General features: G+C 48.9%; 1 non-coding gene across 1 annotated transcript; it reads left to right on the forward strand.

The window, feature by feature from the left end:
- The first annotated feature begins 141,835 nt into the window (after window positions 1–141,835).
- Trnaa-agc (transfer RNA alanine (anticodon AGC)) lies at window positions 141,836–141,908 on the forward strand. The gene has a single exon. It is a non-coding gene; the product is annotated as a tRNA-Ala (tRNA).
- The last annotated feature ends 146,450 nt before the right edge of the window (window positions 141,909–288,358 follow it).

The following is a 288,358-nucleotide window of genomic DNA, read 5'->3' on the forward strand; positions in this document are numbered from 1 at the left end:
GCTGCTTGGGAGTCTGAGCTGGGGTGGGGTTGACGGCAGGCACACGCACTCACGGTCAGCTAAGCAGCCTTGCCTCGAATTTAAACTCGGAACCCCCTGATAAAACGACTCCTAAAATGGCAAATGACCTAAAACGGCAAACTTCATGCCGATAATCCCTAAATCCAAAGGCAACACCGTCGAGTGTTTGGAGTAAACTTTGGGATCTCTGCTTAAAAACCATCTGCTCTAACCACCTATGGTTAATCCTTCAGATATCACTTGGTATACATGGGGAGTCCAGGTATGGATCAGGATGATGGGATGTTTCACTCACCGACTTGATCCCCTACAATGGGATGTTCCACAGAATTCTTGAGCAGGATGATTAAGGAGACAGACTTGAATAAAGCTGATGGTCTATTTTTGCAATATGAACCGTAGTCGGAGGTTATGGCTTTAGGAGATGTCGTCATCTCTACACACACCTCAGGTTCTAAGCTGACCTGGAAACGTGTCACTAGCATGCCCTGGGGTGGGGGGTCTTAGTGTAACTTCTGGGGGTGCACATAGGGCAACCCTGACAAGGCTAGTGGATGAGGGACTGCCCTGGAGACACTTCCATCTGAACTTGGCTTCCAGATGAGATGCTTGCTCCTAGCTAATCCTTTTTCTAAGGGGCATAAGACATCCTGGGACACAACTTGATACATTTTTGCAAGTGAGGGAAAGCAAAGTCACTACCCAGAAGCTTACCACCTACTGCTACAGAATGCCCTTGACTTAAAGAAACAACAGGCTGAGTCAACACACAACAGGTGGCTCCAGTGTTGATCTAGCTTCCTGACATGACTGTCAGGTCACCCTCTTCCTCAGGAATAGTTTGGATGCTAGGGCCCAAAATTCTGGTTACCATCTTTCAGTGTTGCCAACACGTCCTCTAGCCTGAGTTGCCACTCTGCTGTCCCTGAGAAAGCAAACAAAGGATGCAGGGAGGTCATTAGACCATGGAAACATGGAGATTTAAATACATATATTAAATTATGTAGAGACATTAATGAACAGGGGCAAGTCTTGCAGCTGCAGTACAACAAGCATTAGATGCCAGGCCAAAAACATGCTACAATTGTGAACAAACAGAATATTTTAAAAGGAATTGTCCCATAGGACGAAGGTTTAACAAAGCTAGGTATCAAAGGAGTAGAATACTGGGTATTTGCCCACAAACAATGCCGTAGAGGGAGATATTGGGCTAATGAATGCCTTTCTCAAACCACCATATTGGGTACTCCGGTATCAAAAAACGGACAAGGACCAGGTGTTTACCCACAATATAATGGAGAAAGGCATTGGGCTCCATTGCCAAAAAACGGACAGGGGGGCCCAATGCTCTGGGGCCCAAAACCACAAATATACGGGGCATTGGAGGAACCCAGCAACCCCATCAGGGTAGTGCCAGGACACATTAGCCATTAGATCCCTCACTAGACAAACCAGAGAAAGTGCATGATTGGACATCTGCGCCTCTGCCAGAGCAGTACTAATTCCAGAGATGGGAGTTCAAATCATTCCCACAGGAGTAAAAGGGCCTCTTTCCCAAGGAACAGTAGGCTTATTGTTAGGACGCAGTTCTTCTACTCTAAAAGGACTTATGATAAGTCCTGGGGTAATTGATCCCGATTATGAAGGTGAAATAAAGATTATAGCTAGTTCTCCAAGAGGTATATCAGTAATTTCACCAGGAGATAGAATAGCACAGTTATTAATAATACCCAGCCTGCATGATAAATTTTCAGTCTCACTATAGAAAGAGGTTCCAGGGGATTAGGCTCCACAGGTGTAGATTGGGCTATGCTGTCTTTAAATTTAGATTCTTGCCCAATGCTAAAACTAAATATTCAAGGATATGAATTTAATGGGCTACTGGGCAAGGTACAGACCTTAGCATCATCTCTCGTCAAGAATGGCTGAAACATTGGCCATTACAACAAGACAGTCAAATGCTTCGAGGCCTAGGAGTGGCGACTAATCCTCATAGAGGTGCAATGGTATTAGATTGGAAGGATCCTGAAGGATTTGAAGGAACTATACAGCCGAATGTATTAGATCATCTTTCCATAAATTCATAGGGATGAGATGTCCTAGATCAATTAGGTTTGACATTAACAAATAACATCAATTCAAATATGTCCACTATTATGGCTAGACAAGGTTTTAGGAAAAGAAAAGGATTAGGAGAAACGGGACAAAGTACAGTGGCACCAATACAAATAGATCAAGTAATAGATAGACATGGATTGGGTTTCAGGAGGGGTCACTGAGACGATAAAAATTACTTGGAAATCAGAAAGACCTGTATGGGTTCCTCAGTGGCCCCTGACTCAAGAAAAGATACAAGCAGCCCATGACCTGGTCAAACAACAATTAGCAGAAAGACATATACAACCTTCTGTATCTCCCCATAATACTCTCATTTTTGTCATTAAAAAGAAATCTGGTAAATGGAGATTGTTGCAAGATTTAAGAGCCATTAATAATGAGATGGTTATTATGGGACCTGCTCAATCGGGGATTCCCCAATTGTCTGCTTTGCCATAAACCTGGTATGTTTTAGCTATAGATATTAAAGATCGTTTTTTTTTTTTTCAATTCCAATTCATCCTGAGGATAGTCCATGTTTTGCATTACTGTCCCTGCCTTGAATCATGAAGTTCTGATCAGAGATATGAATGGAAAGTACTCCCTCAAGGGATGGCTAACAGCCCAACTATGTGTCAAATTTATGTTAACAAAGCAATCCAGCATCATCTTAATGGCTCACCTCCCGACCACTAATTCTGCAAAATGCCAGGGGCCATTCCCACTCGGCTGTGGTTCTCGACACCAGACCCAAATAGGTGAGATTTATAATCGAAGTCCCGAGTAGAGAAGGGGCGAAGCATGAATTGCTTCTACTGAAGTAGATCAGTCCTGACCCAGGGCAGAAAAGTCTAAAGCTATGCTGATCATAGGGAGCAGATTTAGTCCTCTCTGTGTGAGTGATTCATTCATACAAAAGCAACAGTTTTTCCCAAAAAACTTCTGGGGGCGCCTGAGCTAGTTAAACTAACTAGTTTCAACTGTCCTAGCAACTCATCGCTGTCCTGGGAACAGTTCCTGGAAACTCCCTACCAGTCTCTCAAATCTGAAAGTCCTTGAGCCACCTGGCCTGATTCCTCTTTTTGTATGAAAAAGGGAAACTGAGGCCCACCTGGGAAGACAGGCTCTCAGTGTCTGGGCTGGGACTGCCGCCCAGATCCTGGCTCATGGGTGTTAGCCTCGAATATATAGCTCTTCCCTTTCCTCTTCTTGCCTGAGGAAGCATCTCTGTTGATTGATCAGTGCCTTAAGTAACTCTAATTCCATTGGCAAAAAATAATGCACTCTCTTCATTCTGAGGAGCATTGATTGGGGAGGAAGGGAGGGAGGATGAACAGCTGTCTGGCCAACTTAGAAGGCACTGGCTTAAGTACATGAAGGCACAGGCACCCAGGCCTTGGCAGAGGCAGCCTGTGGGATCTGTTGAGACTGATCCAGCCTTAGACTCGGCCCTCTATGCCAGCCTTGTTTTTTAGCATTGCTACAGGCTCTCACAAGGTGTAGCCCCTGCTCATGTCTTCTAGAACTCAGCATTTACCATGCATCAGTTGCTGAGAAATCCCAGCCTTAGTACCCAGACATCCCTTTGACCAACAGGTAGCCTGAGGATACATGGTTCATTGTCTACCAGGACTTGGGAACCCATAGGAGACCTAGGAAGGTTTTCACGACCTCCTCCCTCTTAGCCAAAGACTTGCTGAACTAAATCCCAAGAAGTGACAGACCTGAATGCTCTCTAGATAGAGGGCCTGGGGGCAGATGGAGCAAAGCCTGGAGCAGGGAAGCAGGCAGATGCTCTGGTCCTGCAGGGATGTTCAGCACCTCCATGGAATGGGAAAACTGCACTTCTTGAATCATGATGGGCTTCAAGATCACGTGTTGACTTGTCTCCAGGTGAATGAACACAGGTGGGCTGGCTGGGATTTCTCAGCACTAAGCTCGGCAGGAACAGTGATGTCAGCAAAGTGATCAAGCCGGAGATCCTTGTTTCCCCTAGAGTAGAAGGGAGAAGCTCGAGGTGCCAAGCCTCCAGGAGAGGCAAGAAGCCTCTGCTACAGAATGGAAGGAGTCTCTTGGGGTAGACCACAGCTGCAAGTGCCTCTGCTGTGTTAGGTTTGGAGTTAAAATCTTACACTCACCCACGTGCAGTCCTGGGGGTCAGTTAGAGTTGGCATACAGACGGTAAGAGAACCCTAGCATTCTGGGGAAACAGTGACCTAGAGGCCTTAGCTAGGTCTCCAGGCAGCTCTTGCCCCATGGAAGAGATGCCAGGTGGTGTCTGGTGTGGTCCATACCCTATGGAACCCTCCCTCCCTTCCTCTGAGTCTCCCATATCGAGATGCCCTTTGAACTAGCTCACACCTTCTGGCTCCATGGGCACACAAATGTGGACCTTCACACTTCGTTTCCATCTATTGTACCGGCCCTTCTAAGGGGACAAGTTCACGTCCGTTCAGCCACTGAATGGCAGGAACTGACAAGAGGGTGAGCTTCTCTCAAACTGAAGAGATGCCAGCCCTAAACACTGGTACCAAGAAGGTTTGTGCAGTCCAAGTCGCACAGACCTGGGTGAATGAAGATGGAGTTGTCGTCGAGTATCGGTCGACTGGGGTATTGAATACCTAATCCCTTTCCCTGGGGGCCTGGATGAGTGGACCCGACTCACCCCTGAGCCAAAAAACTGGGTGTGCTCTAAGCCTCTGTTTCCGTTCCAGCAGAATGGAAGCCCAGCTTCCGTGATCTACATTATCCCTAAGGTATTACCACAAAGGGATTCAAATCTCCACGGCCAAGCTTGGGGTCACTTGTGTCAAGTGCTGGGGAGAAAGGGGCAGCATACATGACCCATGGCCCTGCCCTCCTCTTCTGCACCACACACTAGCAACTGAAGACCGAGTTCCACTCTGTGGGCTGTTTTGTTGGATTCATGCTGGGTCTGGAGCCTTGTTCTCAATGGCTCTCATCCTCTGTCACTTACTGTCTTGGAACCTCAAGAGGAATGAGCCTCTTTCCTCTATAAGTGACTCTGGGCTGGTTGTGCAACCTAGGTGCCCAACGGCTGAGACCTCGTCTCCTAAAGATGAAATCATGGTGTTAGTGGCTGCCTCAAAGATCTAGGGGTGATGCCACTCCTAAGCAATCTGGTCCTTGCAATGAATGACTGGAATACAACCCTGGCTGTCGCTTGGGGCTCATCAGCCCCTAAAGGCCTGTGAACCTTCTGCCTGGCCTTGCCACAACCTTCAAGCCACCAATGGCATAGAGGCCTCCTTGGGCCTTGGATCTGCCTTCCTGTAACATGTAGATGAAGAGGGATCTTGAGATAAGGACAGGCCAACCCTGGGCAATCTTTGCCTCAACTGTGTATTGATCCCAGGCATAGGTGCTGGCCCAAGCATCTTAGGGCATGCGCGCACAGTAGGGAGCCTCATCCTGCCTACTACAGAGGCAGCTGGGATCCCCTGCCTGAGGATGGGTCTTCTCTCCAATTGTACCCATGGTCCTGTAATACCAGGTGCATAGGAGAAGGTGGAGCTCTGGGGACTTGAGTCTTGACCCCTTCGACTAATCAGGAAGGGCTGAATCCTGCTTCTCTATTGCTGCAGCCTGTGGGGGGCTTCAATATGCCATGAGATGGGTGAGTGTTCCCACTGCCTAGGGGACTGTCTGTCTTCGCTCCAGGTCTCAGCATTTTCCTTCACAGGTGCAGAAGCCACGCTTCAGGCTCTAATTTCAGTATGCCGCAGCTCGCACTGCAGGCACCAGCGGGTTCCATGCTCAGAGCTTGTCCCCCTGTGGATGAGGCTTTGGGAGTAAGTCAACAATGGTGTTTGAGTGAGGAGTCCCTTCAGTCCCTTGTAGGGAAAGCCCTACATCCGGTGGGTGCTGCCCCCTATGGGTCAGATGGGTGACTTTGGCTAGACTGTATCCCTCCCTCCCTCCCTCCCTCCAGTGAGGCCAAGCACTGAGGTGAAAGTTGGTTGAAGAAACATTTTTAGCCTAATGATTCCATGATGGATGGGAAAATGACACTTTGTACCATAAAGCATGCAATGGTAACTCATCAGCCGATGACTTTTCTTCCCTTCCTGGGAAGCTCCCAGGTGGATCAGTTTCTGATACTTGGGCCGTGCCCACTCTCTGACCTTCAAGGTGGAGGGGCTGGGGGAAGTCCTAGAATCTGTGGCAGACATTACTGATCCATCACAGTGCTCCATGAGCTCCTGCAGATGCTCGATATCTCAACACAGTCCTACATAAGTAGCAACTTCGGGTCCTCTGAGGATGGTTTGTAGTAAGCTTCAGTCCTCAATTACCCATTGGCACTTGCTAGAACAATAGCTCTGCTTGGCAAACTCGGGTGCAAGCTCCCTCCCTGAGAACTGCACACAGTGCCGGGGGTAAAAAGGGTCTCAGCTGAAGTGCCTGCCCTGAAGTTCGGGGTGGATAAGAGGTTAGAGGGGAAAGTTGCCCTAGGTGTTCGCATCAATGTTTTGGGAAGTTATAAGCAGTACCACTTGACCTGAGGTCAATATTTCCTGGGTCCTTATTAGCAACTAGGTTCTCCTAAGACCTGGTCTGAATGCTGGATTCATGCTCAGGTCTGGGCCTTGTTCCCAATGGCTCTTATTAGTTTCCAAGATGTTAAGTGACAGGAAGAGGAATGAGCCTTTGCCAGTGGTTGGCTGCCAGGTGAGCATCTGAGCTGGGTCAACCTCTTCACCTTGAGGGTGAATGGCTTTAGTTCTGTGGAGTCTTCCTCCTCACCCTCAACCTTCTCTTAGGTCATTCAGCCCTTAGGGGGTACTGTTCTCTGGCTGCCATATCACAATGAGTAGTGACTTTGGATGTAGACATCTCTGAGACATCGAAGGGTATTGACCTGGAAGGAGATGTCAGGGATAGTGACTGGTCCTTTAGATACTGCTGCTCGGGCACCTACATCAACTACAACATTTCAGATGTGCTTGGGCCCTGGTTTGCAACTCAATCTGGGACTACAAAGCCTGGGGTGAAAAACAGTCAAATGGTGGCTGGGATCTAACCACCTCCCCCCAACTTCCTAAGACTTCACATTGTGAAGGCTTGAAGTTCTGGAAAACACAAATGCATCTCAAACTTCTTGATGCCTGGAAACACCTGAGTAAATGCCTGTGCACCAGATTCCTAGGAGCTGAAGATGTGGCAGAGAATGCCCTTGCTTGCAGAAAGTTTTCAAGACCCAACTGAAACATTGGATGGTGGCATGACCTATGAAGGAAACTGAAGCTGGCATATGGAGTGGGCAGAACTCGGGAGTCGTGGGCTCAGGTTCTGACCTGCAGTCTTGGCTAGACATGGAAGCCCTTGATCTGCAAGACATCCCACTGTCAAACCTTAAGGTGTGCTTCCCCCCAGATGTTCACAAGATGCTCCTAAAGAATAAACCTTGATTCTTAAAGATGAGTCTTAAAAACACTAGCTAGAAACTCAAAGTAGTTAAATAGAGGTCTGGGGAAGATGGATCTGGCTGTAGCATCTCCCCAAAAACTGCCAATCAGACACAAAAAAGGCTCCTAGTTGGTACTTCAGATGAGATAGCTTTGGGGTTGAAGAGCCATCCTGCTGGCTTCCTTCTGAAATGTACGTGGTGGGCCTTAGTTTCCCTGAGGTCCCTTCTAGGGGAGGTGTGCAGACCCGGGTCAGATTTCACTTGGCTCCAGCAACCATCATTGGGTTGATGCCGGATTTGGATTCTGGCACCACTTGGTGTTTGGAGGGAAAAGCTTGTTTGCTTATTAGGGGGAGCAAGAGGGAATACTGCAGTATGTACGTGTCCTGGGTCATAATTCGGGCAAACAGAACATGAAAGTACGTGGGCTACAAAAACCATGGAGTGGAATATACCACGTATGTGGAAGAGATTAAAAACCATAAACCCTCACAAGTTAATGGGGATAGATGGCCAGCACAAGACATGGGCCAATAAATGGGGGCCTTCCCTTACCCGTCAACCCATCTTGGACTCTGAGCTAGTCGGAGTCTCTTCTCCTAAAATCAGCTGCAGAGGAAATGGAACAGTTTCCTAACTGAAAAGCTCACCTCCATCCCAGCCCCAGGAGGGAGGGGGAGATAGCCCTGGAGCAATTGAACTAAGGAACTTGGAAAATCATAAGGTTATTGCCATCTTATTTTTGCTAATAAAACACAAAGGCTCTGCTTAGTGGACTGACATAGTGGCTCCTAAATGCATACCTTGAGGGCCATGTTTGGCTTGGTTGACCCTCCACCATCCTAAAGAATGGAGGTGGACATGGTCCACCCAAGTGAATACTGGGTGACTTGGGCTTGGAATTTATGTCTAGGGGGAACGGATCTCTCCCCGTCAACTGAACAGCTAGGCTAGTGTCAGTTACCAGTCTAACAATTGTGTACATGTGACTGTCTTTGGCTACCCTTCCCCCAGGGACTAGAGACTCTGGATGCCCTGACACCCATTGTTGACAGTTGCTTCCTTTGAGGTAAGAAGGGGAAATGACAACATGAGCCCCAACATAGGCTTCCCTTGAACCCCTGGCACACCCACATTTTCCACCTCGCTAAGGTATACTGTGCATGACCTACGTCCTTGTCCTGGTTCTCCAAGGTGGCAATACAGAACCTCCTTTGGTGGCGTCTCTGGCCATCCCAGGAACAAGGATAGCCTCTTCCTTCTGACCAGGGCCTTGGTGCTCCTGGAGAGGCATTTCTCAACCTCCCCATCTGGGATACAGGCCAGCAAGTGGGCGTCTGCAAATGTTCCTGAGCCTTCTCTTTCCTTAGAGGTTGGAATCTAGGGACTCTGAGCTGGAGTGAGTGGCACTGTCCACAGGGCTGTGAGTCTTGTGGGCGGGGGGAGAACTACACTAGCACGAGGTTGACTTCTAGGTTAGTGGTATAAACTTAAAGAAGTGGACAATCGGGCCTCAACAATGCTTAAACGTCACCATTGTCACCTGAGTGACAACTTGTGGTAGAAGGCATTGGGTACATCTCAGGTTACCACAAACCTCTCCTGTAGCCCTGCCTTCCAATAGTCAAAGGTACTAATGCAAGTGCTGCTCACACTCTAAGGCTTGTTGAAGCAAAGGACGGGTTAAGGGGGGGGACAATGGGTAGATGCAAGTGAGAATTTGAGGCTCCTATCTGAGTGACTCTGGGCTACCATCTAACTTGAAGATTAAGGTTATTCTGTTGCCTAACGATCTTGTACATGTGACTGCCTGTAATTAGACAGGGTTCTGCAGGGACTAGGGACTTGAACCACTCGATCTGCTGAAAACTGCGTTGGCCATTGACACCTACTGAGTAGATGCTAGCTAGATTTGAAGACTTGAGAATCGTTTCCATGTCTGAGTATTAAGTTGGCCTGAGATTTTACTTTGGAAGCCTGAGGATCCTTCCATGAAATACCATCAGTTTGGGCTTGTAAAGGAAACAAACTGACACCTCCAACTCATCCTGGGGTCTGGACTCCATTTGCAAGTGCTGAAGGTTGTTCTCAAAGAGCACTGTGACTTGGGCTATAACTTCTCACTATAGCTTTATACCCAATAAAAAGTTACCTAAAGGGAAATAAAGATGTTCGCTAAGGAGAGCCACTTGCTGAGGGCTTACAAAAGTTGAATGAGGCTCTGAAGGGAGACCTCTAAACATGGAGACTTCATAGCCTACCATGATGGCAGGCAGAGCACTTCTACATGCCCCAAGTCTTAAACCTGGAGAAAAAACGTCTAGTCACCTGCTTGTCCTTGAAACGTCAAATCTGGAATGACTGCTGTCCTACTCCCAGCCTGTCCTTCTGGCCTCCAGCTGATCGGACAAATCTAGGGGAGGGAGGGTGGCACTAAGTTGCATCTGACACCAAGCTCTGTTGCTGGGACCTTAAACCCAAGCCCTTCATGGCCCAGGTAGGTAAGGGCTGAGAGCAGACCAGGAGGGGGCTGGACAGTAGACACACAACTACTTGAAGCATGGCTCAAACACCTGAGACAATGGGAGGGCCAACTGTGCTGCCAGTACTGTCCAACAGGTACTAGGAAACTCGAGTTTCTATAAACCTCACGTGCAGGGCCCAGACTGCTGCTCCAGGCCAGGTGTGAACATGGGCAGAAGTCAGCGGAAACTCCTTGGCTTCTAGTGCTGGCCATGTAGGCAGAGTCCTGTACCTGGTACCTGCCCATATACCCAATGGTCAGCTCTTGCAACGTAGAGAACGTCAAAATCAAAAAGCACTAAACCCAATGCTGGCTTGAATGTGCTCCCTAGTCCCCCATCCCCAACTTCCCTTATGGGTGAGCTTGCAGCCACTAGCACTGCCCAGGAAAGACTCACTTATGCAAGTGAGAATTGTCCTGGTGTGCCTCTGGGACTTGATCTCAACTGCTCCTTAGAAGCTGAGGGCCTTCAGAGGCCACCCACTATGGCTGCCTAGAACTTTGGTTTTTATGAACAACGGGACATTCCATCTAGTCAGATGTGCTCTGTGACCTACAGGTCCTTGTGTTATACACAGTCCACTGCAAGGTTCCCATTAGCTTGGGAGACCAAACATGGAAGAGAAGATGAGATACACCTATGCACTGAATATAACTCGCAACGTGTCAGTGACAAGTCTCAAAGCTTACCCAATCTCTTGGGTACAACTTGGCTAAACACTTGAATTCACTGGAACACCACTATACCTTAAGTTACATTCTTAGTGTCGGCATGACAAAACACACCAGTATGTGTCTAGGTCCAAGCTAACATTGCCGTAAGACGCCATGATGTAAAGGTAAACCATTTAAAGTGTCTGAACACATAGTTTGGCTTACCACTCCCGACCTAGAAGTCTACATTCTGAATGCTAAACCAAACTATCTTATAATCACATTCTTTCCAAGAAACTGTAAGAAATGGCCTTAGTAGGGAGACTGAGGATCAATTCCTTTTTGCTCAAAAGATGCATAAAGATCTTGACTTGTGCCCTTACTTCTTGTTGAAGCAGCCAGTATTCAAAGCACCTCATAGCAAAGCCAGTCTTGTGGGCAGAGCTGAAATTGACCTGGAGTCGGACACCAGGCTTTGTTACATTCCCTGAGATGCTGATGGAGGTAGGAAAGTGCATCTCGGCTTCTTGGCTACCTAATGTGCCCTCAGCAGGGACTTCTTGCTGCCACACTTCCACATTGACTGAATTCTTAAAGCCTCTTTCCACCATGAGTTCTGTGGTGGAAGTGGTTTCCCAAGGCGCAGGATCTGAGTGTCTGGGCTTTGAACTTGGATGTGAGAACACTGTCGGTGCCTCTGCCCTCCCTCAGGAGTAAACTCTGGAATCATGCTACAGAAAGGCAAAGGCACAAAAGTCCTCTGTTTGGAGGACTCCCGCAGTAGCCCACTGTGGTCACCATTCTGGGTCAGATTGGTCTTCACTGTAACTCCATGACTCTAGACCTAGCCTCACCTGTGCATTGGCAAGCTGGTAGGAAGGCGATTATATGAACATGCCTGGCCCTAGGATGGACTCGTGGGAGGGCTAATGCTAACCCAATGTGTTTTCTTTGGGTCTAGACTGAGATGATCTCAAGTGTCGGAGTTGGCCTGAACCTGCTGTGTGCTTCCCCATCTGCCAACTTGGCCCAGGTCCCGTGACTATCCGCTGCTGACATCAAACAGATCTGCTTTAGATTGAAGTGGACTGACGACCTTCACATTCAAGGGGTGGGTGCATTAGGGCATGTTCACTCTTCCACACAGTCAAGCCAATGCATCTACAGAACATGTTGGAACACCGGCTGCATCCTGTGTGAGGTGCACCATCTAAAGGAACTGAACGTGAAGCGGTGGTCCCATATGAATGCCATCAAGAAGGCATTTGCATCCTTCTCTGGGCCTGGCCATCCTATGGAACAAGATGTGGTATACCTTGGCGATTGTCCCAGGTGAACTTGAATGTGCACTATGCAGAATGAACTGCGAGTCTTCTCCAGATGAAGTTGACTGTTATACTTGACTGTCCTCGTGGGCTCTTTTGTGGGCCTGCCAACAGCTAATAGAAGGGTGTCCATGTTTCAAACTATGTGTCTCTTCCTTCAGCTTCTGCCTGGCCCCTCGATGCTTTCACTAGGGGACACAGAGGTGAAGGGTTAAGGAGGACTGTCCCCATCATTCCATTATTCACTATGGACAAGATTTCCTTTGCAATTGGGCTTGTCTGACCTAAACGTAGCTATCCCTGCTCCTTCTGGATCACTTTCAGAATGTTATGTCAACCTGTGACTTGTCGTCTTGTAGACAACATAGTTGGGTGGCTTTCCCAAAAAGGAAACTAAGCTGACCTGCAGTAGCTCAACTGACTAGGGTGCAATGGCCTTTAACTCACCTACTACCAAACCAAGGTCGATTTGCTTTTGCTCGCAATTTTGGCCCCTAAATCTTGTTGTACACATACCCTCAGGAACTGGCACCTCTACGGCATGGATCTCCAGAAGGGACTTGTGCTGGCTTCAAGAAGGTTCCATATTGGTGTTGCCAAAGAGTTTTCTGAAAAGGAAACACATGCTCTACTGGGTAGTACCATAGTTATTGGAGCCAAAGATGGAACATAACCAGGAAATTGTCCAGGGGATTTGAAACCAAGGCACCAGGAGCCCTTGAACCCAATCATGCCCTATGGGCAAGTGTTAGTAGTCCCAATACAGTCTTTGTCCTGTCAATGTCCTTGAATTAAGTTCTAAATAGGGCATAAATGTCTCTAAGCAGTGTTCTTTGCAAGATATCTGCATAAGTTGGGTTCCTTGCAAGATGTCTGTATAAGGTGGACTTGCCAAGGAGGCAAAGAAGTCAGAATCTTGGTGTGGTGAGCCGTTTCTGCCGTTTATGCAGACTATGGTTGCCATTACAAGATGGCGCTGGCTCCGCTGTGGTTTGTGACAAACAACTCCTTATTTGGGAGAGTTGGCGCATGGCTTTTCAGCACCCTATGAGAAAGTTCCACGTGGCAGCTTCACATTGGGCCTTGAGATGCTTTATTAAGGCTGGGAGGGGCATCCGAGGGTAGTAGAAGAAATATCAAGGGCCTGAATAAACCACTGAAAGAAGATTCCCGAGTTGCGTCTTCCTTGCGGGCAAGGGGTCGCGACATCTTGGTATTGATGTACTTTCACCTTGAAAATGCTTGAACTTGTGGTGACTTCCTGAACTTGAACTTCAGTGGCTGGCCTTACCAAATCCTCCTTTGAGCCTTTAAGGCCCAGGCCTTAGCGTCCTGGGCTCATGCCCAGTGAGCACCTAATCCTCATTCTTCCCAGGCATCCTCTCTGCACCCTAGCCCTTAACAGATGTGCACTTAGAAACAGCAACCTACTAACAGGGAAGCTACTTGGATGGTTACAGCCAGAGTGTTAAAACTGGCTCTGGAATGCAGGGCAGGATTTGAACAAGGGCTTTATCCCTGCTCTTGCTCATAGGAGATTAACTTATCTGCATTACCAGTGCGTCCCTACTGTATGTGCCTATCCGACACCACACCCACAGCCACCTGGGCATATGGCACATGAGATGCTGCAGAGACCTGTTGCCAGGTGCTTTATATAACTCTACTTGGGGACTGGGGGGGGGGTGTCTCTGCCCGCTTTTCAACAGCTCTCTGTAGCACCCTTGCCTGTCACTCAATGATGAGCCAGGACCACCTTCAGGCATTTTCCCAGCCAGCTAATCAAATGGCATCAGTGGGAATGTTTACAGCTTGCTGCCACTTAGGGAGCTTTATCAGAGCCCTTAATATCAACCCACCCATCCAAAGCTGATAACGCAACAGGGGCCGGGGATGGGAAGCCTCCAGAGAGCTGGTGAAGACCAGAAAACAAGATGTCAATCTAATCAGACTTCGCCTAGGACCCCTGCTTGGGCTGGGAACAGCTTCCCGGGGATGACACGTCAATGACCCAGACAGATGCTCAGCACTTGGTAGTGCTGGTCTCTCTAGACCTGGAGCACCGGTCCTGGTACCACATGCTCGTCTCCATAGCGATAAGATGCTGTTCCTAACACTTGTTAGGAACTTAGCCTGGGTATTCGTCTTCCTTCTACATGACCTTGAACCACTTTCCTGGCCATTCTTGACTCTGTCAAATAGGGACATTTTCTGAATCAGTTAAGGGCATACACGACCTCCAGTCTCATATCTCATCAGATCTCTGACCCTGTAGTCCTAAATCATGATTATTGACCTGACACCGGAGGCCTACTGCCCCTTTTGGTAAGAAATCAAAGTGTCTCTACCTTTTGTGTTTCCTGCCTTAAAAAGTCTACAATGACTTGGAAAGCACACCCTGCCACCATGCCACCTGAGTCTGATGACGCTAGACAAATACTTGATCTTGACAACATGTGATCACCTAACCACTAACAAGGCACAATCTCTAGTCTCAGGCCGACTTGATGGTCTTGTATACAGTCTTAATGTGAGAGTGGTGACTCCAATGACCAAGAGTGGCCATGGTACCTTAAACTGAACATGGCTTTCTTCCGTTCTAGAATCACATGCTGCTTAGAAACTGTTCTTGGTCAGGTGCAAATGCATGACTTAAGCCCTGACCTCTGACTGCAGCCTGGACACAGGATGGAAAGGACATTCTGGGGAGCTGCAAGCTGGTGGCCTCTACTGCTGGGCACCCGATTGTAGTCTGATGTGCTGGCTCAATGCACCCCTGGCACCAAGTATGGACAACAGGCTGCTCTGTCTTGACACCGGGAGGTGGGAGGTACTAATGCCTGCTCTACAAAGTTCACAAAGCTGCCTAGGGAGGAAAGAAGGGGAAGGGGACCCCCAACTCGGGTTTCAAAGTTGTGTTGCTCCTGTGGACAACCGGCTTCCAATGTCTGCCAGTGGGAATGAAGAGCTGGCGACTGCACAGACTGAGGAAATGTCTTGATCCAACAGTGGTGGGGTTCTGGTAGTGGGGAGATGAAGGGTCCCCTGGCCTAGCATGCTTATTCTTCCTCTGGCTTATTGTTTTGAGGCCCTCACTGTGTCTAGGCAGTCAGTGTTTGCATCTGCCTTTCTGGCCCAACGGTATCCCATTGCGAGTTGAAATTTTAAGTGTCTTCTGCTGAGATCTTCTTAGACTTGTGTTTTCATCGAACCTTAAATTAATCTTGGTTGTGGGGGAGTCAAAGATTAGCAGACTGGAACGAAACAACTGTCGATGTGTCTCAGAGTAGCTGCACCATTATTGATCAGACCTGTGTCTCTATCCATATCGCTGAACAATATTGAACAGAACGAGTTGGTTCTCGTGCTTGAATAAATGTCTCCCTGGGGATGTGACTCCATTAGTTCATGCTCTGCCACCCACATCATCCAGCTATGCTTGAATGGTTTCATCTGCAGAAATCTTCCTGTGGCTCAGGTGTTTCTGGGAGTTGAGATGGTTGCCTAAAATACTACCTTGGCATTCTAGAACCTTCCTAGGACCACACAAAGCTTATTGCTGACCTCTTCCTTCTAACCCCTTTTGTTTCTAGGCTTGAAGGCAGCTTGGGGGAGTCATATCTGAAGGTGAGCCTGCAGGGTTAGGCTGGGAGCTCATGCTTGCAGACCTAAGCCACTGATAGACTGAACCTTTACTGGTGCCGTTGGCCTCATAGCTCGCCAGGCACTTGAATAACCAAATCCAAAGGGTGAACGGAACATAAAGCAGAAATGAGATAGCTGCAGAGTCTGGGCATCACCCCCTTCAATACTTGGTGCCCAGAGGCAGAAGGGAATCCAGTCTGGAACCCCTTGGTTCAAGTGCTTGTGATAAGGTCACCAGCAATGTCTTGCCCTCAAGTACTTGCTGCGGGGTGCCACCTTGGTGCACCACCTCCACCAGGCCAGGATGCACAACCCTGCCAATGGGAACATGTGGCCCTCCCAAGGCTTGAGTTGAGGAACATGCTGCAAAATGGGCAGAACCCTTTAAATGGGTCAAGAATCACAATAATGAGAAAATGGACATGGCAAAACCTGATGTCCTAGAGCTGAATCTGGAACCGGGAAAAAACGGCATCGCTGAAAAGAGAAGTCGAGCTCTAGTTGTATTGAATCAAACTTCCTAGTTCTTGTGGCTGCCTGACCCTTCTAAGGGCCAAGATTGGTGATAGTTGAGGACCTCTGCCACTGTTCTGACCCTTCTCTCGGTGTTAATTATCCCAAGCCCTTACTGAAAGGGGGAGTGTACTAATGACTAAGAAACTGTCCACGGGCTGCCCTTCCCATAAGGCTGTGTCCAGGTAGAGCAGGATTCTGAGCAGTGCCCAGTGGAGCCAACCTGTCTGTCTTGCTGGAGAGCCAACAAAGGCTCAAGGGAAAAGTATCCTGGTGGCCTGGCCATGTTGGTCAGAGCAGTCTCCCTGGACTTAAGGGAGTAAAAGGGGTGTTCGGAGGTGAACACAACTGACCATCGCCTCCCGTCGCCTCTCCCTGCCCCCAGAGGGTCACTAGCTGTGGGCAGATGCCTGTGAACATAGCCTTGAATGCAGAGGCCTCTGGAGAAGGATTTTGAGGGCAGTGTTGACCATGTGGTGGCTGTGGGCACCCATGGATGCTGTGGTCTGTTTCTGGATTTTTGTCATGGTTGACACAGCTCGAACGCCATTGCTGATTCAAGTCTCCTACTCTGCTTGACCCAATGGGGCCTTTAGGAAAGGCGACCTCGGAGCTTGGCCCAGAACTGGGGAGATCCTGTCGTGAAATGTAAGAGGAATGATCATCTGGATTTCTTGGGGTAATCCCAGGGATACCAACCCAAGGCTCAAAGCCTTAGCCTCTGGGAAGAACCGGAGGTCCCTTGAGATTACAATGCCATCTTCAAGGGGATACTAGCTTTCTGAGCTAAATTGACTTTAATCTCTCTGTCAACGGGGAGTAAAAAAAAAAAATGCGAAACATTGGCATTATTGGAAGTCATGCTGACAAAGAGGGCAGGTGCCTGTTTCTTGAAAGACAGGGCTAAACTCTAAAGAGGAAATCGAGACGGGCTTATTGGGAGACTCGGGATGCCATGAGCCAGAGGGTTCTTCCAGGCTGGGGCCGAGTGAGGGCCAAGTTAGGGGCACATACCAGTGTGATGCCTGGCTGTTGTCACTGGCTAACTAGCTACTAAACACAACTAGGGGTAACTCCAGCTCCGGAGCCAGCATCTGATAGCATTTCTTAGGTGTCACTAAGAACCTAGAAGAGAACATCAGGACTTGGTCTCCTATATCTAAAGACGAAGGAAGTTGATAAGTATCCGTATTGGTTTTGGATATGAGGTGTTGCCCCCAAAAAAACCTCATGGAGGGGATCGATGTTCAGAGGTCAAGTGACGATGAGAGCTGTACCCTAATCGGTAGACTAATCCACTAAACCAATGAATAACTTGAGGATTACTGTCCAGGAGGTAACTGTAGGCAGGCTGTGTGGCTGGAGGAAGTGGGCCTTTGAAGATGTGCCTTTGTACTGTCCCAGTCTGGCCTCTGCTTCTGCAGTGAGGGCCTCTCCTCCTCCACACCTGCCGCCAGGTTCTGCCTCACCTGAGGCTCCAAGCAAGGGACTCATCTAAGCATGGGCTGTGAGGCCTCTGAAGCCAGAAGTCACCCTAAATCCTAAGTTCTTGCCTTGGGTTTTGGTCGCCATGATGAAAAGGCTGACTAAGGCAACCTACAACCTGAGGCTGGAGTGGATGCCCAGTGTGAGGTAGCAGGGTCATGGCTGTGAAGAGGAATGGGGTGGATAGACCTGTGCTGGGACACTGAAGGGACTTCTCTGATACAGAATGTCCTCACTATGGTCGTGAGGGATTTGTGGACTTTAACTGGGAACACTAAGCCCCAGGGCTCAGATGGACCCCTCCTGAGGTCCTTTCAAGGACATGGCTCCCTTTCTCCCTCTAGTCCTCAGACCTCTTCCTCCCACTGCCATGAGCTCAACCTGCTGGAGTCAGACTTGAGCTTGTCAGTTCTCAGGCCTCTGCAGGCATGTCCGTTTCAAGGGTCTTGGGCCTCCCCCATGGTGAATGGAAGGATGTACTTAAAAAGCCGCCCTGGGGAGCAGGTCATGGGCTCAGCTGCTCCTAGTGGGAGTGGCTTAATGGAAGGTCTCAGGAACCTATGGCAGCTCAAACAGGAGGGCCTTAGCATTGGAACTGCTGGAATGATGAATTACAGGCTGGGGATTGAGGTGAGCTCAAGCTCAGCCTGGCGCAAAACTCTTGATCTATATTCTACTTCCTGGCCCACTCCACTAGCCAAGTCTCCAGGGGGATGATATTCCTGGCTCTGATAATTTGAGTAGTCACTGATCTTAGGGGACAAGCCATCCAAGGCTGAATGGCATATCAAAGGCTTGAGTTGACCCATCATGTGCTGCTTAGCCTTATGACACTTGTCTTGGTCACCTACCTTCCTTGGGGCCCTGGGAGGAAATAGATGTCAATCCATAGTCCCTAGTTGATGGGACTGCATGCTGGTCCCAGACTTGGAGTATGGAAGTATCCGAAGCCTTGGTCGTCTTTCCCCCACCTATCCAGAACCACACAGCTGTGTAGAGACCCTTGGCTACTGCTCTGCAGTGACCGTCCTAGGACACTTGAACAGTAACAAATGGTCAGAACCTGAACCTTGGCTCTTATTATCTTGCCACAGAGATCTTCCTGGGGAATTCAGCTAAAACTTGATTCTAAGCTACATAGTAGCATGCTGTGCCCACCCTACCTGATGGGTGATAGTCCCTTGAGAGATGAGTGTACTCGGGATCTGAGTGTGTGGGCTCTGGCCTGAGACACCAGACGACTCCGGGGGTGGATGCTGAACTGGGAGTGAGCAGGCGAGTTTCAGTCTCCTCGTGGAGAAGGGAGCATTCCAGAAGACAACTGGAAGCGGGCCCTTGTGGCCACAGTTGAGACTGGATAGAAAGGCTGTGAGAACAGAGAAATGGGGTGTGGACAGAACATCTTGAAGTTGCCAGCACCGAGTTGGTCAATGAAGTTGCTAGAAACCAACAGCGGCTCACGCAGGAATGGGTTTCCCCCGGGCTGCTGGAGCCATGCTGGATCTGGGGATGGGGTGTCGGCCCCCACTCCCAAGCCCTAACTTGGCCCACTTCAAGCGTTTGATCTCCACTCGGAACCAGCTCTACTAATGTGGGCTCCCCTGGTCAGTGACCAGGTGTGCCAGTGATGGCCAGGGAGGCCTCCAGTAATGGACGCCCTTACTTTCAGCCCACCAGGTTGACAGTCTGAGCACAGCCTGACTCGAATCCGAGTCGTGCTGAGCCTCTCCTGAAACAGTGGAGGTAGGGGAGGCTGAGTTCCTTGGGCCCAGTCCCCGGGAGCCCCATGTAAAACCTGACCATTCCTTAGTCTTATCAAAATGGAAATCTGCATTGTCGGAATCGCTTTCTTATTCTCATGGCCTAGAATATGTGGCAGATGGGGGTCACTGAACCTTGTCCACCAGCTGACCAGGCCCTGAGCTTGCTCCTCCATACCCTGTAGCACCTGTATCAAGTGAGCTCAGTTGCTAACCTTGATGACCTTGACTCTTCACTCTCACCCTCACCCGCAAACAATGACCATTGAGCTAAACGCCCATCTCTGAATTTGGATGGAGGGCTCAGGACTTCCATACAGATGTAGGGATGTTCATGACACACACCAAAATGAGAAGGTGACTCCAGAAGTTCACCTCAGCCAGAAAAGGGGTAGAAATACAGATATGGAATGGAAAAGGAAATGACCTAAACAGAAGCCAGCAACATCTCAGAGCCTACCTCCTGGTCTCCCCATAACATGGAGACCTAACCCTAGAAACACCCAACACACAGACCTGTCAAACTGAGCACTTGGTGACTGGAAGTAGGATACTACAAAGTAGGACCCTTCTGGGTTATTCCTTGACTCTGCTTTCCTAGGCATAAAGTTCCTAGTTCAGTGTCCAAAGCTGTCCCCGCTACTGTTCCTGACTGCCCAAGATTGCATAAAACCAGACAGCATCAAATTAGGGTGTAGTTAGGGGTTCTCAGACTGAACCCTATAAAGTATGCATGTTTGAAGCAGACACCAGTCTTTACTTAAACACCCCTAAATAACCGAATGCTTTCCTCCCCAGCTCAATTTTCTGCTCCCTGTGGTTTGCATTTTTCTAGTCAAAAAGTGTCTGTTGGAGACTCTGGGCCAGGAGCAGAGGAGCGTTACTGCTCATGGCTAGTGCAGAACATTCTCACTTTCTAAAAGGTGTAAGAAATGAGTGCCTCTGTGGTCCTAGCCCAAGAGAAATGTCATCCACCACGGTGTCTTCAAGGGCTTGTGACTCGACTTCTGTAGAGTATCAAGACAGGATCTAGGCTCCGCATTAGCTTGGCTTGGATCTTACCTTGAATCCAGACTGGTGCAGTGGACCACGCCCAGTAAGACTGGACTGAAAGTTGGTCTGTTTTTCTAGAGCCAAAGTGGCCATTGCCTCCCAACCTCTAACCAGGAGGCTCTGTTGGGCCAGGAGCACATGTGCCACCTGTGGAGCAACTACAGCACTGCTTGCTAGCATGCTTTTTTTTGGGGGGGGGCGGGGTCCAGCTACATGATGCTACCATGGATACCCGTGCTCACGCAGCAGCCCCAGTGGCTCATGGAGTTCTAAGTCTGGACTCCCCAGAGGCTGGCTGCTGGCCAACCGTGATGTCATTTTTTAATGGCCCCATGTCAAAGCTAGGAATGAGTTGCCTTTACCATGGTTCATGACATCTTACAAGTGCTTTCTCAAACCTCCCTGGAGAGGATGTGACTCCCCCCCTCTTCCCAGGGCTTACAGCTCACCTTCCTGCTCTCGTCCCGTGTGTTCCCATCAACCCAGGCCTAACTGGGCTGTGTCTGTACCGAGCAGGTCCGGTGGAGGCAGAAGGCACCCTAGTCTTTCCCCCGGTTAGAGGGGAGACTCGGGGTTTCCCTGGATTTGTTCTCCACTAAGGGGCAAATAGATAGCATAAGACATGCCCCTCAGCCCTGTGACGGTACCACATCTGAAACTGTCCTTGTTGGTCACTCAAGAGGACCACACGGCCAACATCTCTGTCTTTCCCCTGCATTGTAACACTTCCATGTGGATCTATCTTAAGGAGGACACCTGACTTCTAGTGTGGTCTTCACCTTGGTCACCTTAGAGTCTACCCAAGGCAAATGGGCAGAAGGACCTTGAAGACTAACCTAGCCCAACCCCTGTGCTTCCCCCCTTCAGTTTCTCCTGTTCAAGTCACGTTGGCAAGAACCCGTTCAGCTGGCAGGTGCATCATGGTATCATCTAGAGGGACATGGGAGGTGTCACTTGGCCAGTCAACACTTGGACTTAGGTGAACATCTATCCACAGAGGCCATGAGCCCAGAGAAATGGGGTGTGGACAGAAGATCTCAGAGTTGCCAGCACTGAGTTGGTCAATGAAGTTGCTGGAAACCAACAGTGTCTCATGCAGGAATGGGTTGCCCACGGGCTGCTGGAGTACAGTAGATAACTCTGGAGTTAGGTAGCCAGACACCAGCTCTTTGTGACCCTCCTATGGGATGAATGTTTGATATGTTAAATGACATGCCCGATCTGTCCCAGTCCTTCTTTAATCCTTCTCTGAATCCAGGCAATAATAACACTCCACTGAAGCAATGCTCTAAAACTCATGGCTCTGTCACTCGTAGCATTCAAAGCTATATCTGAAAGTCCCTTGTCCAACATGAGCTCAGAGCCGTGTGGATACTCCAGTCCCCTCCTTCATTCTGCACTTGTTCTGGGGACCTCGGTGGTATGAAAGTTTTTAACCTCAAGGCTAGCCCAGGCCTTTCCTTGAACTTGACCAGGGGTTTGTGAGGAAGGCTTACCAAACATCTCTGGTATGTAATTTGCCTGGTTTCCCGAACTGTATGGACCATGGGGTTCCTAACGTGGAGCTGCTGCTTGAGGGGAGTCTTGGGATAGTTCCAGGACTTGTCTGAAGTTGGCTCAGGTGTCCTAGGTGGGGGGGAGGTGGTGGTCTGATCCAGCTTCTGTCTATTGAGATGACCTCTTGTGAGCACAAACCTTACGTACACCCAGACCACCCAAATCCAGCATATGGATAAGCAACTGAATCCTCACCTTCCCATTGGACAGGGAGGAATTCCAGGTAGAAAGATAACTCTGGAGTACAGGTAGCCCCAGAACACCTCCAATCACATGCAGTTTCCTGACCTGTTGGGGGGAACCTCTCCCTTCTCCTGAATCTTACCATATCCAGGGTCATAAGCTACCCTAGTGGCTTTCCTAGGTTTGGCCTTGGAGCCCCTGAAAGGCAGATACCTGTGGCACACGTGGACAACGTCATCTGCAGGGTCAAGGCATGTGGCTGAGCTTTATAGACTGAAGAGTGGCTCTGAGATTTGCCAGAGTTGACACTGGGTGAGAGGAACTGCATCAGTTGTCGCCTAGACCTTATGACGAAAACCTGTTCAGGTTGCCACACACTCGTATGGCCTCTGCCCTCTAGATCTTCATCCCAGGGGAAGCCTGACTTCTGACATTAGAGAGCCCTTTGAACTCCTGATCTCACTTTCCTTCCCCAGTTCCCTTATCAAATTTGACTTTTCTAATCCTCAGCCCTTTTGAAGGGCCAGACACCAAAGCTGAAGGTCATGTTTGATTCTTGGTCTGGGGTGAGGAAACTTCTAGAATCCTCAAGGCAAAGTATCCATCTGCCTTGATACTGAGCTGATGGACCACCTAAAAAGTGGATTTCAACTGAGACCCCTCAGCCATGACTCTGGAAATCACCTACCACGTGTCATACATCCTCTGGATTTTCAGTCAAACCCTGTGAGGAGTGGGGTGAAGGGTAGCTGAGGTTGCTTATCTGGTGCTTCTTGATACCAGCTCTTATTGATGATGGTGACTGACCTTCTGAACAATGGTCCTCAGTGCTGGAGGTAGCAGCCAAGTCTCTCATGGCTGTTCTGTCTGGAGCTTTGACAAAGGCCTTGCTGAACTGCTCTTGAAGCATTGCTGCTTGAGCAACTCTAGACTTGGGGTGTTGTTTTCTAAAGGATGTGTCTGCCCAATCGCCACCTCGTCCCCATTGTGGGTTGAAAGTGTTTATGTGGACACTTAGGATGGGTTAGTGAGGGACTTCTTGGCTTCAGGACATCAGACGTGGGGTATAGCTGGCTTGTATGAGCTGACTCTCAGCCCTGGCATGCAAGGATTCTTGGAGGTGATAATAGACTAAAGACTGCTTGTCCTTGTACCTGGGCTCTTGGCCTCACTCTCGTCACTAGAACCAGATCTCTAGAGACCAAGGGGACTCTTCCATGAGGGATGCATCCTAAAGGGAACTAGAATCTGGGCAAGCATGAAAGAGGATGCTGAACCCAACATGGACTCTTCCCCCAGTTCCTGGGAAAGTATGACATGCCCTACTCAATGCCCTTGAGATCTGACAGAAAAGTAAGAACCAGAGCTGGCCCAGGACACGCTGGACTAATCAACTTTCTTATCCATGGGAAAGTTGGAAATGGTGAGATGAGAAGCGGTCACAGGGTCTCAAGCATGCTTTTACTTATGTAAAAGGGCTCTTGGGGGTGTTGTGGTCTGGAGGGCAAAGAATGCAGGCCGCCATGTTGTGGCCCAACCCCATGGGGAGGGCCTCTTGAAATGCAAGCTCTGCCTGGGGAGGCTGGGGCCCAGAGTACAGCCAGGTGACACTTGTCCCTTTCATACTGGTGTCTCGTCAGGCACAATCTGAGGCCCCAGAAGAGGGGCAAGGCCGTCTCTGGTTTCCCTAATCCTCCAGGGATGTGGCTACCGTGCTTTAGGGTAAGTAAGTGACCATGATGTTGAAGTTATCACAACTGAGAAATGCTGGTATCTGTCAGGAGCAGACCACCAAGCAGCTTTGGGTAACTCTTTAGGACCAGGACAGAAGCTTTTGAAAATGGATGAGCTAATTAGGGTGGGGGTGTTGTATCTTGGTGCTGTCCGGGTGGCCCCCTCTGCCAAGGTGGTACGTATGGCCTGATGGAGTCCAGATGAAATGAACAGGCCCAGCCTCTGGGTGCCTCTGCCACTATGGCCTTCCAGGACATCACTTGGTAGTGCAGACACTGCCTGAGATGGCATCAGAGGTGCCAAGACCCTTGGCACTGGGACTCTGGATGCTGGCTTGTGCTTTGGCCCCTTTCACACATCCTTGTTCACCTCAGATGGAAGCCGGGTGCCTCCAATCCTCCCGTTTGGTGTTGTACAGAGTGTCTTAGGATTGATTCTGTAGAAATGAATAGGCAGACAGAAGAGGTGCCAGGAAATGCACTTGGTGGAAAGAACCATAGCTAGGCTGAGTGTCCTGGAGACGGAATGACCCTGGGAGAGGTGGGGCCCTGTGCTTCTCATTGGCTTAGTCGCCAGCAGGGTCCATGGCTGAAAACTGGGCATGACCTTGGAAGGTCCATCTTCCACCAACGTACCCTTGCACACTGAACACTGAGGCCTATTGGATAGCAACTGAAGCCACCAGGATGAAGGGATTAAGGGAAATTTGTGTTCTGTGATGGCATTGGGAAATTAGTGAACATGAGTTCCCTGAAACTCTTGTCCTACTTCCCTTTATCTTAAATTCCTTGCTGTGATTCCCGTAAACTACCTCTTCTGCTCCCCATCTTGTGTCTCAGAGAAAAAACTAGACTTCAGTAAGTTAAGGATGTCACTGGCCGGCTGTGACAGGGTGGAACCCAGGGTCTTGTTCACACACCTAACCACTGGGCTACTCCCTAACACCTAGGTGGTCGGCCTGTGTTAAAAGGGACTTGGGACAGAATTGCCAGGTGGAGCTGTGAGTCTACACTCCCACATTTGGGAAGGGGGGCTGTCAATCAATTCTGGTAGCCAAAAAGGCCGAGAAACCTCTTTGTTAACCATTTCCACATTTTCAGATGGCATCAGCTGTCTGGAACACAAGTACTACAGTGACCTGATGTCCCTTGATTCTGATCACCATTAAAGTGCCCCAGGACTGGGAAGAAGTGGCCTCCCTCCCAGTCCTTTGTGGTTGTTGAGATGCTCTGGCCTGATGTCTGGCCATGTGTTCGTGGGGGTTTTGTGGACTCTCGGACCCACTTGCACTGAAGAGATCTCCTAAAGGTGAAAACCACGTAGGTTGATGGTGGCTCTTTTGATCCTTGTTCTTTAACCCAGTGTCTAGTCAAGAACTAGACCCCCAATATTGCTCCAGTTTAGAGGTGAGGGAGTTTCCCTATGAGCCTCTCTATGCAGTGGAGGCTCCGCATACTTGGAACTGACTTCAGCTCTTGCTGGGGTTCTTGTACGAGAACCCTGCTCCATGTTGTGTCCCCCCTCGTCCCTGCCATGCCTGCTCTCCCTGCAGGAATGCCCCTGGGCTTGACACTGCACTTGAAGGTAACAGCCCATGAAGTGGCTTAAGCCACTGGCCATGGCTGCTGCTATGGCCACCACAGCCCTTCTGTCCAGCTGCCCAAACTGGCTGGTCCTGGAAGAATAATCCGGAGGCTTATCTCTAAGCCACTTCAGACACAGGGAAGGTTGCCATGGTTTCTCAAATGACAAGATTTCCCCAAAAAACGAAGCCAAGACTCTTCCTTATTGAGATATGCAAAGTCGGACATCCTTCTAGGAATTAAAGGAGACCTTATCAGTGGCATTATATCTCACCCACAGGGGCTGTAACCAGCAGGAGCAGATGAGCCACCTCTCGCCCTCCCCGCCCACCGCCCACCAGCCTCCACCCTCCTCCTGACCTCCCTGAGGTTGCCCTGACTCTTCCCTGAGTCAGTTAGACACCTCTAATTCTCCCTTGTGGACCCTCCTTAAGGGAATCCTAAGTGTCTCCCCTCCTGCTTCGAATCAGACTGTGACCCTGCTAAGCCCTTCTGTCTAATAGGATTCTTTCCAGAAATCTCTCTAGCCTGGCTCCAGTTACCCCATGCACCTGGGGTACCTCCTCTCTTTCTGGAATAACTGTCCATGCTGTGGGTTTCTCCTCCTCCATCCCATAACTGGCCTCTGGTTTAAATGCCTTTGGCCCCTTCTCAGTAGGGGTATATTTGGGAACCATGAGCACTGGTTGGATTCACTCCTCCAGGACCTGAGTTAGTTTTAACTAAACTAAGCATATGGAATCGTGGTGACAGTCACTTATGATTGAACCAGAGGTGTTTCTTCAAGACTAGAAACTTGCCCCCAAAGAATTTTCTTACCACTTCAGTCAACTGCTCACCACCTGCTAGGGATGCTCAGTTCTGCTAGACTGGAATCAAATGGCAGATTCTCTGCTGTCAAGGTCCCTCAGTTCCTAGCCCACTGATGGCATCTATTCAAGGTCTTACAGGGACCAAGATGGGAACTGTTCAGTGAGATCAGTTTCTCTCCTGGCTACCTCCAGTGACTTGATCACTGGATTTCCCAACCCTGGTGAACTTAGTCACTGTTTCTTTATTGATCTCTCCAACCTCCAGCTATAGTATCACCTTGGATATAGGTGAGCTGATGAGTCACCTGGTGTGTGCCTATGCATGTGAACCAGGGGAGAGTCTCAAGTCTCAGTTGAATGATCTGGATGTGATGGTCATCAACTTAACCCTGCCCTACAAACTTGAAACTTGTCTTTAGTTGAATCACCTGTGTGGACAGGACCAAGTCCCCAGTGGGACAAAAACATGTCTTGGTGACATCAAAACTCAGGAAGGTACTTGACTACCCTCTTAAGAGCACATGCTGACTCTCCTTGGTGACAATGCAGCACTAGGTGTGGCCTTACTTCTTGGCAACCAGTGGCAACCAGTCTTCTGACTGACTTAAGCTGGGGTCTAGTGGACAGGTTACTACTTGGTCACACTTCCCTCATTCTGCATGCTGATCTTAAAGCCTAGTGACTTCCTATTGGCCCCAGAGGCTAGAACCTTTCCTAGAATGACCAAAGGTTCATGGAAAAGACTTGACATTTGCCTATAGACTAGGAGTGGGGTTTGCCTTGGTCTCCTGGACTTCTGGACCATTAGCTTAACACTGGAAGAAGCCACTCTTGAGAATCTTGGTCCAGAAATGCTGGTACATGCCTGTAATACCAGCAGCTTGGGAGGCTGAGGGAAGATCAGGAGTTCAAAACCAGCCTCAGCAAAAGTGAGGCACTAAGCAACTTGGTGAGACCCTGTCTCTAAATAAACCAGCTGGGGATGTGGCTCCGGTCAAGTGCCCCTGAGTTTAATATCATTAGTTTCAATAGAGCTGAGACCTCTGAGACTTGGCTTCTGTTCTTGCTGGATGATCTGTCCTGTCCTCTTTGGAGATGATGGGAGATGTCAACTTTTCATGAGCTAGAGCCTTAAGTGCCACAGACCATCAAGATAGTGTTCACCAAGATTCTAAAGTCTATGCCTGGGGTAACCTGACGTGGAAGGATTGTTCTTAATGTAGACGGGGAAATGGTCTGGGAAAGTCTCCAAGGCTCAAATGGGTTTCCTGACCTCATTGAAGGAGACCTCTGCCCCTTGTCCTACCTCCAAGATCACCCCACACCTCTGGATCTTGTTTGGAGTAAGCCCATGAAAGGCAGGTAATGCCACTTGAAGCACGTGTGTATTGTCTTTCTTTGCAAGACAAAGGTCACATACCACCCTTGGTTGCTGACTTGTACTTGGGTACAGCTGAGACTCTTGGTTCAGAAAAACATTGACCATAAAAGACTTTCAAGTAGGAAGAGCTACATTAATGATGGTTATCTGACATGGAGAACCTGTCAGAGAGCATACTTCTCTAGTTTCTTTCCAGTTCTCCTGCTCCTCGGTAGGAGCCTGGGAAGGTTGGAGAAGGGCCATCAATGTCTTCCAGAACTGCCAAAGCTGTACCCTAGTTATGAGGACCCTGACTTGAGTCTACTCGAAGTAGGAGCAATGATTATTTTTCCCTCATTACACTCCCTGCCCGTCATTCCTCTCTGCCCATTAACTTTTTATCACCTTAGAGAGAAGTGTCCCCAGTAAAGGCCAGGGAACAACGACACTTGGCCTATGAACAGAGGGACCAGAGGCTCAGGACAGTATCTGCTTGATGTCAATGCTGAAAACTGAACCTCCAAACTCCATGAAGAGAAGAGGGAGCAGGCTTGGGATGGCTCTCCCCACAAGTTTCCTATCCTGAAAAACCCTAAACTTGGATCTTGAGTCAGGAATTATCTAGCAAATAATCCAGACCTCTGAGAGGGTGGGATTCCAACTGAGTCCCTTGGGTGTGTTCCCCTGGGCCCTGTTGTTTCTGGGGCAGTTCTCCCTCACCCTAACATACTTGTGCACAAGCTCGGTGGAGCCTCCTAGCCACTGGGCAGGTCCCTTGCTGGTATCAACACTATCCTGATGTCAAGTCACCTGTCCAACAGGAAGTTAGAAGTCCATGTCATTATCCCTGACATCTTAACAGAGTTGATACTGAATGTTCAGGAAGCCTGTATAAATGCAGGCTCATGAAGATTTCAACTAAGACTTAAATATGCTCATGCTAGCAAAAAAGCATGCAGTTCTATGGAGGGTAACGAGTTCTTGAACACTAACAGAATTCTTGCAACAAGATGATTATCCTTGAATCCAGTGGACATGATGTACAAGTCAGGGCCATGGGACAGGGAGAACTACTGGCAGGGGAGTTGTATAAATGTGTGAGATGCAGCTTATGCTGGTTTTTGGTCTGCAAAGAGTCCTCAGTATTTCTAAAATGGTCATAGAAAGCATTAGAAAGGCACAATGTGGCTTTCCTCTTGGCAATAACCACATCAATGACATGGGTTGGGTCTTGTTTCTTATCCCTCAACCTCTCAAGCATCCCTTAAACCTAGGTCTTAGGTCTGCCTACTGCAGTATATGAAGACCATGATGTCTCTAACACACTCTTAGAAAACCCAATTCCTCTACCAAATGACCCATAAGTAGACACACTCCAAGTTGGCAGCCTTTTCCTCCACTGTTCAAGTCGGGATCCGAACATGGTCCATATGCTGGTAGCTAGCAGACCACAAGCCCTCTAAATGGAATTGTTCCTTTTGTCCCCTGGCTGCTTGTCCTACACTGGAAAACCAATATCCTACAGATGTACCTGGTACCTATCATGGCCTCACGTTCCTGTTCATGGTCTTTGACGCTTGCTCCTCAGCACCTCCTGAAACTGAGTGTGCTGTTAGTTCATCTTTTTTCTTTGAGGCTCTCTTAGCTTGGAGCAGGAATAGTGTCCCAAATCTTCAACCCCTCAAAAGGCTCTTTCTGTCTGTAGCACTGGCACTTGGGGTCAGGAAGGAGGGCATGGTTATGGGGCACTAGCCTTGCCAGGTGAGGCCTGGAGTGACCTGCAGAGTCTTCGGTACTGCTTGGGAACTTGACTCTGCTGTCGCCCGAGGATAGAGGTCCATAGTTCTACCTTCTATCTACTGCCTACCACAGATCCTCAGATGAAAGGCTTGTCCTGTTGGCCTGACACCAGTAGCCTGAGTGCCCCATTCTACCAGGTGGGGGTTCCTGGACACAAATGGAAGGCCAATGGTCAGCCAGGTAACAGGTGAGACCACCTGGGCCTTCACCAGGTCCTGCTGAAGGAGTTCTCGTTCCTTCTCAAAGTCCTGCTTCCTAAGTATGACTCGGAAAGACTTCCATGAAGATGATAACTTGTAGTGTCCTGTCTTGGAGGCACATATTGGGGGTCACATTATGGACACTGAGATTGCTACTTGATGAAACCAAAGATTTTTTCGCCCTTTATGAAGGTTCTTTTCCCTGCTGGGCGGTCATTATGTGGGGACAATTGAGGTCCTTGTTCTAGTTCACGAATTCTACTAACATGTTGAACAAGGTGTATAATCCAACATTTTTAATTCTATGGTTTACATCAGATACTTTCAGCTCCCTGTTCTGTTAAGCATAGAAGTAGAATTTGCCCTCCATTGGGATGTGGTGGATGTTGGAAAATGCTGGACACTCTCTCCTGGCAGCCATGGAAGATGAGAGAACATTGAGGAACACAGTCCTTAATGTCTTCCTAGTTATCCTGCCAGGGCCACAGAAGATAGTTCTATGTTACCTTCAATAGAACTGCATGTACTGTGGTGGTCAGGATTAAATCTTTCCATGGGAGGTTAGACAGTCTTCAATGCAAGGAAGGGTTCTTGATCACTTTTAAAGACAAATACTGAAACAGGTAAGAAAGAGTCTAGAAGAAGGTTCAAGATGGCGGCAGCAGCAGAAGACTTTCTACTGAAGATTTGCCTCTCGTGCTTGCCTTCATACTAAGGTCCCATCCCAGCCTCTAACCAAGAGTTGCATCATAGGCTTGGGCAGGGCCAAACTGCAGCCAGTCGGTCAGATGGATGTGGTTATATCCCCTCTGGTCACCACCCCTGAGAATCGCTGGATGGCCGAACCTTGGTGCACAAATTCCCCCATGAAACTCCCAGATCCAAGACCCTTGTTCTAAGGGTTTGTCTTTGTTGTAATGGTTGGCCTGCATGGAAGAACCTGAATCCAACTTCCAACACTGGTGACCTTTGAGCATTTTTGCCACCCACTTAGATAGGACATCAATGGTCTAACCCTACAAAACCATGTGGCTTTCAAGTTTTCTAGACGGGCTCATCCAGAATGGAGGGTATCCTATAAGACAACCTGGATACTGCATTTGGTTCCTTCTGATTCCACTACACTTGCAATCTTGGCAAGAGTCTGAAGAAAATGGTGGTCACTTCATCTGGGATTACATGTTGAAGACTGTGCCATGGTGTTCCGCCTCTGAGGATGCCGAGAATGCTCCTCAGTTAAGACCAACAGCCCTTCTTCTATAAAGGGTCGACTCCTTGAGTTGTGATTCATGTGGGGTAAAAGTTTGAGATCCCTGAAAGTGACTTTCTATTTCAACTGTAGAATCTGAACCTTGAGTACTGTGCTCCCATCAGATGTTATAAATACATTCCATACTTGCCAAGGGAATTCCTGAGTTTACTTCCATAGTTCTAGAAATTGGACCTTTAGAGGGTTACTGACATAACCCTTTCCAGCTGTCTAGACTACAAGAGCCTCTTTAAACAGGCACTAACCCTGTTGATTATGAGCAGATATTCTTCCTGCATTCTTTGGACAAACTACGGTCAAGGTCACCTTAAATTTCTTGACAGACTTGGACTTCTGTCGAACGTACTGTGTATGTTTATTAAGAATATTTAGAAAAGATGTGGGTGTTGGTTGAGGTCATTACCCCCAAATGATGTGGGGTTCCAGGAATTGGAGCTTGGTCTATGTAAGGGAGCCATATTCTCAAAGAAGGGATTTTTTAGTCGGCTATTCTCAAGTTTCTACAGAATAAGTGTCCGCCATACTGTAGACCACATTTACATAACTGTGCCTAACAGGAGAGATCTGACCACCACACTCTCCCATGATTTCACAAGAATTCCCAAAGAGCAGCCCCTGTTAATGGTGTTCATGTCAATCATGGCAAGGTGAAGGCATCTGAGATGATTGGTCATTCTGACGAGTTCTTTGGATGAGCCAGGGAACTGGCCAGCTTGTCTTTCCAAAGTTGTGTGGCCCTAATTGGGCTCCACTAGCGTCGTTTTATCTTTAGTTTCAAGAAGTGTCACCCTGTCACCTAGAATCTGCAATAGCATCAGAGAATGACAGGCAACTTCAATCCTAAGACTGTGGCTACAGAGAGAGTGACTTCCGGATTCCAGCCAAACACTGGTGGCTGACCTGTCTTCAGTCATAGGACTGAGCTTGTCTCCCTCAACTACACCTGAAGGGACTTTAGGACCTGGCACTTAGGTTTCTGCCACTGCAAAGTCTTCCCCTGTGGGAACACCTCAGAGACCAAAACCACGCAGGCAACGTCCATGGAATTTCTCCCTAAAGGTCCTCGGGTGCTTCCTGTGTACAAGCCCCATGAAAGGAGGGCTGGGTGTCCCTTTCCTGCTTGGGCCCAGAACCAATGGTGCTACACCTGCACCACCTGTCCATGGCTGCCTGCCTCTGTCTGAGAACCTCACATCTGAGTGAGGTCATGGACTCTTTGGGGCCAGGAACCAGATCTCTCCCAAAACTTAGGTGCAGGGGTGACCAAGGCTCTTCATACAACTAAGATGACTGCTCATGGCTCATGGCTTTCTGGACCATGGGTCTTTTTTTCCTGAAAACTGCCTCAGATGGACAAGGGATAGAACTGAGGTCACCCAGGGCTTTGCTTCTGGGCATGACATTGACGTGGCCTTGCTAGGCAGCACGGCCCTTGCTCCACTGTCCTCAGTACTCATTCCTGAAGGTGTCAGCTTCTTGTGGGTTCAGGTCCTGTGTGTACCCACTTGACCAAATGATCAGCGTTCCAGACGAGCAGTTGTCCTTCACCATGGGCTCTTAGATGAATCCTTCCTCACTTTGGCTGTGGAATTCACTTGTGTGCAGACTTGGTGGGGGCCTCCCTCCTGTTGGATGGAGGATACGTCGTCATTGTGCAGGGTTTCTGTGTCGAGAAATATCTCAATCATGGTATACCTGGTCTTTCTGCTGGCCAGAAAGTCTTTGGTTTTGCTTCTTATAAAAACTTCAGAAATACACAGAACCAGCCAGAGAAATGGCTATTCCCATTGTGTTCAGGGACCCAACTCTGTTAGCTGGGACACGGTGTCTGGTTTCCTCACCAGCTTGTGTAGCTACACTTAAGGCAAATTAATATCTCCTTCTGCACTCTCCGTGGTGTATGGTCATGAATATAACATCTTAATGCCTTTAGCATTCAAACTCAGCTTCTCTGGCATCCAGCAACATTAGACAGTCAAGCCAAACTTTTACAAGGATCATCAAAACTGGCTTGTTGAAATGGGGATCCAGATACGGCCTACACATCATGAGCAGGGGTTTCCCCACCTTTTCCCCTGGCAATTTCTGTCTTTCCTGTGTCCTAAAGAAGACGTTTGCTTCAGTCCTCTGATTGGGAGATGCATTCCCCCATAAATCTAGCTTTCCAACCCTGAGAGCACAAGACTCTAGTTCTCAGGTAAAGAAACGAGAAGGGAAATGGCCTCCCTTGATAATGAGCTGGTTGGGACCTGACGGGCCTCACCTGGGCCCCCTTTCCCTGCTGTTATTCCTGGGAAACATTTCTGCCTTTAGATGGTGTATGTCACGTGGTAGCTGTCAGCAGACCCATGACAGGGGGGACAGTAGGACAATTGAGTATACTGTCGAGCTGCAGTTATGTCCCTCTGCCTGAAGGTAACCTGATAATCTCCTGTGGCCTTCAGCAGTGGAGATGCAAGGGGTGTTAATTTTGGACTTCATTACTGAACTGCTGTTCCCATTTAGGATTTACCTAAATGATGCTTCTAGATCATTTTGGTTTTGATATGGCTTTGGGGAGCATGATGATCTGCACAACCTTCACTTTCTTACAAGCCAAAGAGCATCTCCATTTTTAAAAACTCTCTAGCTTCTCAGGATGGAACACTCGGACTTCACAGAAGTAGGGGTCTCAACACTCTGTGTGCTAATGACCTGTCACTCATGACCTGAGATGGAGATTGAACTTGTTCTGTTGAAATTGTAGCAGCCTAACTGCTCTATGGTATCAAATGTGGATTTCTAGAGACAAAGTCTATGGAAGAGACCGGGAAGGAAAAGCTACCCTATCCATTCCCCAATCATGGAGGATGGCAAACATTCCAAAGACCCTCTGCCACTCCTCCCCAGTTCTAGGAAAAGTGCTGTTGGCCACTACTGAAGGCATTTGTGACTTGCCTTGGTAGATAAGTGAGTAAACAACAATAGTCTGAAGTATTGGAAAACATGGACCCCCTCATCTTGACACAAGGCTGGAAATGCTCCAGTGAGATGATGAGACCTTAAGGGGTTTTAATTGTCTAAGGATCATGGAGGAGCCTGATGTGACAGTAGAGTGCTGCTTTCTTATTGTAGCTTTGGCTCAGAAGGTTGTCTGTCTTCAAGGTAGGGTCCCATCTGGGCTTGGAGAAGCCGCTCTCCAGGCTGTGTCCACTTGGCCACCCAGATCTGGCTCCCTCACTTCTCCGTGGGCTGAATCGGAGCCAGTGCATGATGGAGGCTTGGCAGGTGTGTCCCAACTGCTCCATGGGGAGCTCTACAACCAAAAAGTGCCGGGACATTACTTGGCTTTTCTAAACAACATATGTCCATAGTGTCCAGTTCATATGGTGTGGTATGGAGGGTGTTATCAGCGCTTGGTGTTCCTAGATCAGCTTTGGGTTCTCCTGATCGATTGGAGATAGAGATCACCAAGAGGCAACCAACAGAGTGGGGGCAAGGCTCTGCTGGGACTTCTGCTGGAGTCGAGGGAAGAGGATGCATGGTGAGGGTTCCTAAACCAGCTCTCTAAAGACATGATGAAGCTTAAGGGAAATGGGCTCAGGTAGGCACATGAGCCCAGGAGTTCTGCCCCTGGCTCCTCTGCCTCTGGCACCAGTGTTTGCACGGGAGATCTGCTCAGCCTTGGGCCTCTGCTCAATGGGAGAGGGATCCTAGGCACGTGGAGGTCTGCAGCACAGATCACAAAGCTAATAGACACGTTCAGTATCGGCCTCCCAGGAAGGCTGTGTCAGTCAAGGCTGGACATATTGTGCATGTGGGGGTTTTAGAAAAACTCGGGAGGAGTTGGCTCTGAACCTGGTCATGGGTGGAAATCCTTACTGATGGCAGTTCTTGCTGGGCAGAAAGTCTTGGTGGGGAACAAGGGTTCTCCCTGCCCTGTCTCAACAGAGGCGAAGTACATGATGGAAAGCGTGGTCTTCACCTTGGTTACTCCAAGCATTCCTATCCCCTGTCTTACATGGGAACTGAAAAGAATGACACCAGCCCCACCTGCCACTTTCTTAAGTTTTTCATGATGGGCTAATGCAGAATGTGGGACAACCTCTAAGACAACTGGGACCCTTGGTTCCTTTTTATGCCAGCCTCCATTATTCTCTGCCTACATGGTGGGCTCTGTCATTGGGGGCTCTCGCTGCCCTGGGTGACCAGGGGTGCCGACCATGACAGAATGGGACCAAAACCCCAGCCCAAAGGAGTGGTCACTGAGGGACAGTTATACCCTCCAGATTAATTCTCCAGTGGATACTGAGGCTGCAGGCCCCGAAAAGGGACTAGTTTTCCTTTTATCCCACCCTACTGACACCTTTTCCCTGTACCTGAGAGGTCCTTATTAAAATCCTGCCTTTCTGGCTTTTGCCAACTTGATTATCTCCAATGGCCATTTCTCAGTGGCTTCAACTCGTGTCTGACATACCCAAGTTTGCCGTGGCTCTCCTTGAGGACAAAGCCAGATCTATGTAGGCCAAGGGGGCCCCTCACCCCTGCCATGGGCTCAAAATCAAAGGTGACCTAACATTTCCCCCATGACCTGCCTGATTCCCACCTCCTGGTTCTAAAACCTCATTTTAGCTCATTCCAACTTCAGGGTCAGAAATCAGACTATCGTCTGAATCTAGGATTATGTGAGAAGAATGTGACTGCAAAACTGAGCCTTGTTCTGTTTTGGTCTCCAGCTCCTGGTTGACTTTTTAATTTCTGAACTGAATGTCAAGAGCCAGCCACTCCTTGGTGTGCAGGGTTTGGGAGGAATGAGGGAGAGACCTGAGCACCACTCTCGGGCCTGCTGCTGTGGGCTGTGTGCATGTCCTCACTGGTTCCAATGATCACTACTACCATCCTCGGTGCTTATTCTGGAAGGTTGGCTTCTTATGGGTTCAGGCCCTGTGTGCACCCAAATGACCAAAGGCCTTTCATTCCAAGCAGGCGATTGACTAGGGGGTCTCTGGGAACATCAGAATCGTCCTTCCCATGGAACCCCTTAGGAGGGGAGAAGCCCTGGGAACATCTCCTGAGCCAGAGGAGAGGGCTCCTGCCCCACTGAAAGCCCTGCTTCCCTTTTCTCTTCTATATGTCCTCAGATCACTGTAGCCTGTGGCTTTTTACACTGTGGGCAGAGACCTTAAATGTTACATAATGATTCTCGGGGCAATGATAGAATTTTGTCATTGCAAGACAAATCTCGGCTACCTGTGACTGACCATCTGGCCTCTAGTCTCTCTGGAAAGGTCTGGACGAAAAATCTGGGGGCAAAAAGGCCTTTGACGCTGAACTTGTTTCAGTGGAAGGGGCGGTGTCTATCGAGCTTGACTTGGAGATATCTGTCACTGTTGTCTTCTCTCCTGACTTCTCCCACTTTCTCTAGTCTCAGGGCTGCAAGGGGAAGCCTGCGGACACCCGTCACCCATGGATGAGCTTTTCCCTGCTAATCAGAGCTGTAGCTGATTAGTAGGGTATCAAGATGGCTGCAGCTCATGATCAGTTCTATGATGATGCAAATAATCGAGTTCTAACTCTCTGCTTGGCTCCTCATTTTGTGAGAAATGTAGGCCTGTCCTCGGGCTCGTGAGGCACTAAGTATGGAGAGCTGAGGTCGAGAAGGCAGAGCCGGTGTCAACCTGAGTGGCCACTAACAGAAACTGAACCTCAGACTTCAACGCAGAGGGAGGAAAAGCAGGCTCAAGGGTCATGGTCCATCTTCTGCAGAGAAATCCTGAACTGTCTTCAGGTCAGAAGTGACCTGGCAGTGGGGCCATGATGTGGGAGTTGAGGCTGGGGTGTCTTCTGGGCTCTATTGTTCCAGGGTGAGTTCCCCTGACTTTGGATCCACCTATTGGCACCCTGATGGGCACCTCCTGGCCTGTGGAGCAGGCTTCTGCAGTCAGTAGCATCCTGGGTTGTACCCTCTGTTGGGGAGCACCACTGGACCACCAGTGTCGGATGGACCTGCACTGAAAGCCTATGAATGGCTGTCCATGGTTTGCCTCAGCTTCCCCGGTGTGAGGAAACGGACTGCCAGATATGGGGGTCACTCCTATAGTCCCAGTGACTTGTAAGGCTGAGATCTGAGGGTCGAAAGCTCAAGTACAGCCTCAGCAACATGGTCCTAAGTAACATAGCCAGACTGGGTCTCAAAAGGGGTTGGGGAGATGTGGCTAATGGGGCTTAGCACCCCTGAGTTCATTCCCCAGTACTCCCCTAAAAAAACACCCTAAGACCCTGTACTGACACTCCTACCCCCAAAATAATCATCTCAGTGTGGCATGGTCTAGAGCTGTCTTAATCCCTGGTATTTGGAATACACAGAGGGCACTATGTCCCACATAGCTTCATGACCTCTGTACCCCAAATAAACTTTCAAGTGCCTCAATCTGTCACTGACTTCTTGAATAAAGAATTCCCCATCCTGCACACCATAGCTCACATTTTCTCTTACTATGAGGAATATTCTCTGGATTTGGAGGAACATACTCTGTCCTCCTAGCACTTAATTGCCAGACTTTAGCGCTCAGCTTGGATTGATGTCCGGCCCTTCATGGTCAGTAGGGCAGATTCCAAGGACGATGGAAAAAAGGGTGCCTTCTCCCAAGGTTCTAGGTGTCGCTGTGTTGGGCTTCCCCTTTGGACAGGAGGCTTGACCATCTTTCACAGACGATTGGTTAGTTCCTGTCACTGTAGCTCTTTGAAGTAGAGCCCGTGGTTGACCAGATGCCTGTTCTCCCAAGCCTCCACTAATACTGACTCCTGAATATTTGAGGCTCCCTGAACATTCTGCCTTGGGCTTCCCTAGTATCCCACTCCTTGCCTCTTAAGATATCCATTCTCAAAGTGGAGACTTACAAACAGGAAGGTGCTTCCTGCAAAAAAGCTTGGATCTTGAAGTCATTTTTAGTTTTCTGAAGTTGAAGGAAAAAAGTACGTTTCAAGTGGGTCTTACAAGGAAGGACTGCATTCCTTCTGCTCTTTGGGGGTTGACTCTGCCTCCATCTCTGCCTTCTGACTCCCAGGAAATGTGTGTGCCCTCAACCCTCGGGGTCCAGCTGGGCTGACCTGCTCCACAAGTAGCAGGTGGGTCAGGCAGGACTTGGACCCAGAATGTGACCTTCCCTCACTTGGAGAAGGGCCAGAATTTTCCTTTTTAGAAATGTCATTGTGGGGAAAAGCCAGGGCCTTCAGTGACATTTCCAGAATGAAGCCTGCAGTTGGGACAAAGGCTGTGTCCCTACTGCCTGGGGACCCCCACCCCCACCCCATGCCATTCTGGGGGGAACTTGAAATGCACACCCAAGTGGCTGTAGCCAACTGTGTGGCGCCTGGTGGTCCAACTGCCCAGTGAGTCTAGTCCTGTCATTCCTTGGTCACCAACCTCATTACTCAGTGGATGAGATGGGCTAGGTGGACGTACCCATCTGGTTCTTAGAGGCAATGTTTCCAAGACTTTTGCCCAGTTTCCCTCCCCACATTCATGGTCTGGAACCCAGGAGAGATGGGGGTGGGAGATGGTGTCTGACTTCACGTGGGGTCTTCACTTGGCCATTTGCCAAACTTCTTCAGCAAATTCCTGAAAGTGGCACCAATGTCATCTTGGGTTATCAATGCTCCCCATTGTCTTGCAAATTCTCTAGATGGGTTAATGTAAATCTTCTCCAGGCTGACAATTTCCTTGGGAAGCCGTTGCTTTCCCTGACTAGGATGCAGTTGGATACTGAACAGAACCCCATGAGGGTGGTGGCTTGTGTCCTGTTGGGGCTGTCCCTGCATGCACCTCATGATGGGAGGCTACGGACTCGCTCCATGGGGAAGGGTCTACTTTTTGTCTAAGGTGCTGTTGTCCTTCTCCAGTGTGGCCACCTCTTATTGCTCATAGGGACATCAAGTATCTATCCTGAAAGTGTGGTCACCAAGGGTCTGACTGACATTTCCTGACATAGTCTGGAGGTGGGTGACTAAGGGTCTGGATCTAAAGGGACCATAGCCTTCCCCCAGCCCTATCTGTACCTGGTTAACTAAGCCTGACTGGGGGTTTTGCACTCATCCGTGGGTGTGCATCTAACTGACCTTGACTCTGTTCTCCACAACACCCCTAGAATATCACCCTATAATGGGTCGAGGCTCTGAGTCTCCACACAGGGGGATGAGCCTGCAGAGTGCCCCTCACCAGCTCAGGATTACTAGTGTGCTACAGGGGATATGTCATTCTTCCCCAACTCCTGTACTTAAAGCCTGTTCCTGGGTGAACAAATGTTCACGTCAGCACCGTAGAGAATACCATCTCCAGGGAGACAGGCAAGTGCCCATTAGCCAGAGTGTCATGAACAAGGTTCGAGAAATACTTCTCCCTTTCCTGTCACGTCTGAACCTCTGTCGGGGACAACTACCCTGATCAGAGTGAACTTGAGTTCTTGTTATGGTTCAGAAATGTTTGTCATGGAAAAACTTGAACATGTCAATCCTGGCCAGCATCTTCTGCTTACTCTTGGCTGGCTTTGCTCATAGGGCTGATGAGGGCCATTCTTAAAGGCAAAACCTGGGCCTCGGACTAACCTGTCCAGGGAATGGGATGATCCTAGGATGGGAATGGGTAAAAGAGAACTTCGGTGTGGACCCTTCACACACTTCATTTTCCAAATGGGGCCGAGTGGCATCTCTTCAAAGGATAATGTTTCGCGACTTGAAAATCCAGAGCATCAAGTCTATAGTTCTCAAAAGTAAGCCTTAAGGATGAGCTCAGGTTAGGATTATGGTCAACTACTTATTCAGCATTGATATTGACTGTCTGCTTTCACCCTGGGGCCTTGGGCACTGGACTCCCTTAGAGCATCACTGAGCTTCTTTAAGCAATGGGCTGTTGGTTCAGAACCCCCATCCTGTTCCGGCTGCATTGACCAGCTTGCCCAATAACTTCTTTCATCTCCTGAGTCCATAGCCTCTGGAATTTTCTAGATCCTAAACTGGTTCAGGTGTAAGAAGACTGCTCTGATCAGTCTATTTTTCAGTATGACTTGGTTTCTCAAAGTCTTTCTGCAGTCATCTTGGGGGGCCTAGTGAACCCAATACCACCAGTAACTGCCTTGCAAAGCTTGAAGCTGACTTGGCACCCTATTGCCATGACCTTCAGCAAGAATAATGGCACAAATATTAACTGAGCTTTACTGTGGACACACAGTACTAAAAATCTGACCACTAATGGTGGCAGGGTTGGAGAGAGCATAGAAACCATGGAAATAGCCTCTGCCAGTAGCTTCCTGTCCTCTTAGCACTTACTGAGGATAGCTGTGCAAGCCTCCAAGCCATCAGGATGGGTCCAAAATTCTGAATTCTAGCACTCTTTTCAGTGCATACATCACCCACAATGAAACCATGGCAGAAACTGCTGGCACAACATAAAAGTGACCCACGGATCACCTCAAAGGCTCACAGCACTATCAAGTACACAACACTAAAAATTAAGCACAACAGCTGATCACATTATGAACGTGTCACTTTGACATGTCAATCATAGCATCGGTTTTTGTAAATGAGCACAAAGGAAAAGGAACAACCCACATGGAAATTGACAACCTGCGCTCGCCCTAAATACGCTCAATGAAAAACTACGCACACTTAACAATCAAAGCATTGTGCTCACTTTTTTGATTTCTTAATGGTCGACGGACCTTTACATGTGGTGCTGGGAATCCATCCCAGTGCCTCACATGTGCTAGGCAAGGGCTCTACCCCCGAGCCACACCCTAGCCCCGAATTCCATACTAGTGACTTGGAAACATGGGGAATGGATACCACTGGATTACAATACTGGTAGAGCGCCCTGGGGTTTTAACCCATTGTCAAACCACAAAGGTCTCCTGTTAACACTTTGAAGAAGGTTTTATATATTCCAAGTCCTATATTTGAGAAAGGCAAGAGAATAGCCCCTCCTGCTTTCAGATACTTAGTGTGAAAATAGAAGCTTTTCATCTGATTAACTGGGATGAGTGGCGATCCCCAGCATTCCTCCACCTCGAATGGCAGGCTCTGCCAGCAGGGTGTAGGGAGGACCAGGGATCCCTTGCTCCTGTCCTGCTGGAGCTGACTGTAGGTGAATGGTCAGGCTCTCCCTCCACTCCCTCTGTTCCCCCTTGCCTAGGGCTCCTGGCTGTTAGCATCTTTGCACTAAGACTTTGCTTCTGGGAACACGTCAGGGGCACATGCTGCTCTCTAGGAGCAGGGGTGGAAATCTGCAGTCTGGAAGTAAGGAAGTGCCCTTGCTCCTGTATCCCTGGGAACCCAGGCCCATGCAGCTCAAGCTGACCCCAGCCTTCCATATTGGCATAGAGCCTGGCCCCTATGGGTCACAGGCCTCTGAGGACAACTGTTCTCCTCTTCCCCAAGCTGAGCTGGGATCCTGCCCCAGGAGGTCAGTGTAGGGTCCTTCTTTAGGTCTCCAGCAACTGCTCCAGGCAAGGGGCAGGTCACCCCTGCCCAGGTGGAGAAGCCACTGCACAACACAACCCTGTTCTCAGAACTTCCAGGGACGTGGCCTAAGAATGCAATGCCTAACTTCTCGATTTCTTTGACTCGCTCAAACTGTAAGTCGTCAGGTTACGAATTTCTGAACTCTACCACCTCTGAGGGGGAAGGTCTTATTAAATCTTCATTAGTCGGGGAAACCCCTACTCATGAAACCACAGTAGAAGCTACCAGAATAATATAGAAGCAAAGACCCTTTTCTAGACTCCTGGGAGTATTGATTCTAATGATGTGCAGATCTGGCCTCCTGGGGCACGACGGGAATGTTCTTTGGACTTTCTTAGGAAGGTGACTTGCTGGCATCTGGTCACCTGCCATTTGGGCATGCAAAGTGCTGCCAATCAATGCTGACCCCAGCACTTCAGTGAGGCAGGTCAGGGCCATGGGGAGCTGGGTCGTCTTCCGATGTCTCTCCTTAAACTGGCATGTCTGCCCTCCCGCAGTTCTTCTGTATTTGCTCATCACTGGTTCTCGGGAAAAGCAGATGGTCTTGATCGGCTGCCTGGTGTTCTCCAAATTTTCTGGCTATGCTTTAAAGGTAGAATGAGGGGGTCTGTGTGTTCTTCCCTGGGTTCCCTTGTGGAGGCTTGTAGCCTCCATTCTCAAAGTTTGAGGCTGATAGCAAGAAAATTCTTAAGGAGCAATGACCTTGTCATCTTTTCACTTTTCCCCCTAAAAATCCAAGACATGAACACACACTGTTAAGAACGACCCACCCGCTCTTAAGAACAGAAGAAAGGCTCCGTTTGGCCTTCCTCAAGACCTGCCTTCGCTTTTTCACTTCCAAGTGGTGCTCCTCTCAAGGTCCAGGTCTAGCTCTGTTGTGCCGAGAAGCTTGAGCCAGGCCGACCCGGCCTGCTCTTCACCAGCTGCAGGAACCAACTAGTTCTGCTTCACTAACCAGCTCTGATCCTTGGCTAACCACCTCACAGTGCTCAGTCCTAGAACAAGGACAGCTGTAACAAGATGCAGCACTAGCCAGGAAAGCACCTTTTGGGGTTTGTGGTTTGGCTTTGGGGAGCAGAGGCAAGTGTTCTAATGCTGAGCTACATCCCCAGCCCCAGAAGGAACAGCTTCAAGCTGGCCACTACGTCCTCTAAAACTTATGTCACCAGTCTTCAAGCACTTCCTAATACCATATGAGACTTGGTTCATGTAGGACTACAAGATGTTCTGGTTCCATTTAATAGTGGTCATACTTGGAACCAAGTCCAGGTTTTAAGTTTAATACCGTACTACGGTGACTTCTGTCTGTCATGGGCATTGGAATAGCAGAAGGTCACGGGTTTCCAAAGACACTCTTGCACAGAGTGAGAAATTTACATCTTAATCCTGCAATTCCCATTTCCCAACATAGAATCCAGTATTCCTGATGAATGCAGGAGAATCTGGCTGTTTGTATCCTCAGGGGAATTGGGGAAGTGGGACCTGGGGAGGAAGCTAGCTCAGCCATCACACAAGGGTCATCCTGCCTGCACTTTCCTGGGTGCAGTTTGAACAGCACAGAGACAAACGTTGGCAAAGCACTCTCCACAGTGTTGGCTCCTCACTCCTCACCTAAATATCATCTAAAATTAGATGAGACATAAGAACAAGACCAAATACTTCAAGTCTGGAAGCTCTAGATCCACAGTGCAATTCTCTCTGAAAATCCACCTATGTCAGTCTCTACAGCCACCCATGAAACTAGAGATCTGGACTTCTCCAACTCGGGTTCCATGGATTCCTCCTGCCAGTTGTGCAGGGGGATCAGGCCAAACGTCAATAATGGTAATGGCCCTGAACCCTAATGTGTTCCCTTTCCCTTGGGATGAGTCTAAGTGATGCATAGCCTAACTTCTCCAAAATGACAGTAGTTCCAGTGTGGCCAGCCTCCACTGGGAGGGTCAATCCATCTTCCAATTAAACCCTCCTCAGCTTCCCCACCCTCCACTTTCCTGAGTCGACAGGACCACCTGTGGCTTTGCCTAACCTTTTGGCCTAGACACAAGCCCATCCTGTCTCTGGATTAAGGTCAGGCACCTACAATCAACTACTAGTCCAATAGGCATGTTGGGTTTTCTCTACATCTACTTCAGGGTTGGCCGTTGGACGCACTGTCCCACAGGCAGACCTCCCAAGGTGAGCCCTGACCTCATGCCTAGGAGCAGGCCTCTGACATCAGTTTTTACTAAAATCCTAGATCAACTGAAGCCTGGAGGAGGGGCCGGCTTCTCGGACTACATGAGGCAAAGTAATCAGTAAAATCCTAAATGTCTCTTAAATGGGTGCATAGGGCTAGTACAAGTCGAGGGATTTCATTGACTTTCTATACATGCTTATAACTCTGGTTATAGCCACCCACCTGGAAACCCTCTACCACTCCTCCCTAGTCCCCTTTACCTTCCCCCACCCCCCAAAATTCCCTTTTATGTCATCTGAGACTCCACATGAGAGAAAGCATGGAATACTTGTCAGGAGTTCAGCTTATTTTGCTCAATAGAAACATCTCTGCCTGATCTTTCTATGGATGGCATCTCATTCTGTGGTTAAATGATACTTTATACACACACCACACTTCCTTCATTCATTAGATCTGTTGTCTCCCCTTCCTCTCTGCTGTAACTTAACAGCCCTACAGAATAATTCATGAAAAGACTGCAGAATACATGATTCTCATGAACATGCAGAATTTTTTCTAATGATCATACTTGAGGCCATGAATATTTCAAGGCTTGGCAACACAAATCTGAAAATACCTTGCATTTTTATCAAACCATAACAAAATCGTGACAGTCAACAGCAAAAGAAGCTGGGGAAATTATATGTGATCACAAAGAGATCAAGCAATAGGCTTTGAGCAAACAGTGGGTCGTTGAAATGGAAGTCAAGAAATTCCTAGAATAATCTGAAAACCTGAAATGACCAACCAGATCCTTTGGAACACAGTAAAACAAGACTTGCATAGCTGTGAGTGTACACAACAGGACAGACCTCAAATAGCCTAATGACGCATCATAAGATCTTAAACAATAAGCCAAAGCAAAAAAAATTGGTAGACGAGAAATAAAGATCAGAAAGAGGCTAAAAATACAATGCAAAGGACCAAGGAAAGGGTTGATTCTTTGACAAGATACACAAAATTGACAAACATTTAAATTGTCTGAGGAAAAATGCAACAGAAGCTGGCAAGAGGGGAGGTTTTTACAGATAATGCCAAAATCCAGAGAGTGGTGTACAACTTCTCAAAATGTTCCCAAACTGAAAAATCCAGAAGAAATGAAAAAATTTCTAGACTCCAAGAATTTACCAAACTTTAGTTGACATCCTGCCTAGACCAGTAACTAGCAATGACATTGAAGCAGTCATAAGCTGTTCCCAGAGAAATACCCTGGACTTAATGGATTCGGTTGCTGAAATTTCCAGACCTTTGAAGAACTTACTGCCTCCATGAGTCAGGGAATACATATATTGCCCTAAAGAAACCAGATGAACATGAATGAGAAACTCCTCAATGGAATTCACTATTTCAAAGTTCAAGTATTCTATCTCGTGCACCATGATCAAGTTGGTTCTGTTCTAAGGAAGCAAGTTTGATCAATATACTCGAGTCGATATATGCAATGCGTTTCATGCAACAAAGTATAAACACCAGAAAATCGTCTCTAAAGACAAACAATTGGCGGCCTCAAGCTTGGCATCCCTTTGTGATAAACCCTGAATAAACAGGTATAAAATGGTAAGAAGCCCAAATAACACAGGATATCTACAGATCACATAGCTGATATCAGACTGAATGGGAGGAGATAGAAAGCATTTCTCTAAAATCGGGAACAGACGAGGGTGTTCACTCTAACTTTTGACCAAGGTTGGTGTGGAAATACCATTCTGCAAGTCAACTTGTTCTGAGTTGTTATTTTTAGACTCGAGGGACATGATAGCAAAATCTTATCCAGGTGGGGCAGGGATTTGACCAGGCCACAGGGCTCAGATTTGGCCCAAATTCATCTGGGCTCTATACTAGGACATGCTAGCTCCTCCCAAGGGAGGAGATGTTCACTTGGGGCAGGGGATGCCAACTTGGCCTCAACTGTCAACTCTCCAATAATGGAGAGTAAAGTTATTCTTGAAGACACGGTTTCTCCTACTCAATGCTGTCTCTGGGGCCATAACAAAACCCACTCATCTTATTGTAAATCCAGCAGGATTTTTGGAAGAGAACTTTCTTCCATTACTCAAGAAACATTAGGTATTTACCATGGATCTTTCAAATGCCTGCCTTAATTCCTTATGGCTGGTGTGGAAGAGTTCCAAGTTCCATATCGGGAAGCCAAGGGCTCAGCACCTGGAAAGATGTCCAACTGTGGAAGAAACGGAATTCACCCTGAGGTGGGTGCTGCCCAAGGCCTGTTCTCTTTACTGTTGACTGGGATGAGGCCTCAAATAAAGACCATGAGGGGACAAAAGGGAGCTATACAGGAACTCAGTTCTGCCAGGTCCTCTAGACGGTGACTCTCAACTAAGTTTCTATTTGCTTTGGTTTTCATGGCTGCTATTGGTCTTTGATTCTCAGGGGCTGAATATGGTGTAGCCAAAACGTGGAAGCCAATGTGGCTTAGAATAGACCTTCCTGATCACTTCATCCTTCTGGGGGAGACTGCCCTGAGGGTGCTTTCTGAGCAATGGCAAACCCCCTCTTGGTTACTGGTGTAAACTGTGGCACTAGCAGATCAACACGATAGGAAGATCTGTGGTATGAGACCCTAGCCATGCAGCTGGCCGGGGTCAAGTGTTGAAGGGAGCAGACATGTCACTAAGTAACACCATCATAAATACAAAAATCCTCAAAATACTTGCAGTAAAGTTCAATATCACATCAAAGGTCCTGGCACCATGATGGAGCTGGTTCTGACCTGCAGACAAAAGGTTGTTTGACATTCGTGATTCGATGAACGGGATACATCTCACGCAATCTAAGACACACACCAATCATCTCGATAGAGACAGAAAATTGATTCCCTTAAAGTCCGCATCCCCTCATGGTAAACCTCGAGTGAACAGGTATAAAAGAATAATAATTCAACATGATATGGGGTATGTAAACACAGCCAATGATCCATTATCCTCTAGCCTCAAACAATGATTCTGAAAATACAAGTTCAAAACCAGACAGAAGTAGCATGCAAAGATACATGGAAAACCAAGAGCTATGACAGTAGCCAGGGCATGGGTTATGGATCAGAACCCAGGCCCATCTGAGGACCTGCTGTAGCTTTGCAAACCCACAGCTTAGAGTGTCACTCCTAGGCCAGAAGAGCCACAGAGTCTTGTCAAATCACCTACTTTAGTGTCTAAAGATTGCCTGTGCAAGATTTTCTCTTTCTTAGAGGGAGCTGTCTGTACTCGAGCACGGCAACTTGCTTTGACTTTCAGAAACAGATTTGGGTAATAAACTCTGCCTCATACCGACTCTTTGAAATTCCTCTAAAACTGGGAGGAATTGGAATCGGCCTAAGACAGAAAGGGTCTCGGCTTGATGAAAAGATCCCCCTTTCTGAAGGAGGGGGTTCCCTCTTCCTCCCTGAACATGAATAAGATGTGGGTGAGAAGTGGCATCCTGTGTCAAGGACAGGGTCACTGGGGGCGGTTTAGGCAAACCAAAGGTGGTCCTCTTACCAGGTTCCACAGGGAACTTAAAACTGCAGATGCTTTAACCTCTCCAAGGAGGAGAAATGGCCAGCAGTCCAGTCTTCAAATAGATTCCTACCTCCTTCACTCATAGTGGAGGGAGAGGGGTAGGAAATCCAGGAGAGAGACTTCCTGGGGTTTGTGTCAAAGCCACATGGCCTGAGGTGCTCTGGTCTCTTGGGTTTCCTAGAAATTGCCAAGGACTCTTGTGAATCCCATGTCTTCAAGATGATTTTCTTTAGAAGAAAATTGGCATGTGGCAAACAACTCTCCCTGTCAGGAGGAAGGTAAAATTGTGTAGAACTGCTATTGCCTAAAAAATCCCTGAGTTCTTCCAAAAACGATTGCTAGGAGGTGACTACCTAGGAGGTGTAAGTAGAAACAGCTTATTATTTTATGACATTTTCTCTATGTCTAAAACCCAAGCCCACCTGGGCAGAATGTGGCCCAGTGCCCAGTACTCATTGGCTGGCAGGAAGGGGGCCCAGGTTCCTCACTTCCTGGCTTGAGCTTTTGACAGTTTGTGGCAGAAACCTTGGTGACAGCTTTAACGACCTGTCCCCATGCTACCTCCCTGTGTGGAATCCTGAGTTTACAGTCAGCTCTTACAGGTCCTTTGCAAAGCCAAACCTCAGGTACATCAAGAGAGGAGTCTGGAACAATCCTTGACCAGAAGAGCCCACTCCCGGGTCCTCCCGTGCCCTTGGACTCCTTCCTCCTGTGCAGGTCCATTAGGTCAAGAAGTGGGATGGGTGGTCCCTTGGCTGTCTGTTGGCTTGACTTCTGTGAGAGAAGTGGAGAAAGATGTCGGGCCACCATGTGGCTCTCCTGGAACCTGGGCAGGGAGATCTGGTTTCAGTGCCTGCCACTGGGCTCGTGGTGGGGTCATGGGACACACTACGCAGCTCCACTTCTGTCAGACATACCGCTAACTCCCCCTTCACATCCTGTGACACTGTCGGATGGCCCAGGACTGAAGGAATAGGTCCCATCTCTGCATCCCCCATGTTCTGAACTTTGAGGGGGACAGAATGGCCTCTTTGGAAAGATGTCCCTGAGGGTGGTGTGTTTTCCTCAGTTGCATCTCAAAGTGGGCCCAGGAACAGTTCTGCTCTGGGCACCTGCACCTTGATCATCTTGCCGTTTGGCCTCCCGAGGGCCTTGAGGCGGGTCCTCCTGGAGGGACACTGGTGGGGAACAGCCCAGTATTTCCCTGGGATCGCAGCCCCTTGGTGCTCTGGTTTGACTGTAGCCTTCTGCATTCTGTACCTGGGTCCCGAGCAGACTCGGGGCCAGGAGGAGTGGGCCTTCCTTGGTGGCCTCTCGGGACGAAAGGCTCTGTCATCTTTCATCACCTTTTTCCCCTGGGGACCTTGGTAGGCCACAGACAACACCCCTGCTGCTGAGATGCTGCCCTTGGAATTGGGGTTCCCATGGACATTCCTAGGGTGCTTCCCTTCTGCTTCTAGAATTCTCTGTTGTGAAAGTCGAAGTCTGAGGACTCTTAACAGGCTTGTCTCAGACACTTGGCTTCCCTCAGAAGTTGATATAAATGTGCGTTTATTCCCCAAGTGGGTCCCCTGAAGGAAGGGCTGGCTTTCCTCCTGTCATCCTGGGGAGATCTTTATCTTCTGCCTCAGTTTGGGCCCATTTCCATGCCACAAGCCCCGGGTGGGAGAGGCTTGGACCAGAGTGTAACCTTTACTAGCTGCAGGAAGGGCCAGAACTTTGTCTTCTCAGAAATGTCCTCAGGGGAAAGGCCTGGCCTTCGGTGATGGTCTCAGAATGAAGCCTGCAGTTGGGGACAAGAGCTGTGTACCTACTGCCCCCAAGCTGCCCTGTGGAATGTGCACATCCAAGGGGCTGCAGCTGTGTGGTGCCTGGGCAGGTGACTGGCCACTGGATCTAATGTTATCCCTCTCTGTCACCGTCTGAGGGTCAACAGATAAGACAGGCTTCAGATGGATCCCAACTACTGCTTGGAAGGAACATACTTATTTCCTCCTCTGTGGACCATGTGTTTATAACACAAGAATGAGGTGATGCTGTATTCAAGTGTGGTCTCCAAACACAGGGAACAAACCCCTCACTGGGTTGAAATGCCTGGCATGCACAGAGGCACATCCCTCACCCCCACTCCCGTTCCTCAAATGTCCCTCTGGATGAGTGCATGTGAACATCAGAGCCATGAAGGAAGCCTGTCTGTGACCATCTCCAGGGGTATGAAGTACCTGTTGGCCATAGTGTTGTGACACATGCTTCTGGGTCTGCTGGTGTGGGGGCCATTTTTAGTTCCCTGGAACACTGGGATAACTTCTGCACTTCAAGGGACAACGTGGTATAGGTCAGCTTCTAGGGCTAGGTTATGGTGCACCTGGTGGCTCTGGCTTGCAAGGCACTTCCTCTAATGCCCTTGAAGACCATTCTTGTGGGTATCAGCTTCTCGGGAACCCAGGCTATCTGCCACCAAATGACCAAAAGCGCATCCTCCCAGACAAGCGGACAGGAAGTCAACAGGGGCGTCCTCCTCCCACGTGGACTTCCTGACTGGAAGGGGCAGACGGCCTGGAAGCATGTCCAATAGCTGAGGATATTTCCTGTACCCATTGAAGGAAAACTGGCTTCCCTTTTATCTTGGGTCTGCAATCAGACCCCCAGTGTCCCATGAAGCCTGTGACTTTTTCTGTGTTTCAAGCAGGAGCTTCTAAAGGACAAGTAAGGGCACCTGTGGCCCTTAGAGGTACATGTTTACTGAAAGACAAGCCACCCCTATGGGTAATGGTGGGGGCTGAGCTTTTTATGTCCCCAGAGAGGGGACGTGGGGATAGAACCTTTGTGTTGAGAAGGACTTGGCAGTGACATTCCTCTCCAATGGTAAGGGAACCATGGATGTCACATCCTAGGTTACACTGGCACTGTACAGCAGGAGCCAATGAAGAACCTAAGGCGGGTGCACGTCCTACCCATTAGAGTTGAAAAGTAATTCCTTCCCAAAGAACTAGACTGAGAAGGACCAAGTTTCTTTCAAATTCCTCCATCTGCCCCTTCACTCACAAGCCTCCTACGACAAAGCAGCGGCCTCCAGGGGGCGCCAGTGAAGACCTTCACTTGGCCTTTGAGCATCTGGCTGCTGAGGCTACCAAGGGCAGAGCTGGGTTCTACCTGACTTGCCAAGAACAGGAAACCAAGCCTAGGACCCCGAAGAACAGATATGGGCTCCACTAAGGGGAGCATGCCCCAGGGTCCTCGTTAAGGAGGAGCTCAAGGGGTTACACTCGCAGAAAAACTACTCTGCATTGATGTTGGCTGAATGTCTGCTTCTGCTCTGAGACTTGGGGCACTGCTTGCCCCCTTGGGCATATCTCAGCTTAGCAAGCAGAGGGGCTGGCACTTCAGAACCAATGCTGGTCTGTATGGACCAGCTTGCCCAATAACCAGTCTGCTTTCCTGAGTCCATGGCCTCCATAGAACTTTCTAGTCCCCCAACTGGTTAAGTAGGCATAAGAGGACTCTTCTGACCATTTTTCACTCACTATGACTGTCTCAGAGTCCTAGGTTTTCTGAAGGCCGTTTTGAGACCTATGGAATGCAGCACCTCCCGTAACTTCTCAAACTTTGACTACTACTAACGGGATTTGAGGTCAGATCATGAAAGAATCTTCTGTGAACAACTTCTCTTTAACATCATTTGAGGATTATGCCAAACCCATAAGTTATCAGGATTCCAAACTTCTGAATTCTCCCACTCCTTCTAGGGCATGGCTCATTTGACTAAAGATTCTCCAGTTGAAAAATGAAAGGAGAAAAACATCGTTATACAGAATACATGTATGATGTTGTGATGAGAAAAAGAAAAAAAAGTGTGTCACATTAGTTTGGAGGGGAGGGGAGGAGTAGGGGGGATAGGAAGGGCAGCAGAATGGAATAAATATTATGTTTGCTGTATATATTTAAAAAAAGGTTCTCCTGATGAAAATGGCTTTAGGACAATACTGGTAGAGCAGGAGAAATGAAATACAGATTTCCGAGGCTCACAGTACAGCAATTTAAACAAACTGAATTCATCAGGTGATGAGTCAATGTGTGGCTTTCTGATGTCCAGCATATCAAGGTGGTTTTTAAAAAATGAAACTGGAGTGGAGGATGGGGGGAGCAAGGGGCAAGGGGGAGGGATGGAAAAGGGAGAGAAGGGCAGAATGAAATTAACAAGGCACTCCTGTGCATGTACAAATATACCACAATGAACCCCATTGACGATGACCATAACACAGCAAGAATATGAAGGGGAGATCAATTTTTAGCTTAATCCTATAAGAAAACTAACCTGCATGCCATGACAATGGTCCCCTCAACACAGCTCATGAATACCTTTAGCTACATGCTTAAAATGCAATGTTAAGCACTTAACAGTAGGGAAGCCATCCTCAGCATCTTTAACCAGCAACACGGAAAATCTACCACTGGAGATACTGCTGGCAAAGTGCCTTGGCTTATAACCCCCTGTAAAACCATTGAAGTCTTCTGATTAGAAAACCTTGAATGTTCTATGTATCTAGAATCCTGTGCCCTGAAAGGGGGGAGCATGGCCACGTCCACCTGCAGCTACATGTTGTTGAAAGTCGGACCCCAGCAGGCCTTGTGAAGTATATCCCGAGGGAACCCCACCCAGAGGAAAACTGCTGTTGCCCCCACCTCCAGGTGAAAGGTTAATAATCTTGAACTCTTTGCTAATCTTATTCCCAGAATGTGCTGTCCCCAACTGCCAAACTGCAGAATGTACTCCCTTACCTGGTTGCATGCAAACTGCCCACTCGCCCTGAACCATCAATGAACTTCCCTCCCTGCCCTCTCTAAGGAAAGTATATAAGCTCTGCTTAAGCTGTACTTGGGGCTCTTTGCAATATTCAAGTGAGCTCTGAGCCCCAGCATGCTGGACCCCCAATAAACCCCTTGCTGTTGCATGAGACAGTCTCTTCGTGGTCTCTTCCTCCGACGCTCACCCAACATTTACACAGGAGGCTTCGCTGCAAGGAAGCTCCCACTTGAGAGAAGTTGAAGTCCTTTCCTTCTGAAAGAGAAGGTGTCTGGAAGCATGAACAACTTTTCACAGGACTGGCTGGAAGGAAGAGTGCTCTGAAGTGGTCCCTTCTCTGGGACTCACTGTTGCATGCAACATAGCAATGTAACTTGGCCAATATCATGTTAGGGTTTGAATGTAAGGTGTCCCCCAAAAGCTTGAGAGAGAGCATAAGGTCTAATAGGGAAGTGACTGGATTGCAAGAGCCTTCACCCAATCTGAATTAATCCCCTGATGAGGATTAACTGAGTGCTAACTGTAGGTGGGTAGGGTGTGGCTAGAAGAGGTGGGTCCTTGGGGTGCACCTCTGGGGTTTAGTCTTTGTCAAACAGATCACTTCTTCCTGCCCTTGTCCTTAGCCACTTTCCTCTTCCACCCTCTTCCACCATGATGTCCACCCTCAAATAAACTTGCTCCCCTCTAAAATTGTCTTTGTCAGGTCTTTTGGTCATAGTGGTGCAAAAGATGACAAAAGCAATCATTCCCCAGGTATCTGCAACTTCCCTCTCTACTGATTTTTCCTCTCTTAAAACAAGACCTCCCCATACCCTTTACCCCTCCTGCTTCCACATGAGATAACATGACCCTTGACCTTCCAAGTTTGGGTTTTCTGCTTAATATAATGTTCTCAAGTCCCATCTATTTTCCTTAAATGTCTTTATGGCTAAATAAAAGTCCATTGTGTATATACATCACTTTTTTAATCCATTGATGGAAACCAAGGTGGATTCCATAGTTTGGCTCTTGTGAAATGTGCTACTATAAACATGGGTATGCGTGTATGGCTATAGTATGACTTTTAATTTCTGAGGATAAATACCAAAGAGTGGCACAGCTAGATCATACGGTGACTCCACTACTAGTTGGCTATGTTAGAATCCTTTCAGCAGTGTGTTCCTTCCCCTCCATTCTCTCCAGCATTTGTTAATGAGATTCTAACTGAAGTGACAAGAAATCGGGCTTATTTCCCTAACTGCTAAGAATGTTGAACATTTTTTTTTTTACTAATCATTTGTATTTTGAAGTGTCTGTTTACTTCATTGGCCTGTTGTTTGGGTTGTTATTTCTGGTGTGACGTTTTGAGTTCTCTATCGATCGTGGATGTGAATCCTCCATCACAAGAGTAAGAGCTGACGCAGGAGGATCTCAACTCAAAGCCAGCCTCAGAGACTTGGCAAGGCCCTGGGCAACTTAACGAGATCCTGTGTCAAAAACTAAAGGCTAGGGATGTGGCTTGGGGGTTAGGCACCTCAGGGTTCAATTCCTGGTACCCTAAAAGTAACTAGCAAAGACTTCCATTCTGAAGATTCTCTCAACATTGTTGCTGTGCAGAGGTTTTCTAACTTGACAGCATGCTGCTAGCTCAGGAAATAATGTCAAGAGTTTTAGGGATCTTATTGTGGAAACTCGGTGCCTCTGTCCATGTGCTGGAGTACTGACCCTACATCTTCTAGGACTTGGGTAGTTTCTGGTCTAATTCCTAGGTCTCTGATCCATTTTTTTTTCTGAGTTGAATTTTGAACAGGATGAACAGGGTCTCAGGTATCTTTGATATCTTGCTGAATACATTAGCTCTGGCAGACTTCTGGTAGTTTTTTTTTTTTTTTTTGGATCTTCTGAATACAAAATCGTACTTACAAACTGAATCTGCTTTCTTTCCTACTGTTCATTTCCTTCCCTCTCCTCATTGCTCTGGCGAGTATTTCTAGTACTGTATTGAAAAGGAATAGAGTAGACATTCTTGCCTTTCAGATTTTAAAGGAAATGCTTCGTTTTCCCCAGTCACTATGTTGATGGCCTTGAGTTTGTCATAATCTTTATGATGTGGTAGCTCCTACCCCAATTTTCTTCAGCAACTCCATTATGAATGCCGAATTGTCAAAGACTTTCTTTTCATCACTAACCTTTGTCCTTAACTCTACTTAATATGATAAAATATTGACTTGTATGTTAAACCATCTCTGCATCCATGGGATTAAAGCAAGCTGGTCATGCTGTGTGATGTTAATCTGTTGAATACAACTGGCTAATATATTAAGGATTTTTGTATCTGAGTTCATCCGGAATATCAGTCTGCAATTCTTGATGGTTCCTTGTCCAGTTGTAGATGGAGTGATGCTAGATTCCTAGAATGGATCTGTAAATGTTCCACTTTCTATCTTGTGGAATAACTTGAGGCAAATTGGCATTTGTTTTTTAAATGTCTGGAATTCAGCTGAGAATACATCTGATCCTGGACTGTTTATTGGAAGGCATTTGATAACTGCTTCTATCATATCACTAGTTACTAGTCCTGCTTAGGCTATTTCCTCTTGATAAATCTTTGGGCATAAACTTCCCAAGATCTATGTCTTTCAGGTTTTCCAATTTGTTGTTCTGCTTTCAAAATAGTCCATAACTCTCTGGATTTTTGTAACATCTGTGGTGATCTCCTTTTCCACTTTGAACTTCATCTGTGTCCTCTTCCATTGGGTTAAGGGCTTAACAATCTCTGAAAAGACAGGATCAATGAGACACTTAAACTACAATGTCTCATGGAGTTTTTAAATCTTTTTTGTCTGGGGTTCTGAATGATTCCTGTACCTGAATGTCAATCTCATGCTTGAGGCTTAAAAATTGTTTCCCTAAAGAGGCTATTCATTCTATTACCTTGCATCTTTCCACACTCAATTCCAATTACTTAAATCCTATTTATAAATTCTTACTGGTGTTCCAGACTACTTGTATCTTCTGGTCATACTTATATTCTCTAATACTATCTGAATGTTAAAGGCTGGCCACTTTTCTTCCAACTAAGATTCTGGCTTCAGCATAGTCTATTCTAGACTTCCAACTGGATATCTTTTTTTTTTAAGAGAGAAAGAGAGAGAGAATTTATTAATATTTATTTTTTAGTTTTTGGCAGACACACATCTTAGTTTGTATGTGGTGCTGAGGATCAAACCCGGGCTGCACACATGTCAGGCTAGCGTGCTACTGCTTGAACCACATCCCCAGCCCTACAACTGGATATCTTAATCACCATCTTTCATTTGAGATTCCTGTTTGGTTCTTAACATTCATTTCATTATTGACTTTGCACTCAGATCCTGTGCCAACTTCCTTAACTCAATTGTGCTTTGTGTGCTTGGAATTCAGAGACCATTTCTCTTTCAAATACTAAAGTAGATGAAATGGAAATACCTTAAGAGTCGGTTGCTGGTGAATAACAACCTCGAGGAGGCAGCCAATTACCTTGTACATGTCATAGTCCTGTGACGGGTTTTCTGCATCTGTTGGGATGGATTTCTTTTCCACTCTCATGTGTGAGGCTTCATAGGGCACATAGCCTTGTTGCTAAAGTGTCCTAGAGTGATCTAGATGGAGACCCCTTTTGGTGTGGTATCCACAGCCTCTGTTAATCCTTGCTATAGAAGTGGGCATCCAGTGGTGGGACTCAAGACCCTCTCCAGCCATGGCTGCTTGTCAGTTGGAGTTTTTCTCTCATCTGTTCTCTGTATTAGAGTACAGCTGACATCCAGAATGTGGCTAACTGGTGGAGAAGGTCTTCTGTTTTTTGGTGGCTTTAGTTCAGAATCCCTACCCTGTGAACCTAGTTTCTCCTTAGATCCCTCCCTAGCACTCACAGAAAAGGGGAAAGGGCGATGATGAAAGCAAAGTCAAATACAGCATCTAAATACCTGGTGCCTACTACAACACCTAGGACGCTAATTACCACAAAAACAGGAAGGGTGGGCGCAGCAGTTGCCAGCACTAAAACCAAGAAATAACCAGGAACCGCATCTGGCACTAAGGAAAGAAGATTTTTAATGAAACTGTCTCCACTGAGTCTCAAACAGTCCACAAGAACAGACAGTATTGCCTGTGTCTATCTGGTCTATTTTTTTGCGGGGGAGGGGCGGTGCTATGTACCAAGAAAGCAAGGGCTGGGTTGTATTGGCCACTTTCTTGTGTTGCTTGCTGAGCTGGTAGCTGGAGTGGTTAGAAATAAAGCTGATTGAAATAGCTGTTTCCTTCTCACGGGTAAGTTGGAATAACTGTCAAAGGAAATTCTGTCTGGACAAGATCATATGGATGCACCCCCAGGGTAGGGCTCCTACAGTTCTATGAAAGATGTTCCAGTTTCTGGAACTCACTGGGCCTCAAGGGCTTCACTGAAGAGATCGCCCATTCCTGGGGCCAGGAAGATGCCAGTCTGGGCTGGGAGCCTGGGTCTTAGGAGCCTCCCAAGAATCCCCTTCATGGGCTAGGAAATAAGCCTGGGGAGTCTGTATTTATGGGCAGCAGAGTGTGGGGAGGGTTGGATTCCCCGAGTGTACTCACACTTGCCTGATCTGTTTCCTGGTCCTCCTTAGCCTATCCCATGAGCCACCAGACTCAAAGGAAGAGCATGTTGCACTTCCCTGTCTTTTCTGACTTGAATACCTGGGTACAATCTACTGTGTCTATTTCACACGTGATCTAGGTCCACCTTAGACCATGAGTAGTAGGAATGTGCTGGAACAAGATGGTGGCCTAAATGTGGCTTCTGCTTCCACTCTCCACTTGCCAATTGAGAAGAAAAAAGCACTTTTCAATACCAGGGTGTTGGGCAGCCCCTGATTTTGCTAAGTTCAGGCTGCTTTTTTGATCTACAGGCTCCTCCATGCTAGATGTCCTCTTTGCAGCCTACCAGTGCTGCAGCTGCTGCCACCACCATAGCAGGCTTGACCCCAATGTACTTTCTTGTTCTCTGTTCAACGCTCCCAAATTTGAGTCTGTCCAATACTAAAGTTCAGTAAGTTCCCTCTTTCACCTGAGAGCAGTACTCCCTCGGCTTGTATCCCCAGCCATGGAGCAGCTGGAGATGGACTTCTCTAGCTTCTTGAATCTCCCAGTCTCCCAGTTCAACAGGAAGCAGATGGCCCTCCTAGGGCCAGGCACACCACCTGCCCTCACACTTTGATGGGATGCCTGCAGGCAGGCAGGGTGGGGGAGAGCCAGAGTCCAGCTGTCTGTGGCCAAGTGGAGCTTACCATCCACCTAGGTCCCTCTTGCCTCCAGCTCGAAGCTATTAGAAGCTCTACATTAAGACTTTGCTTCTGTGAACACACAAGGGCACATGCTGCACTGGATCCAGGAGCAGGGGTGGCAATTTACAGGCAGGAAGCAAGAAGAGTGCACTTCCTCTTGTATCTTCAGGAACCCAGGATGCTGAGGCCAATGCTGACCCAGCCTTCTGTGTCTGCAGGGAGCCTGGCCAGCTGTGCCCTCAGGCCTCAATTGGCAACTCCCCCACAGCCTGAGCTGGCATCCTGGCCCAGGCGCCCAGTCCACTCCTGTCAGGGTGGAAGGACTGATGCAGGAGGCTCAATTTTATACCCAACCACATCCTGTTCTCAGAACTCTGGGGATATCACACTCTTGTCCACATCTAATTGTGTTTTCCTCTCAATGACATCTTGAGCTTGGCCTCCTGTAGTATGTCAAAGATTCTTGACTCATGAGCTTAGGCAGAGTAATTAAGACACACCTGGTTTCTGGTCTCCGTGTGTGCATAGTGCTGTCAGTCAAAGCCAACCCCAGTGTCCCAGTGAGATGGGTCCAGAGTGCAATTAAGAACCAGCTCTCCCAGGTCCTAGGCTCTGGTTTCTCTCTGCTCTCTGTGAAAGGTGGGAGACCTGCTCTGCAAGGAGGCTTTCCCATCTGCTTTCAAGATAACCTCAGTGGCAGGAACCAGACAGGGTTGGCTGACCATATACCCACTGTTCTATGGGTGGCTGTTGAGCATCCTTGGACCTTGGCATTCACCCATTCACTGGACTTTTCTGCAGAATCCTTTTATTTCCCTTCTCATCTCCATTCTGAGGACAATATGGAGATAAAATGTCCTAGTGCTTCCCCCGACACACACACACACACACACACACACACACACACACACACACACACATAAAAAAAAACAAACCCATGAACTTTTGTCACTTGTCTAAAGTGTCTTAAAAAAATAAAGCTGAACATTAAAATGAACTAATTTATAAGGAAAGGCTGAATCTAATCCCTTCCTGGGGTATCAGGCTGCCTATGCTTCATGGGGGACTAGATACCCCTCTCAACTGGAGGCACTGCTGGACTTATTTCTGTATCAAAAGCAGAGAGCAAGGCAGGGGTCACACCAGAGCCTGGTCCCCACATTCCATAGGAAGGGGGATAGAGCTTTCCTTATGTCATCCTTAAAGGGTTTAGGTCATCAATGTCATTATGGTAATGAAGCCTAGCTTTAGGAACAAGGACTAAATCCCTATTGCCTTGGTACCCCAAGCAGCCTTATGACTAGCTTGCAGACTGCAAACAGCTAAAGGTGTGTAGCGAACTACTGGATTGCATTTTGGGCCAAGAGGCATCCAGCTGCCTTAAAGCCTCCAGGGCTGTGATGCAAATCACCCTGTCCCCTTAGCATGGAGGATTTCTCTTAGGGCAAGATACCTCTGTGCCTGGAACCAGAAGTGGTTTGGGTATACATGCCGGGTGACAGAGGGGCAGTGTGCCTTCCTTCCCCCAGAAGCCTCGTGAAGTGGAAGTACAAATCTATACCCTGCCCTCTGAGGGTTCTATTCACCTCACATGGCCCCTAGACTAGCACAGATACTGCCCCTCATCTGCCACTGCCATAGCAAGTGTCTGCTGAGCATCTTGGCTCAATTGGCCATCTTGGTCTCTGATGGTCCCAGGACGCTGAGGATGTACACCCGAAGAAGCCGTATTCTGACCTTGGTGTGCTAAACTTGCTGCTCCATGGTAGCTCTGTGGACCTAACTCTGAGAATATGCCTTGACCTGTGTTCATTGTGTCTAGTTCAGTGGCACACAGCACGTTCATGTGTTAGCTCTCAAATGTGTTTGAGGGGACACCTACCCAACCTCAAATCTATGTATTCATTCAGCTAAATGTGGTTTTGCTAACCCCAGGGCTGGATTATATATACTCCTGTGAATTTCCCTGAAAATTCATCTTCTATAAAGTTCATTTTCTATAAAATTTTCTACTTGTGAAAATCATGGTCACTTTGTGGATGTTATATGGCTTCTCATCTAACACAAGTGGCTTGAGACTTTTCAAATACCTTGAACCTGTCAAAATGTGGCTTGCTCTTTGCCTTGGATCTACTAACAATACTGCTTAAAATGGAGGAGTGGAAGGTTTGTTGTGGTAGGCAAACCAGATCAAGGTAAACCAAGGCAGAGAATGGAGTCCAAGCAGGAATTGGGCATCATTCAAGAATCTCTGACAAACACTGGCATGTGTCCTCTCGTCTAATACTGACGCCATGCCTGGCAAAATGTTAAATGTTTTATAGACTAAGCTTATTAAATGTTTAATAGCTATCTTACCAAAATCTTCGTAATTGGATGTGCTAGGGTAGGGGGTGGTTTATAAAAGTATCATTCAGGAAAATGTATCTTGGGTCTCTAGCTCATCCTGAATCATCTCACTAGCATGTGGTCCAATACGGTGGCCTTTGTGAACAGGCTAAGGTGTTGGCACTCTGAGTATTTCCATTTTCAGCCCCAGGTATGGTATTACCTAAAAACAATTGGCTTCATAGATGGTCTTACCTACAGATATATGTGAATATATTTGCAAATGGTTGGACTTGGTGATAGCTTAGCTGGGAGTAGAAAATTCTGTGGCTGTGTTCACTGCAGCTCATTTCTGGAAGTAAGACCTTATCAATGAGCATGTGGGTTCCTGATACCTGGGCACACATAAGAGCAGGAATAGGAATTCTTTGGGGGACTCCAGTTTTATACTCTAAAATGCAATTGTCTCAATTGTTCTAAAGCTTTCGTCCTCATTGGGGTTTTATGAAGGACATGTAACTGCCACTAGTGTGTTCATGTCAGCTGTAGATCCCTCAACACAAGATCACCTCCTTACCCATGTTTGGCTGAGATCTAATGCTTAGAAATGCTGCTTGTATCTAATAGTGCACATTTCCTGCTGGAAACACATATCCCCTCTATTATGGGACACCATCACGAAGCAGAGTATTTTAAGTTCTTTATGGACAGAAATCATTAGTTGTGGTAACAAGCTCCGAGTGAGGGATTCGTCATATCATTGGCAATTGAATCACTGGACTTGTCTTGGGTTCAGAGTGTTCATCAAATGCAATTTGAGACTTCCCCAGTCTGGATTCTAAAGGATCAAAATTTGGTCATCTCTAGACTCATTTGCTATTGGCTTTTGCTATTCTGCCTGTGACCTTAATTTGACTGAAATCTTAGGTTGACTTAAGGGACTCTGAAAGCAGAAGTCACCGTTGGCTGTTCATAAGCTTTTTTTTTTTTCTTACATGAAACTTGATACATAGCCCTTTCCCCAAAGGAAATACCTGTTTTCACTGAAGCAAAGGTAGTATTCTCTCAGAACATAGCCAGCAAAGATCTGGATAAAGCTCTAAAGATGAGTCTTCTCAGACATTGCTTATATCAAAATGGCTTAGAATTATTTCTTGGAGGAAAGCCACCAGGAACTCCCCCCAGTCAGTGTTAAGGTCTAATGTGTTATTGCGGCAACTTGGCTTGTTGACTGAGTATTCTATGCCGCGGACCTTTATGTCGCACTTCAAAGTCCACAGGAAAGGAAACGTAATGGATTTTGTTGAAAGACAAAGTAAAGAGGATAGCCCTCTTATGATCTACCCTGCGTAGATCATCTATTTCTTTAGAGCAGGACAAGTGCCAGACAGTTGCCCTTCTAGACCCAGGAAATAGTCTGTGGTCTTGAGCTGGGGTCAAGACCTTGGGGATAATGGGTAGCATTCTCTAGAGTAACCCTGGCTATTGGCCTGTGGGAGGTGGTACTCTGCTCAAGCTGGGAACTAGTCCCAGTTGTTTTAGACCATCCCAATGGGGTTTGGATGACTTCTGATTGTGATTGGGGGAAAGGGTGTTGGGATCCAGAACTGAACTGGGTAAGATAAGTGGGAGTACTTCCTAGGTTGAAGTTTGGCACAAGAGCCTCACGTCTCTGGTCTCATGTCTCATGATGTGAGGACAGTTATGTTGACAACACAACTTGAAGTTTGGGCACTTGAGTGTCAGGGGCTCCTTGACCTCCGACACCATACAACTCCCATAGAAGCTGGACTGGATGTGGTGGTCTATGCTAGATTCTTGGGTCTCACCATCTCGATGGCCTCAATGAAATTTTCAATTATGGCACCACAGGCATGTTCTGATTTGTTCGAACCTTTCCTTCAAGTGTTTAGAGAATGTAACTTGACGGCTATGTTGGACCTAAACTAAGTCATGCCTACTTATGCCTGGATGTTATTGTATGGGGTGGGGGCAATTATGACTAACAGTTTCCTGTCAATACATCAATGTCTCTTTGGCAAAAATGTGAAAGGGAGAGCAGGCATGTCATGAAATGGTACGTGCTTTCCCTTAATCAGGATTAAAAAATAAATCTTGCTTTGGGAATCGATGTGCCAAACTATCTTGCCAAACTCTCATTCCAACAAATCCTTATTATTGCAGCACAATCCCAATGACTTTGGCGAAGTCGGTGAGTCTGACCCTAGACTGGTATTGCCAATCACTTAACCAGACAAGTTGGTTCACACAGGATGGCTGAGGGACACCTGTCCAATGCCGTCAGAAAGATGTCAACAGATCTCAGACCAGATTACAATACTCGGGTGTGATTATAATAGGAGAGTCTTCAGGTGGAGACAGCCTCTGTAGCTCCTAGAAGCAGCTCCTGGAGCAGGCAGCCAGGCATCCAGGGCCACGCCTAGGATTTCTCTCTGCCAGAGAAGCCCTTCAGACCAAGATTTGGGCAAACAATTTTTGCTGCTTAGGGTCTTCCATGAAGAACCATCATTCCTTTTTTTTTTTTTTTTGAGGTACTCTCTGGTCTGTCCTTGGGAAATTGGCTCAAATGAAATAGTGACAGTCCTGAGCATCCTGGTCATCGCCATAGACTGACTTGGAATCCGAGGGCTTGGCTGTGAATGTCGAATGTATATTTCTTATCCTTTGCTGTGGGAATTCATTCCTCCACGTGGGGTCAGCACTGAAGTCTGGGGGAAACCTACTTCTTGCCTCCTGATCAGAGATCTAGCTCCCAGTGACCGCAGGTTCCTGGACTTCAAACCTAGTTCTCTCCACATCTTCATCTTGGTACCACTCCTCTTGTCCCTCTGATACATGCTGTGCTTCCCAGAATTTGGGGGTGGACCAGCACTCCTTCCCCAGCTGCTTCGTACAGAAATAGAGGCCAACCCAGCTCAGGAAGTCCCTGAATGAGAAGCAGAATGGAGAACAGGGCTCCAGTTAAAAGGGATTGGGGAAAATGGTCTTTCACCTTGGAATGGCTGGCAGATGCCAAGAGAACTGAGTTCTCATGGTCCCAGCCTGGTTCTCCTGCTCGGATCCATCTTTCCATGAGGAAGGAGCTCTGACATACACTGAGGAAAAGCCACCCACCCCAGGCAGCAGCATCCAATCCTGAGAACTCGGTTAAATGGGGAAAGAATAATGCACTCTTAGGTAAACCAATGAGTACTCATTGTGTCACTAAAACACTTCAAGTTTTAAATTCCTGTTGATCTACAAAGGAATTAAAAACCAAGCATTTCAAATAGTTCCCCTAATTAACACTTAATGAGTTTTATGCCAACAAAAGTATCTGAAGTACCACAAGATACTAGATGTGCTTTTGAGGGGGACTGGCTCATGAGGTTTTGGACAATGAGCAGGCTTGTTGGATTCAACTAATTCCAGCTCTGTGGCTGTAGACTGCCCCGCGCTCTCGGGCTATTGATGTGGACTTGGCAAACCAAATCTTGAGCTCGCCCTTCCATCAATTTCTCAAAACTATCATATCCCCCTCTTCCACAAATGTTTAAAGGCATACGTGGAGTCACCAGGAGTCCTGTTTCACCTTGTCTGCAATCTGATGGTCAAATACATTAAACTGGCATATCTTAAGTAGTTCATGTCAAGAGTGACCAGTGTGTTCTCTGTACTACGGGATTAGAATCACTAAAATTTTAGGTCTGATGGGATTAGAGAGCCAGTTTCAGAAGTGCCTTAAAACTTGGTTCCTTTAGAATTGTTCTTGGTACCAAAGCCTATTAAGTCAAAGATCTACAGGGAAGATTGGCAGGAGATATATAAATATCTGCAGACCCCTGACTAGCCATGAAGACAGAGAAGGTTGTGTCGATGAGGCTTCAGATGGGAAAACAGATCCTGTAGAGCCCTGGACCCACAGCCATTCATGTTATGTTTTTGTCAAAGAACTCATCTGAGTAAGTATGAGACAGGATTTAAGAGAACTTGTTTGATTACAGAGGCTGAGAAGGCCCTGACAGGCCATCTGAAAGCTAGACATGTTGAGAACCTCAGAGAAGCTTTATCCTAGTGAAAGTCTTCAAACTGCTGAGGTGGGTAGAGGGTGCCTGTGTCAATCCTGGAGTCCTGATCAAGAACAGGATTAAGAGAACATCCCACCCCCAGGCTCAACCCATTCCTGTTCCGTGCAGGACCCCAAACAATGGAAAAGGCTCCTCCATGTGGGGACCAATCTCTCATGCTTGGTCTACTCCATTTCTTCTAGAAACACATACATAGAGGTATCCAAAACTCCAACTTTTCCAGTTCTCCAGCTGTTGACTAATCCAAATTAACACCTAAAATTGAGCTGTTTGTAACAATGGAATAGATGTACATGCTCTACCATGGTCCCCGAAGGTCCTGCACTGAAGGCTTGGTGGCACCCTGTGGCACCCTGTGTGTGGGGGAGTGGTGCCAGTAGAAGGCTGTAATGTCCCTGGGGGCAGATCCTGAAGGGTCTGTTAGGCTCCTGGTCCTTCCCTTGATCTTCCTGAGTGAGGTGACTAGCTTTGCTTCTTCCCTGATGCTCTCCCTCCCTCCCAGGCCCAAAGCAATTGGGGCTAAGTGACCATCAACTCAAACCTTCAGAAAACCAAGTCTAAACCTTTCCTCCTCACAAACTGTCTATCTCGGGTGTTTTGCCAAGACAATGGAAAACTAAACACCAGGAGTGGGGCCACTGCTGTGAAGACACCTGGTATACTTTAGAAGCCTTTGGAATTGGCTTATGGCACAAGTTAAGTCTAGAGGCGTGGGGATGGAGGCAGCCTAGGATGGTCCAAGCCAAGTTAATGGATGAGCCTGACCTCAGAGGACCACAATCCCAATAGGCACACAGACAGAGAAGGTTGTGCTGATGAGGCTTTAGATGGAAAAGCGGATCATGTGGAGCTGAGGACCTGCTGCCACTTGTGCTCCACTTTGTCTCTCCAGAGACTTGAGAGGCAGAGATTGAAGAGTTATCTGGAGAGAACTTCAAGACAAAATAGCATTTAGGTAGCACTGGAGTTGCTGTCTGCTTTTATCTAGATTCCAGTGAGTCCAGAGCAGAACACAGTGGAAAGACTTGAATTTTATGTTCTGCAGAAAACGGGTGTACTTAAAATCTCAGCCAGTGATGGTTTTGTTGCTAATGAGGTGATTGCCATTAATAAGCCAAAAGTGCGTGAGCACTTCCCTGGTCACACAAGACCCTGAGTTTCCTGCTTTGACCAGGAAAGTAGAAAAAGGCCATTAAGGGCATTCTTGGCAACCAGCAAAACTCAAAGCCTCCCAGGCTCAGACTTCCGAGAGACCCAGGATGCACTACTTGCTCAAGACCACCTAGGAATCCTATGTCCCCAGGGTTTGTTTCCCTGTGCTGTGGGGTTCAGGCACTCGGGCTGCCATAGCCAAGGTCTGAGCAGGTTCCCCGTGTGTGGCTCGCTCGAGGGGCAGACCTTGGCCTTGCTCACGTGATGATCCTTTTAAAGCTCTGTTGGATGTCAGAACTGTGGGGCTGGCGTCAAGGCAAACCTGGGAGGCCAGAAACGTGTTGCTGTCAGAAACCCTCCAAGCATCACCAGAGGGTGGGCTGTGACACTGGGTGAAGTTTAAGCTAGAATGGAGACTTCAAAGTTGGGGATGCTAAGGACAAGGGGCATTTGCTGAAGGAAGCTTCAGGAAGAGCCAGCCGATCTGCACCCTCTGATGCTCACATCTACCCCCAGGTGTCCCTGATCCCAGGAGGAAGCCGTAGTATTTAACGTCTGCCCTAGGATTGGGTCTCCTTGAATCTGATCCTTCCTATCATCCTACTGCCTTCCAGAATTAGTGTGTACTCTGAGCCATCGAATCTTGTTTCTTGGCTTTTAACTGAGGACTTGCAGCTAAAGTTCACCGTGAGGTGCCCAGATGAGTTTGGACTTGGACTCCTAAGCAATGCTGGGTCTGCCAAGGTTCTGGGAGACTCCTGAAGACCACTAAATGCAGTCCTCATTATAAGATGCACATGGGCCTTCGTGGGCTGGAGGAGGAATGTTATGGTGTGCCTCTGAAATGCCCCTCAGAAGTCATTCCCTGAAGGTTGTGCTGAGGAGGCTTTGGATTAAAAAGCGGTCCTCATGGAGCATCGGACCCTCAGCCGTCCACTGCTGTCTGTATAAAGGGAAATAGGGTTCATGTGGCAGAATACATGGTACAATCAGTGACCAAAGGTCAGTTGTGTCTGAAATCAAAGAACAGAAGGCAGTCTTGGGACCCGAGAATAGGACTTGCCACCCAAAGACCTGGAGAGAAACAGAATGGGAAATTCAGTGAGGTTTGACCTGCCTTGGTTGGCAGTCATGTGGCTTTGAGAATTTTTCTCTTATGCAGGATGATAACGATAAGCCTGCCATCATGGAGTCCACTGATGATGGACTCGGCACTGACTCTGTTGCCTCTGTCTTCAATGAACCAGGAGTGCCAACTCTAATTCCTCGCTGGCCTATCCTTGGCTTTTGCTAATTAGGTTTGGTTTTGGTGGCTAGGAAACTAATGGTAGTCTCTGGAATCCTATGGCCTGAGAGGTTTGTGTCGGAGGATGGTGGGACTATTCAAAAGTCTAGTCCTATCCAGACTTCCCTTGAAGAAAACTCTTGGCTCCTGGAGTCTAGTGGGAAGAGCTGGAAGGACAAGAGAAATAAGGACGTTAGATGGAAAGACCTGAGTTTTGTGGTCATCCCTGCATGCTTGCTATGATACAAGCTCTCCTGGGACATTCCTGGGACATGGAACCAAATGCCCCAGTACTGTGGCCTTGTTGGAGATGGTCTTGACTCAGAGGTGAGGTTGCCCAGAGTCTATGCCAAGGGACGCGCTGAGGTGGACTCACCCCACTTGGCAACAAATAAACCTTGTAGCTTTGTAGAAATGGAGTAGATAAAACTGAAGTTCAGCTTCCTACAGGAAGCCAGCACTTGGGATACAGCAGGCATTGATGGGATTAGAGCCTAGATGGGTCTAGACTCATAGTTCAGTGCTGTTTGAGAGCATAGTTGGCTCTTGCGGAATGAAACATGGAAGTGAAGAGGGAATAAAGAACCTTCCACTCCAGCTAGAAGCCCGACCATCTGCCGATTCCAAATGGCCCCAGACTGTATCCAGCTCACACGGAGGCCATTCCCCATCGGGGAGCAGGAACCTGTCCAAATAGATGCACCAAGTGAGATTGCTTGTGTGTAGGAAGGAGGCCTAGGGTACCTTCTTCCAAAAAGCAGATCTCGCAAGAGAACACACCAACTTAAAGATTCTCTGCTTAATTACAACTACAGAGACACATTCACTCTGTGAACACTCCCTAAGCACCGTGCTTGGTATCTTCGCACCTTCCCAAATGTAATAAAAACATTGTAAAACCACTAAAGTGTAAATACTGACCTGCAGGTCCTGCCCATGATTCTATCACAATATATTTGCTAAAACTAAAATGACTCAGGGCTCTTGGTAATCAAGGAGCCACAGGAGTGGGAGAGAGGATCAGATCACACATGCCACCTCATGCCACTGATACATGTTTTGGGATCACATTTTCCCTCTTCCCAAGTTGGCTCACTTGAAGATGCAGAAAGGAATCTTTCTGCCCTGCATAGATAACTTGCTGTCTGCATTTATCCAGCAAAACCTCAAAATTCCTACATCTCTTTCCCCACCAGAAAGGCTGTGGGGGCTGCCCTCTCTTCTGATCCACCCACCTCCCGGCTACCCAGATGCCCGGCTGGGTCCTCAGCTGCTGCATTTGTTGGTGAGGCCATAAACCAGAGGCAGAGTCAGGCCTGGTCAGCTTGCTGATGGAATTAGAGTAACGAATGGGGAGTAGGGTGTTTAGGTTAGTCTTGGCTCTGGAGCTGAAGGAGAAAGGATGCCAATTAACTTCTTGATAAACTCGGCACCAACACATCGTGGGTTAGCAATTATGGTTTAAAGATCCCTTGGGAGGGGCCGAGGTGGAACCTTCTTGGACAGCTGTAGCCACCTGAGTAGCCCTGCCATGACTGAGAGGTGGGTGAGATGTGAAAGCAGGAGAGGGCAAACTGTGGATGATGTAAGGTACCTGCCAGTGCGGAGCCCTGCCCCCTCGTGTGCCCTGTGCATGAGCTGAGGTACTCCACAGTGTCAAAGGGGTGAAATGGATGTGGACAGGGGAGACTTGGAAGGGCCAGAAGCTGTGCATTTACTCCAGTCCTCATGTCTCCAGGCGTCTGCATTGGATGAAGACTCAAAATCATGGGAGCAAGTGGTTTACCTGATGTGATTCCAGAAAGCAAAAGATAAAGGGAAGAGGCCACTGGGGGTTGCAAGGCTGCCTTCAGGAGTGTCCTACCCCCAGGGCTTCCAGGAGCATGATGAGCTCTGACTCACCACAGGCAAAGTGACAGAGAAGCTCAAATGCTAGAAATGGGCAGCTGGAGTGACTGTAGGAAGGGATAAGGGACATGGGGTGGGAGGTAAATGAGATAGCAGATAACTTTTAAAAAAATGTTCTCCAGTTTCCCCAGTTCTCCCAAAGGCCCCACCCAAGGTCTCTCATCAACTTTCCTTGAAGTCCCACTTTCCTTGGGCAGGATACTCTTTTATTGCAAACTCCCTGACTGATTTTTCTCAGGACCAAGCCCTTTGATGGTTTTATTGTCCCTAAATTTACAGCAGGCTCCAGTAACTTCAGAGCAGGTAGAGAATGCAGAGAAGGGAGGTTTTGGGAAGGGAGCCGCCTGGGATCAAGGCAGGAGATTGGGACTTCTAAATCTGCCCCACCAGACTTCCTCTGAAAACTCGCACATACGAGAGCAGGTCCCATCATCTCTGGCCCAGAAGGCCCATGTTAAGTGGATCAAGGTGGCCATCACCTCTGAGAGCTCCTGAGCACACCTGCTTCCCCTGGTTGGTCCAAGCAGCTCCCTGATTCCCTGCCTAGTGGCCTAGTTCAGGGACCAGGTGGCTCTCAAGATGGATGCTGATGCGGTTTCATGGTAGGTTCTGAATTTCCCTGTTCTTGCTAGGACCTGCTTGGCCAATGTAGTGGCTCAAGGTCTGCTTTGTGAAGTTCCCAGACTGAGCTTGGGTACACGAAGTCCACTCACTTCCTGTCTCCCCCACCCACTTGCTTCCTGGGATGGACCTCCAGATTACAAGAGGCCATTAGGAACCCTGCTGAGCAGAGGGGCTTTATCCTGTTGGAAAAGGATGGCCTGCATATTTCTTACCAGGACTCGCATGCTGAGGACCTGCCACCCGAGGCTCTGGTGGAAGAAAGGGCTGTTGGGAGGTCTCTAGGCCCATGAGGGTGGGGTGCCCTCAGCCCTCCTGAAGGGACCGCTACACCCATGAAAGACCCCAGAGAGCTGCCTGGCCCCTCCCAGGGGGAACCCAGCAAGAAGGTCTGAACCAGGAAATGGGCCTCACCACACACTGAGTCTGCTGCTACCTTGATCTTGACACTCGGAGATTTGTTTAAGTCACCTCCACCCCAGTCTGTGGCCTTTTGTCAGAGTAGCTCAAACAGACTAAGACAGGGACGACTTGATGGGTGGCCCAGAAGATAGCTCTAAGGACAGTTCTCCAGACAAAGAGGAAGCCACAGAGTATCGAGCCATCTTTCATGGGTCAGGTGGGGTGGGCGTCTCTGGGTGGGGATGTCTAGGGACTTCAGGGTTGTGTGTGCTTCTTGCATGGTACATGATCACAGAAAGACCTCAGGTTGACTTTGAGGCTATTAGCATGATGCTCATAGGGACAAGGACTGTCTGAAGGGACAGGTGGACTTGAGTGGGCTGGGAGGATGGGAGACATGCCTTGGATTCTAGCTACACACATCCTAGCTTTGGCCTGGGTCGGCCGGTACATGCTGAGGCCCTACTTCATATCAGTGCCTCTCCTAAGCCAATTGCAAGAAGGCACTTGGCAAGAAAACCCACTGGGCTCCGAGCTTAGTGTGTAGGACAAGAGGAATGTGGGCAGGTTCAGGGTGTTTGAGAGCTTACTGGACATGCTGATGGACAGGATGTGGAAAGAGGGAGACTTCATAAGGTGGCCATGTCAGATCTGGGTTGGGTCCTTACGGAAATAAATGCAGAGACAGAGACAAGAAAGAGGCTTGTTGGAGACAATTCCCAGGGATCAGTTGGAGACAATTCCCAACTGTGTTGAGTGCTACCTCGTCTTGGAAGATCAGCTGCAATGAGAGTGTTTAGACCACAGAATCTGTCAGATGCTATAACCTGAGCAGGTTGAATGTTGCCAGCACGACACAAGTGTCTGCAAAAGAGATGGGGGCAGGAGGCGGACCTGGGCAGAGAGCCTCCACCCAGGAAGCAGACCTGATGGTCCCAGTTAACTGAGGGTAGCTAAGAGCTGAAAGTGCCTCTCTACAGAAGAGTCCTGCACCGGGCAGAAGTTCTCAACCATGTTCAGCCTGTGACTTGGGGCTGCCCAGGAAGAGCCCAGCTCAGCCTAAAAGCAGAGATCAACCCTAGAATCTAAGCTAATGGCATTTCTACAGCTAAATAGAAAGATGATTTTTTTCTTTAAATAAAAAATGACCCAAAACATGTTTTGAAACATGTGTACACTGAGGGACAGGCTCAAGCTAATGCATTTCTCTGGCTTTCTTGTTTTCTGTGATAAGAAAGCAAAATCGACTCTTGGCAATTTTCCAGAAGGCGATACTTTATTAACAGACTTTTTCATGTGATATAACAGATCTCCTGAACTTGTTCTTATCTGACATTTTGTATTTGACCAACATCCTTCCAACCACAGGGACCCATTAGTGACCATTCTACCCTGCTTCTGAGTTCAACATTTTTAGGATCTACATATGATATCACTTTGGGAGGGGTCTGGGAGATTCACCTGACTGCTCTGCAGCATGTGTGTTAAGAAACGGGTACCTGTACCCCAGTCTTCCTGCTCTCCATGGTAGGGATATGAGGGGGGAGGGGATTCATGTCCTCCAAGGGGAGGAGAGAAGGCACAATCACTAGGATTTAAAAGATGCCAGGGGTCAATCCCCATCTCCATGGCTTCCCCTCCTATCTAGACAAGATCTGTTTTACTTCTGGCCTGTGCCAGATAGCCCGTGTCTCGCTTTCAACGGAGTTCAGCTCACAGAGACAAGGCAGGACCTCAGGGTGGGAGAGAGTGGTGGGACAGCTAGTCTCCAGTAGCAGGAGCTTTGTCCTTTCTCAGTCCTCTAGATGTGGTTCCCCAGAGTGGCATAGCTCCCTTCATCCCCCAGGTCTCTACTCATGTGCCACCTTCTTCATGAGACCTTCTCTATCATAATTAACACTGTAACATTGCCCCCGACCTCCTTTATTTTCTCCACCCCAAAGAGGATTTCTTTGTCTTCCCCACTTAGAACCCAGAGCTCCACAAAGGATAGGATTCTGAATCTGTCTCTGCTAAATCCCCAGCAGCTGATTGACTATCTGATGCAAAACTGTTTTTACCTCGTATCCCTTAAAGTGGGACTACCATGTGGGAGGTGCCCTGGGTTGGTGCAAGGTGGGCACAGAAGGCCCGGTGGTGTCAATCACTGGCCCCAGCTCAAAGGAACACGCCAAGAAGCTTAATAAAGGCCACTTAATATGGAGAAGAGTGGCCAAGCCCTTATAGATGTTGGAGCAAACGGGGTAAGAAGACCCCATATACATCTCCCACAGAGATTATCAACAGCCAGAAGCCACCACCATTGAGGCTGGTGGGGGAAAGAGGTGGCACCACCAGTGCCCACAAGTTTGAACCTCCAGGTTGGAGCTAGAGAAGCTCTGGGTTGTCACAACAGTAGTTGGTGACCATAGAGGGAGGGGGCTGGCAGTGGGCACTAGACCCAAGAGACAACTCAAAGGGGTAGATTACACAGGCTCCCCTGCTCTCCAGGGTAGGAGCATGTGCGAGGGGGAGAAGATGGCATGGCAAGATGGGAAGCCAGAGAAGTATCAGAGGCCAGACTTGACCTTCTAGAACTTTCTAAGAACCATCCATGAGATGGCATCCATCTCTTAAAAGGGCAGTGACGAAACACCTTCCTCCAGGCCACTTCTCCTGAGGGTTCCATCTCCACACACGGGATGCCAGGCTTTTTTGGGAACACTTGGAATTGGACCAACCACACTCAAACCATAGCCATCACTGAGGGAGAAGCATGTGCTGCTAGGGAGCCTGGGAGTGGGGTGCATGTTCCTGTCTGGATTGGACTTGTGCACCCCCACTTGGTGAGGGCTGGGTACAGAGTCCTGGCTGTATGTGTGCTTACATCCTGGGATCAGATTGCTATAGACTGTATAGACTTACCTAGGGTGGCTTGGTGGGGACAAATGGCCCCATGACCCATTGCCCTTCAGCAGGCTAGCTTGGGCTGCTTCATGTGAGAACAGCTGATTTTCTCCCCTCTTGTATCTAAAGCTGAGGGACACCACAGTGTGCTGCCCCAACCCTCTTAGAGAGGAGCCAACATACCCCTAGGTGAGTTTGGAGTGATGACGACTTGTGGATCTGTTCCCCAGGAAATGCCCTCAATGCAGATAACAATGTCACCCACCTAACTCTTCCCAGGGCCACCTACATTCCAGGGTTAGTCTAGGAAAGGTGTGAAGCCCACCTCCCCTCACCTCAAATTAGGGTAGTTCTGGGAGATCATCCTGGGGCCAGAGTTCTCCATGGGTCAGCAGAGGCCTCTGACAGGTACATTACCCTCTAGTTTCTCCAAGGGGTAGCCCACTCCTCTGCCTCCAAGTCCACATGGGTTGTGTTCCTGAGGTCCCACCTCGGAACTTGGCCTTCCACCTGTGCCACTTGCTATGAGAAGGATCTGATACCTCTTCAATATTTACCAGCACACGACTACTTCCATGAAAACCACCAGCTTTCCGGGGAGAAATCCTGATTTCATGTCAGCCAACTTCCATGGTGCCAATTATTCCTACCATGGCAATTCCAAACTACCACCTGGAAGTCTCTGCATGTAAACTTGGTGAGAGATTTGCAAAATCCCTAATCAATAGGAGCTGACTCTGGGAGAGTACTTCTCCTGGGCCAGCCTTCCCATGCACGTGTCAGTGGAACAAAAATATCTTGAAGCAACCTGTGTCTACTTTCTTGCCTTACTAGTGAACGGATTTTCTGTTTTCCCTCCCTCCCTCCAGTGAGGCCAAGCACCAAGATGAAAGCTGATTGAAGAAACATTTTTAGCCTAATGATTCCATGATGGATGGAAAAATGATACTTTGTACCATAAAGCATGCAATGGTAACTCATCAGCCAAGGACTTTGTGTCCCTTCCTGGGAAGCTCCCAGGTGCATCAGTCTGATGCTTGGGTCGTGGCCACTCTCTGACCTTCACAGTGGAGGGGCTGGGGGCAGTCCTTGAATCTATGGGGATGTTTCAACACAGTCTGACATAGTAGCAACTTCGGGTCCTCTGAGGATGGTTTGTAGTAAGCTTCAGTCCTCAATTACCCATGTGGCACTTGCTAGAACAATAGCTCTGCTTGGCAAACTCAGGTCCAAGCTCCCTCCCTGAGAACTGCACACCAGTGCTGGGGGTAAAAAGGGTCTCACCTGAAGTTAATGCCCTGAAGTTCAGGTGGATAAGAGGTTAGAGGGGAAAGGTGGAGGATGGTGAAGTTGCCCTAGGCTTTCACATTAATATTTTGGGAAATTATAAGCTTCAAGACTTTCACAAATGCATCTCAAACTCCTTGATGCCTAAAAACACCTGAGTAAACCATTCAACAGCAAATGCCTGTGCACCAGATTCCTAGGAGCTGAAGATGTGGCAGAGAATCCCCTTGCTTGCAGAAAGTTTTCAAGACCCAACTGAAACATTGGGTGGTGGCATGACCTATGAAGGAAACTGAAGCCGGCATATGCAGCGGGCAGAACTCAGGAGTCATGGGCTCAGGTTCTGACCTGCAGTCTTTGCTAGACATGGAAGCCCTTGATCTGCAAGACATCCCACTGTCAAACCTTAATGTATGCTTCCCCTCAGAAGTTTACTAGATGCTCCTAAAGGAGTAAACCTTGATTCTTAAAGATGAGTCTTAAAAACACTAACTAGAAACTCAAGGTAGTGAAATAGAGGTCTGGGGAAGGTGGGTCTGTCTGTAGCATCTCCCCAAGAACTGCCACTTAGGGAGATTTATCAGAGCCCTTAATATCAACCCACCCATCCAAAGCTGATAACGCAACAAGGCTTCCCATCCCCAGCCCTTGTTGCGTTATCAGCTTTGGATAAGCCTCCAGAGACCTGGTGAAGACCACAAAACAAGATGTCAGTCTAATCAGACTTCACCTAGGGCCCCTGCTTGGGCTGGGAATAGCTTCCCGGGGATGACACATCAATGGCACCAGACAGAGGCTCAGCACTTGGTAGTGCTGGTCTCTCTAGCCCTGGAGCACTGGTCTAGGTACCACATGCTCGTCTCCATAGCAATGAGATGCTGTTCTTAATGCCTGCTAGGAACTGAGCCTGGGGATTCGTCTTGCCTCTACATGACCTTGAACCACTTTCCTGGCCATTCTTGACTCTGTCAAATGGGGGCATTTTTTGAATCAGTTAAGGGCATAGACGACCTCCAGTCTCATACCTCATCAGATCTCTGACCCTGTAGTCCTAAATCATGACTGTTGACCTGAAACTGGAGGCCTACTGCCCCTTTTGGTAAGAAATCAAAGTGTCTCTACCTTCGTGTTTCCTGCCTTCAAGGCTACGATGACATGAAAAACCATGTCACCATGCGACCTGAGTCTTATGATACTAGACAAATACTCAATCTTGGCAATATGTGATCACCTAACCACTAACAAGGCACAATCTCTGGTCTCGGGTAGACTTGGTGGCCTTGTATACAGTCTCAATGTGAGAGTGGTGACCCCAGTGACCAAGAGTGCCCGTGGTACTTAAACTAAACATGGCTTTTTTTCCGTTCTAGGATCACATGCTGCTTGGAAACTGTTCTCTGTCAATACAAATGCATGACTTAAACCCTGACCACTGACTGCAGCCTGGACACAGGGTGGAAAGGACATTCTGGGGAGCTGCAAGCTGGGGCCTCCACTGCTGGGCACCCGATTGTAGTCTGAAGTGCTGGCTCAATGCACCCCTGGCAGCAAGTACGGACAACAGGCTGCTCTGTCTTGACACCAGGAGGCAGGAGGTAGTAATGCCTGCTCTACAAAGTTCACAAAGCTGCCTAGGGAGGAAAGAAGGGAAAGGGGACCCCCAACTTGGGTTTCAAAGTTGTGCTGCTCCTGTGGACAACCGGCTTCCAATGCCTGCCAGTCGGGATGAAGAGCTGGCGACTGCACAGACTGAGGAAACGTCCTGATCCAACAGTGGTGGGGTTCTGGTAGTGGGGAGATGAAGGGTCCCCTGGCCTAGCATGCTTATTCTTCCTCTGGCTTATTGTTTTGAGGCCCTGACTGTGTCTAGGCAGTCAGTGTTTGCATCGGCCTTTCTGGCCAAATGGTATCCTGTTGCTACTTGAAATTTTAAGTGTCTTCTGCTAAGATCTTCTGAGACTTGTGTTTTGATCGAACCTTAAATTAATCTTGGTTGTTGGGGGAGTCAAATATTAGCAGACTGGAGTGAAACAATTGTTAAAGTCTCTTAGTAACTGCACCATTATTGATGAGACCTGTGTCTCTATCCAAATTGCTGACTAAATATTGAACAGAACGAGTTTGTTCTTCTATGCCTGAATAAATGTCTCCCCGGGGACGTGACTCTATTAGTTCATGCTCCGCCACCCACATCATGCAGCTATGCTTGAATGGTTTTATCATTTTTATGTTCCTTTGGCTCAGGTGTTTCTAGGAGTTGAGATGGTTGCCTAAAATGCTGCCCTGGCATTCTAGAACCTTCCTAGGACAACACAAAGCTTATTGCTGACCTCTGCCTTCTAACCTCTTCCGTTTGTAGGCTTGAAGGCAGCTTGGGGGAGTGGTGTCTGAAGGTGAGCCTGCAGGGTTAGGCTGGGAGCTCATGCTTGCAGACCTAAGCCACTGATGGACCTAACCTTTACTGGTGCTGTTGGCCTTGTACCTCGCCAGGCACTTGAATAACCAAATCCAAAGGGTGAACAGAACATAAAGCAGAAACGAGATAGCTGCAGAGTCTGGGCATCACCCCCTTCAATACTTGGTGCCCAGAGGCAGAAGGGAATCCAGTCTGGAACCACTTGGTTCAAGTGCTTGTGATCAGATCACCAGCAATGCCTAGTGCCCTCAAGTACTTGCCATGAGGTGCCACCTTGGTGCACCAACTCCACCAGGCCAGGATGCACAACCCTGCCCATGGGAACACGTGGCCCTCCTGAGGCTTGAGTTGGGGAATATGCTGGAAAATGGGCAGAACCCTTTAAATGGGTCAACAATCAAAGATGAGAAAATGGACCTGGCAAAGCCTGATGTCCTAGAGCTAAATCTGGAAGCGGGAAAAAAGGTATCGCTGAAAAGGGAAGTCGAGCTCTAGTAGTATTGGGTCAAACTTCCTAGTTCTTGTGGCTGCCTGACCCTCTGAGGGCCAGGCTTGGTGACAATTGAGGACCTCTGCCACTGTTCTGACCCTTCTCTTGGTGTTAACTATCCCAAGCCCTTACTGAAAGGGGGAGTGTGCTAACGACTAAGAAACTGTCAAGGGCTGCCCTTCCCATAAGGCTGTGTCCAGGTAGAGCAGGATTCTGAGCAGTGCCCAGTGGAGCCAACCTGTCCGTCTTGCTGGAGAGCCAACAAAGGCTCAAGGGAAAAGTATCCTGGTGGCATGGCCATGTTGGTCAGAGCTGGTCTCCCTGGACTTAAGGGAGTAAAAGTGGTGTACGGAGTTGAATACAACTGACTGTCACTTCCTGTTGCCTCTCCCTGCCCCCAGAGGGTCACTAGCTGTGGGCGGATGCCCGTAAACATAGCCTTGAATGCAGAGGCCTCTGGAGAAGGATTTCAAGGGCAGTGTTGACCATGTGGTGGCTGTGGGCACCCACGGATGCTGTGGTCTGTTTCTGGATTTTTGTCATGGTTGACGCAGCTTGAACGCCATTGCCCATTCAGGTCTCCTACTCTGCTTGACCCAATGGGGCCTTTGGGAAAGGTGACCTTGCAGCTTGGCCCAGAACCGGGGAGATCCTGTCATGAAATGTAAGGGGAATGATCATCTGAGTTTCTCGGTAATCCCAGGGTCCACCCTAAGGCCCAAAGCCTTAGCCTCTGGGAAGAACCAGAGGTCCTTTGAGCTTCCAATGCCATCTTTATGAGGACACTAGCTTTCTGAGATAAATTGACTGTATTCTCTCTGTCAAAGGGGAGTTAAAAAAAAAAAAGGCAGAACATTGGCATTAGTGGAAGTCATGCTGACAAGAGGACAGGTTCCTGTTTTTTGAAAGACAGAGGGCCAAACTCCAAAGAGGAATTGGAAACCATGAAGGCAGACGGCTTATTAGGAGACTCGGGATGCCATGAGCCAGAGGGGGTCTCCCAGGCCAGGGCTGAGTGAGGGCCAATTTAGGGGCACATACCAGTGTGATGCCTGGCTGTTGTCACTGGCTAACTAGCTACTAAACACAACTAAGGGTAACTCCGAGACTTGGGAGCCAGCATCTGATAGCATTTCTTAGGTGTCACTAAGAACCTAGAAAAGAACATCAGGACTTGGTCTCCTATATCTAAAGACAAAGGAAGTTGATAAGGACCTGTTATGGTTTTGGATATAAGGTGTTGGCCCCCAAAAAACTTCATGGGGGGCAATTGATGTTCAGAGGTCAAGTGACCATGAGAGCTGTAACCTAATAAGTAGGCTAATCCACTGAACCAATGAATAACTTGAGGATTACTGTCCGGGAGGTAACTGTAGGCAGGCCGTGTGGCTGGAGGAAGTGGGCCTTTGAAGGTGTGCCTTTGTACTGGCCCTGACTGGCCTCTGCTTCTGCAGTGAGGGCCTCTCCTCTTCCACACCTGGCGCCATGTTCTGCCTCACCTGAGGCTCCAAGCAAGGGACTTGTCTAAGCATGGCCTGAGGCCTTTGAAGCCACTAATCACCCTAAATCCTAAGTTTTTGCCTTGGGTTTCGGTCACGGTGATGAAAAGGCTGACTAAGGCAACCTACAAAGTGAGGCTGGAGTGGACGCCCAGTGTGAGGTACCAGGGTCATGGCTGTGAAGGGGAATGGGGTAGATGGACCTGTGCTGGGACACTGAAGGGACTTCTCTGATACAGAACATCCTCACTGTGGTCATGAGGGATTTGTGGACTTCAACTGGGAACACTAAGCCCCAGGGCTCAGATGGACCCCTCCTGAGGTCCTTCCAAGGACATGGCTCCCTTTCTCCCTCTAGTCCTCAGACCTCTTTCTTCCGCTGCCAAGAGCTCGACCTGCTCGAGTCAGACTTGAGCTTGTCAGTTCTCAGACCTCTGCAGGCATGTCCATTTCAGGGTCTTGGGCCTCCCCCATGGTGAATGGAGAGATGTGGTTAAAAAGCCACCCTGGGAAGCAGGTCATGGGCTCGGCCGCTCCCAGTGGGAGTGGCTTAATGGAAGGTCTCGGGAACCTACAGCAGCTCAAACAGGAGGGTCTTAGCATTGGAACTGCTGGAATGATGATTTGGAGGCTGGGGATTGAGGTATTGACCCACACCATGCTCAAGCTTGGCCTGGTGCAACACTCTTGCTCTATATTCTACTTCCTGGCCTACTATGTTAGCAGAGTCTCTGGGGAGGATGAGATTCCTGGCTCTGAAAAGCTAATTTGAGTAGTCACTGATCTTAAGGGACAAGCCATCCAAGGCTGAATGGCATAGCAAAGGCTTGAGTTGACTCATCATGTGCTGCTTTGCCTTATGACACTTGTCTCGGTCACCTACCTTCCTTGGGACCCTGGGAGGAAATGAATGTCAATCCATAGTCCCTAGTTGATGGGACTGCATGCTGGTCCCAGACTTGGAGTCTGGCAGTATCCAAAGCCTTGGTCGTCTTTCCCCCACCTATCCAGAACCACACAGCTGTGTAGAGACCCTCAGCTACTGCTCTGCAGTGACTGTCCTAGGACATTGGAAGAGTAACAACTGGTTACAACCTGAACCTTGGCTCCTGTCATACGACTTGTCATGGTAGCATCGCTGTGCCCGCCCTACCTGATGGGTGATGGTCCCTTGAGAGATGAGTGTACTCGGGGTCTGGGCGTGTGGGCTCTGACTTGAGAGACCAGACAACTCTGGGGTGGATGCTGAACTGGAAATGAGCAGGTGGGGTTGAGCTTCCTCGTGGAGTGGGGAGCATTCCAAAAGACTACTGGAAGCAGGCTCTTGTGACCACAGTAGAGACTGGACAGAAAGGCTGTGAGCCCAGAGAAATGGGGTGTGGACAGAACATCTCGGAGTTGCCAGCACCGAGTTGGTCAATGAAGTTGCTGGAAACCAACAGCGGCTCACGCAGGAATGGGTTGCACACGGGCTGCTGGAGCCATGCTGGATCTGGGGATGGGGTGTCGGCCCCCACTCCCAAGCCCTAACTTGGCCCACTTCAAGGGTTTGACTTCCACTCGGAACCAGCTCTACTAACATGGGCTCCCCTGGTCAGTGACCAGGCGTGCCATTTATGGCCAGGGAGGCCTCCAGTAATGGACGCCCTTACTTTCAGCCCACCAGGATGATGGTTTGAGCACAGCCCGATTCAAATCCGAGTCCTACTGAGCCTCTCCTGAAACAGTGGAGGTAGGGGAGGCTGGGTTCCTTGGGCCCAGTCCCTGGGAGCCCCCTGTAAAACCCGAGCATTCCTTAGTCTTATCAAAATGGAATCCACATTGTCGGAATCACTTTCTCTTGATGGTCCTACAGCCTCACATCTGTTCTCTATCTTAAATCTTAACATACAACATCTATCCTGTTGGGTAGATCGAGGTTTCCCAACCCTCTTCATTTGCTTTATGTGAGAGACTTGCTGAGGCCTTCCTGCAGGTCTCTAGACTGCTCTACCTCCTCAGAGTAGTCCTTCTGAGGCTGACCTGGGCTGGGGTCATCCTTATAGATGGTGTCACATACTCAGAAGGCAGTCAGTCTCCCGAGATCCTATATAACAAGACTGGCCTTGGATCTCTAGGCTACTGTTTGGATTCTCTATCTTCACACAATTTCTTTGTGCTCAGGCTGAGGTTTAATAGTGGTAGATACTAAATGGGTTCCAGTGACCAACTGTCCCTAGAAAACTGCTGCTGATCTTGGAGTTTCCAAATGTTAAATTTTTCCTGACGAAGGCAAACTAGGGGTGTTTTTCCTGCCTTGCAATAGTGGAGAAGGTCTTGGGAGGATGTTTACCAGGCTGGTGCCGTCGGCCACACCTGCCTGAGTCTAGAAACTGGAAAGATGTTTGGGTACTTCAGGACGCTTCTGCAGAGATGAATTAGAAGTGCTTGTAGGCCTCAGATTCAAACTGGTATCTAGAGTAAAGGTAAAAAGAAGCCAAGCAAGATGGGCTGTCAGGGTGTCTAGTGCACAATGGACCCAGATCTTCAAGAGTTAAAACTTAACTCTAAGCTTCATGAGGAATTAAGAGCATAGTCTCCAGTGACTAACAAGCTTTGTAAACCTGAGATGGCTTGGGCTCAAGACCATTCTGACGGGTCTCACTAGACCCATGCAGCCTAGCCCCATGGTGAAAGTGACCACGACTGATGTTGGGTACCGAGCAGGTCTCGTCTAATCCGAGACCCAGGTCGGTGTCAGCACCTCCATTATATAGTGGAGGAAATGAGCTCGAACTTCCGCCTCCCTGGAAGCCTGCAATGGTGGAATCGCCAGTCCATCTGAGGCCAGCGGTGTTCTGAGTCCAGGGTCTTCATCAATGCTGCCTGTGTTGATTCCTAGGTGACACTGCCCCCCTCCCCCACACAAGCCAAGAACAAGAGTGTCCAGGGAAGACTGTCCTCCTGAGAGCTGAAATGACCCACGTAGCCCCCCGGTGGGCAGAACCCATTACCTAGGGAAAGGGGTGCAGCCTCCTCCACGAGGTCCATGGAGTTCCTTGCACACAGGAGGCCTCTGATAATGGGACGGCATGGAAGGGACAAGGGACAGTATGAAATGACCCTGTTACTGTTCCCCCTTGTAACTCCCTTGATCGTAATAAGCTTGACTTGCTTATTGGGGAATGCTTGATGGTTCCCCAGCTGGAGAAAGTCTAGTACGTGAGAAGGCCAAGTTAGGTCTCACATGAATCAGCCGTTGTGTGGTTACAAAGGAGATGGAGGCTTTGGCCTTCTAGAAGGACATGATCTCTGAATCAGGTGATCATGCACAGGGACGTGGTTCCTGGTGTCGATCACTTTTTGGTAGGATTGACACACAACTCTTCTAGTTTGCCTCGTGGGAATGTTAACCAGTTTTCTGTCTTATCAAAGTACTTGATAGGAACAACTTGGAGGTCAACTCTACGACTGGCCTGTTCAAAGATCTCAGTCCATGGTTGGCCAACCCCATTGTTCTAGGCCCAAGGTGAGGCAAGATATCATGGTGGAGGGAAAGAGGCTTGGGTTATGGCAGATGGGAAAAGACCCAGGGACAGAGTCCTGTTGCTGCACCCCCAGGGCCAATCCACCTCCAGTTACCCACACCCCCTGCACAGTTAGTAACACCCAGTTAGTCTATTCAAATGGATGAATCCACTGAAGTGAGCTCATAACCCAATCTCTTCACCTGAACATTGTGGCATTTCTTAACACGAGAGTCTTGAAGGGGACATGATGAAGTGTGACAATGCCGAGAATTGTTTCTGTATCTTGGCAAGGTTTCCCTGCAGGAAATCATTTTAATGACTCTGGAATGTGATCTAGGCCAGGGCAAGATGGGAAAGGGCAGCCCACTTAGGCAGAAAAGTGATCAACCCCCCCACCCACCCCCTGGTCTCTCGAGCTGTTGGTGCTGATACACGTGGACAGGCTAGACTGATGGGCTACCAACTATACCTGGAATAACTTACAAATGGACCTTAATGGAAAAGCAAAGACTTCTCCCAAACTGCCATCTAAAATAGCGACCACTCATTACAACTTAAAAAGATCCTCCTACACAAGCTGTTGCTCTCAGAGTATTAAACATGATTTGGGGTCATTTTATCCTCCAAAGCTCATCCTCCAAATTATTTGCCTATGTTAGATAATGTACTCTACAAGTTCTCTTCTAGAGAACATACTTAGAAGTGGTCAAACATCACATCTTTGTGGTATGTGTTACATAACTTACAGAACAGTCAAACTTTTTTTAGATTTGAACCCAAGAGTACTTGAACTTGGCAATTAATATTTACTTATGAAGATTCAGATGTTTTCCATAATTATAAACATCCAATCTACATTTGCCTTATTTCTGAATTGTTTTCAAATAGTCCACAGAAATGGAAATGATTCAAACGCATAGTCAATACTCTAGGGTTTTCACTTTGGCACAGAAACGACTTAAATATTGCTGTACTCAAGGTCCAGAAAGCAAAGCGCCCTGCATCTTAAATAATTAAGATGTCTGTGTTGCCTTACTAACATCTGTTAACATTTTGATCACAGGACAGAGCAACACAAACTTACCAGGTTCATAAACCAGACTAAATTCAAATTCTGTTGGACAATCAATTTGGAGTTGCCTACAACTAAGGTTCTTAGTTTTCAAGTCTTATGTGAAGACTTGACCAAGACTATAGACAGTAGGATATTGAATTTTAAGGGAACTTTCTGCCGCTTGATCCTGAACAGTCTAAGGAATGTTGGCCACGTGTGGTCCTCTAACCTGACCTCTGATCAGATGTAGTCCCTCAAGGAGTAGAAAAATTTTTATGCCCTTTCAATCCAAGGGAACATTATACCTTGGTTATTGAAGTTGGCTCTAGGTCTAGACACCAATTCGGGAATATCAAATTCTCCTAAGATTAACATAAAGCCATGTCATCCTTGGTTAAAACTCCCCAGCTTTTTTTGCAAAGGCTAACCCTCTGTGCTGCTGGTGGGATTCACTTCTGGATCAGCTTAGGTTTGCTTATGGAGGCAGCTTCCAGTTCTAGCCCAGGCTGACCTCCTTCTGTGCCCGAGTCTATGCTGCATGTTCAGGGAACATGAGGGTCTGAGGTCCTGGGTGAGCACCTTTTCAGGCATCTACCCAGACGAACCAACAAAGTCCCTCCTGACACAAGGGGTTGCTCCCTGTGAGGCCCTTCTGTATCTAGGGGAGCTCCTCGGACAACTCCACCTCCAACCCAGGGGCCTTATTCTTGGCATCTTCATGCTCAGGTGCTCGGAGCTTCTACTTAAAAGGGGGCGAGGGAAGAGGGATTGGAAGAAAAATTGGAGCAAACTCCCAACCTTCTGGGCACTGGCCTTTAGCTCTCCGAATCTCATCCCTCAGCAGCACTCGAAGGATTCAAAGAAATCCAAATGACTATTTAAGCACCAAGTGGACACAGAAATCCCTGGTGTGTACCATACTCTAGGTGACAGATCCCCTCACCCCTCTGCCAAAACCAGAGACCTTTTCCTTCTAACAAATGTCTCTAGGCTGGTAATGGGGGTGTGGGGAAGAGAAACGCCTGATATGAAGATCTCAGCTGCTGCTGGGATGTCCCTAGAGTCCTGACCATGGCACAGCTTAAAGCAATCGAGTCCCCTCTGCCAGCAATATGCCAGTAGCCTGGGTCTGGCTGCTGCTCCTGGCTGGCTCTACCGACCCTCCTAGGGTAATGGGTCTATGCTGCTTGATGCTGGGTTGGAAAATCTGGGAGACCGAAGCAGGGAGAAAGTTCTATTCAAAACTGGCTTTTGAAGACAAACTTGGTGTAAAGTTTCCTCCCATTTTGGAATCTAGGAGTACAAAGAACTTTGAGGAGTTAAAGGGGGATGGTTGGATATCGGGCATGAATGTATGCTTGGCATGGTGTCCTCATTCAGAGGTGCCCCCTCTCTGGGAAACATCTTGATGGCTTTGACTTTCTGCAATGAGTTAACTAGAACCTAAAAGCGGCTTCCCGTTCACAAAGGATTAGGGCAGAGCAAGAGACCGTTGCCCATGAACCCCTGTTACATTAGGTGCTCCCCAATTATGTGCCAGGAAATGCTTGAAGATTGAACTGCCCAACTGTCCTGGACACCAGAAGAAAAGTCAGTAAATTAAACTCGTGACAAAGTCCACACGAGAACACCAAAAGCCTATACCAGTTCCAGACATGAAAACGGATTAAAACTCGGTTGCCTCTGTGACCCTGAAGAGTGTGAAGCCTGGGCCAGGCATCTTCTGCAGAACTCATGGGTCATGAGACGATAGCACACTGACAAAGGCTACTCGACAGACTCCTGAGCAGCACAGGCCTCATCAGACAAAGTCTCGTCAAACCTGTGCACCTGGAGTGGAGAAGCTGACATGAGAGCCCTCGTTACCACTCTGCATGAACAACCACATCTCCTGGTTCTAGAACTTAAGCTTCCCAGGACCTAGAGGACTAGGTCTAGTCAGGCATAGCACTGAGTTCTTGCCTGGACATCATATCGTGGCTTGAGATTAAGTTAGTACTACTCTGACTACAGCAATGAGAACCACAGGCTCCAGATTCCAAACCTGGCTTCAACTACTCTCTTGCTCTGTGGCCTTGGATAGACGCCTGGTCTCGGAGTCTTGTTCTCCAGGATCATCTTGATCTGGATCCTAGGACAGGATTTGACCTGTTGAGAGACTAACATGTCAGGGGAAATGCTGGAGGAGGCCGCAAGAGCCTCAGGTCTTGATGTGGGCCTGAAGAGAAGGAAACTGAGAGGGAGGTACACCAGACTGCTGGGCAGGCTGAAGCTCTGCTGTGGAGTTGCTGGTTGGGAGCTGAGTGGAGAGACCAGGCCATGATGCAAACACAGGGTGTCTTATAGACTTCATACATGGGATCCCTCCCTGCAGACCCAGGAGATATTTAAAATTGCTACAACACATATCTTGGCTGTAAGGACTTGGTACATGGTGTATAAAATGGGGACATCGTGACAGCTCTGTGCCTATTGGTGTAGATCTGAAGAAATCAGACTCCAGTACCCAGATGACCAATCCCAAATGGGATGGGTTGTAGGTGCAATCCGTAGTTCCATGAGTGGTCAACAGTGTCTCCCCACTGCCTCAAGAGCCCAGATCTGTCCCTAGACAGGAATCTCGTTATCGTCTCCCTCTGCTAGCTCTGCTAAAGTCCACTGTGATCTCTTGCCTGAGACCAGCTACACCTAATCCTGCTCTAACGTCCAGCACAACCAACTCTGGACAGCAAGGGGGTAACAGCCTTAAATGGAGACGAGGACAGGATTCCGTTGAGCCCCAAGCATGTTCTTAAACACGAACGTAGGATGTCTAAGTTTTGCCAGTGGCTTCATGGGATCTTTTACTTGGGATTATGCTTTAGGACCTTGGTGTCTTTCACTATAAAAACTGCCATGGAGACAGGTCTTGGCACTCGCCCTTACAGGGGAGAACTCGGGCAGCATCCTTGACATCACGGTGGAACATCTTGGGACAGTTCTTGGTGTGTTCACAGCAGTGTGTTTCTGTATGGAGCCAAGTTCCCTGTGAACAATGTGAACTTCAAGGTCCTAGGTGGAGAGTGAATTCATTCTGCTTGGGTGTGGTTTTTTGTTTTTTTCTTTTCTGGGTGGGGAACAAGTTGTTACCTTCTGAGCCTTCACCATTTCCCCATCCACTCTTCCCCTCCTTTCCACACCCTTCATAGGGCCTCAGGAGGCTGACCTCTGTATTGACAGAGGGTAGGGACAAGCCAGCTCTGGACTTCAAGGATTGGTGGGGGGTCTCTGCAGTTCCTGGGACCTGCCCCTGCTGTCCCCCAGTCAGTACCCTGGAGAGCCAGATCAATGCATTACATTGTTGTACATGCCATAGGGATCAAGAACAGAGTGTCCTGCAAGCTGAAATGAGCTTCCTGGTCACCAGGATTCAACCTGTTGCGAGCAGAGGAGTAAGAGACCTCAGCGAGCCCTGGAAAGGGAGAGACGTGCTGTCTGAGAACACAAGAAATGGGCTGGGTCACTGCTCCAAGTGACTTCTGTTGCTGCTGAAGCCTTGGGCAGTATTACTGGACAGATGGGAAGGTCAGGACAGACTGACCCTTCCCCTGCACACCCAGCCTGCAACGCCCAGACCATGTGGGAGTAGAACAAGGCCAACCATCAACCCTGGGCAGGTGAAGGCAGCCACAGCATGGGTGTGCCACTGTCCCAGCTCACCGTGGGACAAAAGGACAGCCACAGTCAGATGGTCCCACCCCCTCTCCCTCTGAAACATGCAGGACCCTGGCACTGCCTGCCATTGCACATGAGGGGCTCTGCATCCTCTCTGTATCCGCATTGGACACCCTCACTGGACAGATGGCCACAGGGGCCTCCTGCGTCAGCCCCGAGGCTGCCTCCTCCTGGTCATCGGGTGCTTAGGTGCAGGGGAGTGAGCACACACATGCGACCTTCCCACAGCCACCTGCAGGAAACACCCTCATTTCCCAACTTTTGGCAAGGCACTGACAGCAGAGTCACAGCTGTGGGTGTAGAAAGGCTGAAGGGGAGAAGCAATTTCCCAGCCCCAAGCTTCTACAGAAGGAGAAACTGAACACTAGCTTGTAACTTCATCTCCAGGTGTGCTGGGCACTAATCCAAGTTGGCACTTGGGCCCAAGGGTGAGAAGACTGTGAGTTGGGCCTCCCCAGTGACCACCTTCAACCCCATTCCCCAGGCTAGCCCTGCCACAGCTGCCCTTCTCGGGTACTGAAGTCTTGCTCATTCCCTCTTAAAACTGAGCCTTTCCCCCAGTCCTGGGAATGGGAACCAGGACGGCACGCGTGTTGGGCAAGGGCACCATCACTGAGTTGTGTCCAGCCCCTGGCTCTCTGTGCACTCACATCTCCATAGATGTCCATATCATGTGACAATCACACCTACTCCTGCCTCTCCTTACCTCCTGGTCTCCTTTCCCATCGGCCCCCCTCCTACACTGGGTCAGTTTCTTCCACATAAGCCAAAGACAAGGATTGGGTGTTCTCTCTCACTCAGCATCATGAGCTAGTTCTACTCACTTTTCTGCAAATGACACTTTAACTTTTTATGGCTATCCCATTTTGTATATGCACACATGCATTTTCTTACCCATCAATGAGCACCTAGGCCAATTCTACAATATAGCTTTTGTGAATAGTGATGTGGTAAACATGGGTATACAGCTCTCTCTCCTGTATGCTAATTTTCTTTATTTGAAGAACATACTCAGATGCAGAATAGCTGGATCATGATACAACCACTCTCGACTTGAAGAACTTGCTATCTTCCAGAGGCTGTGCTAGCTAACATTCCCACCAGTGGTATATAAGGGTCCCCTCTTCCCCATCGAGCATTCTCTTGACAACAGCCATTCTGACTGGGATAAGATGGAATCTCAATGTAACTAGATTTGCATTTCCCTTGTCAAACCTGAGCATTCTTTTCTACATTAGACCCTCGAACTACTTCTGAAGTCTGTTCAGATTGCTTGCCTACTTACTGACTGGACTGCTTGTATGCATATTCTAGATATGCATATTCTAGATATACCTCTGTGGGGTGAATAGCTAGCAAAGACTTTTCTATCCTGCATGTTCTCCTCGCTCTCTGGCTGTGCAGAAGCTCCTCAATCCATCTTTGATTCTTTCATCTGTTTGAGAAATCTCTGCCTGTGCCTATCTTGGTGTGTTCCTGTAGTTTGAAAGTCTTAGGTCTTGCATCTAGGTCTCTGATCCACCTTGGGTTTATTTTGGGAAAGAGTCTAGAGTCAATATTCGTATTTGGTTTTAACGTCACTAGAAGAGGCCATTCTGACGTGTGTCTTGGTACCTTTGTGGAGGGTTGATGGCTACAGAAGTGTGGGTTTATTAAGGTGCTCTACATACTCCACTTGTCTACATGACTGGTTCTGTGCCAATACCACACTGTCTTGTTGCTATGGCTCTGTAGTACAATCTGAAATTGGGTATCTATGCCTTTAGTATTCTTCTGCTCAGGGTTGCTTTGGATTATTTGGGGGGAAGCTTCTAGCCTTCCCCATGAATTTGGGTATTTTTTCTTTTCAGTGTAGAATGTTAGATCTCTAGATCCCATTCAGTCTCTAGACCACGGTTGTCAACAGACATTGAAATAAGCTTCTCCCAAATTGTGACAGGAGGTCTTGTCTCCTAGGGGTGTCTTGAGTTTCTTTCTCCAGTGCTTGATAACTTCTATGGTATTGACCTCTCACCACCTTGGTTACTTATCCCTAAGTTTTTTGCTACTCTGCTGAATTTGAAGTCTTGGGTAGAGTCCTCTGAGTCCAAGTGTAGAATCCTACCTACAAGCAGGGATAACTTGACTTTTCCTGTTTGTATCCCTTTATTTCTTTCCAGGTTACTGTCTAAAACTTTGAGTACTGTGCTGAACAAGCAAGGAGATGCTACTCATTCTGTATTCACAGGAAATATTTTGTTTCCCATTTGTGATGGATAGTCTATTATGTTGAGGTATAATCTTTCTATACCTAGCTTCTTTAGGACTTCTATGAAGTGATGTCAAATCTTTTCAAAAGCATCTTCTGCATCTGAGATAATGTGACTCCCCCCCAATTCTATATATGCTATATCACATTAATCTTGGATGTTGAACCATCCTTGCATACCTGGAGTGAAACCAACTAGATGGTCTCTGATCTCAACTTTTTTTTTTCAAGTATTGAGAAATTTTGTATATCCTCATTAAGAGCACAACTATGAACTAATGTCCTTATCAGTTTTCTATATTGGCTGTTATCTCAATGTTGATATGTGCTTGTCTTTCTTTTTCCCATAACATGGAAAATCTTAAATTTTGACTCTCATGACTTCAGATACAGTATTAACTTCTAAGTGCCCATCCCCTATAAGATGGGGGGGTGGTCACTAAGATGGGCCATCTACAAAAGACATGAACCAGGCTCTCATGCTACCTGCTCTGTAACTCTTACCTGGGGTTCACACTGCTCCTTTCTGGTGGGAACATTAGAGATGGAGAAAGGGGGCCCATGGAGCTGTTTGCTCAAACGTCTGATGAACTGCCTGCCTATTGAGGGGAGCAAAATTGGGTGTCAAGGACCAAAGTAAGAGCGGTCCACCGTGACACCTGAGCCGTTCATTCCCTAACCAATTTCACTTGAGCGCCCTCATGGTGGGCCTGCTACTCCCTTGACTTCAAAGCCCTGTGGTCTGCTTAGACTCGGGGTTGACCAGAAATCGCAGTAGCTCAGCTCCTAACTTGACCCTGTTCCTTGGAGAACACTGCTAGTTCCCCCAAATGGAATCTCGCGGCCAAGAAACCCTCAATGCCTCTTTGCTAATACCTTGCCCCCCTTTGCAAATGGGCTTCAGAAATGCCACTCCCATCATTGGTGTGCTGGAAAGCACTGGTGCACGGTCACTTGAAGAATTTCCAACTACAGGACTGTCGATGACCGAGCCTGAAGTTGGTCGAGGGTCAACCTGCAGCATGGTTGGGAGCTCTACCAGCAGACAAGCATCATGAAACAGTTGTAAGGTTCCGGTTCATCCAGACGACTCACCTGCCTACGGAGCTCTTGAACCTAAACAAAGGGCCTCTCTTGCCAAAGTACACATGTACTCAATGGCTGTCCACTTGAGCACTCCTAGCAGTACTTACTGTGTACCTCCCCATCTAGCCTCTAAATGAGGATATAAAAAAATCCAGGAGTCTGCCCTCTGTACTGAGGCATGGCCCAGCCAAGTCATGCTAGAACTCGAGAGTCCAGGCAAGCTCCCTATTTTCATCTAGACAGCTCACCTGCCTACAGAGCTATTGAACCTAAACAAAGGGCCACTCTTGCATAAGTACACGTGTACTCAACGGCTGTTTACACCAGGAATCGATCCATTCCTCAGCCACAATGAGGTACCAGAACAAAGCTAGTCAGGACTGCTCATGTGCATGAGGACAAGTGACCAGGCTCTGACCTTAATGAGCCTGACTGGTTGGTCCAGGGCGCCTGCCCCTATCTCTGCCCCCTGTGGAGGTGATTTTCAGTGTCTCCCCTTTTAAGGAGGGAAGCCAGGGTACTGGGCCCCTCTAATGAGAGGTGACAGTGTCTCCAGCCTCTGGCTTGGGGACTGACGGGAGGGCAGGGGCTGGAGTGCCGGCCATCTTGGGGGTGTCTGCTCCCTGACCCGGGAGGACAGAAGTCTGTTTCCCCTGCTGTTAAGGAGGCACAGATGGGTCCATATCCCTGAAGAAGAAAAGGGAGCCTGGTGTTTGTTTAGCCTTGGCTTAGAGAGGATTAAAGGCAAATGCCAGGGCAATCAGACAGGGGAGACCATGAATGGAGATCTCAGGACTTCCACCCAGATGTAGCAATGTTCATGAGACACACCAAAATGAGAAGGTGACTCTGGAAACTCACCTTAGCCAAAAAAGGGGTAGAAATACAGATGTGGAATGGAAAAGGAAATGGCCTAAACAGAAGCCAGCAACATCTCGAAGCCTAACTCCTGGTCTCCCCATAAGATGGGGACCTAACCCAAGAAACAACCAGCACAGACCTGTCAAACTGAGCACCTGGGGACTTGAAGTAGGAGAATATGAAGTCGGACCCTTCTGGGTTATTCCTTGACTCTGCTTTCCTTGGCAAAGTTCCTAGTTCAGTGTCCAAAGCTGTCCCCCACATTGTTCCTGACTGCCCAAGATTGCATAAAAATAGACAGCAGCAAGTTTGGGTATAGTTGGGGAGTTCTCAGACTGAACCCTATAAAGAATGCATGTTTGAGGCAGACACCAGTCTTAGCATTCAGTTATTTAGGGGTGTTTAAGCATTCCTCCCCAGCTCGATTTCCTGCTCCCTGTGGTTTGGATTTTTCTAGTCAAAAAACGCCCTTTGGAGACTCTGGGCCAGGCAGAGGAGTGTTACTGCTCATGGCTGATGCAGAACACTGTCACCTTTCTGAAAGGTGTAAGAAATGAGTGCCTCTGTGGTCCTAGCGCAAGAGAAATGCCATCCACCACGGTGTATTCAAGGGCTTGTGACTCGATTTTTGTAGAGTATCAAGACGGGATCCAGGCTCCGCATTAGCTTGGCTTGGATCTTTAGCTTGAATCCAGATCAGTGCTGTGGACCATGCCAGTAAGACTGGACTGAAAGTTGGTCTGTCTTTCTAGAGCCGAAGTGGCCATTGCCTCCCAACTCTAAACCATGAGGCTCTGTTGGGCCAGGAGCGTGTGCCACCTGTGAAGATGAGACTTTTCTGGAGCAACTACAGCTCTGCTTGATAGCATGCTTTTTTTGTTGGGGGGCGGGGTCCAGCTACATGGTGCGACCATGGATACCTGTGCTCATGTGGCAGCCCCAGTAGCACATGGAGTTCTGTCTGGACTCCCCAGAGGCAGGCTGCTAGCCAACCGTGATGTCACTTTTAATGGCCCCATGTCAAGGCTAGGAGTTAGTTATCTTGACCAAGGAGCATGACATCCTACACGTGCTTTCTCAAACCTCCCTGGAGAGGAAGTGACTCTTCCCAGGGGAGCAGCCCACCTTCCTGCTCTCATCCCGCGTGTACCCATCAACCCAGGTCTAACTGGGCTGAGTCTGTACTGAGCAGGTCCAGTGGAGGCAGAAGGCACCCTGGTCTAATTCTCAGAGCCCTTTAGAAGGGCCAGCCATCAAAGCTGAAGGTTATGTTTGATTCTTGGTCCAGGATGAGGAAACTTCTAGAATCCTCATGGCAAAGGATCCATCTGCCTTGATACTGAGCTGATGGTCCACCTAAAAACTGGGTTTCAGTTGAGACCCCTTCAGCCATGACTCTTGAAGTCACCTACTACATGTTGTACATCCTCTGGGCTTTCAGTCAAACCCTGTGAGGAGGCGGGTGAAGGGTAGCTGAGGTTGCTTATCTGGTGCTTCTTGATACCAGCTCTTGTTGAGGATGGTGACTGACCTTCTGAACAATGGTCCTCAGTGCTGGAGGTAGCAGCCAAGTCTCTCATGGCTGTGCTGTCTGGAGCTTTGACAACGGCTTTGCTGAACCGCTCTTGAAGCATTGCTGCTCCAACAACTCTAGACTTGGGGTGTTGCTTTGTGGAGGATGTGTCTGCCCAATTGCCACCTCATCCCCATAGTGGGTTGAAAGCTGGGCTAAGTCTCCATGAAAGTGTCCATGTGGGCACTTGGGATGGGTTAGTGAGGGACTTCTTGGCATCAGGACATCAGACGTGGGGTATAGCTGGCTTGTATGAGCTGACTCTCAGCCCTGGCATGCAAGGATTCTTGGAGGTGCTAATAGACTAAAGACTGCTTGTTCTTGTACCTGGGCTCTTGGCCTCACTCTCATCACTAGAACCAGATCTCTAGAGACCAAGCGGACTCATCTATGAGGGACGCATCCTAAAGGGAATTAGAATCTGGGCAAGCATGAAAGAGGATGTTGAACCCAACATGGACTCTTCCCCCAGTTCCTGGGAAAGCATGAAGTGCCTTGAGATCAATGCCCTTGAGATCTGAAGGAAAAGTAAGAACCAGAGCTGGCCCAGGACACGCTGGACTAACCAACTTTCTTATCCATGGGAAAGTTGGAAATGGTGAGATGAGAAGCGGAAACAGGGTCCCAAGCATGCTTTTACTTATGTTAAAGGCTCTTGGGGGTGGGGGTGTCTGGAGGGCAAAGAATGCAGGCCGCCATGTTGTGAACCAACCCCATGGGGAGGGCCTCTTGAAATGCAAGCTCTGCCTGGGGAGGCTGGGGCCCAGAGGACAGCCAGGTGACGCTTGGGCCTTTCATACTAGTGTCTCATCAGGCACAATCTGAGGCCCCAGGGGCAAGGCCGTCTCCGTGGTTTCCCTAATCCTCCAGGGATGTGGCTGCCGTGCTTTAGGAAAAGTCAGTGACCACAACTGAGAAATGCTGGTGTCTGTCAGGAACAGACCACCAAGCAGCTTTGGGTAACTCTTTAGGACCAGGACACAAGCTTCTGGAAATGGATGAGCTTATTAAGGTGGGGGGTGTTGTATCTTGTTGCTGTCCAGGTGGCCCCCTCTGCCAAGGTGGTACGTATGGCCTGATGGAGTCCAGATGAAATGACAGGCCCAGCCTCTGGGTGCCTCTGTCACTGTGGCCTTCCAGGACATCCCTTGGTAGTGCAGACACTGCCTGAGATGGCATCAGAGGTGCCAAGACCCTCAGCACTGGGACTCTGAATGCTGGCTTGTGCTTTGGCCCCTTTCACACATCCTTGTTTACCTCAGATGGAGGCCGCATGCCTCCAAACCTCCTGTTCAGTGTTGTGCAGAGTGTCTTAAGGATTGATTCTGTGGAAATGGATGGACAGACAGAAAAGGTGCCAGAGAACACACTTGGTGGAAAGAACCCTGGCTAGGCTGAGTGTCCTGAAGACGGAATGACCCTCGGAGAGGTGAGGCCCTGTGCTTCTCATTGGCTTCGTCGCCAACAGGGTCCATGGCTGAAAACCGGGCATGATCTTGGGAGGTCCATCTTCCACCAACGTACCCTTACACATTGACCACTGAGGGCTGATGAATAGCAACTGAAACCACCAGAATGAGGGGATTAGGGGAACTTCGTGTCCTGTGATGACATTGGGCAGTTAATGAACACAAGTTCACAAAAACTTGTGTCCTTCTTCCCTTTATCTTGAATTCCTTGTTGTGATTCCCATAAGCTACCTTTTCTGCTCCCCATATTGTGTCTCAGAGAAAAACTAGATTTCAGAAAGTTAAGGATGTCACTGGTCGTCTGTGACGGGGTGGAACCCAGGGTCTGGTGCACACACCTAACTACAGGGCTGCTCCCGAACACCTAGGTGGTCGGACCATGTTAAAGGACTTGGGACATCTAATTGGAAGTCTCCGCCAACCATGGTGGCAAGTGGTGCTGTAGTTGCTATAGGGCAGTTTGCTATTTATAGCAACATGAAATTCACACACCAGAGTCCATGCAGGAATGTCCCTAAAGAATAAACACATTATCCGTTCCCTGGATATTGTTTCCCATTTCTGCTTAACTCAGTTTCTTGGTCAAAAAAGAGGAGCCTTGAGTATCAGACACCCTACCCAGGTGTTTAAATTTGTACTATGGCTATTGATGCTGAATGATGTCTCTTTCTACAATTGGTAAGAAACCGTTTCTGGTCAGAATCTCAGCTGAGATTACAGTGAAGTTTGGCTCAAGTTCTTCCTGAGAATTTGTATTGGACATTGTATCCTGAAGCGTAACCCAGGTGTCAGCTTCGTTTGGGATCTTGGCTTAAATAAAATCAAGTGAATGCAAACGGGTGGCACCAGTTATAAACTCGCTCTCCACTCCCAGCTCCCCTGACTGAGGGTTTCTCGGCCCTCTGGAACCAGAGTGGGACCTTGTCTTACAAGCTTTAAACTCATGAGGCTCTCCTGCTTGGGAACCCCCATGTCAACTAGAACAAGCCTGAATAGCCAAGTGTCCTGTAAGTGAAGTAAGACTTGGCTTCCTAGAGTGCCCGGGGTATCTCCAACTAGACAGTGCAGTTTGCTAGCATAAACTGCCACCCTTAAGAATCCCAACGTTGAGTTTGAACTTTATCTATGGCCATGGTAGAAGGGAAAGTTGACCATCACAGACTTGCTATCAGTTCCAGGAAGGAGCTGATTGTGGTGGCATTGCCCAAAACCAAGATGCACCAGGTATAATTGAGGAAGGGGATGTAGACAGCCAGGAATGGGGGAACTGGGTGGGAAAGACACTGGAACTCTGATTTGTACTTTAAGCAGTAATGGCTATGGCTATGGTCACTCTGCATGGGGGAGGACAATAGTGTTAATGCAGGAGCTGGCTGGGCCATAATGCTTGATACGGCTGTGATCATGGGACTAGAGCACCATGCCTGAGCGTGTCCCCAACCGTGCTCTTGCAGAATTGCCAGGTGGAGCTGTGAGTCTACACTCCCCACATTCAGGAAAGGGGGCTGGCAATCAAGGCTGGTAGCCAAAGAGGCCGAGAAACCTCTTTGTTAATCATTTCCACATCTTCAGATGGCATCAGCTGTCTGGAACACAAGTACCACAGTGACCTGATGTCCCTTGATTCAGATCCCGGTTAAAGTGCCCCAGGACTAGGATGAAGTGGCCTCCCTCTCAGTTCTTTGTGGTTGTTGAGGTCTTCTGGCCTGTTGTCTGGCCATGTGTTCGTGGGGGTTTTGTGGACTCTTGGACCCACTTTCACTGAAGATATTCCTAAAGAAGAAAACTCACTAGGTTGTTGGTGCCTTGTTTTGGTCCTTGTTCTTTAACCCAGTGTCTGGTCAAGATCTAGACCCCCAATATTGCTCCAGTTTAGAGGTGAGGGAGTTCCCCTATGAGCCTCCCCATGCAGTGGAAGCTCCGCATGCTTGGAACTGACTTCAGCTCTTGCTGGGGTTCTTGTATGAGAACTCTGGTCCAAGTTGTGTCCCCCCTCCTCCCCGCCATGCCTGCTCTCCCTGCAGGAATGCCCCTGGGCTTGACGCTGCACTTGAAGGTAACAGCTCATGAAGCAGCTTAAGCCACTGGCCATGGCTGCTGCTGTGGCCACCACAGCCCTTCTGTCCAGCTGCCCAAACTGGCTGGTCCTGGAAGGATACTCTGGAGGCTTATCTCAAGCCACTTCAGACACGGGGAAGGTTGCCCTGCTTTCTCAAATGACAAGATTTACCCAAAAAACGAAGCCAAGTCTCTTCCTCATTGAGAAATGCAAAGTCAGGCATCTGTCTAGGAATTAAAGGAGACCTTACCAATGGCATCGCATCTCACCCACATGGGCTGTAACGAGCAGGAGCAGATGAACAACCTCTTGCCCTCCCCACCAACTGCTCACCAGTCTCCACCACCAGTCTCCACCCTACTCTTGACCTCCCTGAGGTTGCCCTGACTCTTCCCTGAGGCAATTAGACACCTCTAATTCTCCCTTGTGTACCCTCCTTGAGAGAATCCTCAGTGTCTCCCCTCCTGCTTCATATCAGACTCGGACCATGCTAAGCATTTCTCTTTCCGTTTCCAGAAATCTCTCTAGCCTGGCTCCCATCACCCCATGCCCCTGGGTTTTCTGACCTCATTGAAGGAGACCTCTGCCCCCTGTCCTACCTCCAAGGTCACCCCACACCTCTGGATCTTGTTTGGAGTAAGCCCATGAAAGGCAGGTAATGACACTTGAAGCATGTGTGTATTGCCTTTTGTTGTCCATGCTTTGGGTTTCTCCTCCTCCATCCCATAACTGGCCTCTGGTTTAAATGTCTTTGGCCCCTTCTCAGTAGGGGTATATTTGGGAACCATGAGCACTGGTTGGATTCACTCCTCCAGGACCTGAGTTAGTTTTAACTAAACTAAGCATATGGAATGGTGGTGATAGTCACTTCTGATTGAACCAGAGGTGTTTCTTCAAGACTAGGAACTTCCCCCAACGAATTTTCTTACCACTTCGGTCAATTGCTCACCACATGCTAGGGAGGCTCAGTTCTGCTAGACTGGAATAAAATGGCAGATTCTCTGATGTCAAGGTCCCTCAGTTCCTAGCCTACAGACAGCATCCATTCAAGGTCTTATGGGGACAAAGATGGGAACTGTTCAGTGAGATCAGTTTCTCTCCTGGCTACCTCCAGTGACTTGATCACTGGATTTCCCAACCCTGGGGAACTTATTCACTGTTTCTTTATTGATCTCTCCAACCTCGGGCTATAGTATCATCTTGGATATAGGTGAGCTGATGAGTCACCTGGTGTGTACCTATGCATGTGCACCAGGGGAGAGTCTCAAGTCTCAGTTGAATGATCTGGATGTGACGGTCATCAACTTTACCCTCCCCCATCAACTTGAAACTAATCTTTTGTTGAATCACCTGTGTGGGCAGGACCTAGTCCCCAGTGGGACAAAACATGTCTTGGTGACATCGAATTTCAGGAAGATGCTTGACTACCCTCTTAAGAGCACATGCTGACTCTCCTTGGTGACAATGCAGCACTAGGTGTGGCCTTACTTCTCAGCAACCAGTGGCAAACCTGAATCTTTGACTGGCTTAAGCTGGGGTCTAGTGGACATGTTACTACTTGGTCACACTTGCCTCATTCTGTATGCAGATCTTAAAGCCTAGTGACTTCCTATTGACTCCAGAGACTAGAATCGATCCTAGAATAACCAAAGGTTCATGGAAAAGACTTGACATAGGCCTATAGACTAGGAGTGGGGTTTGCCTGGGTGTCCTGGACTTCTGGACCATTAGCTTAACACTTTAAGAAGCCACTCTTGAGAATCTTGGGCCGGGCATGCTGGTGCATGCCTACTCCCAGGATCTTGGGAGGCTGAGGGAGGATCAGAAGTTCAAAACCAGCCTCAGCAACAGTGAGGCACTAAGCAACTCAGTGAGACCCCATCTCTAAATAAAATGGCTGGGGATGTGGCTCTGGTCAAGTGCCCCTGAGTTCAATATCATGTTAGTTTCAATAGAGCCGAGACCTCTGAGACTTGGCTTCTGTTCTTGCTGGATGATCTGCCCTGTCATCTCTGGAGATGATGAGAGATGCTAACTTCTCGTGAGATCAAGTCTTAAGTGCCATAGACCACCAAAATAGTGTTTACAAAGATTCTGAAGTCTATGTGTGGGGTAACCTGACGTGGAAGGATTGTTATTAATGTAGAGGGGAAATGGTCTGGGAAAGTCTCCAAGGCTCAAATGCGTTTCCTGACCTCATTGAAGGAGACCTCTGCCCCCTGTCCTACCTCCAAGGTCACCCCACACCTCTGGATCTTGTGTGGAGTAAACCCGTGAAAGGCAGGTAATGACACTTGAAGCACATGTATATTGCCTTTCGTTGCAAGAAGAAGGTCACCTACCACCCTTGGGTGCTGACTATTACTTGGGTACAGCTGAGACGTTTGGTTCAAAAAAATTTTGACCATAAAAGACTTTCAAGTAGGAAGAGCTACATTAATGATGGTCTTCTGACATGGAGAACCTGTCAGGGAGCGTACTTCTCTAGTTTCTTTCCAGTTCTCCTGCTCCTCTGTAAGAGCCTGGAAAGATTTGAGAAGGCCAGCAATGTCTACTAGAACTGCTAAAGCTCTATCCGAGTTATGAGGACCGTAACTTGAGTCTCCTTGAAGTAGGAGCAATGATGATTTTTCCCTCGTTACACTCCCTTCTCATCACTCCTCTCTGCCCGTTAACTCTTGATCTCCATAGAGAGAGGTGTCCTCAGTAAAGGCCAGGGAACAATGACACTTGGCCTCTGAGCAGAGGGACGTAGAGGCTCAGGACGGTATCTGCTTGATGTCAACACTGAAAACTGAACCTCCAAGTCCGTGAAGAGAAGCTGGAGCAGGCTTAGGGCGGCTCTCCCCAACTTTCCTATCCTAAAAAACCCTAAACTTGGATCTCAAGTCAGGAATTATTTAGAACTCTGTAAATCCAGACTTCTGAGAGGGTGGGGCTCTCACTGGGGCCCTTGGGTGTGTTCTCCTGGGACCTGTTGTTTCTGGGACAGTTCTCCCTCACCCTAACATACTTGTGCACAAGCTTGATGGAGCCTCCTAGCCACTGGGAAGGTCCCTTGCTGGTATCAACACTGTTGTGATGTCAAGTCCCCTATCCAACAGAAAGAGAAGCCCATGTCATTATCACTGACATCTTAACAGACCTGATACTGAATGTTCAGGAAGCCTGTATAAATGCAGGCTGATGAAGATTTTTAACTAAGATTTAAATATGCTCATGTTAGCAAAAAAGCATGCAGTTCTATAGAGGGTGACAAGTTCTTGACCACTAACAGAGAATTCTTGCTACAAATGATTATACATGAATCCAGTGGACATGTTGTATAGGTCAGGGCAATGGGACAAGGAGAACTACTGGCAGGGGAGTGGTATAAATATGTGGGATGCAGCTTATGCTGGTTTTTGTTCTGCAATGAGTCTTCAGTATTTCTAAAATGGTCATAGAAAGCATCAGAAAGGGACAATGTGGCTTTCCTCTTGGCAATAACCCCATCAATGACATGGGTTGGGTCTTGTTTCTCAACCTCTCAAGCGTCCCTTAAACCTAGGTCTTAGGTCTGCCTACTGCAATATACAAAGACCATGACGTCTCTAACACACTCTCAGACAAACCCAATTCCTCTACCTAATGACCCATAAGTAGTCACACTCCAAGTTGGCAGCCTTTTCCTCCACTGTTCAAGTCAGGATCCGAACATGGTCCATATGCTGGTAGCTAGCAGACCGCAAGCCCTCTAAATGGAATCGTTCCTTTTGTCCCCTGGCTGCTTGTCCTACACTGGATAGCCAATAGCCTACAGATGTGTCTGGTACCTTTCATGACTTCACGTTCCTGTTCATGGTCCTCAAAGCCTGCTCCACATCACCTCCTGAAAGTGAGTGTGCTGTTAGTTCATCTTTTTTTTTGAGGCTCTCTTAGCTTGGAGCAGGAAAAGTGTCCCAAATCTATAACACCTATAAAGGGTCTTTCTGTCTATGGTGCTGGCACTTGGGGTTGGGGAAGGAGGGCATGGTCATGGGGCACCAGTCTTGCCAGGTGAGGCCTGGCGTGACCAGCAGAGTCTTCGGTACTGCTTGGAAACTTGGCTCTGATGTCACCCAAGGATAGAGGTTCATAGTTCTACCTTCTATCTACTGCCTACCACAGTTCCTCAGATGAAAGGCTTGTCCTGTTGGCCTGACACCAGAAGCATGACTGCCCCATCCTTCCAGGAGTGTGTTCCTGGACACAAATGAAAGGCCAATAGTCAGTCAGATAACAGGTGAGACCAACTGGGCCTTCACTAGGTCCTGCTGAAGGAGTTCTCGTTCCTTCTCATATGACTTGGAAAACTTTCATGAATTTGATAACTTGTTATGTCCTGTCTTGGAGGCACATGTTGGGGGTCACATTTTGGACACTGAGATTGCTACTTGATGAAATCAAAGATTTTTTTCTCCATTTATTAAGGTTCTTTTCCCTGCTGGGTGGTCATTACGTGGGGACAAATGAGGTCCTTGTACAAGTTCACGAATTCTACTAACTTGTTGAACAAGGTGTATAATCCAGCATTTCTAATTCTATGGTTAACATCAGGCACTTCCAGCTCCCTGTCCTGTTAACCATAGAAGTGGAATTTGCCTTCCATTGGGATGTGATGGATGTTGGAAAATGCTGGACACTCTCTCCTGGCAGCCATGGAAGATGAGAGAACATTGAGGAACATAGTCCTTAATGCCTTCCTAGTTATCCTGCCAGCGCCACACAAGATAGTTCTACGTTACCTTCCATAGAACTGCATACACTGTGTATGGTCAAGATTAACTCTTACCATGGGAGGTTGGACAGTCTTCAATGCAAGGAAGGGTTCTTGATCACTTTTAAAGACAAATACTGAAACAGGTAAGAAAGAGTCTAAAGAAGGTACAAGATGGCGGCAGCAGAAGGCTTTCTACTGAAGCTTCGCCTCTCGTGATTGCCTTCATAGTAAGGGCCCATCCCAGCTTCTAACCCAAGAGTTGCATCATAGGCTTGGGCAGGGCCAAACTGCAGCCAGTCGGTCAGATGGATGTGGTTATTACCCTCTGGTCACCAGCCCTGAGCATCGCTGGACGGCCGAACCTTGGTGCACAACTGCCCCCATGAAATTCCCAGATCCAAGACCATTGTTCTAAGGGTTAGTCTTTGTTCTAATGGTTGGCCTGCGTGGAAAGACCTGACTCCAACTTCCAACACTGGTCACCTTTGAGCATTTTTGCTACCTACTCAGATAGGACATCCATGGTCTAACCCTATAAAACCTTGTGGTTGTCAAGTTTTCTAGACGGGCTCCTCCAGAATGGAGGGTATCTTATAAGACAACCTGGACTCTGCATTTGGTTCCTTCTGATTCCACTCCACTTGGAATCTTGGCAAGAGTCAGGAATGTGGCAGTCACTTCGTCTGGGGTCACATGTTGAAGCATGTGCCATGGGGTTTCGCCTCTGAGGATGCCGAGATTGCTCCTCAGTTAACTCCAACAGTCCTTTTCTGTAAAGGTTGACTCCATGACTTGTGATTCATGTGGGGTAAAGGTTTGAGATCCCTGAAAGTAACTTTCTATTTCAACTGTAGAGTCTGAACCTTGGGTACTGTGCTCCCATCAGATGTTATAAATACATTCCATACTTGCCAAGGGAATTCCTGAGTTTTCCTTCCATAGTTTTAGAAATTGGACCTTTAGAGGGTTTCTGACATAACCCTTTCCAGCTGTCTAAACAACAAGAGCCTCTTAAAACAGGCCCTAACCCTGTTGATTATGAGCAGATATTCTTCCTGCATTCTTTGGACGAACTATGGTCAAGGTCACCTTAACTTTCTTGATAGACTTGGACTCCTATCAAACGTACTGTGTATGTTTACTAGGAATATTTAGTAAAGATGTGGGTATTGGTTGAGTTCATTATCCCCAAATGATGTGGGGTTCTAGGAATTGGAGCTTCGTCTATGTAAGGGAGCCATATTCTAAAAAAAGTGATTTTTTTAATCAGCTATTCTCAAGTTCCGACAGAGTAAGTGTCCGCCATACTGTAGACCACACTTTCATAACTGTGCCTAACAGGAGGGATCTGACCACCACGCTCTCCCATGATTTCACAAGAATTCCCAAAGGGCAGTCCCTGTTAACGGTGTTAATGTCAATCATGGCAAGGTGAAGGCATCTGAGATGATTGGTCATTCTGATGAGTTCTGTGGATGAGCCAGGGAACTGGCCAGCCTGTCTTTCCAAAGTTGTGTGGCCCTTATTGGGCTCCATCAGTATTGTTCCATCTTTAGTTCCAAGAAGTGTCACCCTGTCACCTAGAGTCTGCAATTGCATCAGAGAATGACAGGCAATTTCAATCCTAAGACAGTGGCCCCAAGAGAGTGACTTCCAGCCAAACACTGGAGGCTGACCTGTCTTTAGTCATAGGACTGACCTTGTCTCCCTCAACTACACTTGAAGGGACTTTAGGACCTGGCACTTAGGTTTGTGACACTGCAAACTATTACCCTGTGGGAACACCTCAGGGACCTAAACCACGCAGAGCAATGTCCATGGAATTTCTCCCTAAAGGTCCTCGGGTGCTTCTTGTGTACAAGCCCCATGAAGGGAGGGCTGGGTGTCCCTTTCCTGCTCGGGCCCGGAACCGATGGTGCTACACCTGCACCACCTGTCCATGGCTGCCTGCCTCTGTATGAGAACCTCACATCTGAGTGAGTTCATGGACTCCTTGGGGCCAGGAACCAGATCTCTCCCGAAACTTGGGTCCAGGGGTGACCAAGGCTCTTCATACAACTAAGATGACTGCTCATGGCTCATGGCTTTCTGGACATGGGTCTTTTTTCCTGAAAACTGCCTCAGATGGACAAGGGATAGAACTGAGGTCACCTCGGGCTTTGCTTCTGGGCATGACATTGATGTGGCCTTGCTAGATAGCACGGCCCTTGCTCCACTGTCCTCAGTACTCATTCCTGAAGGTGTCAGCTTCTTGTGGGTTCAGGTCCTGTGTGTACCCACTTGACCAAATGACCAGCATTCCAGACAAGCGGTTGTCCTTTGCCCACAGAATCCTAGGAGGGGAGATGCCTCCAGTACCAGAAGGGATGGTTCCTCCCCCATTGAGAGCCCTGCTTCCCCTTTTTCATGTCGTCAGGTAAAGTTCACAAGTGTTGGGGCTTTCACCACTATCTGGGTTGGAGACCCTAATTGTTGCCTAATGACACTGGGGCAAGTCATTGTAGGGCAGCCAAAGCTCGGCTGCCCCCTCCACCCCCTTGAGCATTCATCTGGCATAGGATCTCAAAGTCTGAGAATATTTGGAGTGAAGATGGCGAGAATATAGAGAAGGAATCACGTCTGTCCTAGGGTCCGCCTTGGGGCATGGGTGGGCTGCCATGGCAGGTGCCTGGGCTTCCTCTTATTTTTCCAGCTCCATGGAGGTGCCTGGGGACCCTCCTGGGAAAGGCAGAGCACTGAGCTTGCACAGGGCGATCCGAACTGGACCCTCTCTGTGGGGTTCGTGCTCTGTGTTTGTCAGTGAGTTGGAGGGAAGGGATTTCAATTCTTAAGCTTCGACTTTGTTCCTCTTCATTCACTTTTTCCCTTGTTAAACCCTGGAACAACTTATTAAGAAAAAATACTGCTGTGTCCCAGAGAAAATCATCTGAGGAAGTGCACCTTGCATGGGAGACTGAGATTTGGAAGGGCAGAGCTTTTTCCACAGATGCCAATATGGGGAACCAAAGCACAGGCCCCCCCTGAGCAGGAAGAGAAACTGGTTCAGACTAAGGTGACCATTCCCTAGGGTTCATCTAGGTCCTCCTGAAAAGTCTCGGGCTTGGTTCTTGGATGGGAAGTGACTTGACACATAGGATGGACTTCTATATTGATGGCCCTGAGAGCTGGGCTCCTGTCTGCACTTCTGTGGGCTTCTCCATGGACTCCTAGATGAATTATCTCTGGCGTTGGCTATGGAATTCCCTTACATGCAGACTTGGTGAGGGCCTCCCTCCTGTTGGATGGAGGATACCTCTTCATTGTCACAGGGTTCCTGTGTTGAAGGTAGACCAGACAATTACTGTACACAAAATGACCCTTCACCACAGGTCTTTATCTTGGAGCACATGTGGCCCTGTCAAGAGTGGGAATCTCCAACTTGCCCTCTAGAAGCTTCCCTTTAAGTACGAAAAGATGGGAAGTTTCTCATGAAACATTGTCATGTTGAATGGCAACATAGGGCTCTTGTTGTTATAACCAGGAGGTGGACTTTCCTTAATGGACAGGACCTCAGAACACTCATGGAACTTGAGAAACATCTCAATCATGGTAACCTGGTCTTTCATGTGGCCAGAAAGTCTTTGGTTTTGCTTTTTATAAAAACTTCAGAAACACACAGAACCAGCCAGAGAAATGGCTGTTCCTATCGTGTTCAGGGACCGACCTCTGACAGCTGGGACACGGTGTCTGGTTTCCTCACCAGCTCGTGTAGTTACCCTTAAGGCAAATGAAAATCTCCATTTGCAGCCTCCATGGTGTATGGACATGTACCTAACATCTTAATGCCTTTAGCATTCAAACTCGGCTTCTCTGGCATCCAGCAACATGTAGACAGTCAAGCCAAACTTTCACAAGGATCATCAAAAACTGGCTTTTTAAAATGGGGATCCAGATATGGCCCACACATCATGAGCAGGGGTTTCCCCACCTTTTTCCCTGGCAATTTCTGTCTTCCCTGTGTCCTAAAGCAGATGTTTGCTTCAGTCCTCTGAATGGGAGACACTTTCTCCAATAAATCCAGCTTTCCAACCCTGAGAGCACAAGACTCTAGTTCTCAGGTAAAGAAATGAGAAGGGAAACAGCCTCCCTTGATAATGAGCTGGTTGGGACCTGACGGGCCTCACCTGGGCCCCCTCTCCCTGTCATGATTCCTGGGAAAGTTTCTGGCTTGAGATGGAGTATGTCATGTGGTAGCTGGGGGGGACAGTAGAACAATCGCGTATACTGTCAGAGCTGCAGTTTTGTCCCTCTGCCTGAAGGTAACCTGATAATCTCCTGTGGCCTTCGGCAGTGGAGGTGCAGGGGGTGGCCATTGGTCTTCATTCCTGAACTGCTGTTCTCATTTAGGATCTACCTAAATGATGCTTCTAGATCATTTTGGATTTGCTATGGCTTTGGGGAGCATGATGATCTGCATAACCTTCACTTTCTTACAAGCCAAGAACATCTCCCTTTTTAAAAACTCTCCAGCTTCTTGGGAAGGAACAGTCAGGGACTTCACAAGAGTAGGGTTCTTAACATTCCTGTGTGCTGACACTCTGTCACTCATGACCTGAGATGGAGATTGAACTTGTTCTGTTGAGATTGTAGCAGCCTAACTGCTCTATGGTACCAAATGTGGATTTGTAGAGCAAAGTCTACGGAAGAGACTAGGAAGGAAAAGCTACCCTACCCATACCCAATCATGGAGGATGATGAACATTCCAAAGACCCTCTGACACTCCTCCCCAGTTCTAGGAAAAGAGTTGTTGGCCACTACTGAAGGCATTTGTGACTTGCCTTGGTAGATGAGTGAGTAAACAACAATAGTCTGACGTATTGGACAACATGGACCCCCTCATCTTGACACAAGGCTGGAAATGCTCCAGAGAGATGACAAGACCTTAAGGGGTTCTAATTGTCTAAGGATCATGGAGGAGCCTGATATGACAGTAGAGTGCTGCTATCTTATTGTAGTTTTGGCTCAGAAGGTTGTCTGTCTTCGAGGTAGAGTCCCATCTGGGCTCAGAGAAGTCACTCTCCAGGCTGTGTCCAATTGGTCACCCAGATCTGGCTCCCTCACTTCTCAGTTGGCTGAATCAGAGCCAGTGCACAATGGAGGCTTGGCAGGTGTGTCCCAGCTGCTCCATGGGAGCTCTACCACCAAAACTGCCGGGATGTTACTTGGCTTTTCTAAACAACATACATCCATAGTGTCCAGTTCATATGGAGGTGGTATGGAGGGTGTTAGCGGCTCTTGGTGTTCCCAGATCAGCGTTGGGTTCTCCTGATCCATTGCAGATAGAGATCACCAAGAGGTGACCAATAGGGTTGGGACATGGCTCTGCTGGGTCTTCTGCTGGAGTCGAGGGGAGATGATGCATGGTGAGGGTTCCTAAACCAGCTCTCCAAAGACATGATGAAGCTTAAGGTAAATGGGCTCAGGTAGGCACATGACCCCTGGAGTTTTACACCTGGCTCCTCTGCCCCTGGCACCAGGGTTTGCACGGGAGATCTGCTCAGCCTTGGGCCTCTGCTCAATGGGAGAGGGATCCTAGGCACGTGGAGGTCGGCAGCACAGATCACAAAGCTGATAGACACGTTCAGTATCGGCAACCCAGAAAGGCTGTGTCAGTCAAGGCTGGACATATTGTGCATGTGGGGTTTTTAGAAAAACTCGGGAGGACTCGGCTGTGAGCCTGGTCATGGGTGCAAATCCTTACTGATGGCAGTTCTTGCTGGGCAGAAAGTCTTGGTGGGGAATAAGGGTTCTCCCTGCCCTGTCTCGACAGAGGCATAGTACATGATGGAAAGCGTGGTCTTCACCTTGGTTACCTCCAAGCATTCCTATCCCCTATCTTACATGGGAACTGAAAAGAATGGCACCAGCCCCACCTGCCACTTTCTGCATTAGCCCGTCATGAAAAATTTAAGAATGTGGGACAACCTCTAAGACACTGGGACCCTTGGTTCCTTTTTATGCCAGCCTCCATTATTCTCTGCCTACATGGTGGGCTCTGTCATTAGGGGCTCGCGCTGCCCTGGGTGATAAGGTGTGCTGACCATGCCAGAATGAGACCAAAACCCCAGCCCAATGGAGTGGTCACTGTGGGACAGTTATAGCCTCCAGCTTAATTCTCCAGTGATTACTGAGGCTGCAGGTCCCCAAAAGTGACTAGTCCATTTATCCTGTTCTGTACCTGAGAGGTCCTTATTAAAATCCTGCCTTTGTGGCTTTCGCCAACTAGAGATTATCTCTAATGGCCACATCAACTCGTGTCTGACATGCCCAAGTTTGCCCTGGCTCTCCTTGAGTACAAAGCCAGATCTATGTAGGCCTAGTGGGCCCCTCACTTCTGCCTCAGGCTCAAAATCAAAGGTGACATAACATTTCGCCAAGACCTGCCTGATTCCTACTTTCTGGTTCTAAAACCTCATTTTTGGTTCACTCCAACTTCAGGGCCAGAAATCAGACTATCTTCTGAATCTAGGATTATGTGAGAAGAATGTGACTGCAAAATTGAGCTTTGTTCTGTTTTGGTCTCCAACTCCTGGTGACTTTTTAATTTTTGAGCTGAATGTCAAGAGCCAGCCACTCTTTGGTGTGTAGAGTTTGGGGGAATGAGTGATAGACCTGAGCACCGCTCTCGGGCCTGCTGCCATGGGCTTAGTGTGCATGTCCTCACTGGTTCCAATGACCTCTACTACCATCCTCGGTGCTTATTCTGGAAGGTTGGCTTCTTACGGGTTAAGGCCCTGTGTGCACCCAAATGACCAAAGGCCTTTCATTCCAAGCAGGCGATTGACTAGGGGGTCCCTGGGAACATCAGAATCGTCCTTCCCATGGAACCCCTTAGGAGGGAAGAAGACCTGAGGATGTCTCCAGAGCCAGAGGAGAGGGCTCCTGCCCCATTGAAAGCCACACTTCCCTTTTGTTTTCCATATGTCCTCAGAGCAAGGGTCACAAGTAGCCTGTGGTTTTTTACACTGTGGGCAGAGACCCTAAATATCACATAACGATGCTCGTGGCAATGTTGGGTTTTGTCATTTCAAGACAAATCTCAGCTAGCTGTGACTGACCATCTGGCCTCTAGTCTCTCTGAGAAGGTCTAAACAAAATATCTGGGGGCAAGAAGGACTTTGACGGTGAACTTGTTTCAGTGAAATGAATGTGACTGCAAAACTGAGCTTTGTTCTGTTTTGTCTCCAGCTCCTGGCTGACATTTTAATTTTTCAGCTGAATGTCAAGAGCCAGCCACTCCTTGGTGTGCAGGATTTGGGGGAAATGAGGGAGGGATAGACCTGAGCACAGGTCTTGGGCCTGCTGCCGTGAGCTTAAAATGTGCATGTCCTCACTGGTTCCAATGACCTCTACTACCATCCTCGGTGATTATTCTGGAAGGTCAGCTTCTTTTGGGTGCACACAGGGCCTGCACCTAAATAACCAAAGGCCTTTCATTCCAAGTAGGGGATTGACTAGGGGGTCTCTGGGAACATCAGAATCATCCTTCCCATGGAACCCCTTAGGAGGGGAGAAGACCTGGGGATGTCTCCAGAGCCAGAGGAGAGGGCTCCTGCCCCATTGAAAGCCCCACTTCCCTTTTCTCTTCCATATGTCCTCAGATCGAGGGTCACAAGTGGCCTGTGGCTTTTTACACTGTGGGCAGAGACTCTAAATATCACATAACGATGCTCGGGGCAACAATTTTTTTGTCATTGCAAGACAAATCTTGGATACTTGTGACTGACCATCTGGCCTCTAGTCTCTCTGAGGAGGTCTGGACAAAATATCTGGGAGCAAGAAGGACTTTGACAGTGAACTTGTTTCAGTGGAAAGAGTGGCGTCTATCGAGCTGTAGGTCTTGATGTGGAGAAATCTGTCACTGTTGTCTACTCTCCTGACTTCTCCCACTTTCTCTAGTCTTGGGGCTGCACAGGGAAGCCTGGGGTCACCCGTCACCCGTGGATGAGCTTTTTCCTGCTAATCAGAGCTATAGCCGATTAGTGGGGTATCAATTGGCTGCACCTCAAGATCAGTTCTGTGGTGATGCCAATAATCGAGTTCTAACTCTCTGCTTGGCTCCTCACCTTGTGAGAAATGCAGGCGTGTCCTCAGGGCTCCTGAGGCACTATGTATGGAGAGCTGAGGCCGAGAAGGCAGAGTCGGTGTCAGCCTGAGTGGCCACTAACAGAAACTGAACCTCAGACTGCAACGCAGAGGGAGGAAAAGCAGGCTCAAGGGTCCTGGTCCGTCTTCTGCAGAGGAATCCTGAACTGTCTTCAGGTCGGAAGTGACCTGGCAGTGGGGCCATGACGTGGGAGTTGAGGCTAGGGTGCCTTGGTGTTTTCTGGGGTGTCTTCTGGGCTCTATTGTTCCAGGGTGAGTTCCCCTAACTCTGGATCCACCTATGAGCAGCCTGATGGGCTCCCTGATGGGCACCTCCTCGCCTGTGGAGCAGGCTTCTGGAGTTGGCACCATCCTGGATTGTACCCTCTGTTGGGGAGCACGACTGGACCACCAGTGTGGGGTGGACCTGCACTGAAAGCCTATGAATGGTTGTACATGGTTTACCTCAGCTTCCCTGGTGTGAGGAAAGGGACTGCCAGATGTGGGGGGTCACACCTAGAGTCCCAGTGGCTTGGGAGGCTGAGATAGGAGGATCGAAAGCTCAAGGCCAGTCTCAGCAACTTGGCCCCAAGTAACATAGCCAGACTGGGTCTCAAAAGGGGTTGGAGAGAAGTGGCTAAGGGGCTTAGCACCCCTGAGTTCATTCCCCAGTACCCAAAAAAACACCCTAAGACCCTGTACTGACACTCCTACCCCAAAATTGCAAAAACAATTTTAACCAAAGTAATCATCTCAGTGTGGCATGGTCTAGAGCTGTCTTAATCTCTGGTATTTGGAATACACAGAGGGCACTATGTCCCACATAGCTTTATGACCTCTGGACCCCAAATACAATTTCAAGTGCCTCAATCTGTCACTGACTTTTTGTGGAAAGAATTCCCCATCCTGCACACCATAGCTCGCATTTTCTATTACTGTGAGGAATATTCTCTGGATTTGGAGGAACATCCTTGATCCTCCTAGCACTTAATTGTTAGACTTTAGCGCTCAGCTTGGATTGATGTCCAGCCCTTCATGGTCAGTGGGGAAGATTCCAAGGACGATAGAGGAAAGGGTGCCTTCTCCTAAGGTCCTACGTGTCACTGTGTTGGGCTTCCCCTTTGGACAGGAGGCTTGACCATCTTTCATAGAAGATTGGTTACTTCCCTTCACTGTGGCTCTTTGAAGTAGAGCCCGTGGTTGACCAGATGCCTGTTCTCCTGTGCCTCCACTAATACTGACTCCTGAATATTCGAGACTCCCTGAATATTCTGTCTTGGGCTTCCCTAGTATCCTACTCCTTGCCTCTTAAGATATCCATTCTCAAAGTGGAGACTGACAAAACAGCTTCCTGCCAAAAAGCTTGGATCTTGAAGTCATTTTTAGTTTTTTGAAGTTGAAGAAAAACATACGTTTCAAGTCAATCCTAGAAGGAAGGACTGCATTCCTTCTGCTCTTTGGGGGTTGATTCTGCAACCTCCATCTCTGCCTTCTGGATCCCAGGATATGTGTGTGGCCTCGAACCTCGGGATCCAGCTGGGCTGACCTGCTCCACAAGTAGCAGGTGGGTCAGGCAGGACTTGGACCCCAGAATGTGACCTTCCCTCACTGCAAGAAGGGCCAGAATTTTCCCTTTTCAGAAATGTCATTGTGGGGAAAAGCCAGGGCCTTCAGTGTCATTTCAAGAATGAAGCCTGCAGTCAAGACAATGGCTGTATACCTACTACCTGGCGATCCCCATCCTCCCCCCGATCCCATGCCACTCTGGGGGGAACTTGAAATGCACACCCTAGCAGCTATAGCAACTGTGTTGCACCTGGTGGTCCAACTTCCCAGTGAGTCTAGTCCTGTCACTCCTTGGTCACCAACCGCATTAGTCAGTGGATGAGACAGGCTCAGTGGACGTGCCCATCTGGTTCTTAGAGGCAATGTTTCCAAGACTTTTGCCCACTTTCCCTCCACACATTCAGGATCTGGAACCCAGGAGAGATGGGGGTGGTAGATGGTGTCTGACTTTACGTGGGGTCTTCACTTTAGGAATTTGCTGAAGAACTTTGGCAAATGGCTGACAGTGACAACCCAAAATTACATTGGTGCCAGTGTTCCCCACTTTCTTGCAAATTCTCCGGATAGATTTATGTAAATCTTTTCCAGGTTGACAATTCCCTTGGGAAGCCATTGCTTTCTCTGACTAGGATGCAGTTGGATACTTAAAAGAACCCTCTGAGAGTGGTGGCTTGTGTCCTGTTGGGGCTATCCTTGCATGCACCCCATGATGGGAGGCTAGGGACTTGCTCAATGAGGAAGGGTCTACTTTCTGTCTAAGGTTTTATTGTCCCAATGAGCAATAAAGTTGTGGCCACAATGGAGAAGGACATCAAGTATCCATCCTGAAAGTGTGGTCACCGAGGGTCTGACTGGCATTTCCTGACATGGTCTGGGGGTGGGTGACTAAGGGTCTGGATCTAAAGGGACCACAGCCTTCCCCCAGCCCTATCTGTACCCAAGTTAACTACTCCTGGCTGGGGGTTTTGCCCTCGTCTGTGGGTGTGCATCTCACTGACCTTGACTCTGTTCTCCACAACACCCATGGAATATTGCCCTGCGATGGGTCGAGGCTCTGAGTCTCCCCACGGGGGGTGAGCCTGCAGAGTGCTCCTCGCCAGCTCAGGATTACTAGTGCGAACAGGGGATATGTCCTTCTTCCCCACCTCCTGTCCTTAAAGCCTGCACCTGGGTGAACACATGTTCACATCAATGCCGTAAAGAACACCATCTCCAGGGAGACAGGCAAGTGCCCATTTGCCAGAGTATCTTGCACAAGGCTCGAGAAATACTTCTGCATTTCTTGTCATGTCTGAACCTCTACTGGGGACAACTACCCTGATCAGAGTGAACTTGAGTTCCTGTTATGGTTCAGAAATGTTTGTCATAGAAAAACTTGAACATGTCAAACCTGCCCAGCCTCTCCCACTTGCTCACAGCTGGCCTTGCTCATAGGGCTGATGATGGCCATTCTTAAAGGCAAAACCTGGGCCTCAGACTAACCTGTCCAGGGCATGGGATGATCCTAGGATGGGAATGGGTACAAAAGAGAAATTCGGTGTGGACCTCCCCACACCCCATTTTCCATATGGGGCCGAGTGGCATCTCTTCAAAGGACAATGATTCCTGACTTGAAAATCCAGGAGCATCAAGTCTATAGTTCTCAAAAGTAAGCCTTAAGGATGATCTCAGGTTAGGATCATGGTCAACTTCTTATTCAGCACTGATATTGACTGTTTGCTTTCACCCTGGGGCCTTGGGCACTGGACCCCCTTAGAGTATAACTGAGCTTTTTCAAGCAAGTGGGCTGTAGGTTCAGAGCCCCCATCCTGGTCCGGCTGCATTGACCAACTTGCCCAATAACTTCTTTCATCTCCCAATCCATAGCCTCTGGAATTTTCTAGAACCTAAATTGGTTAAGGTGTAAGAGGACTGCTTCTGATCAGTCTATTCAGTATGACTCAGTTTCTCAAAGTCTTTTTCCGCAGTCTCCTTGGGGCCTAGTGAACCCAATACCACCAGTAACTGCCTTGCAAAGCTTGAAGCTGACTTGGCACCCTATTGCCATGCCCTTCAGCAGGAAGAATGGCACAAAGATGAGCTGGGCTTCTCTGTGGACCCATGGTACTAAAAATCTGACCACTAATGGTGGCAGGGTTGGAGAGGGCATCGAGGCCATGGAAATAGCCTCTGCCAGGAGCTTCGTGTCCTCTTAGCACTTACTGAGGATGGCTGTGAAAGCCTCCAAGCCATCAGGATGGTTACAAACTTCTGAATTCTAGCACTCTTCTCAGTGCATACATCACCCACAATAAAACCATGGCAGAAACTACTGGCACAACATAAAAGTGACCCACGGATCACTTCTAAGGCTCACAGCACTATCAAGTACACAACACTAAATATCGAGTCCAGGTCTAGCTCTGCTGTGCCAAGAAGCTCGAGCCAGGCCAGACCTGGCCTGCTCTTCACCAGCTATAGCAACCGACTAGTTCTACTGCTTCACTAACCAGCTCTGATCCTTGGCTAACCACCCCCTCAATGCTCAGTCTTAAAACAAGGATGGCTGTAACAAGATGCAGCACTAGCCAGGAAACAACCTTTTGGGGTTTGTGGTTTGGCTTTGGGGAGCAGAGGTATAGGGGATTGAACCCAGAGGCGCTTTACCATGGAGCCACATCCCCAGCCCTTGTAACTTTCTCAAATTTCTTAGTGTCTTGTTAAATCACCAAGGCTGGCCTCAAACCTGCGATCCTCCTGCCTTAGCCTCCTGTATCACTGGGATTGCAGGCATGCACCACCTCATCTAGCTGTCCCTCGGTTTTAGGTATAAGGTTAACAAGGGGAGATACTGGGGCCACTGAAGCATCTGGTTATAAGTGGGGGTCTCTTCTAAGACATGGGACCATATGTGCCTTGAAGGCAGAAGCTGATAAACCGAAATCCTACTACTGAGTGGTTTTCTTCAGCTGAATTTCTTTGTTGAAAGTAGTTGTCTGTAAAAACATTCAATGCTAGTTACCTTTGTCTTTCACTTGATTGTGCTTACAACACCTGTGGGACACTCCAGCTGGAGAGTGTTATCTCAAGGCAAAAGGATGTGTTTTCCTTCTAAAACTATGCAAAATCTGTTCATGGAGGAGCTCTGTGAGCTGGGAATTGAAACCTGGGCCTCATGCATGCTAGGCAAGTACTCTAATGCTGAGATACATCCCCAGCCCCAGAAGGAACAGCTTCAAGCTGGCCACTACGTCCTCTAAAACTTATGTCACTGGTCTTCAAGCACTTCCTAATACCATAGGAGACTTGGTTCATGTAGGACTTCAAGATGTTCTGGTTCCATTTAATAGTGGTCATACTTGGAACCGAGTCCAGGTTGTAAGTTTAATACCATACTACAGTGACTTCTGTCTGTCATGGGCATTGGAATAGCAGAAAGTCATGGGTTCCCAATGACACTCTTACACAGAGTGAGAAATTTACATCTTAATCCTGCAATTCCCATTTCCCAACATAGAATCCAGTATTCCTGATGAATGCAGGAGAATCTGGCTGCTGGCACCCTCCGGGAAATTGGGGAATTGGGACCTGGGAAGGAAGCTATCTCGGCCATCACACAACGGTCATCCTGCCTGTACCTTCCTGGGTGCAATTTGAACAACACAGAGCCAAACGTTGGCAAAGCACTCTCCACAGTGTTGGCTCCTCACTCCTAACCTAAATATCATCTAAAATTAGATGAGACATAAGAACAAGACCAAATACTTCGAGTCTGGAAGCTCTAGATCCACAGAGCAATTCTCTCTGAAAATCCACCTATGTCAGTCTCCACAGCTACCCACTAGAGATCTGGACTTCTCCAACTCGGGTTCCATGGATTCCTCCTGCCAGTTGTGCAGGGGGATTGGGCCAAATGTCAATGATGGTGATGGCCCCGAACCTTAATGTGTCTCTTTCCCTTGGCATGAGTCTAAGCGATGCATAGCCTAACTTCTCCAAATGACAGTAGTTCCAGTGTGGTCAGCCTCCACTGGGAGGGTCAATCCATCTTCCAATTAAACCCTCCTCAGTTTCCCCACTCTCTACTTTCCTGAGTCCACCAGACCACCTGTGGCTTTGCCTAACCTTTTGGCCTAGACAGGAGCCCATCCTGTCTCTGGATTAAGGTCAGCCACTTTCAATCAACTACTAGTCCAATAGGCATGTTGGGTTTTCTCTACATTGGCTTCAAGGTTGGCTGATGGATGCACCGTCCTGCAGGCAGACCTCCCAAGGTGAGCCCTGACCTCATGCTGAGGAGTAGGCCTCTTACATCAGTTTCTGCTAAAACCCTAGATCAACTGAAACCTGGAGGAGGAGCCGAGTTATTGGACCACATGAGGCAACATAATCAGTAAAATCCAAAAAGTCTCTTAAATGGGTGCATAGGGCTAGTACAAGTCGAGGGATTTCATTGACTTTCTATACATGCTTATAACTCTGGTTACAGCCACCCACCTGGCAACCTCTACCACTCCTCCCTACTCCCCTTCACCTTCACCTTCCACTCACCCCCCAAAAAATCCCCTTTTATGTCATCTGAGACTCCACATGAGAGAAAGGATGGAATACTTGTCTGGAGTTTAGCTTATTTTGCTCAACACAAAGATCTCTGCCTCATCAGTCTTCCTGCAGAGGGCATCTCACTCTGTGGTTAAATGGTACTCTATACACAGCAAATGGCCTCATTCATTCGACACAGGTGTCGATGCTGATTCCATTGCAAATAGTGCTGCTTCATTCAACAGGTGTGCAGTTACCTTTCATATGCTGACTTTGATCCACCCAAGCTACTCCCAGACACCTGGGGTGATCCTTTGGTCCTCTACTAGAATGTAACAGTCCTACAGAATGATTCATGAAAAGACTGCAGAATACGAGATTCTCAAGAATGTGTAGAATTTTCTCTAATGATCATATTTGAGGGCCATAAATATTTCAAGTCTTGGCAACACAAATCTGAACATACCTTGCATTTTTCTCAAATCATAACAAAATCGTGGCAGTCAACAGCAAAAGAAGCTGCGGAAATTATGTGATCACAAAGGGATCAAGCAATAGGCTTTGAGCAAACAGTGGGTCATTGAAATGGAAGTAAAGAAATTCCTAGAATTGTATGAAAACTGGAAATTAGCAACCAGATCCTTTAGGACACAGTAAAACAAGTCTTGCATAGCTGTGAGTGTCCACAGCAGGACAGACCTCAAATAGCCTAATGACGCATCTTAAGATCTTAAACAATAAGCCAAAGCAAAAAATTGGTACACGAGAAATAAAGATCAGAAAAAAGCTAAGAATACAATGCAAAGAACCAAGGAAAGAGTTGATTCTTTGACAAGATACACAAAATTGACAAACCTTTAAATTGTCTGAGGAAAAAATGCAACGGAAGCTGGCAAGAGGAGAGGTTTTTACAGATAATGCCAAAATCCAGAGAGTGGCGTACAACTTCTCTAAATGTTTCCAAACTGGAAGATCCAGAAGAAATGAACAAATTTCTAGACTCACAGGATTTACCAAACTTCGGTTGACATCCTGCCTAAACCAGTAAGTAGCATGACATTAAAGCAGTCATAAGCTGTTTCCAGAGAAACACTCTGGACTGAATGGATTCAGTTGCTGAACTTTTCCAGACCTTTGAAGAACTTACTGCCTTCATGAGTCAGGGAATTCATGTATTGCCCTAAAAAAACCAAATACGGACACAACAAACTAGATGAATGTCCTTGATGAACATAAATGAGAAACTCCTCAAAAGAATTAATTATCTCAAAGTCCAAATATTCTATCTCATGTACCATGATCAAGTTGGTTCTGTTCTAAGGATGCAAGTTTGATCAACATACACGAGTCGATAAACGCAACACGTTTCATGCAACCAAGGATAAACACCAGACAATCATCTCTAAAGACAATCAATTGGCTGCCTCGAACTTGGCATCCTTTAAACTTGGCATCCCTTTGTGGTAAACCCTGAATAAACAGATATTAAATGATAAGAAGCCTAAATAACACAGGATATCTACAGATCACATAGCCAATATCAGACTGAATGGGAGGAGATAGAAAGCATTTCTCTAAAATCGGGAACAGACGAGGGTGTTCACTCTAACTTTTGACCAAAGTTGGTGTGGAAGTACCATTCTGCAAGTCGACTTGTTCTGAATTGTTATTTTTAGACTCAAGGGACATGATAGCAATATCTTATCCAGCTGGGGCAGGGATTAGACAAGACCACAGGGCTCAGATTTGGCCCAAATTCATCTGGGCTCTATACTAGGACATGCTAGCTCCTCCCAAGGGAGGAGATGATCACTTGGGGCAGGGGATGCCAACTTGGCCTGAACTGTCAACTCTCCAATTATGGAAAGTAAAGTTGTTCTTGAAGACATGGTTTCCTCTACTCAATGCTGTCTCTGGGGCCATAACAAAACACACACATCTTATTGTAAATCCAGTAGGAGTTTTGGAAGAGAACTTTCTTCCATTACTCAAGAAACATATTAGGTATTTACCGTGGATCTTTCAAATGCCTCCCTTAATTCCTTATGGCTGGCATGGAAGAGTTCCAAGTTCCATATCGGGAAGCTGAGGGCTCAACACATGGAAAGATGTCCAACTGTGGAAGAAATGGAATCCCCCAGGTGGGTGCTGCCCAAGGCCTGTTCTCTTTACTGTTGACTAGGATGAGGTCTTGAATGGAGACCATGAGGGGACGAAAGGGAGCTATACTGGAACTTGGCTCTGCCAGCTTCTCTAGACGGTGGCTAGATTCCAAACTTCTGAATTCTCCCACTCCTTCCAGGGCATGGCTCATTTGACTTAAAGTCATTTTCATCAGGAGAATCTTAGTCTTTTTTTAGACTGGTACAGCATGAGAAATGAAATACAAATTTCTGAGGTTCACGGGACAGCAATTCAGTTTAAACAAACCGAATTCATCAGGTGCTGAGTCATTGTGTGGCTTTCTGTCCAGCTTATCAAGGTGGTTTTAAAAAATTAAACTGGAGTGGAGGAAGGGGGGAGCAAGGGGCAAGGAGGAGGGATGGGAAAGGGACAGAAGGGAAGAATAAAATTAACAAGACACTCATTTGCATGTACAAACATGTCATAATGAACCCCATTGACAATGACCATAACACAGCAAGAATATGAAGGGGAGATCAATTTTTGGCTTAATCTTATAAGAAAAGTAATCTGCATGCCATGACAATGGTCCCCTAAACACAGCTCATGAGTACCTTTAGCTATACGCTTAAAATGCAATGTTAACAAGGAAAAGCTACCACTGGGAATAACGCTGGCAAAGTGCCTTGGCTTTAACCACTGTCAAACCATAGAAGTCTTCTGATTAGAAAACCCTGAATGTTCTATGTATCTAGAATCCTGCGCCCTGAAAGGGGGGAGCATGGCCGCCTCCACCTGCAGCTACATGTTGTTGAAAGTCGGACCCCAGCAGGTCCTGCGATCTGTATCCCAAGGGAACCCACCCAGATGGAAACTCCTGTTGCCCCCACCTCCAGGAGGCTCGGCTGCAAGGAAGCTCCCACTTGAGAGCGGCTAAAGTCCTTTCCTTCTCAAAGAGAAGGCGTCTGGAAGCATGAACAACTTTTCACAGGACTGGCTGGAAGGAAGCATGCTCTGAAGTGGTCCCCTCTCTGGGACTCACTGTTGCATGCAATGTAGCAATGTAACTTGGCCAATATCATGTTAGGCTTTGAATGTAAGGTGTCCCCCAAAAGCTTGAGAGAGCATAAGGTCTAATGGGGAAGTGACTGGATTGCAAGAGCCTTCACCCAATCTGAATCCCCTGATGAGGATTAACTGAGTGCTAACTGTAGGTGGGTAGGGTGTGGCTAGAAGAGGGGGGTCCTTGGGGTGTGCTAGTGGGGTTTGGTTTTTGTCAAACAGATCTCTTCTTCCTGCCCTTGTCCTGAGCCACTTTCCTCCTCCACCATCTTCCACCATGATGTCCACCCTCAAATAAACTTTCTCCCCTCTAAAATTGTCTTTGTCATGTCTTTTGTCATCTTTTGCACCACTATGACCAAAAGCAATCATTACACAGGTATCTGAAACTTCCCTCTCTACTGATTTTTTCCTCTTAAAACAAGACCTCCCCATACCCTTTACCCCTCTTGCTTCCACATGAGATAACATGACGCTTGACTTTCCAAGTTTGGGTTTTTGCTTAACATAATGGTCTCAAGTCCCATCTATTTTCCTGCAAATATCTTTATGGATAAATGAAAGTCCATTGTGTATAGACATCACTTTTTTTTAATCCGTTGATGGAGACCAAGGCTGATTCCATAGTTTGTCGCTTGTGAATTGTGCTACTATAAACATAGGTATGTGTGTATGGCTATAGTATGACTTTTACTTTCTGAGGATAAATACCAAAGAGTGGCACAGCTAGATTATACGGTAACTCCACTACTAGTTGGCTACATTAGAATCCCTTCAGCAGTGTGTTCCTTCCCCTCCGTTCTCTCCAGCATTTGTTAATGAGATTCTAACTGAAGTGACAAGAAATTGGGCTTATTTCCCTAACTGCTAAGAATGTTGAACATTTTCTCTTACTAGTCGCTTTTATTTAGAAGTGTCTGTTTACTTCATTGGCCTGTTGTTTGGGTTTTTATTTTTGGTGTGAAGTTTTGAGTTCTCTATGGATCGTGGATGTGAATCCTCCATCACAAGAGTAAGAGCTGACACAGGAGGATCTCGAGCTCAAAGACAGCCTCAGAGACTTGGCAAGGCCCCGGGCAACTTAACGAGATCCCGTGTCAGAAACTAAGGGCTGGGGATGTGGCTCAGGGGTTAGGTACCTCAGGGTTCAATTCCTGGTACCGTAAAAGTAACTAGCAAAGACTTCCATTCTGAAGATTTTCTCAACATTGTTGCTGTGCAGAAGTTTTCTAACTTGGTGGCATGCTGCTAGCTTGGGAAATAATGGCAAGAGATTTAGGGGTCCTATTGAGGAAACTCAGTGCCTCTGCCCATGTGCTGGAGTACTGACCCTACATTTTCTAGGACTTGGGTAGTTTCTGGTCTAATTCCTACATCTCTGATCCATTTTGTTTAGTTGAATTTTGAACAGAATTAACAGGGTCTCAGGTATCTCTGATATCTTGCTGAATACATTAGCTCTAGCAGTCTTCTGGTAGTTTTTTTTTTTTTTTTTGGCTCTTCTGAATACAGAATCATACCTACAAACTGAATCTGACTGCCTCCTTTCCTACTCTGTGTATTTCCTTCCCTCTCCTCGTTGCTCTGGCGAGTATTTCTAGTACTGTATTGAACAGGAATGGTGTAGACATTCTTGCCTTCCAGATTTTAAAGCAAATGCTCATTTTCCCCAGTCACTATGATGATGGCCTTGAGTTTGTCATAATCTTTTTGATGTGGTGGCTCCTATCCCTATTTTCTTCAGAGATTCCATTATGAATGCCGAATTGTCAAAGACTTTCTTTCCATCACTAACTTTTGTCCTTAAATCTACTTAACGTGATAAACTACTGACATGCATGTTAAACCATCTCTGCATCCATGGGATTAAAGCAAGCTGATCATGCTGTGTGATCTTAATCTGTTGAATACAATTGGCTAATATATTAAGGATTTTTGTATCTCGATTCATCAGATATACCAGTCTGCAGTTCTTGATCATTCCATATCAAGTTGTAGATGGAGTGACGCTGGATTCCTAGAATGTATCTGTAAATGTTCCACTTTCTATTTTGTGGAATAACTTGAGGGACATTGGCAATAGTTTTTTAAATGTCTGGAATTCAGCTGAGAATCCTGGGCTGCTTTATTGGAAGCCTTTGATAACTGCTTCTATCACATCGCTAGTCACTAGCCCTGCTTAGGCTATTTCCTCTTGATAAATCTTTGGGCATAAACCTCCCAAGATCTACATATTCCAGGTTTTCCAACTTGTTAGTTTGCTTTCAAAATAGTCCATAACTCTCTGGATTTTTGTAATATCGGTGGTGATCTCCTTTTTCACTTCTAACTTCATCTGGGTCATCTTCCATTGGGTTAAGGGCTTATCAATCTCTGAAAAGATAGGATCAATGAGACACTTAAACTATAATGTCTCATGGAGTATTTAAATCTTTTTTTGTCTGGGGTTCTGAATGATTCCTGTACCTGATGTCAATCTCATGCTTGAGGCTTAAAAATTGTTTCCCAGAAGGGGCTATTCATTCTATTAGCTTGCATCTTTCCACACTCAATTCCAATTACTTAAATCCTATTTATAAATTCTTACTGGTGTCCAAGACTACTTGTATCTTCTGGTCATACTTATATTCTCTAATACTATCTGAATGTTCAAGGCTGGCCACTTTTTCTTCCAACTGAGATTCTGGCTTCAGCATAGTCTACTCTAGACTTCCAACTGGATATCTTAACCACCGTCTTTCCTTTGAGATTCCTGTTTGGTTCTTAATATCCATCTCCTTAATGACTTTGCACTCAGATCCTGTGCCAACTTCCTTACCTCAATTGCACTTTGTATGCTTGGAATTCAGAGACCATTTCTCTTTCAAATACTAAAGTGGATGAAATGGAAATACCTTAAGAGTCATTTGCTGGTGGATCACAACCTCGAGTAGGCAGCCAGGTACCTCGTGCATGTCATAGTCCTGTGACGGGTTTTCTGTATCTGTTGGGATGGGTTTCTTTTCCACTCTCATGTGTGGGTCTTCGTAGGGCACACAGCATTGTTGCTAAAGCATCCTACAGTGACCTAGATGGAGACCCCTTTAGGTGTGGTATCCACAGTCTCTGTTAATCCTTGCTATAGAAGTGGGCGTCCAGTGGTGGGACCCGAAACCCCCTCCAGCCGTGCCTACTTGAGGCTCTGGTCAGTTGGAGGTTTTCTCTCACCTGTTCTCTGTATTAGAGTACAGCTGACGTCAGAGTGTGGCTAACTGGTGGAGAAAGTCTTCTGTCTTTTGGTGGCTTTAGTTCAGAATCCCTACCCTGTGAACCTAGTTTCTCCTTAGATCCCTTTCTAGCACTCACAGAAAAGGGGAAAGGACAATGATGAAAGCAAAGCCCAATACAGCATCTAAATACCTGGCACCTACTACAACACCTAGGATGCTATTTAGCACAAAAACAGGAAGGGTGGGCATAGCAGTTGCCAGCAGGTAACCAATAAATAACCAGGAACCACATCTGGCACTAAGGAAAGAAGATTCTTAATGAAACTGTCTCCACGGAGTCTAAAACAGTCCACAAGAACAGACAGCATTGCCTGTGTCCAACTGTTCTATTTTTGGGGGGATAAGGGCCAGTGGCATGTACCAAGAAAGCAAGGGCTGGGTGGTATTGGCCACTTTCTTGTGTTGCTTGCTGAGCTGGTAGCTGGAGTGGTCAAAAATAAAGCTGGTTGAAATAGCTGTTTCCCTTCTCGCCAGTAAGATGAAATAACTGTCAAATGAAATTGTGTCTGGACACGATCATATAGATGCACCCCCAGGGTAGAGCTCCCACAGTTTTACAAAGGGCCTTCCAGTTTCTGGAACTCACAGGGCCTCAAGGGCTTCACTGAAGATATCGCCCATTCCTGGGGCCAGGCAGATGCCAGTCTAGGCTGGGAGCCTGGGTCTTAGGAGCCTCCCACGAATCCCCATCATGGGGTAGGGACTAAGCCTGGGGAGTCTGTATTCATGGGCAGCAGAGTGTGGGGAGGGTTGGATTCCCCGAGTGTACTCACACCTGCCTGATTTGTTTCCCAGCCCTCCTTAGCCTATCCCATGAGCCACCAGACTCAAAGGGAGAGCATGTTGCACTACCCTGTCTTTTCTGACTCGAATACCCTGGGTACAGTCTGCTGTGTCCATTTCACACGTGGTCTATGTCCACCTTAGATGATGAGTAGTAGGAATGTGCTGGAACAAGGTGGCGGCCTAAACGTGGCTTCTGCTTCCACTCTCCACTTGCCAATTGAGAAGTAAAAAGCACTTTTCAATACCAGGGTGTTGTGCAGCCTCTGATTTTGCTAAGTTCAGGCTGCTTTTTTGATCTACAGGCTCTTCCATGCTAGATGTCCCCTTTGCAGCCAACCAGTGCTATGGCTGCTGCCACCACTCTAGCAGGCTTGACCCCAAAGTACTTTCTTGTTCTCTGTTCAACACTCCCAAATTTGAGTCTGTCCAATACTAAAGTTCAGTAAGTCCCCTCTTTCACCTGAGAGCAGTACTCCCTCAGCTTGTATCCCAAGCTTTGCAGCGACAGGAAACAGACTTCTCTAGCATCTTGAATCTCCCAGTCTCCCAGTTCAACAGGAAGCAGATGGCCCTCCTAGGGCCGGGGCCACCACCTGCCCTCCCACTTTGACAGGCTGCTTGCAGGCAGGCAGGGTGGGGGAGAGCCAGAGTCCAACTGTCTGTGACCAGGTGGAGCTGACCATCCTCCTAGGACCCCCTTGCCTCCTGCTCTGGGCTATTCGAAGCTCTACATTAAGACTTTGCTCTTGTAAACACACAAGGGCACATGTTGCCCTGGATCCAGGAGCAGGGGTGGCAATTTGCAGGCAGGAAGCAAGAAGAGTGCACTTCCTCTTGGATCTTCAGGAACCCAGCTGCTGTGGTATGAGGCCAACACTGATCCAGCCTTCTGTGTCTGCAGGGAGGCTGGCCAGCTGGGCCCCCAGGCATCAGGTGGCAACTCCACTGTCTTCTCCCCCACAGCCTGAGCTGGAATCCTGGCCCAGGTGTCCAGTCCACCCCTGTCTGGGTGGAAGGACTGATGCAGGAGGCTCAATTTTATACCCAACCATGTCCTGTTCTCAGAACTCCAGGGACATCACCTCTTGTCCACATCTAATTGTGTTTTTCTTTCAATGACATCTTGAGGTTGGCCTCATTTACTATGTCAAATATTCTTGACTCATGAGCTTAGGCAGAGTGATAAAGACACACCTGGTTTCCGGTTTCCATGCGTGCATAGTGCTGTCAGTCAAAGCCAACACCCGTGTCCTGGTGAGATAGGTCCAGAGCGCAATGAAGAACCAGCTCCCCCAGGTCCTGGGCTCTGGTCTCTCTCTGCTCTCTGTGAAAGGTGGGAGAACTGCTCTACAAGGAGGTTTTCCCATCTGCTTTCAAGATAACCTCAGTGGCGGGAACCAGACAGGATTGGCTGACCACATACCCACTGTTCTATGGGTGGCTGTTGAGCATCTTTGCACCTTGGCGTTTGCCCATTCACTGGACTTTTCTGCAGAATCCTTTTATTTCCCTTGTCATCTCCATTCTCAGGAAAGAATGGAGATAAAGTGTCCTAATGCTTCCCCTGACACCAAACAAAACAAAACAAAAAACCCACGAAATTGTCATTTGTCCAAAGTGTTTAAAAAACACTGAACATTAAAATGAACTAGCTGAGAAGGAAAGGTTGAATTTAAACCCTTCCTGAGGTATTTTCTCAGCCTGCCTATACTTGGGGGGGAGTGGGAGGGGATGCTTCTCTCAACTGGAGGCACTGCTGGACTTATTTCTGTATTGAAAACAGAGAGTGTGGCAGGGGTCACACCAGAGCCTGGTCCCCTCCATCCGTAGGAAGGGGGATAGATCTTTCCTTATGTCATCCTTAAAGGGTTTAGGCCTTCAATGGCATTATGGTAATAAAGCCTAGCTTCAGGGACAAGGACTAAATCCCTATTGCCTCGGTACCCCAAGCAGCCTTATGACTAACTTGCAGACTACAAGTGTCTAAAAGTGTGTAACAAACTACTGGATTGCATTTTGGGTCAAGAGGCATCCAGCTGCATTACAGCCTTTGGTGCTATGATCCAAATCAGCTTGTCCCCTTAGCATGGAGGATTTCTATTAGGGCAAGATACCTTAAGGCCTGGAACCAGATAGAGTTGGGTACACAAGCCGGGGGGCAGAGGGGCAGCGTGCCTTCCTTCCCCCGGCAGCCTCATGAAGTGGAAGCACAAATCTATACTCTGCCCTCTGAGGGCTCTATTCACCTCACGTGGCCCCTAGACTAGCACAGATACTGCCCCTCAACTGCCACTTCCATAGCAAGTGTCTGATGAGCATCTTGGCTCAATTGGCCATCTTGGTCTCTGATGGTCCCAGGACCCTGAGGATGTACATCCCAAAGAACCTGTATTCTGACCTTGGTGTGCTAAACTTGCTGCTCCATGGCAGCTCTGTGGACCTAACTCTGAGAAAATGCATTGACCTGTGTTCCTTGTGTCTAGTTTGGTGGCACACAGCACGTTCATGTGTTAGCTCTCAAATGTGTTTGAGGGGACACCTACCCAACCTCAACTCTTTTGTATTCATTCAGCTAAATGAGGTTTTGCTAACCCCAGGGCTGGATTATATATACTCCTGTGAATTTCCCTGAAAATTCATCTTCTATAAAATACCTACTTATGAAAATCATGGTCACTATCGATGGTATTTGTCGATGTTAGATAGCTTCTCATCTAACACATGTGGCTTGAGACTTCTCAAATTACCTTGAACCTGTACATCTGGCTTGCCCTTGGCCCTGGATCTACTAACAGTGCTGCTTAAAGTGGAGGAGTGGAAGGTTGGTTGTGGTAGGCAGAACAGATCAAGGTAAACCAAGGCATAGAATCGAGTCCAAGCGGGAAGTGGGCATCATTGAAGCACTTGTGACAAACACTGGCATGTGTCCTCTCATCTAATACTGACGCTATCCATGGCAAATGTTAATAAGTTTAGTCTATAAAACATTTAAGTGTTTTATAGCAATCTTATCGAAATCTTGGTAATTAGATGTGCTGGGGGAGTGGGTTATAAAAGTATCACTCAGGGAAACGTATCTTGGGACTCCAGCTCATCCTGAACCATCTCACTAGCATGTGGTCCAATACGGTGGCCTTTGTGAACGGCCTGGGGTGTCAGCACTCTGAGCATTTCTGTTTTCAGCCCTGGGTATGGTACTGCCTAAAAACAATTGGCTTGATCAATGGCCTTACCTACAGATAGATGTGAATACATCTGCAAATGGTTGGACTTGGTGATAGCTTAGCTGGGAGTAGAAAATTCTGTGGCTGTGATCTCTGCAGCTCATTTCTGGAAGTGTGACCTTTTCAATGAGCATGTGGGTTCCTGATACCTGGGCACACAGGGGAGCAGGAATAGGAATTATTTGAGGGACTCCAGTTTTATACTCTAAAATGCCATTGTCTCAATTGTTAAAGCTTTCATCCTCAATGGGGTTTTATAAAGGACATGTAACTGCCACTAGTGTGTTTGTGTCAGCTGTGGATCCCTCAACACAACGTCACTTCTTGACCCATGTTTGGCTGAGATCTAACGCTTTAGAAATACTGCCTGTATTTAATAGTGCACATTTCCTACTTGAAAATACATATTTCCTCTATTTTGGGACACCATCATGAAGCAGAGTATTTGAAGTTCTTTATGGACAGAAATCATCAGTTGTAGTAACAAGCTCCGAGCGAGGGAGTCATCATATCATTTGCAGTTGAATCACTGGACTTGTCTTGGGTTCAGACTTGTTCATAAGTGGAATTCGAGACTTCCCCAGTCTGGATTCTGAAGGATCAGAATTCAGTCATCTCTGGACTCATTTGCTATTGGCTTTTGTTCTTCTGCCTGTGACCTTAATTTGACTGAAATTTTAGGTTGACTTAAGGGACTCTGAAAGCAGAAGTCACGGTGGCTGGTCCTAATCTTTTTTTTTTTTTTTTTCTTACATGAAACTTGATGCATCTCCCTTTCCCAAAAGAAATACCTGTTTTCACTGAGGCAAAGGTAGTATTGTCTCAGAATATAGCCAGCAAAGATCTGGGTAAAGCCCTAAAGATGACTCTTCTTGGGCATTGCTTATATCAAAGTGGCTTAGAATTATTTCTTGGAGGAAAGCCACCAGGAACTCCACCCTAGTCAGTGTTAAGGTCTAAAGTGATATTGCGGCAACTCTGCTTGTTGACTGAGTATTCTATGCCCTGGACCTTTATGTCGGACTTCAAAGTCCACAGGAAAGGAAATGTAATGGATTTGTTTGAAAGCCAAAGTAAAGAATATTGCCCTCTTATGATCTACCCTGCGTAGATCATCTTTTTCTTTAGAGCAGGGCAAGTGCCTGACAGTTGCCCTTCTAGACCCAGGAAATAGTCTGTGGTCTTGAGCTGGGGTCAAGACCTTGGGGATAATGGGTAGAATTTTCTAGAGTAACCCTGGCTGTAGGCCTGTGGGAGGTGGTACTCTGCCCAAGCTGGGAACTAGTCCCAATTCCTCTTGGAGCATCCCAGCGGTGTCTGGATGACTTCCGATTGTGATTGGGGGAAAGGGTGTTAGGCATCCAGAACTGAACAGGGTAAGATAAGTGGGGGTACTTCCTAGGTTGAAGTTTAGCACAAGAGCCTCATGTCTCTGGTCTCATGTCTCATGATGGAAGGACCAGTATGTTGACAACACAACTTGAAGTTTGGGCACCTGAGAGTCGGGGCCCCTTGGCCTCCAACACCATACAACTCCCATAGAAGCTGGACTGGATGTGGTGGTCTATGCTAGATTCTTGGATCTCACCATCTCAATGGCCTCAATGCCATTTTCAATTATGGCACCACAGACATGTTCTGATTTGTTCAAACCTTTCCTTCAAGTGTTTAGAGAATGGAACTATGTTGGACCTAAACTAAGTCATACCTACTTATGACTGGATGTTATTGTATGGGGTGGGGGGCAATTATGACTAACAGTTTCCTGTCATGTCAATGTCTCTTTGGCAAAAATGTGAAAGGGAGAGAAGGCATGTCATAAAGTGGTATGTGCTTGCCCTTAATCAGGATTAAAAAATAAATCTTGCTTTTGGAATTGATGTGCCAAACTGTCTTGCCAAACTCTCATTCCAACAAATCCTTAGCTCACAGCAGAATCCCAATGATTTTTGTGGAGTCGGTGAATCTGACCCTAGACTGGTATTGCCAATCACTTAACCAGACAAGTTGGTTCACACAGGATGGCTGAGGGATGCCTGTCCAATGCCGTCAGAAAGATGGCAACAGATCTCAGACGAGACTACAATACTCGGGTGTGATTTATAATAGGAGAGTCTTCAGGTGGAGACAGCCTCTGTAGCTCCTAGAAGCAGCTCCGAGGGCAGGCAGCCGGGCATCCACAGCCACGCCTAGGATTTCTCCCTGCTGCTTCAGACCAAGAGTTGGGCAAACAATTTTTGCTGCTGAGGGTCTTCCATGAAGAACCTTTATGTCGTTTTTTTTTTTCCAGGTACCCTCTGGTCTGTCCTTGGGCAATTGGCTCAAATGAAATAGTGACAGTCCTCAGCATCCTGGTCATCGCTGTAGACTGACTCAGAATCCGAGGGCTCGGCTGTGAACATTGAATGTATATTTCTGCCAATTTCTTATCCTTTGTTGTGGGAATTCATTCCTCCACGTGGGGTCAGCACTAAAGTCTGGGGGAAAACCTACTTCTTGTCTCCTGATCGGAGCTCTAGCTCCCAGTGACCGCAGGTTCCTGGACTTCAAACCTAGTTCCCTCCACATCTTCATCTTGGTACCACTCCCTGAGGCCCTCTGATACATGCTGTGCTCCCCAGAATTTGGGGGGTTGGCCAGGAAACTTTCCCCAGCTACTTCGTACAGAAATAGAGGCCAACCCGGCTCAGGAAGTCCCTGAATGAGAAGCGGCATGGAGAACAGGGCTCCAGTTCACAGGGATTTGGGAAGCTGGTCTTTGACCTTGGAATGGCTGGCAGATGCCAAGAGAACTGAGTTCTCAGGGTCCCAACCTGGTTCTCCTGCTTGGATCCATCTTTCCATGAGGAAGGAGCTCTGACGTACACTGAGGAAAAGCTGCTCACCCCAGGCAGCAGCATCCAATCCTGAGAACTGTGTTAAATGGGGAAAGAATAATACACTCTCAGGTAAACCAATGAATACTCATTGTGTCACTAAAACCCTTCAAGTTTTAAATTTCTGTGATCAATGAAGGAATTTAAAAACCAAGCATTTCAAATAGTTTCCCTAATTAACACTTAATGAGTTTTATGCCAACAAAAGTATCTGAAGTGGCACAAGATACTAGATGTGCTTTTGAGGGGGACTGGCTCATGAGGTTTTGGACAATGAGCAGGCTTGTTGGATTCAACTAATTCCACCTCTGTGGCTGTAGAGCGCCCCTGGCTCTCTGGCTATTGATGTGGACTTGGCAAACCAAATCTTGAGCTCGCCCTTCCATCAATTTCTCAAAACTGTAATATCCCCGTCTTCCACAAATGTTTAAAGCCATATGTGGAGTCACCAGGAGTACTGTTTCACCTTTTGTGAAATCTGATGATCAAATACATTAAACTGGCATATCTTAAGTAGTTCATGTCAAGAACGACCAGTGTGTTCTCTGTACTATGGGATTAGAATCACTATCATTTTAGGTGTGATGGGATTAGAGAACCAGTTTCAGAATTGCCTTAAAACTTGGATCCTTTAGAATTGTGCTTGGTACCAAAGCCTATTTAGTCAAAGATCTACAGGGAAGATTGGCAGGAGATACATAAATATCTGCAGACTCCTGACTAGCCATGAAGACAGAGAAGGTTGTGTCAATGAGGCTTCAGGTGGGAAAGCAGATCCTGTAGAGCCCTGGACCCACAGCTTCTCAGACGATTCAAAGAACTTGTCTGACTATGTATAAGACAGGATTTAAGAGAATTTGTTTGAGTACAGAGGCTGAGAAGGCCCCGACAGGCCATCTGAAAGCCAGACATGTTGGGATGCTCAGAGAAGCTTTGTCCTAGTGAAAGTCTTCAAACTGCAGAGTGGGGAGAGGGGCTTGTGTCAATCCTGGAGTCTTGATCAAGAATAGGATTAAGAGCACATCCCACCCCCAGGCTCAACTTGTTCCTCTTCCATGCAGGACCCCAACCAATGGAAAGAGCTCCTCCATGTGGGGACCAATCTCTCATGCTTGGTCTACTCCATTTCTTCTAGAAACATCTCCTTAGAGGTATCCAAAACTCCAACTTTTCCAGTTCCCACTTTTAAGTGTTAACTTGGATTAGTTTTTTGTAACAATGGAATAGATGTACAGTCTCTACCATGGCCCCCGAAGGTCCTCAACTGAAGGCTTGGTGGCACCCTGTGTGTGTGGGAGTGGCACTAGTAGAAGGCTGTAAGGTCCCGGGAGGCGGATCCTTAAAGGGTCTGTTAGGACCCTGGTCCTTCCCTTGCTATTCCTGAGTGAGGTGACTAGCTTTGCTCCTTCCCTGATGCTCTCCCTCCCTGCAGGCCCAAAGCAATTGAGGCTACGTGACCATCAACTCAAACTTTCAGAAAACCAAGTCAAAACCTTTCCTTCTCACAAACTGTTTATTTCGGGTATTTTGCCAAGGTGAATGTGTTCCTAGTCCCTTCGTGTTCGATGGTCACTAGGCTAACTTGTCGCAGAGGGGTAGAGATGCAGAATCAACACACAGCCTCCAGGAGCTAGTGAGAGAACTGGCTGGAGACCTGCCTCAGGTCATCGTGCAGTAGCTCAGTTTAATTTTGGAATGCACACAACAGTTATAGGGTGTGAGAGGGGTATGCCTGTAAATCACACATAAGCAAGGCAATATCCATAAGCCAATTATCTTCTGCCTAATGTAACCACACTGTGAGGAAACTCTAAATATTGCTGTCCTGGCAGAAAGCAACATAGAAGGGTCTTTAGCCCTTACTGAGTCAGGGGTCTCATGCCCTTATGCCCCTGACTCTCAGTTTCCTGGCCGGGCAGTTTGGCAATGCTAACCACAAGTGCTGAGGATGTGGTTTCACCCATCCTGCAGGCGCTCCTTTCAGGTGTGAAGGAGGGTGGATATTTCAGGCACTTCTGAGCTGCTAGTATCTGCTAGCTGAAACTGAAACTTATTCCAACACCAAGGCAACAGAAAACTAAACAAAACCTGGTACCAGAAAGGAGTGGGGCCACTGCTGTGATGATACCAATATACTTTAGAAGCCTTTGGAATTGGCTTATGGCACAAGTTAAGTCTAGAAGCATGGGGCTGCAGGCAGCCTAGGATGGTCCAAGCCAAGTTAATGGATGAGCCTGACCTCGGAGGACCACAATCCCAATAGGCACGCAGACAGGGAAGGTTGTGCTGACGAGGCTTTAGATGGAAAAGTGGATCTCATGGAGCTGGGGACCTGCTGCCTCTTGTGCTCTACTTTGTCCCTCTAGAGACTTGAGAGGCTGAGTTTGAAGGTGAAGAGTTATCTGGAGAGAACTTCAAGTCAAAATAGCATTTAAGAAGGACTGGAGTTGTTGTCTGCTTTTATCTAGATCCCAGTGAGTCCAGAGCAGAACTCTCGGGGTCAATGTGCCTTTGCAAATGGAAATAAAAAGACTTGAACTTTCCGTTCTGCAGAAAACGAGTGTACTTAAAACCTCAGCCAGTGACGGTCTTGTTGCTAATGAGGTGATTGCCATTAATAAGCCAAAAGTGGGTGAGCACTTCCCTGGTCACACAAGGCCCTGGGTTTCCTGCTTTGACCAGGAAAGTAGAAAAAGGCCATCAAGGGCATTCTTGGCAACCAGCAAAACTCAAAGCCTCCCAGGCTCAGACTTCCAAGAGACCCGGAATGCACTACTTGCTCAAGACCACCTAGGAGTCCTACGTCCCCAGGGTTTGTTTCCCTGTGTTGTGGGGTTCAGGGACTCGGGCTGCCATAGCCAAGGTCTGAGCGGGTTCCCCATGTGTGGCCCGCTTGAGGGGCAGACCTTGCCCTTGCTCACGTGATGATCCTTTAAAGCTCTATTGGATGTCAGAACTGTGGGGCTGGCGTCAAGGCAAACCTGGGAGGCCAGAAACAGGTTGCCATCAGAAACCCTCCAAGCATCACCAGAGGGTGGGCTGTGATGCTGGGTGAAATTGAAGCTAGAATGGAGACCTCAAAGTTGGGGATGCCAAGAACGGGGGGCATTTGCTGAAGGAAGCTTCAGGAAGAGCCAGCCCGTCAGCACCCTGTGATGCTCACATCCACCTGCATGTGTCCCTAATACCAGGAGGAAGCTGGGTTTGGGTCTCTGTTGAGAGCCACAGCCGAAGGGGCCCCAGCAAACTTCCAGCTGCCGGCTGATGATTGGCTCACAGAGGCCCCTGCAACATCTAGCTTATTGGCTCCTCTGCGGGGATGTTCATTGGGTTGTTTCCCTGCCCTTTCAGACCACGGAGCTGCACATTGGGGGACTTTTTTTGGCTCCACCCATGCGACCCAGCCAATCGGCCTCAAGAACAGGAGGATTGTGGGAGGTGGTGAGGCTTGTGGTGGAGGGAGAGGCTTGTGGGAAGCCAGTGGTGGCAGATGGGCTCTGAAGGTTTTTCCTGAGGAGCTGTTTTGTTTGGCCTGTGTGGTTCGAAAAATAAAGTTTGTTTCTTTTGACAATTGGCTCCTGAATTGTGCCCAGCCAGACTGTGACATTTGGTGGCCCATACGGGGAACGAAGCCACAACCTTGGCATTATCAGCACCAAGCTCTGATCCTTCCGATCATCCTACTGCCTTCCAGAATTAGTGTGTATCCTGAGCCATTGAGTCTTGGAAATAAATGAATTGTTTTTTGGCTTTTAACTGAGGACTTGCAGCTAAAGTTCGCCATGAGGTGCCCAGATGAGATTGGACTTGGACTCCTAAGCAATGCTGGGTCTGCCAAGGTTCTGGGAGACTCCTGAAGTTCACTAAATGCAGTCTTCATTATAAGATGCATATGGGCCTTCCTGGGCCAGAGGAGGAATGCTATTGTGTGCCTCTGAAACGCCCCTCAGAAGCCATTCCCTGAAGGTTGTGCTGAGGAGGTTTTGGATTAAAAAGCAGTCCTCATGGAGCATCGGACCCTCAGCCATCCATTACTATCTGTATAAAGGGAGGAGAAGGGAGGGGGGATAGTTGAGGATAGGAATGGTAGCAGAATACAACAGTCACTAATATGGCATTATGTAAAAATATGGATGTGTAACCGATGTGATTCTGCAATCTGTATTTGGGGTAAAAATGGGAGTTCATAACCCACTTGAATCAAATGTATGAAATATGATATGTCAAGAGCTTTGTAATGTTTTGAACAACCAATAAAAAAACTACCTGTATAAAGGGAAATAAGGGTTCACATGGCAGAATACATGGCACAATCAGTGACCAAAGGTCAGTTGTGTTTGAAATAAAAAACGGAAGGCAGTCTTGGGACCTGAGAATAGGACTGACCACCCAAAGACCTGGAGAGAAACAGAATGGGAAACTCTGACGTTTGACCTGCCTTCGTTTGCAGTCACGTGGCTTTGAGAATTTTTCTCTTATGCAGGATGATAACAATAAGCCTGCCGTCATGGGGTCCACAGGTGAGGGACTCATCACTGACTCTGTGGCCTCTGTCTTCAATGAACCAGGAGTGCCAACTCTAATTCCTTGCCGGGCCATCCTTGTCTTTTGTTAAACTGGTTGGGTTTTGGTGGCTAAGAAAATAATGGTAGTCTCTGGAATCCTATGGCATGAGAGGTTTGTGTGTGTGTGTGGGGGGACTTTCCAAAAGTCTAGCACTATCCAAACTTCCCTTGACGAAAACTGTTGGTTCCTGGAGACTAGTGGAAAGAGACGGAAGGACAAAAGAATATAAGGACGTTAGATACAAAGACCTGAGTTTTGTGGTCATCCCTGCATGCTTGCCATGATACAAGCTCTCCTGGGACATGGAACCAAATGCCCCATACTGTGGCTTTGCAGGGAATAGTCTTGACTCAGAGGTGAGGTTGCCCACCTCTGCTGAACCGGAGCAATTGTCCCTTAACCTGTGGAGCTGAGGAATCCAACCAGTGATTCAAAGTGGGTTTTGCTGTCCTTAGCTCTGCCTTCCCAGAGGTGATTACAGGAATCTAGGTCTGGTGAGCACTAAGGACAAGGAATGATTCCACTGATGGGGTCAATGTGCCATTGCAAATGGAAATGAATGTGAAGCCCTCACCTGGGGATGATAATCCCTTCCCTGAACCAACTCCTAAAAAAGAGAAGTCCTCCTTCAGATGCTGCTTATTTAACACACAGAATCTCTCCTCCCCTGGCTCTGACTCTAATGTTTCTGTGAATCAAAGCTTTTATACCCTGGGCAAGTGGAGAGAAGGAACTTTGATTCCCAGTTAATCCCTGATGGCAGACAAAAAACCACTGCATGAAGTCCATGGCCTAAAAGATGACCCATTCGTCTTGGTCTCTCTGTACTCTCGGGACTGTGTCTCCTGCCACTTCTCCTAGAACTGAAAAAGCAGAGAAGTAACCAGTGCTCATGGGCCCAGCTGAGCTTCTAGCCACGGAAGACCCAAATGGTAAGGGAATGTATTCACTGGTTGGGAAGAAAAGAATGAGATACCCGAGACTGCCTTTTCCTCTGCTGAGGATTTTTCTTGATAGCATCCTCTGGTCCCCTGTGGATAGGATCTCTTATACTATAGGATTCAAGAGGCTACCATTATTTTCATAGCCACCAAAACCCAATCTCGTTAGCAAAATCCAAGAAATGGTCAGCGAGGAACTTTAAGTTGGCACTCATGGTTAATTGAGGACAGGGGCCAGAGTCTTTTGTGTGAATACAAACAGGTGACTCCTATGGAGCACAGGACAGGGTATAGGATGATCTTTGGAGTCAAACCAAACAATCACACCCACGTGGAGATGTGCTGTCAGCCTACTTGGGGCTTATCCCTGAGTATGAGGAATGACCATTTATGGCAACTGACATTGTATATGGTCTGTTCTTCCACTGGAGTCCCCCACACTTGGATGGCCTCTCTGTTTGACCTAGTTATAAAGGAGTTCTCATGCTATCCCCACTACTGCTGTCTTTTAGGATCTTGCCATCATTGTCACCTCTGTTGGTTATTCCTGCTTCTAAGGTTGTCACAAATATGCCACCTCTTCTACCACCACTGGTTCTCCACCCCCTCTCCCTGCTTTGTGGAGGCCCCTTGGAAGTAGTAGAAATGAAGTTGGGTGCATGGTCATCTTTGCAGTGGAATCATTCCTGGTCCTTAGTGTTCACCAGACCTAGATTCTTCCGACCCTTGTTGTCTGTCCAGTGAAATCGGCATTGTGGCTCCCATGTAACCCATGGCTGAAAAGGCTGGTGGCAGTTTAGGGACCTGGGCTGTGCTCAGAAGCACCTCTTCACTAGCAGAAATGAATTACCTGGCATCTTGACATGTTCAGCGTCTGGAGTGTGTCCTTGCTGGGCCCTCCTGTACATCTCTATGTGCACTTGTTCCTGAGGTTCTTGTAATCCTAAAGTCAAATATCTAACGTCAAAGGATGAACCTTGGGCCACGTGGGCTGTATGTGTGAACCAGAGGTGACTATCTCTCTGCCTCCTCCAGGCATTGATCCACACCCCTTCCCTCGCATCCCTGAAACCAACTGGAGAGACCAACTGTTCCATCCCCAGAGCTCAGCTGTGGAGTGATGTGGTTGCCTCTGGACTTTGCTTGATGGTATGCATCTGTCCATCCTCTGGCCTCTGGCTTCCTTGAGTGGAATGATCCCTACCAGTAAATCCCAAGGGTGCTGTGTAGTAACTACTGGATCCCAGAGTTGATGCCAGGGGACCCGCTGAGGTGGCCTCCCCCCACTTGGCAAAAATAAACCTTGTAGCTTTATAGAAATGGAGTATATGAAACTTAATTTCAGTTTCCTACAGGAAGCCAGCACTTGGGATAAAGCAGGCATTGATGGGATTAGAGCCTAGATGGGTCTAGGTCCATAGTTCAGTGCTGTTTGAGAGCACAGTTGGCTCTTGTGGGATGAAACATGGAAGTAAAGGGGGAATAAAGAAATTCCACTCCACCTAGAAGCCCGACCATCTGCCGATTCCAAATGGCCCCAGACTGTATCCGGCTCAGACCAGGGTCATTCCCCACAGGGGAGCAAGAACCTGTCCAAATAGATGCACCAAGTGAGATTGCCTGTGTATAGGAAGGAGGCCTAGGGTACCTTTTTTCAAAAAGCAGATCTCTCAAAAGAAACACCAACGTAAAGATGCTCTGCTTAATTACAACTGCAGAGACACATTCACTCTATGAATGCTCCCTAAGCACCTTACTTGGGATCTTCACACCATCCTAAATATGATAAAAACACTGTGAAACCACTAAAGTGTAAATACTGACCTGCGGGTCCTGCCTGTGATCCTATCACAATATATGTGCTAAAATTAAAATGACTCAGGGCTCATGGTAATCACAGAGCCACAGGAGTTGGAGAGGGGATCAGACCACACATGCCACCTCATGCCACTGACGCATCTTTTCGATTACTTTTTCCCTCTTCCCAAGTTGGCTCACTTGAAGATGCAGAAAGGAATCTTTCAGCCCTGCATAGATAACTTGCCCTCTGCATTCATCCAACAAAACCTCAAAATTCCTACATCTCCTTCCCCTCCAGAAGGGCTGTGGGGGCTGCCCTCACTTTTGACCTACCCGCCTCCTGGCTACCCAGATGCCCAGCTGGGTCCTCAGCTGCTGCATCCGTTGGAGAGGTCATAAATCAGAGGCATAGTGAGGCCTGGTCAGCTTGCTGATGAAATTAGAGTAACGAATGGGGAGTGGAGTGTTTAGATTAGTCTTGGCTCTGGAGCTGAAGGAGGAAGGCTGGCACTTAACTTCTTGATAAACTCGGCACCAACATATCCTGGGTCAGCAATTATGGTTTAAATGTTTCTTGGGAGGGGCTGAGGTGGAACATCCCTGAGCAGCTGTGGCCACCTGAGTAGCCCTACTATGACTGAGAGGTGGGTCAGATCTGAAAGACAGAGAGGGCCAGGTGCAGATGACATAAGGTACCTGCCAGTGCAGAGCCCTGCCCCCTCGAGTGCCCTGTGCACGAGCTGAGGTACTCTGCAGAGGTAAAGGGGTGAACTGGATGCAGACAGGGGAGACTTGGATTATAATCCAAGTCTGAGGATATCTGTCCCCTAGGGGGACACTCCAGAGCAAGGCTCATTTGAGCAATGCCACACTAGGCACAAATGAGCCAGGCCCCACATCGTTTCTGTGCTCCACCCTGGGCTGGGGTGATCTGAGAACCTCATGGTGACACTGCCAATGCTATGATAGGTCCCAAAGGTGCCATAGATGGGTGCAGTCCAACCAATGAATAGTGACTTTTTCTTTGAATAAAAGCCGGGACCTATGGGACTGCCACGTAGATATCTTCCTCCCTGCTCCAGAATCCAGGCTCACTGGAGAGTCTGATGCATACATATATGTCCACTTAACCTGCATGTCACTCTTGGGAATCTTCTCGGTCTGTTGCCTTGGCGGCAGGGCCTTTTCTGTGATCCTTGGGGCAGTCGGAGCAGAGGGGACTTGAATGTCCTATTCAATGCATGGGCCCATCCCCCTGTAGACTTCAGCAGAAGGGCTGGAAGCTGTGCATTCCCTCCAGTCCTCATGTCTCCAGGCGTCTGCATTGGATGAAGACCCAAAATCATGGGAGCAAGTGGTTTACCTGATGAGATTCCAGAAAGCAAGAGATAAAGGGAAGAGGCCATGGGGGTTGGAAGGCTGCCTTCAGGAATGTCCTACCCCCAGGGCTTCCAGGAGCATGAGGAGCACTGACTCGCCACAGGCACAGTGACAGAGAAGTTCAAATGCTAGAAATGGGCAGCAGGAGTGACTACAGGGAAGGGATAAGGGACATGGGGTGGGAGGTCAATGGGACAGCAGATAACTTTTAAAAAATGGTCTCCAGTTTCCCCAGTTCTCCCAAAGGCCCCACCCAATGACTCTCATCAACTTGCCTTGAAGTCACACCTTCCTGGGGCAGGATACTCTTTTATTGCAAACTCCCCAACTGATTGTTCTCAGGACCAAGCCCTTTGATGGTTTGATTGTCCCTAAATTTACACCAGGCTCCAGTAACTCCAGTAACAGGTAGAGAATGCAGAGAAAGGAGGAGGGATTGGGAAGGGAGCTGCCCGGGATCAAGGCAGAATGCTGAGAGACATAGCCGAGTCCGAATGACGTATGGCATTTTTGCTAGTATGGAGTGGTTGAGAGGTGACGCCACCAGGCCATTGGGATGATGATGGTTATTTTGAGCTGTGTATGTTAGACCCTGCTGTCCACCTCGGTCTGCTGCTTTGGAGTTCTCCCAGGGATTCCCGGAGAGTTCCCATTGGTTGGGGAAATGCTGGAGGAGGGATTTCCGGTTGGTGTGTGGTTCCTGGGGGAGCCATGTGGCATGCGGGAGAGTTCCCGGGGAGCATATGTGGAGTGTGCTGGTGGAGTTCAGAAATAAAGTTTGTTCCTGATTCAGTGGCTCGTGATTTGTGCCCAGCCAGACTGCGGCAGCAGGAGATTGCAGCTTCTAAATCTGCCCCACCAGACTTCCTCTGAAAACTTGCACATGAGGGAGCAGGTTCCACATCTCTGGCCCAGAAGGCCCATGTTAAGTGGATCAAGGTGGCCATCACCTGGGAAGCTCCAGAGCACATCTGCTCCCCCTGGTTAGTCAAAGAAGCTCCTTGATTCCTTGCCTAGCGGCCTAGTTCAAGAACAGAGTGGCTCTCAAGATGGACGCTGATGCAGTTTCATGGTAGGTTCTGAATTTCCCTGTTCATGCTAGGACCGGCTTAGCCAATGTAATGCTCTATGTCTGCTTTTGGAAGTTCCCAGACTGAGCTTGGGTACACGAAGTCCACTCACATCCTGTCTTCTTTCCCCACCCTCTTGCTTCCTGGGATGGACCTCTGGATTACAAGAGGCCGTTAATAACCGTGCTGAGCAGAGGGGCTTTATCCTGTTGGAAACAGATGGTCTGGATATTTCTTACCAAAACTCACATCCTGAGGACCTGCCACCCGAGGCTCTGGTGGAAGAGGGGGCCATTGGGAGGTGACTAGGCCCATGAGGGTGGGGTGCCCTCAGCCCTCCTGAAGGGACCGCTACACCCATGAAAGACCCCAGAGAGCTTCCTGGCCCCTCCCAGGGGGGACCCAGCAAGAAGGTCTGAACCAGGAAACAGGCCCTCACCAGACGCTGAGTCTGCTGCTACCTTGATCTTGACATTTAGAATAAGATTTGTGTAAGCCACACAGTGTGTGGCCTTTTGTCAGAGTAGCTCAAACAGACTTGGACAGGGACGACTTGATGGGTGGCCCAGAAGAAAGCTCTAGGATGGTTCTCCAGGCAAAGAGGAAGCCACAGGGTATCAAACCATTTTTCATGGGTCAGGTGGGGTGGGTGCCTCTGGGTGGGGATGTCTAGGGACTTCGGGGTTGTGTGTGCTTCTTGCATGCTATGTGATCGGAGAAAGACCTCAGGTTGACTTTGAGGCTATTAGCATGATGCTCATAGGGACAAGAACTGTCTGAAGGGACAGGTGGACTTGAGTGGGCTGGGAGGATGGGAGACATGCCTTGGATTCTAGTTACACACTTTCTAGCTTTGGCCTGGGTCAGTGGATACATGCTGAGGCCCTACTTCATATCAATGCCTCTCCTAAGCCAATTGCAAGAAGGCACTTGGCAAGAAAGCCCACTGGGCTCTGAGCTTAGTGTGTAGGACAGGAGGAATGTGGGCAGGTTCAGGGTGTTTGAGAGCTTACTGGACATGCTGATGGACAGGATGAGGAAAGAGGGAGACTTCATAAGGTGGTCATGTCAGATCTTGGTTTGGTCCCTAGGGAAATAAATGCAGAGACAGAGACAGGAAAGAGGCTTGTTGGAGACAATTCGCAGGGATCAGTTGGAGACAATTCCCAACTGTGTTGAGTGCTACCTCATCTTGGGAGATCAGCTGCAATGAGAGTGTTTAGACCACAGAAACTGTCAGATGCTATAACCTGAGCAGCTTGTTAAATGTTACTGGCATGTCACTGGTGTCTGCAAAAGAGATGGGTTCAGGAGGCAGACCTGGGCAGAGAGCCTCCACCCAGGAAGCAGACCTTAACTCGGGGTAGCTAAGAGCCGAGAGTGCCTATCTACGGAAGAGTCCTGCACCGGGCAGAAGTGCCCAACCATGTTCAGCCTGTGACTTGGGGCTGCCCAGGAAGAGCCCAGCTCAGCCTGAAAGCAGAGATCCACCCTAGAATCTCAGCTAATGGCATTTCTGTAGCTAAATAGAAAGATGATATCTTTTCTCTCTTCTTTTTTTTTTTTTTTGAAAAGAAATGGACCCAAGACATGTCTTGAAACATGTGTACACTGAGGGACAGGCTCAAGCTAATGCATTTCTCTGGCTTTCTTGTTTTCTGTGATAAGAAAACAAAATCGGCTCTTGCCAAATTTCCAGAAGGTGATACTTTGTTAACAGACTTATTCATGTGATATAACAGATCTTCTGAACTTGTTCTTATCTGACACTTTGTATATGACCAACATCCTTCCAACCACAGGGACCCATTAGCGACCATTCTACCCTGCTTCTGAGTTCAACATTTTTAGGATCTACATGTGAGATCCCTTTGGGAGGGGTCTGGGAGGTTCACCTGACTGCTCCCCAGCATGTGTGCTAAGAAAGGGATAACTGTACCCCAGTCTTCCTGCTCTCCATGGTGGGGGTATGAGGGGGAGGGGAATTCATGTCCTCCAAGGGGAGGAGAGAAGGCACAATCACTAGGATTTATAAGATGCCAGGTGTCAATCCCCATCTCCATGGCTTCCCCTCCTATCTAGACCAGGTCTGTTTTACTTCTGGCCTGTGCCAGATAGCCCGTGTCTCCCTTTCAACGGAGTTCAGCCCACAGGCAGGACCTCATCACTGCAAAGCCAGAGCAGGGTGGGCACCTGCCTTCTGAATTCCACCCCAAGCCCCTCGATCTCTGCCTTTAAACACAGTAAAGACCCTGCCCTATTTCCTTAGGGGAAGGAGGCACTCCTGACCGCAAGTCTAACAACCTCTTTCTCCTGACTTGCAAGTTTTCTCTGCTGGCCCTTCTGAAGGGTCAACCGGGGTAGTGTGAACAGTCAGCCCTCTGGACCTGCAGGTTTCGCATCTGTTGACTCAACCAGCCCCAGATCCAAACCATATAGGGGGAAAAGTACATAGGAACATACAGACTTCTTCTTGCAAGTGGCAATCAAATTAATAACTTACTTTATGCCTAACAAATTCTACATAATAAAGGAAGGGGAAATGTGGGATCTATGGAAACACTATCCCATTCCATGTAGGACTTGGGCCTCCATGAGGTCCAGGAAGTGCACATCCCTCCTCCCCAGAGATTAAGCCACAGCTGTAGAAGCACTATTGCCGTGTGCAAAGATAAATATGCTCAAAGATGGTCATGCACAGAAGGACTGTGGCAAAGTGTCCAGCAAGATGCGAGTGGCCAAATAGAATTCCTGAGACTGGGCAGGTGAGCATGCTCACCAAGGCTGAAGACACACAACCCCGTTCTGAGACATCTATGTAATAACTAATATTCTAATATGTAGAAAATGATCGTTTTTTTCCAAAACATCCAGATGTAAATGTTTGAAACAAACATACTGGATAATAGAGGAATAAACCCAGAGTGGTCATCTCCGGGGAGGGCCAAAGACTTTTCTTTATTCATATTTTAATTGTACAAACAGTGGAGGGAGGCTAGACGATGAACATCATCTTGCTGAATTCACAAATTCTCTCACCTGGTCCAGCACCGAGCGTGTCTGACTCATCCTCCTAGCTTGGCTATGGCCCCAAGTGAGTCAGATCAGGGCCTTTGCTAGGCATGGCCATGAGCCTGACCTGACACTAAATCTTCATGTCAGTCCCAAGAGAAGTAGCTGTCCCCAGCTGCAGAGGAGGAAATGAAGCTCAGCTGTTGAAGGTCACACGGACAGAGGCTTGTGGTTATCGGACCTACTATTTCAGCTCAAGCACCACAGGACTAAGCATGGAAAGCAGTACCTCACTCTCACTGCCTTATGGTGCAGGTACTGATTGTTTAGTGCACAGATGAGGAAACCAAGGTGTCTAGAGAAGATCTACAAGATACCCAGCCGGTGTACAGTGACGGTGGGGACTATTATTTCAGGTTACATTTCTGGATGACAAGACCCCAAGCTTTCAGATCCATGCTGAAAATCTCCTGCAGGAAGCCAGCAGGCTTCTCTGTATGCAGCATGCAGGGGGTTCCAGGGCCCTTGGCTGCTCTTGGGTGACTGCTAATGAAGACACGTCCATCCAGGAGGGCACTGCCTGGCCATCCTCCATGGTACCTCGGGTGTGTTCTGGAAGAACTTGGCCTGAGACCAGGGTGTGGATGCATGGGCTGTGTTGACAGACCATTCCCAGGACAAACAGGTAATGGAGGGAGAAGCCCAGCAGAGGGGTAACTTCAGAAAGTCCCAGGCTCAACTGGATTCTGGGGGGAGCTCTGGGATAGGAATCAGGCCCCTGGATTATCTGGTCTCCAGGCAAGGACTTGGACTGCTGTGGTCCCCATCAATTGGTCACTGCCTGGGGGTCAGCCCAGGACAACTTGAGGTTCCATATACGTCTATCATAAAGGAGTCCTGAGCAAACTTCAATATCCCACAGGCAATCTCCCAGAGGGTGCCCCTTCTCCTGGACACCATTGTCCTACCCTGGGACCCAGTAATCTCCTTATGAATCCAGCCTTCTGCTGTGTGAAATGAGGTGAGTGTGGAATACCATGATTTAAAAAATCAGAAGCTTTCCTTCCAGGAGCCTATGACAAGGAGTTCTTAAGTAAAAATAGAACTGGCAGCTTGCAGCTGCTGGATCCATTGATCCTTAATGTCCCTTTGGCCCATCTCCAGAACTCCACCCTAGGAAGACAGGTGTTATCACAGCACGTACTCGATGTGGACAAGGGTGTTGATTGTAGCGCATTTCATAACATCAGGAAAGCACTTCCTGCTTGTCCCTCCATGAGCAAATCGTTGGGGAACAATGGCCCGTTCGAGGTGTGGAATAGCATGCAACTGTTAAAAAGAACGAGGTCACCTGAAAGCATTCAAGACCTGGTAACAAAAAACACTGCAGCATTGATGCCGTACAAACCAGTTTTTGAAAAGGATAGATACTGTGTGTGCATGTTGGTACAGTCTGGGGGAGAATGGGGGGGCTAACAGGAGGTCATAACCTTCTGTATTTTCTTTAAAGACAGACCTTCACGGGATGGGGTTGTGGCTCAGTGGTAGAGCTCTTGCCTAGCATGCATGAGGCACTGGGTTCGATCCCCAGCACCACATAAAAGTAAAGGTATTGTGTCCTGTTGAGGGCCACAGATGAGTCGGGATGACGCATGACACTTTTGCCAGAAGTAGTGGTTGAGAGGTGATGACAGCGAACCATTAAGATGATGACTTTGAGTTCTCCCGGAGTTCCCTTTGAGTTCTGGTTGAGCTCTCACGGGGACTCCTGAAGAGTTCTGTTTGTTGGTGAAGTTCATGTGGTGTGCCTGGAAGGGCGTGTGGGTGGCATTCCCATGAGTTTGGAAATAAAGTTTGTTCCTGCTTGAGTGGCTCGTGATTTGTGCCCAGCCAGATGGCGGCACTGTCCATCTCCAAATAAATATATTAAAGACCTTCACAGCTATTCCAGGTTATAAAACTAAGATCTTGAAAAGCGGCTGAGCAGAGCACAAGGTGGGGAGGGGGCACCTCCTCCCTGACTCTTCTACCCCATTCTCCCAGGGGGGAGTGGCCGGCTTCAGGGCATCACCCCCTCCACCTCTCTCTGCTCCAGGCCCCGCCCCAGGCTGTCCCAGCAGGTCCTCCTGGGACATCTCATGTTGACATGGCCCATGCTACCCAGCCCACCAGCGCTCAGCAGGCCTGCTGCCCCGGCCCTGACACCAGCTCTCCCAGAGGTTGAAAGGCCACAGTGAGATAACCCAGCTCCAGCCACCCACCCCCAGAGGATGGGAGAGGCAGAGGAGCCCTGGGCTGACTGTTCAGGGGCTCTGACGACAGTCCCCAGGTACTGAGCACTGGGTACGTGCCAGGCACCATGCTCGGCCCTTTACCACGAACCTCGCAACGAAGAACAGGGACACTGGCACCAGCCCCTGGTGTCTCTGGGCTTGGCCTGATGTCTGTGAGGTGGGCAAAATGGCACCTGCATCGCAGGCTTGGAGAAGGGATTAAGTTTACATGTGTGTGCTGTACCTTCCACCTCCTACCTGCAGGTTACCTACTACACACGCTCTTTTCTGTGTGTCTACACCTGCATGTGGGGACCCAGCCAGTCCTTATTAAGCGCTTTTGTTAATTTTCCTTTAGCATAGTAGGTAAGAGCTCTGCGGATGAGCTCCCACAATAATAAGGAAGTCCGGCCACCATGGTTGACAGGCGGGGCAAGTTGTCACCCACTGAAACTCTTGCAGACCTGGGGTCTGACAGCTGCAAAACTCAGTGCAACTTGATGAATTTCTCCAACGGGACGAGAGCAGGGGCTAGGCCTGCTGCAGGGCTGGTACTTGGTCCTCCGAAAGGGAGTGCAAGGACCTGGGTCCATTTGCTGCCCAGGTGCGAGGGCACCCTTTCTATGCTATGGCACCTTACATGGTCTCTGTGAATAGCTGCTGTGGGACATGTGACCACAGCAGCCCCGCTCACGACCTACACTGCTGGGGACATTGGGAAATGAGCTGAGGTTGGCCAAGGGTGTGTAGGAGATCAACTTCTGGGCCTAAAGAGCTTCATTTATCTCCTGTGGAGTGGAGGCCTTCATAGAGTGTCACCTTGCCATAATGAAAATATGACTTAAAATGCCACCGACTGAGGGTGCTGACTGGGCACTTTATAGGTGCCATCTCATCTGACCCCCTATGACCTCGTGAGCAGGTCTCAGGGCTGCTTCCTATTGAAGGGGGCAAGAGCTGCTTCTGGATTGTGAATACTATCAGATGGCAGGACCGTCCATGGTTAAGGACCAACGTGTTGCTAAACCACCGGCCAGGCCTTTCTCTAAGCCTGTCCTTGGGGACAGGAGGGACGTGGTCTGTGCAGAAGAGGGTCAAGTGGAATCTGGAGAAGTTGGAATTGGAGAACACATTCTCCCACCAGGAGAAATACCTATGCGGTTCAGAACGTCCCCACCTGGGATGGTGGCATGTCCCGTGGCCTGATGCATTGCAGGGGCTCTGCAGGTGTTCGGGGACTCCAGCCCTTCCTCACTCCCTCCCATCCGGGGCCAGCTGGCAAGTCTCCCCACCACTTGGGCATCTTCCTAATCATTTTCCAGATCACTGGGTTGGCTCTTGACTGCTCTGGCCTGCTACCTCTCAGCAGGATCCTCTTAAAATCCATCCATGAATTTTTCATGGGACTCGTGTGAGCTGGGTGTGAAGCTCGCATGTTGGGGTAGAAGCCGCGTTCTCGCCCCAGCTCACGGAATCATAGACACTTCTTGGGGCCCCTCATTGTAGTGGGGAAGAAACGGGGGCTCTGAGGGGGACAGTGCTGCACCCAAGGTCTCACACTGCCAAGTGGCACAGGGGAGGCTGACCCCAGGCCCAACTGGACCCCATGGCTGCTCCACCTCGATTCATCTTCCGTGCTCTGCCCTGAACACAGGACCCAGAGGAGCAGGCACCCAGACAGCAGGGAGAGGGTACCTGGTGTGCTTTGAAAGGTTCTGGTGGAGGTGTCCTGGTACTTCCCCCTCCCCAGGTGTTCTGCCCCTCCCCAGGCACTCCCCCCTCAGTTCTCCCCTGTAGCTGGTCCCAGGTTTAAGATGCTTTTAGCCCTGGACATCACAGGGTAGGCCCGGGTGCTATGTCCCATGCACACCCTGTCCCCAAATCCAAAGCGACACACTCCAGACTCCCCAGAAGATGCTGCTGCAAGGTCCTGAAAACGGGCACCCTTCTGCTAACGAGAGGCAAGGTGCAGTGGGGTTAGTAGCTCACCCTAGGCTGCGCAGTCATCCTGAAGCTGGATAAACTCACCCACTGCCATGTCCATCCTTCTGGTTTGGTGCACTGTCCTCTGAGAACACCTGGCCCCTGGTGCTCCTCCTCCCTGGTGTGCCAGACTCGGCCGTCCCCCATGAAAGAGGGATGGATGGAGCTCTTCAGCCCATAGTCAGCCAGAGGGCAGCAGGCTCCTTCCAAACGCCGTGTCTCTCCCTCCCTCTCCACACTCACACACACACACACACACACACACCCCTCTGACACTTTTCTCCATTTTACAATCCCAAGCTAAGAGTGGCCTGCCCACCCCCCAGATGTCCCATGAGGACGAGGTGAAGTCTCACTTGTGAAGCACTTAGGCATCGTCACAGTAAGAGACACACTTCTTGGACCAGCGTCACACTTCTTGGACCAGCTGTCTCCCCGAGGGCCACACTTACGGCCACGCTGCCCTTGGTGTCCTGTGGAGAGAGAAGAGGAGGCCGGGCCCCTCAGGCAAGGCCTAGCCAGCTGAGCAGGCCCAGTGGGGAGGGGATTCAGGGTGCTGTCACCCACCTGCACTGAGGTGGGGACCATGGTCTGGCACTACACCAGCTCTCTGCCCTCCTCAGCCACGCATCCCCACCCACCCTTGGGCTCTTCCCTTCCCGCAGTGGGCAGGTCTCTGTGAGGCTCCTCTTGCAGCCCTGGGGCTTCTGCATGCGCTGACCTTGACCCCATTACAGCCAGTCCTTGCTTCTGTCACCTCCCCACCCGCCCACTTTCCTGCCACAGCCCCCCAAGCCCTCCTCTCTTCCCCTGCCTCCTCTAGGTGGCACTACAAGGCAGGACCTCTGTCCATGTGCTGCTGAGCCCCAGTGCTCAGAGGGCACTGGCGGGGCCTGAGCGGCTGTGGCTGTCCCTCTAACTCAAGCCAGGCTGCCCTCCCCGGCCTAGCAGCCACAAGCCACCATAGGACCAGGCACCTGAAGTGTGGCATGTTCAGATCCAGGTCGTGCTACCCACAAAATACAGTGGATTGATGGAAAGAAGGGAGGAAACACAGTGTGGCTTTTTACGTTGCTCACGTCAAAGTGACGAGGCTCTAGACATCAAGTTGAAGATGGTGTCTCGTTAAGACTAGTTTTGCCTGTTTCTTTGTACACTCGTGGCCACTGGGGCGCTCACAATTACACTCGGGGCCGGCCTTCTACCTCCAACAGTCAGCGCTGACCCGAGTGCCATGAGGGAGGGTAAAGGACAATGGAGAAAGCAGCTAATGGGCAGAACCAAGGGACGTCCTTTGCCAAGTGGCTGAAAAACACTCCGAGGTTTGCTTGAATCGACCCCAGCAGAGGGCGACCGTGGACAGCATTTGGAAGGAAGTCTGTGGACTCAACGCGCGCAAGACACTCGGGCTCACTCACGTGGTCGAACACTAGCTCTTGGTGGCACTGTACTTCTATGCAATGGCATCAGCCACGGCACTGGGCCCCATGAACAGCGTGTTGCAGTTGTGGGTGCTGAGGGCAGGGGCAGGCAGAACGGGTCAGGCTGGGACCAACTGAGGCCTCTCACAGACACCAAAACTGCCATGAGCCTCGCCGGCCTTCCCCGCCCCTGCCAGCTCTCCTGTCCTGGGCGAGCACCCGGCCTGCAGTGAGGCCGCAAACCCAAGCCCTGACAAGTGTCGGCATCTGCCCTGTGTCAGGGACCCAGCCCTTGGTGACACCTCAGAACCTATGCTGACACAGTCCTTCTCTCCTGATGTGCAGTGGGGACACTGAGGCCCTGAAGGCCCCACCCTACAGAGGGAAAGGGCCCAGGCGGCTGGGGAAAGGCTGGGGGTGGCAGCAGAGCTTGGACAGGCACAGGGGCCTCACAGGGCGGACGAGGACCTGGAGCTGCGGGCTTTGTCCTCAGACGCCTTCTTCTTGTAGGATGAGCTGGGGACATCTGTGTCCTCCCTGGCTTCCTTCCTAATGGTGGACGGCAGCACGTGCAGCATCCTGCCCTGAGGGGACAGAGCAGGAGGTGAGTGGAGCCCCGCCCTCCAGCTTGTCCCCTTGTCATAAGCCAGCTGGACTCAGCACTGAGTCCTGATGGGAGACTGGGACGGCAGACAGAAAGCCATGTTGTCACTCTCCGTCCAGCTGAGGCTGGGGGCACCCTACACAGCCACGCCAAGGGGACTGTACCCCTCTGTGAGCACCCCACAGCCCCCGACTCCCCCAGCGGACCCTGCACAAGGACACTGGGAGCTGCACACGGCAGGGGCCAGTCTTCCCAGTGCCCGCGAGACCAATATGCCACGAGCAGATGGATGGAGGAGCACTGGAGGTGGCCTGGCCTGGGCCTGGGCCTGGGCACACTGCACCGGGACACTGGGAGAGCAGCAGCTCCCTGATTACTCAGGGCTACCCACACATCCCAGCAAGCTCCACTCTCACAGCGTCATCTCTTCAAGTAGTTTACTGGAGGCGACCACATGGCAGGCCACCGTGGGTACTGGGACCCGGAACGTGGACGCGCGGCTGCTCATACAGCCACCCGGCGTGGCCTTCTCCATCGCCAGGCTCAGTGACCTGGTGCCCACATGCCACCTCATCTGGAACACCTGTCCGTCCATGGCCGCGTAGGCCTTCACCTCGTGCTCAGGGAACATGAAGGTGACAAAGGCAAAGACCACAGGCCTGCTAGTTCCCAGTCCAAGAAGTAACGACCGAGGCAAGAACAAAGGGCCCTGGCTGTGGCCTCCTCTCTGAAGCTCATTTGGATGGAAGACGAGGAAGGACAGCCTTCCCAGGCAGAGGAGCACTGCGGGCACTGGGGGCTGTGCGGCCGCTGGATCCCAACACCGAGCAGCCAAGGAAGCCCAGGAAAACGCCTCCACCTCTCCAGCTCGATGTTTGGAGAGAGAGTGAGAATCCCAGCTCTGCAGGCATCGTGTCTGTGCCTGTAATCCCAGCGGCTTGGGAGGCTGAGGCAGGAGGATCAAGCATCGTTGATCTACCAAGACCCCGACTCAAAAAATGAAAAGGACTGGGATGTAGTTCAGTGGTCCAATCCCCCTTGGTCCAATCCCCAGAACCATTAAGAAAAAAAGAAAAAAGAGAAAATCCAAGTTCAAGTTCAGAGAGCAAAAGATGTCCTACATCTGCAGCAGGGAGGGACAGCAAGCCCTGTTCTAAGATGAGGAGACCCCAGCTGGGGCCACTGTCCAAGGCCAAGAGCTAGAGGGAGGTGGAGGGGGCTGCCCAGGGCCGGGGGCTACCCAGGAGCAGGTCCTACCGTAGGTGGAGAAGAGCTTCTCCAGGTCCTCCTTGGTGCTTGTGTAGGGCAGGTTATGCACAAAGAGTCTTCCAGAGCCGGCCAGGTCCTCCTCCTCCGCATTCTCCCAGAGTATCCGGCCTTGCCAGGACTGTGCGCTCTTCTGCAGGGGCCCCTTGGCCATAGGGACTTGCTTCTCCCTGAACACCTTGATGTAGCGTCCACCTGCACGAGCAGAGGGGTCAGGGCTCCGGGGAGGCCCAGACCTTGCCAGAGGCCTGGCTGGTGACCCAGGCCTCTCACTGCTGCCCACCAGATGCTCTGGCCGAGGAGGGCCACGGCCAGCACCATGCTCCTGGGCCCTATGTGGCCTGCCATGTGGCCTGAGCCCTCGGGAGCCACAGGGACATATCCTCTGGGCTCTGGCCCACTCTCAGGCACTGCTGGCGGCTCTGTCTTGGGAAAGGCTGCTGTGACAGCCACCCTGGACAATCACCTGCTCGCGCGCCTCCCAAGGGCTCAGGGATCGCCTGCCTCCACCTACACCACAGCACAGTCAATACCTTCCACCTGACTCACTGGCAGGACTCCTGGGGACCCCTGTCTTCCCCACACACTTGCCCCGGGAGGCATCCATGCCACAGATGGGTTGAGGACCACGTCCCAGCTCAGGAACAGTGCACCTGCCGCACCTCCACCAACCCTGTGCCCTAGGCAGGCCTGCTGCTCACCCCAAGCTTCACGTGCCCCTGAGGCCTGGCGGCCACCCTCGGGAAGACCTTCCTCCTCCTCCCGGCCCTTGCCTCATACCCTGCCTGCCCGACGGTGTCCCAGGGCCATGTGCCCATGACCTCCTTCAGCACTGCCTGCCTCTCTGCAGCCTGTTTGCTGCTGGACCCTCAGTGCTCAGAGCGTGTAGCAGGAGGGGACGCTCAGCACATGCACCTAAGCCAGGGCCCACGCGGGAGCCAGGGAGCCTGGGATGCAGCGCTGCGCCTCCTTACCCATGTATTCCTGGTTGCACTTCAGGGCTCTCTTCACCTCCTCTTCGCTGCTGAAATCCACGAAGACGTACCCTGAGAGGGGACCACGACAAGGTAACTGCCAGCCCTGCCAACGCTTGGAGTCAGAGGACGTAGGCACCTGGCTAGGTGCAGAAAGTGGGAGCCACCACAGCACAGGCTGACACCCAACCCAGCCACCCTTTGGGGGAGCACTCAGCACCTACCTGGCATTGCGGGTGAAGGCGCAAAAACCAGGACCCTTGTGCCTCCCTCCCAGCCTCACCCCTTCCCTGACCATGTTCTGCAAAGAAGAAATGCTCACGATGGCCGCTGTAACCCAGCCCAGCACTGGAGGGTCACCTCCACATCACCCTTCAGGTAGCTGTGGGTGACTACACAGCAACAAGCAGGTGCAGAGGCCTCCACAGCCTCAACCTCACTGGGCCTTGACCTGTGAAGCCGCCGAGAAGCATCCCGTCTACACCACCACAGTCTCCCCCAGCATCCTCCCCAGCCCACACAAGCAAAAGCCTCTACTACCTCCGGCTGCCAGCGGCCCTCCCTGCACTGGCCAGCGGGCCTTTCTAAACCCGAGGCTGTCCTAAGCCCCAAGCCTCCAGTGGGCCCAGGTTTCCCTACTTACTACAGCCCGAGGGCCCAGCCCAGCTTCCACCCCCACACTTCCACCTGGGTCATTTGCTGCCTTCAACAGCGTCATGCTCATGTGCTGGCTCTCTCCATCTCCAGGGCCTCCAAGATGCTGTCCCTGAGCCCCAGCAAGGCAGGTACCTTCCTCCTGGCTCCCTGCCTGGTCTCTGAGGCGCCATGAACCGGTGGCCCCACCACCAGCACCAACACCAACAGCTGCACTCTGAGCATTCCCAGTGCTCACAGTCCGGGGCTGACCCTGACTCCTCCCAACTGCACGACAGGTCTGACCCCTTATGCAGAGGAGGAAAGGAGGCTGAGTTCCTGTCCCAGGTCACAGGGCTCCTAAGTGGCTGGCTAGGATGTGAACCTGGGCAGGGGCTCTGTCCCCCGCCCCTCACACTGCCCTCTGCTGGGCTCCAGGAGTAAAGGCTGCCTGAACCATCAGCCTGGTGAGCTGGGCGGGAGAGCTGGGGAGGGACGAGACCCAACATACCAAGGGCACTGGACCACCCCACAGGTGCACCTTTCTCTTTGGGTGCCAGCTCGGCCAGACCTGACCACTCTGCCCAGGTGGCCTCTTCCTGCCAAGGCACTCCCAACCCCAGGGTCCAGACACCCAGTGGCCACAGAGCCTTAGTATGGTTCTCTGAGATGTGGCTATTCTGCCACTGGTCTCCTATGGCTTTCTGGCCTAGCTGGCCACTAGGCTGGGCAGGTGCCCACCTCTCCCAGATCCACCTTCCTTCCAGCCATGCTCACTGCCTCGAGACAGTCAGGTGGGGAGGCTCACAGCCCGGAGCGGACACCTGGGGAGATGTGGTCTCGGGCAACACCACGCATGTGCAGAGAGGTAGAGCACTGCCCCCTGGCAGAGCCGCCCATGGACTTAGCCCAGCAAACCCAGACCTGCAGGCATCTACATGAACAGAACAGGGGAACCTACTAGAACAGTGGAGGAGAAAATTCTGACACTATACGCCAGGCTGCCAGAGGCAAGGATGACACAGATCCGCATCCTGAACAGTTAGCCACATCCACAGAACTGAGGACCCCAAGGAGGAGAAGGGACAAGGCTGCTTTGGGACCTCCACAACTATGTGGCTAGCCCTCCCCCGCACATCCGCCCAGCTCCCAGGCCTTACCTGTCTTGTTCCCCTGCACATTTCTCACTTTTCGAATGGCCACTGGTTTCAGGGGCGCCAGGAATTCCAGGACATTTTTCTGCAAGGACAAATTTTGCCCCTTATTAGTCCCCCAAGAAACCATGCAACCCGATAAAGAGATAAGGACAAAAGTGTTGGATCAGAAAAGACAACAAAGTGATCACAGTTTTTCTCCTTCCTTTAAGTCACACTCATCTCTCCTCCACCATAAAGAAAAACTGGGAAATAAAAATTGAAAAAGAAACGAATAATGTAATAAAAAATAGTAACATCAGCAGCAGAGTGTTAAGGCATTACATCTGGTCTTTTGTTCCTAAGGAGTTGTTTTTTTGTTTTTTGTTTTTTTTAAATACTTGGGGTTAAAGCTGGCTTTTCTTCTCTTTAAAGCACGGATATTTGTCTACATTAATCACAGTGACAAACCTCAAACTGTAGGGAGGCCCCTGACCTTCTTAACTACTCCCTTCTCTGGACATGTGTGAGATTTAAACACATTTTTAAAAATATGTGAACATTCAGGGTGTGAAACTCTAACAAATACTAAAAAGTAAAAATCAGGAAACCAAACTGGTTCCTAATTCCAAGGCCAGTTCACTCTTCCTGGCTCTTCTGCAAATCAAAAGCCACAGATCCATTTCCCATCTGGGCACTGGGGGAAGCCCTTGAGGCCCCACCCTGACGTAGCTGGTCCTACAAGGTGACAGAAGGACAGAAGGACACATCTGGGTGCTCCAGGTCAGTGGAAGAAGCCCAGCCAAGTTCTGAGCTTTCACATTACTGCATCCAAGTTTGCAATTACCAGATTCTTTCCAAACCGTCCCCTGCCCAGAGGAAAGCCAGCATGGTGGGTCACACACAGCTAGGTTCCTCTGGGGATGAAGCCATGTCCTGCTCCACACCTGGCTTTTTCTACTGGCCATGGCACCTTGGGGGTCTTCCCTGTCATCATGTTCTTTTCTGTGATACGTCATCTTACACCATTTTCATGTGTCCCTGTGAATTAACCCAGGTTTAAACTGGCACTGGTGACATTTTGGGCTAGTGACTCTTTGTTGTGGGGCTGTCCTGTGTCTGGCAGGGCTTACACAGCACACCTGGACTCTGTTCACTAGAGGCCAGCAGCCCTCCACAGATGTCACCATCAAGAGCACCTCTGACCATGGCCAGATGTTGTGCAGGGGTAGACCACTCCCCTCCAAGAACCACGGACACACCACTTCCCCAGAAATGGAGCTTCAGGGTTGATGTGGGGTTTTGTTCTTATCAATGACTGCAAATCAACACGTTGAGTTATAAATAATAACAGGAAGGCTGCAAGAACGTTCCCGCATTCAGGCTCTGATGTGCCGGGATTCACCTGGGGGCAAAGCCCTGGCCAGGCACCAGCTCCACAAAGGCGAGGATGTCCGTAATGTTGCCGGGAGCTCCACGCGGCCCTCTAAAAGGCAAGAAAATGATTATTGCCAAACATGAACGATGCTGACCATTTTGGCAAGTGAAAAATATGAACTCCAGTTTTGATTTTGCTTTTTGATAATCATGACAGAATCCAAACATGTGCACTGGCCACCCAAATTCTTGTTCTTGAAAACCTTCTGTTATTTGTGTTATTTTTCTGTTGGGTCGTAAATCCTTCATAAAAATCTCTGTAAACTAGAGACACTAGACTCCTGCCTCTGTTAGGCATGAACCACTGTGACTTCATGACAGCTGCTGGCTTCCAGAGCTCTAGGCTGGTAGGTAGGTAATCAACCCATTTTTTTTTCTTTTTTCCCATGAAACTTTACAAATTGCTTAGAAAGATATTTTTTCAGCTCAAATCCTTGATGTATCAGAACCTGATTTTATCAGGAGGAGTAGAGCAGGGGTTCATCTTTTCTTCAAAAACAGTTAACTAGCTGGGCACAGTGGGCAGGCCAGTAATCCCAGTGGCTCTGGAGGATGAGGTAGGAGGATCACAAGTTCAAAGCCAGCCTCAGCAACTTAGTGAGACCCTGTCTCAAAACATAAAAAGGGATGAGGATGTGGATCAGTAGTTACATGCCTTGGGGTTCAATACTGGTACTCCCCCCCAAAAAAAACTGACCCCTAATTACAAGGAATTTCTTCAGTATTTCTAGCAGCATAAATTGTAAGTAGCTCCCACATCCACTTTAGGAGATCAGGAAAGTGTATCAAGGCGTCTCCTGAGGAAGGAAGACTACAGAACAAGGCAGTGGTGGGCAGCAAGCACAGTCCTGCTGCAGGGACGCTGCTAACCAAAATGGGAATGAGAAACCAGACCAGTGTCAGTGTACAGGAAAAAGCATCTAAGAAGGCATGTCCCCAAAGTACCAGTGGTTGCCACTGGGTGGGACACAGGAATGCTGACCAGGGTTGCCCACTGTGCCAAGGACAGTTGGCACCTCCAGCTCTAGTCCTTAGACCTGCAGCAACCTTACCTGCACCCTGGCACCCCACCTGGCTACACCCCAGCTCGCAGCTCAGTGTGGACGATAACCCACGTGGTCATCCCAGTTGTAGGTGACTTTCAGGTTCTAGTCATGTAGCTGTGTCCTTTAGAATCTCCTGTAGTGAGCTTCCCTGATCATCACAGGAGGGAAATGCAGCAAGGTCCTCTGCTGGCGCAGACCTAGAGCCATGTAGCTGCAGCGCGTGGTCCGTCTGGCCTGCGGCCTGTTTCTGGAAATAGTGTTGAGCAGGGCTGCAGCAATACCTATACCCTCACCTGTGTCCGAGACAGCTGCCCTACGGGAGCAGGGTGAGGGCTCTCAATAGAGACCACACTGACCACTCGGCCTTCCCCAGGCTCCAAGCCGTTTTTTTTAGTTGTAGGCAGCCATCTCCTTTCCTTCCCTGAAGTCATCTCTCAGCCTCTGGGCCTCATATTCCTTCTTACTCTGGACACTAAGATAGTAATGGCCTCAGGCAACAGAAGCTCCCCTCCCACCCCCCTCTGCTCCCCCAGGTGATCTTCCTGTCCTCAGAGCACCTACCTCTGTGACACTGAACAGGGGCTCCCCGTTGCTTCACGGTGTGGGCCGTGGTGGGATCCTTCTGGTTTGCTAGTTTCTCTGTCTGAACAAAAAGAAACGACCACAGTGGATTCCCTGGGGCAGCGGTGGCAGGGGACAGACTGGGACATGGCAGCTCTAGGAGTGGAGGCTATGGGGTAGCACGAGAGTGCCGCATCTGTGCCCGCCACGGGCTCAGGGTCCAGGCACAGGTGGAGGTGGCGGCTGCGGGTCTCCATTTGCCTCTGAGGGCTGCAGCCAGGGCTCAGGGCACCCAGGCCATCAAAAGCCAGGGGAGATGGAAGGAGCCCCGGGGCAGAGACCTTGCTACCACTGAGTCTGCTTGCCTGGTGACACACAGGCACTGCGAGGAGGTCCCTTCCAGATGAGGATCAGAGAGGCCTGTGGAGCTGCAGCACCCTCTGGACCCAGCAGTCACACAGGGTCAGAGCTGAGACTGAACCCCTCGCCCTCTGACCTCCCTGGACAGGGACAGGGTGGGCATTAGAAAGGAGGGTGGAGAAGAGCAAGGGGAAGAGGAGACGGCAGATAGAGCCCCTTCCTCTTTTTGGAGCTTCCACTGAAGGAACTGGGAAGCACGCACGTCCAATGCCCTGTGTCTGGAGGACAGGACTCCAGGTGGAAGTTACGTCCACCTTTACAATCTCAACTTCACAGCCTGACAGACCCGCACCTGGGGCCTGACCTGTCACTTCCCTTCTCTGGGCCTCAGTTTTCTTACCTATAAAATGGAGGCAGGAGAACGCCTGCTGAGTGACTGTGATGGCATCCAGTGACACCAGGCATATCTATCAACGAGGAGCCCACCCACACCTGCCCGCCTTGTGACTGAACACCAAGTAACCCAGCCGTCACCACCTCACTCAAGCCCAGAGCCCCAGCAGGCCACCCCTCTCGTGTAGCAGGCAATGAGCTCAGAGGATCAGGGAGTACGTGACGGGTTGCTGGGCTCTCCTCCGTGTCACACCCCCAGCTGTGGGGCCACAACCCCAGACAGGAACACAACCCCCGCTGTCCCTCCTGCAGGCACATACCTGGGCTCCGGGCTCCTGCAGCCTCACCCTCCCAGGCAGGGCCCCTGGGCTCCTTTGCTTCGGCTGGTCAGGGGTGGCAGGGGACTCCTCTTCCTCGCTGCCTCTGTCACAGTTTATGGCTTCGTCCTCACTTTCCTCCTCCTCTGAGGAAGAGGACTCGGCTACCACCACCTTGGACTTCAGGTACTCCATGTCCGACAGCCCCCGCTGGGCAGCCGCCTTAGCTTCCAGGCCTTGCTCTGCTGAGAGGGCAGGGGGCGGGGAGGAGGTCATGTTCCTGAGCAGCCAGAGACTCAGGCAGCACAGGGCTGGAAACCTGGGGGGGTAGCCTGTGGACCACACTCACCACAATCAGGGCCCTGGTGCCCAGCGGCCCAATAAACCCTCTGATGGGCACCGCTAGAGGGCGAAGCTCCTGTGCCACACACACAGCTTCATGGCTCCCTGCTGCCTGCCACGCTCTCCCCTGGACGGCCCCTCCCAGTCATCAGTCACCTTCCCAATAGTGTCATGTACACTAAGGGGCTTCACGTGCCACAGAAAGCACTTACACAGTAGAACCATTTCTACAGTGAACCCTTCAGGGTACCCACCCATCATCTCACAGGGCCACCCACATAACCCCAGTGGGAGCTACGCTCAATCATCTACTTAGGCAGCAAACACCCCAAACATTAGGACCTCACCCCAGCCCAGCTCCAGTGCTGGGCCCCTGGCTAACTCACCTGCTATCTGCTACCCTGCGGGAAGCACAGAGGTGTGAATAGCTTACAGGAGACACCTGGTGATACGCTAGCTGTTGAGGGGTGCTACAGAGACAGCCAGAAGGGAGAAGTGTGTCTGCGCAGCTGTCACGACTGTCCTTGTAGCCTCACACCCCCACCCATGAGTTCTGGATGCTGAGGATGGAGCCCCACCCGCTCTGCTCCAGGCCTGTGTGAGCTCCTTGGGCCCCACCCTCTGGGCCCCACCCTCCCTGCCCCAGTGCCCAGAGCCACTCTGCCCTGCAGCCATGTGCTCTCCTGTCCTGAACCCCTGTGATGCTGTACCCTGGTCTGCGACCCCCTCTGCCCCCAGCTATGTGTCTCACCATGTCCCACAAGTCCTCCAGGTCGCAGCTTAGCACAGAAACCCTGCCAGGTGCACAGGTGACGCTACGTTCACATCCTCTGCCCTCAGCCAGCCTGACCGACCCCCAACCAGAGCTGCCACCCCATACTGCAGCCGGTCACTAGCCACCAGCTGCCCCAGCACGCTAAGGCTGAGAGGACAAAGGCTCACCCACCCCATAAGGCCTTCCCTGGCAGCTCCCTCCCAAGCTCTCCTGCTTCCTCTCCTTAGCGGCTGTGACCCCATGACGTGTCCCTGGGTGCTCATCTGTTTACTCCTCTCCTCTCACCACAATGACAGCTGACAGCACCACGGGGCAGGATTCCTGTCTATGGCTCAGCACTACATCCCCAGAGCCCCGCATGCAGCATGCAATAGGCGAACACTGCTGACTGACAAGCAAGTGACTAGGAGCAGTCAAGGCAGACTTTCCTGCAGGTGACCTCATCCCCCCACTAGAAAGCTCCGGAGCCATGTCTGGACAGCCCCAGGCCTGGTGTCTGAGGGAGAGGCAGCCAGTGCCTGCCAGTAGGTGTTGGTGGGCCACAGGGCTGCAGCTGAGGGACACAGGTGCACAGGCACAATGCCCAAGCCTCACCTACCAGCTCCTCCTCAGCAGCCTCCTCCTCACTCTCCTGCCCAGAATCAGAGTCAAAGTTCAGGTAGTCACTGGTCGGCTTGCTCTTCCCTTCTGGGGGCTGTGTCCAGGGCACCATTTGCCCAAGTGGCCACCTGTGTCCACTTCTGGTGAACTGAAAGGAACTTCTGGAACTCGGTGTCTTAATTCAGCTGGAGGCAGCGGAGGCAGGCAGCAGGGACACAGGAGAAGAGGCAGAGGGGACTCAGTGGGGCTTAGTCCTCCAAACTCCCAGCAGGGCGAGCATCCTCCCCATCTCTGGTGGACCCCGAGTCCACAGGGACACGGCAGGACACTCGAGGTGTGGGCTCTGCTTTCTGGACCAGCCTGCACCTCTCCGACTGGCTGCCCCCGCCCTCTCGGTCAACAGGACAGACTCACCTGCTCCATTTTTCTTCTTGTCATCCTAAAAACAGAGGCAGAGGATGAGGGCCACATGGGAGGGGAAGGGCAGATGGAACTGCAGACGCCTCCACAGCCACCACCTGCTCACATAGGCGGGTGCTGGCGCGGTCACCTGCATACCTTCTTAATTTCCGGGGGGCAGAGCCTTGTGAGGGCTGCTTGGGCTGCCTTGGTCTCTGGGAATGTTTGCTCCAGGCTGGGGGCTTTGTTGGGTCCCCTAAGGACTTGCAGAATTCCACCTGAATGAGAAAGGGCGATTGTCACACCTGCTGTGACAGCCACAGTCCTGAGGGTCCTGCCCTTCAGCACCTGGAAACCTGGGCTTTACAGACACGCAGCTGCCACTAGTAGAGCATAAGCAGAGGACTACCACCCCGCCTTGGCTTTGTCCTCTGCGAAGGCACCACACTAGCTACCGTCTACTGGGGAGTTTCACGCAGCATCCGAGTGCCCCGCGAGGACCGTGGACACGCTGAGCCTCCGGACAGCGGGCAGTGAAGCCACAGCTCTCCCCAATTCAAGACCAGAAAACTGAAGCACAGAGATGTGAAGTAACTTGCCCCAGGTGACCGAGGCTCTCAGGGACAGAGACTGGGGACTCAGGACCATCCATGCCAAATGGTGGCTCTGAGGACGGAATGAGATGATGTAGACCAGTGATCAGCAAGGGCGGGTGCAGGGGACACCCGTGCTCCTGGGATCACCAGTGATCATGAGGCAAGCTCTGCTGTTCTGGGAGAACCTCCAAGGTAACAGGAGACGGGGTGGCCCCAGGGCCAGGAGTGTGCTGAGGATGAAGCCTGAGCCAGACCTCTCCAGACCAAAGCCTCCAACGCACTCTCAGAGGTGACCCTGGTGAGGCCAGTCCTGCTGGGAGCCAGGAGTGACGACTCCCAGACAGGTAAGGACGCCCTGGTCACCAACTACCCTTCCCAAAGAAAGAGCCTGCCATTTGGTCACATCCTGGCTGTGTGGACTTCCACAGCAGTCCCTTAAGTCTATGGTGAAGGTCAAAAGGCTGTGACTCCAACTCCTGTCACCAAAGATGAACCACCAGCGCCTGATGACCCCGCAGGCAACCACGCCCACACCACACAGAGCGAGAGGTGAGGCCGTGTGTCGCCTCAGCTCTATGCTGCTTCATCTTGGCTTTTCCCTTCTCAGCAAAAGGCTAGGGACATTTTATCATGTCAATGAACACCTGTGGGAACTCCTCCTCTAGGAAACTTTCCTGACCCTTCCCTGGCCAGGGTGGGTCCTGCTCAGTTCTCTCAGGGTCCCTGACCCACTGACCGCCTGAACTCAGCACCTGCGTCTGCCAGCGCTCCTGAGGACAGGGACCGGTGGCTCATGAGCGCCTGCTGTCGGGCAGTGAAGGATGCACACCTGTGGCTCAAGTGCCCTCCTGGCTGGCAGCACAGGTGCCACCGAGGCTCCAGAAGGCCTGTTCTTCCGTGTGACTCCTGCACTGAGCCAAGGCCCAGGGCGGGCCCAGCAACAGTCTGACTGGCTCCGGGAGAGTCTTACACACAGAAGAGCGGGAACCGCTGAGGAAGGACAAAGGCCTCAGGTCCTAAAAAGGACACCCTTGGGACCCAAGGTGGAGCCGCGGGTGACACTCTGGACAGGCAGGCAGGGGTGTTGAGAGCCACAGCCAAAGGGGCCCCAGCAATATTTCAGCTGCCAGCTGATGATTGGCTCACAGGGGCCCCAGAAACTTCTAGCTGATTGGCTCTTCTGCAGTGATGCTCATTGGGCTGTTTCCCTGCCCTTTCAGACTACGGAGCTGCTCATTGGGGGACTTTTTTTGGCTCCGCCCACACGACTCAGCCAATCGGCCTCAAGAGCAGGAGGAGGGTGGGAGGTTGAGAGGCTTGTGGGAAGCTGGTGGTGGCAGTTGGGCTCTGAGGGTTTTTCCTGAGGAGCTGTGTGGTGTGGTGTGGTGTGTGTGTTCTAAAAATAAAGTTAGTTTCTTTTGACAAGTGGCTCCTGAATTGTGCCCAGTCAGACTGCGGGGGGCTCACTCACTGTGATCTGGGACATGTCAATAAAGCTCTTGTTGAAGTTGTTCAGCGCAGCCCGGGCCTCCTTCTAGGACTTGAAGCTGATGAAGCCAAACTTGTGGAACTTGCCGTCTTTGGTGAACTTGAGGCTGCAGTGGGTCAGCGCGCTGAAGGCGGTGAGGAGCTGCCTGAACCCCTCCTCCTTCATCTGGAACAGAAGGTGGGAGAAGTTGGCGAGTCCTTCAGCAAAGGGACAAATGACTAGAAACCCGGGGCTCCAGGACTCTAGGGGCGACCAGAGACAAGGAGGTGGCAGTGTGCTGTGCCAGTCAGGCCAGGTCCCTGAAAGAATGAACAAGGCTCGTTGTCAAAGAAAATGCCCGTTTATTGAGGAACAGCTCTGCATATTTATAGAGCCGGGGGAGGTTTGACAGTTATGACAGTTTAACTGTTGAAGGGTTTGACAGTTGGCATGGAGTGGTTTCTGATTGGTGGGTAAGGGTCATGTGAGCCAGCAGGGCTCACCATTGGATGGCTCTTCTGGGGGATGGGGAAATTTTTTTTGAGCCCTGATGACTCCCAACAGTCCAGGCTCTTACACTGGAGCCACGCCCTCAGGCAAGCCCTCCTCACTTCACTGGTGAAGAAATGAGATTCACGAGGGACACAGGATGTCTTGATGCTCTGTGTGGCTGCTACAAGGTTAGGAACAAGGACATAATCATCATCATGCCGCTGCCCAGTAGCCACTTCAAAAGGCTGGGCAGAAGGAGCGCCAGATGGAGTACGCACGCTCTGTTGTTTACAGCCTCCCCAAGGATGCCCACACCCTAGCCCCCCAGACGCTGGTTACACACCAAACATGGCACTCGGGATTTTCCATGTGATTCGATTAGGAACCCTGAGATGAGGAGAGGACCCTGCATTACCTAGCACAAGCACACACAAGTCGCTACCAGGAACATATTTAGCCGATTCCGGTACAGATGAGACCACGTGGTTTTTCCACCTTAAGGTCTTAGCCTGAGTCTGAGAGCAGAGCCAGAGGCAAGGTTCATGCACAGAGAGCAAACGTAGGACCTGATCCCAAGGACAAGGACAAAGATCAGCGCAGGAGCCTGAAGACCTGGCCACACCATAGGCATCTGGTGCCTCTTCTGCTGGACCCAAGGAGTCCTATGAAACGCATCTCAGAAGTGTCTGCGAGGGCCCCAGGACGGGAGCACTTATCAGTTGGTTCCCACCTCTGTTGGTCAAGGTGCCCTGTGGCCTAGGAGTGATGTCAAGGGCCTCGCCTTGCCCAGGGTATCCACAAACCTTGGGACAGACTCTTCAGAGAGAGTGTCCACGACACGGTCAGGGTGTTACCTGCAGCAAGCTGGGGGCAGCCAACCTTGAACTGGGGCCAATCTGTGTGTGTGTGTGTGTGTGTGTGTATGTATGTGTGTCCCAGGTGGGGGAAGGGAACATTTGGGGGTGGGCAGATAGAAAGAGGTGCACAGAGGGTGTGGAGACACTGGTGCCACCGGGAGGCTCGGCAGAAGCTGTGGGCCAAGGCTGGCTCATTCTCACCATAGGTGACCTGTCTGTCACCCGGCCATCTTCCCTTCCTCTGTCCTGTGGACACTCCCCTCCACCCTTCACTCCAACATCATCCCAACAACACAGGATGGCAGCCCGTCCTGCCGTGAGACGCCTGTAAGAGACAGAGTTGCATTTCCCAAATACTCACCTGTTGAAGCCCTAAACTCCAGGGCCTCCCAACAGGGTCCTTGAAGGCATCGGACCACATTAGAGGAGGGGGTCCTGAATTCAATATGGCGGGTGTCTCATCAAAAGGAGAAATTTGGGCACAGACACATGCACACAAGGAGACCCCCACGTCAAGGTGAAGGCAGAGGTGGGGCACATGGTCTGTAGCCCAAGTCTGCCAACCAACGGCAGGGGCAAGGCATGGAACAGACGTGCCTCGTGGCTCTCAGGAGGAGCCAGCCTTGCCCATGCTGTGATCCCACACATCCATCTTCCAGAATGGAGAGGCAATACTGTCAGTGGCATGAGCCATCCACTGTGGTACACTATCGAAGCATCCCTTGCCAAGGAGGAGACCTAAGGGTACGGCAATTCCATGGCACCAAGGAGAGGTGCTCAGTCTTGGCACTTTCCTGGGGCCTGGGTCCTCCTGGGTAATCCCAAGGAACGTAAATTCGCCCTGCCGAGAATGAAGGATTGCAGCCAATTTTGGAAAGAAAATTCTGATGCTCTCAAGCATCCTCCAGCTTACGCATGGCTTCAAGAACATTCTGAAGATGGTTCTTTGGAGGCAGGGCTGTCTTCCAGGGAGTGGCGAGCGCTCAGCTGATGAAGCCGGGTGGATTTGATGCGCAGATGTGCTTCCTTTAAGGAACAACCTTAGAGACAAATAAATCACGAGCAGGGTCAGACATCTGCAGCCTCTTAGGAGGTGAGGGGAAGGCATGGTAGACACCGGTGGCGAGGGTGTCACACCACGCTTCCCACTCATCTCATGGGTGCTCAACCCACTATGGCTGTCTGCTGGCTCCTGGGGAGGAGGGACACGTGCAGAATCCGGCACTTTGCAGATCAGAAGTGGGTGATTGGTTTTAACCGGGTCACCTGGGTTTTCAGCAGATTTGCACTGTTGGAGCTCCACCTGGAGTCCCTGTCTCTTACCCCTCCTGCGATAATGTCCTCAGCTCTGTGACCTCGTGCATCCTGTGGCTGCAGCTGTAACTGTATTTGGAGGTCTGCTCAGAGGATACAGGATGCTTTGCCTGCAAGTCCAGGAGCTGATGGCCCCTCGATGGGGGACAGCATTGAGCATCTGAGCCCAGCACTGCTTTTGTAGGAAGCTCAACCATGGCGGGTCAGCCCTCGAGCCCCTGATACTTTGCCTTGAATGTTGGGCCCCGCTCTGAGCTATAATTTACACAGCAAGGCTCCCCTGCAGGATCAGACTAAGCCTAGGCTTTGCTGAGATCTCACCCTGGCTGGGCATCTTCTTCCCTCATCCTCAACTGGTTTCTCCTGGTGCATTTCCTTAATCAATCACTCTGGGAGACTCTTCCTGTCAGCCGCTGCTCCTATGAACCTGACAGGAGGCAGGGGGTTTAATCCCTCAGGAGCAGCCCAAGTCTCTTCTCACATATGTCTTCTGGGTCCAAACCGCACTTGCGTAGTCTGAGGAGGGAGGACCGAGATTTGTGGGAGGGGAGCAAGAGGGAAGGTGTCTGTCAATCAATCAGGCGACAGAGAAGTTGATGCCATATTGCACCGAGGTTTCTCCACCTTGGAACTAGTGACACTTGGGGGATAACCTGGGCACCGAAGGAGACTCAGCAGAATCCCTGACCTCTGCCCACCTGAGTTCAGTACCATGCCCCGAGTCACGACAACCGAAATTGTCTCTAGACGTGCCCTTTGTTCCCTGGCTGAGAACCACTGGATTCAACCGAGGCCTGGGACCCTGCAGGCCCCCGACTCCAGCTGGTTAGCTTGATGCAGCTCAGGTCAGTTCTCCAGGAAGCTCCATGTCAGTTTCCTGCTTGAGGCATGGGCAGCAGCTAAGGGGTGTGTGCACCGGGGAGGCAGGGCAGGACATCAGCATCGATGACACGCGTGGACCACATTGATGGGCCCAGCATGGTGCTAGCCAGGCCACAGTGGGAGTGGGACTTATTTTGGCAAAGGAATCACCAATGTGCTTGAAAAGACTCAGGGCGAGCTCTGTGTGTAGTCAGCATGATTTACCAACCAAAATGTTTTTCCAAAAATGTTTTTCCAGAATTTTTCCCAGGATGCAGGAACCAGAGGCTGAAAGCCAGCAGAGTTCCAGGCAAGCTGGGGCTGTTGTTCCACTCTGAGAGGAATCCAGCTCACACCAGCTGATATGCAAGCATCCTGATGCCAAGCGTCACCTCTAGGTGGTGGGTGGCATGCTTCGCCAGGTCACATCCTGGTATTTCCGTGGTGGTGATCGGGCCTGCTGAATGAGCATGTGCCTAGGTTCCTCCTAAAGGTATTGAAAAATGTCGGTCAGTGAGAGTTGACCTAAGCCTGGGTTGGCTTTCTGTGCCTCGGTCACATGGGGCAAGCACGGAAGATGCTGCCCTCCTCCCTCTGCTGTCTGACAGCTCAAGAGGTACAGAAACCTGGGCCCCAGCCCTCCCACTTTCCAACCTCCCTGCCCCATAATCTCTCTCTCCACATTTCCAATCCCCCCAGGCTCCAGCCCTCTTGGAGTCCATGCTGGCTTTCTTCTGCATAAGCACAGGAGATGCAAACACCCTTCTAATAAACGGACTATCTCCCGGACCCTCCTCGCAGGCTCTGCCAAGACACACGCTGTCTCCAACCTTTCCTCCGAGCCCGGTGCCCAGCTGTCTGGAAGAGAACAAGCCACTTGTGAGCCCTGCGGAGAAGCCCTGCCCAGGGTGGTCCACTGGCATCTCTGCAAGATGACCTCCTCTGCCCTGGGCTTGGCCAGCCCCATCCAGAGCTGGCCAGACTGTCCTGGACTCCCTGTGGCTCCTACCCAGGGAAGCAACCCCACCTCCCTCTCTGCTCAGGGTTCTGAGTCTTTTTGGAAGAATTCAGTGATGATATTTCAAAAACTTTATTCTACTTCTTTCCCCCCCAAAAAAACAACCCAGAAAACAAATCTTAGAGCCAGAGGAAATGCATATTGGTTGGGGACTGCCCAGGTATGGGCAAGCTGACACCTAGTGATATCTCTCTCTCTCTCTCTCTCTCTCTCTCTCTCTCTCTCTCTCTCTCTCTCTCTCTCTCTCTCCCCCCCCCCATGCTTCGATGCTTATAGAGACTCGTGGCAACTTGATTTTCTGTTCCCAACTTCTAGGGAAGATTATTATTATTTTTTGAACTGTGTCGCTTAATGACCTCTGGATCCTGGGAATATCCATTTAGCCCCCTCCTCTTGTCCCCATAAGATTCTGTAAAGGCCACTCCCTTTACAGTGGGATGTGGGGAGGAGGAGTTGGCCATATCCACACTCTCATGCCCAGGCTGGCACAGGGCTCGGACCCAAGCTGCTCTGACCCAGGCCCTGGGATGTCCAGAACCACTGGCTCTTTCTTTGCCTATTTGAGAAGGGACAGGAGCAGGGGGGCTTCTTCAGCTTCACAGGAAGGCTGCAAAGTGTAGGATAGCTCAGAAAGCAGTGGGGACTGCCCTCTCCGGGCATCAGCAGTGAGACCAGGACAAAACCAGCCAAGCATCACCCAGCGAAGCATCACCCCAGCCCTCTCTGCAGAGGTGGCAGGCACCTTGGACTGGGCTCCTCAGAACCAGGTCTGGAGATGATGGAGGAGGGAAGTGTTTGCTTGGGAGGTGAGCCCAGGGAGCACTAGGGAGGGAGGCAGCGAGTTCCTGAGGCCCAGTCCTCTGCAAGAAGTCGTTTTTAGGTCTCCTTAGGTTCAGGTGTGACTGGTGCATGGGTGACGTGGCACCCTGGGCTGAGGATCCTGAAGGCTCCCAGTGGCACAACCCCCAGTGACTCCCATTAGCACCACCCAGGTCAAGGTGCAGCCAGCCGAGTGCATCGCATTTGGAGGCTGATCAATTAAAAAAAAATAAAGGAGAGAGTTTCCCCTGCTACTCTCCAGTGGGCCACGCGTCAGGGAAGGCTCACCAAGGAGGCCCGAGGGAAACAGGGCACCATCCGACTCTAGACAGAACAGAGGCTGAGTGAATGAGTGCACAGGGCTAGACACCCCTCCTGGCACCCCAGAACCCACCGCCAGGGTCAGGGAACCCAGGGCCACATTGCACATGTGATGTGGAGGATTTTTTTTTTTTAAAGAGAGGTGTCATGGTTTGGATATGAGGTGTCCCCAAGGTCTCACGTGTGAGACTCTTCAGGGGTGTCATGGTTTGAATATGAGGTGTCCCCCGAGGTCTTACATGTGAGACTCTGCTAGAACATTCAGAGGTGAAATGATTGGACTTTAAGAGCTGAAGCCTACCCAGTGGATTAATCCTCTGATATGGAGTAACTGGGTGGTGGCTGGAGGAGGTGGGTCACTGGAGGAGGTGGTCACTGGAGGAGTGCCTTTGGGGTTTGAGTTTGTCCCTGGTGAGTGTGTTCTGGTTGCTGGGTCCTGAGCCGCTTCTTCCTCCATGCCCGTCCACCATGATGACCTGCCTCACCTTGGCCCAGAGCGGTGGAGTTGGCCAACCGTGGACTGGACCTCGGAAACCAGGAGCCAAACTTCTCCGAGTCGTTCTTGTCAGGTCTTTTGGTCACAGCCATAAAAAGCAGACTGAAATGGTCCATTAGGGCTCCCGTAGAAAGCCACAAGCTGGGTGGCTTATGAACCACCCTGTAGTGCTCACGGTTCTGGAGCTGGAAGTCCAAGACCAAGGTGCCAGTAGATCTGGGCCGGGTGAGGGCTGCTTCCTGGTTCACAGATGGTGTCTTCTGGCTCTGTCCCCATGTCGGGGAGTGAGGGAGGGATCTCTCTGGAGAGCCTTCCTGACCAATCACCTTCCACAGGCCCCTCCTCACGCCATCACTGGGGGCAGGGTTTCAACCAGGGCAGGGAGCCCCCCCTTTCCGGGCCGCCAGATTTGCAGCCTTGAATTCCCCAGTGCATTCATATCATTCTAGATCAGATCCCACTAAGGAAACACAGTCCCTAAATTCACACTAAAGGGTTAGTGGCTGATAGACTAAGAAGGATCTTTTGTGTCTAAGTGAAATTTTGTCCCTTTGTGTTGAGAGATTGAACATCCAGTTTGATGATAAAAATTTCCCACAACTACAGGGGCTGGGGGGAAGCCGGTGTGGAGTCAGGAAGCAGCCCTGGCTCTCGCCCGACTCTCCCGTCAACATTCTGTGGCCTTCTCAATGCCACTGCTTCTCCGGGGCCTCCCTGAATCAAACCCTCATTTCGTCGATGGGAGTTTATGGTTGTCCTCCCAGTGAGCATGTGCTCCCCTGCAGGGCCTCTCCTTGGCCGAAGGATGGCCGTCTTCAAGTTCATATGGCCTCCTTCTCTGAAGGTCCTCATCTCCTCTTCTTCCAAGGAAGCCAGTCCTACTGGGTCAGGGCCCACCCCGATGACCCCTCTTTAAAGACACCCCGAGGTACTTGGGGTGAGAACATCAACACATTTCGATTACTGCCCAGCGCAGGGTGCCTGGGGGGTCCAGTGGGGCTGTGGTCAGTCACTGTCAGGATCTGGTGACTCAGCTGGGGCTGGGATTCAATCCCAGGGGTCTCACAGGGCGCCCTGGGCCTTCGCCCTCAGCGGAGCTGGCTGTTGGCTGTGGAGCCAGCGGGTGGCATCTCTTGGGTCCTCCCAGGTGCCTGGCTACTGAGCCCCCAGGTGCACACCTTGACTAGAGGCCATCGGGTCAGTGCCAGTATCCAGCTGAAGAGCCCTGCTGCCGTCCTTCACGTGGCCTCTCCTCCCTGCAAGCAGCAGCAGAACGGAGCAAGACTGTGATTCTGGCCAAGAACCTCCCAGCAGGCACCCTGGCGGCCGAGCTGTGGGAGACCTTCAGCTGTTTTGGGCACCTGGGCCACGTGCTGCTGCCCGAGGGTGGTGTCACTGCCATCGTGGAGTTCCTGGAGCCCCTGGAGGCCTGCAAGGCTTTCCGACACCTAGCCTATTCCAAGGTAGGCCGCTGGGAGCTGCTGCGGGGAGAGGGCCGGGGAGCTGATGTGCCCACTGCCCAGCACGGGCTCGGCCTGGCTCCACCTTGGTGGTGGCCCGCCCTCTTGCCCTCCCTGAGGATGCTGCAGGAAGCTCCCTGGGCCCCTGTCCAGCTCCGGCCGTCCTCGGCCTTCCTTTCCTGCCTTGACTTGGGTCTCTCTGGTTGGCTGTGGCGCCGTCCGTGCCTGTGGTGAGCTACGGCCCGTCCTGTGTGCAGAGCCATCGGTGTGTGCACACACGTGTATCTGCAGCACAGGGGCCTCTGGGGCTCCATGACAGGTGGCCGTGAGCCAGGTGGCCTAAGACCACACAGTGCACCTGCCGCAGAGCTGGCAGGCAGGCAGGTGTCCAAGAGCAAGGTGTGGCCAGGGCTTCCAAGGGCTCTGGGGAGGACCTGTCCTGCCTTTGCCCACTACTGGGCTCCCGGCATCCGTCAGCTCCCTGCGGCACTCCCGTCCCTGCCCCGTCTTTATGTGGCCTTCTTCTTGGTCCCAGATCCCTCTCCTGGGCTTACAGCCCACCCAGATAACCCTGGACCATCTCGGGGTCTTGATGGTACTTGCAGGGGATGCACTGATAGGTCTTGGGGGTCTAGATGGCCATCTCTTGGGGAGCCACCTTTAACCCACCATAGGTCATTTGTCTGCTAGGCCCCTTGGTGCTTTGCAGGCCGTGGTCCTCAGTCACCTGCAGGCAGGCCTTCCTGGACCCTCCAGCCCTGGGGGGCTCCCAGCTGGGGCCCTGCCCACTACACCATCAGGGCTTGGTGAGAGCCTGGCCTGCGAGACCGCGATGTCTCTGGTGGCCCGTCCAGGAGCCGTGTCTGGACTGCAGCCGCCCCTTCCTTCCCCGCTGCTTCAGGAAGGAGTCCCCATCACCAGAGTGGACGATGGTGAAGGCACGTCCGGGGGCAGCCTCCCCTTTGACTCTGACAAGTGTTTTCTTCACTGACCACTCCCGTCAGCAGCCTCGACTAAGGCCCAGTGACCCGAAGACACACAGCTCCTAAGTGGCCGCCAACTGTCAGACCCCCAGGCTGCTCCCTCTCCCTCCCGAGCACATTTGTTTCTTTTTCTTTTTTTTTTTTTTTTTACCAAGGATTGAATCCAAGGGTGTTTACCCACTGAGCTACATCCCCAGCCCTTTTTTATATTTGATTTTGAGACAGGGTCTCACTATCAAATATAAAAGCAGGGTCTCACTGCTTAAGGTTTTGCCAAGTTGCAGAGGCTGGCCTCAAACTTGCTAACCTCAAACTTCCTATCCTCCTGCCTCAGCCTCCCAAGCCACTGGGATTACAGGTGTGTGCCACCATGCCTGGCTGCTTGTTTTTTTTTTTCCCCCCTGGGTATGAAATTTGAAGAGTCCCAAATACTGTAAGTTGACAAATCTCCCTCCCATCCTTCCCTGTAGCTACCCAGGGTCCTTCTACTGAAGTGGCTATTAGCAGGGGCTGTCTCAACCTTTTTTAAGAAACCCCTGGCACACAGGTCGCCTCTGAACGGCAACATGAACGCTCTTGGCTTTGTGACCTGCTGACTTCCCCTGGAGCTGCCCTGTGCCAGCAGTTCCTCCCCTTGTCACAGTCCCCATTTCATCCTCTGACTAGAGAAAGCACACAGGGCACCTGGAACCCATCACAGGTCACGGTGAAAGAGACGTGGCCTTTGCCTCTCAACCTGGGCCCGAGTGTTTTCCTCAGGCACCCAGAGCACTTGGGGTTCTGGGCTGGGCGTCTCCTGGCTCCTCTGCACCCATCTTCTCGACCCTGGGGCGTGTCATCTGCACATGGGACTGAGTCCCTCTCAGCTGTGACCCGTGACAAGGACCCACAGTGTTGGCACCTTTGCCACTGCAGTTCCACCACATCCCCCTGTATCTCGAGTGGGCTCCAGTTGGCGTCTTCTCCAGCACAGCCCCACAGGGGAAAGAGCCCCAAGAAGCATCCGCAGAAAAGAACATGGTGGAGCCAGAAACTGGTAAGAACAGGTTAATATCCTGGATGGGCAGGCGAGGGGTGGGCGGAGAGCCAGGAGCTGTTCAGCAGACCACTGCTTCAGGGCTTTGTTCATCCACAGACCAGCGGGTCTCCGTCTCTGATTATGCAGGTCTTAAAACATCCCTGAAAAACAGCATCAGAGCCGGGTGATGAGGCCCACGCCTGTCACCCCAGCAGCTCAGGAGGCTGAGGCAGGAGGATCCTGAGTTCAAAGGCAGCCTCAGTGAGACCCTGTCTCTAAATACAATACAAAATAGGGCTGGGCTGGGGCTCAGTGGTGAAGCACCCCTGAATGCAGTTCCTGGTACCAAAAAAAAAAAAAAAGAGAGAGATCAGAATTACGAGTCCAGGGGCTGGGGATGTGACTCAAGCGGTAGCGTGCTTGCCTGGCATATGTGCGACCGGGGTTCAATTCTCAGCACCACATACAAACAAAGATGTTATATCCCCCGAAAACTAAAAAAAAAAAAAATATATATATATATATTAAAATGCTCTTCCTCTCTCTCTCTCTCTTAAAAAAAAATACAAGTGCAACGTAATGTAGCATATTTTTAGTTTATCAGCTAACAGTTAAGAGAAGAAAACCTAGATCTCTTCATACCCAGAAGAGCCCATGAAAGCCCAGAGCTCCATAGGGGCTGAGGTGCTGGGGGCCATGTTCTTGGAGTGCCTCAGCGCCCTCTGGTGTCCAGCGACTGCACAGGCAGGAAAGGAAAGACCAATGTGTGTCCCCAGCCACAGGGGTGCCGGCCCCCTGGGTGCCCCCTCACAGTGGGGCATTGGAGGCAGGATGAGGTTTTCCTTCAGGACTGTGGTGCACACCGCAGGTCATGGCTTGCCCTGTACCTCGCCCCGTCAGGATGCCAAAACCTGAGACCCTCCCCTTCCCCCAGCTGCCCCTAGGAGACAGGCAGCTTCCCATGGAACCATGTAGTCTGGAGACCACGACAACGTCTTAGAATAGACACCTGGAGGGAGGTTCTGAGGACTGGGTTGTTTGACCCAGATGTTAAGATTTGACCTTCGTCCACCCCCCACACACAGGGCTTCCAGTTGCTCAGTTTACTAAGATAAGGATTTTCCTCTTAAAGATAGACCTTCTCTTGTTTACCACCCTTGTTGTTCTCGTATATTTACAAAAAAATTAAGTGTTTTACAGTTTTAAAAAAAAAAGTAGAGGAGGAGTCGTCTCTGGTCAGCTAATGTCAGTTGGATTCTGCAGCCTTCTCTGAGCACAGGCCTTCCGCCATGCCCGCGGCTCATATCCACTCCCCATGGATCTTCAGGACTGGCCATCTGTGCCGCGTGAGGTGACTGCCCCTCCCGGCTGGCTGCTGCCTGAGTTTGTTCCCACCAGAGGGTCCAGGCCACAGCAGCATCTGCCTTGCTGACCACAGCACCCTGCGGAGTGTCAGGCCCTGGGAGTGACAGAAGGCAGAGTGGCACCTGCTCCTTGCCTGCTGGCCTGCCCTCCACATCCTTCCACTCAAGAGCCACTGCTGGGGAACTGGCTGCCATGCTGGTGACATGGGCAGTGCCGTCCTTGGCTCCTGTTCTGGGACTGGGCCGGCTGTGTCCTCTCAGGCTGTTTCTGACCCTGACAGAGAGAGTGGTGCCCACGCACCCTCCTGAGGATGCGGGAGATGCCCTGGTGGCCACCAACACCCCCACGCGGTGGGAACACCTGTCTGTAACCACCAGTGGCTGCTGCCCAGGGTGACCAAGGCAGACGTGGCATGACTGTCCCCAGCATCTCTCGGCTGGTCACAGGTGGTGTCAGATGGGCCCTGGGGTCATAGGGGCTCTAGAGCATGAACAATGGCTTCTTGGCACCTGTGTCCAGACCCTGTCAGAATGCTCCTCTGTCCCCAGTCCCCCGTTTGGTTTTGAGGCCCTATCCCCTGTCCTCAGGTCGGTGTTGAGTGTCCTGACAGTGTCAAGCCATTGGAGGGGCTGGCTTCTGCTCACTGGCTGACAGAGGAGGCCTCAGTCTGGATCTGCTCCAGGATGTGGTGCCATGTCCACCCGCTGGCTCACGTCACCTCCTGGGTCAGCGCCCTAGCCCGTCTTTCTCTTCTGACCATGTTGCCTACACAACCCCACGTCCTGGTCCCCTGAGCTATGCCCTCTCCCCTGCCGCTCCCCACCCCACTCTCTGCCCCTTGTTCCAGATGTCATCTTCTCCAGGATGACAGGAGGGGGACCCACCATGTCTTGGGCTGGGCGGGGCAGGAGGGCAGCTCTGGCAGCTCTGCTCCACTCTCTGTTCTGGTCTCCAGGGGGGCGGCTGTGTTATCTCCCACCACCAAGACCCTCACCTCCAGATAAAGGGCACCGGGTGGGGGGTGCTGGAAAACTGCTCGTGAGGGATAACAGCCCTGCCGGTGGCCACTGGAGCCCAGAGGGGACAGCGCGCACATTCTGCGCCTGATTGTAATGAAGCCTGAGCCCTGGATCTGCCTGTGTGCTGCAGTCCACCTCTCAGCCACTGACATCCACACCTGGCTTGGCCTCTAGAGGTGCAGCTAGCAGTGTCTCAGGCAGGTGGCCTGGAGTCTCTGGGGCCAGCTGTGGTCCTTGTGGTGTCACGGTCATTCCTGGCGTGGTGTGGGACATCAGGGATCAGCGTTTCTCAGTGATGCGCAAACAGCAGCTCAAGAGCATTCTCAGGAGTAAAGGCCCTGGAGCTGAAGGCCCAGCCAGGACCATCTAGTTCAGATTGGAGACTGAGCTTCAGAGAGGCTGCTTCACTGTCCTGAGGTCACACAGCTTATTAGAAGCAAACCCAGTGCACAGGACTCCTGTCCCAGCACCTGAGTGAAGAGCCGTGATTGGGGTCAGTCCTCTTGGGTCTGGATCCTGGCCTCACTCCGGCCAGTGGGTGACTCCTGAAGTCTGTCTGTGCCTAGGTCATGAGACATGAGTAGAAGCTTCCCATTGGGTGGTTTGAAGGTCTGACTGGGACAGTGAGAACCTGCAGTACAGGGCCCCATGCTTTACGCACCTGCCTGCTGCAAGTGTGTGCGTTGGGGTCCCCACTCCTCCTGCTCCCCGCCCCTCGCCTGGTGGACGGTACTGAGCGCCTGCCTGTCTTTGGTCCTCAAGATGCAGGCAGAGCCACATAGAGCTGGCCCCAGCCAGGCCCCAGGGAGACAGAAGGGAAAGGGAAATACAGGGTAAGATGTGACTTAGAGGGTTTTTGTTGTTGTTGTTGTTTGTTTGTTGTTTTTTTTTATTAATTATTTTGGCTTTAAGAACTGAGGGCAGTGAGGTCAGGCCTGGGATCAGTAGTCTCCATGTGTCCAGACTGACACCCGGCTTCTGCAGCGAACCCCTCAACGGCTCCATACCCCAGTTCTTCCTTCTGTAAGTGGAGCAAGAACCAGCCTAGCTGCCACCTCGGGAGGCCTGGGGGACTGGCCATCACTCACCGCCTCAGAGCGACCCAGGTCTCCACAAGGCAAACTTGGGAGGACAGTGTTGGGCAGGGCTGCGTGGTGGCTCAGCCTTGTTGGAGAGGTCCTGGGCCCAGGCTCTGAGTCAGAGCCTTTGCAGGCCCTCAGGTGGTCCTGAGCTGTGTGCATGGTGGGCAGCAGCAGTACCCATCAGCACCCAAGGCCTCCCTTGTTCCCATACCTTGGCACCCAGATAATTCTCGGGCGTAGCAAAAAGGATGGATTGTGGGCTTTCGCCTCATTTTCAAGGGAAATGACCCCAATGTAGAATTTCTAGAACATTCCATCACATCGGTAATCCTGCACCTCCCTGGCCAGCAGGTAGTGGGCAGGCACAGGCCGCCTGGACCCTCCGTCAGCCCTGGACCTTGTCCTGAGGCAGTTGTCCTCTGCTCACATGTTGTCCAGCCCCGAGTCTTCAGAGCATGAGCAGGGACGATCCTTTGTCCTTTTCACAGCCATGCAGTCCCATCCAGCAGCCTAGGCCTTGCAGAATTGGTGGGTGCAGAATTGGTGGGGTGCAGTGTGAGTCAGCCCGATACTGTCCTGGGTGTCTGTGCGTGTGGCCACAGTGTCTGCTGCTCCTTTATTCCCAATAGGCCTTGGGCCACCAGGTAGTGGGCATCCAGGACAGTAGACCAGAGGAGATGCGGTCCCTGTCCCCAGGCACCCGCAGTACCTGGGGGACATAGGAGCTGGTGGCTTCAGCACAGGAGGTTGAAATAGGAGGGCCATGGTAGGACTGCTGTCTCCAAGTCAGACTGGGGCCTGGAGGCAAGGAGGCCAAGCAGCCTGGTGGCAAAGGCTGAGGCGGGAGGTGCCCTGGAAAGGGAGGCAGATTCCCGTTGAGAAGTGGCTTCTGTGCCCTGCAGAGGTTTGGACTGTGGCCTGGTGGGCAGCCACCGAGAGTTTTAGCAGACACTTCTGTGGCATAGAAGTTAGAGTCCCTTGCCTCCGTCTGCTCAGGTGCTGGAGCAGAGGGCCACGTCTGGGGCCTTCATCAGCAAAGACGGCCTGCCTTAGTGTTCTGGAGGCCAGAAGCCCAAGGCCAGGCATTGGCAGCAGTGGCTCCTTCTGAGGGCTGGGCGGGGAGGGGCAGCCTGTCCAGCCCTCCCTGGCTGTGATGGCATCCCTGTGCCCACAGCGGGTTTTCTGCATAGGCCTGTCCTGGGTTCGATCCCCACACACCTTTTAAAGGGCACCAGTCGCTCTGGCTTAGGTCCCACCCCAGTGACCTCGATTGACTTGATTATTGATGCAAAGAGCTGGTCTCAAGTGAGATTCTGACACCTGGGGTCAGGCCTCCAGTGCAAGACCCAGGGGCTCATGGCTCTGCCCCTGTCGTCCCTGTTCTTGAGCACTTCAGACCAATTTGGGACAGGAGGAAGGGCAGCTAAGTACCACATTAGTGGTAGGAGGGTTGAGGCCTGCGGATTCCAGGAGGGGAGTTGTCCCTGAAGTGCAGCAGGTAGATCAGGCTGGACGCATGTCAGCTCTGTGCAGGCTGCAGGGACACATTGGGCAGTTCTTGGCGTCCCCAGTGTTCCCTGCCCTCGGTTCCTGGCCCTCTGGATGCCAGCGCAGGCACAGGTCTCAGTGCAGTAGAGGTGGAGGTGGGAGCTGGCCAGCCAGGCTCAGGGAGTCCCAGCCTTTTGGGACCCACCAGAGTGCCCCAGCCCACAGAGTACAGTGTGCAAAGAACAAAGCACCCTATGAAGTACGGGGAGGAGGGGGGCAAAGACGCAGGGAGTGTGTCAGAAGGTCAAGGGGCAGTGGGACACCTTGTACTTCAGTGCCCGTGGGACCCCCACCCCTGCATGGTGACACACACACCACACACACACACACCACACACACACAGACCTCAGCTCTGAGCCCCACTTACCTGCAGCTGTTTGAGGGCTCTCTGGGCTTGCTCCAGCTTCTGGTACCCCACAAATCCAAATCCCATGGAAAGCAGCACCCCTGAAAGAGGGGGAGTCCCCAGCCAGTGGGGCACAGAGTGAGCCCAGGACTTCCGCTCCCCCCCATGGCTCCTCTCCAGGCCCACCTTCTGACTAGCCTTCCCACTTAGCCTGCCACCTGAGGCTCAGGACTATTAATCCTCATGTCAATCATCGCTTAATTAACTTCATCATAGAATCCCGCCTTTGGGAGGGAGCAGGACTGACAGGGATGACCATCCTGGTGACCAGGAGGCCCTCCACCAGGATAGCCCCAGCACACTAGTGCACAGGATGAGCCCACACGCTGTTGGGCACCCAGGGCTGCCTCCTGTCCAGGATTCCGGGCCCTCCCATCTGGCTCCTGGTCTCAGAAAGTCCCCCTGGGGAGGGCCAAGAGCCATGGCTCCACCTGGCTCCCCACTCCGAGGTGAGAGGGCAGGAGTGCCAGCAGCCCATCCCAGGGGGTCTGCTCTGACTGTGTGTGTGTGTGTGTGTGTGTGTGTGTGTGTGGTGTGTGTCACCATGTGGGGGCAGGGGTCCCACGGGCACTGATGTACAAGGTGTCCCACTGCCCCTTGACCTTCTGACACACTCCCTGCGTCTTTGCCCCCCCTCCTCCCCGCATTTCACAGGGTGCTTTGTTCTTTGCACACTGCACTTTGAGGGCTGGGGCACTCTGGTGGGTCCCAAAAGGCTGGGACTCCTTGAGCCTGGCTGGCCAGTTCCCACCTCCATCTCTATTGCACTGAGACTTGTGCCTGCGCTGGCATCCAGAGGGCCAGGAACCGAGGGCAGGGCGCGCTAGAGGACGCCAAGAACTGCCCCAACGTGGCTCAGAACCGCGGGGACTGGCAGTGTCCCTGCAGCCTGCACAGAACTGACATGCGTCCAGCCTGATCTACCTGCTGCATTTCAGGGACGACTCCTCTCCTGGAATCCCCAGGCCTCGACCCTCCTACCACTAATGTGGCACTTAGCTGCCCTTCCTCGTGTCCCAAACTGGTCTGAAGTGCTCAAGAACAGGGACGACAGGGGCGGAGCCATGAGCCCCTGGGTTTTGCACTGGAGGCCTGACCCCAGGTGTCAGAATCTCACTTGAGACCAGCTCTTTGCATCAATAATCAAGTCAATCGAGGTCACTGGGGTGGGACCTAAGCCAGAGCGACTGGTGCCCTTTAAAAGGTGTGTGGGGATCGAACCCAGGACAGGTCTATGCAGGAAAGCCCCTGTGCACACAGGGAGACCATCACAGCCAGGGAGGGCTGGACAGGCCGCCCCTCTCCGCCCAGCCCTCGGAAGGAGCCACTGCTGCCAATGCCTGGCCTTGGGCTTCTGGCCTCCAGAACCCTAAGGCTGGCCGTCTTTGCTGATGAAGGCCCCAGGCGTGGCCCTCTGCTCCAGCAGCCTGAGCAGACAGAGGCAAGGGACTCTAATTTCTTTCTTTTTTTTTTTTTGCATACCTAAAAATCAATTTATTGATTTATTTGTTTTACAAAATAAAGTCATTCTTTTTCACATTACTCAGAAATTTGATTTTTTCCTCTTAACCACTCATAAATTCTCTGGAAAGGGGATAGGGGAAAGAAGGATGAAGAAAGGTTGGCTAATAGAGATGCAGTTAGGTAGAAGGAATAATTTCTAATGTTCCATTGCATAGTCAGACAATGATCATTGACAGTAATTAATTATTTCAGATTATATAGTAGAATTTTGAATGTCCCCAACACAAAGATATGATAAATGTCTGAGGTGATGTATATGCCAGTTACTCTCATCTGATTTTTACACATGTATTCATGAATGAAATCTCACATTTTGGGCTGGAAATATAGCTCAGTTGTAGAGCACTTGCTACCATTCACAAGACCCTGGTTTCAATCCTTAGCACTACAAAATAAAAATCACATCTACCAGAGTCAACTAAGAGTAGAACAGAAAAGGGAATAATTATTTCTGCCTTGAAGAGACTGGGAAAACATTAAACCAGAAGTGACACTTGAATGTAAGCTCCATGAGGGAGGCGGCAGTATCTAAGAACCTGGAATGTAATGAGATTAGGTAAATACTTTAACTAAAATTTGTATATATTGGGAATGGAAAGAAGAGCAATTCTGGCAAACAATAAGAAAAACTGCATAAGATATTTTCTAATCTCTGATTTGGATAGAAGGGTAGACATTAAAACAATACGGAAAAACCCCAAGGGAACAAATCACCCAAACCACCCCAAATGCCTCAACAGCAGACTCAATTGACATCACAAGAAATGTCAGAGAAAGAGTTTAGAAAGTTTACAGTTAAACTAAATGACAAAATCATGGAATTTGCAGGGAAATGGATGGCACTAGAGCAGATTATGCTTAGTGAAGCTAGCCAATCCCTATAAAACAAATACCAAATGTCTTCTTTGATATAATGGATCTGAAGCAGGAGAGTTTCTACCATATGAACTTATAGTGTCCTTGTAGGTTTCCAGTACCTCACAGATTAGAGGGAGACAAATAATAGCAACAACATATGGAAACAACTTATAGCAATAAATTAAGTACTTGATTCTTACTATGATGTACAATGTTAAGTGTCACAATAAAGAGATATGGTGGTATCAGCAATTTCCATCTTTAAAAACAGTGAGAAATCATGTATAATGCCTGGTGGTTCCTGGTCCTTTGTTGTAGGACCCCCAACTCTTGTGTCATTACATATATTCCTAACAATTCACAGAAAGCAATGTGATCAAAATATATCACACTGTATGTAGACAAAGACTGTGTGGAGGTATTGGGAGTGAAAGTACTTGATACTTAAAATATTTAAGTATCAAGTATTTTGTTATGCTATACAATGAATGAATTATTTTGGTTGATGGTAGAGTGAAAACATCTGTATTTTGTGATTTAGCCAGTGTTAGAACTGTATATCCTATCCAGCATTTTTAACTGCAAGAACTTTATGTTTGTCCAAGCAGGGCACATTTTCCTTTATTCACATTCTCTTGAGAAATTGGAATTCTTGTTTCTCTTCCAATTATCTGCCTTCTTTTTTTTTCCTCATATTAACTTTAGGTTCTAGATAGACCTCTCTAAAATTCAAATTGACAGGACCAGGGAGCAAGTTACTGATGGAAATACAAAATGATATAGCTCTTTGGAAAACAATTTGGCTGATCCTATAAAGTGAAACACACTTATCTCATGGCATGGCAATTCTACTTCTAGGAGTTTATTTAAGAGTAGGGAAAATTATGTTCACCCATAGCCTTTACATGAAAGTTCATAGCATAATAGAATGAAGACAACCTAAGTGTCCATCAAGAGGTGAAAGTAAAATAAACTGGAGACCCATATATTGGAATACCTTTTTTTTCATAATAAAAAGAAACTGCTGAAAAAAAATAAGTGGTGATTGTTTCAAGTAATAAAAATAATAAAAAAGAAACTTTTCCTGATTGCTATTGAATTTGAGTCTTACTCTCTGACATTCCTCTTAGATCTATGCAAGAGCTAATAGCTACAAGTACCCTGCCTTTCATTTCATGCTTTTCATCTCTTTGTCTCTGTTCTACCTTATGAATAATTTCTTCTGTGTTTAATATGTTTAAACAGTATATTTTAATTTTTAGATGTTCTATTTCTTGAGAAAATTTTCAAGGTCATTATTTTTAGTCCTTTTTCCTTATAGAATTTTAAGTCCCTTTATTAATATTTTTTAGCCAATTAAACACACTTTTTTGTGCAACTGATAATGATAATATCTAATGTTTGGGTTTTAATTTTTCTACTTTGTTTCTTGGATATTCCCTATAGTGTCTTGACTGCTTGTGTGTTTTGAGATTTCCCATGGTCAAATCATACTCTTTGATGATATTTGGTGGAAACTTTTAGACATGGGATTTGAAGGTGGTTTCCTTTAGTAAAGATCTTGTTTGTTGAAATGATTGAAACTTGTAACCAGCCTACATTTTTCCTTTTTATCTTGAAGTTTTTTTCATCCTCATAGATATGAAATGTGGAACACAAACTCCTATTTATTTATTTTTTATTGTTGGTTGTTCAAAACATTACATAGTTCTTGATATATCATATTTCACACTTTGATTCAAGTGGGTTATGAACTCCCATTTTTACCCCGTATACAGATTGCTGAATCACATCAGTTACACTTCCACTGATTTACATATTGTCATACTAGTGTCTGTTGTATTCTGCTGCATTTCCTATCTTCTACTATCCCCCCCTCCCCTCCCCTCCCCTCCCCTCCCCTCTTCTCTCTCTACCCCTCTACTGTAATTCATTTCTCCCCCTTGTATTATTTTTCCCTTTCCCCTCACTTCCTCTTGTATGTAATTTTGTATAACCCTGAGGGTCTCCTTCCATTTCCATGCATTTTCTTTTCTCTCTCCCTTTCCATCCCACCTCTCATCCCTATTTAATGTTAATCTTCTTCTCATGCTCTTCGTCCCTACTCTGTTCTTAGTTACTCTCCTTATATCAAAGAAGACATTTCACATTTGTTTTTTAGGGATTGGCTGGCTTCACTTAGCACAATCTGCTCTGATGCTATCCATTTCCCTCCAAATTCTATGATTTTGTCATTTTTTAATGCAGAGTAATACTCCATTGTGTATAAATGCTACATATTTTTTATCCATTTGTCTATTGAAGGGCATCTAGGTTGGTTCCACAGTCTTGCTATTGTGAATTGTGCTGCTATGAACATCAATGTAGCAGTGTCCCTGTAGCATGCTCTTTTTAGGTCTTTAGGGAATAGAACAAGAAGAGGAATAGCTGGGTCAAATGGTGGTTTCATTCCCAGCTTTCCAAGAAATCTCCATACTGTTTTCCAAATTGGCTGCACCAATTTGCAGTCCCACCAACAGTGAACAAGGGTACCCTTTTCCCCACATCCTCTCCAGCACTTGTTGTTGTTTGACTTCATAATGGCTGCCAATCTTACTGGAGTGAGATGGTATCTTAGGGTGGTTTTATTTGAATTTCTCTGACTGCTAGAGATGGTGAGCATTTTTTCATGTACTTGTTGGTTGATTGTATGTCCTCCTCTGAGAAGTGTCTGTTCAGGTCCTTGGTCCATTTGTTGATTGGGTTATTTGTTATCTTATTGTCTAACTTTTTGAGTTCTTTGTATACTCTGGATATTAGGGCTCTATCTGGAGTGTGAGGAGTAAAGATTTGTTCCCAGGATGTAGGATGTAGGCTCCCTATTTACCTGTTCCGGGCGGGGGTGGGGGCTCTGCTCTGCCCCTACTCCAAATGGGGTGATGTGTCTGCCGCGCCGGCAGGCCACTGGGCCTGTTCCGCCAGTCGGTCACAGGCCTGCCTACCTTGCGGGCGCAGGTGGCAGCTCTGCTCTGCCCCTACTCCAATTGGGGTGTCGTGACTACCATGCCGTTGAGCCGCTGGGCCTGTTCCAGGCGTGGGCCAAGGCTCTGCTCTGCCCCTACTCCAATTGGGGTGACATGACTGCCACACCAGCGGGTCGCTGGGTCTGTTCTGGGCACAGGCGCGGCTCTGCTCGGCCCCTACTCCGGTTGGGGTGACGTGATACCACGCCGGTGAGTCGTGGTCCTGTTCCGGGCACAGGTGGCGACTCTGCTCTGCCCCTACTCCAATTGGGGTGATGTGACTACCATGCCAGCAGGTCGCTGGGCCTTTTACGGGCGTGCGCGGTGGCTCTACTCTGCCCCTCTGGCCTGATGACAAAGTGAGAGAGACTTGGGTGTATGTGACTCACTTTCTTTACCAGAAGACCAACTGTTTCTGTCGCCGCTGGTATCGATGAAGTTATCTCCTCTGCCGCTTTCTGAGGACCTCAGATCTCTGCCATGTTGGTATCCCATGCAAATGGCAGCATTTCGTTCCCTTTGCTGAGTGACCAAAGCAACGGGTGAGTCCTGACCGGCCCTCACAAGCCCCGTCTCAATCCTGTTGCCACTGCCTATGAAGGCTCAGTAGGTATTTACCTCCACAGTATTCAGCAGGACCCGGACTGAGAAGCAGTTTCCGTGGGTTCTTTAGCCCTGGGCCAGAGTAGTTCTGGGAGCTGGAATTCGGCTGCTCCGGGCTCGGTGTATGTTCTGATAGGAGCAGGCTCCAAGAAGCAGTTTCCGAAGGTTCTTTAGCACTGAGCCTGAGTAATTTGTCTGTGAGACACAGGCGAATGGCAGCCTGAAATGACCTGTTCTATAGCTGAATGAGCTGCGATCAGTGGAAAACAGGGATGGTGACGTCAGCTCTCCAAGATGGTGGCCACTGGCTTCCTCTGTGGTCTGACCGGTGTGGAGAACGGAATTGGACCGCTTCCTTCCCCAGTCTCAAGCCCAGAATTCAGCACTGAGTACAGTGATTGCACAGCTGGAAGGAGCCCACAGAATCCACAGCACTGTATCTTTGCATTGCTATCTCGTCGTCGTTTACCAGCGTGCGCCACAGTCTCTAGCCGCGGGGCGATTTGCTGAATAAGCAGTGTGACCCTCTGTGCGGACAAATCGCTCGCATTTGAGCCCCCATAGCTGATCCTCATGCGATGAAAATCCTTCCTGTAGGTTTTGGAGCACCCCAATTTTGCTGGAAACTCCTAACAAGATAGCTTTTAGCCATTCTAACTCATCATTCTCCCACACAGTGACGCGGTACACGAGGGTGATGCACTCCCTTCACCTCCATCTTCCGGATCTCGGGACTCTAACTTCTATGCCACAGAAGAGTCTGCTAAAACTCTCGGTGGCTGCCCACCAGGCCACAGTCCAAACTTCTGTAGGGCACAGAAGCCACTTCTCAACGGGAGTCTGCCTCCCTTTCCAGGGCACCTCCTGCCTCAGCTCTGCCACCAGGCTGCTTGGCCTCCCTGCCTCCAGGCCCCAGTCTGACTTGGAGTCCACAGTCCTGCCATGGCCCTCCTGGTACAGCCTCCTGCGCTGAAGTCACCAGCTCATATGTCCCCTGGCTTCTGCGAGTGTCTGGGGACAGGGACCACATTTCTTCTGGTCTACTTTCCTGGGTGCCCACTGCCTGGTGGCCCAGGGCCAATTAGGAAAGAAGGAGCAGAAGTCATTGTGGCCTCACACACAGGCACCCAGGATGGTATCAGGCTGACTCACACTGCACCCCACCAATTCTGCACCCACCAATTCTGCAAAGCCAAGCGCTGCTGGACGGGACTGCATGGCTGTGAAAAGGACAAAGGACCACCCCTGCTCACACTCTGAAGCCTCAGGGCTGGACAACACGTGGCCAGAGGACAACCGCGTCAGGACAAGTTCCAGGACTGACGGAAGGGCCAGGCGGCCTGTGCCTGCCCATTACCTACTGGCCAGGGAGGTACAGGATTACCAACTTGGTGGAATGTTCTAGAAGTTCCATATCGGGGGTCATTTACCTTGGAAATGAGGGGAAAGCCCACAATCCATCCTTTTTGCTATGCCTGAGGATTTTCTGGGTGCCAAGGCATGGAAACAAGGGAGGCCTTGGGTGCTGATGGGTAATGATGAGTGCTGCTGCTGCCCACCACGCACACAGCTCAGGACCACCTGAGGGCCTACAAAGGCTATGACTCAGAGCCTTGGTCAGGGACCCTCCAACAACAAGGCCGGGGTCTTCAGGAGAGGAGGGGCTGTTCTGCACAAGCCTGCCTCCTCCCCTCCCCCAGATGTGGTCTCCCAGAACCGTGTCCTTCCACGAGAACAGGGTACCTGATTTGTTCTTCTTCCTGGAGACACAGCAGCTCCTCACGGCCCCTACTTTGAAGAACACCTGGAAAGAGGAACACGCAGCCCCTGCACTCCCAGGCCCTCCTGCCACCTGCTCAGGCTCAGCTCCTTATGGGAACGGGGAGCAGGAGGCATGCAGACTGCCACCAGGTGCGGCTCCCAGTGCTCTGGCCTGTGACAGGCCCCCAGCCCACCTACCCATCCAGTGACCCTGAAGGCACATTCAGATGGGTGGCTGAGGCCCTGGCGACCTGGACTGCCAGCCAGGCTCTGAGCCACCACGCAGCCCTGCCCAACACTGACCTCCCAAGTTTGCCTTGTGGAGACCTGGGTCACTCTGAGGGGGTGAGTGATGACCAGTCCCCCAGGCCTCCCAAGGCGGCAGCTAGGCTGGTTCTTGCTCCACTTATAGAAGGAAGAACTGGGGCATGGAGCCGTTGAGGGGTTCGCTGCAGAAGCCGGGTGTCAGTCTGGACACATGGAGACTACTGACCCCAGGCCTGACCTCACTGCCCTCAGTGCTTAAAGCCAAAATAATTAAAAAACAACAACAACAACAACAACAAAATCCCTCTAAGTCACATCCCACCCTGTAGTTCCCTTTCTCTTCGTCTTTCTGTGGCCCAGCTGGGGCCAGCTCCACAACACCCCTGCCTGACCCTGGGAAGAGCAGCTGGTGGGAGATGAAGGCCAGCCTCCACATGCCCAGCCTTTCCCAACACACAGGCCTGGCCAGTTCCAGGGAAATCCACTCTCTCCCTGAACCTTCTCTCTCCCTGAACCTTCTCTCTCCCTGAACCTTCACGCCCACGACCATGACATCCCTGCCTCTGGAACTGCCCCAGTGTGGTGAGCCGTTCCTGTGGACTGTGGTCACCATTACATGATGGCGCTGGCTCCGCTGTGGTCTGTGAAGGACAACTCCGTATCAGAGAGAGTTGGCGTATTGTCAACTCCTTATCAGAGAGAGTTGGCGTGTCGTTTTCTAGCACCCTGTGAGAAGGGTCCACGTGGCAGCTTCGCATTGGGGTTCGCGGTGCTTTATTAAGGCTGGGAGGGGCATCCGAGGAGAATTAGAAGAATTATTAGAAGAATGTCAAGGGCCTGAATAAACTGCTGAAAGAAGATTCCTGAGTCGCGTCTTCCTTGCGGGCAAGGGGGTCTCGATACCCCAGAGCCTGGAAGAGCTACAAGGGCACCTCACAGTCATACCCTGTTGATTCAAGCAAGGCCCAGAATCATCCCCGACTCCAGAGGGGAGCATATCTCCTCCCCTTGCTCTGAGAGAGAGCAGGTGCATACAGGAGGCTATTGTGGACTGCAATATGCTCAGCAGTGGACACTAGCTGGGTAGACAGATGATCATTCAGAAGGTGAGCAATGCAGTATTGCAGTTGTGGCATGGGTGTGTTTCCCCGTTTGAATAGAAGTTGATATATTGAAATGATATTTATAGGATTATTTCATCCTCATGGATTGAGAACCATCTGAAAACTTGTTGTACAAAAAGATTAAAAAAAAAAACAACAAGAAAACATAAGACTTGCTAAACCCATGTCTGGTCTAGGAAATGGAACAGAGAAACTTTTTATGTGAATGTCCCTCCCCTCCTGCCTCCAGGGGATAAAGATCTGAGAATTTCCAGAATCTCTGTCCAGAGAATGTTTCAGGCATGAGCCACACTCTGGACTGGTGGGCTGGAGCCAATAAACCTGCTTCCAGAAAGTTCCTCAGGTGTTCAGCCTCTTCTGTGCTTCAACAGGGCCGAGATCTGGAACCAGGTTGTGACTTCACACAGCTGTTTTTTTCCATGGTGCCTCAGATATAAACCTGGGATTTGATCAAAGCCTCCTTCGTTTCTCCATGAATCCACCCAGGGAGCTAAAAGGGACAGGCTTACCACCCCCTTCCTATGACCCCTAAGCCTCTAATCTGCAGGTAAAGGTTTGATTGTCCCATGCCAAAGGATTGACAGCTTTAAAAGCATCCTCTGGGTACTAAAGGACTACAAGACACCTGAAGGTCCAAGCGCCCATTTCCAGGGGTGGATTCATCCTACTTTGGCTTGATCTGCAATAGTCATCCTCGCTTTCCAATAACCACTGCATTCTGACCCCCCAGATCTCACAAGCTTATGTCAATTTTTGACAAGTGTTCAGAGTCAAAGGACAGTTTTCACTCATGACACAGTGAAAAACGTAAGCAGCATAGTGTGAAAGTTCCTCTTGCATCCCAAGACCCCCCCCAGAGTGACCTTGAGCAACCCAGGGAAACTCTGTCGACGTGCCAGGTTTGCATCCCAGCTGAGAAACTTGGTGCTTGGCAACCTGACAAAGCCCACGAGGCACCAATCACGCTGGAAACCTCCAAAGCCAAGTCAAAATACATGAGCCTCCAAGTTGATTCTCACAGGTGGACATTACAGAATGACTAACAGGTTGACCTGCCGGATCTGCTTTCTCCATAACTCACAGCTACCCAGTGAGGCGGCTGTTACCACCAGGCCCCTTTACATGGGAGTTTAGGGAAATGAAGCAACTTGTCTGAGGTCACAGTGGCCGAGCAGGCATTCCCACCCAGGCCGACTCAGGCCTGTGAGTCCTCCGGATAGAATCAGCAGGCGTCAGTGCTGCCGGTTGCCCCCCTTTCTATCAAGTACAAAGACCAAAGTTAGATGATGCCAGGAGGGGCCGACTCCCTGGCGACATCACCTCCCAGCTGGACTGCACATTTTCAGATGCCAAGTCCACATTCACGTCTTGGACACATGAGAAGCCTTTATGCCAACAAGAAAAACCAGGAGGTGCAGAACTTGGTGGCACCCGCCCAATTGGACAACCCACCCCTTCTGTACACCCGGGGAAGGGAGGGGCTCGACTCCACTGGCCATTTCCAGAGGCCCTTCATGGGGACATAAGGGTGAGACGGGGAGCAGCAACGGGGAGCAGCAACGGGAGAAGAGGCTTAGGGCAAGGTTGAGTCAAAGCTCCCCAGCTGTGGGTGGCACAGCTGTAATCCAACACCTCCAACTATCGACATGCGACATCTGACCAGAGCGTCCATCACTAACTCAGCCGCTTTAAGGATTGAGATGAGGCCCACACGTGGCTTAGTGGTTCAGACCACGTTTCGTGGGCATGTTTTCAAAGCTTGTCATCCTTCTCTCAGACTCCTGGTGGGTCCTCTTACCTCCTGGGCTCACTTGGTCCCCAGTGGCCCAGATGGCCTGCCACACACATAGGGGCAAACACGTTGGCAAATGTCCTGTGGCCCTACTGCTGTGTGCATTCCGGGTCGTGTACACATCTAGACGTGACTGGTTGCTGGTGTCCCTAAGCTCCCGAGGGAAGGAGCAGCCCCAAGCAGGGTCAGCAGAGCCCTGGACGGACTCTATGTCCCCAGACACACACTCCTATCTGCTGTCAGCAGGGAGGAGAGCACTGGCTTTGCCCTTGAGTGGGTTCTTCCAGGGAGGGACACTGTCCCCAGACTCTGGCACTTTGTGGGTTCTGCAAAGGAGCCTGGGGACAACTATGTTCAGGAGAGGCTCCTCCCTCAGCTTACAGGCCTGTCACCTGTGGGAGTCACATCTGGGCCTCCTCTTGGGCCTCCTCTCCTTTGGTCTCATCTGTTCCTGACACTCCCTCCTTCCGGCTGGCGGCCCTGCAGTCTGTCTGTTGTGAGACAGCCAACCTCAGAGCTGAGTGACCTTTCAAAGACACCAGGATTTGTTTAATTTTCAGAATTCACCCCGTCCTCCTTATCAGAGGCAGCGAGGCCCCAACTGGGGAGGCCTTTGGCATCTTTCCCTGAATTTTAAACAGATGGGCTGGGCCTCCTCCAATGGGGTCCTTTCTTCACCAGGGGATGGAAAGGAAGGAAAAACAGGGTGGGATCTGAAGGGGGCAGAGAAGTCACCTGGAGGGAGGGGGAGAGGCGCCAATATGCCTGTCACTAACTCAGCTGCTTTAGGGATTGGCCCAGAATCCTGGACTCTCATTACAACCTGGTTCTTAGTCACATCTCAGTGGTGTTTCTGCACAGGATAGCAACTTGTGCCTACAGTTGCCATCCATCGCAGTCCTGGCATTCCAGGTTCATGACTCATCTGAGCTTCACAGGGAGGGCTTGGTGCCACCTCCCTCCTACAGGGGAGGGAACAGCAGCTAAGCAAGGCAGCATTGCCCAGAGCCACACCCTGCAGCCAGGAGGAGAATCTGACCCAGCTCCCAAGACAGACATCATTGTGTGAAGCAGCATGGGGTCTATGTTGACCTCATCTGGTTCTCAGGTGGCCTTGGGGGCAACACATCCTCCCCTTCAAGTGTGATTGCGCAATTCCCTTTCATGTCCAGTTACACAGCCAGCAGATGGTAGCCACAGGAGAGAAAATGATAGCAACTAGTACTGAGCAGTGTCATGTGAGGTCCAAGCCCTTGGTCATCTGAAGTTACTAAATTCAAATGGACCCTAAAAGGGGACTATGATCACCATCTCATGGGAGAGGAAGGATGAGGCTCAGGGAGAGATGTTCAGGAGGAGCTCTGCAGGAGACAGTTGTAGGCCAGAGTTCACATCCTCGACTGTGCAGACCAGTCAGCTGGACCCCGACAGAGGTCACTCTGGCCATCCCCTGCACGATCCCCGATGCTCCATGGGGGCAGACCCCAGGGATCACATGTCCCATAACTGCTTCATTTTCCGAAAATCTAGACACCCTCCAAGTTCCCGTAGAAACCTCAGGGGCACGTCGAGGCTGGTGAAACTGGCCCGAGAGGAAAACACACTCAGAGTAACTAAAGGACAGTGGCGGGCCCCCACTACCTGAGCCAGGGAGGGAGAGGGGCTTCTCCCACAGGAAGCCACACCAGGGAGTACCAGGAGCTGACCTGTCTGTGCTCTCCACAGAGCGTGCTGAGGGGAGTCGGAGCTTGGCCCTTGGGCTCAGTCTGAAGCCCCAAGGGCAGAGTGGCACGGGGTAACTGCTCAGGTATAAGCTAGAATGGTGACTGGGGGCCTCTTGCCGAGATCCATCTTGGCCTCTGGCTCCCTTAGTACCAAGACACCCAGCCCTTTGCACCTAGGGGGTCAGCTAGGAGCAAAGAGAAGGGACCGCGATCAATATCCTTCATCTTAGCCAGGTTTAGGTTTGGCCTTCCAACTTGACATTGTTGTGAGCTGCTTCACCCACTTTCTCAACCTCACGTCCCCGTTTACATCTCTGCGTGGCCTTCCATAGGCTCGTATGCTGCAGCGGGTCCATTTGGGGTTCAGTGTCTGGTGGAATCCATTGCAGAAAAAAGAAGTGGGCTTAGAGGGTGCACCCTGCGTGTGAGCTGTGCTGGGAGTGGGGGTACAGCCTGGAGAAGTCCACGCTGTCCTTCCTTCTGCCCCTAGAGGGTTCCCAAGCCCATGTCAACTGCTAAGGTGCAGAGCACCAGCTAAGGAGCCCAGGGCTCCCAGGAGCACGTAGCCAGCGTTTTGGGTCAGCTACGGAGTGGCTTCGCACTGAGGATCTATCTTGTCCTTGGATTGGATTATCATCCATTTGGGATTTTATTCTGGCCTGATGCACTGACAGGCAGGAAGTGTGGATCCCAGAGCCACTGAGACAGGGACAGGCCATGCTCTAAGTGGTCCCTTAGCCACCTCCCCACACAGAGTCTTCAACCTTCGGGCTGTGGATTTCTGAGTTACACAGAACAACAATTTGTGAGTCTCTGCATCTTTCTGCTAAAACTAGATTTCCTAGATGTGTTCTGTTTCTTGGGGTGGGGGCAGCTGGCGCTATTCTATGTGTTCTAGAAGTCCTAATAGAGGGGTCAGATGCCATGTGTCATGAGCTCATCCCATCTTCCCCAGAGCTCCAGTCAAGTGCTCTGTGTTCCCATCTTCAGAGGGACCAAAACAGGCTCAGCAAGGTCGAGAGATGTTCCCTGGGTGACAGCATTGGACCACTAGATCCCATTCTAAGCCCTAAGCAGCCTGTACCCTTAAGTTGGAGGCTGACCTTGGAATGGTCTGGAATAACAGAAACCACATGGCCACGAGCTTTTAGGATGCAGTCCATATGCTACAAGGAGCTATTCCCCACCTGGGGCAGGTGACGCTCTGTGCTGTGGTGGGGAGGGGAAGCCTCATAGACAGTGGAGGAAATTCTGATCTTGGAGGTAATGTGCTACCAAGTTCAGAGCAGACAAGGTCTGGAATGGCCCCGTCCCACGGGTGTGACATATGTGAGCCTAAACTTGCTTATCCACGAAGTACGGGTGTCCCACCACCTTCTCCTCTCAAGGGATAAGTTTGAGGATCAAATGAACATGAAAAAACTTAAGGAACTTTGAACATTCTGGAATGTGGAAACAAGCCATTCCTAGGTAGGCAGATCTTGTCAGAGGTGTGGCCCTGCAGGATTCCTCAGGCACTCTTGTTGGGAACATCTACACCACTCAGACCAGGTTGATGACAGTCCCCGAGGTCAACATGAAGGTCTCTACACCTGGGGCTGCAATTCCACCCCCTGCACCACAGACATGGCCGAGGATGAGCTCGGCAGCTTTGCTCATTGTAATCCCAAGCTGGAAGCCACCAAGTCCAAGGTCGAAGGACGCATCCTGGCCCATTCTTATGATAGGGTAAGAATCCAGTTAGAAGAATCAAACTACATGGCCTGCTCGACTCTGGATCAGGGAAGGGCAACAGTAGAGGAGGATTGAAGGGCTAGCAAGCCCAGCAGAGTGACCGAGACCAAGATGGACAAGGCGGGGTCCATGGTTGCTGCATCCTAGACGATCACCGACACCTCCATCCTGTGGTTAACGAGTCACTCAGGTAAAGTCCCCACCTGAGGCAAGAGTCTTCAGCAGCCTTCCCAGAAAGACATGCCTGATGCCAGCCCCTGTCCTCGGATCCCATCCAGTGTGTCTCACCACCAACCCATGTGAGTCCAATAGTGAGAAGCTTAAAATCTGCATCTGTGCAGGTAGCAAAGACCCTCCCTGGGGACCTCTGCCCAGGGCCACTCTAGTTCTCCTTCCCTGGAGCCCCATGGGAAGCTTTGAAGGGTTTGTAAGATGGCAGTCCTGGGTCAGATGGCCAGGTACAGACGTGACCACCTGTCCTTGGACGGGTGAGAACTACCTTCAAAGGGAGGTGTTGGGGATTAAAATTGGGTCCTCATCTCTTTGGCCCACCATCTGACCCTTGAGAGTTTTAAATAGTGGTGTCCGAGTTTTGTAGTAGTGTCACCTGGGGGATTTTGAGGTGTCCTGGTGCCCACATCCCACCTCACACAATGCCTTGGGATGGAGGTCGAGCATTAACGCTTTAAGAATCCCGATGAGCAGCACAGTTCGGGAGCCACTAATGACGACGATCTCCCTACCACATTAGGTTTCAGCTCCCTCACGATCCTGCTCAGGGAGCCTGGTCATCGCTCTGTCTGGCCGTCCATCTTCGGTCTGCTTAGGCCTGCAAGACGAGCTCGGCCCCTCCAGGATTGCCTGCGCTTCCTGGCAAAACCAAGAACACTGCCACCCTCCTTGCAGCCAGGGGCACCGAGCACCAGATGCTCAGACTTGGGAGGCTGCCTCGACTTTTCCTCCACAAGGCTCCTGAACTCTGGTAGAGTTCCTCCCACAGCCACCATTGCTGTCTGTTAAGCAGAGAGGGGAGCAGCCATGCTCCCCCATGCCCCTGTCCTCTCCCATCTGGACAAGTCCAACCATCTCCTACCTTCCCAGCCTCTTTTCCAGTTTCCATTCCCAGGACTAGCCACTCAGGTCTTCTAAATGTACCTCACCCCACTTCTCCACATTAAGCCCTCAAGGGCTCCCCATTGCCACATGGGCAAAGACCAAACTCCCATTAGCATCCAAGACTCGTCTACCAGCAGCTCTAGTCTCATTGTGTTTCCTGCATTTTGAATTTCCACGCACTAATGGTAGATTTTAATTCCTTGAATAATTCAGCCCCAGAACCTTTGCACCTACAAATTGATTTTACTCTCAGGTTCTTGAGGCTTCTGACTAGCTTACATACTTCTGTTAGCCATTTCTTGGACTTTTTCTGGCCGTCTTGCCTGCTAACAGCTGAGAAAAGTGCTTGTCACTCTGTGGAGTCTAGTATGTGTTTTCAGTGTTAGCTCATTTAATCCCAGGACCCTGGCCTTCTTACCCCACTTTACATATGGAAAACTGGGGCCCAGAGGTTAAGCCTTTCTCTTAAGCTAAGGTCACGTAGCTAGTTAATGGCTGAGATAGAACTTGAACCTGGGCACTCTGGCCCAGAGCCTTTGACCTTGGCATGATCTTGCTCTGGACAGTAGCTATTGTGCTGTGGCCAAGTCACGACGGCCATCTAGGGTTCCCAGAGCTCTGGACATAGTCAGCATGTGATTTTATTTTTAATGGATCACCCTCCAGTGAGGAGGGGCGGGCAGAGAGGATCTTTCTCCTCATCCCTATGTGGGTTCTGAACACACAGACTCAGGGGAGCAGGGGACAGCCCAAGCTTTGGGAACATGGTTGTGCCCACAGCAACATGCCTCTACACACATGTTCACACATGTCTACATGGCATGTCTCTTGGCAGGGCCACGTCTTTAGAGGACGCCATCCCACCTCCGCCCTGCCCCCTTCCCAGCCAGCCCAGGATCTCGGAACAGAACAGCCCCAACAATTCATAAGGGGACGTCAGGTTTCCAGAGCTGTTTGGGACATAAATCAAATGGAGGAGGAGGAAAGGCTTTTAAGAAAAGTTTTAAGGGAAGGTAGCGAGGAAAGAAAAATCCAAGTAGTGGTGTGGGAAGAGCGATGGGGGGGTGAGATCAAAGAAGAAACTTGGTCAGAGATAAGCAAATTATTTTTCCTGCTCTCGGTCTCTGGGCTTTTGAGGGCTCCACTCTGATGTATTTGGACAGCTCAGGGCCACCTGCTGCAGAGGCCACCCCAGCCTCTGCCCTGGTCAGCCCCCAGCACACTGGTTCCATCACCAGCAGCTGCTCCTCCTCGAGGCCCGGGAGCCTTTTGAAGTGGGTCCTGCTGGTGTTGGTCCCACTCCTGGAGGGGCATGCACGTGGGGCTGGCAGGACAGCTGCCTGGGTGGGGGCAGGAGCCCAGGGTCCCCTCATCACTCATGAGCCTGTTTATTTGGGAACAGAGTCCCCCCTTCTCTCGTTATTACTCAAGTCCCCTACCCATGACACCGCTCCATTCCAGGGCGTGGGGCAGGAATAACACACTGCCACTTCTGCAGGAGGCGCCCATCTTGCCTGTTCTCAGGGTGCACTTGGCTTTCAGAGCACAGATGGAGGTGGAGGGCCGGAGGATTTGTGTCCCCAGAGGGCTTAGGACAAGGTGGCTGGAGGCTGTTGCTAATCTCTGCAGAAGATGTGTGTGGGGTCTTCTTATCCCGTTTGCCCCAACATCTCCAAGGGACTTCTCCATATTAAGTGGCCTTTATTAAGCTTCTTGGCATGTTTCTTCGAGCTGGGGCCAGTGATTGACACCACCTGGCCTTCTGTGCCTATTTTGCACCAACCCAGGGCACCTCCCACATGGTATTCCCACTTTAAGGGATACAGGGTAAAAACAGTTTTGCATCAGATAGTCAATCAGCTGCTGGGGATTTAGCAGAGACAGATGCAGAATTCCAGCACTTGTGGAGCTCTGGGTTCCAAGTGGGGAAGATAAAGAAATCCTCGTTGGGGTGGAGAAAATAAAGGAGGTGAGGGGCAAAGTTACAATGTTAATTATGATAGAGAAGGTCTCATGAAGAAGGTGGCACATGAGTAGAGACCTGGGAGACGAAAGGAGCCATGCCACTCTGGGGAAACCACATCTAGAGGACTGAGAAAGGGCAAAGCTCCTGCTATTGGAGACTAGCTGTCCCACCACTCCCTCCCACCCTGAGGTCCTGCCTCATCTCTGCGGGCTGAACTCCGTTGAAAGGCAGACATGGCTATCTGGCACAGGCCAGAAGTAAAACAGATCTGGTCTAGATAGGAGGGGAAGCCATGGAGATGGGGATTGACCCCTGGCATCTTATAAATCCTAGTGATTGTGCCTTCTGTCCTCCCCTTGGAGGACATGATTCCACTCCCCCACATACCCCCACCATGGAGAGCAGGAAGACTGGGGTACAGATTCCCGTTTCTTAGCACACATGCTGCAGAGCAGTCAGGTGAACCTCCCAGACCCCTCCCAAAGGGATCTCATATGTAGATCCTAAAAATGTTGAACTCAGAAGCAGGGTAGAATGTTTGGTAACAGGTGGGTGTGGTTGGATGTTGGGCAAATACAAAATGTCAGATAAGAAGAAGTTCAGGAGATCTGTTGTATCACATGAAAAAGTCTGTTAACATAGTATTGCCTTCTGGAAAATTGGCAAGAGTCGGTTTTGCTTTCTAATCACAGAAAACAAGAAACCCAGAGAAATGCATTAGCTTGAGCCTGTCCCTCAGTACACATGTTTCAAGAAAATTAAAAAAAAATCAAATCATCTTTCTATTTAGCTGCAGAAATGCCATTAGCTGTGATTCTAGGGTTGATCTCTGCTTTCAGGCTGAGCTGGGCTCTTCCTGGGCAGCCCCAAGTCACAGGCTGAACATGGAGGGGCACTTCTGCCCCATGCAGGACTCTTCCATAGAGAGGCACTCTTGGCTCTTAGCTACCCCGAGTTAATGAGTTAATGGGGACCATCAAGTCTGCTTCCTGGGTGGAGGCTCTCTGCCCAGGTCCACCTCCTGCCCCCATCTCTTTTGCAGACACTGGTGGCATGCTGGCAACATTCAACCTGCTCAGGTTATAGCATCTGACAGATTCTGTGGTGTAAACACTCTCATTGCAGCTGATCTCCCAAGACGAGGTAGCACTCAACACAGTCGGGAATTGTCTCCAACAAGCCTCTTTCCTGTCTCCATCTCTGCGTTTATTTCCTTAGGGACTCAAGCAAGATCTGGCATGGCCACCTTACGAAGTCTCCCTCTTTCCACATCCTGTCCATCAGCATGTCCAGTAAGCTCTCAAACACCCTGAACCTGCCCACATTCCTCCTGTCCTACACAGTAAGCTTGGAGCCCAGTGGGCTTTCTTGCCAAGTGCCTTCTTGCAATTGTCTTAGAAGAGGCATTGATACATAGTAGGGCCTCAGCATGTATCGGCCAACCCAGACCAAAGCTAGGATGTGCATAGCTAGAATCCAAGGCATGTCTCCCATCCTCCCAGCCCACTCAAGTCCACCTGTCCCTTCAGACAGTCCTTGTCCCTATGAGCATCATGCTAATAGCCTCAAAGTCAACCTGAGGTCTTTCTCTGATCACGTAGCATGCAAGAAGCACATACAACCCCGAAGTCCCTAGACATCCCCACCCAGAGGCGCCCACCCCATCTGACCCATGAAAGATGGTTCAATACCCTGTGGCTTCCTCTTTGCCTGGAGAACTGTCCTTAGAGCTTTCTTCTGGGCCACCCATCAAGTCGTCCCTGTCTTAGTCTGTTTGAGCTATTCTGACAAAAGGCCACAGACTGGGGTGGGGGTGGCTTAAACAAATCTCTGTCTGAGTGTCAAGATCAAGGTAGCAGCAGACTCAGTGTCTGGTGAGGCCTGTTTCCTGGTTCAGACCCTTTTTCTGAGTCCTCCCTGGGAGGGAACAGGTAGGTCTCTGGGGTATTTCATGGGTGTAACGGTCCCTTCAGGAGGGCTGAGGGCACCCCCACCCTCATGGGCCTAGACACCTCCCAACAGCTCCCTCTTCCACCAGAGCCTCGGGTGGCAGGTCCTCAGCACGCGAGTTTTGGTAAGAAATATCCAGACCATCCGTTTCCAACAGGATAAAGCCCCTCTGCTCAACAGGGTTCCTAATGGCCTCCTGTAATCCAGAGGTCCATCCCAGGAAGCAAGAGGGTGGGGAAAGGAGACAGGAAGTGAGTGGACTTCGTGTACCCAAGCTCAGTCTGGGAACTTCCCAAAGCACACTTGGAGACAGTACATTGGCAAAGCCGATCCCAGCATGAACTGGGAAATTTAGAAACTACCATGAAACCTCATCAGCGTCCATCTTGAGAGCCACTCAGTCCCTGAACGAGGCCACTAGGCAGGTAATTGGGGAGCTGCGTGGACCAACCAGGGGGAGCAGGTGTGCTCAGGAGCTCCCAGAGGTGATGGCCACGTTGATCCACTTAACGTGGGCCTTCTGGGCCAGAGATGATGGGACCTGCTCCTGCATGTGCGAGTTTTCAGAGGAAGTCTGGTGGGGCAGATTTAGAAGTCCCAATCTCCTGCCTTGATCCTGGGCAGCTCCCTTCCCAAACCCTCTTCTCTCTGCATTCTCTACCTGCTCTGAAGTTACTGGAGCCTGTTGTGAATTTAGGGACAATAAAACCATCAAAGGGCTTGGTCCTGAGAACAATCAGTCAGGGAGTTTGCAATAAAAGAGTATCCTGCCCCAGGAAGGTGCGACTTCTAGGTAAGTTGATGAGAGACTTTGCTGGGGCGGCAGGAGAGCTGCCCATGTGGGATGGCTTAGGGGACCATCTGGCCTCGCCATGGGCAGATGCACCTTGTTAGCTGTAGTGCAGGTCTGTCTCCAAGGCTTTTGGAGTGAGGCCTTGGTGTGCCAGTCTCTTCCCCTAGTTGTCCATTCATCCGAGGGTGCGTCAGAACTCGCCTCTTTTTCCTGAGGATTCAGGGGTCCTTTCCCCTTATGTACCACTGAGGTCAAAATTCCCACCTCCCAAGACCTAGGAACTTGACCTTCCAACTTCTATGACTCCAAGACCTTGTGGAATCCTAGCACTCAATGCCTCTTCCACTCTACCTGTTGGCCCTCCTCCCCATGACTGGAAAATCTAGACCCATAGGACAGTCACCGAATGTGTCAAAGTCTCATCTTGCTCAGGGCACTGGGGAAGTTAAACACGAGGCAGGTGAGACCTTCTCATCTGGTTTGGGATGTGGTATCCAATTGAGAGAGTTTACAAGGAAAAAAAATCAATTTAAGGGATGGACAGTAACAAGGGCTACTGTAGCAGCTCAATGTCACCTTCTCAGGAAGTTTCCTACAAGAGCTAAGGAGAGGAAGTGAGCTCACACGCAGGTGAGTGTGCCCCAGGGATGTCAGAGGGCGTCAGTGGGGCCAACTGTTCCCCTCGTCCCCTCCCCACCTTTCAGCTACAAGGTCTGTCTGGAGCTCCTCCTCCCATCTTTCACCTGGCCAACTCGGCCGAGATGCCACCTCCAGGATACTGTCCCCAGCTCCCCACGTCTCCTATGCTGCACCCAGACCTCCCTACATCTGCCACCCTGGATGTCAGTCCTCCTGAGGCTGCCTCATCTGTGGGGTGCAGCCTAGGCCAAGGTCACATGCTCTCTCCAGGCTTCCAACCAATGGCACAGCCACGTCATTATGAGGGGCTGGGAAGGCCATATTGATGCCTTTGAAGGGACCTGCCAGTTCCAGAGCTCCCTATGGGGTCCGTCACTGGGCCTGTGTGGCAGCGGAACTCCTGTCTCCTTCTCCAGCGAGTTGAGCCCAAGGAAGCCCTTGTAGCCTCTGCCTTGATGCCAGTCCCCTGAGGAAACCCAACACTCCCAGTGTCACCATCCATGGAAATGGTAGCGACTGCAGGCCAGTGTTGCAGGTTTCACAGTGGATCCAGGGCTTCTGTGTGCTTGGTGCTCTGAGCACTGGACATGATGATGTGGGTTCTCACAAGAGTTTAATACTGAAATTGGTTCCCATTTTTCAGATCCGACTGGGTTTCATGACAAAGCACCAGAGCTGGGACCGACTTCAGACCCACAGCCATTAGCAATGGTCAGTGCCTGATTCTTATGTATCTCTATCTTTCTGTGGATCTCAGGATGGCGAGATCCTGGCCTCCCAGTGGACCAAGGAGCACATGAGCATCTCTCCAAAGGTACCCAAGGATCTGGGCTGGATACCCTTGGCCCCTGGCCAGCCATTACCTAGTTCCCTTGGTGAAGTCCCATTTCATTCTTGGGAATTTCCTCAGTCTGTGGACATAGCTCCTGTGCTTCTCAGCACAGAGCCTGCAGATTACCAGTGGCAGTTCCAGCCAGAGGCCTCCACTTTGTTTAAGCAACAGACTATTAATGGACAGGACCATGAAACATGGAGGATTGTTCAGTGACGCATCAGGAGAACAGGCTGGCCATCTGGAACATGGCAAGATGCCCATGTTCACAGGGACTTCATTGTGGAGGAGAAAGAGGATTTGCTGTGTGGTCTGAGCCAGCACAAAGATCCCCTTGTATGCTTGACTGGGGAGCACTAGAACCGAGAAGGCTTGGTGTCCAGATACGGGACACTGGTCTGACACTTGGTCTTGCAGGCAGCTTTGGCGTGGCTGAAGACTGAATGTCAGGGTGAAAATCCACAGGACTACCAGCATAGACTCCCCCAGCTCCTTATCCCCATTTTACAGCTGAGAAAATAAAAGCTCAGAAGCTAAACCATCCTGATCTATCTCAGGGCTGTTGTGATAAGCTCCCTCGACTCACAGCTTTTAGAAAGCACATATGATTTTCTACACAAGTCTGTATCTGCTACTCGGTTGTTGAACACATGTAATGGGTGATCTGCCCCCAGCAGTGTGGGGTCATTTATGTCTTGTAGGCAGTTAAGGATCCATGCTGGGGAGGCCTGGGTACTATCTGTGTGAACATAGGATTGATTGACCTCCCTGCAGTTTGGGGAAGAACATCTTGAAGATGGTCAAAAGTAGCATTGAACGTATGGTTTAAGGTCAGACAGATCGGAGTCTGAAGGTTATTCTCTTACTCGCTTTGTGATCTCAGGAATTTTTAACTTCACCTTTCTGAGCCTTCATCCAAAAAAGGTCATGTTGTCCCCTACACCTTATATTGGAGGTTTTGAAGCTAGGATGTTCTTTGTATCAATTGCCTGAATATCACCTTCAATCAACCGCATTCTGTTTGTCCATGGATCTGCACATGTATAGAAATCAGGGAAGGAACAGACAGCTCATTCCGTCTTCAGTTAGTTGGGTGACAGGACAGCATTCTTGACATGGATTTGTTATCTGCAATGACTTGCCAGCCATGTGGGTGAAGCTAGCAAGTACTAGGGGTTTCTTTCCAGATCTCCTCTCCACAGGGGAGCTTGGGCTTTCTCACAACATGGTGGAGGGTTTCCAAGACCAAGTGTCTAAAGATAGGCAGTGGAGATCCAACCCGACACCTTTGTGACCCAGCCTTGGAAGACTCATTTATGGCATGTTTTATCAAATGAAGAAGGCAAAAGATGAGTCCAGCTGCAAGCAGTAAGGGGTGGATCTTCATGCAGTTTGGGAGAACTGGGGAAACTGGAGACCATTTTTTAAAATTTATTTGCTATCCCATTGATTTCCCACCCCATGTTGCTTATCCCTTCCCTGTAGTCACTCCAGCTGCCTGTTTCTAATGTTTGAGCTTCTCTGTCACCGTGCCTGTGGTGAGTCAGTGCTCATCATGCTCCTGGAAGCCCTGGGGGTAGGACACTCCTGAAGGCAGCCTTCCAACCCCCAGTGGCCTCTTCCCTTTATCTTTTGCTTTCTGGAATCACATCAGGTAAACCATTGCTCCCATGATTTGGGGTCTTCATCCAATGCAGACGCCTGGAGACATGAAGACTGGAGGGATGCACAGCTTCCGGCCCTTCTGCTAAAGTCTATAGGGGGATGAGCCCACACATTGAATAGGCCATTCAAGTCCTTTTGTGCTCTGACTGCCCGAAGGATCACAGAAAAGGCCCTGCTGCCAAGTCCACCGACCGAGAAAATTCCCAAGTGTGACATGCAGGTTAAGTGGACATATCTGGATGCATCAGACTATCCAGTGAGCCTGGATTCTGGAGCAGGGATGAATATGTCCATGTGGCAGTCCCACAGGTCTCAGGCTTTTATTCAAAGAGAAAGTCACTATTAAACGGATGGACTGTATCCATCTATGGCACCTTTGGGATTTATCATAGCATTGGCAGTGCCACCTTGAGCTTCTCAGGTCACCAGCCCAGGGTTGAGCACAGAAGGGACATGGGGCCTGGCTCATTTGTGCCTAGTGTGGCATTGCTCAAATTAGCCTTGCTCTGGAGCTTCCCCCTGGGTTTTGCGCAGATATCCTCAGACTTATAATCCAAGTCTCCCCTGTCCACATCCATTCACCACTTTACCTCTGCAGAGTACTTCAGCTCATGCACAGGGCAAGCGAGAGGGCAGGGCACATGAGGGGACAGGGCTCCACACTCACAAGTACCTTATGTCATCTGAAGCTGGCTCTCTCCGGCTTTCAGATCTTGCCCACCTCTCAGTCATGGCAGGGCTACTCAGGTGGACACAGCTGCTCAGGCAGGTTCCACCTGGGCCCCTCCCAAGGGATCTTTAAGCCATAATTGCTGACCTAGGATGTATTGGTGCTGAGTTTATCAAGAAGTACCAGCCTTCCTCCTTCAGCTCCAGAGCCAAGACTAATCTAAATCCCCCACTCCATTCGTTACTCTAATTCCATCAGAAGCTGACCAGGCCTGACCCCACCTCTGATTTATGGCCTCACCAACAGATGCAGCAACTCAGGACCCAGCCAGGCATCTGGGTAGCTGGGATGAAGGTGGGTCAGAAGAGAGGGAAGCCCCCTAAGCCCTTCTGGAGGGGAAGGAGATGTAGGAATTTTGAGGTTTTGCTGGATGAGTGCAGAGGGCAAGTTATCTATGTAGGGCAGAAAGATTCCTTTCTGCATCTTCAAGTGAGCCAACTTGGAAGAGGGAAAAAGTAATCCAAAATGATGCGTCCATCAGTGGCATGAGGTGGCATGTGTGGTCTGATCCCTTCTCTCACTCCTGTGGCTCCATGATTACCATGAGCCCTGGGTCATTTTAGTTTTAGGGGATATATTGTAATAGGATCATTCACATAACCCCCAGGTCAGTTATTTATACTTTAGTGGTTTTACAGTGTTTTTATTACATTTAGGGAGATGGGAAGATCCCAAGTATGATGCTTAGGGAGTGTTCATAGAGTGAATGTGTCACTGCAGTTGTATTTAAGCAGAGCATCTTGACATTGGTGTGTTCTTTTGAGAGATCTGCTTTTGGAAGAAGGTACCATAGGACTTTTTCCTACACACAGGCAATCTCACTTGGTGCATCCACTTGGACAGGTACCTGTTCTCCTGCTCCCCAGTGGGGAATAACCCTGGTCTGAGCTGGATACAGTCTGGGGCCATTTGGAATTGGCAGATGGTGGGGCTTCTAGCTGGAGTGGAAGGTTCTTTATTCCCTCTTCACTTCCATGTTTCATCCCGCAAGAGCCAACTCTGCTCTCAAACAGCACTGAACTATGGACCTAGACCCATCTAGGCTCTAATACCATCAATGCCTGCTTTATCCCAAGTGCTGGCTTCCTGTAGGAAGCTGAACTTCAGTTTCATCTACTCCATTTCTACAAAGCTACGAGGTTTATTTGTTGCCAAGAAATAAGTGGGGGAGGCCACCTCAGTGGGTCCCCTGGCATTTGGTTCCATGTCCCAGGAGAGCTTGTATCATAGCAAGCATGCAGGGATGACGACAAAACTCAGGTCTTTCTATCTAATGTCCTTATTTCTCTTGTCCTTCCGTCTCTTCCCACTAGATTCCAGGAGCCAACAGTTTTCTTCAAGGGAAGTCTGGATAGCCCTAGACTTTTGGAAAGTCCCACCCCCCCTCACAAACCTCTCATACCATAGAATTCCAGAGACTACCATTATTTTCTTAGCCACCAAACCCAACCTCATTAACAAAAGCCAAGAATGGGCCAGCGAGGAATTAGAGTTGGCACTCCTGGTTCATTGAGGACAGAGGCCACAGAGTCAGTGCCAAGTCCCTCATCGGTGGACTCCATGACGGCAGGCTTATTGTTATCATCCTGCATAAGGGAAAAATTCTCTAAGCCGCATGACTGCCAACCAAGGCAGGTCAAATGTCAGAGTTTCCCATTCTGTTTCTCTCCAGGTCTTTGGATGCAGAGTCCTATTATCGGGTCCCAAGACTGCCTTCCATTCTTTTATTTCAGGCACAACTGACCTTTGGTCACTGATTGCACCATATATTCTGCCATGTGAACCCTTATTTCCTTTTATAACAGACAGCAATGGACGGCTGAGGGTCCGATGATCCATGAGGACCGCTTTTTAATCCAAAGCCTCCTCAGCACAACCTTCAGGGAATGGCTTCTGAGAGGCGTTTCAGAGGCACACCATAGCCTTCCTCCTCCGGCCCACGAAGGCCCATGTGCATCTTATAATGACGACTGCATTTAGTGATCTTCAGGAGTCTCTCAGAACCTTGGCAGACCCAGCATTGCTTAGGAGACCAAGTCCAAACTCATCTGGGCACCTCAAGGTGAACTTTAGCTGCAAGTCCTCAGTTAAAAGCCAAGAAACAAGTCACTTATTTCCAAGATTAGATGGCTCAGGGTACCCACTAATTGTGGAAGGCAGTAGGATGATAGGAAGGATCAGACCCAAGGAGACCCAAACCCAGCAGGGCAGACGTTAAATCCTATGGCTTCCTCCTGGGATCAGGGACACCTGGGGGAGGATGTGAGCATCAGAAGGTACAGATGGGCTGACTCTTCCTGAAGCTTCCTTCAGCAAATGCCCCCCGTTCTTGGCATCCCCAAATCTGAGGACTCTATTCTAGTTTCAACTTCACGCAGTGTCACAGCCCACCCTCTGGTGATGCTTGGAGGTTTTCTGACAGAAACAGGTTTCTGGCCTCCCAGGTTTGCCTTGACTCCAGCCCCACAGTTCTAACATCCAACAGAGCTTTCAAAGGATCATCACATGAGCAAGGCCAAGATCTTCCCTTCAAGCAAGTCACACATGGGGACCTGCTCAGACCTTGGCTATGGCAGCCCGAGTGTCTGAACGCCACAGCATAGGGAAACAAACCTTGGGGATGTAGGGTTCCTAGGTGGTCTTGAGCAAGTAGTGCATCCCGGGTCTCTCGGAAGTGTGAGTCTGGGAGGCTTTGAGTTTTGCTGGTTGCCTAGAATGCCCTTAATGGCCTTTTTCTACTTTCTTGGCCAAAGTGGGAATCCCAGGGCCTTGTGTGACCAGGGAAGTGCTCACCCACTTTTGGCTTATTAGTGGCAATCACCTCATTACCAACAAAACCGTCACTGGCTGAGGTTTTAAGTACCCCCGTTTTCTGCAAAATGGAAAGTTCAAGTTTTTCCACTGGATTCTGCTCCGGACTCACTGGGATCTAGATAAAAGCAGACAGCAACTCCAGTTCTATCTAAATGATATTTTGACTTGAAGTTCTCTCCAGATAACTGTTCACCTTCAAACTCAGCCTCTCAAGTCTGGAGGGACAAAGTACAGCACAATTGGCAGCAGGTCCCCAGCTCCACAAGATCCAATTTCCCATCTAAAGCCTCATCAGCACAACCTTCCCTGTCTGCGTGCCTATCGGTCCTCCAAAGTCATGCTCATCCATTAACTTGGCTTGGACCATCCTAGGATGCCTCCAGCCCCATGCCTCTAGACTTAACTTGTGCCATAAGCCAATTCCAAAGGCTTCTAAAGTATACCAGGTGTCATCACCACAGTGGCCCTACTCCTGGTACCAGGTTTTGTTTCGTTTTCTATTGCCTTGGCAAAAATACCCGAGATAGACAGTTTGTGAGGAGGACAGGGTTAGACTTGGTTTTCTGAAGTTTTGAGTTGATGGTCACTTAGCCCCAATTGCTTTGTTTCTGGATGGAGGGAGAGCATCAAGGAAGAAGCAAAGCTAGTCACCTCACTCAGGAAGAGCAATGGAAGGACCAGAGTCCTAACAGATCCTTCAAGGATCTGCCCCCAGGGACCTTACAGCCTTCTACTAGTGCCACAGGGTGCCACCAGGCCTTCAGTGCAGGACCTTTGGGGGCCATGGTAGAGAATGTACATCTATTCCATTGTTACAAACAGCTCACTTTTAGGTGTTAACTTGGATTAGTCAACAGCTATAGAACTGTAAAAGTTGGAGTTTTGGATACCTCTAAGGAGATGTTTCTAGAAGAAATGGAGTAGACCAAGCATGAGGGGTTGGTTCCCACATGGAGGAGCCCTTTGCATTGGTTGGGGTCCTGCATGGAACAGGAACGAGTTGAGCCTCAGAGTGGGATGTGCTCTTAATCCTGTTCTTGATCAGGACTCCAGGATTGACACAAGCACCCTCTACCCACCTCAGCAGTTTGAAGACTTGCACTAGGACAAAGCTTCTCCGAGGATCTCAACATGTCTGGCTTTCAGATGGCCTGTCGGGGCCTTCTCAGCCTCTGTACTCAAACAAGTTCTCTTAAATCCTGTCTCATCCGTACTCATATGAGTTCTTTGACAAAAACATAACTTGAATGGCTGTGGGTCCAGGGCTCTACAGGATTTGCTTTCCCATCTGAAGCCTTATTGACACAACCTTCTCTGTCTTCATGGCTAGTCAGGGGTCTGCAGATATTTATATACCTCCTATCAATCTTCCCTGTAGTTCTTTGACTAAATAGGCTTTGGTACCAAGCACGATTCTAAAGGAATCTTGACATGAACTACTTAAGATATGCCAATTTAATGTATTTGATGATCAGATTTGAGACAAGGTGAAACAGGACTCCTGGTGACTCCACATATGCCTTTAAACATTTGTGAAAGGGGGGGGAATATAATAGTTTTGAGAAATTGATGGACATGCGAGCTCAAGATTTGGTTTGCCAAGTCCACATCAATAGCCCAAGAGCTCGGGGTACTCTACAGCCACAGAGCTGGAATTAGTTGAATCCAACAAGCCTGCTCATTGTCCAAAACCTCATGAGCCAGTCCCCCTCAAAAGCACATTGAGTATCTTATGCTACTGAAGATACTTTTGATGGCATAAAACTCATTAAGTGTTAATTAGGGAAACTATTTGAAATGCTTGGTTTTAAATTCCTTAGTAGATCACAGAAATTTAAAACTTGAAGGGTTTTAGTGACACAATGAGTATTCATTGGTTTACCTGAGAGTGCGTTATTTTTTCCCCATTTAATAGAGTTGTCAGGATTGGATGATGCTGCCTGGGGTGGGCGGCTTTTCCTCAGTGTATGTCAGAGCTCCTTCCTCATGGAAAGATGGATCCGAGCAGGAGAACCAGGCTGAGACACTGAGAACTCAGTTCTCTTGGCATCTGCCAGCCATTCCAAGGTCAAAGACCATTTTTCCAAATCCCTGTTAACTGGAGTCCTGTTCTCCATGCTGCTTCTCATTCAGGGACTGGCTGAGCCGGGTTGGCCTCTATTTCTGTACGAAGCAGCAAGGGAAGGTTTCCTGGTCCACCCCAAATTCTGGGGAGCACAGCATGTATCAGAGGGACACGAGGAGTGGTACCAAGATGAAGATGTGGAGGGAACTAGGTTTGAAGTCCATGAACCTGTGGTCACTGGGAGCTAGAGCACAGATCAGGAGGCAAGAAGTAGGTTTTTTCTCCCCAGACTTCAGTGCTGACCCCACGTGGAGGAATGAATTCCCACAACAAAGGATAAGAAATTGGCAGAAATGTACATTCGACGTTCACAGCTGAGCCCACGGATTCCGAGTCAGTCTATGGCGGTGACCAGGATGCTCAGGACTGTCACTGTTTCATTTGAGCCAATTGCCCAAGGACAGACCAGAGGGTACCTCAAAAAAAAAAAAAAAAGACATGAAGGTTCTTCATGGAAGACCCTCAGCAGCAAAAATTGTTTGCCCAACTCTTGATCTGAAGGGCTCCTTCTCTGACATGGAGAAATCCTAGGCATGGCCCTGGATGCCTGGCTGCATATTCCTGGAGCTGCTTCTAGGAGCTACAGAGGCTGTCTCCACCTGAAGGCTCTCCTATTATAATCACCCCTGAGTATTATAATCTGATCTGAGATCTGTTGCCATCTTTCCAAAGGCATTGGACAGGTGTCCTTTGGCCATCCTGTGTGAACCAACTTGTCTGGTTAAGGGTCAGACTCACCGATTCTACCAAAGTCATCGGGATTCTGCTGTGGGCATAAGAATTTGTTGGAACGAGAGTTTGGCAAGACAGTTTGGCACATCGATTCCAAAAGCAAGATTTATTTTTTAATCCTGATTAAGGGCAAGACGTACCATTTTATGACATGCCTCTTTCCCTTTCACATTTTTGCCAAAGAGACATTGACATAATGACAGGAAACTGTTAGTCATAATTGCCCCCCACCCCATACAATAACATTCAGTCATAAGTAGGTATGACAGTATAGATCCAACATAGCCGTCAAGTTCCATTCTCTAAACACTTGAAGGAAAGGTTAGAACAAATCAGAACATGTCTGTGGTGCCATAATTGAAAATGGCATTGAGGCCATTGAGATGGTGAGACCCAAGAATCTAGCATAGACCACCACATCCAGTCCAGCTTCTATGGGAGTTCTATGGTGTTGGAGGCCAAGGGGCCCCGAAGCTCAGGTGCCCAAACTTCAAGTTGTCAACATAACTGTCCTCACATCATGAGACATGAGACCAGAGACATGAGGCTCTTGTGCTAAACTTCAACCTAGAAGTACCCCTGCTTATCTTACCCTGTTCAGTTCTGGATGCCTAACACCCTTTCCCCCAATCAGAATCAGAAGTCATCCAGACACCGCTGGGATGCTCCAAGAGGAATTGGGACTAGTTCCCAGCTTGGGCAGAGTACCACCTCCCACAGGCCTGCAGCCAGGGTTACTCTAGAGAAAGCTACCTATTCTCCCCAAGGTCTTGACCCCAGCTCAAGACCACAGACTATTTCCTGAGTCTAGAAGGGCAACTGTCAGGTGCTTGTCCTGCTCTAAAGAAAAAGATGATCTACGCAGGGTATATCGTAAGAGGGCGATCCTTTTTACTTTGTCTTTCAACGAAATCCTTTACGTTTCTTTTCCTGTCGACTTTGAAGTCCGACATAAAGGTCCGTAGCATAGAATACTCAGTCAACAAGCAGAGTTGCCGCAATATCACTTTAGACCTTAACCCCGACTAGTTCCTGGTGGCTTTCCTCCAAGAAATAATTCTAAGCCTCTTTGATATAAGCAATGCCCGAGAAGACTCATCTTTAGGGCTTTATCCAGGTCTTTCCTGGATATGTTCTGAGAGAATACTACCTTTGCCTCAATGAAAACAGGTATTTCCTTTGGGGAAAGGGCTTTGTGTCAAGTTTCCTGTAAGAAAAAAAAAGATTATGAACAGCCACAGTGACTTCTGCTTTCAGAGGCCTTTAAGTCAACCTAAAATTTCAGTCAGATTAAGGTCACAGACAGAAGAGCAAAAGCCAATAGCAAAACAGACTAGAGATGACCAAATTCTGTTCCTTCAGAATCCAGACTGGGGAAGTCTCAAATTCCACTTGATGAACATGTCTGAACGCAAGACAAGTCCAGTGATTCATTTTAGAGTATAAAACTGGAGTCCCCCAAAGAATTCCTATTCCTGCTCCTATGTGTGCCCAGGTATCAGGAACCCACATGCTCATTGATAAGGTCTTACTTCCAGAAATGAGCTACAGAGACCACAGCCACAGAATTTTCTACTCCCAGCTAAGCTATCACCAAGTCCAACCATTTGCAGACTAGAGATGACCAAATTCTGTTCCTTCAGAATCCAGACTGGGGAAGTCTCAAATTCCACTTGATGAACAAGTCTGAACCCAAGACAAGTCCAGTGATTCAACTGCAAATGATATGATGACTCCCTCGCTCAGAGCTTGTTACCACAACTGATGATTTCTGTTCATAAAGAACTTCAAATAATCTGCTTCATGATGGTGTCCCAAAATAGAGGGGATATGTGTTTCCAGTAGGAAATGTGCACTATCAGATACAGGCAGTATTTCTAAAGCATTAGATCTCAGCCAAACATGGGTCAAGAGGTGACCTTGTGTTGGGGGGAACTATAGCTGGCAGTTACATGTCCTTCGTAAAACCCCATTGAGGATGAAAGCTTTAGAACAACTAAGACAATGGCATTTTAGAGTATAAAACTGGAGTCCCCCAAAGAATTCCTATTCCTGCTCCTATGTGTGCCCAGGTATCAGGAACCCACATGCTCATTGATAAGGTCTTACTTCCAGAAATGAGCTACAGAGACCACAGCCACAGAATTTTCTACTCCCAGCTAAGCTATCACCAAGTCCAACCATTTGCAGATGTATTCACATCTATCTGTAGGTAAGATCATCAATCAAGCCAATTGTTTTTAGGCATTACTGTACCCAGGGCTGAAAACAGAAATGCTCAGAGTGCCGACACTTCAGCTCATTCACGAAGGCCATCGTGTTGGACCACATGCTAGTGAGATGGTTCAGGATGAGCTGGAGACCCAAGATATGTTTCCCTGAATGACACTTTTATAACCCCCTCCCCCAGCACATCTAATTACCAAGATTTTGGTAAGATAGCTATGAAACATTTAATAAGTTTAGTCTATAAAACATTTAACATTTTGCCAGGGATGGCATCAGTATTAGATGAGAGAACACATGCCAGTGTTTGTCAGAAGTACTTGAATGATATCCACTTCCCGCTTGGACTCGATTCTATGCCTTGGTTTACCTTGATCTGGTCTGCCTACCACAACCAACCTTCCACTCCTCTACTTTAAGTAGTATTGTTAGTAGATCCAAGGCCAAGGGCAAGCCACATTTCAACAGGTTCAAGGTAATTTGAAAAGTCTCAAGCTACGTGTGTTAGACAAGAAGCCATCTAACATCCACAAAGTGACCATGATTTTCATAAGTAGAAAATTTTATAGAAAAATGAACTTTATAGAAGATGAATTTTCAGGGAAATTCACAGGAGTATATATAATCCAGCCCTGGGGTTAGCAAAACCACGTTTAGCTGAATGAATACATAAGATTTGAGTTTCGGTAGGTGTTCCCTCAAACACATTTGAGAGCTAACACATGAACGTGCTGTGTGCCACCGAACTAGACACAAGGAACACAGGTCAAGGCATATTCTCAGAGTTAGGTCCATGGAGCAGCAAGTTTAGCACACCAAGGTCAGAATACGGCTTCTTTGGGTGTACATCCTTAGCGTCCTGGGACCATCAGAGACCAAGATGGCCAATTGAGCCAAGATGCTCAGCAGACACTTGCTATTGCAGTGACAGATGAGGGGCAGTATATGTGCTAGTTTAGGGGCCACATGAGGTAAATAGAACCCTCAGAGGGCAGGGTATAGATTTGTGCTTCCACATCATGAGGCTGCCCGGGGAAGGAAGACACACTGCCCCTCTGCCCCCCAGTGTGTGTACCCAACCCATATCTGGTTCCAGGCACAGAGGTATCTTGCCCTGTTAGAAATCCTTCATGCTAAGGGACAAGCTTATTTGCATCACAGCACCCGAGGCTGTAAAGCAGCTGGAGGCCTCTTGGCCCAAAATGCAAACTAGTAGTTTATTATACACATTTAGACGCTTGTAGTCTGCAAGCTAGTCATAAGGCTGCTTGGGGTACCAAGGCAATAGGGATTTAGTCCTTGTCCCTAATGCTAGGGTCATTACCATAATGCCATTGAAGGCCTAAACCCTTTAAGGATGATGTAAGGAAAGGTCTATCCCCCTTACTACGGATGGAGGGGAGCAGGCTCTGGTGTGACCCCTGCCTCGCTCTCTGCTTTGGATAAAGAAATAAGTCCAGCGGTGCCTCCAGATGAGAGAGGCATCCACCCTCCCTCACCCCGAAGTGTAGGCAGGCTGAGAAAATACCCCAGGAAAGGCTGAGATTCAACATTCCTTCTAAATTAGTTCATTTTAATGTTCAGTGGTTTTTTTTTTTTTTTTTTTTGGTGTTGGGAGAAGCACTAGGACATTTTATCTCCATTCTTTCCTGAGAATGGAGATGACAAGGGAAATAAAAGGATTCTGCAGAATACTCCAGTGAATGGGCGAACACCAAGGTCCAAGGATGCTCAACAGCTACCCATAGAACAGTGGGCATGAGGTCAGCTAATCCTGTCTGGTTCCCGCCACTGAGGTTATCTTGAAAGCAGATGGGAAAGCCTCCTTGCAGAGCAGGTCTCCCACCTTTCACAGAGAGCAGAGAGAAACCAGAGCCCAGGACCTGGGAGAGCTGGTTCTTCATTGCACTCTGGACCCACCTCACTGGGACACGGGTGTTGGCTTTAACTGACAGCATTATGCACACACGGAGATCAGAAACCAGGTGTGTTAGTCACTCTGCCTAAGCTCATGAGTCAAGAATATTTGACATAGTAAATGAGGCCAACCTCAAGATGTCATTGAGAGAAAAACACAATTAGATGTGGACAAGAGGTGATGTCCCTGGAGTTCTGAGAACAGGACATGATTGGGTATAAAATTGAGTCTCCTGCATCAGTCCTTCCACCCGGACATGGGTGGACTCAACACCTGGGCAAGGATTCCAGCTCAGGCTGCAGAGGAGAAGACAGTGGAGTTGCCACCTGAGGCCTGGGGGCCCAGCTGGCCAGGCTCCCTGCAGACACAGAAGGCTGTGTCAGTGTTGGCCTCATACCACAGCAGCTGGGTTCCTGAAGATACAATAGGAAGTGCACTCTTCTTGCTTCCTGCCTGCAAATTGCCACCCCTGCTCCTGGATCCAGGGTAGCATGTGCCCTTGTGTGTTCGCAGCAGCAAAGTCTTAATGTAGAGCTTCGAATACCCTGAGCAGGAGGCAAGGGGAGCCTAGGAGGATGGTCAGCTCCACCTGGCCACAGACAGCTGGACTCTGGCTCTCCCCCACCCTGCCTGCCTGCAAGCAGCCTGTCAAAGTGACAGGGTAGGTGGTGCCCCCGGTCCTAGGAGGGCCATCTGCTTCCTGTTGAACTGGGAGAATGGGAGATTCAAGACGCTAGAGAAGTCCATCTCCAGCTGCTCCATGGCTTAGGATACAAGCTGAGGGAGTACTGCTCTCTGGTGAAAGAGGGGACTTACTGAACTTTAGTATTGGACAGACTCAAATTTGGGAGTGTTGAACAGAGAACAAGAACGTACTTTGGGGTCAAGCCTGCTATGGCGGTGGCAGCAGCCACAGCACTGGTTGGCTGCAAAGGGGACATCTATCATGGAAGAGCCTGTAGATCAAAAAAGCAGCCTGAACTCAGCAAAATGAGAGGCTGCACAACACCCTGGTATTGAAAAGTGCTTTTTACTTCTCAATTGGCAAGTGGAGAGTGGAAGCAGAAGCCATGTTTAGGCTGCCACCTTGTTCCAGCACATTCCTGGTACTCATCGTCTAAGGTGGACATAGACCACGTGTGAAATGGACACAGCAGATTTTACCTAGGGTATTCCAGTGAGAAAAGACAGGTGAGTGCAACACGCTCTCCCTTTGAGTCTGGCGGCTCATGGGATAGGCTAAGGAGGGCTGGGAAATGGATCAGGCAGGTGTGAGTACACTCGGGGGATCCAACTCTGCCCACACTCTGCTGCCCATGAATACAGACTCCCCAGGCTTAGTCCCCACCCCATGACAGGGATTCTTGGGAGGCTCCTAATACACAGGCTCCCAGCCCAGACTGGCATCTTCCTGGCCCCAGGAATGGGTGATCTCTTCAGTGAAGTCCTTGAGGCCCTGCAAGTTCCAGAAACTGGAACATCCTTCATAGAACTGTAGGAGCCCTACCCTGGGGTGCATCCATATGATCTTGTCCAGACAGAATTTCCTTTGACAGTTATTCCATCTTACTGGCGAGAATGGAAACAGCTATTTCAACCAGCTTTATTTTTGGCCACTCCAGCTACCAGCTCAGCAAGCAACACAAGAAAGTGGCCAATACCACCCAGCCCTTGCTTTCTTGGTTCATAGCAAAGCCCCTACCCACCCCCCAAAAGAGAACAGTTGGACACAGGCAATGCTGTCTATTCTTGTGGACTGTTTGAGACTCAGTGGAGACAGTTTCATTAAGAATCTTCTTTCCTTAATTCCAGATTCGGTTCCTGGTTATTTATTGGTTTAACTGCTAGCAACTGCTGAGCCCACCCTTCCTGTTTTTGTGCTAATTAGCGTCCTAGGTGTTGTAGAAGGCACCAGATATTTAGATGCTGTATTGGGCTTTGATTTCATCTTCATCCTTTCCCCTTTTCTTGAGTGCTAGGGAGGGATCTAAGGACAAACTAGGTTCACAGGGTAGGGATTCTGAACTAAAGCCACCAAAAGACAGCAGACCTTCTCCACCAGTTAGCCACACTCCGACGTCAGCTGTACTCTAATACAGAGAACAGGTGAGAGAAAACCTCCAAATGACAAGAGCCTCAAGTAGGCATGGCTGGAGGGGGTCTCCGGTCTCACCAATGAACGCCCACTTCTATAGCAAGGATTAACAGAGGCTGTGGATACCACACCAAAAGGGGTCTCCATCTAGATCACTCTAGGACACTTTAGCAACAAGGCTGTGTGCCCTACGAAGCCTCACACATGAGAGTGGAAAAGAAGTCTATCCCAACAGATGCAGAAAACCCATCACAGGACTATGACATGCACGAGGTAACTGGCTGCCTCCTCGAGGTCGTGATCCACCAGCAACTTACTCTTAAGGTATTTCCATTTCATCCACTTTAGTATTTGAAAGAGAAATGGTCTCTGAATTCCAAGCACACAAAGCACAATTGAGTTAAGGAAGTTGGCACAGGATCTGAGTGCAAAGTCAATAATGAAATGAATGTTAAGAACCAAACAGGAATCTCAAATGAAAGATGGTGATTAAGATATCCAGTTGTAGGGCTGGGGATGTGTCTCAAGTGGTAGCGCGCACACCTGGCATGCGTGCAGCCCAGGTTCGATCCTCAGCACCACATACCAACAAAGATGTTGTGTCTGCCGAAAACTAAAAAATAAATATTAATAAATTCTCTCTCTCTCTTTTTTTAAAAAAAGATATCCAGTTGGAAGTCTAGAATAGACTATGCTGAAGCCAGAATCTCAGTTGGAAGACAAAGTGGCCAGACTTGATCATTCAGATAGTATTAGAGAATATAAGTATGACCAGAAAATACAAGTAGTCTGGGACAACAGTAAGAATTTATAAATAGGATTTAAGAAATTGGAATTGAGTTGGAAAGATGCAAGCTAATAGAGCCCCTTCCGGGAAACAATTTTTAAGCCTCAAGCATGAGATTGACATCCAGGTACAGGAATCATTCAGAACCCCAGACAAAAAAGATTTAAAAACTCCATGAGACATTGTTGTTTAAGTGTATCATTGATCCTATGTTTTCAGAGACTGATAAGCCCTTAACCCAATCCAAGATGACCCAGATGAAGTTCAAAGTGAAAAAGGAGATCACCACAGATGTTACAAAACCAGAGAGTTATGGACTATTTTGAAAGCAGACTAACAAGTTGGAAAACCTGGAAGATGTAGATCTTGGAAGGTTTATGCCCAAAGATTTATCAAGAGGAAATAGCCTAAGCAGGACTAGTAACTAACGATATGATAGAAGCAGTTATCAAATGCCTTCCAATAAACAGCCCAGGATCAGATGGATTCTCAGCTGAATTCCAGACATTTAAAAAACGAATGCCAATGTCCCTCAAGTTATTCCACAAGATAGAAAGTGGAACATTTACAGATCATTCTAGGAATCCAGCATCAGTCCATCTACAACTAGACAAGGAACCATCAAGAACTGCAGACTGACATTCCTGATGAACTCAGATTCAAAAATCTTTTAATATACTAGCCAGTTGTGTTCAACAGATTAAGTTCACACAGCATGACCAGCTTGCTTTAATCCCATGGATGCAGAGATGGTTTAACATGCATGTCAATAGTTTATCATGTTATGTAGAGTTAAGGACAAAAGTTAGTGATGAAAAGAAAGTCTGACAATTCGGCATTCATAATGGAGTCGCTGAAGAAAATAGTGATAAGAGCTACCACATCATAAAGATTATGACAAACTCAAGGCTATTATCATAGTGACTGGGGAAAATGAAGCATTTCCTTTAAAATCTGGAAGGCAAGAATGCCTACTCCATTCCTGTTCAATACTTTACTAGAAATACTCGCCAGAGCAATGAGGAGAGGGAATGAAATGAACAGTAGGAAAGGAAGCAGTCAGATTCAGTTTGCAGGTATGATTTGGTATTCAGAAGATCCAAAATAAACTATCAGAAGACTGCTAGAGCTAATGTATTCAGCAAGATATCAGAGATACTTGAGACCATGCTCATCCTGTTAAAAACTCAACTAAAAAAAAAAAAAGGATAGAGACGTAGGAATTAGACCAGAAACTACCCAAGTCCTAGAAAATGTAGGGTCAGTACTCCAGCACATGGGCAGAGGCACCGAGTTTCCTCAATAGGGCCCCTAAAACTCTTGCCATTATTTCCCGAGCTAGCAGCATGCCATCAAGTTAGAAAACTCCTGCACAGCAAAAAATGTTGAGAGAATCTTCAGAATGGAAGTCTTTGCTAGTTACTTTTAGGGTACCAGGAATTGAACCCCAAGGTGCCTAACCCCCGAGCCACATCCTCAGCCCTTAGTTTTTGACACAAGATATCCTTAAATTGCCCAGGGCTTTGCCAAATCTCTGAGGCTTGCTTTGAGCTCGAGATCCTTCTGCATCAGCTCTTACTCTTGTGATGGAGATTTAATATCCACAATCTATAGAGAACTCAAAACTTTACATAAAGAATAAGGACCCAAATAATGGGCCAGTGAACTAAACAGACACTTCAAAATAAAGTGACTAGTAAGAGAAAATGTTCAACATTATTAGCAGTTAGGGAAATAAGCCCAATTTCTTGTCACTTCAGCTAGAATCTCATTAACAAATTCTGGAGAGAATGGAGAGGAAGGAACACACTGCTGAAGGGATTCTAACATAGCCAACTATTAGTGGAGTCACCGTATGATCTAGCTGTGCCACTCTTTGGTATTTATCCTCAGGAATTAAAATTCATACTATAGCCATACACGCATGTTTACAGTAGCACAATTCACAAGAGCCAAACTATGGAATCAGCCTTGGTTTCCATCAATGGATTAAAAAGAAAGTGATGACTATACACAATGAACTTTATTCAGCCATAAAGAGATTTGTAGGAAAATAGATGGGACTTGAGAACATTATGTTAAGCAAAAAACCCAAACTTGGAAAGTCAAGGGTCATGTTATCTCATGTGGAAGCAAGAGGGGTAAAGGGTATGGGGAGGTCTTACTTTCAGAGGAAAAAAAATCAGTAGAGAGGGAAGTTGCAAATACCTGTTGAATGATTGCTTTTGGTCATACTGGTGCAAAAGATGACAAAAGACCTGACAAAGACAATTTTAGAGGGGAGAAAATTTATTTGAGGGTGGACATCATAGTGGAAGAGGGTGGAGGAGGAAAGTGGCTCAGGACAAGGGCAGGAAGAAGAGATCTCTTTGACAAAGACTAAACCCCAGAAGCTCACCCCAAGGACCCATCTCTTCTAGCCACATCCTACCAGCATACAGTTAGCACCCAGTTAATCCTCATCAGGGGATTCAGATTGGGTGAAGGCTCTTGAAACCCAGTCACTTCCCCATTAGACCTTATGCTCTCTCAAGCTTTTGGGGGACACCTTACATTCAAACCCTAACATGATATTGGCCAAGTTACATTGCTACATTGCATGCAACAGCGAGTCCCAGAGAGGGGACCACTTCAGAGCATGCTTCCTTCCAGCCAGTCCTGTGAAAACTTGTTCATGCTTCCAGAGGCCTTCTCTTTGAGAAGGAAAGGACGTTAGCTGCTCTCAAGTTGGAGCTTCCTTGCAGCCCAGCCTCCTGGAGGTGGCGGCAACAGGAGCTTCCCTCTGAGTGGGGTTCCCTTGGGATACAGATCACAGGACCTGCTGGGGTCTGACTTTCAACAACATGTAGCTTCAGGGGGAGACGGCCATGCTCTCCCCTTTCAGGGCACAAATTCTAGATACATAGAACATTCAAGGTTTTCTAATCATAAAACTTCAATGGTTTGACAGTGGTTAAAGCCAAGGCACTTTGCCAGCATTATCTCCAGTGGTAACTTTTCCGTGTTGCTGGTTAAAGATGCTGAGGATGGCTTCCCAGCTGTTAAGTGCTTCACATTGCATTTTAAGCATGTAACTAAAGGTATTCCTGAGCTGCGTTGAGGGGACCATTGTCATGGCATGCAGGTTAATTTTCTTATAGGATTAAGCTCAAAATTGATCTTCCCTTCATATTATTTCTGTGTTATGGTCATGCATCAATGGGGTTCATTGTTATATATTTGTACATGCACACAAGTGCCTTGTTAATTTCATTCTGCCCTTCTCTCCCTTTCCCATCCCTCCTCCTTGCCCCTTGCTCCCCCCATCCTCCACTCCAGTTTCTTTTATTAAAAACCACCTTGATATGTTGGACATCAGAAAGCCACACACTGGCTCAGCACATGATGAATTTGGTTTGTTTAAATTGCTGTCCCATGAACCTCAGAAATCTGTATTTCATTTCTCATGCTGTACCAGTATTGTCTAAAGATTCTCCTGATGAAAAATGACTAAGTCAAATGAGCCACGCCCTGGAAGGAGTGGGAGAATTCAGAAGTTTGGAATCTAGCCACCGTCTAGAGGATCTGGCAGAGCCAAGTTCCAGTATAGCTCCCTTTTGTCCCCTCATGTCTCCATTCGAGGCCTCATCCCAGTCAACAGTAGAGAGCAGGCCTTGGGCAGCACCCACCTCAGGGTGAATTCCGTTTCTTCTGCAGTTGGACATCTTTCCAGGTGCTGAGCCCTTGGCTTCCCGATATGGAATTTGGAATTCTTCCACGCCAGCCATAAGGAATTAAGGGAGGCATTTGAAAGATCCATGGTAAATACCTAATATGTTTATTGAGTAATGGAAGAAAGTTCTCTTCCAAAAATCCTGCTGGATTTACAATAAGATGAGTGGATTTTGTTATGGTTTTTTCTACTCAATGCTGTCTCTGGGGCCATGTCTTCAAGAATAACTTTACTCTTCATAATTGGAGAGTGGACAGTTCAGGTGAAGTTGGCATCACCTGCCCCAAGTGTTCATCTCCTCCCTTGGGAGGATCTAGCATGTCCTAGTATAGAGCCCAGATGAATTTGGACCAAATCTTAGCCTTGTGGCCTGCCCCAGCTGGATAAGATTTTGCTGTCATGTCTCTCATGTCTAAACATAACTATTCAGTACAAGTTGACTTGCAGAATGGTACTTCCACACCAACCTTGGTCAAAAGTTAGAGTGAACACCCTCGATTTGTTCCCAATTTTAGAGAAATGCTTTCTATCTCCTCCCATTCAGTCTGATATTGGCTATGTGATCTATAGATATCTTGTGTTATTTGGGTTTCTTATCATTTTATTCCTGTTTATTCAGGGTTTACCATAAAGGGATGCCAAGTTTAAGGGATGCCAAATTCGAGGTAGCCAGTTGTCTGTCTTTAGAGACGATTCTCTGGTGTTTATCCTTGGTTGCATGAAAAGCATTGCGTTTATCGACTTGCGTATGTTGATGAAACTTGTAACCTTAGAACAGAACCAACTTGATCATGGTGCACAAGATAGAATACTTGAACTTTGAGATAATGAATTCTATTTAGAAGTTTCTCATTCATGTTCATCAAGGACATTCATCTAGTTTGTTGTGTCTGTATCTGGTTTCTTTAGGGCAATACATGAATTCCCTGACTCATGAAGGCAGTAAGTTCTTCAAAGGTCTGGAAAAGTTCTCACAGGTTTGAGGCCAGCCTTGGTGATTTAAAAAGACACTAAGAAACTTGAAAAATTTATGAGGGCTGGGATGTGGCTCCATGGTAAAGCACCTCTGGGTTCAATCCCCAGTAACTCTGCTCCCCAAAGCCAAACCACAAACCCCAAAAGGTGGTATCCTGGCTAGTGCTGCATCTTGTTACACCATCCTTGTTCTAGGACTGAGCATTGAGGAGGTGGTTAGCCAAGGATCAGAGCTGGTTAGTGAAGCAGTAGAACTAGTCAGTTCCTGAAGCTGGTGAAGAGCAGGCCCGGTCCAGCCTGGCTCGAGCTTCTCGGCACAACAGAGCTAGACTCGGACCTTGAGAGGAGCACCACTTAGAAGTGAAAAAGTGAAGGCAGGTCTTGAGGAAGGCCAAACGGAGCCTTTCTTCCGGGATGGCTCATTCTTAACAGTGTCCGTTCACGTCTTAGATTTTTATGGTGGGGGGAAAGAGCAGACGACTTCAAGGTCACAGCTCATTAAGAATTTTCTTGCTATCAGCCTCAAACTTTGAGAATGGAGGCTGCAAGCCTCCACAGGGGAACCCAGGGAAGAACACACGGACCCCCCACCCTACCTTAAAGCAAAGTTGGGAAATTTGGAGAATACCAGGAAGCCGATTGAGACCATCTGCCTTTCACGAGAACCAGTGACGGGCAAATACAGAAGAACTGTAGGAGGGTAGACATGCCAGTTTAAGGAGAGACATTGGAAGACGTCTCAGCTCCTCACAGCCCTGACCTGCCTCACTGAGGTGCCGGGGTCAGCTTTGATTGGCAGCACTTTGCACGCCCAAATGCCAGGTGACCAGGTGCCAGCAAGTCACCTTCCTAAGAAAGTCCAAAGAACATTCCCATCGTGGCCCAGGAGGCCAGATCTGGACATCATTAGAATCGACACCCCCACGAGTCTAGAAAAGGGTCTTTGCTTCTATATTATTCTGGTAGCTTCTACTGTGGTTTCATGAGTAGGGGTTTCCCCTGCCAATGAAGATTTAATAAAACCTTCCCCCACAGAAGTGGTAGAGTTCTGAAATTCATAACCTGACAACTTACAGGTTTGAGCTAGTCAAAGAAATCGTGAAGTTAGGCATTGCATTCTACGCCACGTCCCTGGAAGTTCTGAGAACAGGATTGTGTTGTGCAGTGGCTCCTCCACCTGCCCCTCTCCTGGAGCAGCTGCTGCAGCCCTGAAGATGGAGCCCACATTGACCTCCTGGGCCAGGATCCCAGCTCAGCTTGGGGAAGAGGAGAACAGTTATCCTCGGAGGCCTGTGGCCCACAGGCCTAAGTTCTATGCTGAAATGGAAGGCTGGGGTCAGCTTGGGCTGCACGGGCCTGAGTTCCCTGAGATACAGGAGCAAGGACCCTTCCTTACTTCCAGACTGCAGATTTCCACCCCTGCTCCTAGAGAGCAGCATGTGCTCCTGACATGTTCCCAGATGCAAAGTCTTAGTGCAGAGATGCTAACAGCCAGGAGCCCTAGGCAAGGGGAACAGAGGGAGTGGAGGGAGAGCCTGACCATCCCCCTACAGTCAGCTCCAGCAGGCCACAGGCAACAGATAACTGGTCCTCCCTACACCCTGCTGGCAGAGTCTGCCATTCGAGGTGGAGGAAGCTGGGGAATATATAAAACACTCTTCAAAGTGTTAACAGGAGACCTTTGTGGTTTGACAATGGGTTAAAACCCCAGGGCGCTCTGCCAGTATTATAATCCAGTGGTAGCCATTCCCTGCATTTCCAAGTCAGGAGTACATAATTCGGAGCTGGGGTGTGGCTCGGGTAGAGCCCTTGCCTAGCACATGTGAGGCACTGGGTTAGATTCCCAGCACCACATGTAAAGGTCCATCGACAATTAAGAAGTCGAAAAAGTGAGCAGAATGCTTTGATTTTTAAGTTTGTGTAGTTTTATATCCAGCATATTTAGAGGGAGTGCAGCTTGTCAATTTCCACGTGGGTTGTTCCTTTTCCTTTGTGCTCGTTTAGAAAAATTGATGCTATGATTGACATGTCAAAGTGATGCATTCCTAATGTGATCAGCTGGTGGGCTCGATTTTTATTGTTGTATACTTGATAGTCCTGTGATCCGTGGGTCACTTTTATGTTGTGCCAGCAGTTTCTGCCATGGTTTCATTGTGGGTGATGTATGCACTGAAAAGAGTGCTAGAATTCAGAAGTTTGGAACCATCCTGATGGCTTGGAGGCTTGCACAGCCATACTCAGTAAGTGCTAACCATGAGACCCTTTTTTATATTTAGTTAAGAATCACCCTGTTATTTTTCCAAAATTGTTTTCTTCTGAACCTTTACCTCAGTAAGTGCTAAGAGGGCAGAGGCTATTTCCATGGCCTCAATGCCCTCTCCAACCCTGCCACCATTAGTGGTCAGATTTTTAGTACCTTGGGTCCACAGAGAAGCCCAGCTCGTCTTTGTGCCATTATTCCTGCTGAAGGTCATGGCAATAGGGTGCCAAGTCAGCTTCAAGCTTTGCAAGGCAGTTACTGGTGGTATTGGGTTCACTAGGCCCCAAGGTGACTGCAGAAAAAGACTTTGAGAAACCGAGTCATACTGAATAGACTGATCAGAAGCAATCTTCTTACACCTTAACCAATTTAGGTTCTAGAAAATCCCAGAGGCTATGGATTTGGAGATGAAAGAAGTTATTGGGCAAGCTGGTCAATGCAGCCGAACCAGGATCGGGGTTCTGAACCGTCAGCCCACTTGCTTGAAGAAGCTCAGTTATGCTCTAAGGGGGTCCAGTGCCCAAGGCCCCAGGGTGAGAGAAGACAGTCAATATCAATGCTGAATAAGAAGTTGACCATGATCCTAACCTGAGCTCATCCTTAAGGCTTACTTTTGAGAACTATAGACTTGGTTGATGGGAAACTGAAACCATGAGACCCTTTTTTATATTTAGTTAAGAATCACCCTGTTATTTTTCCAAAATTGTTTTCTTCTGAACCTTTACCTCAACCAGCAGCTTTAGTTTTCACTGATGGCTCCTCAAATGGACGAGCATCTTTAGTTATTAATGATAAAACCTATGTTCAACAGACAGAGGAAACCTCTGCTCAAAGGACAAAAATAATAGCTGTAATTATGGCTTTTACCCAATTAAAAGATCAATTATTTAACTTATATACTGATTCTCAGTATATTATGAAAATTTTTCCTCATATAGAGACAGCTTCTCTTCCTCAGCATAAGACTACAATTTTTCATCATTTAAATTCTTTACAGAAGTTAATTTTAGATAGACAACATCCTTATTTTATAGAGCATATTCGAGGACATTCTAAATTACCAGGAGAATTGTCACAAGGCCATGTATTGGCAGATTCATTAACCAGACCCCAAATTCTTACTGTTCAGGAGGCTACAGCTAGTCATGCTTTACATCATCAAAATGCTTCTGCCCTTCGACAGCAATTTCATATCCCTAGGGAATCAGCTAGAACTATTGTCAGAAATTGTCAAACCTGTCCATCATTATTGCCAACTTTACCCATGGGAGTTAATCCTCATGGTTTAAGACCTAATGATTTATGGCAAATGGATGTTATTCATATTCCTTCATTTGGAAAATTAAGTTATATTCATGTTGTTGTTGATACTTTTTCTCATGTGATTATTGCCTTAACAAGAACTGGGGAAACATAAAGACGTAGTGCAACACTTGTTCACTTGTTTCTCATATTTGAGAATGCCTAAAGCATTAAAAACAGATAATGCACCAGCTTATACTTCAACTGATTTTAAAAAAATTTATGATATATTTAAAATTTCTCATTCTACAAGAATCCCTTATAATCCTCAAGGACAAGCTAGAATTGAGAGAGCTCATCAAACATTGAAAGCTCAAATTACTAAACTTCAAGAAGGAGAATAAAAATATAATTCTCATGTTTTACAACATGCTTTATTTATGATTAATCATCTTAATTGTGATTATAAAGGAGTAACTCCCATGTTAAGACATTGGGAAAATGGAAAAATATCAGCAAAACTCTTGGTAAAATGGAAAGATCTTTTGACAGGTAAATGGAAAAAACCTGATGTATTACTAACTTGTGGACGAAGATATGCTTGTGTCTTCCCACAGGACGCAGATTCCCCCATTTGGATTCCTGACAGACTGATTCAACCCTATGTCCAACCTCCAGACCAGAAAGCGGAACAGATTGTGCCCTCCGAGTCTCCGATACGCCTCACCATTGACACAGTTCCTGAGGAAGATTTGATGACTACCTCGATTACATCTTTCTCCCAAATGAACTTTGATGATCCTCAATCATTATTCAGACTATCATCTTCTACAAGATCTGCAGAACTACCAACTTGGGGACAATTAAAACAATTGACTCATCAAGCTCGAGAACTTATTTCTACTAAGTCAAACCCCTGCACTCCTGAGAAAATGTTTTTTGCTATGCTAGCTATTCTTACCTGTCAAGTAACCAATGTGTCTTCTGAATATTATTGGGCATATTATCCTGATCCACCTTTATTTCATCTCACTACTTGGGGAAAAGGAGATATTAAGGTATTTACCAATAATACTAATCTCCTGGGGGGGTGAATCTAATTCTTTTAGAATGTATCAACTCATAATTTTAGTTTTAAAAGTCATAGTCATTTACCTCCTCTGTGTTTTAATTATAATGTTATTCAAATTGTGGGCTGCATAACACTTAATTAATTATAGAACTTTTATGACAAATTCTCCAAATGAGGAAAATGATATAAAGGATCTTTGGATGCTTTCTATTTTAGCTTTAAATTTTCCTGATTTTTACCTTCAGAAAAGCCCCCTCCTATGTTTCAAGATTTGAAAAAGCTGAATCCCATCTTGATCATTCATGGTAAGAACAAATAGACAATTTGGATTTCCAATGTGGCATACATGTATGTTTATTGAAAGAGGATTTAAAATCTTTCCAAAAAATTCTTCTTTTCCAATATATGATTTTTCTATTTCTAAATCTGATTATGATGCTCCTAAAATGTTATCATCACCTTCATGAAATACTCCTTGAATACGAATTATTAGGAGCGTTCCACTTGAACCGATGAATGAATAGTTCTCAGCTAGATGGGTTGTCCCTTTATATTTTACTAAAATTAAACAACATTATCAGATTTATACAGAACTTTATAGGTTATTGGCTTCTTTAGACACAATACGTATGATTAGGTCTTCTTCAGTACATGAGAGTCATTTTGTTACGGCTTGTGTAGGATTCCCTTATGCAATATTACAGGAAAAAATTAAAGACATTAGCCAGGCACATATTTCAGAAACAACCATTCCAGAATTAGCTGACACTTTTGTTTCCAAATTAAATTCTTTAGTCTCCAGCAAAACCTTATTTTCTATTTTAATCAATAATGGTTTAAGTATTTTAATTATTCTTGTCCTTATTTTTTTCCTCCAGTCCTGTTCAAATTGCTGAGTTGTGGAATTCATTCAGCCCATCTAGAACTAAAGTTACTTCATTTAAAAAAATAAAAAAGGGGAAATTGGTGAAGGTGATCCCCCACTCACTGTCTTGACAGGGTCATGATGAGAAAAAAGTGTTGGCAAAGCCGCTCTCCCACTGTCTTGACAGGGTCACAGTGAGGATGAATGCTGGCAAAGCCACACTGGTTGGTGGGAAACCGAAAGCATGAGACCCTTTTTTATGTAATTGGGATTTTTCATTTTCATGCTTATGTTTCTGACAGGAGGCATGAGTATGTTAAATGCTAAACAAATTAAATTTCAGATGGCTAGAACATAACAGGTAGTTCATGCCTTGGAGGCTCTTCTACTACCCCTCAGCATATCAAGGACAAAGTAGAAGGCTGTTCTTTTATCTCAGTACATTGTGGACAAACCTGATAATGGACAACAATCATCCTTTGAAAGGTCATGAGAATTTTAGGCACCACATTGATTATATCAACCAGAACCCAAGCCCATATTTCCGGCCTCTTGGAAAACCTAATCAGTATGCTTATTTTACAAAGTTCACCACATGTAGTCTCATTTTTTACACTTAGGAAAGTTAAAACATATAAAGATATATTCTTCTCTTTTTATAGACTCTTTCTTACTTTACATAGGGATATATGATGAGCATAGTTAATATTGGTGGAAAGTGGATTGATGTTTAGAACTTACTTTCTATTAAGAGTATAAAGATATGAGAACTAGTGCACCTTGACTGAGAAACAAAGAAACTCTTTGAGAAAGCAGCTCACCAGTTTTATGAGAATAAATTTAGGAATTAATTAAAATAGCTTTATAAGACACAGTTTTAGAATAATGTTAGAAATATTATTATATTTAGATTCTTAAGAATTTCTAAACTTAAGTTTTTAGTTGTATGGGTTTCTGATATGTTTTAAGAATGATTCATAAACTTTAGGATATTTTAAATATAAGATTTAAAGGGACTTTTTTAGATGGGAATTTCAGATTAACCTAAAGTACACTTGTACTTTATTTCTAATGATTGGTTAGGAGACTTAGAGTCTGGTTATGTAGTTTGGCATTAGTTAATAAGAAAATAACATCTTGAGAAAAATAGTAAATCTTGGGAAAATCTGAAAAATGTAAATTAGTGACGTATTTTATTAATGATTCTGTACTTTAAATAATAACTGAAGGACATATCCTGAAAAAATGTAGATTAATGTTACATTGTTTGTACCCCCAATCATGGTTAAGGAAATGTGATGTCTTGGCAAAGTTTTAAATTATATAATCAATGACGTATTCTGAATCTATAATGATGAAAAAAATGGTAATAAAAGATGACCCAGAGAAAGCTGCATTAGCGCTCTCTCTGGAGACTGCTCGGATGGAACGACTCCTGTCTCATCTTTTTGCCGATACCACTCATCATTCAGGACTCCCTGGACCCCGCTAGGGCAGGACCCTGGCAGATGCTCCTGGATTTTCAAGTCGTGACACATTGTTCTTTGAAGAGATGCCACTTGGCCCCATTTGGAAAATGAAGTATGTGGAGGGTGCACACCGAAGTTCTTTTGTACCTATTTCCATACTATGATCATCCCATGCTCTGGACAGGTCAGTCTGAGGCCCAGATTTTGCCTTTAAGAATGGCCGTCATCAGCCCTATGAGCAAGGCCAGCCGTGAGGAAGTGGGAGACGCTGGCCAGGTTTGACATGTTCAAGTTTTTCTATGACAAACATTTCTGAACCATAACAAGAACTCAAGTTAATTCCCATCAGGGTAATTTTCCCCGACAGAGGTTCAGACATGAGAGGAAAGGGAGAAGTATTTCTCAAGCCTTGTGCATGACACTCTGGCTAACAGGCACTTGCCCGTCTCCCTGGAGATGGTGTCCTTTATGGTGCTGACGTGAACATGTGTTCACCCAGGTGCAGGCTTTAAGGACAGGAGGTGGGGAAGAAGGACATATCCCCTGTTCACACTAGTAATCCTGAGCTGGCGAGGAGCACTCTGCAGGCTCACCCCCCGTGTGGAGACTCAGAGCCTCGACCCATCGTAGGGCGATATTCCATGGGTGTTGTGGAGAACAGAGTCAAGGTCAGTGAGATGCGCACCCACAGACGAGGGCAAAACCCCCAGCCAGGAGTAGTTAACTCGGGTACACATAGGGCTGGGGGAAGGCTATGGTCACTTTAGATCCAGACCTTTGGTCACCCACCCCCAGACTATGTCAGGAAATGCCAGACAGACCCTCGGTGACCACACTTTCAGGATGGATACTTGATGTCCCTATGAGCAATAAAGTGGTGGCCACACTGGAGAAGGACAACAGCTCGTTAGACATAAAGTAGACCCTGCCCCAGGGAGCGAATCCCTAGCCTCCCATCATGGGGTGCATGCAGGGACAGCCCCAAGAGGACACAAGCCACCACCCTCACAGGGTTCTGTTCAGTATCCAACTGCATCCTAGTCAGGGAAAGCAATGGCTTCCCAAGGGGATCGTCAGCCTGGCAAAGATTCGCAAATTCTCCAGATGGGCTAATGGAAGACTATGGGGAGCACGGATAACCCAAGATGACATTGGTGCCACTTTCAGGAATTTGCTGAAGAAGTTTGGAAAATGGCCAAGTGAAGACCCCACGTGAAGTCAGACACCATCTCCCACCCCCATCTCTACTGGGTTTCAGACCCTGAATGTGTGGAAGGAAACTGGGCAAAAGTCTTGGAAACATTGCCTCTCAGAACCAGATTGTTACGTCCACCTAGCCCATCTCATCCACTGATTAATAGGGTTGGTGACCAAGGAGTGACAGGACTAGACTCACTGGGCAGTTGGACAACCAGGCACTACAAAGTTGCTATAGCCCCTAGGGTGTGCATTTCAAGTTCCCCCCAGAGTGGCATGGGATGGGGGGGAGTGTGGGGATCGCTAGGTAGTAGGTACACAGCCATTGTCCTGACTGCAGGCTTCATTCTGAAAATGACACTGAAGGCCCTGGCTTTTCCCCACAATGACATTTCTAAAAAGGAAAAATTCTGGCCCTTCTTGCAATGAGGGAAGGTTACATTCTGGGTCTAAGTCCTGCCTGACCCACCTGCTACTTGTGGAGCAGGTCAGCCCAGCTGGACCCCGAGGGTCGAGGGCACACACATTTCCTGGGAGTCAGAAGGCAGAGATGGAGGTTGCAGAATCAACCCCCAAAGAGCAGAAGGAATGCAGTCCTTCCTTCTAAGACCCACTTGAAACGTACGTTTTTCCTTCGACTTCAGAAAACTAAAAATGACTTCAAGATGCAAGCTTTTTGGCAGGAAGGGCTTTCCTGTTTTGTCAGTCTCCACTTTGAGAATGGATATCTTAAGAGGCAAGGAGTGGGGTACTAGGGAAGCCCAAGGCAGAATGTTCAGGGAGCCTCGAATATTCAGGAGTCAGTATTAGTGGAGGCTTGGGAGAACAGGCATCTGGTCAACCAGGGGCTCTACTTCAAAGAGCCTCAGTGACAGGAACTAACCAATCATCTGTGAAAGATGGTCAAGCCTCCTGTCCAAAGGGGAAGCCCAACACAGTGACACCTAGGACCTTAGGAGAAGGCACCCTTTCCTCTATCATCCTTGGAATCTTCCCCACTGACCATGAAGGGCTGGCCATCAATCCAAGCTGAGCGCTAAACTCTAGCAATTAAGTGCTAGGAGGACCGAGTATGTTCCTCCAAATCCAGAGAATATTCCTCACAGTAAGAGAAAATGCGAGCTATAGTGTGCAGGATGGGGAATTCTTTCCTCAGAAAGTCAGTGACAGATTGAGGCACTTGAAAGTGTATTTGGGGTCCAGAGGTCACAACGCTATTGGGACATAGTGCCCTCTGTGTATTCCAAATACCAGGGATTAAGACAGCTCTAGACCATGCCACACTGAGATGATTATTTTGTTCAAAATTGTTGTTGCAGAGAGGCTCGGCTGCGATCAGGTGGAATCCCACCAGCCAAGCCCGCACTGACCCCCAGGCTGAGTACGGGAGTTTAGACGGGGAAGGAAGCGGTACAGTCCCATCCCCCACAGCGGACACTCCACCAAGGGAATCAGCAGTCAGCATCTTGAACAGCTGATATATCCACCGCCATTCTCCAACAGATCTCAACAACAAAACAGGTGTGTGGCACTCAGCCCATCCCCCATACATCGGGAACTCGCATAAATTCTCTCCTAGGCTTGCCGGGGGAGGGAGAATCAGAGTGAGCCTGCATAAAGACTAGGGGGGAACTAGAGGCACCTGACCTGCAACCCCCCCTACCCATCTGCATCCAAAACGAAACCTGTCTAGCTAGAGCTGGGGGAGGGGCAAGCAGGAAAAATCCAAAGGACAGAGTGCCTGGGATCCCAATTGCCAACTGTGGGACCCCGGAGATCCAGGCCCACTGATTCGTGCGGCCTGCCCTGCGGCTACAGAAGGCTAGCAGGAGAAACCAGGAGGCTAGAGGCAAGGCCCTCAAGACTGGGCAGCTGGAAATTGCAGGCCCACCGGCGACAGTTCACCCACTGCCCGCATAGCTGGGCGGTAGGAGAACACCCGGCCGCAGGTGACCGATCACCCGCCCTCGGCCTGTGATACTGGGCGGCTAGAGACCGCCTGCCTGCCGCGACTGGTAGCTGAAATCAAACAGAGACAGTCCAGTCACACCACCTCATCAGGATACCCAGGCAAGGAACTGGGGCCGGTCATAGCAAAGTAGTGTCGTCACTGGAGCTCGGACGTCGGATCTTCCTTCACAGTGGAATCCACGTCAGCAGGCATAGTTTAACAACACTAAGGAGAGGCATCAGAGTAATACAGAACCAAAACAAATCTATAGAAGAGAGTAGAAACACGACAATCAAATAGAGCTGGAAAGCAACGGGGACAACATGAGAAAACAAGGGAAAAAAGGAGTACAAACAATGCAAGACAACTTAATTCTACAAGAGGACATAGAAACATCAGAAGCAGGGATAGGGAAAGAACTCAAGGCATACCTAACTCAAATGGAAAGGAATATTAGAGAAGACATGAGACAGCAAGTCCAAGCAATAAAAATATATTTTGAAAATGAATTAAACAAACAAATTCAAATGGCAAAGAACGAGCTCTACCAGGAGATAGAGATCTTAAAAAAGAATCAAACTATAATCCTAGAATTGCAGGAGACTATAAACCAAATTAAAAACTCAAACGAGAATATTACAAATAGACTTGATCAAGTAGAAGTCAGAACATCAGATAATGAAGACAAGGTTTATCAACTTGAAAAGAGTATAGTCAACACAGAAAAGATGCTTAAATCCCATGAGCAATCTATTCAAGAGATATGGGATGTCATTAAAAAACCAAATTTGAGAGTCATCGGGATAGAAGAAGGCACAGAGATTCAAACCAAAGGAATGGACAGCATATTAAATGAAATAATTGTAGAAAACTTCCCAGAGATGAAAGATGGAATGGATTGCCAAATCCTGGAAGCCTACAGGACCCCAAACATTCAAAACTATAATAGACCAACTCCAAGACACATAATTATGAAGATAGCCAACATACAGGACAAGGAGAGAATATTAAAAGCTACCAGAGAAAAGAGACAGATTACATTCAGGGGTAAACCAATTAGGTTAACGACTGATTTCTCAGCACAGACTTTGAAAGCGAGAAGATCCTGGAACAATGTATTTCAAACGCTGAAAAATAATGGATTTCAACCAAGAATACTGTATCCAGCAAAATTGAGCTTCAGATTTGACAACGAAATTAAAATCTTTCACGATAAACAAAAGCTAAAAGAATTTGCAGCAAGAAAACCAGCACTGCAAAGCATTCTGAGCAATATACTACAAGAAGAGGAATTGAAAAATAGTGCCCAAAACTAACAACAAGAGGTATCTCAGTAAAGGAGGAGGAAAATAACCAAAAAAGTAAAACTAGCCAAACTAAAATAAATAAATAAAGAAGCATGACTGGAAGTACAAATCATATCTCAATTGTAACTTTAAATGTTAATGGCCTAAACTCACCAATCAAGAGACATAGGCTAGCAACCTGGATCAAAAAAACAAATCCAACAATATGCTGCCTTCAGGAGACTCATATGATAGGAAAAGACATACACAGGCTGAAGGTAAAAGGTTGGGAAAAATCATACCACTCACATGGCCCTCGGAAGCAAGCAGGAGTGGCCATACTCATATCAAATAAAATCAACTTCAAACCTAAGTTAATTAAGAAGGATAAAGAAGGACACTATATACTGTTAAAAGGGACCATCCACCAACAAGACATAACAATTATCAATTTGTATGCACCAAACAATGGAGCTGCAATCTACATAAAACAAACGCTCCTCAAGTTCAAGAGTCAAATAGACCATAACACAATAATTACGGGTGACTTCAACACACCGCTCTCGCCATTAGACAGATCCTCTAGACAAAAGCTGAATAAAGAAACTATAGAACTCAACAGCACAATCAATAACCTAGACCTAACTGACATATATAGAATATACCAACCATCATCAAGTGGATACACGTTCTTCTCAGCAGCACATGGATCCTACTCAAAAATAGACCATATATTATGCCATAAGGCAAATCTTAGTAAATATAAAAGTGTGGAGATAATACCATGCACCATATCTGACCATAATGGAATGAAATTGGAAATCAATGATAAAAAAAGGAAGGAAAAATCCTACACCACATGGAAAATGAACAATATGTTATTGAATGATCAATGGGTTACAGAAGACATAAAGGAAGAGATAAAAAAATTCTTAGAGTCAAATGATAATACAGACACAACATACCGGAATCTATGGGACACAATGAAAGCAGTTTTAAGAGGGAAATTCATATCCTGGAGTTCTTTCATCAAAAAAAGAAAAAAACCAACAAATAAATGAACTCACACTACACCTCAAAAACCTAGAAAAGGAAGAACAAAACAACAGCAATTGTAGTAGAAGACAAGAAATAATTAAAATTAGAGCAGAAATAAACGAAATTGAAACAAAAAAAACCATTGAAAAAATTGATAAAACTAAAAGTTGGTTCTTTGAAAAAATAAATAAGATAGACAAGCCCTTAGCTATGCTAACAAAAAGAAGAAGAGAGAGAACTCAAATTACTAATATACGGGATGAAAAAGGCAATATCACAACAGACACTACAGAAATACAGAAGATAATTAGAAAGTATTTTGAAACCCTATATTCTAATAAAATAGAAGATAGCGAGGATATCGATAAATTTCTTAAGGCATATGATTTGCCCAGATTGAGACAGGAAGACACACACAATTTAAACAGACCAATAACAAAGGAAGAAATAGAAGAAGCCATCCAAAGTCTACCAACCAAGAAAAGCCCTGGACCTGATGGGTATGCAGCGGAGTTCTACAAAACCTTCAAAGAAGAACTAATACCAATACTTTTCAAACTATTTCAAGAAATAGAAAAAGAAGGAGCTCTTCCAAATTCATTCTATGAGGCCAACATCACCCTGATCCCAAAACCAGACAAAGACACTTCAAAGAAAGAAAACTACAGACCAATATCTCTAATGAACTTGGATGCAAAAATTCTCAATAAAATTCTGGCGAATCGAATACAAAAACATATCAGAAAACTTGTGCACCATGATCAAGTAGGATTCATCCCTGGGATGCAAGGCTGGTTCAATATACGGAAATCAATACATGCTATTCACCACATCAATAGGCTTAAAGACAAGAACCATATGATCATCTCGATAGATGCAGAAAAAGCATTTGACAAAATACAACATCCCTTTATGTTCAAAACATTAGAAAAACTAGGGATATCAGGAACTTACCTCAACATTGTAAAAGCTATATATGCTAAACCTCAGGCTAGCATCATCCTAAACGGAGAAAAACTGAAGGCATTCCCTCTAAAATCTGGAACAAGACAGGGATGTCCTCTATCACCACTTCTATTCAATTTAGTTCTCGAAGTACTAGCCAGAGCAATTAGACAGACAAAAGAAATTAAAGGCATAAAAATAGGAAAAGAAGAAATTAAATTATCGCTGTTTGCAGATGACATGATAATTTACTTAACAGACCCAAAAGGATCTACAAAGAAGCTGCTAGAGTTAATAAATGAATTCAGCAAAGTGGCAGGATATAAAATCAACACGCACAAATCAAAGGCATTCCTGTATATCAGCAACAAAACCTCTGAAATGGAAATAAGGAAAACCACTCCATTCACAATATCCTCAAAGAAAATAAGATACTTGGGAATCAACCTAACAAAAGAGGTGAAAGATTTATACAATGAAAACTACAGAACCTTAAAGAGAGAGATAGAAGAAGATCTCAGAAGATGGAAAAATGTACCCTGTTCATGGATAGGCAGAACTAACATCATCAAAATGGCGATATTACCCAAAGTTCTCTACAGGTTTAATGCGATGCCAATCAGAATCCCAAAGACATTTCTTGTAGAAATAGATAAAGCAATCATGAAATTCATATGGAAAAACAAAAGACCCAGAATAGCAAAAGCAATTCTAAGCAGGAAGTGTGAATCTGGAGGTATAGCGATACCAGAGCTCAAACTGTACTACAAAGCAATAGTAACAAAAACAGCATGGTACTGGTACCAAAACAGGCAGGTGGACCAAGGGTACAGAATAGAGGACACAGAGACTAATCCACAAAGTTACAACTATCTTATATTTGATAAAGGGGCTAAAAACATGCAATGGAGGAAGGATAGCATCTTCAACAAATGGTGCTGGGAAAATTGGAAATCCATATGCAACAAAATGAAATTGAATCCCTTTCTCTCGCCAGCCACAAAAGTTAACTCAAAATGGATCAAGGAGCTAGATATAAAAACAGAGACACTGTGTCTGATAGAAGGAAAAGTTGGCTACGATCTACATATTGTGGGGTCGGGCTCCAAATTCCTTAATAGAACGCCCGTAGCCCAAGAGTTAATGACAAGAATAAACAAATGGGACCTACTTAAACTAAAAAGTTTTTTCTCAGCAAGAGAAACAGTAAAAGAGGTAAATAGAGAGCCTACATCCTGGGAACAAATTTTTACCCCTCACACCTCAGACAGAGCCCTAATATCCAGAATGTACAAAGAACTCAAAAAATTAAACAATAAGATAACAAATAATCCAATCAACAAATGGGCCAAGGACCTGAACAGACACTTCTCAGAGGAGGACATACAATCAATCCACAAGCACATGAGAAAATGCTCAACATCTCTAGCAATCAGAGAAATGCAAATCAAAACCACCCTAAGATACCATTTCACTCCTGTAAGATTGGCAGCCATTATGAAGTCAAACAACAATAAGTGTTGGCGAGGATGTGGGGAAAAGGGCACACTTGTTCACTGCTGGTGGGACTGCAAAATGGTGAGGCCAATTTGGAAAGCAGTATGGAGATTCCTGGGAAAGCTGGGAATGGATCCACCATTTGACCCAGCTATTGCCCTTCTTGGAGTATTCCCTGAGGACCTTAAAAGAGCACACTATACGGATACGGCCACATCAATGATTATAGCAGCACAATTCACAATAGCTAGACTGTGGAACCAACCTAGATGCCCTTCAATAGATGAGTGGATAAAAAAATTGTGGCAGCTATACACAATGGAGTATTATGCAGCACTAAGAAACGACAAAATCATAGAATTTGCAGGGAAATGGATGGCATTAGAGCAGATTATGCTAAGTGAAGCTAGCCAAGCCCTAAAAAACAAATGTCAAATGTCTTCTTTGATATAAAGAGAGCCACTAAGAATAGAACAGGAAGGAAGAGCATGAGGAAAAGACTAACAGTAAACTAAGACGAATGGGGGGAGAGAAAGGAAGAGAGAAGGGAAAACATATGGAAATGGTAGGAGACCTTCAGTGATACACAAAATAATAAGAGGTTATGAGGGGCAAGGGGGTGGGGGGAAAAAAAGGGGAGAGAATTGAACAACAGCAGAGGAGGTAGAGAGGGATGTTGGGAGGGGAGGGGAGGGGAGGGGGGATAGTAGGGGATAGGAAAGGTAGCAGAATACAACAGTCACTAATATGCCATTATGTAAAAATGTGAGTATGTAACAGAAGTGAGTCTGTATTATGTATTTGGGGAGTTCAAAACCCAATTGAGTCGAATGTATGAAAGATGATATGTCTTAAGCTCTGTAATGTTTTGAACAACCAATAAAAAATAATAATAATAAAAAAATTGTTTTTGCAATTTTGGGGGTAGGAGTGTCAGTACAGGGTCTTAGGGTGTTTTTTGGGGTACTGGGGAATGAACTCATGGGTACTAAGCCCCTTAGCCACTTCTCTCCAACCCCTTTTGAGACCCAGTCTTGCTATGTTACCTAGGGCCAAGTTGCCGACACTGGCCTTGAGCTTTCGATCCTCCTATCTCAGCCTCCAAAGTCACTGGGACTATAGGTGTGACCCACACGTCTAGCAGTCTCTTCCTCACACCAGGGAAGCTGAGGCAAACCACGTACAACCATTCATAGGCTTTCAGTGCAGGTCCATCCGACACTGGTGGTCCAGGGTGGTGTCCCAACAGAGGCTACAATCCAGGATGGTGCTGATTCCAGAAGCCTGCTCCACAGGCCAGGAGGTGACATCAGGATGCCCATCAGGCTGCCCATAGATGGATCCAGAGTGAAGGGAACTCACCTTGGTACAATAGAGCCCAGAAGACACCCCAGAAAACACCAAGGCACCCTAGCCTCAACTCCCACGTCATGGCCCCACTGCCAGGTCACTTCTGACCTGAAGACAGTTCAGTATTCCTCTGCAGAAGATGGACCAGGGCCCTTGAGCCTGCTTTTCCTCCCTCTGCGTTGCAGTCTGAGGTTCAGTTTCTGTTAGTGGCCACTCAGACTGACACCGACTCTGCCTTCTCGGCCTCAGCTCTCCAAACATAGTGCCTCACGAGCCACGAGGACACGCCTGCATTTCTCAAAAGGTGATGAGCCAAGCAGAGAGTTAGAACTTGCTTATTTGCATCACCACAGAACTGATCTTGAGGTGCAGCCATCTTGATACCCCACTAATCGGCTACAGCTCTGATTAGCAGGGAAAAGCTCATCCACAGGTGACGGGTATCCCCAGGCATCCCTGTGAATCCCCGAGATTAGAGAAAGTGGGAGAAGTCAGGAGAGCAGGCAACAGTGACAGATTTCTCCACGTCAAGTCTGACAGCTCGATAGACGCCGCTCCTTCCACTGAAACAAGTTCACTGTCAAAGTCCTTCTTGCCACCAGATATTTCATCCAGACCTCCTCAGAGAGACTAGAGGCCAGATGGTCAGTCACAGGTAGCCGAGATTTGTCTTGCAATGACAAAAAAAAACATTGTTGCCCCGAGCATCGTTATGTGATAGTTAGAGTCTCTGCCACAGTGTAAAAAGCCACAGGCTACTTGTGACCCTCGAACTGAGGACATATGGAAGAGAAAAGGAAGTGCGGCTTTCAATGGGGCAGGAGCCCTCTCCTCTGTCTCTGGAGACATCCCCAGGGCTTCTCCCCTCCTAAGGGGTTCCATGGGAAGGACGATGCTGGTGTTCCCCAGGGACCCCCTAGTCAATCACCTGCTTGGAATGAAAGGCCTTTGGTCATTTGGGTGCACACAGGGCCTGAACACATAAGAAGCCAACCTTCCAGAATAAGCACTGAGGATGGTAGTAGAGGTCATTGGAACCAGCGAGGACATGCACACTAAGCCCACGGCAGCAGGCCCAAGAATGGTGCTCAGGTCTATCCCTCATTCCTTCCGAACCCTGCACACCAAGGACTGGCTGGCTCTTGACGTTCAGCTCAAAAATTAAAAAGTCACCGTGAGCTGGAGACCAAAACAGAAGAAAGCTCAATTTTGCAGTCATATTCTTCTCACATAATCCTAGATTCTGAAGATAGTCTGATTTCTGGCCCTGAAGTTGGAGTGAACCAAAAATGAGGTTTCAGAACCAGGAGGTGGGAACCAGGCAGGTCATGGGGGAAATGTTAGGTCACCTTTGATTTTGAGCCTGAGGCAAAGCCAGGCCTACATAGATCTGGCTTTGTACTCAAGGAGAGCCAGGGCAAACTTGGGCATGTCAGACATGAGTTGAGGCCACTGAGATGTGGCCATTGGAGATAATCTCAAGTTGGCAAAAGCCACAAAGGCAGGATTTTAATAAGGACATCTCAGGTACAGCACAGGATAAAAGGACTAGTCCCATTTAGGGACCTGTAGCCTCAGTAACCACTGGAAATTAAGCTGAAGGCTATATCTGTCCCTCAGTGACCACTCCTTTGGGCTGGGGTTTTGGTCCCATTCTGGCATGGTCAGCACATCTGGTCACCCAGGGCAGTGACAGCCCCCAATGACAGAGCCCACCATGCAGGTGGAGAATAATGGAGGCTGGCATAAAAAGAAACCAAGGGTCCCAGTGTCTTAGAGGTTGTCCCACATTCTTAAATTTTTCATGACTGGCTAATGCAGAAAGTGGCAGGTGGGGCTGGTGCCATTCTTTTCAGTTCCCATGTCAGTTAGGGGATAAAAATGCTTGGAGGTGACCAAGGTGAACACCACGCTTTCCATCATGTACTACGCCTCTGTTGAGACAGGGCAGGGACAACCCTTATTCCCCACCAAGACTTTCTGCCCAGCAAGAACTGCTGTCAGTAAGGATTTCCACCCATGACAAGGCTCAGAGCCGAGTCCTCCTGAGTTTTTGTAAAAACCCCACATGCACAATATGTCCAGCCTTGACTGACACAGCCTTCCTGGGAGGCCGATACTGAACGTGTCTATTAGCTTTGTGATCTGTACTGCAGACCTCCACGTGCCTAGGATCCCTCTCCCATTGAGCAGAGGCCCAAGGCTGAGCAGATCTCTCGTGCAAATCCTGGTGCCAGGGGCAGAGGAGCCAGGTGCAGAACTCCTGGGGTCATGTGCCTACCTGAGCCATTTCCGTTAAGCTTCGTCATGTCTTTGGAGACCTGGTCTAGGAACCCTCAGCATGCATTGTCTCCCCTTGACTCCAGCAGAAGTCCCAGCAGAGCCTTGTCCCAACTCTCTCGGTCACCTCTTGGTGGTGATCTCTATCTCCAATTGATCAGGAGAACCCAACGCTGATCTGGGAACACCAAGAGCCGGTAACACCCTCCATACCACCTCCATATGAACTGGACACTATGAATGTATGTTGTTTAAAAAAGCCAAGTAACATCCTGGTGGTTTTTGGTAGTAGAGCTTCCCATGGAGCAGTTGGGACACACCTGCCAAGTCTCCATCATGCACTGGCTCCGAGTCGGCCCACCAAGAAGCAAGGGAGCGGATCTGGGTGGCCAAGTGGACACAGCCTGGAGAGTGACTTCTCCAAGCCCAGATGGGACCCTACCTCAAAGACAGACAACCTTCTGAGCCAAAGCTACAATAAGATAGCAGCACTCTACTGTCACATCAGGCTCCTCCATGATCCTTAGACAATTAGAACCCCTTAAGGTCTCGTCATCTCACTGGAGCATTTCCAGCCTTGTGTCAAAATGAGGGGGTCCATGTTGTCCAATACATCAGACTTTGAAATGTTCGCCATCCTCCATGATTGGGGAATGAATAGGTTAGCTTTTCCTTCCCGTCTCTTCTGTAGACTTGTCTCTATAAATCCACATTTGGTACCATAGAACAGTTAGGCTGCTACAATTTCAACAGAACAAGTTCAATCTCCATCTCAGGTCATGAGTGACAGGTCGTCAGCACACAGGAATGTTAAGAACCCTACTCTTGTGAAGTCCCTGACTTTTCATTCCCAAGAAGCTGGAGAGTTTTTAAAAATGAAGATGCTCTTTGGATTGTAAGTGAAGGTTGTGCAGATCATCATGCTCCCCAAAGCCATAGCAAATCCAAAATGATCTAGAAGCATCATTTAGATAGATCCTAAATGGGAACAGCAGTTCAGGAATGAAGTCCAGTGGCCGCTCCCTGCACCTCCACTGCCGAAGGACACAGGAGATTATCAGGTTACCTTCAGGCAGAGGGACAAAACTGCAGTTCCGACAGTATATGCGATTGTCCTACTGTCCCCCCCAGCTACCACATGACATACTCCATCTCAAGCCAGAAACTTTCCCAGGAATCATGACAGGGAGAGGGGGCCCAGGTGAGGACCCCTCAGGTCCCAACTGGCTCATTATCAAGGGAGGCTGTTTCCCTTCTCATTTCTTTACCTGAGAACTAGAGTCTTGTGCTCTCAGGGTTGGAAAGCTGGATTTGTTGGAGAAAGTGTCTCCCATTCAGAGGACTGAAGCAAACATCTGCTTTAGGTCACAGGGAAGACAGAAATTGCCAGGGGAAAAGGTGGGGGAACCCCTGCTCATGATGTGTAGGCCATATCTGGATCCCCATTTAAAAAAGCCAGTTTTTGATGATCCTTGTGAAAGTTTGGCTTCACTGTCTACATGTTGCTAGATGCCAGAAAAGTCGAGTTTGAATGCTAAAGGCATTAAGATGTTAGGTACATGTCCATACACCATGGAGGCTGCAGATGGAGATTTTCATTTGCCTTAAGGGTAGCTACAAGAGCTGGTGAGGAAACCAGACACCGTGTCCCAGCTGTCAGAGGTGGGTCCCTGGACACGATGGGAACAGCCATTTCTCTGGCTGGTTCTGTGTGTTTCTGAAGATTTTATAAGAAGCCAAACCAAAGACTTTCTGGCCACATGAAAGACCAGGTTACCATGATTGAGATGTTTCTCAAGTTCCATGAATGTTCTGAGGTCCTGTCCATTAAGGAAAGTCCACCTCCTGGTTATGACAATAAGAGCCCTATGTTGCCATTCAACATGACAATGTTTCATGAGAAACTTCCCATGTTTTTGTACTAAAAGGGAAGCTTCTAGAGGGCAAGTTGGAGATTCCCACTCTTGACAGGGCCACATGTGCTCCAAGATAATGACCTGTGGTGAAGAGTCATTTTGTACACAGTAACTGTCTGGTCTAACTTCAACACAGGAACCCTGTGACAATGACGAGGTATCCTCCATCCAACAGGAGGGAGGCCCTCACCAAGTCTGCATGTAAGGGAATTCCACAGCCAACACCAGAGAGAATTTATCTAGGAGCCCGTGGAGAAGCCCAGAGAAGTGCAGACAGGAGCCCAGCTCTCAGGGCCATCAATATAGAAGTCTGTCCTATGTGCCAAGTCACTTCCCATCCAAGAACCAAGCCCAGGACTTTTCAGAAGGACCTAGATGAACCCTAGGGAATGGTCACCTTAGTCTGAACCAGTTTCTCTTCCTGCTCAGAGGGGGGGCCTGTGCTTTGGTTCCCCATATTGGCATCTGGAGCAAAAGCTCTGCCCTTCCAAATCTCAGTCTCCCATACAAGGTGCACTTCCTCAGATGATCTTCTCTGGGACTCAGCAGCATTTTTTCTTAATAAGTTGTTCCAGGGTTTAACAAGGGAAAAAGTGAATAAAGAGGAACAAAGTTGAAGTTTAAGGATTGAAATCCCTTCCCTCCAACTCACTGACAAACACAGAGCCCGACTCCCACAAAGGGGGTCCAATTCGGATTACCCTGTGCAAGCTCAGTGCTCTGCCTTCCCCAGGAGGGTCCCCAGGCACTTCCATGGAGCTGGGGAAATGAGAAAGAGAAAGCCCAGGCACCTGCGATGGCAGCCCACCCATGCCCCAAGGCGGACTCTAGGACAGATGCGATTCCTTCTCTAGATTCTCGCCGTCTTCACTCCAAATATTCTCAGACTTCGAGATCCTATGCCAGATGAATGGTCAAGGGGGTGGGGGGGGGCAGCCGAGCTTTGGCTTCCCTACAATGACTTGCCCCAGTGTCATTAAGTGACAATTAGGGTCTCCACCCCAAATAGTGGTGAAAGCCCTGGGACACCTGTGACCTTTGCCTGACGACATGAGAAAGGGGAAGCAGGGCTCTCAATGGGGGAGGAACCGTCCCTTCTGGTACTGGAGGCAACTCCCCTCCTAGAATTCTGTGGTCGAGGGACAACCGCTTGTCTGGAATGCTGATCATTTGTTCAAGTGGGTACACACAGGACCTGAACCCACAAGAAGCTGACACCTTCAGGAATGAGTACTGAGGACAGTGGAACAAGGGCCATGCTACCTAGCAAAGCCACATCAATGTCATGCCCAGAAGCAAATCCCTGAGTGACCTCAGTTCTATCCCTTGTCCATCTGAGGCAGTTTTCAGGAAAAAAAGACCCATGTCCAGAAAGCCATGAGCCAGAGCAGTCATCTTATTTTACGAAGAGCCTTGGTCACCCCTGGACCCAAGTTTCGGGAGAGATCTGGTTTCTGGCCCAAAGGAGTCCATGAACTCACTCAGATGTGAGGTTCTCATACAGAGGCAGGCAGCCATGGACAGGTGGTGCAGGTGTAGCACCATCGGTTCCGGGCCCGAGCAGGAAAGGGACACCCAGCCCTCCCTTCATGGGGGCTTTTACACAAGGAGCATCCGAGGACCGTTGGGGAGAAATTCCATGGACATTGCTCTGCGTGGTTTAGGTTCCTGAGATGTTCCCACAGGGGAAGATTTTGCAGTGGCACAAACCTAAGTGCCAGGTCCTAAAGTCCCTTCAGGTGTAGTTGAGGGAGACAAGGTCAGTCCTATGACTAAAGACAGGTCAGCCTCCAGTGTTTGGCTGGAAGTCACTCTTTTGGGGCCACTGTCTTAGGATTGAAGTTGCCTGTCATTCTCTGTTGCAATTGCAGACTCTAGGTGACAGGGTGACACTTCTTGGAACTAAAGATGGAACAACACTGATGGAGCCCAATAAGGGCCACACAACTTTGGAAAGACAGGCTGGCCAGTTCCCTGGCTCATCCACAGAACTCATCAGAATGACCAATCATCTCAGATGCCTTCAGCTTGCCATGATTGACATGAACACCATTAACAGGGACTGCCCTTTGGGAATTCTTTTGAAATCATGGGAGAGCGTGGTCGTCAGATCCCTCCTGTTAGGCACAGTTATGAAAGTGTGGTCTACAGTATGGCGGACACTTATTCTGTCGGAACTTGAGAATAGCTGATTAAAAAAAAAAATCACTTCTTTGAGAATATGGCTCCTTTACATAGACAAAGCTCCAATTCCTGGAATCCCACATCATTTGGGGATAATGACCTCAACCAACACCCACATCTTTACTAAATATTCCTAGTAAACATACACAGTACATTCGATAGGAGTCCAAGTCTGTCAAGAAAGTTAAGGTGACCTTGACCATAGTTCGTCCAAAGAATGCAGGAAGAATATCTGCTCATAATCAACAGGGTTAGGGCCTGTTTGAAGAGGCGCTGGTTGTCTAGACAGCTGGAAAGGTTTATGTCAGAAACCCTCTAAAGGTCCAATTTCTAAAATTATGGAAGGAAAACTCAGGAATTCCCTTGGCAAGTATGGAATGTATTTATAACATCTGATGGGAGCACAGTACCCAAGGTTCAGACTCTATAGTTGAAATAGAAAGTTACTTTCAGGGATCTCAAACCTTTACCCCACATGAATCACAAGTCCAGGAGTCGACCTTTACAGAAGAAGGGCTGTTGGACATAACTGATGAGCAATCTCGGCATGCTCAGAGGCGGAACCCCATGGCACATGCTTCAACATGTGACCCCAGAAGAAGTGACTGCCACATTGCTGACTCTTGCCAAGATTCCAAGTGGAGTGGAATCAGAAGGAACCAAATGCAGAGTCCAGGTTGTCTTATAAGATACCCTCCATTCTGGATTAGCCCGTCTAGAAAACTTGACAACCACATTGTTTTATAGGGTTAGACCATGGATGTCCTATCTGAGTAGGTAGCAAAAATGCTCAAAGGTGACCAGTGTTGGAAGTTGGAGTCATGTCCTTCCACAGAGGCCCACCATTAGAACAAAGATGAACCCTTAGAACAAGGGTCTTGGATCTGGGAGATTCATGGGGGCAGTTGTGCACCAAGGTTCGGCCGTCCAGCCTTCTCAGGGCTGGTGACCAGAGGGAATATAACCACATCCATCTGACTGACCGGCTGCAGTTTAGTCCTGCCCAAGCCTCTGATGCAACTCTTGGGTTAGAAGCTGGGATGGGACCTTACTATGAGGGCAAGCACGAGAGGTGAAGCTTCAGTAGAAAGCCTTCTGCTGCCGTCATCTGGTACCTCCTTTTAGACTCTTTCTTACCTGTTTCAGTATTTGTCTTTAAAAGTGATCAAGAACCCTTCCTTGCATTGAAGACTGTCCAACCTCCTATGGTAAGAGTTAATCCTGACCATACACAGTGTATGCAGTTCTATGGAAGGTAACGTAGAACTATATTGTGTGGCCTTGGCAGGATAACTAGGAAGGCATTAAGGACTATGTTCCTCAATGTTCTCTCGTCTTCCATGGCTGCCAGGAGAGAGTGTCCAGCATTTTCCAACATCCACCACATCCCAATGGAAGGCAAATTCCACTTCTATGGTTAACAGGACAGGGAGGTGGAAGTGCCTGATGTTAACCATAGAATTAGAAATGCTGGATTATACACCTTGTTCAACAAGTTAGTAGAATTCGTGAACTAGTACAAGGACCACATTTGTCCCCACATAATGAACACCCAGCAGGGAAAAGAACCTTCATAAAGGGAGAAAAAAAATCTTTGATTTTATCAAGTAGCAATCTCAGTGTCCATAATGTGACCCCCAACATGTGCCTCCGAGACAGGACACTACAAGTGATCACCTTCATGAAAGTTTTCCAAGTCATATGAGAAGGAATGAGAACTCCTTCAGCAGGACATAGTGAAGGCCCAGTTGGTCTCACCTGTTATCTGACTGACTGTTGGCCTTTCATTTGTGTCCAGGAACCCACACCTGGAAGGATGGGGCAGTCAAGCTACTGGTGTCAGGCCAACAGGACAAGCCTTTCATCTGAGGAACTGTGGTAGGCAGTAGATAGAAGGTAGAACTATGAACCTCTATCCTTGGACGACATCAGAGCCAAGTTCCCAAGCAGTACCAAAGACTCTACAGGTCACTCCAGGCCTCACCTGGCAAGGCTGGTGCCCCATGACCATGCCCTCCTTCTCCAACCCCAAGTGCCAGCACCATAGACAGAAAGAACCTTTATAGGTGTTATAGATTTGGGACACTTTTCCTGCTCCAAGCTAAGAGATCCTCAAAGAAAAAAGATGAACTAAAAGCACACTCACTTTCAGGAGGTGATGAGGAGCAGGCTTTGAGGACCATGAACAGGAACACAGGAACGTGAAGTAATGACAGGTACCAGGCACATCTGTAGGCTATTGGCTGTCCAGTGTAGGACAAGCAGCCAGGGGACAAAAGGAATGATTCCATTTAGAGGGCTTGCGGTCTGCTAGCTACCAGCATATGGACCATGTTCGGATCCCGACTTGAACAGTGGAGGAAAAGACTGCCAACTTGGAGTGTGACTACTTATGGGTCATTAGGTAGAGGAATTGGGTTTGTCTGAGAGTGTGTTAGAGACCTCATGGACTTTGTATATTGCAGTAGGCAGACCTAAGACCTAGGTTTAAGGGATGCTTGAGAGGTTGAGAAACAAGACCTAACCCATGTCATTGACGGGGTTACTGCCAAGAGGAAAGCCACATTGTACCTTTCTGATGCTTTCTATGACCATTTTAGAAATACTGAAGACTCATTGAAGAACAAAAACCAGCATAAGCTGCATAAAACCGCCCTGCCAGTAGTTCTCCTTGTCCCATGGCCCTGACCTGTACATCATGTCCACTTGATTCATGTATATTCATCTTGTTGCAAGAATTCTCTGTTAGTGGTCAAGAACTCATCACCTTCTGTAGAGCTGCATGCTTTTGGTAACATGAGCATATTTAAGTCTTAGTTAAAAATCTTCATGAGCCTGCATTTATACAGGCTTCCTGAACATTCAATATCAGATCTGTTAAGATGTCAGGGGTAATGACATAGAATTCTCTTCCTGCTGGATAGGGGACTTGACATCAGGACAGTGTTGATACCAGCAAGGGACCTGCCCAGTGGCTAGGAGGCTCCATCAAGCTTGTGCACAAGTATGTTAGGGTGAGGGAGAACTGCCCCAGAAAGAACAGGTCCCAGGAGAACACACCAAAGGGACCCAGTGGGAGCCCCACCCTCTCAGAGGTCTGGATTTACAGAGTTGCTAAATAATTCCCGACTCGAGATCCAAGTTTAGGGCTTTTCAGGATAGGAAAGTTGGGGAGAGCCGCCCTAAGCCTGCTCCAGCTTCTCTTCACGGACTTTGGAGGTTCAGTTTTCAGTGTTGACATCAAGCAGATACCGTCCTGAGCCTCTGCGTCCCTCTGCTCAGAGTCCAAGTGTCGTTGTTACCTGGCCTTTACTGAGGACACCTCTCTCTAAGGAGATCAAGAGTTAATGGGCAGAGAGGAGTGACGGGCAGGGAGTGTAACAAGGGAAAAATCATCATTGCTCCTACTTGGAGAAGACTCAAGTTAGGGTCCTCATAACTAGGGTAGAGCTTTGGGAGTTCTGGTAGACATTGCTGGCCTTCTCAAACCTTCCCAGGCTCCTACAGAGGAGCAGGAGAACTGGAAAGAAACTAGAGAAGTACGCTCTCTGACAGGTTCCCCATGTCAGAAGACCATCATTAATGTAGCTCTTCCTACTTGAAAGTCTTTTATGGTCAAAATTTTTTTGACCCAAACATCTCAGCTGTACCCAAGTAATAGTCAGCACCCAAGGTTGGTAGGTGACTTTCGTCTTGCAAGGAAAGACAATACACACGTGCTTCAAGTGTCGTTACCTGCCTTTCACGGGTTTACTCCAAACAAGATCCAGAGGTGTGGGGTGACCTTGGAGGTAGGACAGGGGGCAGAGGTCTTCAATGAGGTCAGGAAACCCATTTGAGCCTTGGACACTTTCCCAGACCATTTCCCCCTCTACATTAAGAACAATCCTTCCACATCAGGTTACCCCACACATAGACTTCAGAATCTTGGTGCACACTATTTTGGTGGTCTATGGCACTTAAGACTTGAGCTCACAAGAAGTTAGCATCTCCCATCATCTGCAGAGATGACAGGGCAGATCATCCAGCAAGAACAGAAGCCAAGTCTCAGAGGTCTCGGCTCTATTGAAACTAACATGATATTGAACTCAGGGGCACTTGACCAGAGCCACATCCCCAGCCATTTTATTTAGAGACAGGGTCTCACCAAGTTGCTTTGTGCCTCACTGTTGCTGAGGCTGGTTTTGAATTCCTGATCCTCCCTCAGCCTCCCAAGATGCTGGGAGTAGGCATGCACCAGCATGCTTGGCCCAAGATTCTCTAGAGTGGCTTCTTCCAGTGTTAAGCTAATGGTTCAGAATTCCAGGAGACCCAGGCAAACCCCACTCCTAGTCTATAGGCGTATGTCAACTCTTTCCCATGAACCTTTGGTCATTCTAGGATCGATTCTAGCCTCTGGGGTCAATAGGAAGTCACTAGGATTTAAGATCTGCATGCAGAATGAGGCAAGTGTGACCAAGTAATAACCTGTCCACTAGACCCCAGCTTAAGTCAGTCAAAGATTTAGGTTTGCCACTGGTTGCCAAGAAGTAAGGCCACACCTAGTGCTGCATTGTCACCAAGGAGAGTCAGCATGTGCTCTTAAGAGGGTAGTCAAGCATCTTCCTGAGATTGGATGTCACCAAGACATGTTTTGTCCCACTGGAGACTTGGTCCTGCCCACACAGGTGATTCAACAAAAGATTAGTTTCAAGTTGGTGGGGGAGGGTAAAGTTGATGACCGTCACATCCAGATCATTCAACTGAGACTTGAGACTCTTCCCTGGTGCACATGCATAGGCACACACCAGGTGACTCATCAGCTCACCTATATCCAAGGTGATACTATAGCCCGAGGTTGGAGAGATCAATAAAGAAACAGTGACTAAGTTCCCCAGGGTTGGGAAATCCAGTGATCAAGTCACTGGAAGGTACCAGGAGAGAAACTGATCTCACTGAACAGTTCCCATCTTTGTCCCCATAAGACCCTGAATGGATGCTGTCTGTAAGTGAGGAACTGAGGGACCTTGACAGCAGAGAATCTGCCACTTTATTCCAGTCTAGCAGAACTGAGCATCCCTAGCAGCTGGTGAGCAGTTGACTGAAGTGGTAAGAAAATTCTTTGGGGGAAGTTCCTAGTCTTGAAGAAACACCTCTGGTTCAATCAGAAGTGACTGTCACCACCATTCCATATGCTTAGTTTAGTTAAAACTAACTCAGTTCCTGGAGGAGTGAATCCAACCAGTGCTCATGGTTCCCAAATATACCCCTACTGAGAAGGGGCCAAAGGCATTTAAACCAGAGGCCACCTATGGAATGGAGGAGGAGAAACCCAAAGCATGGACAACAAAAGGCAATACACACGTGCTTCAAGTGTCATTTCCTGCCCTTCACGGGCTTACTCCAAACAAGATCCAGAGGTGTGGGTGAGATGCGATGCCATTGGTAAGGTCTCCTTTAATTCCTAGCCAGATGCCTGACTTTGCATTTCTCAATGAGGAAGAGACTTGGCTTCGTTTTTTGGGTAAATCTTGTCATTTGAGAAAGCAAGGCAACCTTCCCCTTGTCTGAAGTGGCTTGAAATAAGCCTCCAGAGTATCCTTCCAGGACCAGCCAGTTTGCGCAGCTGGACAGAAAGGCTGTGGTGGCCACAGCAGCAGCCATGGCCAGTGGCTTAAGCTGATTCATGAGCTGTTACCTTCAAGTGCAGCGTCAAGCCCAGGGGCATTGCTGCAGGGAGAACAGGCATGGCGGGGAGGAGGGGGGACACAACTTGGACCAGGGTTCTCGTACAAGAACCCCAGCAAGAGCTGAAGTCAGTTCCAAGCATGCGGAGCCTCCACTGCATGGGGAGGCTCGTAGGGGAACTCCCTCACCTCTAAACTGGAGCAATATTGGGGGTCTAGATCTTGACCAGACACTGGGTTAAAGAACAAGGACCAAAACAAGGCACCAACAACCTAGTGAGTTTTCTTCTTTAGGAATATCTTCAGTGCAAGTGGGTCCAAGAGTCCACAAAACCCCCATGAACACATGGCCAGACAACAGGCCAGAGCACCTCAACAACCACAAAGAACTGAGAGGGAGGCCAATTCATCCCAGTCCTGGGGCACTTTAACCGGGATTCGAATCAAGGGACATCAGGTCACTGTGGTACTTCTGTTCCAGAAAGCTTGTGCCATCTGAAGATGTGGAAATGATTAACAAAGAGGTTTCTCGGCCTCTTTGGCTATCAGCCTTGATTGGCAGCCCCCTTTCCTGAATTTGGGGAGTGTAGACTCACAGCTCCACCTGGCAATTCTGCAAGAGCATGGTTGGTGACACGCTCAGGCATGGAGCTCTAGTCCCATGATCACAGCCGTGTCAGGCATCATGGCCCAGCCAGCTCCTGCATTAACACTATTGTCCTCCCCCATGCAGAGTGACCATAGCCATAGCCATTACTGCTTAAAGTGCAAATCAGAGGTCCAGTGTCTTCCCCACCCAGTTCTCCCATTCCTGACTGTCTAGGTCCCCTTCCTCGATTATACCTGGTGCATCTTGGTTTTGGGCAATGCCACCACAATCAGCTCCTTCCTGGAACTGATAGCAAGTCTGTGAAGGTCAACTTTCCCTCTACCATGGCGACAGATAAAGTTCAAACTCAACCCTGGGATTCTTAAGGGTGGCAGTTTGGGCTAGCAAACTGCACTGTCTAGTTGGAGATACCCCGGGCACTCTAGAAAGCCAAGTCTTACTTCACTTACAGGACACTTGGCTATTCAGGCTTGTTCTAGTTGACATGGGGGTTCCTGACCAAAAGAGCCTCATGGGTTTAAAGCTTGTAAGACAAGGTCCCACTCTGGTTTCAGAGGGCCGAGAAACCCTCAGTCAGGGGAGCTGGGAGTGGAGAGCGAGTTTATAACTGGTGCCACCTGTTTGCATTCACCTAGTTATATTTAAGCCAAGATCCCAAACGAAGCTGACACCTGGGTTACGCTTCAGGAAACAATGTCCAATACAAATTCTCAGGAAGAACTTGAGCCAAACTTCGCTATAATCTCAGCTGAGATTCTGACCAGAAACGGTTTCTTACCAATTGTAGAAAGAGACATCGTTCAGCATCAATAGCCATAACACAAATTTAAACACCTGGGTAGGGCGTCTGATACTCAAGGCTCCTCTTTTTTGGCCAAGAAACTGAGTTAAGCAGAAATGGGAAACAATATCCAGGGAACGGATAACGTGTTTATTCCTCAGGGACATTCGGGCATGGATGCTGGTGTGTGCATTTCATGTTGCTATAAATAGCAAACTTTCCTATAGCAACTACAGCGCCACTTGCCACCGTGGTTGGCGGAGACTTCCAATTAGATGTCCCAAGTCCCTTTAACATGGGCCAACCACCTAGGTGTTCGGGAGCAGCCCAGTAGTTAAGTGTGTGCACCAGACCCTGGGTTCCACCCCGTCACAGTCGGCCAGTGACATCCTTAACTTATTGAAGTCTGTCCTGACCTTCCCATCTGTCCAGTAATACTGCCCAAGGCTTCAGCACAAACAGAAGTCACTTGGAGCAGTGACCCAGCCCATTTCTTGTGTTCTCAGACAGCACGTCTCTCCCTTTCCAGTCTCGCTGAGGTCTCTTTCTCCTCTGCTGGCAACAGGTTGAATCCTGGTGACCAGGAAGCTCATCTCAGCTCGCAGGACACTCTGTTCTTGATCCCTATGGCATGTACGACAATGTAATGCATTGATCTGGCTCTCCAGGGTACTGACTGGGGGACAGCAGGGGCAGGCCCCAGGAACTGCAGAGACCCCCCAACCAATCCTTGACGTCCAGAGCTGGCTTGTCCCTACCCTCTGTCAATACAGAGGTCGGGCACTTGAAGCCCTATGAAGGGTGTGGAAAGGAGGACAAGAGTGGATGGGGAAATGGTGAAGGCTCAGAAGGTAACAACTTGTTCCCCACCAAGAAAATAAAAAAACAAAAAACCACACCCAAGCAGAATGAATTCACTCTCCACCTAGGACCTTGAAGTTCACATTTTTCACAGGGAACTTGGCTCCATACAGAAACACACTTCTGTGAACACACCAAGAACTGTCCCAAGAAGTCCCACCATGATGTCAAGGATGCTGCCCGAGTTCTAACCCTGTAAGGGTGAGTATCAAGACCTGTCTCCATGGCAGTTTTTATAGTGAAAGACACAAAGGTCTTAAAGTAATAATTCCAAGTAAAAGATCCCATGAAGCCACTGGCAAAATTTAGACAGCCTACGTTCATGTTTAAGAACATGATCAGGGCTGAACAGAATCCTATCCTCGTCTCCACTTAAGGCTGTTACCCTCTTGCTATCCAGAGTTGGTTGTGCTGGACATTAGAGCAGAATTAGATGTAGTTGGTCTCAGGCAAGAGATCACAGTGGACTTTAGCAGAGCTAGCAGACAGAGATGATAACGAGTTTCCTGTCTAGGGACAGATCTGGGTTCTTGGGGGCGGGGGGAGACACTGTTGACCACTCATGGAACTACAGATTGCACCTATGACCAATCCCATTTGGAACTGGTTGGCTGGGTACTGGAGTCTGATTTCTTCAGATGTACACCAATATGCACAGAGCTGTCACGATGTCCCCATCTGCTCTTCCTTTCCAAGTCCTTCACAGGGCCTCAGGAGGTCGACCTCGTGGGATGCCTCCATCCATCTTCTTGCCCCCCACCATTTGTTCAACAGGAATCAAGACTTATGACAGGAAAGTCTGAGACCTTATTCCCCCAGTTATTTTTTTAGCCTTCAGTTTTGGCAGGGACACAAGACATTCTCCTGTTCTTGCATGTATAGGTCTTGCTGGAGTCAGCCTAGGGTTGGCATTGTTCCCCAGGGTGCCAGCCCTCGAGTCTGCCACTCTGCAAGTTTCTCAGTCACTGCTTGTGTACCTGCATGTGGTCCATTCACTACGCTGTCATCAGTTTACCCCTGAATGAGGGAGCCACTTATCAAGACCCTGGACTGGAACGTTCATTCAGGTCAGGTGTATACCTCATGGGACCCCTAACAAAAGGGGACGTGGACCTCTTGCTCAAGAGGTAACATTAAGACACCAAGACAAGCACAGGTCTCTTTGTGACTACACAGATTTCATGTCCACGATGTGGCCTTGCACTCAAGGTGAGGGTCCCCCTACCAGCCTAAGGCCAGACAGTTCAGCAACATGTGCAGGGTGGCCCCAGGCTCCACCAAGACCTTGGTAAGACCCACTGGGTGTAGTTGGGGTTTCTTACCCGAGACTACCAGAGCTTATGAATTGGCCTGAGAGCCAAGATGTACCCGGTAGTCAGCTCACCTCACTCAAGGTAGTTTGGAGAAAAAAAAAAAGAAAAAAAAAGCCATATGCTCCTTCTACAGCAGAAGGATTCCTCAGATTCACTGCCAGCAGCGACCTTGGTGGTAATGGCCAACACCATCCAGCTATGAGCTTTCTCTGCTTGCTCTACACCATGCTGAGCACTAGGTAGGCATTCCCGGTTTATCCTGGCTGGAAAGAGTAGCTCCATTATACCCGGCAGGAAAACCAAGGAGTGAGGAGTAGTGATGTGCGTGGTTTTGTACAGGCTGAATTGTAGCCTCTACACAGCAACCCAGAATAAAAAGCCTTGCATAGCAGCTCTTGCAGTTTGAAAGATGCATTTTAACACCATGTACCAAGTCCTTACAGCCAAGCAATTTTAAACACCTCCTGGGTCTGCAGGGAGGGGTCCCATCTATGAAGTTTATAAGACACCCTGTGTTTGCATCATGACCTGGTCTCTCCACTCAGCTCCCAACCAGCAACTCCACAGCAGAGCTTCAGCATGCCCAGCAGTCTAGTGTACCTCCCACTCAGTTTCCTTCTCTTCAGGCCCACATCAAGACCCAAGGCTCTCCTGGCCTCCTCCAGCATTTCCCCTGACATGTTAAGCTCTCAACAGGTCAAATCCTGTCCTAGGATCCAGATCAAGATGATTGGTACTCCCACTTTGGTCCTGGAGAACAAGACTCAGAGACCAAGCATCTATCCAAGGCCACAGAGCAAGAGGGTAGTTGAAGCCAGATTCGGAATCTGGAGCCTGTGGTTCTCATTGCTGTAGTCAGAGTAGTTCCAACTTAACCTCAAGCCACAATATGATGTCCAGGCAAGAATTCAGTGCTATGCCCGACTAGACCTAGTCCTCTAGGTCCTGGGAAGCTTAAGTTCTAGAATAATGGACATGGTCATTCATGCAGAGTGGTAACTGGGGCTCTCATGTCAGCTTCTCCACTCCAGGTGCCCAGGTGTGTCGAGACTTTTGTCTGTTGAGGCCTGTGCTGCTCAGGAGTCTGTCGAGTAGCCTTTGTCAGTGTGCTATCGTCTCATGACCCACGAGTTCTGCAGAAGATGCCTGGCCCAGGCTTCACACTCTTCAGGGCCATAGAGGCAACTGAGTTTTAATCTGTTTGCAAGTCTGGAACTGGTATAGGCTTTTGATGTTCTCATGTGGACTTTGTCATGAGTTTAATTTACTGACTTTTCTCCTGGTGTCCAGGACAGTTGGGCAGTTCAATCTTCAAGCATTTCCTGGCACATAATTGGGGAGCACCTAACGTAACAGGTTTCATGGGCAATGGTCTCTTGCTCTTCCCTAATCCTTTGTGAACGGGAAGCCCCCTTTTAGGTTCTAGTTAACTCATTGCAGAAAGTCAAAGCCATCAAAATATTTCCCAGAGAGGGGGAGCCTCTGAATGAGGACCCCTCGCCGAGCATACATTCATGACAAGTATCCAACCATGCCCCTTTAACTCCTTGAAGTTCTTTGTACTCCGAGACTCCAAGATGGGAGGAAAATTTACACCAAGTTTGTCTTCAAAAGCCAGTTTGAACAGAACTTTCTCCCTGCTTCAGTCTCCTAGATTTTCCAACCCAGCATCAAGCAGCATAGACCTGTCACCCTAGGAGGGTCAGCAGAGCCAGCCAATAGCAGCAGCCAGCCCCAGGCAACTGGCATTCAGCTGGGAGAGGGGACTCGACTGCTTTGGGCTGTGCCTGTGGTCAGGACTCTAGGGACATCCCAGCAGCAGCTGAGATCCTTCATATCAGGTGTTTCTCTTCCACACCCCCCTTACCAGCCTAGAGACATTTGTTAGAAGGATAAAGTCTCTGGTTTTGGCAGAGGGGTGAGGGGATCTGTCACCTGAAGTCTGGTACACACCAGGGATTTCTGTGTCCACTTGGTGCTTAAATGGACATTTGGATCTTTTTTGAATCCTTTGAGTGCTGGTGAGGGGTGAGATTCAGAGAGCTAAAGGCCAGTGCCCAGAATGTTGGGAGTTTGCTCAAATTTTTCTTAAAAGGGGGCAAGGGAAGAGGGATTTTAAGTAGAAGCTCCGAGCACCTGAGCATGAAGATGCCAAGAATAAGGCCCCCTGGGTTGGAGGTGGAGTTGTCCGAGGAGCTCCCCTAGATACAGAAGGGCCTCACAGGGAGCAGCCCCTTGTGTCAGGAGGGACTTTGTTGGTTCATCTGGGTAGATGCCTGGAAAGGTGCTCACCCAGGACCTCAGACCCTCATGTTCCCTGAACATGCAGCATCGACTAGGGCACAGGAGGAGGTCAGCTTTGGCTAGAACTGGAAGCTGCCTCCATAAGCAACACTAAGCTGATCCAGAAGTGAATCCCACCAGCAGCACAGAGGGTTAGCCTTTGCAAGAAAAGCTGGGGAGTTTTAACTAAGGATGACTTGGCTTTATGTTAAGCTTAGGAGAAATTGACATTCCTGAATTGGTGTCTAAACCTAGAGCCAACTACAATAACTGAGGTGTAATGCTCCCTCTGGTGGAATGTGCATGAAAATTTTTCTACTCCTTGAAGGACTACATCTGATCAGAGATCAGGTTAGAGGACCACACGTGGCCAACATTCCTTAGACTGTTCAGGATCAAGCAGCAGAAAGTTCCCTTAAAAATCAATATCCTACTGTCTATAGTCTTGGTCAAGACTTTACATAAGACTTGAAAACTAAGAACCTTAGTTGCAGGCGACTCCAAATTGTTTGTCCAATAGAATTTGAATTTAGTCTGGTTTATGAACCTGGTAAGTTTGTGTTGCTCTTTCCTGTGATCAAAATGTTAACAGATGTTAGTAAGGCAAGACAGACGTCTTAAGTATTTAAGATGCAGGGCCCTTTGCTTTCTGGACCCTGAGTACGGCAATATTTAAGTCGTTTCTGTGCCAAAGTGAAAACCTTGGAGTACTGACTATGCGTTTGAATCATTTCCATTTTTGTGGGCAATTTGAAAACAATTCAGAAAGAAGGTAAGTGTAGATTGGATGTTTATAATTATAGAAAACATGTGAATCTTCATAAGTAAATATTAATTGCCAAGTTCAAGTACTCTTGGGTTCAAGTCTAAGAAGTTTGACTGTTCTGTAAGTTATGTAACACATACCACAAAGATGTGATGTTTGACCACTTCTAGGTATGTTCTCTAGAAGAGAACTTGTAGAGTACATTATCTAACATTGGCCAATAGTTTGGAGGATGAGTTTTGGAAGATAAAATGACCCCAAATCATGTTTAATACTCTGAGAACAACAGGTTGTATATGAGGATCTTTTTGAGTTGTAGTGAGTGGTCGCCATTTTAGATGGCAGTTTGGGAGAAGTCTTTGCTTTTCCATGAAGGTCCATTTGTAAGTTATTCCGGGTAAAGTTGGTAGCCCATCAGTCTAGCCTGTCCATGTGTATCAGCACCAACAGTTGGAGAGACCAGGGGGCAGGTGGGGAGGCTGCTCACTTCTCTGCCTAAGTGGGCTGCCCTTTCCCATCTTGCCCTGGCCTAGATCACATTCCAGAGTCATTAAAATCATTTCCTACAGGGAAACCTTGCCAAGATTCAAAAACAATTCTCGTCATTGTCACACTTCAACATGTATCCTTCAAGACTCTCGTTTTAAGCAATGCCACAATGTTGACGTGAAGAGATTGGGTTATGAGCTCACTTCAGTGGATTCATCCATTTGAATGGACCAACTGGGCGATACTAACTGTGCAGGGGGTGGGGGTAACTGGAGGTAGATTGGCCCTGGGGGTGCAGCACCAGGACTTTGTCCCTGGATCTTTTCCCATATGCCATGACCCAAGCCTCTTTCCCTCCACCATGATGTCTTGCCTCATTTGGGCCTAGAACAATGGAGTTGGCTAACCATGGACTGAGATCTTTGAACAGGCCAGTCAGTAGAGTTGACCTCCAAGTTGTTCTTGTCAAGTACTTTGATAAGACAGAAACCTGGTTAACATTGCCACGAGGCAAACTAGAAGAGTTGTGTGTCAATCCTACCGAAAAGTGATTGACACCAGGAACAGCGTCCCTGTGCATCATCACCCGATTCAGAGATCATGTACTTCTGGGAGGCCCAAGCCTCCGTCTCCTTTGTAAATATACAACGGCTGATTCATGTGAGACCTAGCTTGGCCTTCTCACGTGCTAGAATTTCTCCAGCTGGGGAACCATCAAGCATTCTCCAATAAGCAAGTCAAGCTCCTTACGATCAAGGGAGTTACAAGGGGGAACAGTAACAGGGTCATTTCACACTGTCCCTTGCCCCCGTCCATGCTGTCCCATTATCGGAGGCCTGTGTGCAAGGAACTCCACGGACCTCGTGGAGGAGGCTGCACCCCTTTCCCTAGGTGATGGGTTCTGCCCACCGGGGGGCTACGTGGGTCATTTCAGCTCCCAGGAGGACAGTCTTCCCTGGACACTCTTGCTCTTGGCTTGTGTGGGGGAGGGGGACAGTGTCACCTAGGAATCAACACAGGCAGCATTGATGACAACCCTGGACTCAGAACACCGCTGGCCTCAGATGGAGTGGCGATTCCACCATTGCAGGCTTCCAGGGAGGCGGAAGTTCGAGCTCATTTCCTCCACTATAAAATGGAGGTGCTGACACCGACCTGGGTCTCGGATTAGACGGGACCATCTCAGTACCCAACATGCAGTCGTGGTCATCTTCACCACAGGGGTAGGCTGCATGGGTCTAGTGAGACCCGTCAAAATGGTCTTGTGCCCAAGCCATCTCAGGTTTACAAAGCTCGTTATCACTGTAGACTACGCCCTTAATTCCTCATGAAGCTTAGAGTCAAGTTCCAACTCTTTAAGATCTCTAGGTCCATTGTGCGCTAGACACCCTGTTGGCCCATCTTGCTTGGCTTCTTTTTACCTTTACTCTAAATACCAGTTTGAATCTGATGCCTGCAAGCACTTCTAATTCATCTCTGCAGAAGCGTCCTGAAGTACCCAAACATCTTTCCAGTTTCTAGAGTCAGGAAGGTGTGGTCGACGGCACCAGCCTGGTGAACATCCTCCCATGACCTTCTCCACTATTGAAAGGCAGGAGTAACACCCCTAGTTTGGCTTCATCAGGAAAAATTTAATGTTTGGAAACTCCAAGCTCAGCAGTGGTTTTCTAGGGACAGTTGGTCACTAGAACCCGTTTAGTATCTACCACAATTAAACCTCAGCCTGAGCACAAAGAAATGGTGTGAAGGTAGAGAATCCAAACAATAGCCTAGAGATCCAAGGCCAGTCTTGTTATGTAGCATCTCAGGAGAATGACTTCTGAGCATGTGTCACCATCTATAAGGAAGACCCTAGCCCAGGTCAGCCTCAGAAGGACTTCTCTGAGGAGCTAGAACAGTCTAGAGACCTGCAGGTAGGTCTCAGCAAGTCCTTCCCACAGGGCAAATGAAGAGGGTTGAGAAACCTCCATCTACCCAACAGGATAGAAGTTGTATCTTAAGATTTAAGATAGAGATCAGATGTGAGGCCATAGGACCATCAAGAGAAAGCAATTCCGACAATGTGGATTCCATTTTGATAAGACTAAGGAATGCTCAGATTTTACAGGGGGCTCCTGGGGACTGGGCCCAAGGAACCCAGCCTCCCCTACCTCCACTGTTTCAGGAGAGGCTCATCTGGTCTCGGATTCGAGTTGGGCTGTGCTCAGACCGTCAAAATGGTAGGCTGAAAGTAAGGGCGTCCATTACTGGAGGCCTCCCTGGCCTTCACTGGCACGCCTGGTCACTGACAGGGGAGCCCATGTTAGTAGAGCTGGTTCCGAGTGGAGGTCAAACCCTTGAAGTGGGCCAAGTTAGGGCTTGGGAGTGGGGGCTGACACCCCATCCCCAGATCCAGCACGGCTCCAGCAGCCCGTGGGCAACACATTCCTGCGTGAGCCGCTGTTGGTTTCCAGCAACTTCATTGACCAACTCGGTGCTGGCAACTTCGAGATGTTCTGTCCACACCCCATTTCTCTGGGCTCACAGCCTTTCTGTCCAGTCTCAACTGTGGCCACAAGGGGCTGCTTCCAGTTGTCTTCTGGAATGCTCCCTTCTCCACGAGGAGACTCAACTCCGCCTGCTCATTCCCAGTTCAGCATCCACCCCGGAGTTGTCTGGTGTCTCAGGCCAAAGCCCACGCACCCAGACCCTGAGTATACTCGTCTCTCATGGGACTATCACCCATCAGGTAGGGCGGGCACAGCGATGCTACCATGACAAATCATTTGACAGGTGTTAAGGTCTGCAGACAAGTCAAAATAACACGTGGTATTTTGCCAGAGAAATGTTAGAGTTGTAAACAGGTCTGGATGGTGCCTGGCAAAATGCCAGAGGGAGTGGTTTGAGAAGTAACAAAAGCAAGCCATTAAGTGTGGAGATTCCCTATTGGTTGACTTATGTATCTAGTTTATGCTAATTAAGATAAGCTGTGCAAAATGTATAAATAGCTCTGTTGTCCTACAATAAACGGCTCCTATTCCTGCTGCATCAACGTACACAAGTTATTCGACACCCCCCGGTTATTCTGCTACAGCCGGACTGCGGCAGACAGGAGCCAAGGTTCAGGTTCTAACCAGTTGTTACTCTTCCCATGTCCTAGGACGGTCACTGCAGAGCAGTAGCTGAGGGTCTCTACACAGCTGTGTGGTTCTGGATAGGTGGGGGAAAGACGACCAAGGCTTCGGATACTTCCATACTCCAAGTCTGGGACCAGTATGCAGTCCCATCAACTAGGGACTATGGATTGACATCTATTTCCTCCCAGGGCCCCAATGAAGGTAGGTGACCGAGACAAGTGTCATAAGGCAAAGCAGCACATGAAGGGTCAACTCAAGCCTTTGCTATGCCATTCAGCCTTGGATGGCTCATCCCTTAAGATCAGTGACTACTCAAATTAGCTTATCAGAGCCAGGAATCTCATCCCCCTGGAGATTTGGCTAGCATAGTAGGCCAGAAAGTAGATATAGATCAAAAGTGTTGCTCCAGGTGGAGCTTGAGCTTGGAGTGGGTCAATTCCTCAATCCCCAGCCTCTGATTCATCATTCCAGCAGTTCCAATGCTCAGGCCCTCCTGTTTGAGCTACTGTATGTTCCTGAGACCTTCCATTAAGCCATTCCCACTGGGAGCAGCGGAGCCCATGACCTGCTCCCCAGAGCGGCTTTTTAACCACATTGTTCCATTCACCATGGGGGAGGCCCAAGACCCTAAAATGGACATGCCTGCAGAGGTCTGAGAACTGACAAGCTCAAATCTGACTCGAGAAGGCCGAGCTCTTGGTGGCGGGAGGAAGAGGTCTGAGGACTAGAGGGAGAAAGGGAGCCATGTCCTTGGAAGGACCTCAGGAGGGGTCCATCTGAGCCCTGGGGCTTAGTGTTCCCAGTTGAAGTCCACAAATCCCTCGTGACCATAGTGAGGATGTTCTGTATCAGAGAAGTCCCTTCAGTGTCCCAACACAAGTCTGTCTACCCCATTTTCCTTCACAGCCATGACCCTGGTATGTCACACTGGACGCCCTCTCCAGCCTCACTTTGTAGGTTGCCTTAGTCAGCCTTTTCATCACCGTGACTGAAACCCAAGGCAAGAACTAGAATTTAGGGTGACTAGTGGCTTCAGAGGCCTCAGGCAATGGTTAGAGGAGTCCCTTGCTTGGAGCCTCAGTTGGGGCAGAACATGGCGGCAGGTGTGGAGGAGGAGAGGCCCTCACTGCAGAACAGAGGCCAGTCAGGGACAGTACAAAGGCACACCTTCAAAGGCCCATTTCCTCCAGCCACATGGCCTGCCTACAGTTACTAATGGAGTCACATCCCCAGGGAGACATTTATTCAGGCACACGAGAACCAACTGGTTCTGTTCAATATTTAGTCAGCGATTTGGATAGAGACACAGGTCTCATCAATAATGGTGCAGTTACTAAGAGACTCAGACAATTGTTTCACTCCAGTCTGCTAATATTTGACTCCCCCCACAACCAAGATTAATTTAAGTTTCAATCAAAACGCAAGTCTAAGAAGATCTCAGCAGAAGACACTTAAAATTTCAACTCACAACAGGATACCATTGGGCCAGAAAGGCCGATGCAAACACTGACTGCCTAGAAAAAGTCAGGGCCTCAAAACCATAAGCCAGAGGAAGAATAAGCATGCTAGGCCAGGGGACCCTTCATCTCCCCGCTACCAGAACCCCGCCACTGTTGGATCAGGAAGTTTCCTCAGTCTGTGCAGTCACCAGCTCTTTATCCAGACCGGCAGGCATTGGAAGCCGGTTGTCCACAGGAGCAGCACAACTTTGAAACCCAAGTTGGGGGTCCCCTTTCCCTTCTTTCCTCCCTAGGCAGCTTTGTGAACTTTGTAGAGCAGGCATTACTACCTCCCGCCTCCCGGTGTCAAGACAGAGCAGCCTGTTGTCCGTACTTGCTGCCAGGGGTGCATTGAGCCAGCACTTCAGACTACAATCGGGTGCCCAGCAGTGGAGGCCACCAATATGCAGCTCCCCAGAATGTCCTTTCCACCCTGTGTCCAGGCTGCAGTCAGTGGTCAGGGTTTAAGTCATGCATTTGTATTGACCGAGAACAGTTTCTAAACAGCATGTGATAATAGAACAGAAAAAAGCCATGTTTAATTTAAGTAGCACGGCCACTCTTGGTCACTGGGGTCACCACTCTCACATTGAGACTGTATACAAGGCCACCAAGTCTGCCCGAGATCAGAGATTGTGCCTTGTTAGTGGTTAGGTGATCACATGTTGCCAAGATCAAGTATTTGTCTAGTGTCATAAGACTCAGGTGGCATGGTGACATGGCTTTTCATGTCATCGTAGCCTTGAAGGCAGGAAACACGAAGGTAGAGACACTTTGATTTCTTATCAAAAGGGGCAGTAGGCCTCCGGTGTCAGGTCAACAGTCATTATTTAGGACTACAGGGTCAGAGTTCTGATGAGGTACGAGACTGGAGGTCTTGTATGCCCTTAACCGATTCAAAGAATGCCCCCATTTTACAGAGTCAAGAATGGCCAGGAAAGTGGTTCAAGGTCATGTAGAGGTAAGACAAATACCCAGGCTCAGAAACAGCATCTCATTGCTATGGAGACGAGCATGTGGTACCTGGACCAGTGCTCCAGGGCTAGAGAGACCAGCACTACCAAGTTCTGAGCATCTGTCTGGTGCCATTGATGTGTCATCCCCAGGAAGCTATTGCCAGCCCAAGCAGGGGCCCTAGGTGAAGTCTGATTAGACTGACATCTTATTTTCTGGTCTTCACCAGGTCTCTGAAGGCTTCCCATCCCCAGCCCCTGTTGCATTATCAGCTTTGGATGGGTGGGTTGATATTAAGGGCTCTGATAAAGCTCCCTAAGTGGCAGCAAGCTGTAAACATTCCCACTGTTGCCATTTGATTAGCCAGCTGGGAAAATGCCTGAAGGTGGTCCTAGGTCAGGGGCAAAGTCATGACTTAAGCCTTGACTACTGACTGCAGCCTGGACACAGGGTGGAAAGGACATTCCGGGGAGCTGTAAGCTCAGTGATATCATCACAGAGTTGCAGGCAAGGGTGCTACCAAGAGCTGTTGAAAAGCGGGCAGAGACCCTCCCCCACAGTCCCCAAGTAGAGTTATATAAACACCTGGCAACAGGTCTCTGCAGCATCTCATGTGCCATCTGCCTGGGTGGCTGCGCGCATGGGGTCCGATAGACACATACAGCAGGGATGCACTGGTAATGTAGATAATTCAATCGCCTCTGAGCACAAGCAGGTATAAAGCCCTTGTGCAAATCCTGCCCCACATTCCAGAGCCACAGTTTTAACACTCTGGCTATAAACCATCTGAGTAGCTTCCCTGTTAGTAGGTTGCTGTTTCTAAGTGCACATCTGTTAAGGGCTAGCGTGCAGCAAAGATGCCTGGGAAGAACGAGGATTAGCCGCCTGTTGGGCATGAGCCCAGGATGATAAGGCCTGGACCTTAAAGGCTCAAAGGAGGATTCGGTAAGACCAGCCACTGAAATTCAAGTTCAGGCAATCACCACAAATTCAAGCATGTTCAAGTTAAAAATACATCAATACCAAAATTCTGGTTTCTTTGCCTCCTTGGCAAGTCCAACTTATAGAGACATCTTGCAATTAACCCAACTTATGCAGATATCTTGCAAGGAACACTGCTTAGAGACATTTGTGCCTGATTTAGAACTAAATTCGAGAACATTGACAGGACAAAGACTGTATCAGGACAATTAACACTTGCCCATAGGGCAGGATTGGGTTCAAGGGCTCCTGGTGCCTTGGTTTCAAATCCCCTGGACAATTTTCTGGTTATGTTCTGTCTTTGGCTCCAATGACTATGGTGCTACTTAGTAGAGCATGTCTGTCCTTTTCAGAAGACTCTTTGGCAAAACCAACATGGAACCTTCTTGAAGCCAGCACAAGTCCCTTCTGGAGATCCACACCATAGAGGTGCCAGTTCCTGAGGGTATGTGTACAACAAGGTTTAGTGGCCAAAATCTGAGCAAAAGCAGACTGACCTTGGTTTGGTACTAGGCCATTGCACCCTAGTCAGCAGAGCTATCGCAGGTCGGCTTAGTTTCCTTCTTAGGAGAGCCATCCAACTATGTTGTATACAAGATGACAAGTCACAGGTGTGACATAACATTCTGTCAGTGATCCAGAAAGAGCAGGGATAGCTACGTTTAGGTCAGACAAGTCCAATTGCAAAGGAAAGCTTGACTGTAGTGAATAATGGAACGATGGGGACAGTCCTCCATGAGAATTAACCCTTCACCTCTATGTGTCCTCTACTGAAAGCATCGAGGGGCCAGGAAGAAGCTGATGGAAGAGACACATGGTTTGATACATGGACAGTCTTCTATTTGCTGTTTTCAGACCCACAAGAAAGCCCATGAAGACAGTCGAGTGGAACAGTCAACTTCATCTGGAGAAGAATTGCTGTTCATTTATCATAGTGCACATTCAAGCTCACCTGGGCCAATTGCCAAAGTAGACCACATCTTGATCCATAGGATGGCCAGGCCCAGAGAAAGCAGCAGATGCCTTCTTGATAGCATTCATATGGGACATGAACTGCTGCTGCCCCCCACCCCGAGCATATGCCCAGGGTTTGTGTCTTCACAAAGCATCTGTTAGGACTTTAGGTATGATGCTCCCTAAACTAGGGCACAAGTTAGGGTTCTCAAGATGAATGTCCACATCTAGTCATTCCCCTTGAGGAACATGGCCAGCTACATTGCCTGTTACAAGGAAGGACCCCTGCTCCTGAGCTTGCACTGTTTTGACACAGGGATGACAGTGTTAAGTATCTTCCCGACCACTCCTCAGGAGATGCTAGGTACAAGCCACCCACATACTTACGACTCCTGGAGCTGAAACTGTTTGGATCCCTCAGGCCAACCAAGCCATGTCCTGTACCACATGACCTCACCCTCCAGACTCAGCCAGCTATGGCCCAATCCACTTGTCAACAGACCCGAGACCCTGGCACAGAGGAAGGTGCTGGACCAAGTTCAACGTGTGTGTGAATAAAACACAAGGCATCTCAAGGATAGAGGTTGAAAGCTTGTTTCCACTTAGAACAAGCTCAAGGGAATCAAGCCCTGGGAATTCCAGGAAGCCAGCCCTGTGTCAAGCTGCTTCAATGGGGTCCAGTTCCTCCGGGATCCTCAACACCAACCCTTCTACTTGCAATTTCGTGCTTAGGTTCGTACATAATGGAGCCCATTAGCACAATTCTGTCATGTGCCACTCCCCTTAACTACAAGGCTCTGCCATGTTGGGAGCATCGAAGACACAGCCACCTTCCACCCTGTCAACCAGAGTCAAGCAGGATGCAGGTGGAGGTTAAAAATACATGAAGAGACTGTTCACATGATTGGTTGCAAATTGCATTTTTGCAGCAATTTGCCATCTCAATGGGGAGAGGCAAGCACCTTGACAGATTGAGATTCGTCAACCTGGCATGACTAGGAGATGTGAGCAGCACTTCATTCTGGTTCTGCCACTTCACCTAGATTTCCCACCTCTGCGATACACATACAGCGTGGACCCTATGGTTCACTGGGAGATTCAGAGATCATTTACATGATATTGCGCTAAAGTCACTCAAGACCTTCCCAGGTGCCACTTCGGAGTGCCACCATTTCACGTTCAGTTCCTTTACAGGGTGCGCCTCACCTAGGATGTAGCCTGTGTTTCCATATATTCTGCAACTACATTGGCTTGACTGTGTGGAAGAGTGAACATGCCCTCATGCACCCACCCCTAGAATGTGAAGGTCTTCAGTCCACTTCAATCTAAAGCAGATGTGTTTAATATCAGCAGCAGATAGTCACGGGACCTTGACCAAGTTGGCAGATGGGGAAGCACACAGCAGGTTCAGTCCAACTCTGACAATTGAGATCATCTCAGTCTAGACCCCAAGAAAACACAATGGATTAGCATTAGTCCTCCCACGAGTCCATCCTAGGGCCCGGCATGTTCATATAATCGCCTTCCTACCAGCTTGCCATTGCACAGGTGAGGCTAGGTCTAGGGACATGGAGTTACAGTGAAGACCATTCTGACCTTGGAATGGTGACCACAGTGGGTTACTGTGGGAGTCCTCCAAACAGAGAAGTTTTGTGCCTTTGCCTTTCTGTAGCATGATTCCAGAGTTCTGACCTGAGGGAGGCCAGAGGCACCGACAGTGTTCTCACGTCCAAGCTCACAGCCTGGACACTCAGAACCTGTGCCTTGGGAACCCACTTCCACCACAGAACTCATGGTGGAAAGAGGCTTTAAGAATGCAGTCAATGTGGAATTGTGGCAGCAGGAAGTCCCTGCTGAGGGCACATTAGGTAGCCAAGAAGCCGTGAAGAACTTTCCTAGTTCAGCATCTCACGGAGTGAGACAAAGCCTGGTGTCCGACTCCAGGTCAATCTCAGCTCCGCCCACAAGACTGGCTTTGCTGTGAGGTGCTTTGAATACTGGTGGCTTCAACAAGAAGTAGGGGCACAAGTCAAGATCCTTATTCATCTTTTGAGCAACAAGGTATTGATTCCCAGTCTCCCTACTAGGGTCAATTCTTGCAGTTTCTCAGAAAGAAGGAGATTGGTTTAGCATTCAGAATGTAGACTTCGAGGTCAGAGGTGGTAAGCCAAACTATGTGTTCAGAAACTTCAAGTGGTTTACCATTACATCTATGGGGTCTTATGGCTTAGCCTGGATCTAGACACGTACCGGTGTGTTTAGTCATGCTGAGACCAAGAACGTAACTTAAGGTATAGTGGTGTTCCCAGTGAATTCGAGTGTTTAGCCAAGCTGTACCCAAGAGATTGTGTAAACTTTGAGACTTGTCACTGACGTTGCGAGTTATATTCAGTGCAGAGGTGTATCTCATCTTCCCTTTCATGTTTGGTCTCTCAAGCTAATGCGGATCTTGCGGTGGACTGTATATAACACAAGGACTTGTAGGTCACAGAGCATATCTGACTAGATGGATTGTCCCGTTGTCCATAAAAATTGAAGTTCTAGGCAGCCATAGTGGGTGGCCTCTGAAGGTCCTCAGCTTCTAGAGGAGCTGTTGAGATTAAGTCCCAGAGGCACGCTGTGACAATTTTCACTTGCATAAGTGAGTCCTTCCTGGGCAGTGTTAGTGGCTGCAGGCTCACCCATAAGGGAAGTTGGGGATGGGGTCAAGGGATCACATTCAAGCCAGCATTGGGTTTAGGGCTTTTTGATTTTGACGTTCTCTACATTGGAAGAGCTGACTATTGGGTATATGGGCAGGTACCAGGTACAGGACTCTGCCTACATGGCCAGCGCTAGAAGTCAAGGAATGTCCACAGGCTTCTGCCTGTGTTCACACCTGGCCTGGAGCAGCAGTCTGGGCCCTGCACGTGTGGTTTATGGAAACTCGAGTTTCCTAGTACCTGTTGGACAGTACTGGCAGCACAGTTGGCCCTCCCACTGTCTCAGGTGTTTGAGCCATGCTTCAAGTAGTTGTGTGTCTACTGTCCAGCCCCCTCCTGGTCTGCTCTCAGCCCTTACCTGCCTGGGCCATGCAAGGGCTTGGGTTTAAGGTCCCAGCAACAGAGCTTGGTGTCAGACGCAACTTAGTGCTGTCCTCCCTCCCCTAGATTTGTCCGATCAGCTGGGGGACAGAAGGACAGGCTGGGAGTAGGACAGCAGTCATTCCAGATTTGACATTTCAAGGACAAGCAGGTGACGGGACATTTTGCTCTAGGTTTAAGACTGGGGGCATATAGAAGTGCTCCACCTGCCATCATGGTAGGCTATGAAGTCTCCATGTTTAGAGGACTTCCTTCAGAGCCTCATTCAACTTTTTTAAGCCCTCAGTGAGTGGCTCCCCTTACAAGGGCACCACCTATTTCCCAGCAAAAATCTTTATTTCCCTTTAAGTAGCTTTTTATTGGGTACAAAGCTATAGTGACAAGTTATAGCCCAAATCACAGAGCTCTTCAAGAACGACCTTCAGCACTTGCAAATGGAGTCCAGACCCCAGGAAGAGTTGGGGGCGTCAGTTTGCTTCCTTTACAAGCACAAACTGACGGTATTTGAAAGCCTGAGGATTCTTCCATAAAAGTAAAATCTCAGGCCAACTTGAGACTCAGACATGGAAAATGATTTTCAAGTCTTCAAATCTAGCTAGCACCTACTCAGTACTTGTCAATGGCCCACGCAAGATTCGGTGGATTGAGTGGTTCAAGTCCCTAGTTCCTGCAGAACCCCGTCTAATTACAGGCAGCCAAGTGTACAAGATCGTTAGGCGACAGAATAACCTGAATCTTTTAGTTAGATGGTCAGCCCAGAGTCACCTGGATAAGAGCCTCAAATTCTCACTTGCATCTACCCAGTGTTCCCCCTCTCAACCCGTCCTTTGCTTCAACAAGCCTTAGAGTGTGAGCAGCACTTGCATTAGTACCTTTGACTATTGGAAGGCGGGGCTACAGGAGAGGTTTGTGGTAACCCAAGATGGACCCAATGCCCTCTACCACAAGTTGTCACTCGGGTGCCAATGGTGACGTTTAAGCAGTGTTGAAGCACGATTGTCCAACCCTTTAAGTTTATACCAGTAACCTAGAAGTCAACCTCTTGCTAGTGTACTTCCCCCCTCTCCACAAGACTCACAGCCCTTTGGACAGTGCCACCCACTCCAGCCCAGACGTCCCTAGATTCCAACCTCTAAGGAAAGTGGAGGCTCAGCAACATTTGCAGATGCCCATTTGCTGGCCTGTATCCCAGATGGGGAGGTTGAGAAATGCCTCTCCAGCAGAGACTGTCATACACAGTATACCTTAGTGAGGTTGAGAATGTGGGTATACCTGGTGCTTGAGGGAAGCCCATGTTGGGGCTCATGTGCTCATTTCCCCTTCTTTCCTCAAAGGAAGCAACTGTCCACAATTTTTGTCAGGGCATCCAGACTCTCTAGTCCCTGGGGGAAGGGTAGCCAAAGACAGTCACATGTACATAATTGTTAGACTGGTAACTGACACTAGCCTAGCCGTTCAGTTGAGGGGGAGAGTTAAGTTCCCCCTAGACAGAAATTCCAAGCCCAAGTCACCCAGTATTCACTTGGGTGGACCATGTCCACCTCCATTTTTTAGGATGGTGGAGGGTCAACCCAAGCCACACATGGCCCTCAAGGTATGCTTTTAGGAGCCACCATGTAGGTCCACTAAGCAGGGCCTGTGTGTTTTATGAGCAAAAATAAAATGGCAACATCCTTATGATTTGCCAAGTTCCTTAGTTCAATTGCTCCAGGGCTATCTCCCCGTCCCTCCTGGGGCTGGAATGAAGGCGAGCTTTTTGGTTAGGAAACTGTTCCGTTTCCTCTGGAGCTGATTTTAGGAGTAGAAGAAACTTTGGCTAACCCAGAGTCCAAGATGGGTTGACGGGTCAGGGAAGGCCCCCATTTATTGGCCCATCTGTTGTGCCAGCCATCTGTCCCCATTAACTTGTGGGGGTTTATGGTTTTTAATCTCTTCCACATACGTGGTATATTCCACTCCATGGTTTTTGTAGCCCATGTACTTTCATGTTCTGTTTTCCCAAGTTATGACCCAGGACACGTACATACTGCAGTACTCCCTCTTGCTCCCTCTAACAAGCAAACAAGCTTTTCCCTCCAAACACCAAGCGGTGCCAGGATCCAAGTCCGGCATCAACCCAATGAGGGTTGCTGGAGCCAAGTGAAATCTGACCCGAGGTCTGCACACCTACCCATAGAAGGGACCTCAGGGAAACTAAGGTCCACCACACACGTTTCAGTAGGAAGCCAGCAGGATGGCTCTTCAACCCCAAAGCTATCTCATCTGAAGTACCAACTGGGAGCCTTTTTGTGTCTGATTGGCAGTTTTGGGGAAGATGCTACAGCCAGACCCACCTTCCCCAGACCTCTATTTCACTACCTCGAGTTTCTAGCTAGTGTTTTTTAGACTCATCTTTAAGAATCAAGGTTTACTCCTTTAGGAGCATCTAGTGAACTTCTGAGGGGAAGCATACATTAAGGTTTGACAGTGGGATGTCTTGCAGATCAAGGGCTTCTGTGTCTAGCCAAGACTGCAGGTCAGAACCTGAGCCCACGACTCCCGAGTTCTGCCCGCTCCATACTCCGGCTTCAGTTTCCTTCATAGGTCATGCCACCACCCAATGTTTCAGTTGGGTCTTGAAAACTTTCTGCAGGCAAGGGCAATCTCTGCCACATCTTCAGCTCCTAGGAATCTGGTGCACAGGCATTTGCTGTTGAATGGTTTACTCAGGTGTTTCCAGGCATCAAGAAGTTTGAGATTCATTTGTGTTTTCCAGAGCTTCAAGCCTTTCACATTGTGAAGGCTTAGGAAGTTGGGGGGAGGTGGTTGATGCCAGCCACAATTTGGTCATTTTTCATCCCAGTCTTTGTAGTTCCAGACTGAGATGCAAACCAGGGCCCAAGCACATCTGAAACATTGTGGTTGGTGTAGGTGCCCGAGCAGCAGTATGTAAAGGAGTGGTCACTACCCCTGACAACTCTTTCCAGGTCAATGCCCTTCGATGTCTCAGAAATGTCTACATCCACTCAAAGTCACTAACCATTGTGATATGGCAGCCAGAGAACAGTACCCCCAAGGGCTGAATGACCTAAGTAAGCTGAATGACCTAAGAGAAGGTTGAGGGGGAGGTGGAAGACTCCACAGAACTAAAGCCATTCACCCTCAAGGTGAAGAGGATGACCCAGCTTAGTTGCTCATCTGGCAGCCGACCACTGACAGAGGAAAGAGGCTCATTCCTCATGAGGTTCCAAGACGTTAAGTGACAGAGGCTAAGAGCCATTGGGAACAAGGCCCTGACCTGAGTATGAATCCAACATTCAGACCAGGTCTTAAGAGAACCTAGTTGCAAATAAGGACCCGGGAAGATATTGACCTCAGATCAAGTGGTACCGCTTATAACTTCCCAAAACATTAATGCAAAAGCCTAGGGAAACTTCACCGTCCTCCAACTTTCCCCTCTAACCTCTTATCCACCCTGAGCTTCAGGGCATGCACTTCAGGCGAGACCCATTTTACCCGGGCACTGGTGTGCAGTTCTCAGGGAGGGAGCTTGCACCCGAGTTTGCCAAGCAGAGCTATCATTCTAGCAAATGCCACATGGGTAATTGAGGACTGAAGCTTACTACAAACCATCCTCAGATTACTCGAAATTGCTACTATGTTGGACTGTGTTCTGAGATTGAGCATCTACAGGAGCTCATTGATGGCTGTGATGGATTAGTTACCTTGCCTTGGATTGGAGGACTGCCCCAAGCACCTCCACCTTGAAGGTCAGAGTGTGGGTGCAACCCAAGCATCAGACACAGATCCATCTGGGAGCTTCCCAGGAAGGGACACAATGTCCTTGGCTGATGAGTTACCATTGCATGCTTTATGGTACAAAGTATCATATTCCCATCCATCATGGAATCATTAGGCTAAAAATGCTTCTTCAACCAACTTTGACCTCAGTGCTTGACCTCACTGGAGGGAGGGAGGGATGGAAGGAGGGAGGGATACAGTCTAGCCCAAGTCACCCATCTGACACACAGAGGGCAGCACCCACCTGATGTAGGGCTTTCCCTATAAGGGACTGAAGGGAATCCTTGCTCAAACTCCATTGTTGAGCTACTCCCAGAACCACATCCACAGGGGGACAAGCTCTGAGCATGGAATCCACTGGTGCCTGCAGCGTGAGCTGCACATAGTGGCAATAGAGCCTGAAGCGGGGCTTTTGCGCCTGCGCTGGACATCGCCCAGACCTGGAGTAAAGGCAGTAGGTCCCCTCAGCAGTCCCACAAGCCCGTCCCACAGCATATTGAAGCCCCCCCCAGCAGGCTGCAGCAATCAAGAAGCAGGATTCATCCCTTTCTGATTAGTCCAAGGGGTCAAGATTCAAGTCCCCAGAGCTCCAACTTCTCCCATGCGCCTGGTATTACAGGACCATGGGTACATTTGGAGAGAAGACCCATCCTCAGGCAGGGGATCATAGCTGCCTCTGTGGTAGGCAGGACGAGGCTCCCTGCTGTGTGCGCATGCCAAGTGACAAGGGACAGCACCTGAACCTGGGATCAATACATGGTTGAGGCAATGATTGACCAGGGTTGGCCTGACCTCATCACAAGATCCCTCTGTCTACATGTTACAGGAAGGCAGATCTAACGCCCAAGGAGGCCTCTGTGTGCCATTGGTGGCTTGAAGGTAATGGGCAGGCCAGGCAGAAGGTTAGCAGGTCTTTAGGGGCTGATTAGCCCCAAGCAACAACCAGGATTGTATTCCAGTCATTCATTGCAAGGACCGGATTGCTTAGGAGTGGCATCACCCCTAGATCTTTGAGGCAGCCACTAACACCTCAATTTCATCATTGGGAGACCAGGTCTCAGCCTTTGTGCAGTTAGGTTGGCGGCCCACAGAGTAGAATTTGGTCTTCAGTTGCTAGGGTGTGGTGCAGCAAGAGGAGGCCAGGGCCATGGGTCATGTATGCTGCCTCTTTCTCCCCAGCACTTGACACAAGTGACCTCAAGCGAGGCCATGGAGATTTGAATTCCTTTGTGGTAATACCTTAGGGATAATGCAGATCACATAAGCTGGGGCTTCCATTCTGCTGGAACGGGAACCGAGGCTTAAAACACAGCCAGGCATTTAGCTCAGCGGTGAGTGGGTCCACTCATCCAGGCCCCTGGGGAAAGGGATTAGGTACTCGATACCTCAGTTGACCAATACTCGACCACAACTCCGTCTTCATTCACCCAGGTCTGGGTGACTTGGACTGCACAAACCTTCTTGGTACCAGTGTTTAGGGCTCGCATCTCTCCGGTTTGAGAGAAGCTCACCCTCTCATCAGTTACTGCCATTCAGTGGCTGAACGGACTTGAACTTGTCCCCTTAGAAGGACCTTTCCAGTAGGAGGAAACCCAGTGTGAAGGTCCACATTTGTGTGCCCATGGAGGCAGAGGTTGTGAGCTAGTTCAAAGGGCATCCTGATATGGAAGATTCAGAGGGAGAGAGGGAGGGTTCCATAGGGTATGGACCACACCAGAGACCACCTGGCATCTCTTCCATGGGGCAAGGGCTGCCTGGAGACCTAGCTAAGGCCTCTAGGTCTCTGGTTCCCCAAAATGCTAGGGTTCTCTTGCGGTCTGTATGCCAACTCTAGCTGACCCCAAGGACTGCATGTGGGTGAGTGTAAGATTTTAACTCCAAACCTAACACAGCAGAGGCACTTGCAGCTGTGGTCTACCCCAAGAGACTCCTTCCACTCTGTAGCGGAGTAGCCGAGGCTTCTTGCCTCTCCTGGAGGCTTGGCACCTCAAGCTTCTCCCTTCTACTCTAGGGGAAACAAGGATCTCTGGCTTGATCACTTTGCTGACATCACTGTTCCTGCCGAGCTTAGTGCTGAGAAAGCCTGGCCAGCCCACCCGTGTTCATTCACCTGGAAACAAGTCAACAAGTGATCTTAAAGCCCATCATGATTCAGGAAGTGCAGTTGTCCCATTCCATGGAGGTGCTGATCACCCCTGCAGGACCAGGGCGTCTGCCCGTTTCCCTGTTCCAGGCTTTGCTCCATCTGTCCCCAGGCCCTCTATCTAGAGAGCATTCAGGTCTGTCACTTCTTGGGATTTAGTTCAGCAAGTCTTTGGCTAAGAGGGAGGAGGTCGTGAAAACCTTCCTAGGTCTCCTATGGGTTCCCAAGTCCTGGTAGACAATGAACCAATCCTCAGGCTAGACGCTGGTCAAAGGGAGGTCTGGCTACTGAGGCTGGGATTTCTCAGAAACTGATTCATGGTAAATGCCGAATTCTAGAAGACATGAGCAGGGGCTACACTTTGTGAGAGCCTGTAGCAATGCTAAAAACAAGGCTTGCATAGAGGGCCAAGTCTAAGGCTGGATCAGTCTCAACAGATCCCACAGGCTGCCTCTGCCAAGGCCCGGGTGCCTGTGCCTTCATGTACTTAAGCCAGTGCCTTCTAAGTTGGCCAGACAGATGTTCATCCTCCCTCCCTTCCTCAGAATCAATGCTCCTCAGAATGAGGAGAGTGCATTATTTATTGCTAACGGAAGTAGTTAACTCAAGGCACCGATCAATCAACTCAGATGCTTCCTCAGCCAAGAAGAGGAGAGGGAGGAGCTATACATTTGAGGCAAACACCAATAAGCCAGGATCTAGGCGGCAGTCCCAGTCCAGACACCAAGAGGCTGCCTCCCCAGGTGGGCCTGGGTTTCCCCTATTCGTACAAAAATGGATCAGGCCAGGTGGCTCAAGGACTTTCAGATCTGAGAGACTAGTAAGTAGTTTCCAGGTACTGTTCCCAGGACAGCTAGGAGTGCTAGGACAGTTGAAACTAGTTAGTTTAACTAGCTCAGGAACCCCCAGTAGTCATTTGGGGAAAGCTGTTGCTTTTATAAAAATGACTCAGACATGGAAGCTCCCTGCTTTCTCTACTCAGGACTTCAATTATAAATCTCAGCTATTTCAGTCTGACTATGTGGTTCAACCACACACGAGTCAAGGTTATGAGACAGCAGTGTGTGCCAACCGTTTCCTTATGACAAGGACAGAACTCTGGAGAGTCATGGGGCAGGCGATGTGGCCCACCGAGACCCCCTGCTGGCTGAGGTTCTGATCCAGGCCTAGTCTAGGGAAAGTGCCAGGCTGCTAGTGGCCCCCTGGTGTGCCAGGGCTGGGCCTTGCTGGAGTCATGTCTGGGAATGCAGCCCATAGTGTCGGGTAAACTCCAAGAGAAGCAGAGACGTGACCTTGAGCATGAAGCCACAAGTTACAGCAGGACCTGGAGAAAGGTTTTTTACTCTGGTTGGGGGGGGGCATTCTATAGTTGGAGGGCCAGTGGAAGGGACTGGAACCTCGGGTTAGGATCAGTCTCTGCCACTGCTCACCCTGAGGCTTCCATCCTTTGCTACTGGCCCATCCTACAGAGATGAGAATGCATGTCCACCTCCTTGTTGGTCCACCTCCAAGAAACCTCTTTTATAAAAACTGGTGCTATCACATGGACTTCCAGGCCGTTTGGGTTCGAGTTTTGCACCAGAGTCTGTAGAGCTCTTCAGTGGCTAAGGGTGAACTTTCGGTGGTTGGGAGCTCCCTCAGCCCTTACCCCTTTATGGGCTGTGCTCATCCCGGGGGACCCCTGTGCCAGCTACAGCAGCCTGAATGCTCACTTCCTCTGGCCTTCCAGACCCTCATCCTCGCCTATGCCTCAGGAATGGCTGTGTGGTCAGCGTGCAGCCCGGGTGAGCCATCACCCAGTCTCAGTATTGCTTCCAGGAGGGCACCCTTGGTGCCTTTGGGCTGAACAGACGGTGGCAGTGTTGAGTCAGGAGCTATAGCCTTGGTTTCCCACCTGCCACTCATGCTTCCTGTGCTTTGTTCCAACAGCTTCCACACCTTGGCATCTCTGCATGGGCCATCTGAACTTTGCTTTTCTGACACCTTTGCCTAGATGCTGGCTTCAGCCAAATGCTCAGGCATCACTGTTCAGGTCTCCCTGAGTCAAACTTAAGGCTTCCGAGGAGGCCCAAGCTGCGTGGGTGGTGGGGGGCTGCCCTGTGTCTGTTTATTCCAGACAGTCACGTAGGTCTCAGGATTCTTAGAAATTCTGAAAGAATTCTGTCTAAGTGCTTTGAGTCTCCAAGTCACCTTCTGACAGTGTTAAGGGGGCTGTTAGTTGAGGGATGACTCGAGTCAGCTGTTACGAACGAGGCCAATTCTAGAAATCATCAAAACACAAATGGAAAGGACCACTAGATCTTAGAGCCCCAGTCCAGGCTTACATGATTCAGAATATTGCTTGATGGTTCTCCCAGTGAGTATGGCATTCGGCTGGTGCTTGGGGATCAACTTCCTGCCCTCACTTGGTCTTTAAGACTGGTTTGCTTCCATTTGAGACTTGAGTTGAACAGCAGCCTGACTCCCAAGTTACTTTCAGTTACTTCCCAGAAGTCCCCTCATCCAGGGCTCCAAGTCCCCAGTTGTCACATCTGGTAGCTGAAAGCTTTCAAGGCTGTGGCAGCACCAGAGCTGGTTGCCTGACCCACCTACTCAGGGCAAAGTTCCCCAATCAGAGAATCCAACCACCTGAAGGTGTGCCCAACCCCTTGCACCTGGTAATAAGTTCACGGGCCTGGAGTCGGGTCAGCCCGGGTTAGACTGAGGTCAGGTTAGCTAGGGAAGAAGAGGGGGCTAAGTGCCATCAGCAGGACAGAAGGCAACCAGCAGGTGACACCACCAAGCCAGGTCCCCAAGTCAGGAGCTCTGAGTACTTGAATGTGCCAGGAGAACCCATTGTTCAGATGTTTGGGGGAAGGATAGAGACCAAGCTGCGATTCTGCCTGGACATAGACAGGCACAGAACTGAAGGCTAGTGAGGCCATTGACCTCCATGTGGTCAGTCAGTCCATGCCTTGCTCATCGCAGACGAAGGATCCAGGGCAGACGATGCTGTACCCAAGCGCCTCAGCAGGATGATGCGCCTGATTGATCAGGTTATCTTAGGCTGTACCCAAGGAAAGTCTAGAGGGGACGAGACCTAGGTTTTCACGAGGTAGGAGTTGAGGTTTGACAGAGCAGTTCCACAGGATCCAGTGCAGAGCTTTGGCCTGACTCTGCAGATGCTCAGACGGGTGAGGGCCTTGGACATGCCAGGTGGTCAGGTAGGGGCTATGGGTCTGCTCAGGAGCAAAGTCTCCCCAGAGCCTTGAGTTGACTTGTTTTGACTGATTAGCATGGTGTCAAGGGTGACATCCGTGAGGCCAGTCCTGCTTACGTCTTTCCATGTGGCTCAGGACATGAGTGATCCATAATGGAGGACTACACTTCATGTCAGATTGATGTTCATTATGAGCCCCACAGCTCAGTTTGCTTTCCAGAGCTACTTGGATACCTTTACTTAAAAAGGTAAAGAATTTTGGCAGGGTACTGAAGGTTTAACCCAGAGGCACTCAGCCACTAAGCCACATCCCCAGCCCCGTTCTGTATTTTAGAGGATCTCGCCAAGTTGCTTAGTGCTCGCTTTTGCCGAGGCCGGCTTCCAACTGGCAATTCTCCTGCCTCAGCCTCCCAAGCCACTGGGATGCCAGGCACGGTGGCACTTACCTGGCCAGGAAGGATTTCTGGGTTCAGACTTGAGTGTTCAAGAGCTGATGCAGTACTCGGGGCCACACTCTTGGAGCCATCTAGCTCCTGATCCTCGTTTCAGGCAGGTTGGTTTCCACCCCTGCAGCCCATCCACCCACCCAGGTTAAAAATCTAGGTCATCTTCCCAGTCTGCCAGACGCTACCTCTCAGAGTGGTGCCAAGTTCAGAACTCCAGAGAGCCACTTGGCCACTACTGCACACACACCATGCCACCCGAGCACGGATCTGTGGTCTGAAGTCATGTGTCCACCTCAGTCCAGTGTGGCTGTCCTGGGTTCAGTTCTGTGCTATTCCAGCCCCTTGAAGGCTCAGGCTGGTTACTACTGGTCATAGACCTTCCTAGGGTGAGCACAGGACAGGCGACCTGGGTCTGCTTCATGGCCTGTTCTAGTTGGTGTAAAGTGGCTACAGATTCCTGGACATGGCAGTCCCTGGTCGTCTTCTTATCCAGTCTGTAGGGCAGTGATTCCCACCCTTTGTCCTTGAGCTTATCAGGACTGCCATTTGGCCAGTCTGGTACCACTTGTCACATTGAACTTTCCTGTTCTTGAGGAACTTGGCCCAGTTAAGACAAGGCCCAGAGAACAGGGCAGATGCATTTTCAGGCCTTGGCTCATGTCCTGACAGCTGACCCCCAGGAGGCTCATGTGTGACCCTCACTGGGTCATTGTCAGGGTGCCCTGCAGGTATTTTCTCAAATGGCTGCAGTAACTCCTCTTTAGCATAGGGCGTGCTACCCAGGTGCAGGCGAGGTCACTTTACTCTTCCACCCCTGAAGACCAGAAAGCTCTTTCCAGGGAGCCGCCTGAGGGTGTCTGAGCTGTCTCTTCCTAAATGGGAGCTGCAGTAAGCTTTTCCTGCACGTTTGCTCACCCGACTCAGTTTCTTTGCCATTACCAGCTGAAACCTAGTGTCCAGCATCTTTTGTGATTTGTGACTGCATTCTGCCAAGGACAGGGCTTATCTGGGCTCAAAACACAGATGTAAGCCATCCCCAGATGCAAGGTCCTAGGCTCAGAACCCAGATGCAAGAGGGACATAAATGGGTCCTCAAGGGATACACTGGTCTTAGCCTTCATGTCCTGGAGCTCATTCCTTCCTTTTGTTCTGCCCCTTTCGCCTCCTCTCCATGCACCCTCCTTCTCATCGCTTCAATCCTTGTTCAAGCCAGCACACCAGATATGAAGCTATCTCTAGCAGACCAGAGGGGCCTGTCGCCTGACCAACTCACCACGACTGATCCCCCATGTACTCAGCAGGGGATTATTCCTTTGAGCTTTCCCTGGGGAACGGTCCCATTTACAAAAGTCTGGCAGCACTCAAAGAGCTGGGACATCTCTGAACATTCTAGGTGACCAAGTCTTACAAACTCGTACAAGATGTATTCAGGATCATCTGATCCTTACACACCCCACCACCTCCTAAGTGACATCTTCGGAGAAGCCAGCCCCCGCCCTCTTTAGCAAGGTTTTGTTCAAGACCACAACAACTGATGGTCATTCTCCCTTCCGAAGAATACCTACTGGAGAGACTCCTGTGGCATATGCCCCTCTTTCTATAAAATCTGGATGAATCCCTGAAACTAGGCTCCTCTTTCCCCCCTACCTAGAAGGCGGCTAGTCCCAGCTCGTTACTGCACTAGAAATGAGGCCAGGATTTCAAGAGGGAGTTGGCCGATGTGTGTTCTCACTGCACTCTAGGTAGCCATTCAAGGTAGGGAGTGACCACTTCAGCCTGTCAATCTGGCTGGAGAGCTGTGGGGTTGTAGGAGTGGCTGGAACACTTTACCTGCTTAGCTGAAGCTATGCAGGTCTGTGGTAGTGAAGCCCAGGTTAGAGAGTGTCTGTGGAGATAAACTCGAAAGACAAATAGCCATGGGTGTCTTGCCCCAGGCAAAGATGATGTTTGAAAAGCTTAGAGTAGGGACAAACTCATTGCCATTCTGGTTCACGAGATCTTTAGGGTATCTAGGAGTGAGCCAGAGTTGACTGAACAGCATTTGGCTGCCTTAATCTTGCCTCCTTGGGGTGACCCTAGGAAAAGGCCTCCTTCGAAGTCTGGAAGTTAGACAGCCCTGGGTCCCATTAGGTCACCTACTCCTATTAGAAGGTCCCTAGCAACAGGGACAGCTCAGTGGCAACTCGGGCTAGAGGCCCTGTTGGCAACGCTGAGAGATGGTGACCAGAATGGTGGGCCCTAGCACACAACTAGTGTGCTCCAGAGGAGGAGGGTAACCTGACAGTCATGTCAGGAAGCTAGATCAACACTGGAGCCACCTGTTATGTGTTGACTCAGCCTGGTTCATTCTTGGTCAAGGGTGTTCTATAGCAGTAGGTGGTAAGCTTCAGGGTCGTGGCTTTGCTTTTCCCTACTTGCAAGAAAGGGTCGAGTTGTGTCCCTGGATGTCTTATGCCCGTTAGAAAAAGGATGAGCTAGGAGCAAGCATCTCATCTGGAAGCCAAGTTCAGATGGAAGTGTCTCCAGGGCAGTCCCTCATCCACTAGTCTTCTTAGGGTCGCCCTATGTGCACCCCCAGGAGGTACACTAAGACCCCTACCCAGGGCATGCTGGTGACACGTTTCCAGGTCAGCGTAGGACCTGAGGTGTGTGTAGAGATGACAACATCCCTTAAAGCCAGAACCTCCAACTATGGTTTCTATTGCAAAAATAGACCATCAGCTTTACTCAAGTCCTTCTCCTTAAACTTCCTGGTCAAGAAGTCTGTGGAACATCCCCTCGTACGGGATCAAGGCCGTGAGTGAAGCACCCCATTGTCCTAATCCATATCTGGACTCCCCCAGGTATCCCAAGTGATGTCTGAAGGATTTTCAGTGCACCATAAGTGGTTAGACCCAGATGGTTTAAGCAGAGATCCCAAAGTTAACCCCAAACACAAGACGGTGTTGCCTTCAGATTTAGCGATTATCGACATCAGGTTTGCCTTTTTATGAGCCATTTTATCTGGGGGTTCCGAGTGTAGATTCCGAGGCAAGGCTGCTTAGCTGACCATGAGCGTGTGTGCCTGCCGTCAACCCCACCCCAGCTTAGACTCCCGAGCAGCTAGTGAGAGTCCTCTTGTGGCTATAAAGCTGCTGACTGCAGACAAGGGGCTGCTATCCTCGCAGCGAGGGCCTTGTCGGTGTGCCTCCTGTTACCCACAAGGAGTCCCTTGTGTGACATTCCAGTGGGTGGCAGTCCTTGGACTTTGTGTGAACCTGTCCTTTTAGGGACTGTTCGTACTCGTTTGATAATGCGTTAGCCTGGGACTTAAATTTCAGCTTAATGACATCCTGATATATTGATGGCTTGTGGCTCGCCAACATGGCAGAGTCAGGCTTTGATGCTGTTTCCTTAAAAATTTTCCCCCTCGCCACCGTAAGTTTCCATCTGAAGTGGTTTAATTTTTCTGGTTAATTTTTAGCCACAGGGGCTCATGCATTAATCCCTGACCAATGGCTGCCCCATCTACATGATCCACCCAAGTCCAAGGCCACTGAGGATCTGTGGAAAGGACAGGTTCCTATTGGATATGGATTCCAAGGCTAAAAGAAATAAAGCACAATGGACAAGGAAAGAGCCTATTCAAGGACTAAGATTAAGGTGTATTTGATAAATTCTGAGCTGGGTCTGGCCCAGCCTCCTACACCCCTCACTGAGGCATGTGAGGTCTGGGTTTAGCTTCCGGGGTTCTAACCCTGGAATTGTGATCACAACTAGTCTGTTATTTTCTCCAAAAAGAGCCAGTTGTGGCCAAATTTGACAGCAATAGCTGTGACTACTGTGCTGATTAGTAAGGCCTCAACGTCAACCTTGAAACAAGGTCATGAGGTTCAGACACCAAGTCTGAGCAGTTTATGAAGGGTCAACACAGATTCACAGGGGAAGGGAGGATATGTCAGGCTGTCACCTTAGGGTGTTAGATCGACCACACTTTGATCCAGTCCTAGAAGGTACCTCTTGAGAGTCGGGGTTGAGTGGCTCTAGAGATGGGCATTTTGAAGAAGTCTTCAGAAAGGCCAGATGCACAGTGGTCAGTGGCTCTAGTATCAAAAAGCCAAGTGTCCCGTCCCCCCATGCCAACACCTGAAAGGTGAACTCGCTGACCTAGTTCAGGTCTTGTAATCAGGACAGGAATCTTGAACTTCTACAAATTAAGTATGTTTCTAGAACATACCATGGTTGTGCTATTTGACCATAAAGATGGATGTTAACAGTTAAGCACCCTCCATGAAGTACAGGGATTTATGGCTTCTGGAGAGGATCAGCTTCTAAGGTGGGTGTAGTTCACTCCAGGGGACACCAAGAAGGTGGCCCTTAGCCAAGGCAGTGGACTGCCAGATAAGACTGCAAGTTTATACCTCAGTCACAAGTCCCCACACAGCTAAGTTCACATTTAGTTCTTTTAATACTAAGGTATTCCTCTATGGAGATACAGAAACAGGATAAGTGGGGACACTACCTTGATTCAGAACAGCTCACAGGTACAAGATTCCCAGTGGTCAGTGCAGACATATCCCCATGACACCACCCCTTAAGGTGCACCCACTGGGAGCCGACAAGGGCCACTCAGTGGCGTGAGTTCTGGGACTGTTAACAGCTTCAGTATTTTTCCCCAGGATAGATACCAAGCTTAGTTTTGAATTAATATCTATTAGGTGTCTCAGGACACGATTTCCCGCTTCTTGCAAGAAACAAGTTTATACAGCTCTTGGAAGTCATAAATAGTTTGATATCTTGTCCTTGGGACAGGAAAGCCTACTATGTCCTCCAGCAAATCCTGGCCACATAGCACCAGGAGACTCGGAGTCCTCACCACCCATCTAGGCACCCAAGCGTCCCCAGCCAGGAGACCAAGTCATCCTTTTGGGGTACTTAGGTCAACCCTTAACCACTGCTTGTTTTGGAGATATAGACCATGGCTTATGAACTTGGTCAAGCCCCAGAAGTTTATGTGGAATTCCCTTTTTTGATACGGTTCTTATGGACGTATAACCAGGAAGACAGGTCGTCTATGGAGAGTCATCAAGAGACCAACTTCAGCCTGAATAAGGACCCTCAGGGGATACTGGCCCCAACTGCTTTAGAGTTGGAGTTCCCTGGTGGGTTCACTTAAGGGTAAGACTTGTTCTAGACGATCCTCCACAGGTTTCTCTAGGTTTCCCCAGGCACTGTGCCAAGGACCAAGTACCTCGTCAAGGTTGCTGTACCAGGAGACGCCACCTGGTGATATGACTCACAGGGGCCCCCATTTAGTTATTCATACAAACAGGGACCTTTCCAGTTCAGAACTCTGCATCACCCATTGTCCCCTCTGGAGCATGTGGGGGGACAAGACTAGGACAGCCTCCCTGTATCAGTATGAACCAGCTAAAGGTAGACCCTGGCCCCTTAAGTGGGGATAGATTGCTGGGGGGAGGGGGGACACAGAGGGAAAGCTCATTGACTCATGGCCGGACAGCTGACCCCAGGAAGCCTGGGCTGTGCCACCCTCAGCCACTGTCAGCTTTGTGTCATTGATGCCAGAGTGCCCTACAGGCATTCCCTTTAATAACAAGGAGTAGTCTTCCATGGGTTGGATGCCCCGGGAAAGCATTGACACTCACTGCAGATACCAGCCCACAGGGGACTTAGACAGATAGGCCGACCTGTGCCGAGTCCAGGGGAGTGGCATGGGGTCTCTGTTCATGGCCCATTCGAATGAGTCTGAGGAATGGGGAGAATTGCCGAGATTCTGGCCACCTCCCGTCCCCCATGAACAACTACAAAGCCAGGTTCTTGGACATTCCCACCTTTGAGAGTGACACCAGCTATCATATGGCGTTAACTGGAGGGACAGTTTCCCCTTCTAAGGGACTCAGTGCACTCAAGGACAACCTGGTATGACACATGATGTGTGCACCCTCATGGCCATTGTCCTCTGTGGCCAAGACAGGCAGGCCGACGCAGGGCGACAGGGCCTCCCCAGCCCCTTCAATTCCTGCCAGAGATGACCTCCTATCTGGAAGGCTACATGACTCCCAGGTGCAGGAGTAAGCCCCTCCCCCCGTCCAGGTGTTAGGCAGTGGAAGATGGGGACCAACAGATAAACAGTCCTCATCGCACCTCTAGGGTACTTGCAGACTCCCAGATGGCCTCATTGGGAAGCCTCATCGGATTAGTCCACCTTGTTTTGCCATTTAAACCACTTCCTCCTGTAGCTCAAGGTCACCTTGACAAACCTGTATGCCTGACCCCTAAACGCTGGCCAGGTTTCACTTTCACAGGTCGAGATTTAAGGACACTTGCAGTATGAGGCCAGGGCACTGGTCCCCCAAGGGGAAGCAAGATTCAGCAATGCAGACATTCTTCCTGTAGCTTGGAAGGTGTAGGTGACCTCATTTGGTGAGTGGTGCATTGAAGGGCATCTCCCCGTTCTAAGATTGTTTAGTGTTTTAGTGGGCTGTCCTGTTAGGTAAGAAAGCTCACTTGCAGGGCATCAGGGTTGGGGAGGGAAGTCAAGATCAGGATGTCACATGCCCACTGTCTAGTCCTAGAGGTGTTAATGCCAAGCCCTGAGGCTTTAGGCACACTTCTGCAGAAGCCAGAGAAGCCCTGGTTAGTCCTTTCAATGATCCCAGCTGATTATTAAAAACTTCAACCAGGAGCCTGCTCAAGGTTAGGAGCAAGGTCAAAGAAAATCCATCTTCCTTGACCTTTTGTAAGGCCAAGGGCTAGAGCTTCTTTAGGAGACAGCTCATTTTAGAAAAATGGCATAAAATCTTAAGAGGCCCACATACCTGCAGAGCCCACTCACCCAACCCCGTGCAGCACAGGTGGGGTAGCTATGCCTTCTCATTGAGGAAAAGGCTTCTAGGATTTGAAACCAGCTCAGGCCAGGACTCGTCCTGGCATCTCGTTTTAGTGCCAGATATGAGATGAACTGAAATCCCCTTCAAGGGCTGCAATTGGGGGTAACTTATGACCTCATAGTTGACATGAAGTGTCCAACATAGACAGGTCCCAGGCACAACCACACCAAGTTGGTCAAGAGGTCCTCAAAGCTCCTTCCTTGGCTCTAGGGCCTCTGTAGTGGACAGCTTTGTTCATTGTGTGAGAGGTGGCAGGGCTTATGTGGAACATTTGAGCATCCCCATCAGTGTGCAAGTTAAGCAATGTCCTGCCATGGGCACCCTCTTCCACAAGGAGGCTGGCTTCCTTCACCATACTGAATAGAGCCCTCGCTGCACCTGGGCGTGCAAGCCCGTTGTGTGATTAACTCAGCACCTCATGCACCCTTATTTGTTCTAATTAGAATAGCCAGAGACCCAGCACAGCCCCATGATGCTGGATGGGCATCGTGAGCACCCCACAACACCATCTGCCGCATTACAGTTCTTGTGAGGACCCGATTCAGAGAGTCAGCCCCGTGATCTAGCGCGTTTAGAGGTGAAGATGAACCTCAGGGTTCCCCTTGCCAAGGTAAGTTGCAGGTTTTATCTCCTGGAGCTTCTTGTAATGGAGAGTTGATCCACAGGTGGGCAGAGGAGTGAGCATGAGAACAAGCAAGGCTCCCAGGAGCTCGAGGGTTAACCCACTGCACCTGCAGGTTTGTGGTCCCTGATTATTTATTGCATGTGTGGACTTCACTAGCAGGACTTGCAGTACTGGAGCCTTGAGCTTGGAGTAAGGCTAACACATTGACAGTTAACCACACTGCCCCTGGCCCCCAGGCCAGCTTCCCCAGAGGCTTAAGACTTGGGGTTTGCAGCCCAAAAAGGCAAGGCTACCTCCTCCCAGAGCAGGTGCCCCAAGCCCAGCCCCCTCCCTTTCCTAGGGGAGACTTCTCTGGCTGCAGGGTCCCCTGTTGCTTATAAGTGGAAGCTTTAGTTTTGAGCCATCTTTGGTTGCCAACTCTATTTCCAGCATATAAGAAGCTGAGATTGCAAGACAGGAGAAAATATTCAAGTCAGAAGCAAAGAGGGAATGGGAGGAATTAGGATCCAGCTAGGGCTTCCCCAGTAGCTGGGGTCACTGTGCAGACCCAAGAGGTGATAAGATGGCCACCTTAGGCTCAGCCCTCTGAGTTCTCCCCCAGGTTGGTTCTTGGAGGTGAAGCCAGGCCTTCCCGGCTTCAGAGAGTCAGCCCTGTGATCTAGAGCGAGACTATCATTTGAGCAGTACTGTCACTTATGCAACAAAGCTAGGTACTACAGTCACTGTAGGTCTGGTGGAGTGGCAGAGAGGGGAGAGCTCTCCAGAGGCCCTTGGGCAACTCGAGTTGATGCTCCAGAGCAGGCCAGCCCTCCTCCAGCAGGATAAGCTTAGAATGTCCCCCCCCACCCCCCATTCTATCAGTACCTAGTCCAGAACCGGCTTTAGCTGTAACAGACTGGGGAAAAAAGATGCTTATGAAGCCAGCTTCACAGAGTTTAGGACAGAGGCTTTTTCAAAAAGAAAAGAACCCTGCTAACTAAACCCAGGCCAGAATCCTGCCCTGGGCCTTCTCTCTACTCCCCCGCTCCAGTTGGTGAGCTCAGAGCCCAGAGTCCCTGCAAGAGTAGAGAGCAACAGAGCTTCAAGGCAAACTGCATGTGTGAGGAGCCCAGGCTAGGAACATGGTGTTTGTGAGCTTAGAGCATGTCACGTGGCAGATTAGCCAGAGAAGCTCCTGTTCTCATTACCCAGCCTCCTGGGATGCTCCATTATGTCCCACGGGGATCCTGTATATAGGCAAGATCAGTAAGTCCCCCTGCAGGTTAGACTTTGAGCAACTAGATTAAGAAGCAGAAAAGATACTTTTGAGAGTTGAGTAAGAGCGAGCTTTTACTAGCACAGTGGGACCCCCCACACCTGACAGCTCAGCTCCCTCCCCTCTTCATCCTCTGCCCTCCCTAGACCTTGCCTCACAAGGATGCCAGAGCCCAGTGAAACTTTGCTCCTGAGACAGACTGTCCATCCAGTGCTCAATCCCCTGGATTCAGATTTTAAACGTCCCTCCCGTCTCTAACAACCTCAGTGTTCTTTTTTCCTTCCCTGGATCAGAAAATGTTGAGCTTCTCATTTTGCCCAAGCAGTGGAACAGCGAGAGAGAGAGAGAGAGAGAGAGAGAGAGAGAGAGAGAGAGAGAGAGAGAGACAAGCAAGACGACCCACACCCAGTCCCACCTCAGAGCAAGAGCAGAGCAGAGACAGCCCCTGAAGCCAGAGAGGGTCCTTTTAACCCTCCCCACTGGGTGTGATCCTCACGCCCACTGACTGGCTGCCCTCTTCCAAATGCCCATCAGTTGGGCCCCAGGAGCAGCTCCTGGAGGTATTCTAGCCCAGGTGCTGCTTGTAAGCCCAGCTCCCCCTGTTGCCTGTGATTATCCACCGCATGGCCTTCCACTCTTGAACATATTCCATGTGGACAAATGGCCCTCGGATACAAACAGCAGTTGACTGGGCTCCCCAGAGCCTGACCTGCCCCCAGCTAACAAAGCCATCTCAGCCCCTGGCTCCTTCCTGTTACCCCAAGCATCATCCTCTAGCCACCTGAGTGCTGTTTGCTTCCTTTAACTTAGGGTGCTCTCTGGATAGCTGGAGGTGGGGGTTTTCATCTGTGCTTTGGTCTAAGTCCTTTTTAAACTATCCTACTTTAATCCACACCATCCTGGCTCCAAACTCCAGCTGGGGCACTATCATTGAACTCTGGATTGGTTCATTTGCCTTTGCTTGCCTCAGTTTCCCCATCAGGAACATGGGTAATCCTCAAAACCTAGGAGTGGCAGAAAGATCAAGTGAGTTAGAGCAACAGGACCTGGTTATTAAATCCTTTCTGCAGGTCGGTTCATTGCGTCATTGTATGTGTTAATTTGCTTCAGGTGGGCACCTCGAGCAGGTTCTCTTATTATAGGAATCAAAAATGCTAAGGTTAAGGCGTGCACAACAAAGTCACTCGATAATAGAGTGAACGATCTGGCTTTCAACTTGGGTCTAGATGTTTCCAAAATCCTTACAATACAGGAGCTCATATTGTATTTCTGTGAAACCCCTTGAATTGCAAGGGCGTCTCCTAGTTGCAGTGCACAGGAATTTGCCCAAGTCCAGGTTTCCCTATTTATAACCCTTCTGATTGTGTGAACTTTGATCACATCGCCTCTCAGGACGTCCTATTTCTATACTGAAGAGGGAACGTGGGGACGTGATATAGTGGATGTGATTTGTGGGTACATATCTTCCTAGAAGGTGGCTACAGATCCTTTTTAGAACTATGGGGGCCAGGACACCAGAAAGGTGGCCCTTCCAGTTCTCTTGTTGTTAATGATTAAACTTAAGTCGTCTCAGGAGGATATGGAGTCTAGGGGAATATGCAGTAAATATGAGAGTTGCTACGGCTGTAGCTCCGAGAAGCAGAGGTTTTCAGATTTTTTTTTTTGTCTAGTCCTTCACTTATTTTGTCTATAGTGCCCACAGTGGTGCCTACACATAGTAGGTGTTCAGTAAACACTTTGTCTTGTTAAATAGCAAGGAGCCGAGAACACAAGGGATAGTGCCCCAGAAGGGATCAGGAGGTGAGCTTTGACACCAGACAGATGTGAACTCAGAGTCAGGATGCATCCAGGTTTGCCTGGGACCATCCCAGGGACACGACCTGGGGAGTCTTGCATCCCAGGAAAACCCTCAGTCTGGGTAAAAGAGGAGAGTGGGTCACCATATCCATGAACCACTAGATACTTGACCTTGTGACAGTTCCTTCCCTTCCCTGGCCTCAGTTTTCTAGGCTGTAAAGAGGGGTGGCAATATTAAGTACCTTGTGGGTTACATGAGGATGAAAGGAGATAATGCCCCTTAGTGCTAATCACCTACTAAGTTCTACCAGGTAGTCCTTGTTCACACCACCATTACTTCTATTGACTTCTGGGTCTTGAAAATGTATCTTGCTTCCTAACAGATGCTCCTGGGCCTATTTGAATTAAGGTCCTTGGTTTTATGAGGGAAGTGAGCCACAGGAAAGCCCAATACATCAAGGATGGTGTCTCTTGGACATTCTCCCCTGCAGAGATCGGATCTCCCTGTCCCCAGCCTGGGCTGTGCTCTGAGTAATCATATCTGGTGGCTCTGTGCTGATTGCCAACAGATGTTGCTCTGATGAACCTCACTATAATCTCGGGGCCTTAATATAGTGCTGGGGGGTGATAAGTTTGAAATGTCTGTCATGGTGGCCTGTGAGGACCATCTGCTCATTGTTCAAGTCTGTCTTCCTCTGAGGGTTCCATGAAGGGGGATTATTTTCTTCAGTCCCCCCTTTGCCCCATACACCCCGAGCCCCAGTTACTGTCCAGATTCAAAGTCCTGTGTCAGAACCTTCTGCACAGTGCTAGGCCTCCTCTGATGGGGGGGATGATAGAGGGAGGAGCTTGGGAGAAAGTGTGATTCAACCTGAAATCAATATTTCCAGGCTGCAGGCGTGCAGATTCGCTGACTTTCTGGCGAGGAGCTGACTCCTGGGGGACCCAAGGCAGATGTTTCTGGAGCAGGAGGCAGAGTGGGCATTGAGGACAGGAAGGGGTGGTGGGAGGCAGCTAGAGTCTCAGCGGGGAGCATCCATTTACTAATGCTCTGGGGGCCTGGACAGGAGAAAAGGAGCCAAGGGTGGAGAGACATTTCCAGGCCCTGTCTAGTCACGTCTGGTTCCTCTCCATGATCTCTGAGCCCCACATGGAAGGTCTCACCAGTTGGGCCAGGTCAACAAGCTTTACTGAAGAGTTTCTGTGTGTCAGGCACTCGGGACATAAAGTGGAGTCAAACCCAGAGCCTATCATGAGGACCACTCAAGAAACAGTTCACAGAGAGGGGGTTGGACATCCCACCTGGCACAGTCAGTCCATTGGCCGTTGGGATCCTATCAACCTGCAGCCAGAGGCTGGGTGCGATTTCTCAGAATATAGGATCCCTGTCTTGAATGATAATGAGAACACAGGCTGCGCATTCCTAATGCAGATTTGACATCTGAAATGCTCCCAAACCCAAAACATCTTTTGATTGACTTTTTAAAAAATCATAATTGGATCATAATCATTGGACCCATTACTGTCTTCACTGTGACATTTTATACATGCGTACATGTGCTTTGATTGTATCCACCTTCCAATTTCCATCTCTCACTCCTTCCGCACTCTCTGGTCCCCTTCCCCTTCCCCTTTTACTTTTGTATCATCTTGTTTTTATTTATTTTTCTCTATATTGCACCTAGCAGAGAAAACACAGTATTTCTTTTCCTGGGTCCAACAAACTTAGCTTTACATATTGATCTCCAAGTCACCCAACTTTCCTGCAGATGACGGGATTTTTATTCTATTTTATGGCTGAAAAATACTCCACTGTGCATACAGACCCTATTTTCTTTTATCACTTCACCTACTGAGGGGCATCTCAGCTATTGTAAACAGAGCCTCTATGAATACAGGTATGCAGGTATCTCTTTTATGTTGACTTTGACTCCAAAACTTTCTGAGCGATGACATGATGCTCAAAAGTTTGGGTTTTGGAGCCTTTCAGGTTTGGGATTTTTGGAGTAGGGATACTCAACCAATGTGATATTGGAATCACTCGTCTCTAAAACCTAATTTTAACATTGCCACAAATACATCCAAATGCCAGTTAATTAAATTTTCCAGTTGTTAGGATACTAGGGGGAAAACATCTATTTCCTTATAATACTCTTAAAGAAGATCTATTTAGCTCCACACTTAGAACGGAGCTGGGGTTTTCATAATATAATCAGAGCGACACCGAGAATTCAAAGAATCTGTTGCATAGAGATTTCTCATTTTGTCGGAATTAACCTGTGATCTGTGATCCTGTTATAGTTAAAGCTTTGTCCCAGGGTTTCATAAACTGACTTCCAGACCACTCACATAATCGAATCAAGCCTTTATTGAAGCACACCGGTGGTGGCTGACCAGAACATAAGGTTGTTCCCCTGATCAGCCCTGAACAATTGCAAGGGCATTCCTTATAAGCCTGAAAACCGCAAAAAGGATGTTCAGGGGTCTAGCCAATGCAAGCAAGCCAGGTTACAGAAGCAGGACAATGCAATCAAGCAGAAGTCTAACCAATCACAGTTAGCCCAGTCACCCCAGTTACAGAAACAGAGCCCCGTTACCCTAGTTACAGAAACAATGCCCCATTAGGTAGTCCATGTTCTTAAAGGTTTCTATAGCAAAAGGAAAAGAACATCTTGCCCCAGTCATGACTCTTCTACTTGGTATGGTTGTTTTACAGGATGAAGTCATAAAACAAAATGGGGTCACATTTGCTCCTACTATCACAGTCATCCTCTCCACAATAAGCTCTTCAATGCTCTGATATTCACTAGGGAAAATTTAATCCTTGTAGAATTCACACTGCCCGGCAGCCACCCCAAAGCAATGACCTTAAAAGGACTTATTCCCGCATGGAAATATCATTGTCTGTGATATTTGAGGAGGACGGGAGCAAAGCTAAAATCCAAATCTTTCAATAAGGAGACAGAACATAAATAACCCTCTCCGTGCACTTTTCCTGAATTAGACCTGGAGGTCGGCCATCACTGTCTGCCGAGGGCTGCATAGTGAATATTTTAGCTTTGGGAATCCCAACATGGTCCAGACTGCATCTACTGGGCTGTGCCCTTGGGAGGGAACAGCAGGTGTAGACAAATAACCTGCTCTGGGGCTCAAGTACACTTTGTTTACAAACACAGATAGATAGATGGTGGGCCCCTGAATTTGTTGGTAACTAACCACCGGGAGGATTTGAACCTGGTGACCTTACCTCGCAAGGTGGTGTTAACCTTTTTTCCAAAGAAAGTGTAATATCAATGAATAATCCTCATAAGGAGCATTAGTCCAAAGCTTCTGCAGTGCTGTTACCTACTGCATGCAGCTCACGGAACTCTTTCCCACACTGGAAGAGGATGTAGCTTCTCCTCCAGTTTTGGCCCAGGGAGCCCCCTTAGATCGGCCTCAGTGAATAAATTCCCCTTCTAGGGGAAGATTTAGTCATTTGCTCCAAGATATTGAACATAGAAGAAGCATTCAGCAAATGTCAACCCGAGACCAAGCCAGAGTTTGAAGCCAGGTCTGACTCCACGTTCTCCCTGCTGCTTTGTATGGAGACATGTGCCCTGTTCCTTCCAGGTAATGCCTGAGTGACTACATCAAACAAGGACAGTAATGGCTCCTGCCAACCAGACAGAATGCAAAGAGTAAATCCAGGCTCTGAGATCAGCCTTTTGTCTGACTGGTACCCAGCAAGGCCTCAATAAGTGTCTCAGATGATGTGGTTGTGCAACCACTCAGCATGTGGCATGAGAGCAAGGAGCTCTTGTGGCCCGGATGTTGGGTTTGGGTTGGGGGACTGTGGGGCGCTACCCTCAGGAAGGTTGAATGGGGCTAAGCTGTACCAGGCCTTACAGCGTGATTCCCAGCGACTGGAGTCTGTCTGTGTCACCCAGGTGTTTGTTAAAATGCAGACTCCTGGGCCCTCTGTTTGGACTTTCTTTTTGTTAGATCCCACTTGGGACCTCAGGTTGACATTTTCAACAAGCCCCCTAGTGGTTCCAGTGCCCTGGCAAGTCTGAGTGTCCCCAGAGTGCCATAGGAACATTATGCTGGGACACTGGATGGCCTGAGCAAGCGGGACACTGAAGGGCAGTCATCATGGAAGACAAGGGTCCATGCACCATTTTAGGATGGTGATTTGTTAGGGTCTGTAAACAAGTCAAGATGGCGCCTGGCATTTTGCCAGAGGGAGTGGTTTGAGAAGTAAGGCCAGCAAGCCATTAAGTGTAGAGATTCCTTATTGGTTGACTGCTGTATCTAGTTTATGTTAATTAAGATAAGCTGTGTATTCAGTAATGTACCCCTCCTGTCCTACAATAAAGGGCTCCCACTCCTGCTGTATCAATCTACACAAGTTCCTCGTCACCCCCTGGTTAGTTTGCCCAGCCAGCCGGGCTGCTGCAGTGAGTCTGTCGGAGGTGTGAAGGGTTAGAGAGTAGAATGAGGAGGCCCTGTCCCAGTACAGCCATGAATGTTCCACTTCAGGGTCTCCATGATGGGTGTCTCAGCAATGGCGACAGTCTCTGGGGACCCAGTGTCACAGGGCACACAGGGAACCAGGAGTGTCAGGGAAGATACTCAGAGGTCACAGTGTGGATCTCAAGAGCCATGTCACTAGAGCAGCCTCTCTCCTGCCTTCTTCCTGCGCATATTTCCGTTCCCCACCCCCTCTTCATTTACTGTTTTGAGCCGTCTCACTGTGTCCCACGAGGCACCTACAGGCTCTACACCTTTCCATGCTGCTTGGACCAATTTACACCCCTCTGGCCATTTGTAAGTACTTTTTAAAATTACAAACATGTATAACCTTGAACCCAACAACTGCACCCTCGGAAAAGTATCCTGAAGACTCCCGTGTACATGTGGGTTTGGATGGGATTGGGGATTAGAAATGTCCTCCAGTGGGTGACTAGTAAAACCATACAAGGAATATTATGCTGCTCTGAAAGAAACCAGGGAGTTCTCTATGTCCTGGTGTGGGAAGAAAGCTAAGATAACTGAATTGGGAAAAATCATATGCAGAGGGATGCGTAAAACTCACTTCCTCTCTGCAAAAGGGGAGATGAGAATTTACATGCACATTATTTGTTCATGCAGAAGAAAAGTCTGGAATGGTAAGAAACTAAGAAAAGTGACTTGGGGAGAATGGAGTGTCCATTGGGAAAATGAGAGAGAAGAACAGGAGGGAATTCATTAACTTCATATGTCTTATTGTCTGGGGTGTGAGCTACACGATGTCTTCAAACCACGAAACAAAAATAAAAGGGAGGGGGAAGGAATCAAAAAAGAGAAGGAGAGGGAGAGAAAGGACATGAGCCTCCGCTCTCTACCTGGGTGACCTTGGGAAAGTCACTGATTTTCTTTTCAAGGACTATAAAAAATAGAATTGCAAGAAAAAATAAGACTTCTAAGATATTTTTGGAACACAGTGAGAATGGAGAGAGAGAGAGAGAGAGAAAGGGAGGGAGAGAGGGAGAGAATCTCACAAATGACTCTACATGACTTTAGAATCTCAAGGCTGCAGGAATCTGAAGTGGATCTCATTTTTAGTGGGAAATCAGAGTAGCAGTTGCTGCTACTCTGAAGTCAGGGACCAGGCTTTCTAGTTGGGCTTCTTTGACAGGTTTGTTATGTGATTTGGGCAAAATAGTTATGACCCCTCAGGCTACTAAAATTCACTCTCTGATCCATTTTCCAAAATTTTCCACAATTTTCCAAAAAACTGTTTTCTTGATGGCAAGGAGTTTTTTTTTTTTTTTTTTTTTTTGCAGTGCTCTCTCATAATTTGAGTCCTTTCACCCTCCATTCTTGCAATAAACCTTGGTTTATTCCTTTGAAACACAGCAGACTCTTTCAAAGTACAGAAAAGCACAAAGGCACAAAGCTCAAACCTAATTAGAATCAACCCTTCCACGCAGACAGCTTTAATATTGTTGATGTGTAGAGTCCCACGATCTTCCTGTGTGATTAAACTTTAAAAAGAAATCATAATTCAATTCCATGTGAAGACGCGCCTTTGTAACTTAGTAATAGGCCATTAAGATGTGTGGGTTATCAATTACTCATTGGTGACATATTTTGGAAGGACAGTTTATCTCCATCTTAAGAAGGCTCCAGGGCCTCTGAGTCAGTCCCTGACGTGCCATGATTAGTTGCCTCTGGTCCATGCTCTTACCCATAGTGTTGCCACAAACATCTTCCACATGCAAACCATGCAGATTTCTGGATCCAACGTATGACAGTTTTTATGGCTCTTGCTGTAATAGAGTAAATCACAGCCTCTGAAATGGCTCTACCAATTTAATTGATTCTCTGCTGCCTTTTCAAGGGACTCATTAGGGACCTCGGTTCTGTTTTGGTTCACCACCAAGCAGAGATTTCATTTTCTCTAATTGGAAAAGATTTGGCCAGGAGCAGAACCTCAGTGATGGTCACTAATAACTCCTTTGATCTGCCTCAGGGAACGTCAAAACAAGTTTGCCCCCTTTCTTATGACTGGAAATTCAATTGTCCAGTGAGCTCTCTCTGGCCGGCCATTATTGACCTTGCGGACATTAAAGACCGTCGTGGGATGCGCTTGGAGCCAGGGAGCCTACCATCCTGAATCTGCAGGTGGTATGGACACTCTGCCTCCCACATGGCCACGGGGCCTCTGGGCACCTGAAATGATGGCCCCATCAGTCACTGCAGGACGGTGTTCTGATCAATGTCAACACGTGTGTGATGATGGTTCCCTGAGACGATATCACCCACACACTCCAGGACACTCACACAAGGACAAAATCAACCAAGGATACATTTCTGACAGCGTGTCACCATTCTTAGGCAGCACATGCCACATATTCAAATTAAGCCTTATTAAGGGA

The sequence above is a fragment of the Ictidomys tridecemlineatus genome, chromosome 2 (assembly GCF_052094955.1).
Source record: "Ictidomys tridecemlineatus isolate mIctTri1 chromosome 2, mIctTri1.hap1, whole genome shotgun sequence".
Classification (NCBI taxonomy): domain Eukaryota; kingdom Metazoa; phylum Chordata; class Mammalia; order Rodentia; family Sciuridae; genus Ictidomys; species Ictidomys tridecemlineatus.